The 281704-nt window shown below is 45.1% G+C and overlaps 3 protein-coding genes, 1 non-coding gene and 2 pseudogenes across 7 annotated transcripts; 5 read left to right on the forward strand and 1 right to left on the reverse strand.

The window, feature by feature from the left end:
- The first annotated feature begins 33194 nt into the window (after nucleotides 1-33194).
- On the forward strand, nucleotides 33195-33359 carry LOC130040544 (U1 spliceosomal RNA). The gene has a single exon (XR_008795021.1). It is a non-coding gene; the product is annotated as a U1 spliceosomal RNA (small nuclear RNA).
- A 7774-nt stretch (nucleotides 33360-41133) lies between these two features.
- On the reverse strand, nucleotides 41134-117512 carry SLC26A8 (solute carrier family 26 member 8). Its single transcript, XM_056132124.1, has 19 exons — nucleotides 117331-117512; nucleotides 112923-113062; nucleotides 99056-99172; nucleotides 96225-96406; nucleotides 91821-91985; nucleotides 89980-90129; nucleotides 84607-84689; nucleotides 74228-74375; nucleotides 73019-73132; nucleotides 69407-69484; nucleotides 63411-63506; nucleotides 61452-61558; nucleotides 61303-61372; nucleotides 60016-60108; nucleotides 59763-59900; nucleotides 57768-58115; nucleotides 53326-53380; nucleotides 53040-53224; nucleotides 41134-41556 (listed from the first exon to the last, which is right to left on the reverse strand). The coding sequence occupies exons 1-19, from the start codon at nucleotides 117510-117512 to the stop codon at nucleotides 41134-41136; spliced, it is 2874 nt and encodes a 957-aa protein (XP_055988099.1).
- Nucleotides 99562-99635, forward strand: LOC130040526 (uncharacterized; annotated as a pseudogene).
- Nucleotides 117513-133095: 15583 nt separating the features above from the next.
- MAPK14 (mitogen-activated protein kinase 14) lies at nucleotides 133096-214131 on the forward strand. 3 transcript variants are annotated; one of them, XM_056132373.1, is made up of 13 exons: nucleotides 133096-133336; nucleotides 156948-157077; nucleotides 166828-166886; nucleotides 180251-180362; nucleotides 181195-181224; nucleotides 181575-181622; nucleotides 183629-183743; nucleotides 184582-184653; nucleotides 199988-200067; nucleotides 201393-201416; nucleotides 206704-206782; nucleotides 210624-210797; nucleotides 211789-214131. In XM_056132373.1, exons 1-13 carry the CDS (start codon nucleotides 133221-133223, stop codon nucleotides 211854-211856), a joined length of 1107 nt encoding a protein of 368 aa, XP_055988348.1. In that variant the 5' UTR covers nucleotides 133096-133220; the 3' UTR covers nucleotides 211857-214131. The 3 variants fall into 3 exon arrangements, with proteins under 3 accessions (XP_055988348.1, XP_055988351.1, XP_055988349.1); XM_056132376.1 differs by lacking the exon at nucleotides 201393-201416; XM_056132374.1 differs by lacking the exons at nucleotides 199988-200067; nucleotides 201393-201416 and adding an exon at nucleotides 204167-204246.
- An 18951-nt stretch (nucleotides 214132-233082) lies between these two features.
- MAPK13 (mitogen-activated protein kinase 13) lies at nucleotides 233083-242590 on the forward strand. 2 transcript variants are annotated; one of them, XM_056132377.1, is made up of 12 exons: nucleotides 233083-233246; nucleotides 233885-234014; nucleotides 235011-235069; nucleotides 239349-239457; nucleotides 239608-239637; nucleotides 239756-239803; nucleotides 239953-240067; nucleotides 240156-240227; nucleotides 241524-241603; nucleotides 241972-242050; nucleotides 242167-242343; nucleotides 242485-242590. In XM_056132377.1, the coding sequence occupies exons 1-12, from the start codon at nucleotides 233128-233130 to the stop codon at nucleotides 242562-242564; spliced, it is 1098 nt and encodes a 365-aa protein (XP_055988352.1). In that variant the 5' UTR covers nucleotides 233083-233127; the 3' UTR covers nucleotides 242565-242590. The 2 variants fall into 2 exon arrangements, with proteins under 2 accessions (XP_055988352.1, XP_055988353.1); XM_056132378.1 differs by lacking the exon at nucleotides 239608-239637.
- Nucleotides 242591-251582: 8992 nt separating this feature from the next.
- Nucleotides 251583-252530, forward strand: LOC130040104 (E3 ubiquitin-protein ligase RNF138-like; annotated as a pseudogene).
- Nucleotides 252531-281704: the final 29174 nt, after the last annotated feature.

The following is a 281704-nucleotide window of genomic DNA, read 5'->3' on the forward strand; positions in this document are numbered from 1 at the left end:
AACCATGGTATATTTTGCTGTTCATGGGGAGTATCAAATTTTCAGTTTCTGAAAAGACCCCATTCCTCTGCGTTGAACTTACTGTTTAAGACTGCTGAGATCGGGCTGGAGTGATATCACAACGCATAGGGCGTTTGCTGAGTGTGGCCAACCCGGGTTCAATTCCCAGCATCCCATATGGTCCCCCAAGCATGTCCAGGAGTAATTCCTGAGTGTATGAACCAGGAATAACCCCTGTGCATCACTGGGTGTGACCCAAAAAACAAACCAAAAAAACCGGACTGCTGGGATTTTCCCTTGACACTTCCTTGGAAGTCTGAGTTCCTAAAGTTTAGGACGTAGCTCTCATCATGATCATTTTATGCAGTTTTGTTTGTGTTGTTTGGGGGCTGCATGGGGTTGTATCAGGGCTTACTCCTGGTTCCTTGCTCAGGGATCACTCCATACCTAGCTTCAGGGACATGATGGGGTGATAAGATCAAACCCAGGTGGGCTGCATGAAAGGCAAGTGCCCTGCCCACTCTACTCTCTCTCTGACCCCATTTTTATCCAGTTATGATCTGAATCAAGTATACTCTCTTGTTTCTGAGGGATGAATGTGATCAACAGAAGTGCAAATATATTCGCACTTTTTTGTATGATATAAAATGTTCCTTTTTTGTATGATATAAAATTCCCTACACATGTCTGCATAATCGGAGAATTCCAACAAGCCTTGGTTTTGCGTTTGTAACAGCTTTGTGATGTTTATTGGGAAACTATATGTTGAGGTTTGAACTTACAGAAAACACGGGGCATGTTCAGGACAATAACGGAAGAGCATTGGATGATGGGGATGAAGTGTGCAGAGGGTAAAGGAAATCATCCAGGGCTGGGCAGCCACCAGGGGTTAGCATCAGGAACACTTTACCTGCCCTGGACCAAGGGACAAAGAGCAAAAGGCGTTTCTGCACCCAAGAGAACTTGCATTAGTCAGCTTGAGTCACCATAAACAAATTGATGTCGGTGGACCCCACGGGTGTCTTAGGTGAAGCGGGGAGGAGACAGATAGTCACTTTCTCCCCGACTACCTCTGCCACCTGGGATCCAGGGTTATTGGGTTCTTGTCTGGCCTCGCAGAAAGGAATTTCAGGAGTAGACAAGCAGTGAAATAAATAGATTTTATTTGGAGGGTTTTTAAGGTGTGGGGGGGAAAGAGAGAGAGAGAGAGAGAGAGAGAGAGATGCACTCAAGAGAGAACACGGGCTTCTCCAAGGGCGGAGAGAGCCCCTACCACAGAGACTGGCTCACATCCAAAAGAACAAAAGCAACTAGTGTTGGTGTGGATGTGGCGAAAAAGGGACCCTCCTTCACTGCTGGTAGGAATGCTGACTGGTTCAGCCCTTTTGGAAAACAGTATGGACAATTCTCAAAATATTAGAAATTGAGCTCTCGTTTGACCCAGCAATTCCACTCCTAGGAATATATCCTGGAGAGGCAAAAAAAGTACAGTCGAAATGACATCTGCACTTCTATGTTCATTGCTGCGCTGTTCACAATAGCCAAAATTTGGAAAAAAAAAACAAGTTCCCGAGAACAGATGACTGGTTAAAGAAACTTTGGTACATCTACACGATGGAATACTATGCAGCTGTTAGAAAAAATGAAGTCACGAGATTTACATACAAGTGGTTCTACATGGAAAGTATCATGCTCAGCGAAATGAGCCAGAAAGAGAGGGACAGACATAGAAAGACTGCACTCATCTGGGGAATATAAAGTAACAGAATGAGAGTGAAACACCCAAGAATATTTGAGATAAGTACCAGGAGGTCTGTTCCACGGCTTGGAAGCCGACAGCACATGCTGGGGGGAAAGGCAGCTCAGATAGAGAAGGGAACACCAAGTAAAGGATGTCTGGAGAACTCGCTAGGGATGGGAGATGCGTGCTGAAAGTAGACTATAGACCGAACATTATGGCCACTCAATACCTCTATTGCAAACTACAACACCCTAAAGGGAAGAGAGAGCAAAAGGGAATGCCCTGCCACAGAGGCAGGGTGGGGTGGGGGGATGGAGTGGGTGGGTGGGATCAGTGGTGGTGGAGAATGGGCACTGGTGGAGGGATGGGTACTCTATCATTGTATAACTGAAACCCAAGCATGAAAGTTTGTTAGTGTACAACTGTACCTCATGGTGTTTCACTAATTAACAAACACTGTCCTGCCATTGTTCATCAGTTTGCTCGAGCTGGGCCAGTAATGTCTTCATTTTTATTTTTGAGACTTGTTGTTACTGTGTTTGGCATATTGAATACGTCACAGGTAGCTTGCCAGGCTTTGCCATGTGGGCGAGATACTCTCAGTAGCTTGCCAGGCTCTCTGAGAGGGGTGGAGGAATCGAACCCGGCCCAGCTGGGCTGGCTGCTCGCAAGGCAAATGCCCTACCGCTGTGCTATCGCACTAATTTAAAAAAAAGTGGGGGAGGGAGATGCGGGCAACACATGTGCTCTGGCACCACATGTGCTTGGCCACATGGGCGCAAGTAGCACATGGGCTCAGGCAGCATATGTGTACCCTTCCTTTGTTCAAGGTGGCCTTTTTATAGGGTTTCTCCAACCTGCCCCCACGTGGGGCTTCTACCTAGGTCAAAGCCCGTTGCTAAGGTTACCAGGGGGATTGGAATGGTGATGGTTTTCTTTGAAATTCCTTTTCTGGCCTTTTGTTCCAGCAGGAACTTCTTTGGGTCTGTTGCTGGAGCGAGGTGAGGGTTTTATCAGGCCTTAGTTCCTGTTTTCTGCATTTGCCATTGCCTTGGGAAGGGCCTTCCCTGTCTACTTGCCTACATCAAAATAACCACACACTGGCTGTCTTAAACAGCAGGAATTAATTGTCTCACAGTTCTGAAGGCCAAACATCTGAGTTAAAGTATCCACAGCTCTGTTTCTTCTGAGGACGAAGAGGGAAGGATTTGTTCTTTTTCTGGGCTTGTAGCTAAACATCACTCTCGGACTTTTCACTCTTTCTTCACTCTGTGTGTGATTCTCTGTCCACGTTTCCCCCTCGAGTTTGATGACCAGTTATGCTGGGTTAGGACTCAACCTAATGACCTTTTTTTCTTATTTTGATTATCTCTGGTTTTTTTTTTTTTTTTTTTTTGCTGTTTGGATCACACCTGTCCATGCACAGGGGTTACTTATGGCTCTGCACTCAGAAATTACTCCTGGCAGTGCTCAGGGGACCATATGGGATGCTGGGAATCGAACCCAGGTTGACTGCGTGCAAGGCAAATGCCCTATCCACTGTGCTATCCCTCCAGCCCCTATTTTTTCCTTTTTATCTCCTCAGATTGCGTGGCCGCCCACATATGAGATGGTCAGACTTCTTCGTCAGACCCTGAATGATTGGTTTGAGGCTGTTCGTATTCCTAGAACGAGCAGATGCCATTGGGCCACACTGGCATGAATGGAGACCTTACTGGCGCCCGCTCGAGCAAATCGATGAGTAAAGAGATGTCAAGTGTCAAGTGATCAAGTGATCTCCTTAGTTTAGTGCAATTCCATTTGATAAAGATCCCACGTGGAGATTAGAAGACAAAGATGCCAGGGTGCTGCAGTCTTTGCCTGCCAGCCTTCCCCTGGTATAAAGCAGGGTGGGGAGAGTGAACTAGAGGGACAGTCACACAATAGCCTGCACAGCCTGCCTGGTTAGTCTCTAGGATACACCCAAGGCAGCCAGCATTTCCCAGGCGAGTCCAGCAGCGTTTCGGCACCTTGGATCCCCAGAGAGGCTTGACTGAGAACAGAAAGTGCTGGATACCACCCTCAGGTCTGCCTTGGTTTGATAAATTGAACTTTGAGAGGGAGCCAGGGCTAGAATGCGGGTTGGGGGGGAAGAGGCACTGTAACAGTGTAGCACTGTCCTCCCGTTATTCATAGATTTGCTTGAGCGGGAACCAGTAACGTCTCTATTGTGAGACTTGTTACTGTTTTGGGCATATCAAATACGCCACGGGGAGCTCGCCAGGCTCTGCCTTTCGGGCAGGATACTCTCAGTATCTTGCCGGGCTCTCTGAGAGGGACAGAGGAATCGAACCCAGGTCAGCCGGTGTGCAAGGCAAATTCCCTACCCGCTGTGCTATTGCTGCAGCCCAGGGGAAAGAGGCAAGAGTGAATAAAAGCGGGAAGGTCTGGAGGAGTTGGATGGAGAATCTAAGGAAGTTTTTCTTCGAGGTCTCGCTCTCGTTTTGGGTGCTCCGGCCACAGGGTGAAGTTTGCAGAAGGGGCTCGCATCACTAGCAATGAGGAGGTAGGGCCTTTGCTGCTGCCTCGGAGCCCCTGGGAAGACAGCAAGGAGCTGCAGCCGACTTCAGCTGGTCGCGGCCAGCTCTTAGGCTTTCTTTGAGTGGGGTGGGGAAGACCACACCTGCGAGTGTTTGGGGCCACTGCTGGGGTGGTGACTAGGGACCACGCAGAGTGGACCCCAGTCTCCTGCATGCAAAGAGCACTTTAGCTCTTTGAGCTTTCTCCTCGGCCCATGTTGGTGATAGTTCCTCTGTAGCACTGTCCTCCCGTTGTTCATCGATTTGCTCGAGCAGGCACCAGTAACGTCTCACAACAAATTGTGAAACCTGTTACTGTGTTTGGCATATTGAATACGTCACCAGTAGCTTGCCAGGCTTTGCTGGGCGGGCTAGATACTCTTGGTAGCTTGCCGGGCTCTCCGAGAGGGGTGGAAGAATCGAACTCGGATCAGCTGCATGCAAGACAAACGCCCTACTCACTGTGCTATCACTTCAGCCCATGTTGGTGATAGTTGACTTATTTCTTTTCTGGTGCTGAGAATTGAAGCCAGTTTCTTTACATGCAAGGCACGCACTCGGCTTTTTTTTTTTTAAACTTCTTAAAATTTGAATTCCTCAACCTACAAATTTACAAAGACATTTATGATGGAGCGATAGCACAGCGGGTAGGGCGTCTGCCTTGCACGCAGCCAACATGGCCGACCCAAGTTCGATTCCTCCGCCCCTCTCGGAGAGCCTGGCAAGCTACCGAGAGTATTCGATATGCCAGACACAGTAACAACAAAGTCTCCAATGGAGACGTTACTGGGCCCGCTCGAGCAAATCGATGATCAACGGGAGGGCCTTTACTTTTGGGCTGGAGCGATAGCACAGCAGTAGGGCGTTCGCCTTACACGCGGCCAACATGGCCGACCCGAATTCGATTCCTCCGCTCCTCTCGGAGAGCCCGGCAAGCTACCTAGAGTATTCGATATGCCAAACACAGTAACAACAAAGTCTCCAATGGAGACGTTACTGGGCCCGCTCGAGCAAATCGAGCAAGATTTTGGGCTGGAGCGATAGCACAGCGGGTAGGGCGTTCGCCTTACACGCGGCCAACATGGCCGACCCGAGTTCGATTCCTCCGCCCCTCTCGGAGAGCCCGGCAAGCTACCGAGAGTATTCGATATGCCAGACACAGTAACGACAAAGTCTCCAATGGAGACGTTACTGGGCCCGCTCGAGCAAATCGACGATCAACGGGAGGGCCTTTACCTTTACCTATTTATGATGGAGTTGCAGGCATTCAATGTACCAACACCAATCCCTTCACAATGTTCACTTCCCTTACCAGGTTTCCCCAGGTGCCCCAGCCTATCACTGTGGCAGGCACTTACCCCTCCACCATTGTCTTTTTGTTCCCTTCCCTAACTTATTTCCCCCACTCTTGCCCCAGTGGCAAACTTCCTACTGAAGACTGGCTCTGCGCTTCATTTCTATTGCCTTTGAGTATTTGGTATTCCCCTAGGAAGTTTCTTATAGCCCACCTGTGAGAGAGATCATTCTGAGCCTGTTCCTCTCCATCTGACCAAATTCTCTGAACACAGCACTCTCGAGATCCCTTCACATAACCCCAAATTGCACGACTTTCTCTTTTATCATGGCCGAGTAGTATCTCATTGTGTCTGTGTACCATGGTGTCTTTATCCAGTCATCTGTTCTTGGAAATTTGGTTTGTTTCCATATTTTGGCTTATTATGCACAGTGCTGCAATGAACATAAGTGCTCTGTAACTGAGCCACATTCCTGGCCTTCAACGCTTAGTCTTTTTTAAATTTTTTTTGTTTTGCTTTTTGGGTCACACCTGGTGATGCTCAGAGGTTACTCCTGGCGTTGCACTCAGGAATCACTCCTGGCGGTGCTCAGGGGACCATCTGGGATGCTGGGAATTGAACCAGGTCAGCCATGTGAAAGGCAAATGCTTCAGCCCAACTCTTAAGTCTATTGAATTGGTAATGATACCTGCCAGAGAAGTCTGAAATGATTAAGATTTGCCTCCTCCCAGAATCCTGCCTGTGATCAAAAGAAAACGGTTTCAAGTGAAATCTGTCACATTTGTGGTTTGTTAAAGGGTCATTGGAAAACAAGCAGAAGCAATTGCTGTGAGTTTGGTTAAGTGCATTGAGGTATCTGTCCTTTTGGATACTCTGGTCACCACTGGAATGAAAGTTTACAAGAGAGGGGCCACCCTATCCAAGAGCAGATGTTCTGCTGCCTCTGAGCCTCAGGCAAGTACAGATGTAATTTTCCTTGTTTTGTTATGCTGATTCAACCCTGATCAATGTCAGAAGGGCTCTCAAAAAATAGCTTTTCAGTGATAAACAAGTTGCTTGTTAATCTGTGTAATGGATGTTACAAAAGGTCTGCCAACAAGATGGTGAGCTCTGGATCACCTCTGCAACGTTGAGAACTCAAATAGAGGAAGTTTTCTGCTGATTAAAATGTTCACTAATTACTCCTGGCCCGAGGCTCGCTGAATAGAGCACAAGTTGCACCTGAATGTACCTTCAAGTAGGTTGCACCTCCAAATGTCATCTTCCTTTTGCCAACTGTTTTAACAGATGCAAGTGCTTTATTTTATGTCTTGAAAATGCCAAGAAATAGAAGAGGAAGAAGGAGACAAAGACCATGATGATCATACAACAGAAGAGGAAGAGAAATAATTGAGGGACCTCATATTGGGAGAGGGGTTTAGTGAGCTCTGTTCTCTGTCTCTATTTGGGTCTCCCAAAGAGGAATTGAAAGAGCTATGCTTGGAGTATCACGTTTCACTCAAATGAGAGTAAGAATTCGGAGTTCTGACCTCCATCCACAGTCAAGAATCAGGGATTCTTGGTCAAGAATCTGTCACGTTTGCAAGAATCTGTCTCGTTTGCCAAGGCATCGAAAATCAGATGGGCTGGACACGTAATGAGATTTGGAGACAACCGCTGGACTAGAGCCGTTACTGACTGGATTTCACGGGATGTCAAAAGACCGTGTGGCCGCACACCTACAAAATGGTCAGACCTCTTCATCAAGACCCTGAACGATCGGTTTGAGGCTCTTCGTGTTCCTAGAATGAACAGATGCCATTTTGGGCTACACTAGCATGCGACAAGGATGAATGGAGACATTACTGGTGCCTACTCGAGCAAATCGATGATTAACGAGAAGTGATCAAGTACTGTATCTCTTTTAGGTGAATTACCAAAACAAGAGATGTTGGATCCTGCCTAAGATTATGGAAGTTCCTGAAAAACTTCTTTAAACACCCTCACCTCAAATTTAATTCCTTTGCTTTGATCCAAAGATGAATTCCAAAGCATGTCTGATGTTGGTGAGCCCCACGGGTGACTTATGTGAAGCGGGAAAGAGAAAGACAGTCACTTCTCCCCAACCGCCTCTGCCACCCAGGACCCAGGGTTACTGGGTTCTTGTTTCACCTCGCAAAAAGGAATTTCAGGAGTAGACAAGTAGTGAAATAGATAGATTTTATTTGGAGAGTTTTTGAGAGAGAAAGAGTGAGAGTAACGCGTTCAAGAGAGAACGCGGGCTTCTCCAAGGGTGGAGAGAGGTATTGAGTGGCCATCATGTTCGGTTTATAGTCTACTTTCAGCACACATCTCTCATCCCAAGTGTATCCTCCAAACACCCTTTACTTGGTGTTCCTGTCTCTATCTGAACTGCTTTTTCCCCCAGTGTGTGCTGCTGGCTTCCAAGCCATGGAGCAAACCTCCTGGTACTTATCTCAACTATTCTTGGGTGTTAGTCTCCTATTCTGTTACTTTATATTCCACAGATGAGTGCAATCTCTCTATGTCTGTCCCTCTCTTTCTGACTTATTTTACTTAGCCTGATACTTTCCATGTAGATCCACTTGTATGCAAATTTCATGACCTCATCTTTTCTAACAGCTGCATTATATTCCACTGTATAGATGTACCAAAGTTTCTTTAACCAGTCATCGGGCACTCGGGTTTTTTCCAAATTTTGGCTATTGTAAACAGTGCAGCAATGAACATACAAGTGCAGATGTCATTTCTACTATAATTTTTTGCCTCGTTTGGATATATTCCCGGGAGTGGTATTGCTGGGTCAAACCCTCATTGGGATATATTCCCAGGAGTGATATTGCTGGGTCAAACGGGAGCTCAATTTCTAATTTTTTGAGAATCATCCATACTGTTTTCCAAAAGGGCTGAACTAGTCGGCATTCCCACCAGCAGTGAAGGAGAGTCCCTTTCTCGCCACACCCGCGCCAACACCGGTTGCTTTTGTTCTTTTGGATGTAAGAGAAATGGTCTTTATGCTACTTTGGAGTTCTGATTTCTAGTTGCTGTGCAAGACCGAATTCATTTTTCTTTCTCTTCTCTCCAATCCTTAACCAAATGTATGTTGAGAACCCACTGCCACCTGGGTTTTGGACCAGACTTTGGAGAAGCTGAGAAATGGCCTGACTGTAACCATAACCATAACCATAACCATAACCACAACCACAACCATAACCGTAAACCTAACCCTAACACTTACCATGTGGGATATAATAGCTAATGCTGATAGAATCATTGTTATTCCTCGATTGACTCTTGTTCCTGCAAAGCTGGAACTCACTGTCCCCTCTGTGTGACAGAGAAGGAAACTGAAGGTACAACCAAGCTCACATAAACTAGGGAGGGAGGCTCTCAAATTCAGTCTTATCTATACCCCACCCTCTTCCTGGACTAAAGTACTTCCCCCACTATCCCAAATTCTGCAGTGGAGTTTCACACATTTAGGGAAATTGCAGGGGTCAGCACATCTGAAGTGTCATAACTGAATCTCAAGCTGGGAAAATCCTCCTCCTGATCATGGAGCTATCTTTGCCCATTGAGGGTCAAGTTTATTCTCTTTATCAATACCATGTCACCTATTATCGAAAGGGTTGGCTCTATAAATAAATAAACAGTGCAAAGTGGCAGGTGTACACAGTATTACAGAGTGGGGGGAAAAATGAGGCTCTAAGAGCCTGGAATTTAAAAAGGCTTGGAGGAAAAAGATATTTCCCCAGGGAGACAACACCTGGCTAGCGTGGGAAGGCTTGGATAGGTATCAGCTGAGGGACAGGAAAGCCCCAGGCTGAGAAGACAGTTTAGGGTGCAGGGGAAAACAGTGATCAGGGTGCTCTAGCTGAAGTTAAAAATGCAAGATGGGGGCAGGGTGGGCAGTGGGAGATAATTTGTGCCACAACTTTTTATGGAATTTCTTCTGTAGGCAGGTTCTATGCTTGACTCTGAGGGTTTAGGATGGGTAGAGCATCCCAGGATCTGGAACTTGAACATTCAGAGGAGCTGCTTCTCTCTCTCTCTCTCTCTCTCTCTCTCTCTCTCTCTCTCTCTCTCTCTCTCTCTCTCCAAACCTGCTTGTGTTCAGGGCTTAATCCTGGCTGCACCTGGGGAATCATGAGGGCTGAAACCTGGGCTGGTTATATGCAAGGCAAACCCCCTACCTGCTGTACTATTGCTCTGACCAGTAAAATATCTCTTTTAAAACTACAGAAAAACTTGCACAAGAAATAGAAAAGAACTACCTCAACTTGATAAAGGGCATCTATGTGCAAAACCACAGCTAACGGATTTCGTGTCTAAAGATGGAATGTCTTGCCCCTGAGACCAGGAACCTCTGACTGCTTCTTTTTAGTATTAGACAGAGGGTATAGTCAGGACCCGTGGGCAGGCAACTGGAATAAAATGGCATGCAGATGGAAAAGAAGGGCTATGTTTGAAAAATCAAAGTGTTGCCTGGCAGTTTTTGAATGCCAGTGGAATTTAAGTGCGATAGCAACTTGAGACCCACTGCCATTTATTTGTGTAAACAAAGGCAAAGTTATTTTGTTAACTATAACATTTACAAACTTTACGAATTTTATAAACAACAATTTACAATTTTTTTTAAATTACAAACTTCTCTTCTTCAATTTGTATTTTTTTCTATTTTATTTCCCAGAAGTATATTCTCTGGTAATATAATTTTATGCTTGAGAAGTCTCTTATTGGTGCCAGGAGATAATTCCTGTGCTTGGCATGTACAGGGCCCCAAGTTTACTTTTTTTTTTTCTTTTTGGGTCACACCCAGCTATGCTCAGGGGTTACTCCTGGCTCTGCACTCAGGAATTACTCCTGGCGGTACTTGGGGGACCATATGGGGTGCTGGGGATTGAACCCGTGTCACCGCCTGCAAGGTAAACACCCTACCCACTGTACTATCACTCTGGCCCTCCCAAGTTTACTTTTTTTTTTTTGCAAAAAAAAAAAAGGGGGTTGCTCCTGGCTCTGCACTCAGGAGTTACTCCTGGCGGTGCTCAGGGGACCATATGGGATGCTGGTAATCGAACCCGGGTCGGCCCATGCAAGGCAAGCACCCTACCCGCTGTGCTATCTCTCCAGCCCCCCAAGTTTACTTTTAAGCACCATATATTACCTTTGTTGTCCCAACCAATCTGGGTGCAGCCCTGGCCACCCCATACACCCAAGGAATGAGCTCAAGTACCCTTCCTCTTGGACTATTGTCTTAAATGGCTTTATTATTATTATTATTATTATTATTATTATTATTATTATTATTTTGGAGCGATAGCACAGTGGGTATGGCGTTTGCCTTGCACGCAGCCAACATGGCCCACCCGGGTTCGATTCCTCCGCCCGTCTCGGAGAGCCCAGCAAGCTACCGAGAGTATCTTGCCTGCACAGCAAAGCCTGGCAAGCTACCCGTGATGAATTCGATAGGCCAAACACAATAACAAGTCTCACAATGTTACTGGGCCCGCTCAAGCAAATCGATGAAGAACCGGAGGATGGTGATATTATTATTATTATTTTAAAAAGACTATTGGGCTGGAGAGATAGTGTAGCAAGTAGGGCATTTGCCTTGCACATAGCAAATCTGAGCTGGATTCCTGGTACCCCATATGATTCCCAAGAACTCCCCTGAATAATCCCTGAGTGAGCCTTTAATATCAGTGGGTATGACCCAAAAACCAAAACCAAAAAAAAAGAAAAGAAGAAAAGAAGTCTATTTACATACACAGAGAATTCCAGGCTACTCGCATAGTGTGGAAAACAAATGTGAGTCCATAGACCACGGTGGGTACACTAATGGGCTGTTCACCTTTTAAACTACGCAAAGAGGGCTGGAGTGATAGCACAGCAGGTAGAGTGTTTGCCTTGCACGCAGCGGACTCGGGTTCGATTCCCAGCATCCCATATGGTCCCCTGAGCACCGCCAGGAATAAGAATAACTCCTGAGTGCAGAGCCAGGAGGAACCCCTCCCTGTGCATCACCAGGTGTGACCAAAAAGCAAACAAAAGAAAACAAACTACACAAACAACAGTATTATAAAAGGTAAAGGCCCTCCCGTTGATCGTCGATTTGCTCGAGCGGGCCCAGTAACGTCTCCATTGGAGACTTTGTTGTTACTGTGTCTGGCATATCGAATACTCTCGGTAGCTGTGTGAAGATTATACAAGAAACAGATTGTAAACCAAGTTTTGGACTGGAAAAAGCAGGATGGGATGATTATGTTGTTAAGCATGATAAGAACTTATCGAAGTTAGCACCTTAATATGCACAGTCACCCGATGAGAGAGGGCTGAAATTTCCCTCTTTGGGAGGTTGTGGGATAAAGAAATGAAGGTATAGGAAGGTCCCACTGCCCTGGATTCCACTGAAAGTCTCCAACTTTACCTTTTGTTCTACTATTTAGAATCAATGAGGGCAGAAGCTCAGAATAAGTCTAATAGTGCACACTTCTGGCCTATTGAGATAGGAGGTTAAAGCTACCCCGTGAAAAGGAAGTAGGGTTCCAATGAAGGTAAACTCCTTAGACTGAGTGCATGGGATGGGACGGTCACTTCAGGGGCATGAGCATAATTAATTAACCTTAATTCACTTTATTGCTTCTGAATCTTTTTATCCAGGGTTGGAATTTAAGAGCAAGAGTTTGCCTGAAGTCATCACTATTCTGGGTTGGAGCGATAGCACAGTGAGTAGGGCGTTTGCCTTGCACGTGGCCGACGCGGGTTCAAGTCTCAGCATCCCATATGGTCCCCTGAGCACCACCAGGAATGATTTGTGAGTGCAGAACCAGGAGTAACCCCTGAGCATCGCTGGGTGTGACCCAAATAGCAAATAAATAAATAAATAAAGTCATCGCTACTCAGTGGCAGTATCAGAAATGATCCCTAGGTTGGATGGCAGTCTACTTGGTGTTGCTTCAATTTGGGGAAAGTGGACTCACGGTGCCTTTTTTTTTCTTTTTGGATCACACCCGGCGATGTTCAGGGGTTACTCCTGGCTTTGCACTCAGGAATCACTCCTGGTGGTGCTCCAGGGACCATGTGGGATGCTGGGAATTGAACCTGGGTCGGCCACGTGCAAGGCAAACGCTCTACCCGCTGTGCTATTGCTCCAGCCCCACAGTGCCTTTGAAAAGAATCAGTGCACTGAGTAGCACTGTTTCTACCTCCTTTTCCCCCTCTTTTTGCCCCCCTATGTATACACCCAAATACTCATAGGGTTTTGTTTTTTGTTGTTTTTTTTTTTTTTTTGCTTTGCTTTTTGGGTCACACCCGGCAATGCACAGGGGTTACTCCTGGCTCATGCACTCAGGAGTTACCCCTGGCGGTGCTCAGGGGACATATGGGATGCTGGGAATCGAACCCGGGTTGGCCGCGTGCAAGGCAAACACCCTACCCTCTGTGCTATTGCTCCAGCCCCCATAGGGTTTTTTTCGTTTGTTTGTTTTTGTTTCAAATTGAATCACAGTGAGATACACAGTTACAAAGTTGCTCATGATTGGGTTTCAGTCATAGAAAGTTCCAACACGTGTTTTTTCACTGCTGTATGTTTCCCACCAGCAGTGTTCCCAGTTTTTCCCATGCTCTCTCCCACAGCCTCTATGGCAGACTCTTTCCTTCTTTTTCTCCCTCTCTCCCCCACCCCTGCTCTGTCTCCTTCCTTTTGGGCAGTATGGTTTGTAATAACAGATAATAAAGGTTATCATCCTTGATCGATGATGATGATAACCTTGATGATAATCAAGGAAGACCTCAAAGAGAGAAGAGCAGAAGTACTGGTAGATGCGGCAGAAACCGGGAAAAGTATTCGTAACGCCCGCCTGTCCTTCGCCAACTACAAGACCAAGATGACTGCCCTCCGACGTCCTGATGGATCCATCACATCCTCCAGAACGGCAATGGAGAATATTATCCATGACTTCTACTCAAATCTCTTCGATAGCCATGTCCACTTGCCGACATACCAAATTCCACAGGATGGATATGTCGTTCCCAACGTTCTCCCTTCCGAAATCCGACACGCCATTTCGTCGTAAAGAAACAAACAGCACCCGGCCCAGACAAGGTCAGACCTGAACACCTGAAGAACCTGCCGTCAGTACTCATCAATACACTGGCTCGGCTCTTCACATGCTACCTGTCTGAATGCAAGGTTCTGTCCCAGTGGAAAACCAGCAGGACCGTACTACTGTTCAAGAAGGGAGACATCCATGACATTGGCAACTATCGCCCAATCTGCCTATTGTCTGTCATCTACAAGTTGTTCACTCGAGTCTTCCTAAATAGGATTGGCAGAACACTAGATGAAGGACAGCCATGCGAGCAAGCAGGGTTCCGCAAAGGATTCAGCACCGTCGACCATATCCACACGATAACCAAGCTCATTGAGGTTTCTCGGGAGTTCAAGATGCCGCTCTGTTTAACGTTCATTGATTTAAAGAAGGCCTTTGATTCTGTTGAGACGGAAGCGGTCATGGAAGCCCTAGCCAATCAGGGCATTCAAGCCCAATACATCAGGATCCTCCGTGAGCTGTATTGCGGATTCACTACCAGGACCTCACCATTCTACAAAGAAGTGATCGTTGATGTCAAGAGAGGGGTTTGGCAGGGTGATACCATTTCACCGAAACTCTTCAGTGCCACCCTCGAGAACATCATGCGACGACTGGAATGGGAAGGAATGGGAGTGAAGATAGATGGTCGGCAACTACACCACCTCCGCTTTGCTGATGACATTGTTTTAATAACACCAAACATCAGCCAAGCGGCACAAATGCTGGCCGACTTTGACCGTGAGTGTGGAAAGGTAGGACTACAGCTGAATCTTACGAAGACAATGTTTATGAGAAACAGCCTTGTTCCTGACGCCCCATTCGCTCTCAATGGAACGACCATCTCTGAATGCAACAGCTATGTGTACCTAGGTCGAGAAGTCAACATGACAAATGACCTGGCACCCGAGCTGCGCAGGAGGAAGAGAGCGGCTTGAAACGCCTTCAAGAACGTCGAAGAAATAGCTAAGAGGACGAAGAACCTCCGGCTCCGGGCACATCTCTTTGATTCCACTGTTCTTCCTGCATTAACATATGCCTCAGAGACCTGGGCCCTACGCAAACAAGATGAGAACGCCATTCAGGTCTCCCAAAGAAGAATAGAAAGAGCTATGCTTGGAATATCACGTTTCGCTCAAATGAGAGAAAGAATCCGGAGTTCTGACATCCGTCGACGATCAAGAATTAGGGACGCTGTCTCATATGCCAAGGTGTCGAAAATCAGATGGGCTGGTCACGTAATGAGATTTAAAGACGACCGCTGGACTAGAGCTGTTACCGACTGGATTCCACGGGATGTCAAAAGACTGAGTGGCCGCCCACCTACCAGATGGTCAGACTTCTTCGTCAAGATCATGAATAATCGGTTTGAGGCCCTTCATGTTCCCGGAGTGAACAGATGCCATTGGGCTACACTAGCACGCGACAGGGACAAATGGAGACGTTACTGGTGCTCGCTCGAGCAAATCGACGATTAACGGGAAGTTAAGTGATTAAGTGAAAGGTTATCATGTGTGTTCCTTTTACCGACTTTCAACACTCGATTCTTGTCCAGAGTGATCTTAACCAATATGACAATAATAGTTGGAAAAGAAATAAACACCCATAGTTTTATGTCTTACTAACATCCCAGAAATATATCACTCAGTACCTTTCAGGTAGTGGACACAGGCCCTGCAGATACAGCAGTATTCAAAAGTTAAACATCCTTGGGGCTGGAACAATAGCACAGCAGGTAGGGTGTTTGCCTTGCATGCTTAAGGGTTACTCTTGGTGGGGCTGGAGTGATAGCACAGTGGGTAGGGCATTTACCTTGCACGCGGCCCCACTGGGGTTCGATTCCCAGCATCCCATATGGTCCCTGAGCACCGCCAGAGGTAATTCCTGAGTGCTTGAGCCAGGAGTAACCCCTGTGCATTGCTGGGTGTGACCCACGCAGGGGATGGGGGAAATAGTTAGACATCCTTGTCTTTATGGAGCCTGCATTCCAGGGAGTGGCTGGGTAGACATACACATGCAAAACAAACTAAAGGAATCCCTATTCCAAAGAACCATTGTCAGGTATACTGTCTGCCAAGGCGTGGAAACCTTTCAGGAGTCTAAACAAAAGAACTTATTAAAATACCTGTGTCTGAATTGAAAAAGTGAATCATTTTCATGATCGGGTAGCATAATTTTTTCCAAATATTGCCAGTAATGTCATTTTTGACAAAATTGAGTAAGGATTTCCTGAAATTGTCAGCTGATGGGTCAATAAAATAACTTGTGGGGTCCATACACCCAGCATCCCTGGTGGGCCCAGGAGATCAAATACATTGTTTGGGATGAATCAGGGAATCTGATTGGGGATCAGCTTCATGTAAAGCCAGTCTTACCACCTGTACTATCTCTCTGGCCCAATAAAATAACTATTTAATCTTAATTTTTATTAAGACACCATAATTTACAAAGTTGTTCATAATAGAGTTGTTTTAGGCATACAATGTTATAACACCAATCCCACCACCAGTGTCCCCTTCCCTACACCAATGTCCCCAGATTCCATCCCAGCTCCCGGCATTCCCCATTGGCAGGCATGTAATAATTTATTCCTAGTACTTCCTCTCACAAAACTTAAAGAAATGGCAAATGGAATTTTCATAAAATAAGTTAATAAAAGTCAATTTGGGATGATTGACTGTTATGTTTTTAGCCTGTCTTAATCTAGAAGAGGACAGCGATATGCACTGTTAGTGAGTGCCGTACTCAATGTCACTTGACAGAAAGTTTCTCCTGTCCTTTAAAGGAGTTCTTTTAAAATTTGTATAAATATTTAATGGCATGGGGAAATTCTCTCTCTTTTTTTCTTTCTGGGCCACACCCAGTGATGCACAGGGCTTACTCCTGGCTTTGCACTCAGGAATTACTCCTGGCAGTGCTCGGGGAACCATATGGGATTGTGGGAATTAAACCTGGGCCGGCCGCGTGCAAGGTAAATGCCCTACCCACTGTGCTATCGCTCCAGCCCCGGAAATTCTTTTAATATAATATTGAAAGAAAAAGTGTGTACAGTGAAAGCCCAATTTTGTACTTAAAAATAAAAGGTGAGAGGCCAGAGCGATAGAATAACTGCTGGGTTGCACTCAGCCAACTGGGGTTCGATCCCCAGCATCCCATATAGTCCCCCAAGCACTACCAGAAGTAATTCCTGAGTGCAGAGCCAGGAGTAACCCCTGAGTATTGTTGGGTGTGACCCTAACAGTAAAAAAAAAAAAAAAAGGAAAAAAGCTGATTCTCTAGTGATGGGATTAAAGTGGGAAAGAAGCTCTTCCAATGCTTTTCGCAAAACTGGTTGGAGGCTACCATAGATGAGTGAGACTGTTGCATATTTGTCCCGGTCCCTCTCTCTCTGGCTTATTTCACTTAACATTTTTCTCTTCACTCCCATCCTAGTTGAAGCAAGTTATATGATGTCATACTTTCTTACTGCTGCATAGTATTTTATTGTGTGTGATGCTGTGAAGGTGTAGTAAATTTGCCCATCAGAACTGTTAAAGTTAACACTATTATAATCATATTACCTAATTCACAACAAAAGCAATAAGATAAAAATAAAGACCATTTGGAGCCAGAATTACAGTACAGTGGGTAGGGAACTTGCCTTGTACATGGACCACTTGGGCTGGATCCCTGGCATTCCTTGAGTGCCACAAGGAATGATCCCTGAGCACAGAGCCAGGAGTAAGCCCTGAGCACAGCCAGATGTGGCCTTCCAAAACCAAAAATAAGTAAATAAAGGCTGTTTGCATTATTTTTCCAATGATTAGGTGCTAAACAGTGATCACCAATGGACCCTCACAGGATCTATTAGGCACCTATTTTTAGAACTGTATGAGTGAGGGGAAAAAAAAGAGTTGGGATCTTGTCATTCAGTCACGGTCACGGTCCTCCCATTGTTCATCGATTTGCTCGAGCAGGCCCAGTAACGTCTCCTTCATGAGACTTGTTGTTACTGTGTTTGGCATATTGAATACGTCACGGGTAGCTTGCCAGGCTCTGCCGTGCGGACGAGATACTCTCGGTAGCTTGCTGGGCTCTCCGAGAGGGGCGGAGGAATCGAACTTGGGTCGGCCATGTTGGCTGCGTGCAAGGCAAACGCCCTACCGCTGTGCTATCGCTCCATCCATATATATATATATAATATATATATGATCTTGTCATTAAAAGCATTAAGGTAAAAGGTAAAGGTAAAGGCCCTCCCATTGATCGTCGATTTGCTCGAGCGGGCCCAGTAACGTCTCCATTGGAGACTTTGTTGTTACTGTGTCTGGCATATCGAATACTCTCGGTAGCTTGCCGGGCTCTCCGAGAGGGGCGGAGGAATCGAACTCGGGTCGGCCATGTTGGCCGCTTGTAAGGCGAACGCCCTACCCGCTGTGCTATGTACTAGATGTGTCTGAAGATGACAGATGCATCTTAATTCTTTTTTGGGGTGTGTGTGTCTACACCTGGTGATGCTCAAGGGTTACTCCTGGTTCTGTAGTCAGGAATTACTCTAGGCAGTGCTTGGGGGACCATATGGGTGCCAGGAATAGAACACAGGTCGGCCACATGCAAGGCAAACGCCCTACCCTCTAGACTATTGCCCTGGCCTCTCATCTGAGTTTTGATGATGACAGATACACTGTGGCAGAATGAGAAGAAGCACATCTTAGAGGGACTGAGAGGCACATTAGGAAATTAACCCAGGAGAAAGGTGCAAAATTTCCAGACACAGAAAATACCAGCAGAGCCATTTATTTCCTTGAAGGCGCCCAACTCTCCGAAATCATCCTGCCTTACCAGTGCCCCGCCTGCAGTCACCAACTTAAAGTCAACAAGCGAAGTTGTGAAATTGTGGGATCACTTCAAATATGGGCATGGAGAATCTCTTCCTTTATGTGGGAGGAAGTGGTGATGGAAACAAGAGCATGAGCCCCCATGTCTGTTTGACAAAGAGAAGGAGAAAGTGAAGGAGACTCAGCCCCTCAGCAATCCAGCAGGTGCTTGAGAGAAGAGCTTACAACTGGGATGGAGCCATCGAGAGAATTCCAGGAGAAACCCAAACTGGGCCACTAGGATTCCTTAGATAGTTGAACTGAGCCTTGAAAAGGATCATGATTCATGTGACACCCTAGAAACCAGACTTGCGAGCTGAGATTCCTAATCTTGACATGCCCCATGGGGTGGGAAGGAAAAGCATTCCTGTTCTACAAAAACACCAAGTTCATCGGTGACTCAGAAAAAAAAAAAGTTTGTAGAACTTAATGTGGATTTATGGAAGAGCGTGGCCAAGATGGGATCCGCTCTGTATATGCCATGGATAGTTTCTAGAAACATGAGAAATGGCTCTCCGAGGCAGAGGTTACAGGGCTGGTGTTTTCCTCATGAGAACTTACTCAAGCAACCAAAGTCCCTCTTTTCTGATCAAAAGAAAATGCACCTTGCTGAATGAATGCTTTAGAAACACCTTTTTTTCTGCTGATTCAGGTGTAGTGCCAACACCCCCCCCACCCTCACCCCAACAGGTATTTGATTAAACAGCTTACAGTCCCTGGGAGCCCTTGTTTAATTGTTTTTTTTTTTCTTTTTTGGGTCACACCTGGCGATGAACAGGGGTTACTCCTGGCTCATGCACTTAGGAATTACTCCTGGCGGTGCTGGGGGGAGCATTTGGGATGCTGGGAATTGAACCCGGATCCGCAGCGTGCAAGGCAAACACCCTACCCGCTGTGCTATTGCTCCTGCCCCCCATCTTAAACATTTTTGAAATACACATCTGATTTATCCTGGGCTTCTTACAGAAGAAGATAAAGACAGGCCAAGAGAGAGAGAAAGCAGTTTAATAAGGAAATGGGTTTAACCCCCACCCCTCAAACCTGAGCCCCCTTCCCCCATCTTCGGCATACAGGCAAACATTTGAAGCCACTCACTGTACAGGTTCATCTGGAATCAATGTTCGCTCCCTCAAGTGACTGAAAGAAGTGGGGATGGTGCTGCAATCGCATGAGCTAAGCTTGACTCAGAAGTAAACAGAGCCATCCTGTCTGTGTAGGCAGCCTGCAGGCAGGCACGCCACCTGTATGGGGACAGCCATGCCCCAGAGCAGACAGGGAGCCTGGGAAGTTCATGCAGGGGTTGTTTACTCTCGCTGCCGTGTGCTTCACGGGCCTCAGGTGACAGGTAATTTCTGTGACTGGACAGTGATGGACCTTGAAGAAGCGTAAAGCGTTCTTGAAAGGAAGCTGGGAGGCACACATTGTTGTTCAGGCACTCTGATTCCATGGCCCATCTCTTCTCTGCGAGCTGCTGTCACTACTACAGTCGCCCACATGCCAGACATCAGCGAAGCCACAACTTGAGTTTTACTGCCCATTTCACTCCTTCAATGTACCAGGACTTTGTAACGTTATAAAGATCTCGGTCCTTGCAGGACTTTTGTTTGTTTATTCTTGGGCCACACCTGGTAATGCCCAGGAGTTACTCCTGGCCCTGTGCTCAGGAATTACTCCCAGGAGTGCTCGGATGCCATGGACCAAACCCAGTTGGCTGCGTGCACGGCAAATACCCTATCCCTTGTATGACTTTTGAACGACCACTTACTCTATTACCAAAGAGAATTTCCCTCTTTATCCTGCGATCTCTCTGTCAACCCTGCAAGTTGTAAGCATCAATATCACAGGGATTTTTCTAAGGGTATAGTAGACAGGGGTGAAGGGATTGGTGTTGGAATACTGTGTACCTGACACTCCATCATGAATAACTTTGTAATTCATGATTATTCAATCAAAAAAATTTTTTTAAAAGAGTGTCATTACAGTGCCAGGAAGATAGCTCAAAAGGGCCTGGAATACATGCTGTGCATACAAGAAGTCGCAGGTTTAATTACTAGCACTGCATGGTCCCCTGTTCCTCAAAAAGAGAGCATGGTTATAAATAAAAACTTGATATTTTTTTTGTTCATTATAGAAGGAAAACCTGTCAAGGCAAAATAAACTCTCCAAAGGGCGTTAAGTAAATCCGCTTGTACAGTATGCCCAGAGCAAGCACAGATATCAGTATTAGGGTTTTTTTTTTTCAGTATAATATGTAAGCTTGGTGTTATCTGCCAAATACTACCCACAGTTACATGGCAAGTACTGTTACTCACGTGGTGGGCACTGTTACTCATAGTAACCATTGGAATGACAGAGCTACAGGTATCATTTAGTCTATAAAAACCCCAGCTAATTTAGCTCAAATCTTGGTTTTCATATAAAAAATTTTGAGTGTGACTTTTAATTTCTTTATTGAGGTCACATGATTTACAATAGTGTTGGTGTTTATGCTTTTGGTCTACAAAGTTACTGTGCCATCAGGAGGGCCCCAAGCTCTCTACCTCTGTCCCTAGGTCCTTTCTGGTCCACTGCACCCCTGCCTCCCTTCCCCCAACCCTGTAGCCCTCTTGTTACCTCAGTTCTGTTGTCAGAGTCCAAGGGTTTGTTTTCACTGGACCTTGTCCAGTGCCTTGCTTTGCTTCTTTAGATATCACTTATGAGTGAGATCATGCAGAATCTGTCCTTTTCCCTCTGACTTTTTTCACTTCACGTGGCACCTTTTAATTCTGAGAGGTAGCATCTTTTCTTATAGCGAGTGATGTTTCATTGTGTGTCTATACTACATTTCTTTATCTGTTCATACCTCCGTGGGCACTGGGTCTTGGTGATTGCGAACAGTGCTCCAATGATGATAACTGTCACTAAAATATTTTTCACTTGATATTTTTGTGTTCTTGGGGTAGGTGCCCAGGATTGGAATCACTGGATTAGACAGTACTATTTTTAATTAGTTAGTTAGTTCATTAATTAATTAATTAACTGGTTTTTGGGTCACATCTACTGATGCTTAAGGGTTACTCTTGGTGGGGCTGGAGTGATAGCACAGTGGGTAGGGTGTTTTCCTTGCATGCGGCCCCACTGGGGTTCAATTCCCAGCATTCCGTGTGGTCCTCCGAGCACGGCCAGGAGTAATTCCTGAGTGCATGAACCAGGAGAAACCCCTGTTCATTGCTGGGTGTGACCCACAAAGGAAAAAAAAAGGGTTACTCCTGGCTCTATACTCAGAAAATATTCCTGACAGTACACGGGGACCATATGGGATTCTGGGATTGAACTTGAGTCAGCGGTGTGCCAGGCAAATTCCCTACCAACTCTGCTATTGCCCCAACCCTGCATTTATTATATTTTAAATTTTGGGATGCAGGAGAGTTGGGGTGACACCCAGGGGTATTAGGTCTTACTTCTAGTTTTGTACTCCTGATGGTGCTTGGGGGACCATGTATGATGGGGAATCGAATCAGGGTTAGTCACATGCAAGGAAAATACTATCTTAATCCCTGTACTGTTTCTCTGACCCCTCTATTAAATTTTTTTTTTTGAAAAGCTCTCACATCAATATTTTCTTCCAGACCCTCTGCTACCCCAGTGATTCTTATATTGTTCTTCTTAAATTCATCCAAATGTTCTCTTGTCATCTATTGATTTATTTTGAGGCTCTTTCCCATCTTCTGCTGTGGTCTGGAGATTCTCTGCACCCCATCTTGGAGCTCACTGATTCTATCCTCAGCAGCTATTACTCTGCTGCTGAGACCTTTCAGTGAGGTTTTCATTTCACCTTCTAGGCTTTCTCAAATCAGTCATTTCTGTTTGTATTTTCCTCATTTCTGCTCTCATATCCTCTTGTAATTTATTGTGTTCCATTGTTTCTTTGAGCTCCTTATGCATTCTTAACAGCTCCCTTCTAAGTTCCTTGTCCAAGTTTATATAGCCCATTATTACTGGCTGGATCATCTGAGCTAGCATTCTCGCTCACTAAGCCTGGTAGGTTTGTGCGTTGCTTTACCATTGTGACTTTTGCAGTTTAAATTCTTGCACTCCTGTTTGCTTTTGTGTATGGGGGGGTGTTGATTGGAATGTGATATGAACTATTGGTATAATATGGTTGGGGTGATCAGGCTGCCCTAGTGAGTTCCAAATAAGAGGCTAAGTTGTGGTTCTAATTTGTGGTTCTTATGGGATATAATGGGGGTGATAAACTGGTGGCTGTTCAGGAAGCCAAGCCCCATGAACTTCTACCCTAAAATACCTGAATTTTAGAGTCTTGTAGTAGTTTGGGGCCACTGCTAGCTTGGGGCCACACCACTTTGGAAAGCTCCCAGCTCTTGCCCTGAAAGTTTCCACACAGCTATCCAGAGCGGCTAAAGCACACCCCTGTTGGAATTGGTTGTTTCTAGACTTTTTGTTATAGGCCATTCTCACCATTTTGAGGTGAGATATCATTGTCATTTTGATTTTTATTTTCCTGACGTGATGAGGAACACTTTTCATGTACCTTCTGGGACACTTGGATATCTTTGAGGCAGAGTCTGTTTAATCCTTTTCTGCATTTGTGTCTAGGGAGTGTGTGGATGTGTGCCCACACTGGTTTTCTCCACAATTGAGATAAAAATATTTCTGTAATATGATTCTAATCAATGCTCTGAGTATTGAACCTCACACAGTCAAGGAAATCTCACACTTTAATTAATTGTATTGTTATTCCTGACTCTGTGCTCAAGAGTGATCCCTGGCAGTAGTTAGGAAACCATATGGTTTGCCTGGGATTGAACCAAGGTCATGGTCAAAGCTGATGCATGCTAGAGGCTTGGGCCTTAACTCACGTGCTATGCCTCTGGTCCTTCCCCAGTTTTTGATTTGTTTTTATATGTATCTCCAAGATGTATTGTTTTGGGTGCTGGAGCAATAGCACAGTGGGCGGGTAGGGTGTTTGCCTTGCATGCAGCCGACCCGGATTTGATTCCCAGCATCCTATATGGTCCCCTGAGCACCGCCAGGGTTAATTCCTGAGTGTAGAGCTAGGAGTAACCTCTGTGCATTGCCGGGTGTGACCCCCCCAAAAAAAAGGCAGGATGTATTGTTTTCTAGGTCTTGGATGTTAGCTTTCTGTCAAATGTATGATATGTGGGTATTTCCCTTCCACTCACTAGAGTGTCCTCTCTGGTTTTTGGCTGTGCTAAGGATTGAATTGAGGTATCATATATGCATGCAAGACCTGTGCTTTCCTATTGAGCCATATCCCTGGACAAGTAGGAGAAGCATGTTAGTTTATTTTTACATTTAGTTTATATTTTAGTTTATTTTTTCTTTGCCAGTGAATTGAATCATTGAAGACCCCTCTGAAGTTAATATCATAGAGAGTTCTGTCTATGTTTTCCTTGAGGTATTTTATGGATTTGGGCCTAATATTGAGGTCTTTAATCTATTTTGAATTACCTTTTGCAAAAGATGTGAGATAAGAGTCCAATTTCACCTTGTTTTAGCACAAGGCTGACCAGTTTTCCCAAAACTGTACGTTCAAGAGCTTTTCCTTCCTTTACCACATACTTAGAAACTTTATTGTAAATCTGAGGGTTTACTTCTCAATTCTATTCCATTGGCTTGAGAATGTTTTCATTTCAGTACAACGCTCCTGGCTTGATACCCTGGATCCCTACTGGCAGTATTCAGGGGACCATATGCAGTGCCTAGAATTGAATTCAGGCTTCTTGCATGCAAAGCATGTGCTCCAGCAGGTTGAGCTGTCTCTCTGGTAACAATACAATTAATTAAAGTGTGAGATTTCCTTGACTGTGTTAGGTTCAATACTCAGAGCATTGATTAGAATAATATTACAGAAAGATTTTATCTCAATTGTGGGGAAAATTATCTCTAGATTAAATGCTGCTCCCATCTCATATGTCAAAATGTGAAAGGAATATGTGAAATGATGAAACTGTTTCTGAGTAATTTAACCATGTCTCACAATATTTATAGGACTATAAATATGCCAAAACACCAACAACATAGAATTTGTACTATCTGGAGGGATTAGTCAACTGTCCAATAAGTTTAAAAAATTTTTGGGGGGGACCACACCCGGTGGTGCTCAGGACTTACTCCTGGCTCAGTGCTCAGGGATCACTACTGGAGAAGTTCAGAGAATTATATGTGGTGTTGGGGATCAAACCCTCATTGGTCGCATGCAAGGCATGTGTCTTGCCCATTGTGCTATTTCTCTGGCCCCATAATTGTCCAATAAAAGTTAACGAGATGGCAAGAAAATCAAATAAACAAACAACAGAAACTGACTCAGAAACTGCAACGATGAGGGCCAGAGAGATAGTACAGGGGTTAAAGAACTTGCTTTGAGCATGGCCCATCTTGGATTGATTGATCCCTGGCATTGCATAAGATTCTCCTAAGCATTGCCAGGAGTGATCCTGAGCCAGAGCCAGGAATAAGCTCTGAATACCACCAGGAATAGCCTCCAATGCAAAAGTAAACTAAAAATACATGACGATTGAATTAATAGAAAAGAACATCCAAAACAACTGTACTGCATTCCATAAGTGTAGGAAATGAGAAGAACTATTAAACATGCTAGGTAGAGACATAAGACATTTTAAAAAGATAAAAATTAAACTTCTAGGGAAAATGACAGTGAAAAAAATGGGAGAATAACTAGTTAGAAATTATAGAAGAAAAAGTACAGTTAAGCTAAAGAGATAGATATAGAGCATGTAAAATGAAGCACAAAAGGAATGACTAAATTTTAAAAAAGAAAAAAAGACCCAGTATCAATTTGCTATGGAACAACTCAAGCAGAGTTCTCGGAGAAGGAAGAGTGATGGAATAAATATTTGAGAAATAATGGCCAAAGATTTTACAAATTTGATGAAAACTAGAAATCCAAAAGCTTAATGACTTCAAAGCAGAAGAAATAAGAAGAACTTGGCACCAAACCATAGGTAACTACATTGCTTATAGCCAATGATAATGAGCAAATTAAAACACACACACACACACACACACACACACAAAACAAAGATCACAAATAGAGTAATGAGAAGTAATGACAGCAGATTTCTCTTTTGAAATGATGCTAGCTGGGAAAAAAGTGAAGCATCCTCTTACACAGTCAATGTAGAGTTGACTTAGCAAAATATCTTTCAAAAACAAAGAAGAAATGAAGACACCTTTTAAACATAAAATATATGCCTAAGTGGAAGAGTTTTGTTTTGTTTTTCAGTACCAGGATTGAAGTTCAAAGCCTCACAGATGCAAAGCTCTAACTTGGAGCTATGTCCCCGGTGCCTAGACATAAAAATATTTGAAATAAATAATCTGAAAGAGTAATACTTTAGGGCTGGAGCAATAGCACAGCGGGTAGGGCGTTTGCCTTGCACGTGGCCAACCCGGGTTCGATTCCCAGCATCCCATGTGGTCCTCTGAGCACCGCCAGGGGTAATTCCTGAGCGCAGAGCCAGGAGTAACCCCTGTGCATTGCCAGGTGTGACCCAAAAAGCAAAAAAAAAAAAAAGAGTAATACTTTAAAAAATGTCCTAGATTTTCTTTAAACACAAGGAAGGAGATACTAATGGAAATGTGGATCTATAGAGAGGATTGAAGAACATCAGAAAAGTTAAATGGGTAAATATTTAAAAATGCTTCCTTCTTATTTAAATCTATATCAAAGATATTAAAGTGAAAAATAGCAATGTATTTAAGACTTCTAACAAGCAGAAATGAAATGTGTGAGAGCAACATTGTGAAGGCTGGCAGGAAATACATGGAAGTTTTCAATGGGAAGATTCTTTAAATTTTGGTTTTGGGGCCACACCCAGCACTGTTCAGGCAGGCTTTGGGGTTATGAAGAGTGCCAGGAATTGAACTCTGGTCAGCCACATGCAAGGCAAGCACCTTCCCCACACCTTCAGCCTTTTAATGGTAACATTTTTGGGGTGTGGGGAGGCATACCCTGCTGTGCTCAGTGCTTACTTCTGGCTCTGTGCTCAGGGATGGCTCCTGCTGGGCTTTGGGAACAATATGTGGTACAGTAGATCAAACCTTGGTCTGCCATATGTAAGCCAAGTGCCCTGCCCACTGGACCATCTTTCTGACCCCTTAATGGTAAGATTCTTAAACTAAAGTCAGATAGTAATAATTGGAGGTAGATTATAGATAGTTAAATATGAGTATTACAAATCTCGAGAAGTCACTTATGCAGTCTACCAAAGAGTTATTGTTAATAAAAAATATAAAGCAGAATGACTAAAATTTTTCTCTTAATCCATAAGAAAGCAAGGAGTAATGGAATTAAAAAAAGATGATACAACTAAAAAATATAAATAGCCAGGTGATAGATTCTAACCTAACCATATCAATAATTACATTAATACAAATGGTATAGATATTACAGTTAAAAGTGAGAGATTTGAAGGTAGAAAAAAACAGAACTCAATTATACATCATCTACAAGATACCCACTTTAAATATAGAGACACAAATACGTTAAAATATAGAAAAGTTTCCATAGTAACTCGATTCAAAGGAAAATCATTATATTAATAATAGAAAAAGTAAATCTTAGAGCAAAAATATTACCAGGCACAGGAATGTCATTTCATAAGGAATAAATGGCTTCATTCATTGAGAAAGAAAAGTATTAAGCACCCAAAAACAGAGCAGTACTAAGCATATGCAAAGAAAAATCAATAAATCTGTGCTTGGGTGGAATTTTTACTATCCCATGCTCAATAACTGATAGAATAGTGGAAAATAAATTAAAATGATCTAAGATTTGAACACCATCATCCACCAGGACCTTATTGACATTTATGAAGCAATCTTCTCAACAATAACAAAGCTTTCATTTCAATAACACATTCATTTCAAGTGCATGAGTCATTTGCCAAGTCAAACCTTGGACGATAAAACTCATCAAAACATTTCGAAGGAATCACATGCAACATATATTGTCTCACCATAATGGAATTAAGTCTAATAAAGAAAAGAGATATCTAGGGGTTGGAGCAATAGTACAATGGGTGGGGCACTTGCCTTGCATGTGGCCAACCTAGGTTTGATCCTGATAGGAACCTCATCTGATTCCTGGAGCCTGCCAGGTGAGCTCCCTGAGCTCAGAGCCAGCAGTAAGTACAAAGCATGTTGAAAAGGATAAAAACACAACACAACAAAATTTGTGCAATGTTGCTAAAGCAATCTGTAGATGGGAACGTATAGTATGACATACTATTATTAGGAAAGAAAGTCTTCAGTCAATGATCTCACCTGACTTTCAGAAACTAATCAGCGGCTGGAGAGATAGTACATCAGGCAAAGCACTTGCCTTGTGTGTCCCTGACCCGGGTGTGCTGCCTTGCATATGGTTCTGACATAGTCCCCAAGGCCATCAGGAGTGATCCCTGACCACAGAGCCAGGACTAAGCCCTAAGCACTCCTGAGTATGACTCCTCCACCCTCCCCTAAAAGAGTGTAATCAAAGATGAGCATGCAAAGAAAAGAAATAAAGACCAGAATGGTAATCAGTAACATGTCCAGAGTGATAATACAGGTGCTTGGCTTGCACAAGGCCGATTCGAGTTCAATCCTGGGCATCCCATATGGACCTCCGAGCCTGCCAGCAGTAATCCCTGGGGTACAGAGCCAGGAGTAAGCCCTGAGTATTGGTCCTGGGTGTGATTCAAAACCAAATAAAATAAACAGACTGAACTTAAGGGTGGATAAAGATATGAAGCCACCAAAATCTAGTGCACTTCTGGTAGCACTAGCACTGTCCTCCCATTGTTCATCTATTTGCTTAAGAGGGCACCAGTAACATCTCCATTGTGAGACTTGTTACTGTTTTTGGCATATCAAACATGCCACAGGGAGCTTGTCAGGCTCTTCTGTGCTCTGGAGCACTTCTGGTAGATATGTAAATGTAAATGTAAAATAGTACAAATATTTTGGAAAGTTCTGAAATTGTCAATCAGACACTCATACAAGCCAGCACACCAAAAGCTTGCATTCAGCAGACTGGGAACACCTGTAAAAGTGATTAGAGGTCACCCCAAAAGCCTCCATCCCCCTCGGAGAGCCCAGCAAGCTACCGAGGGTATCCCACCTGCACAGCAGAGCCTGGCAAGCTACTCGTGGCATATTCGATATGCTAAAAACAGTAACAATAATGGGCAGTATTCCCCTCACCCTAAAAGAGCCTTCAATATGGGTGTTGGGAAGGATGAATAAGGAGAGGCTGCTAAAATCTCAGGGCTGGGACAAATGGAGATGTTACTGGTGCCCTCTCAAGCAAATCAATGAACAACGGGATGACAGTGACAGTGACCATATGACTTGCCATTCTATTCCTAAGAGAAATGAAAAGCATGTCTTTACAAAGACTTTTACATTATTGCTTAGAGCATTTTTATGTGGAATAGCCCCCAATAGAAACCATTAAACGGACTATAAGCAGAATGGATAAACTGAATGCAATCTAGCTATGCAATGGAAAATTGCCTAGCAGTAAAAGGGATTGAATTCCTGACACATGCAGCAAAATGCAATGAACCACCAAATAATTATGTTGCCAAGAAAGTCAGATCTAAAAATGGCGCATTCTGTACCATTGCATTTCTCTAAAACTCTAGAAAATGAGAACCCAGCTGTAATGACAGACAGAGCATCAGTGCTTGGGAGCAAAGACACGATCAGGGAGCAGGAGACTGGGGTTACAAATGGACACAAGGAAAGTTTTGAGAGTAATAGAGGTGTTTGATTCTGATGGAAGTTTCACAGGAATTCACAATGGGTTAATACACCATTGGGACACTTCAGAACTGTGTTATCTAATATAAGTCAGTTATGGCTCAATGATTTTTCTTTTTGTTTTATTTTTGGGCCACACCCAATGGTACTGAGGGATTGCTCCCATCTCTACACCTCAGGGATCACTCCCGGTGGCCTCAAGGGACCATATGTTGTGTTGGGAATTGAAGCCAGGTTGGCCTTGTGCGAGGGGCCCCTCTACCCGCTGTCCTTTGGCTCCAGCCCCTATGGCTCAATGATTTTTAAGAAAATCTGTTTGAAATGAAAATGAACCCAAAGTCCAGGACAAAAATATCAAACAAAACCCTTTTGACATCAATACTAGTATGAACAATTTCTTTAAAAAGAGAGTTGTCGGGGCTGGAGCAATAGCACAGCGAGTAGGGCATTTGCCTTGCACACGGCCGACCCGGGTTCAATTTCCAGCATCCCATATGGTCCCCTGAGAATCGCCAGGAATGATTCCTGAGTGCAGAGCCAGGAGTGACCACTGAGCATCGCCAGGTGTGACCCAAAAAGCAAAAAAAAAAAAAAAAAAAAAAAAAAAATCAAATCTAGAGCTCCCCCACTCCACCAAGATGTAATGTTCAATAAAAATTAAAAAAAAAAAGGGAGTTGTCTAGTATATCTGATTGCCATCTGGGCAGGAAAATGGTAATATGAGATTGACTATGTGTTTATGTAGTCATACATCAATTTGTATAAAAATGTATCTGGACTTATTTTTTTGTACAAAGACATAATGGAATGAGTGGAAGCTCAGGGAGGAAACGGGAAGCAGGTGTCTATAGAGATCATACTGTGGGTAAGGTGCTTGCCTTGCAAAGTCGACTAGGGTTCAATTCCCAGTATCATATATGGTCCCCCGAACCCTTCCAGTAGTGATCCCTGAGCACAGGACTAAGAGAAAGGCCTACGCACTGCGAAGTGTGGCCCCCAAACCAAACCAAACCAAAACCCAAACCTAAAAATAGTGGTTATAGTGGATACGCTGCTGGAGCCCATGTGCTGCTTGTGTCCGCGTGGCTGAGCACATGTGGTGCCTGAGCACATGTGTTGCCCGCATCTCTCCTCTTGATATGTATACTTTCATGCTTTCCTATCTAATGCTGGGATATGTCGAAGGGCCTTTCTCTTCTCTCTCTCCACCCCTCAAAAATCCTCCAAATCAAATCTATTTTCCTTCAAAAAAAAATAGAGGTTATTTGTGTGGGCTAGGGGAAACAGTTTTTTGAATTTTGAATCTTCATCAACCTAGGAAATCATGAAATAAATATAAGGTGATTAGGGACCTTAAAAGAGAAGTTGAAATATTAGGATTATGGATATTTAAAGAGAGGAAGGGACCGAAAGAGATGAGAAAAAAAAAGAATGTATTATTTATTTCTCTCCAGTTACGTGTTTACAAGTACTGCATTGTGATATAAAATATGGATTATAGACAAAAAAAAGAATGAAAGAGGGGCTGGGGAGATAGTGGGGTGGGTAAGGTGCTTGCCTTGCACATGGCAGACCTGGGTTGAATCCTGGGCAAACAGTCCCCTGAGCCATGCCAGGAGTGATTTTTTGAGTGCAGAGCCAAGAATGACTCCTTAGCATTGCCGGATATGACCAAAAAAATAATAATAATAATAAAAAGTTTTTTGGGGTGTGTTTGAAGTTACATCCAACAGTGCTCAAGGGTTACTCGTAAGTTTGTGCTCAGAGGCTATTTCCAGAAGTACTTGTTAGACCATTTGGTGCTGGGGATCTAGCCAACATCAGCAGCATGCAAGAAAAACAGCTTAACCTTTGTACAAACTCTCTGACCCATTTTGTGTACTTATTAAAATTCTTTTCCTCTAATGCGACTTGTCTCTTAGGTACTTTGACATCATTTTCAATATTTTTTGGTTCTAAAGATCAAATACAGGGCCTCACATAAGCAAGGCAAAGCTCTTCCACTGAATTGCTCTTCCTCAGGACCTCGAGGCTGGTGTAGATTTCCTTTTGTCTTTGCAGGTCAATCCCTAAGCCTCTGGTACTCAACAAACCTCTCCAAGAGGAAACCAACACACCTGTCATGATAATCCAAGTGGCCATCAGAAATTTCATTGGTTTTGTCTTATCCTAATAAAGTCCCTTTACTTAAGGAGAACACTGTGAAACTTGTTGTTACTGTGTTTGGCATATCGAATACATCACAGGGAGCTTGCCAGGCTTTGCCGTGTGGGCGAGATACTCTGGGTAGCTTGCCGGGCTCTCCAAGAGGGGCAAAGGAATCGAACATGGGTCGGCCCGGTTGGCTGCGTGCGTACAAGGCAAACATCCTACCTGCTCAAGCAAAATCGGTGAACAACCGGAGGACAGTGCTACTTAAGGAGAACACCTGCATTGAGTGAGATTCAGGGTGGGAAGGGAAATATATATATATATATATATATATATATATATATGTATATATGTGTGTGTGTGTGTGTGTGTGTAGGATATATTTAACCTACACATGAAAACACTCTACCACTGAGCTTCATCCCCAGCCCCAGAAATCTTTTTTTAAAAAATCCTTTAAAAAAGAAAACAGTCAATAATCTCAACTCTCAACTTGCTTCCTCTCAAGGTCTAAGTCCAAAGTCTTTTCTAAATACAATCTAAATCAGATAAAGGTGAAACTCTAGATCTGTCTGATTCACTGAGCTTTACTCATTCATTTAGACTTCTCTGGTAGCTTTATAAATATTACTTTCTGGTAGCTTTATATATATTAATTCAGTGATCCTTGTTTTGACATAGAGGGAGTGATAATCTCTCACTTCCAATTATAATTTAATCAGGAGTAGAAGGTTTTTCAGGTTCTTTTCCAGTTTGTTGAAATCGGGATTCAAACAAAGTCCGCACCCTTTCTATTTAGTTGGCCACATGTAAGGCAAACATCCTATTCAGCTTACAGTTAGCTTGGTCCTTGATATGATTCTTCAGTCTCTTAATTTATATAATGCTTCTCTCTCATTCTTTTGTTATTGAACTGGTTTTTCAGCTTGTTTTTGAGAAACTGGCCCATTGGTACCATTGTGTTTTTCTGGATTCTGATGGTTGCCTCTGTTTAGTATCAATTAACATGTTCTTCTGGCCTCTGTATTTCCTAGCACATTGAAGATGGATCTAGAGGATTTATAATATTCAGGTTTATTATTTTGGCAAGATTATTTCATAGATGGTACTCTGATCAGATGTGATAATTCCAACTCATTCTTAATGCTTGGTTCAACTCTTAGTTCTTGGTAGTTTCTCTGATCCACATTCTTCTCATCCTTCCCAGCCTTAATATTTTTCTAGCATTTTACCCTCTGTCACCTTTTCCTTTATGACTCAGTGGAATGCCCTTTCCATAGTGTCTGCAGTTCTGGGAGATCTCTGAGGGCAGAAATCATATTTGACTCATCCCTTTATACTTGTGCTTTATACTTGTGAGATGGATTGGAAATGGCTACATATTCTTTTCCTTCATGGAGAAAGGAAAAGAATTCCTTCCTCCACTGAGCCATTGGAGAGGTGGTAAAGGGGGAAGGCATTTGCCTTGCACACAACTGACTCTGGTTCAAATTCTGGCACCACCATTGAACTAGAGATTGAATCTCTGGCACCAGGGATTGAACTAGAGGGTATTGTGTGGAATGAAGTCAGTCAGTAGGAAAGGGTCACATACAGAATGATCTCTCTCATGTATGGGACTTAAAGCAAGGTAGCAACAAAGGAACACGTTGACACCATGAGAGAATCAATCCACATAACTGAGTTTAGGGGTGGGGTTTGAAAGAGAGGGGAGCATACTTAACCTGACAGGGGAGATGCCATAATCATGAAGGTGGTTTTCCAAGGGTGAGGCTTATCCATTGCACTCCAGATGTACTGACCCCTGCAATTTCCCCAAATGTGGGAAACTTGACTGCAAAATTTGTGGTAGTGGGGGACAATATTCATGCTCTCCCCTGAAAAACAAAAAGGAAAGAAAGCCTTAGTAACCTTGGGAGAGGGAGGTGGATATCCTGGTGATGGGTGAAATGTGGGAATTATCTACACATGAAACTATCATTAACAATATTGTAAATCATAGTACCTCAGTCAATAAAATAAAGTAAATATCCTGGCATCACATATGGTCCCCCCAAGCACCTCCAGGAGTAATTTCTGAGTACAGAACCAGGAGTAAGCTCTGAGCACAAATGGAAAAATCAAAAAGGAAGTGCAGTGAACTTTCCCTTCAGAAAGTGGAATGATTCTCATTAACCCCCCTCCAGAACACACACACACCGAATCAACATTTAACTAGCTTATTTGCTTGGATGAGCAGTATGTGGTTGGTGAAACTGTCTTGAGTCTCATTATCATATAAGACCTGGAGAAACTGCGTGAGAGAGAAAGAGAGCTGCCTGGCCAACCCCCAGCAATCCCAGTCACTCCAGTGGAGGGACCAGACATTAGTAAAGCCAATCTTTGATATGAAGCTCCCACCGAGTCTCTAAGTGACTAGAATCTCATGAGTAGGCCTAGCTAAGCAACAGCCCAGATTTCAGAATCAAATGTGATTGCATGACTGGTTTTAAGGTTTTGCACAACATATTTGAAATGATGATTATACAGCTAAGGCTTAAAAACAGATTGTATGGAAGATGACTGGGTGTTTTTTTTTTTCCAATTTTTTTTAATCACCATGAGATACAGTTATAAAGCTTTCCTTCAGTCATACAATGATTGATGCCCAACCGTCCACCAGTGAACATCTTCTACCACCAAAGTCCTTAGCATCCCCCCCATCCTACCCCTCCCTCTGCCTCTATGGCAGACAATCTCCCTCGTGCTCTCTCTCTTTTTTTGGGGGGGTCACACTTCGCAATGCACAGGGGTCACTTCTGGCTCTGCGCTCAGGAATTACCCCTGGCGGTGCTCAGGGGACCATATGGGATGCTGGGAATCGAACCCGGGTCGGCCACGTGCAAGGCAAACGCCCTACCCGCTGTGCTATCGCTCCAGCCCCCCTCATACTCTCTTTTGTATTGCTTGTTATGAATAGCATAAGATGTCGCGTGTCATGACCACGTGCTCCTGGAATTCTAAAATTTTAGATAATTATGTTCTGGAGAAATCTCTGCAGTGAGTTGCTCAGTTCAGAGCTTCTTTTGTGGTCTCTGGATCATGGCCATTAAGGAGCTTAAATAGCAGCTGGGGGACAGTTTGTGGGCGTGACCTCAAGGGTCCCATGGGGACAGGGGGATGAAAGGGACCAGCCCATCCCCTATCCCTTGAGGCCTAGAGTTTGTGTCTCTGAACATGTGTGCCAGCCCTTCTCATTGGGTTCTGGAAGTTGGTGGCTGCCGGGGTTTTTAGGGGACAGGTGGAGGGACAATGCCTGCCCCCATCTAAGACAACCTGGTGAGGTCGGTTTGGCTTAAAGTTTGGAGGCATCGTACAGCGAGCTGTTCGGTTTAGAGATTCTTTTGTGTGTCTCTGGATCATGGCCCTTATATCCATCTTTTCCAGGGAAATTAACTATCGACATATGCCCTATAGGGTGTGCCCGCTCGCCTGCAGCACACTGCACTGCTGGCCCTAATTGTGGCTTTTGATTTCTTTCGAGATTTATGGGTCTCTAAAATAAGGTCAATAAATGGCTTGTATATCTGAGCCGGAGGTGGTTTGTGGGTGTGACGCCCACACACCTAACTTTTGCCGTTTAATTTCTTGGTAAACTTGGTCCCAAGTTGTTGGGGTCCAGCCAAAGGCACAGTGGCAATTTTGGGGTATCAGATGACTCGATGTTTTAATAAGCATTTGTGGAATTAAGTATGATTGTGAAAAACTGGGTTTTCATGGTCCTTCCTCTGCTATAAGGTCAAGAGCATGAATGAATTGGGATTTCTACTATTACATCTATATCTACTAATAAAAGTGACTGAGTATAGATGTGAAACATTTCTGTTTCTACTTATCTCCATTCATTTGGCTGCTATAAGAAAATGCTAGATGTTGGTGTCTTATACACAGCAGACATCGACTTCTCACGTTTCTGTATGAAGGAAAATCAGAGATTAAGTGGATTAAGTGCTGGCAGGTTTGGTGTCTGCCAGGGGCGTCGAGGGCTACCTTCTTGCTGTGTCCTCACAGGGTGGAAGAGAAGAGGAAGCTCTTCAAGGTCTCTTTTATATGGTATGAATCCAGTGTATTACAAGAGTGACTTGAACACCTCCCAAAGTCTTCCACTTAATACCTCGGGGTTTAAGATTTTTTAAAAAATTTTTATTAGTAAAACGCCATGAGGTACAGTTGTAGACTTACAAATTTTTGGCTTGGGGTTCGATTATACAATGATCAAACACTCACCCCTCCATCAGTGCCCATTTTCCATCACCATGGATCCCAGTATCCCTCCCCCCCATCTCCCCCCCATCCCACCCTGCCTCTGCGGCAGGGCATTCCCAACGAGAGAAAAAAAAGGGAGTTAAGATTTTAACAGATGAATTTTTGAGGGCACAGATATTTAGGTCATAGCCTAAGGCCCCTGGCCTCCCAAAATTTACGTTCTTCCCACATCTCAACAAGTGTTGTCTCAATATCCTCTAAGTCATGAACTGGAGAGATAGTACCATGGGTAGGGTGTTTACCTTGCATATGGCTAACCCAGTTCAACTCCCCACATCCCATTTTGTCCCTGAGTAACACCAGGAGTGATTTCTGAGCGTAGAGATGCGAGTTAACCCTGAGCATTTCTAGTGTGGTGTCAAAATGAAACAAACAAAATCCTCTAAATTAGGCAAGTGTGAGTCTCAAGGTGTGAGCCATTGGTCTTGTGATGCCTCACAGATTTTCAGCAGTTTATTTTCCAAACCTATTTTTTCCACAGTTTTATTGACTCCACTTTATTTTCCACCTCCAAAAATCATACCCCCAGTCTTATTTATTTAATGTAGATAATAGCTGCTCTGAAATTTTTTTTTCCCATGAAGAAGAAAAATTTGTGTTAAGACACTTCCAGATCAAATATATACTGTTTTTTTAAATCTTTGGAATTTTGCTCTAATTTCTCATCAAACTATAATAACTTGAAGGATAACCCTTCTCTAAAGTGAGATAATTAACCTAAGTCATATTTTGTAAAATTGAAATACCTTAGAATTACAGGTGATCTGTGTTTTGGAAGAAAACTTAGCCTTGAAGTGTCAACTCACTTTATTTATTTATTTTTCTTTTTGTGTCACTCAGAGGTTACTTTGCACTCAGTAATTACTCCTGGTGGTGCTCAGGGGACCATATGGGATGCTGGGTATTAAATCTGGGTTGACTGGTTGCAAGGCAAACAACCTACTATTGCTCCAGCCCCTGTTAACTCACTTTAACTCTTCTTAAGTGCTGAACTAGTTACAATCAATGAGCATTTTTCTTATTTGTTGTTGTTGAGGAAAAGGATGCTACGGGTTTGTAGCAGAATTTTACTAATTTACTTATTTGAATCCAAGCATTTTGTTGGTATCTTCAAAGTCATGCATCAAAAACCAAGATTTTACTGTATGCAGTTGTAGCAGTAACAACCAAAATCTAATCCTTACCTCTTGCTGCTCAATTGCCAAATTGAATTGGTGTTAAAGTCCCTCCCCTGATAGTAGGAGATGGAGTTGGAGTGACAGGTAGCAGTCCACAGAAATTGGATTCTTATTTTTGATATATTTTTTTTTGTTTTCAGGTCATGAATGGCTGATCACTCCCGGAGGTAATTGAGGGGCTGTTTGGTGTCTGGGATTAGACCTAGGACTCCTGAGTGCAAAGCATGTACTCCAGCTTTTTCAGCCACGTATCCAGTGAAATTAGATTCTCCAAGCACTTCCCAATCTCATGTTTAATCTATTGTGTGTGGGAGGAGTGGGGGATTCACAAACAATGCTCATGGAACCCAAGTAGCACTCTAGGTGATACTTGGCCAAACCAGCTGTTGGTTCAGTGCTAAAGTCTGAAGTTTTGGTGACAGTCAAAGCTATGATGCTGGGGACCACCAGGGCTACCCCAGTAGTGCTTGGGCACCTCCATGGATGTACCTATAATGTTCAGGAGGCCATGTGATGCTTGAGCTCAAGCCCCTAATCACTGTACTGTTTCTCAGTCCCCAGTTTTAAATGTGAAATGTTGTTGATCGTTTGACACATCTTTATCTTTCTCTATCACCAGAATAAATTTTCAGGTGATGTATTCCTGGGTTCTGTTGCTTTTTGGTTCAGCTCTCGTTCCCATTGTAATTGCCCTGAGGTTCTATCTTGCTGTGTCCCTGGATGACCCGCTTCTGTTCCCACTTGTAAACACTACTCCTGGCCTCCTTCTTGGCTCTACTCTGGTCATCACTGGATCTTCTGGATATTTTTATTGTATGTTTTCAGGCCACACCTGGCAATACTCAATGGTTATTCCTGGCTCTATGCTCAGGTGTGCTTAGGGCATCATATGCACAGCTAGGGATTAAACCAGGTTTAGTAGGATGCAAGGAAAGTACCTAAATCCTTGTACTATTTCAAGTCCAGGTATTTGCTCTCAGGGTAATTCCTACACATCTTTCGAATGCCATATCATTTGCTATTGCCATAGGAAGAACTTTTCTTGGCAACTGAGATAGGTTGAGTATCAGCCAAGGTTTTTTTTGTCATCTGTTCTGTGCTTCTTATAGCTTTAGCAGCTGGGACAGAGCCTGGCACATGACTGGAGATCAATAAATGTGCTGAGTAAATGAATGCAGCCGTAACTTGGGCACTTACCTCTTTAGGGTAAAATTGTACCCAATAATTTTGGGTTTTTGTTTGTTTTTTATTTTTTTAATGTAGGAGTACAGCTATTTATTCAGTCATTGATTAAGCTGATTGAATTGGGCATGAAATCCATCCGACATTTTTTTATTCAGAATGTTAATTTATTGGGGCTGGCGCGATGGCTCAGTGGTAGGGCGTTTGCCTTGCACGCAGCCAGTCCAGCGGAGCTGGGTTCGATTCCTCCGCCCCTCTCAGAGTGCCCGGCAAGCTACCGAGAGAATCTCAACCGCACGGCAAAGCCTGGCAAGCTACCCATGATGTATTTGATATGCCAAACACAGTAACAATGTCTCAAAATTGAGATGTTACTGGGCCCGCTCGAGCAAATCGACGAACAACGGGAGGACAGTGTTTGTTTTGTTAATTTATTATTTTATTATTATTTTTTAGTTACTGTGAGATACAGTTGTAAAGCTTTCCTGTTTAAGTTTCAGTCATGCAGTGATAGAACACCCAACCCTTCACCACTGCACATCTTCCCCCACCAAGGTCCCTAGTATCTCCCCCCATCACACCCCTCTCCCTGTCTCTATGGCAGACAATCTCCTCTATACTCTCTTTTGTATTGCTTATTAAGAATAGCATAAGATTTTGCAGCCGTGCACTCCTGGAATTCTGAAATTTTAGATAATTAGGGTCTGGAGAAATCTCTGCAGTGAGCTGCTCAGTTCGGGGATTCTTTTGTATATTTCTGGATCATGGCCATTAAGGAGCTTAAATAGCAGCCAGAGGTAGTTTGTGGGCGACCTCCAGGGTCCCATGGGAATGGGGGATGAGAAGGGTCAGCCCATCTCCTATCCCTTGAGGCCTGGAGTTTGCTGTCACTGAACCCACGTACCTGCACTTATCACTGGGTTCTGGAACTTGGCGGGGGCTGGGGCTTTTAGGGGAGAGGTGGAGGGACAATACCTACACCTGTCTGAGGCATCCCAGTAAGTCGGCCTGGCTTAAAGTCTGGAGGCATCTCTGTAGCAAGCTGCTTGGTTTGGAGATTCTTTTATGTGTCTCTGGATCATGGCCCTTTTTTCCCCCATCTTTTCCAGAGAAATAAACTACTGGCATATGCCCTGCAGGGCTTGTCACTCTCCCAGAATATGCCACCAGCCCTAACTGTGGCTTTTGATCTCTTTCGGCTTTTATCTCTTTCAAGATTTATGGGTCTTTAAAATAAGGCCAATAAATGAGATTGTATAACTGAGCCGGAGGTGGTTTGTGGGTGTGGCTCCCACATACCTAACTTTTGGCCATTTAATTTCTTGGTAAACTTGGTCCCAAGTTGTTGGGGTCCAGCCAAAGGCACGGTGGCAATTTTGGGGTGTCAGGAACTCTGAAGCAACATTAGGCTGCTGATGCACTTGCCCCACAAGGTACAGGTTGACCTGTTGGTGGCATCATATCCCTTGACTTTGTTTTTTTGTTTTGTTTTGTTTTGGCTTTTGGGGTCACATCTGGTGATGCTCAGGTCTTATCCCTGGCTCTGCACTCAGGAATTCCTTCTGGTGGAATTCCGGGAATCAAACCCAGATCAACTGCATACAAGGCAAATGAACTACCCACTGTACCATCACTCCAGCCCCTAAGTACCCAATGACTTTAAGCTGGATACAAAACCTGAGTTTTCTTAGGCATGTGTAAAGTAGGGATCTACCCTAGTTTCTGGTGCTGTGTATGTGGTACTTAGTAAATGTTTGTAGAATGAGCTAGCTGTGTTAAAAGACACCTAGATGCTAACAAAAATTTCTTTAATAGACAAAGGAGATTAAGTACCCAAGCCAGAAGAATCTTGTTTATTGAATGGCAAATGAGATTTAGGATTTCATGTACCTTAGCCCAGAGGTCTTTACTTCTCTTTTGGTTGTAGCTTAATAATAGATTTTTTTCCAATGCTGGAGGGTAATTTTTGAAAACTGGATTTGAACCAAGCTAGTTATGATTGACATTTATTTATTTAGTCTTATACCATAACCCTCAAGTGGGCCCAGTAACGTCTCCATTGTGAGACTTGTTGTTACTGTTACTGGGCCAACTCGAGCAAATCGATGAACAATGGGAGAACAGTGACAGTGACCATAACCCTAGGATATTGCTTGGGGGCTCATTTGATCCTGGTCATCAAATTTAGGGCCTTGCACTTACTGGCTATGTGCATTACCATCGGAAGGATCTCCCTGTTCCAATTATGATAAGCTTTTCCAACTTGTAAGAGATTTATGTCTGTCGCAGATTGCAACAAATTTGATCCAACAAAAATACAGATTTGTGATTTGTTATAGCTTAGAAACTATCAGAAAGAAGGTATGGTGGTTGAGAATTTGAAAACTAGGAAGAGATCCTGACCTTGGAGTGTTGGTCAAGGTGCTTTCATTGTAACAATTCATTCTCAAAGGCTCTTGATTGGCCCCTCTCCACTATCTGTGAGTGAGAGACCTGACCTATAAAATACAAATGCTCCCCAGTCTCTTTTTCTTCTTGCATATCTCTTTCTCCACCATTTCCAACAACTTTTGGAATTTCTTCCACCCCACGTTCCCTTGCAGAACACAGAGAAAGGAAAGGGTGCAGGAAAGATCCAAATAGAGCTAGTTTTATATTTTATTTGAGCGTCCCCTCTCTGGAGCAAGGGGAACAGAGATGAGAGGAGTAAACGAGAGATGGCCTGGCCAAAACAACCCCAGAGGTGTATGGTGTTTGAGGAAAGAAATCCTTCACTAAAATATGTGTGGGAGGTGGAATGAGGCGAGTCTGGATAGGGGATCCAGAGATCTTTCCTTTGGTGTTGAGTATTATGATGTGAGAGGGAGACCTCAGGGATGAGTGAGGAAGAAGACCAGAGTAAGGACCTCTGTCTGGTAACTTATGTCGTTACCAAATGACCAAATGACCCCACTGGGCGAGGGAGCAACCACCAAGGGAATATCACCCTCTATTTATAGCTCTTTTTGAAGGGATATTTAATATTCGTAGACTCGGGTGATTGTGAAGACGCTAATCTGTTCCTTGGGTATGCCGTCCATGTCGAAGGATAAGTCTGAGTTGGGGGGCTGGGATAGGAGGATGGGCGTGGAGGCCAGACATCCACCACGGGGTAAGTGTAAATCCTTGACCTACGTCTGGGTTCAGGCTGTGATGTGGGCACAGACTCGGTTTCCAGCTCGGACTCAGGCTCCAACTCGGACTCAGGCACTCTCTCGAGCTCATTGTCATGTTCTGAATCCATTAAGTGCTTCAGGGCCGCATCAAGCTCTGAATCTTCCTCTCCGACAGACCCCAGGCCCATGGAGTCAGACCGTCTACTACGTGGGTTAGGGGGATTGTCTTCGTCCCCTATGTATCTTGAGTCGTCCATCTGAAATAGATACAATGGGTTCATAATTCCAATTAAAGCTTATCGGTTAACACAAAAGAATCTCTGAACCGAGCAGCTCGCTTCAGAGATGCCTTGAGATTTTAAGCCAGGCCAACTTCACCAGTGCAGCTCAGATGGGGGCAGGCGTCCCTTCTCCGCCTGCCCCCTAAGAACCCTGGCAGCTGCCAACCTCCAGAACCCAATGAGAAGTACAGGGATGCGGGTTTAGTGATGACAAACTCTAGACCACAAGGGATAGGGATGAGAAGCTGGTCCTTCTCATCCCCCCTGCACCCCATGGGACCTTGGAGGTCATGCCCACAAACTGCCTCCAGTTGCTAATTAAGCTCCTTAATGGCAATGATCCAGAGACTCACAAAAGAATCTCTGAACTGAGCAGCTTGCTGCAGAGATTTCTCCAGGCCCTAATTATCTAAAATTTTAGAATACCAGGAGCACATGACTGCGCTTGCGGCCACGTGACATCTTAAGCTATTTGTAACAAGTAATACAAAAAGAGTATGGGGGAGATTGTCTGCCATAGAGGCAAGGGGAGGGGTGGGATGGGGGATATTGGAGACCTTGGGGGTGGAAGATGTGCACTGGTAGAGGGGTGCGTGATCGATCATTGTATGAAACTTAAGCAGGAAAGCTTTGTAACTGTATCTCACAGTGATTAAAAAAATAGAATTAAAAAAAAGCTTATCGTCTTGCTGAAAGTAGACTATAGACCAAACATGATTGTTACCCATTGCCTCTTTTGCAAACCACAACACCCAATAAGAGAGAGAACAAAAGGGAATGCCCTGCCACAGAGGCAGGGTGGGATGGGGGGGATGGGGGGTGGGAGGCATACTGGGACCCAGGGTGGTGGAAAATGGGCACCGGTGGAGGGATGGGTACTCGATCATTGTATAATTGAAACCCAAGCACAAAAATTTGTAAATCTACAACTGTACCTCATGATGTCTCACTAATAAAAATAAAAAATAAATAAATAAAAAATAAAAATTAAAAAATTTTTTAAAAAGCTTATTGTTTAAGAAATTGAATAACTTCAGAATATACAAGGCCTTAAAGGCACCAGAAATCATGGGTTTTTGCAAAGCTCTTGCAAATCATGGGTTCTGTTTTATCTTTGCATCCTCAGTTACATCCTCATTATTCTTCAACCTCCTGACTTCCACTTTCTCTGGCTTTGTTAGCTAACCTGTGTTTCACAGTCTGCCACTTAAAGACCTTGACAGTCTCTCAAAACAACTTGTCTTTTTGACCTGTCTTCCAACCCACCATGGAATCCTTGCCAGGGAACTTAGGGACTTTCATGACCTGATTTCTTGTTGCCTTCCTTATATCTGTTGTTCCCACCTCTTTCTCTGCCCATAAAATTAACCAAAGATGCCCAACTATTATGTACCTTTGCTCTGCTTGCCTTGCCCATCTTTGTCTCTTTCACAGATTCATTATTCTAGACCCAGATCAAAGATAAACAGCCAGAATCATAACTTTGTGTTCCAACTGTACCCACTTCACACCTTTATTATAATGCCACTAATGAATTATTGGGACTGGAGTGATAGCACAGCAAGGAGGGCATTTGCCTTGCATGAATTCCTCCGTCCCTCTCGAAGAGCCCGGCAAGCTACCGAGAGTATCCTGCCCGCATGGCAAAGCCTGGCAAGCTCCCCGTGACATATTCGATATGCCAAACACAGTAACAACAAGTCTCAAAATGGAGACGTTACTGGGGCTGCTCGAGCAAAATCGATGAACAATGGGAGAACAGTGTTTCAGTGTTTTGTTTTTTGTTTTACTTGCAGTTAAAGTTGAGTCTTTGAATACATTTCTAATGTTGAGGTTTACGGAATGCACACTCTGTGGTGTTCAGAGGTCATTCCTGGCAACCGTGCTAGTACCTCTGGGTCACTCCTGGCACAATATCAATTCTTAATCTATGTTCTGATAATAAGAGTGGTAAACCAGAAAAATGCACTGGGGTCAGAGAGAGAGTACTGGGGTACTGATTATATTTTCTAAATGGCAAATGCATTTGCCATTTAGAAAATATAATCAATATAATCAATTACATTCCATCTGAAGAAAATTATAAATGTGTTACTCTGAATTCAACATCTAACAAGACAGTAAATGTAGACATATTTCATGTTCCTTGTCTTGCACAGCTGACCTGGATTTGATACCCAACATCACATATGGTCCCCTAAACACCACCAGGAGTGATTCCTGAGCACAGAATTCCTGAGCAAGCAAAAAAGTTCAGAAGCAAGACAAGATTCACCACGATTAAATTGTTTGGGAGGTCTAGCTAATGCAATAAAATACAGAAATAAGAATTCTAACAGTTGAGGGGGCTGGAGTGACAGTACAGTGGGTAGGGCATTTGCCTTGCATACGGAAGACGAGGTTCAATCTCTGGTTTCCCTTATGGTCCCCCAAGCATCACCAGGAGTAATTCCTGAGTGCAGAGAAAATAATAATTCCTGAGCATTGCTGGGTGTAATCCCTTCCCCTGCAAAAAAAAAATTTTAAAAATAATTCTAACAGTTGAGAAATGGATTGATATAATTTGCAGAAAACTATTCCTATAAATTAAATTTAAGAGGAGTAACAACTAAACCTCTCAGAATGAATTAACAAATTTCACAAAGGGGTACAAACAATTTTATAAAAACCAACAAACTTTTTTTTTTTTTGCTTTTTGGGTCAAACCCGGTGTTGCACAGGGGTTACTACTGGCTCATGCACTCAGGAATTACTTCTGGTGATGCTCAGGAGACCACCATATGGGATGCTGGGAATCGAACCTGGGTCGGCTGTGTGCAAGGAAAACACCCTACACGCTGTGCTATTGCTTCAGCCCCATAAAACCAATAAACTTTTATAATGCTGACAAATGCATTTAAAAAACATAATCAATATAATAAACTATACTTCATCTGGAGAAAATTATAAATGTGTTACTAGAAATACAACATTTAACAAGACAGTAAAATATTGACATAGTCCATTTTCCTGGGTAGAAAAACAGTCCTTAGATCAATTGTCAAATTATTTTTCATGCAATTCTAATGAGAACTCCAGTGGTTACCCATCCCACTGGGGAACCTCACAAAGGATTTAGAAGTTTGTTTAGAAGAATAAGTTGGTGAACCCGATGACACAGGAACTCTTTACCAAATCAAATATATTATCAAAAAGAATACAGACCTTAAGGCACTTGCCTATTACATGGCTGACTCAGGTGGTCTGATATCCAGCACCACCTTGGGTCCCCTGAGCACCAACAGGAGTGATCCCTGAGTCAGGAGTAAGTCCTGGTTTTTGTTGTTGTTGTTGTTGTTGTTGTTTGTTTGCTTGTTTTGAGGACCCTGAGTTCATTCTCTGGCACCAGACTGTGTCAAATGAATGTGATCTTAGCAAGACAAGTAAAACCACTGTACACAACAACTGTACCGAGTATGTGATTTCAGGACACAAAAACAATCAGTTTTTTAAAACATGAAATAAAAAATACAGTAGAGGGGTTTAACACTAAACAAGAAGTCAGTGATATAATTGGTGAGTTGAAACACATGAGGAATTGAAAGAGCTATGCTTGGAGTATCACGTTTCACTCAAATGAGAGAAAGAATCTGGAGTTCAGACCTCCATCGATGATCAAGAATCAGGGACACTGTCTCGTTTGCCAAGGCGTCAAAAATCAGATGGGCTGGACACGTAATGAGATTTAGAGACGACCGCTGGACTAGAGCCATTACCGACTGGATTCCACGGGACGTCAAAAGACCACGTGGCTGCCCACCTACCAGATGGTCAGACTTCTTCATCAAGATCCTGAGCGATCGGTTTGAGGCTCTTCGTGTTCCTAGAACGAACAGACGCCATTGGGCTACACTAGCACGCGACAGGGACAAATGGAGACATTACTGGTGCCCGCTCGAGCAAATCGACGATTAACGGGAAGTCAAGTGATCAAGTGATCAAGTGAAACACATGGAAGTGGAAAATGGCTGTTCAGAGCAGCAAATATTAAAATAGTGTAAGATATCTATGGGACAACACCAAGAGTAGCACTATCCTAATTATAGGAATCCCAGAAAGAGAATAGAGAGACATATAATCTCTACTTGAAGAAATGATAGCCAAGAACTTCACTGGTTGGAGGAAGGAATAAAAATTCAAACGCAAGGGATTCAAATAGTTTTGAAGAAAATAAACTCACGCAGACTTCACCCCAAGACATAGTATAATTGAAGTGTTAAAAACTAAAGATAAGAACAGACTGTTATAGGCATAAAGGGGGAAACTCACACAAAAGAGAACTCCTATAATGTTATATACACACTTGAAATCTTGCAGGACAATGAAGAATAGCATGATAGAGCACTTCAGCTAAAGTGCTAATAGAACATTTCAGCACTTGATTTTGAAAATATTGAGATAATTTTCAGCTGACAATATGCAACCCTGCCGGACTATCCTCTAAAATTAAAGCAATTCTTTTACAAATAAACACAGATTAAACTAGTTCATTACCACCAAACTGACTTTGCAATAACTATTAAAGGGACTCTAAAAATGAAATGCAATCCCACCTATAAATTGTAAGACACCAAAATTAAAGAAAGGAGAAGGGTGGAAGAGTAAAATGTGTCCCACTAAAATGAGTGTGAGGTTAATTGGCCCGGTAGACCACAAATATGGAATGTTAGTTAATAATCTCAGGGCAACCTTAAAACAAAATTCATAGAAGAAAACAGACAAACAAGAAACAAAGATCATGACAGGTCCTTTCAGAGAAATGGCAGAATAAACATTAGCAAGTAATGCTCCCCACTAAAGTACAATAGGAAATTGGCTATAAATTACAATAAAAATCTCATCAGTTTGTAGTCATGTTCATCTGAGAGACACATGCGTCAATATATCTGAAGGTTGGTGATTGTAAAGCGTGAAATTAGCAGACTGGAGTTTGGGCAAGTGTCCACAGGTGAGCTACCACTTGTGATTAGCAGACATGAGCCAGCTGGGGGTGAGGGTGGAGGGCATAATATGGAGATGTTTAATACACACCGGTGAACTCTCCTATGAGGGAGAGAGATTGTACTGAGAGAAACTGAGTTCTGGGCTAGAAATGGACGCCTGGTATTTTAGGCTAGTGGCATTTCTCATTCTCCTCCCTTCCCCTTCACGACAACTTCTTTTAGGGAACAGAATTGGTGGGAGATTTAGTTACAGTTCAGAGGCAAAGAACTCTAACACAGACTTTCAGCATGGATAGAGGTCAGACCTTGGATGTGCAGGGGCGGTGAAGCCTTCCTCTGGGCTCTCCCCTGTCCTCATCACTAGCTAGTCTGTAATTAATTTCCGGTTTCAATTTCATTGCCCTTCCCACCACAGTCACATAGACAAAAGAGAATTCCAACACTGAAGCCACTGCACCATCTTCAGAAAAATAAAACCCAAACCAAGTCAATCCAGATGTGTAAGCAGAAAAATTCTGCAGGAAAAAATTATAAGAAGCAAGCTAGCTGAGTGGCTTGAAAGATAGTAATGCATGTGCTTTGTACGTGGCTGACTGGGGTTTGATACCTGACACTCCATATGGTTCTGTGAGCAACATCAGGTGTGATCCCTGAGCATAGAGCTAGGAGTAAGTCCTGAGCACTGCCAGGTGTGGCCCCCAAACAAACAAACAAACAAACATAGATAAAATTTCTTAAAGAAAATCACAAGTATCCACAGAGAAAGTATAATGAGAGACTTGGAGAGAGTAACAAAAAATTGAAGAACCATCATATTGATGTAGGCAGGTAGAAAGGGAAAGGCCCTCTGCAACCAAAGAGACTGAAGATATTAAAAAGTTTCAGTGGTTATGCTAGTCATAACGAGCACTTAGAATAAAAGCCAATTTCCTCTAGAGAGCATAACAAGTGTACTCAATCTCTCAGAAGGAAGAACATCCAAATTTAAAGATAAAGATGTCAATATGAGTCCCAAGCGATAGTACAGCAGGTAGGGTATTTGCCTTGCACATGACCAGTCCAGGTTTGATCCCCAGCATCCCTGTGCATGGTTCCTGAGTGTAAAGGCAGGAGTAACCCCTGTGTATCACCAGGTGTGACCCTCCCCTCTTCAATTCCCCCCAAAAAGTTAATACTGATTTAAGTGGAAGATGAGAGAGGAAAACTATTTAGGGAAAATGAATAAATTTTGTGAGAAATATCAGATTCCAGAGAAGAGTCAGTATCGAGATGATGGGCACTCCATAAGGTAGAGAGAAGGGCACAGAGACTATATTCAAAGAAATAATGGCTGAGAACTTCCGTAACTCAAGAAAAGAACTAATCATAGAAGTCCATAAATCTGGGAGAACACCCAAATTTCTGAATCTGAAATGACCTCCAACAAAGACACATCATTGTTAAATGAGGAAAATACAACCATAAGGAAAAGCAGTGGTGCTTGCCAGGTATCTTGTGGCACACAAAGGCACCTCTGTCAAGCTCTCAGCCTCAGCAGAAACCCTCCAGGCAAGGGAGAGGGTGGCATGATATAGTCACGTTTTTCTTTTTTTGAAAGATAAAAAAATTGATCCACCTATACTTTATCCTGCAAAATTTGAATTCAAGTGTGATGGAGAAACAAAACTTTCAAACAAATGCTAACAGAATTTCACCTGCCCTGTCCTCTATGTTGAAAGGATTTCTACATAAAACACCCACATGGAAAGAGACACCCACAGAGCAATGATTCTTCCTTTCTTTTTTAGGTTCTTTTGGCCATACCTGGAGCAAATAAAAAACAAAACAAAACAAAACAAAGCAAAAAAAAACAGCATATAGATGTCTTTATTTATGACTCATTTATAACATAGGTATATAGAAATAACTGCCTATATAGAGACATATAAATGTCTTTGTTTATAACACACCCTGGGCAAAAATAAATAAATAAATAAATAAATAAATAAATAAGGCATATAGAAAAAGAACAGGGAGGAGTTCAGAATTCCTGTCGCCTAGATAAAGGTTGGAGCTAGAATTAGCAATAAGTAGGGGAAAGTGGCATGACTGTGGGGTCACCCAGTGACCGGAGAGCCCGGCAAGCTACTGAGAGTATCTCACCCGCACAGCAGAGCCTGGCAAGGTCCCTGTGGTGTAATTGATATGCCAAGAGCAGTAACAACAAGTCTCACAATTTGTTGTGAGACGTTACTGGTGTCCGCTTGAGCAAATCGATGAACAACAGGAGGACAGTGCTAGGACAGTGCTAGGATAATGTTCCAATACCACATCCTCCCCCAGCGTATCCACTTCAATCCACTAGTCTCAGAGATCCCCTCCCATGTCCCACCTCCCAGAGTACATTTTTTTTCTTTTTGGGTCACACCCGTGGTTTATTCCTGGCTCTGCACTCAGGAATTACTCCTGGCCCCAAACCCAGAGTAAACTACTAAACAAAGGCAATAACAATTATGAGAAGATATTTGCACATCCTATGTGTGATAAGAGATTAGTACCCAGAATATATATATATATATATATATATATATATATATATATATATAAACTCACACAACTCCACAACAGAAAAGCAAGCAACTTAATTAAAAAATGGGCAGGAACTGGGATATGACTCAGCAGTAGAGCACAAGCCTCACAACTGTGAGGTCCTTGGTTTGATTTCTGGGACTCCAAAAAAATAGGTTAAAAAAAATGGGCTGGACCAATAGCACAGTGGGTAGGGCATTTGCCTTGCACGCGGCCGACCTGAGTTCAATTCCCAGCATCCCATATGGACCCCTGAGCACCACCAGGAGTAATTCCTGAGTAAAGAGCTAGAAGTAACTCCTGAGCATCGCCACGTGTGACCCAAAAAGCAAAAAAAAAAAAAAAAAAACTAGACAGGCACCTCTCTGAAAAAGACATATAGAAGGGTCACTTACGCAGGAAAAGGTGAAAATCAGAATCACAGTGAGGCATCAGGTATGTCCACAATACTGGCCTCCAGCGAAGGAATGGAAATGGTGTCAGGGAGGAGTGGAGATAAAAGAACTTTGGAACACTACTAGTATTTTAAGGACTAGGGTCTAGGATCCAAGTCCTTACTTAGTTCATTTTGAGTTAACTTTTGGGTGTTGTGTGAACCTAGTGTTTGCACATGAATTAGAATTTTCATTCTTTTTCATATAGCTATTCAATTTTTTCCAGCACTGTTTCTTGAAGAGACATTTTAATCTCCATTTTGTGCTCTTGGTTCCTTTATTGTAAATTAACTTTACATAATTTTGAGGATAGTTCTGGACTCTCAATTCTATTTTGTTGACCTGTGTGCCAATTTTGATTATAATACCATACAATTTTGATTTGCTCAAGCGGGCCCAGTAACGTCTCCATTGGAGACTTTGTTGTTACTGTGTCTGGCATATCGAATACTCTCGGTAGCTTGCCGGGCTCTCCGAGAGGGGCGGAGGAATCGAACTCGGGTCGGCCATGTTGGCCGCTTGTAAGGTGAATGCCCTACCGCTGTGCTATCGCTCCAGGGCTGGTATTCGATATGCCAGACACAGTAACAACAAAGTCTCCAATGGAGACGTTACTGGGCCCGCTCGAGCAAATCGACGATCAACGGGAGGGCCTTTACCTTACCTTTACCTTACAATTTTGATTAATATACCTTCCGTAGTTTGAAGTTGGGACACATGATACCTTTGATCCTCTTTCACACTGCTTTAGATATTCAAGTTTTTGTTTTATTTGTGGATCCATATGAATTTTAGGAACACTTTTTTCTATTTCCTTGAAGAATATTATTAGAATTTTGATAGAGATTGCATTGACTCTGTAGATTGCTATAGGTAAAATAGCCATTTTGATGTTTATTCTTACATGAACAGGAACTATCTTTTTATCTCCTTGTGTTTTCTTCTCTATTTTTAATGAATGAATCTTGTACCTCTTTTGTTACATTTATTTCTTGTTACTTAATTTTTTCTGATGCAGTTTTAATGGGTCTTTGTCTAATGCCAATAAGATTGGCACCTTTGAGGCAGAGAATGACCCATGGACTGTTCAAGCTTTCAGTCACCAGGGCAGCCATCAGTGGTCACACAGGTTGGGGGCCATTTATTCAATACAATATGGCTCCTCCATCCTCCAGCAGACTGCTTAAGTTGACAGAGAGACATTAGCATACAACAGGTACATGAAGATCAGAGCTAACATATTTCACATAGCTTGTCAGTAGGCACCCTTAAAAGTATAAACGAGGGGGCTGGAGCAATAGCACAGCAGGTAGGGCGTTTGCCTTGCACACGGCCGACCCGGCTTCAATTTCCAGCATCCCATATGGTCCCCCGTGCACCACCAGGAGTGATTCCTGAGTGTATGAACCAGGAGTAACTCCTGTGCATTGCTGGGTGTGACCTAAAAAAGCAAAAAAAAAAAAAAAAAAAAAAAAAAAAAGTAAAATGACCCCAAACAGTTTATTCTATGCTTTCTGTGGGGGGGACCACACCCAGTGCTGATGAGTGGCTCTGAAATCAGAAATTACTCCTGGAGGAACTCCAATAACCATATGAGATGCTGGGAAGGGAACCCGGGTGGTCTGCATGCCAGGCAAATGTCCTACCCGCTGTACTATCACTCAGGCCCCTCTTACTCTATGCTTGCCCAGTGCACGTTTGCAGCCAGCAGATAATCTGTTATCTATTCTCTTCCTTCTGCTGTTCTACTCTTTCCTGGATGCACATTTGCAAACCCTTTGCATTCTAAGCCTTGCAATGCTCAGGGCTTACTGCTGGCTCTGTGCTCAGAGCTCACCCCTGGTGGGTTCAGGGGAGCATAGTGGTTGAACCCAGGTTGATCACATGCAAGGCAAATGCCTTACCTGCTGTACTGTCTCTCCAGCCCTATTATGGTCTTTAGTATGTTGAGGCACATTCCCTTGATTCTCATTTTGTTGAATGTCATACTGGAAGTTTTCTTTATATCCACTGATATGATCATGTGATTTTAACTTCTCCCATAGTTGCTTTTCCCTCCTTTTCTAAATGATGTAGCTATATGTATTTATTATCAGGATAATGTTAATATTGACCTTGTAAAAAGTGTTCAGGAGAATTTTCTTTTCTTCATTTTTTGGGAATGCTTGAAGAAGGATTGGTAAAAGTTCATCTTTGAAAGGTTTAGTAGAACTCATTCATACAACCATCTGGTCTTGGGTGTGTGTTTTAGGAAGATTTTCTCTATTATTGCTTTTTTGGGGGAGGCCACACCCAGCGATGCTCAGGAGTACCTCCTGGCTCTGCACTCAGGAATTACTCCTGGCGGTGCTCGGGGGACTATATGGGATGCTGGGGATCAAACTCAGGTCGGCCACATGCAAGGCAAACGCCCTACCCGCTGTGCTATCACTCCGGCCCCTATCATTGCTTTTTAATTTCTTTCCTTGTAATCTATTGCTTCCTGATTTGGTTTGTGGAGGTTTTAAGAGTCTATGAGTGTGTACAATTCTTCTTTGTTCTCCAATTTAATGCCATAAAGTTGTTATTAGTAGTCACTTATGATCCTTATTATTTCTGAGCTATCTGTTGTAATTTCTAATCTTGGATATCTTTTACTTCTTAATTTTAATAAACTTATTGTTAACATATTTCTGTGTTAACACTTTCCTTATGACAAAAAGCCAAACATTATAAAGCATATTAAATTCAAGAAGCAGGGGCTTCAATGAAAATAATATTCTAACCATTAGATCATATTTTGGTGTCTAGGTATATTTTCATTTTTCTATTAAAAGGAAACCTTTAGGGGCTTGAGAGATAGCATAGCGGGTAGGGCGTTTGCCTTGCACGTGGCTAACCAGGGTTAGATTCCCAGCATCCCATATGGTCCCCTGAGCACCGCCAGGAGTAAGTCCTGTGTGCAGAACCAGGAGCAACTCCTGTGCATTGCCGGGTGTGACCCAAAAAGCAAAACAAATAAATAACTGTTGCAAATACTGATCTGAAAACACTAATGTATGCCAAGGCCTTTTTTTTTTGGTATTAATGAATGGCAAAAAGGGGTGGGGGCTTATCATTACATTTTGCACTTAGTTAAGTTGAAGAACTATCCTAACACTCATAATGTAATAATGCAACTAAGAGCTAGGGGAGATATTTTAAATATTTGGCCATTGCCCTGGCAACACTGGCACCAGCCAAGCTTGCTGTGCCAAGAGGTCTCTGCTCCATGGGCTCAGCTGGAAAAGGACACCAAGATGTCATGGCAGTGAGGGTTGGGAGTCAAGCTCACTGCTCTTAATCAAGGGGCCAAGGGGCATTTCAACCTTTCCAAGTCTGGCAGAATCCGACTCAAAAACCTTCACAGGATAGCACCGATCTCTCTAGCCAACCAGTGGTCTTCCTCTAAACTGCCCACCTCACTGCCCACCCTGATAATGCTACATCGTCCAACCTTATCTGTTTCTGAGAAGGTTTCCTGTATCACTGTCTCGTTTTCATCCACGCTTAACTCGGAGGAGTCTGGCGGCTTCCTGGACAAGGCGTACAGCACAGCATCGTGGACAGTGAGGAACAGCTGGGTCTTGGTGATACCCTCATCAAAGAAATCGTTGCTCTCAAATTTCCTGACCACAGAAGCTACAAAGTAAACCAGAACACACGCAGGGTCAGATAACTGGGGAGGAGCGTGGGGGAGGGGGGGCAAAACACAGCCTTCTTTCGGGGGAAGGAATACTCACAGTGGCACCCTGCAATGAGCACCAAGACATTGGCATTTCGGAAAGCATTGCACATCTGTGGGGAGAAAGTAAAGCAGTATGAAAGACCTTCACGTTCACTGAGGAGGAGTCTTCTGATGAGCCAAGTTTTCAGTTTTCCTTCATCGTCCCCCCCTCCCCCTCCCCCTCCCCTCCCCCTCCCCCTCCCCCTCCCCTCCCCCTCCCCCTTCTTCTTCTTCTTCTTCTTCTTCTTCTTCTTCTTCTTCTTATTATTATTATTATTGTTGTTGTTGTTGTTGTTGTTGTTGTTGTTGTTATTATTATAAATCGCCCTGAGGTACAGTTACAGAGTTACAAACTTCCGTGCTTATGCTTCAGTCATACAATGATTGAGTACCCATCCCTCCACCAGTACCCATTCTCCACCACCAATGTTCCCAGTATCCCTCCCCCGCCACCCCTGGCTCTGTGGCAGACACATTCCCTTTTACTCTCTCTCCCTTAGGGCTTGGAAGCCGGTCTCACATGCTGCTGGGGAGAAGGCAGCTCAGATAGAGAAGGGACCACCAAGTAAAGTGTGCTTGGAGGGCCTGCTCAGGATGGAAGATGCATACTGAAAGTAGACTATAGACCGAACATGATGGCCACTTAATACCTGCATTGCAAACTCTTTGTCATTTTCTTCGCCTTGTATATGTATCTTAGCATTTTAGCTCAACTGTATAAACACCAGAGGAGTGAACCAGGCCAGGAAACTGAGAGAGTACTGGTTACGCAAAAGAGAATCAGATGGTCTCATGGTTTGGGGGGCAGGACTGAGAGGGGAGATTGATCTCCCAAGTTCACCTCCAGAGGTGAGGTTCAAGTGCAGATCATACTAGGAGAGCCACGGGTGCTGGTGTGGAGTGAGAGTTTACTGCAAAGTCCTCAGGCCTCATCTGCATTATTGCTTTGTGTTTGCCTGTGACTTCTTAATTCTGGAGTTCAATGAACAAAGGAAGCAAACTGTGGTCCGGAGGTAATCAAATGAGAGGCCAGAGAGACAGTACAGTGTATAGGACACTTGCCTTGTACACGGCTGACTGGGATTTGATCTCTGGCACCCTAGATTGTCCCCCGAGTCTCAGCAGGAGTGATTTCCGCTCTCAGAGCCAGGAGTAAGCCTAGAGGACCTCTGGGTGAGGCCCAAAACAAAACCAAAACCAAACAAACCCTAGAAAACCAACCAAACAAAAATGGATAATCAAATGCCATAGTAGGGGCAGAGTTCAGGAACCCTAAGGGTCAAATCCAAATATCCTTCAAGGTTGTATTGGACTCTGGCAAATCAACTGATTTTTAGTATTTTGGTTAGTAAATATCAAAGACTGACCTCCAGTTTACTTTAGTCGATATATCTATTTTAAGACTATAATCCTTAAAGTTCAGTTTTAAGCAATTAAATATTGATCTTAATATCATTAAGATTAAAGTGACTCCTAGCTTAAGCTATTCTTCTGCGTCCTCATATAGCTCATGAGCTAATGCTTATGAATGTATTAAACAATCCAAAGAGAAAATAAGACAGATACTACTTCTCTCATTACCCATAGGAAACCAGAAAACGATTCCTTTATTTTTTTTTAAGTGCTAAAGATCAAATTCAGAGCCTCACACATGGGCATGGGTTCTACCACTAAAACTGTAGTCCTCCTTGGTTCTCTGGGAAATCATAAAATCTTTGAGAACAACAAACAATGGCAGACTGAAGGTCCATAAAAGAAGAAGATACTGCCTTATAACAAGAACAACTGCTGGGGCTTTTCTTAGTAGGGTTTAAGTTTTAAACAGAAACAAAACACATCAAGTTTTCCTCCTAGAAGGCCATCTAGGATACGTCCAAATGGAGTGAAGAAGCAAGCTTGCACCCTTGAAGTATAAGATCATACCAAGAAACTTCCAAAGCTGTGAAGTACAAGTGTCTGACAGGGCCGGAGTGAGGCTATTCACGTAAGGCTGGAGCAGAAGCCATCAACATTGGCCAGATGTGCATAGTTCATGCCAAGCAGCCACTCACCAGGTGTCACTGCCATAAAAAGAAGGCAAGAGAGGAGGAGGGCGGGACGGGGAGAGAGAGAACAGGCAAGAGAGTGAGATAAAGGCAGGTGCTGTTAGTTTCAGTGCCGGACAGGCTACTCCCCAGCTGTGAGACGTGTGCCTCAGGGCTGTTGTGAGAAGTGAATGAGACAGTGAAAGGAAGTGTGCCCATCTCAGTCAGTCCGACCTATAATGTGCATTCGAGAATGGAAACCGAATGAGATCTAAAGTAACATGGACAGTGCAAGACTGGGAGAATGCGAGGTGACCCAACGACTGGGAGATTGGGAGACCCAAGACTGGGAGAAGGCGAGGCGACGCAACTTCAGATGGAAAAAAACGCCAAAGTGAAGGCACTGATTGTTATATATTTGAGTCTGAATGTAGGGTTGGGGGATGAGGGTATTTCATGTATAGGAAAATCCTTGACATTAATCTCTTCCAATCCTTTCATTTTAGAGGCGCGGAAACCAAAACTTGACACAGTTTTATTTTATTTTTTTGAATTTTGAGTTACACCCAGCAATGCACAGGGGTTACTTACTCCTGGCTCTGTGCTCAGGAATCACACCTGGTGGTGCTTGGGGGAACATATGGGATGCTGGGGATCAAACCCAGGCCAGCTGCATGCAAGGCAAATGCACTACCCACTGTACTATTGTTTCAGCCCCCTGACATGACGCAGTTTAGAGAACTGTCTTGTATCCTATGAACCCTGGGATACAGGACCAAACCCAAGACCCAGACCACCAACCTTGATTCCTTCTTTCCATTGCCTTTGACACAAGAGGAACTGAATTCCCTTAAGGAAGAAACTTATTCCTTGAGGGTCCAAGAATAGAAGAAGGAAAGATCAGCCAAAGTTACATCTTTCCAAATACTGGCAGGACCAGTGGAAGTGGAGAGAACCCGGAAGACAGTATTTGGGACATTTAAACTAGCGTTGTCCCTTACAGGATAAAGAGTAAGGACTGGAAACTGAGATAAGATGATTGCACTAGCAGGACATTAAACAATGAAATCAATATGGTTAATTGGGCCTCTAAACTGTCTCTATTGTATGAGAAGAGAATGGAAACCAAAAGCACATAGCTTTTCAAGGAAAAAAATCATTCCTATCTTTTTTTTTTTTTGGTCTGTTTTGTTGTTGTTTATTTTGGCCATATGCAGCAGTGCTTGGGGTTTATTTCTGGTTTTGTGCTCAGGGATCACTCCTGACAGTACTCAGGGAATCACAGAGTGTCATAGATCAAACCTGGTTTGATCACATGAAAAGCAAGTGCCTTACCTGTTGTACTATCCCTCCAGCACTGTTATCTGTCCTTTTTTTATTGAATCACTGTGAGATACAATTACAATGCTTTCCTGTTTGAGTTTCAGTCATACAATGATTGAACACCCATCCCTCTACCAATGCACATTTTCCACCACCAATGTTCCCAGTATCCCTTCCTCCTCATCCTACCCCTCCCTCTGCCTCTATGGCAGACAATTTCGCCCATACTCTCTCTCTACTTTTGGACATTATGGTTTGCAATACAGATACTGAGAGGCTATCACATTGGTCTTTTATCTACTTTCAGCACACATCTCCCATCCCGAACTATCCCTCCAATCATCATTGACTTAGTGATCCCTTCTCTATCCCAGCTGCCTTCTCCCCCAGCTCATGAGGCAGGCTACCAACCATGGAGCAATATTCCTGGCTCTGTCTCCACTGTTCTTAGGTGTCAGTCTCATATTATGTTATTTTATATTCTACAAACGAGTGCAGTCATTCTATGTCTGTCCCTCTCCTTCTGACTCACTTCACTTAGCATGATACTCTCCAGGATCATCCACTTATAAGCAAATTTCATGACTTCATCTTTCCTAACAGCTGCATTCCAATATGTAGATGTACCCAAGTTTCTTTAACAAGTCATCTGTTCTCCGGCACTCGGGTTGTTTCCCTACCCTTTTCACCCAAAGATTGGATCTCAGTTCACCACAACTTCATCAAACCTGAGAGCCTTTTACAATGACTAGCTCAGAATAACAATAAATTCTTGGTGTTTTGTCTTTTTCTTTCTGTAGCATTCAAACCAGTATCTCGTCAAGATCTGAAGCAAACTCCCAGGTTATTTTGGGAGCTGCTGACTGAGTCACAAACTATTGTTTCAATGATGTTGAAAGTCCCTGTTTTTTATTCTTTGAGCGATAAGCTGCGGGAGTGGATTCACTCTCCTTCAATTCTGGCTGGCCTAAAACTATATCCTGTGTCCAGATCCTTAGTGGCCTGAGAGTCCCCTAGCAGTGGACCCATAAGTAAGAGGAATCCATCCACCTCTTGGATGGGGGATAGGGAGTGCGAAGGCTGAGCTCTCGTTTGAACTCCCCATCCTCACCTGTCTTAATATGACTAAAGCCTGTGCGTCCACAAAATGTACCATGGTGAAGTCCAGGATGATGGTGTGGATGCTGGGCTGAACTGACATTTCTGAATGGAGGAGGAAGGATCTGCTCCGGGACTGGCTCTCTGTCAACTCAGGGATGGTTAAGCTTGCAGCCTGATTAGAAGCCCAGCTTTTACTCGACTCCTCGAGTCGGTGGCTTGAGTTAGACAGCGTGCACTGTATCTGCTGGTCGGAGTACTGGGGGATGACTTCTGAACTGTCTAAATGTGAGCAGTGGACCAGGTTGAGGGCGGACGTGTCGTGATCCAGTCTGTTCATATAGACCTCCGTGTAAAGAACCTGTGAGAGAGTGAGAAGACGTGTTTGCTACTCTGCCACTCCTACCTACTCACTGACCTTTGCTCTCCTTGTTTTGGGGAATGTCCCAGAGTAGGGACTGGGCACTTTATATGGGGTGGAGGATGTTGGGCCTCAGCGAGTTGGTGCTCAGGGGTTATTCCTGGCTCTGCATTTAGGTATCACTCCTGGTGGGGGTGGCGCTCAGGGGATCATGGACAGTGCCAGGGATGGAACCTAGGTTAGTTGCGTGCAAGGAAAACACTGTCACCCCATGCCAACGCTGACCGTGGATCTGGACACTTTCTTTTCTTTTCTTTCTTTCTTTCTTTTTTTTTTTTTTTGCTTTTTGGGTCACACCTGGAGATGCACAGGGGTTACTCCTGGCTCTGCACTCAGGAATTACTCCTGGTGATGCTCGGGGACCATATGGGATGCTGAGAATCGTACCCAGGTCGGCCACGTGCAAGGCAAATAAATGCCCTGCTTGCTGTGCTATTGCTCCAGCCCTGGACACTTTCTAGGTGGATAATTCAGTCATTTGAAGTTCATGACTAATATCCCACTTACCTGTCCTTCCCTACCTCTCCCAGTGCCCCTCCCCATTTCCCTCTGTGTATCAAGAACATTCTCATCTGGACTGGAGTGATAGTACAGCGGGTAGGGCATTTGCCTTGCACGTAGCCAACCCGGGTTTGATTTCCAGCATCCCATATGGTCCCCTGAGCACCTCCAAGAGTAATTCCTGAGTGCAGAATCAGGAGTAACCCCTGTGCATCGCTGGGTGTGACCCAAAAAAGCAAAAAAAGCAAAATAAATAAATAAATAAAAGAACATTCTCATCCTACTAAGCCAGGATGAAGCTTGAAAACCAGTTTGAATCTATTCCTTTCCTTTGTGCCCAGATTCTACTTAGTCTTCACCACCTAGTAATACTTTCCTTGAAGTATTTCCTCCACCAATTTTTCAGCTAAAAAGTTTCCATGTATTAGTGCCACCATCTTTAGCCAGCCATTCTTAAAATTGAGGACCAAAAATATCAGATATTTTTGCTTTCCAATGGTTCATCTCAAAGGGAGCAATTCTGAGGGTTTTACTTTGTTTGTTTATTTTCTTTCTCTAAAAAATAGTTCTTGAGGGTGCCAGAGTGAGAGTACAGTGGGTGAAGGTGTTTGTCTTGTATGTGGCAGATCACATTTGATTCTCGGCATCCCATATGGTCCTCCAAGCACTGCAAGAGTAATTCCTGGATGCAGAGCTAGGAGTAACTCCTGAGCATGACTGTTTCCCCCCCCAAACAAACAAACCCTAAATAAATAGATAAATAAATAAATAAAATATAAAAGACACTTCTTTAAGGGCTAGAGGGTGGGGAGCGGTGATGGGGGAGGTGTGGGATAAGGCATTTGCTTATCGGATCATTCCAGATTCCATACCCCATACTCCATATGGGGTGCCCCTCTCCACCCCCAAGCACCATCATCAGTGATATGAGCACGGAGTCAGGAGTAAACCCTCCTGAGCTCAGCCTGTTTGGTGAGCAGGTGGTTCCCAAACACACACCAAACAGAACACATCTGTAGAAAGAGGAGCGCGTTGTTGGCGTGTGGAGGGGCGTGGGAGGGTCGGTGTAGGAAAGGTGTCTCTAACCCTGGGGGGCGGCTCTTGGTCATCGCAGACACAGGCACACCGACAAGGCTTCTCATTCTGGGAGATGGCAGAGCTTCCTCCTTCCTTGAACAGCCGGTAGATTTCTTCTTCTTTGAGAGGGATGCTTACCAAATCAGTCTGAGAGACAGAGTGGGGAGGGGGGAGGGACGAGGTTTCAGCCAGGTGCCATGGGGGAGGAGAGGAGCCCCCCGGGGGGAGAGAAGGGGGTGCAGGCCACGAGGACAGCTTTCACCTCCTGTAGGAGCAAGCCCTTCAGGTAGTAGATGTTCCGGAAGGTGATGGAGCTGCAGCACTGGATGATTTCAACCCCGGGAAGGCTCACAATCTGCAGAAGAAACGTCAGGTCAAAGACCAGCTCCTGTGCTCTTTCCCGGGGTCAAGAAAACTTTTAGAACCTCTCAGAGAAGGTGCAAGTTTATACACTTTTTAAAAAATTATTATTATTATTTTTCTATACCTGGAGGTGTTCAGGGCCTGCTCCTGGTTCTGTGCTCAGGAATCACTCCTAGTGGGTTCAGGGGACCACGTGGGGTGCCAGGGATTGAACCCAGGTGGGCCGCTTGCAAGGCAAACCCCCTACCCACTGTATTATCATTCCAGTCCCTATTTTTTTTTTCTTTTTGGATGACACCTAGCAGTGCTCAGGGGTTACTCCTGGCTCTGCACTCAGGAATTACTCCTGGCGGTGCTGTGGGGACTATATGGGATGCCAGGGATCGAACCCAGGTCGGCCGCATGCAAGGCAAATGCCCTACCCGCTGTACTATCGCTCTGGCCCCCTCCAGTCCCTATTTCAATTTTTTTTTTAAACAAGAGGCTGGAACTAGCAGATTTCTTCATCCCTTTCTTACCAACCAGTCTGTTCCTGGCATTTCCTGCCATCTTCTTTGTCTATCTCTGTTCTCACTCTCATTTTTGGATGCTTTCCTCCCCACCACATACAGTTTTTTATTTCCTTTATTATATTTTTGTTTATTTGATGGGGAGAGGGAGAGTGAGCCACACCTGGCCAGGTTCAGGGTTACTCCTGGTTCTGAGCTCAAAGATCACTCCTGTAGGGCTCAGGGGAGCATATGTGGTGCTAGGGATTGAACCTAGGTCTACAGCATGCAAGGCAAGTGCCCTACCTGCTATAATATCTCTATGGCCACTCATTCTCTTTATACAAACAGGCCACAATACCAGGAGCATCTATAGATATCACTTTGACCACCCTCCATTGTGCTCTCCCCCTTGTAAATTGGCAGCTTGTTTCCAGCTGCAAGAGGTCGTTTTTGGAGAAAAACTAGACAAAGGAGTGGGGTTGATTGGGGTTCCTTTATAAAAAAATTATTTTGCTTTTTGGGTCACACTTGGTGGTGCTCAGGGGCTCCTCTAGCTTTGCACTCAGGAATTGCTCCTGGCGGTGCTCAGGGGACCATATGGGATGCCGAGGATTGAACCTGGGTCGGCTGCATGCAAGGCAAATTGCCCTACCCACTGTGCTATCACTCAGGTCTCTGATTTGGGTTGTTCTTACCTCCCCATAGTCATTGAGGCTTCTGTAAATGTTGGTGTTAGGGATCTGACCTAGGATGAAAATCTTAGATCTGAAAGGAAACACAATTATCTTTAGCTTGTCGCTGTCTTACCTTGTGGTGCTGGGCTCACCTCCGATGACCCAGGTACCTGTGTGACCGAACGGTAATGATGAAGAAGGCAAAAAAGGTGGACACAAGCAGACCCAGGTCCAATCCCAGGATAAGTGCGGTTAAGAATGTCACTATCCAAATAACCTAGGGGTATGGGTAGAAGGGAGAAAGAAAGGCCATGAAAAGCAGCAGCTGGAGAAACCCACCAGTTCCTCCTCTCAACCTTACTTTTTTACCCCCTCCAGAACCCTGGTATGTAGAAAGCCAATTTCTCAATCAAATCGATAGAATGGACAATGAACTCTGTCACGCCAGTCTTTAATGCATCACCTCTCTTTCCAGTTCTCTCTTGAAACCTTGGTTCTTTGTGTGCAAACTAGAGGTAAGCCTAGGTACGCTCTAGGCTTGGTGGAGACCAGAAATACTGTTTGCAAAGCAAGCCAGAGCACTGACCAAACGGCAGGTGCTGTGTGAATACCTGCAATTGTGACTGAGATCTGTAACATCTTTGGTCCCACCATCTGTCCCCAAACACTCAGCAGGTGACAACTTGCAACTCTCCAAAGAAGAGAGACTGAAACTCTCAGAAAAACACACTCTGCTCTCCAGCTGCCCCCGCTGAGCGTCTGCCTGCATCCTCCTTCATTCTCTGGGGACCTCTTAGAAGTGCTCAGTTTCCCTTTGCCAGGTGCTATAAGCAACTGCATTTTAGCTACGTCCTTTCAACATTTTAAAACAGTCTCGAGACCCCTGGGCACTGAGAATGGGGAAGTTTACATTTGCCCAAAATTGCAAATTCCGTCCCAGTCCTCATAGGAGACAAAGAGATCAGGGGCCTCTATCTGTCCTATGTTGAAACATAGACCCCAAGACTCTCATTAAACAGACTGTCCCCAACAGTCTACGTGGGGATGGAAGAAATTCTTCTTATCTGAGTTACACACACAAAGGACCTCAATTAACGAACCATCTCTGGGAAACAAATAGGAATTCTCTGCTACTTTGACAAGAACACAAAGACCCAGTTTTTCTAGATAATTTCGACAAAATGAACCATACTAGTCCTATGTTGTTTCGCCCCAGCTGGGAAATTCCTTTCTCTTCTACTTTTCAATGAACTTTTCTCTTTCCAAGGACTTTGAGCCCGAGCATCTATATTAGTCAATATTATTTTGTTTTGTTTTTTGTTTTTTTATTTTTTGCTTTTGGATCACACCCAGCGATGCACAGGGGTTACTCTTGGCTCTGCACTCAGGAATGACTCGTGGCAGTGCTCGGGGGACCATATGGGATGCTGGGAATCGAACCCAGGTCGGCCGCGTGCAAGGCAAATGCCCTGCCCGCTGTGCTATCACTCCAGCCCCTTACAGTCAATATTTTCAAAAACAAAAATATTGACAAACCTGGGAACAGTGGATGAGCACAGAGACCCGCCATCTCCATCACAGACCCTACTCCACCCCTCCAAATCTCGTTCCCTCTCTAGATCCTGGCTCTGCAATTGATTGCCTTTCATATTTTCCTGCCACCACTGAGACATTCTCCTAACACCCTACAGCCACTCCCCCGCGTATTTTATTGCCTGACATTTCCTATTTCTCTTCTTGAGTTTTGTGTCCAGGGGAAAGGCGGGGGTGGTGTCGGGAAGCGGTGGTGATGGGGAATAAGTATGTATCTGATCCTATGAAGTATTTCCCCACACAGGATTGAAAGTCATTCAAATAGGCAGTGCAAGTCAAGCCCCTTTAGATCAGATGTGCTTCTAACTGTGACCCTTTAATTCCTTGAATTTGCTTTTTGCATCTTCGAGACTGAAATTTTGGTATTTCTATACAGCGACACAGTTGGCTCCCTTGTATGAAGCAAAATAGGAATACCAGGCATCAAAGAGTTGCTAGTGTCCTTCAGGTCTCTGGCTGATGTTTTGTTTGTCCTCTCTCTCTCTTTCCAACCTTCCACTGTCCCTCACCTGCTCAGGCGGTTCTTACGTACTTACAAATTCATGTGGGCTCTGCCTCCACAGAGTGGGTAGATTAACAAAGGTTTGGAAGTAGGAGACAAGGTTGCTCAGAAAAATTCCAGCCAGTACAGCCTGTGGGGGGAAAAAAGATAAACCCAGCTGCATTCTCCCTTTGGACATTTATAAAACAAAACAAGTGTCAACAAGGATACTATGAAAATTTATCAGCCGTACCACATGGATATTTTGCATTGCTATTTTTATTTTTTAAGAAATGTCAGGCTTGTTTTTCTCATTAAATTTCCCATTTCTCTCTGCGCTTCTTCAGAATATGCCAAGCACTAACGGTTAAGGCAAAAAAATTATGTGAGGGGTTGGAGTGGTAGTACAGCGGGCAGGGTGTTTGCCTTGCATGCGGCCAACCTGGGTTCGATTCTCAGCATCTCATATGGTCCCCGAGCACTACCAGGAGCACTGAGTGCAGAGCCAGGAATAAGCCCTGAGCATCACCGGTGTGATCCAAAAAGAAAAAAAAAGTGATTTGGCCAATTATGCTACCAGGAGTTCCTTTTAGAATTAGTTCATTGATTACCTATGGATGGTGAAAAGAAGAATATGCAAAGGAGTGGGGCTGGATAGATAGTAAGTTCAGCGGGTGGGACACTTTGCCTTACATGCTTCCTGCCTTGGGCTTGATCCCCGAAACCATATATGGTTCCCTGAATCCCACCAGGAGTGATCTCTGAGTGCAGAGCCAGGAGTAAGTCCTGAGCCAGGTGTGGCCAAAAAAATAAACAAAGAATAGCCAAAGGTGACAATTATCTAGACTCTTCTGTTTCCAGATTGTCACATTTGGTGTCTTTGAACAAGATACACCAGGAGCTGGTTCCACTGACCACTGGTCTGGTGTTGGCTATGTGGCCAGACTTTGTCTAGTTTGTTGGGTTTGTGTTACTAATATTGCCTAGACACAGTTTTAAATAAGCTGAAAAGATAATGAAACTTCAACTCATAGAAACCCTAATATTTAGGCTTTTGTTCAAGTCTAATCACAATCAAATCATTTTAATTTGAGGTATCATATTTTTGCCCATCAAATTAAATTAACAAATTGAAAACACAGTTGTTGAGTATAAAAGGAGACTACTCTTTTGGAAAACAGTTTGGTTCAAGAAACACTGATATGGGGTTGGAGAGATAGCACAGCGGGTATGGCGTTTGCCTTGCACGCGGCCGACTTGAGTTCTATTCCCAGCATCCCATATGGTCCCCTGAGCACCGCCAGGAGTAACTCCTGAGTGCAGAGCCAGGAATAACTCCTGTATATCGCTGGGTGTGACCCCCCCAAAAAAAAAAAACCGCTGATATGCTTTCACACAGGAAATCTGATTTACTTTTAGAAGAGGGCATATAGAAAAAATTACTCATTGTATTATTTAAGATAATGAAAATTTAGATTTTCAAGTTATACCAAATACCAATCATATTTATAGTTGGGTTACAACTATACAAAGTAATAGATATTCATAGAAAATAATATTGGTTTAGGGGCAGGAGAGATAGTATAGAGGATACCTATGTTCTATCCCTAGCACCTATGGCCAGCTGAACCCCACCAAGAGTGATCCCTGTGGGAGAGAGTGAGGGGGCAATGGGGAGGGGAATACAAGAACTTGCAGAACTTGCAGACAGAATAAAAGGACTTGAGAGATAGTACATGGGTAAAAGTGCTTGCCTTGCATGTGACTGTCCCCCCATGGTGCTTAGAATTATTCTAAAATATTAATAGTGTTTTCTTTGTGATTGCAAATGAATAATTTTCCAAAGTTTTAAACGTTAGCAAGTCCACCACCCTCATGGAAAGCAATTTTCTTAAATATGTAAAAATGAAGATCCGTACTCATAATGGGTTATAAAAATCATCAGGTCCTCCAGGTGGAATTAACCTACTTAAGAAATATTTTCTTATGGTTCACAAAGTCCCTGCAGGTTCACTAAATGCCTGTTAAGCATTTCATAGCCTTTTCCTGGCCTTCCTCTCCTCTCTATATCCTACCTGGGAATTTGAACTGATCCTGAACCAGAAATGATTGGGTTGATACTGATGACAGTTTTCTGAGGTTACCCAGGGACTAGCTGTACTCATCAGGTCAGAAGAGCAAGGAGCAAAGTCAGAATCAGCAGAGATTACATCATGTCAGAGGCCAGAGAGATAGAACAGTGGGTAGGTGCTTGTCTTACACACAGCTGACCCGGGTTTGATCTCAGGTGTCCCATTAGGTCCCCAAGTCTGCCATGATTTTGGCTGCAGAGCCAGGAGTAACCCCGGAGCTTTGCTGGGTGTCCCCCCACCACCAAAAAAACAACTTCATTTCAAAATAATCCTTCCCCTAACATTTATTTTCCCACATATTAAGGAAAAAACATGCTAATCGTGTAAAGAATAATCAAGCTTATACACAAGTTTCCATTATCCCAGAGCTAATAATTGTTAACATTTGGTATAGTCTCTATTTTTTTTTGCACAAAATTGGAACAATATTAAAGATATTAATTTACATCGTTTTCCTCTTTCTCTCTTTCTCCCCCCCCTTTCTTTTTTGCAGTGATGGGGATCAAATTCAGAGTCTCATACATGCAAGGCAAGTGGCCTGCCACTGAGCTACCTCCTGGACCCTGTATTGTGTTTTACAAGATTGCGTAGCTCCGTTTACTAAGTAATTGAATCCTAGCTAGAATGTTCCACCAGTTGCTCCAATAAGGATTTTGCTGTCCACGGTCTTCTTTAAAAATTGACTTATTTTTTTAGAATTGGGCAAAGAGGCTGGTTTTTATTTTACTTTAAAAACTAAACAGGGGCTGGAGCAATAGCACAGCGGGTAGGGTGTTTGCTTTGCACATGGCCAACCCGGGTTTGATTCCCAGCCCCCATATTTATTTATTCCCTGAGCACTGCCAGGAGTAATTCCTGAGTGCATGCGCCAGGAGTAACCCCTGTGCTATGCCGGGTGAGACCCAAAAAGCAGGAAAAAAAATTATATATTTTTTAAAAAAGTAAACAAAAAAATTTTTGTTTTGTAGGTCATACCCAACAGTGCTCAGAGATTACCTCTGGGCTCAATGCTCTGGGGAACCATGTGGTGTTGGATATGTGGCCCAGGTCACCTGTATGTCAAAAGCATGTGCTCAGCTCATCAAGCTCTTCTCCAATCCTAATTCTCTCCCCACTTCTTTTGCCTCCCCTTTGTTGGTGCTTTGTGATGACCAGAGGGTTCAGCCAAGTGTGGTTTTAAGGCTCTGTACCATGAGGGTTGTGCTCTCGGGACTCTGCACTCACTCTTTTGTTATGGTGCTCATGCAAATTCTGGTCACCAAGGCCACTGTGGTTCTGCTTGCTGGGAGGTTCCCACTCACTCCTAGCCATGATGCTCACACACTTTTTTAGTGGTCCCCAGGAGTCACGCCATTTTTTAGTTGTGATGCAGCTGGAAATGGCTTATGGTAGAGAGGGAATCTATGCAGAGATGCCACCATGGGGCTCTGTGTATACAACTGGCAGCCAGCCCTGGGATCAAATTCACTGCCTCATGCTTACAGGACCAACCTATTAGTCACTGAGCCATTCCGTGGCCCTCGGGTTTCAAGGAAGGAAGAAATCACTCATAATTTAAGACTCAGAGCACCCATAATTGTAATGATTTAGATATTCCACAAACCAGATCATGTTCATATGCTGATATGACCAAAGAGATGAGGGATGCTTGGTCCCTAGCATATTTATAGTGAGGATAAATATGCTGTATGAAAATCATAAGATAAAACTGTTAGCATAACCTCCTAGTGATTTCTGACGCATACTCCTTTGTTGGGTATTAAGAAAAATTCCAACTCCTCTAGTTAAAAAGGAAATAGGGAAATCACTGTTCAGGGCCCCAAAGATAGTACAGCATGTAGGACACTTGCCTTGCACATGGCAGATCCTGGTTGCACCCCCAGCATTGTACTACCTGAGCATGGCCAGAAGTGATCCCTGAGTGCAGAGCCAAAAGTGATCCCTGAGTGCAGAGCCAGAAATAAGCCCTGAGCACAACCAGCCCTGACCCCAGCCTCTCCTCTCCCCCCAAAAAAATCACTGTTGAAAGGAAATTTGTGAGTGGCCCTCCAAAAACAGATGATATGCATGATTGCACTGAAGGTGCAGAAGACACTGAATTCTGGAGATGACTTTTGCTGGAACCCGAGGATGGCTCGTGTGATAAAACCAAGAACCTCGATACCCCCGACCAGCAGGCAGCATGAGCCTTGGGGCTTCCTGCTTCCCTACAACCTGAAGCCACCTCATGGGAGAGGTTTGGATGTGGTGGGAGGGTCCACCAGCATCTCAGTGTAGAAGCAGGAGCCTCCATCAGCCACTGAGCACCAGGGGAACAGAAAGGAAACTGAAGAAGAACTGGAGTCCACAAAGATGAGAGGGAGACAAATCAATGTGTGTAGCAAGAAGAGGCAGAGAGGAAGAAACTGAGAGGGAGGAGGGAAGGGGTCAAGGGCCTCAGGTACATCAGGGGTGCAGAGGAGTGGCATATATCCAGACCACAGAGTCAATGACACTGAAAACATGAGCTCCAAACCTCAATAAACCAAAACTGTGCATGTCGAGGGATGTAAGGGGGTGGAGTGGGAGGGAACCTGGGGACACTGGTGGAAGTTGCCACTGGTGGGGGTCCTGATGCTGGAACATAGTTTGCCTAAAACTCATAACTTTGTAAAACATACTATTTAATTTTTTAAAAAATTTAATTTAAAAAGAAAGAAATTATAGTCACTTATCATCTGATCATTGATCTGCAGGGTAACTTGGGACAACTGGTACTAGTCAGTGATGCACACACCCGATCTCTCTACATGGGGAAGGGCGGCTGTCTCCCATCAAGGAAGTGGCAGGTAAAGAAAGATGCAGAGTTTCCCTTTTTTCCAGAAAAAAAAAATCACACAGTCACCACCCCTCAAATTTGGGGGGGGTGCTTTTTGGGTCACACCTGGTGAGGTACAGGGGTTAGTTCTGGCTCAAGCATTCAGGAATTACTCCTGGCGGTGCTCGAGGAATCATATGGGATGCTGGGAATCAAACCCAGGTCGGCCGCATGCAAGGCAAATGCCTTACCCGCTGTGCTATACCTCCAGCCCTGCCCCAAATTTACTTTTGATCAAACAGAAAGTGCTTCTCCCATCAATTTCATCCACTACATAACCCCTTCAACCTATACTTTTCCAGCATCTCCAGGACAGTATTATCTTTAGGAAATGCTGGAGTCATCCTAGCTGAACAGTTAAAACCCAGCTTTCGGACTGTCCTCCCAGTGCTGGGAACTATTCCTGAGAGAGTGGCAGCAGTCATTCAATGGATCTCACATGGATGCAGACCGAGGCTTTCTGGAGCCAGTTCAGGAAAGCAGATGGTATGACGGCACAGCGAGTTTCTAAGCCTGTTTTGCTGGTGGCTGTTCTGGCATCGGAAGTCTATTTTGGTCATTTGTTACTGAATTCACACTTATAAGTCTTACGTTTGAGTTTAAGCAATAAAAAGATTGGTTAGGATGAAAGCAGTTGCAGTCATAGCAAGTCCTGTTCCTAGAGCACTAGGAGTATTCAGTCGACAGTAGGTGTATTATTATATTGATTTCCCAAGCCCTGAGATGTAGATGTTATTATTATTCTTGTTGTTGTTGTTTTGGGGTAACACCCACACATTGCTCCGGGGGATCATTCCTGGCGGTGCTCAGGGAATCATTAGCACTATCAGGGATGGAACCGGTGGGGGTGGGGGGTCAGCTGCACGTGAGGCAAGTGCTTTACCCACTACACTAACTCTTCAACCCAAGGTGGTGTTATTTGAAGGTAAAGGTACTGGAAATTGGTTTGGCAACAACCACCGGGTATCAACAGCTGAGTGGAGTTCTCTGTTGAGATGCTCCATCCAGGGTGATGCGAGGCTGAGTTTTCCTTGACTCAGTTATTGACCCAGTTCTACTTACATTTGGCAGGCCATAGAAGAAGGTTCCCAACTTCACCATCAGCAGCAGCATCACACATGCACCAACCAGAGATGCAAACTGAGGAGACACAGGCAGTTAGAGAGAGACCCTCAGGAAGGTATTGGTACCCTGTCTACAACTGAGGCCTTTTTCTTGGGGAGAAGCATACCGCTTCTTAGTCCGTTTGTATATATAAATGATTTTTTTAATAGAGGAAGATTTTATTTATTTGTTTGGCTTTTTTGGATCACACCTGGCGGTGCTCAGGGGATACTTCAGGCTCTGCACTCAGGAATTACTGGCAGTGCTCAGGGGACCACAGGGGATGCTGGAGATCAAATTCAGGATGGCAACATGGAAGGCAAATGCCCTACCTGCTGGACTCTTGCTGCAGCACCCTAAGTTAATTTTTGTGCAATTGTCAATGTTGAGATCTTGTTCAATGTGCTGACAACATACTGAGTTGTGTTCACTTGACAGTAGGTATATTCACTACTTTCTTGCTGGATTCTTGCTGGTGGATTGCTTGCATATTTTCTGCCACTTCCCACTGTGTCTTGGATACTGGGCTATCTACTGGCATGGCATTATACTACACTCCTGAACTTTTCTGGCCTTCCCTTCCTCCATCCCTCCTGGAATGGTTTAAAAGGGCCTGATCTGCTTCCTTGCTGTCAGCCCAGAGGGTCCCACCATTCCACCTCTTGTGTCAGCATCTAGCCCCCTCTTCAATTCCCTCTTAGGAACTTGGATGGCTTCCCATAGAATGTTTTCCTTGGGGCTTCATCGGGAAAATGCAACAACAATCAATTTTTTAAAATTCCCTACTTCTGGGGCTGGATCGACAGCACAGCGGGTAGGGCGTTTACCTTGCACGCGGCCGACCTGGGTTCGATTCCCAGCATCCTATAGAGTCCCCTGAGCACTGCCAGGAGTAATTCTGAGTGCAGAGCCAAGAGTAATCCCTGTGCATTGCCGGGTGTGACACAAAAAGAAAAAAAAAATTCCTACTTCTGTTCCTCTCTGATTTTTTTTTTTTTTTGCCATCAGAAAATGTTACACCCATGGGGCCTAGAGGTATATCATAGTTCTGCCTCACATTCCAGCTGTGTTCACTCTCTGGGTTCAGTGGCCCTTGGTAAGAAATAATCCTGCTATGGCAAATAAGAAGCCTAGTTCCCTCACAATCTCTAGGCTTTTAAGGAAATTGAAGTTAAAAACTCGAAGACTTAAACTGGCTTCAATAGATCCAATAATTTAACCTACCAGTTGGTTGGGATTTTTTGTTTGTTTGTTTGTCTTGGCTTTTGGGGTAACACCCATCAATGCTCAGGGTTATTCCTGGCTCTGCAATCAGGAATTACTCCTGGCATTGCTTGGGGAACCATATGGGATACCAGGGATTGAACCCTGGTCAGCCGCATGCAAGGCAAGCGTCCTCCCTGCTGGACTATGGCTCCAAACCCAGTTTATTGGGATTTTATAGCTAAATTAATTAGTGTATATATAACTATATATTTATAATTACCAAGTGCTAAGAAAAACCCAACCAATGTCTAGGCTTTGGGGATGTAGTCCTTAACTCATTCTAGCCTTTCTTGGTAAATTTCTATTGTTTAAGCCCCTGATTTAAAAAAGAAAATAGAGCAAGAGAATTTTCCACTGTGTTTGGGGCTGGGGAGAGGAATGAAGCTGTAACCACAAATCAAAACAATGGCATATACAAACAAGAACTGAGGGAGTTCCTTAAATCTAAACCATGAAGAAAATCACTTAACAAGAATTCTCTCGTTTCCCCCTTTATTTCATATATGGGGAGAAAAAAAGAACTTTTTTTTTTCTTTTTGGGTCACACCCAGCGATGCTCAGGGGTTACTCCTGGCTCTACACTCAGGAATTACTCCTGGTGGTGCTCAGGAGACCATATGGAGTGCTGCTGTGAATCGAACCCGAGTCGGTCGTGTGCAAGGCAAACACCCTAACCACTGTGCTATCACTCTAGCCTGAAAAAAAACTTTTTGCTGGATTGTCTCTCATCACTCACTCCTGTTTTCCCAATAAGGCTTCACGGAAAAGAACAGCAATAAAATCAATGCCTACTCCTAAACCCTGGACTCACTCCAGCTTTTTAAAATTTTTTTTAAATTAAAATGCCATGATTTACAAAGTTAGTAATAATTAAACATACTGTGTTCCAGCATCAGTCTCACCACCAGTGCCTCGTACCTCCATCAGGGTTCCTTGTTCCCTCTCACCCAACCCCCACAGTGTGCAATTACTTTTTTAAAACAATGCCAAAATACTCTCCAAATTGCTGTGCCATGCTTTTTGTTGTTCTTGTTTGATTTTGGTTTGGTTTGGGCTTCACCCTCCTTCGTGCTCAATTGAGGCTTACTCCTGGGTCTGTGCTTAGGGACAATCCTGGTGTTGCCCAGGGAACGCTGTGTGATACCAGGGATCAAACCTGAGTTGACCATCAGCAAGGCAAGTACTGTAACCCCTGGACTATCTCTACAGTATGTTCGCTGTTTTGTATGTTACATTTGAAAATTTCCATTGTGATCACTCCAACTTTATCTCTGATCATTCTCTGACCTAGCATTACCTTCTACCACCAAGATGGGACACTTCCTGTTGTAAAATTTTAGCTACTCAGCTTAAAACTTAGGCCCACTGTCAAACTCAGCATAGTGTTCCGTGGTAAAGGATTTGCCTTTAAGGTGGGAGGTTTTGGGTTTGATCCTCCTGCACCACAAAAACAAACTCGTGGACACTGAATTTACAAAATTTCAGGCTTGCAACTGAACCAAGAGTTTGCTTTCAGAGTCATCCCTACCATGATTCTCCCTTTTCTACCCACTCATGTATTTCCTTTATGAACCCAGAATACCTAAGAGAAACTGACTTCGTTATTTTTCCTATTATACAAATGCAGAATGGTGTCAAATTCCCTAGGCTACCTTGATACAGACTTTATTGAAAGCTTCTTTCTGTAACATCGAAGTTTCTAGTTTGAGGATTAAACGTGTAATAGTATCACTTTCCGGGTCTAGGAAAAGATACTGTATCTCCCCTGAGGAAAATATTGTTAATAGGTGATAAACTAATAGCATAAGTTTGCCTGAAATATTATTGTTACATGGGGAAAAGGGCTACTAAATGTAGGATGATACATTGAGAACATCTCATGTAAAATATTTCTGTAGAAAACAACTTTCAAGTTCCACACTGACAAATAGGTTTTAAGAAAAAAATCCAAGCAAGGGATTGGATTGGATTGGATTGAGGCAAGGGGCTGGAGAGGTAGCATAATGGGTAGGGCATTCCATAAAGTCCCCTGAACACCGCCAGGAGAGACTCCTGAGCACAGAGCCAGGAGAAAGTCCTGGCACAGCCAGTGTAGCCCAAAAATCAAAACCAAACAAAAAACAAAAACAAAAAACTTGAGGCAAGCATGAAATCTAAATTCTTTCAAGAGACATTCCCCAACAAGCATTACTTTAAAATAGCAACATGGTAAATACAATCCCCTTCTATGAATAATACATGAACAATGCATATGACTAGACAAATTTCTTTTTATATTTGAGATTAAATTTTATTTCAGCATACCTGCTGTCTTCCTCCAGTTTTGTCCTGAATAACAGTCCCAATAATGGCACCCGTACATACCCAAGATCTGAAAAATGAACTGACGACATTGCAAAGCCCAATGGCTACTAAATCCTATAAACAACAACAACAACAAACAAGTTAGACTCACTATTTGTAGAACAAATGCTTATTTGATTCAAAGGAAAGGCTTAAAATAAAAACAACAACAACAACAAAAAAAAACACTGCTGGCTACCTCTTGAATATGAAGATGGGGTTATTTATATCACTTAAAATAATACTGAGGGACTTGAGCAATAGCACAGAGGGTAGGGCGTTTGCCTTGCGCGCAGCCGACCCGGGTTCGATTCCCAGCATCCCATATAGTCCCCTGAGCACCACCAGGGGTAATTCCTGAGTGCAGTAACCCCTGAGCATCACTGGGTGTGACCCAAAAATTTAAAAAAATAATAATAATACTGAGATGTGTGGGTTTCTTTGTTTGTTTGTGGGACACACCTGGTAATGCTCAGGGGTTTCCTCTGGCTCTGCATTCAGGAGTCACTCCTGGTGGTGCTGGGGGACCCGATAGGATGCTGGGCATCAAATCTGGGTGGACCTCATGAAAGGCAAGTATCTTACCCATTGTACTATCTTTGTGGCCTCTGAAATGTGTTTTTTATATTTTTTAGAACAAAGGAATGACAAATCTGATTTAAATTTTTATTTTAGCTAGTGAGCATAAGAAAAGAGGTGTTTTGGGGCTGAGATGATAGCATGATGGGTAGGGCATTCGCCTTGCACGTGACCGACCTCGGTTTGATTCCCAGCATCCCATATGGTCTCCTAAGCATCGCTAGAAGTAATTCCTGAGTGCATGAGCCAGGAGTAACCCCTGTGCATTGCTGGGTGTGACCCCCCCCAAAAAAGAGTTTTTTTTTTAAGTGAGAAAATGAGATTTTTGCCCTATTCTTCTCTCTTCTACGATTTTGAATGGCAGTTCTAATTAATAACTTCCTAACAGTCCAAGTAGTTTTTCTTCTGAGTTCCAGGTTAAAGACCAACCTAAGAGATAGATATTTGGGGCAGACCAGGTTCAGTGGTCTGACATCAATACTCCATACTATCTAATTATATCAGTATGTGACTTAGTTCTAGGGATTTGATGAAAAGACTGGAGAAGGAAGATTGAGACATCAGAGGAAACAGAGAAAGGTGTCTTCTCACCTGGTTGGAATTGACTTCATAGCCATGAAAACTGGCAAACTTCTTGCCCATAAATATGAGCAGAGCAGAGCTCACTAAAGCTAAGGAGAAGGCTTCTATAACAATTTCAGAAAAAAATTTCGTCTCTGGTGTTATAGGAAACAGGAAGCTGGAATGAAATGGTACAATTATTCCCGGAGGGCAGAACCATTCCTGGGCACTTCCCCCCAACATTCCAACTTTGTCCTAGTGGGTAGACCTGAGCCTTAAGAAAACAGCAGTAAGTACAGCAATTGTGGTAGTGGACTGCCCAAATTACAGGCACACAAAACCAAATTAAGGGGTCCTGAGTGGGGCCTTCCTTTCATGCGACAGACCCGGGTTCGATCCCCAGCATCCCATATAGTACTTTGAGAACCACCAGGACTGATTTCTTAGAGCAGAGCCAGGAGTAAGCCCTGAGCATCACGGGGTGTGGCCCGAAACCCAAAATATAAATGAAATAAAATAAAAAAATTGGAAAAGATGTAAAGAAATGAGAATTCTTATGCACTGTTGGTGGGATGGAAGTAGGGGCAAAAACTAGCAGGGGGCGGTTGGAGGGGGAATGTGTGGAGATTGATGTATGATATGCAAATATTTTCTCCATTCAATAGAAGTGCATTTTTAAGCAAGTGAAAATTGAATTTAAAAAATAAAAAGGATGCTGAGGAAAAGCTTGGTGATGGAGCCTTTTCTTTATGTGTGTGAGACCCTGATTTCAATTTCTAGCACTACACCAACCCCTGAAAAACAAAAAGTTAAAAAAAAAACTGGTCATTTGAATTTTTAAAACTGTAGTTGTAGTGCAAATGTTTAATTTAATGATATACTTTTTTAAAGTTTCTTTTTACACGGTGGTTTGAATTAATGTCGCTTATATTATTTTGTAATAAAACAACTTAGATTTCTACAGGCCTTAAAACCACAGATAGTGGTTCCTATTTGAATTGTATCTTCTGTAATAGATTTCAATAAAGTTGGACCAACTTATTGTCAAAAAAAAAAATCCGTAAAAAAAAAAATAAAATAAAGGGAAAAAAAAACAACAACAAAAAAAATCCAACATTGCCCAGGAAGATAGTTCAAAGGGCTGGAGCATGTACTATACAAGCAGGGTCCCTAGTTTAATCCCCAGCACCATATAATCCCTCAAGAACCTGGGAGTAACTTCTTTTTAAAATTTTTTTATTAGTGAATAGGGGCTGGAGTGATAGCACAGAGGTAGGGTGTTTGCCTTGCACACGGCCGGCCAGCCGAGCTGGGTTCAATTCCTCCTCCCCTCTCAAAGAGACCAGCAAACTACCGAGAGTATCGCGCCCGCATGGCAAAGCCTGGCAAGCTACCCATGACGTATTCAATATGCCAAAAACACAGTAACAAGTTTCACAATGGAGACGTTACTGGGTCTGCTTCAAGCAAATCGATGAACAACGGGAGACAGTGACAGTGATTAGTGAATCACCATGAGGTACAATTACAGAGTTATAAACTTTCGTGCTTGGGTTCCAGTCACACAATGATTGAGTACCCATCCCTCCACCAGTGCCCATTCTCCACCACCAACGATCCCAGTATCCCTCCCAGTACCTGGGAGTAACTCTTAAGCACTGAACTAGGACCATTAACTGTGCACCTTCCCCAATTTTTAAAAACCACTGGAGAGCGTTCTCGAAAGTAATATGTATAAAGTACAATGATGGAGATTATACTTTGAAAGATTTGAGTATGAATACAAGAAAATTTCTTGAGCTTCTTGGCACTTGAATGTTTGCCCACTGGTTGGTATACACAGTCTCAGAGGATGTGAATAAACCATTTTTCCATCTATCTTTGTCATTTTCCCTGTCTAATTTGTTTTCACTGCTATGTGGCAGACATGTTGATCAGAAGTTAGCGGAGCAGATTCATTTCATGGCCTTTGTAACTTGTATTTAGCACTGCAGCACTGTCCTCCCATTGTTCACCGATATGCTCGAGCGGGCACCAGTAACGTCTCCATTGTGAGACTTGTTGTTACTGTTCCTGGCATATCAAATACGCCACGGGGAGCTTGCCAGGCTCTGCTGTGCAGGTGGGATACTCTTGGTAGCTTGCCAGGCTCTCCGAGAGGGACAGAGGAATCAACCAGGTCGGCTGCATGCAAGGCAAACACCGTACCTGCTGTGCTATCGCTCCAGCCCTACTTGTTTTATTTATTAATTTTTTAAATATTTTTATTAGTGAAACACCATGAGGTACAGTTGTAGACTTACAAATTTTTGTGCTTGGGTTTCGATTATACAATGATCAGATACCTATCCCTCCACCAGTGCCCATTTTCCACCACCATGGATCCCAGTATCCCTCCCACCCCCATCTGCCCCATCCCACCCTGCCTCTGTGGCAGGGCATTCCCTTGTGTTCTCTCTCTCCTTTTGGGTGTTGTGGTCTGCAAAAGAGGCACTGAGTAGCAATCATGTTCAGTCCATAGTCTACTTTCAACATGCATCTCCCATCCTGGGAGGATCCTCCCCAAACCCTTTATTTGGTGCTCCCTTCTCTATCTGAGCTGCCCTTTCCCCTAGAATGCCCGGCTGACCTCTAAGCCATGGAGTAATCCTCCTGGTACTGACCTCGGCTATTCCCTACTTGTAAAAAAAAGAAACAAACACCAAAGCAGATGTCAAAAAAACTTTCCCTCTGTTTTTTTTTCTAGGATTTTTGTGGATTACATCTAAATATTTATTTCATTCTTAGTTGATCTTTGTGTATGAATTAAGATAGTAGGTTTAGTATCATTTGTTTTATGTGGCTGTCCCTTCTTCACACCATTTACTGAGGAGACTGTCCTTGCTCCATTGTATATTATTGTATATTATTATCGAACCTTTTGTTATAAGTTAATTGATCATATATACATTTCTCCTGGCGGTGATCAGGGGACCATATGGGTCGTTGGGAATCGAACCTGGGTCAGCAAGGCAAAGACCCGACCTGCTGTACTCTCGCTCCAACCCTCTTTGTTTCTTTATAACCCCACGTATTCATCTTTTCCATTCTGAATAATTTGACTCAGCAAAATACCCTCTATTTCCTTCCAGGCTACAACAACCGCATGATTTCATTTTTCTCACATCTTGAGTGTATGTATGATGTGTATATCCAACAATTTCTTTACTCATTCATCTGTTTGTGGGCACTTGGGTTGTTTCCAGGTATTGGCCATTGTAAACAATAAAACAATGGACATAGATGTGCATATGTCCTTGCAGATAAATATTTGGTTGTTCTTGAAGGGTTGTCCAGGAGGGTCACATGGCAATCCTATTCTGAATTTTCTGAGGAATCTTCATACTGTTTTCCACAAAGGCTGAATCAGACAACAGCTCTAATGATGGTGAATAAGGTCTTTTTTTCACCACATCTTCACCAACACTGAATGTTTCCATTCTTTTGAATGTAGCTCATTCTCACTGGTACAAGATAATGTTTCATTGTCATTTTCATTTTTGTTTCCCTGGTAACAGTAATGATGAACACTTTTCATATGCCTATTGGCCATCTTTACGTCTTCTTTGAGGAACAGTCTGTTCACCTCCTCTCTTCATTTTTGCTAGGATACACTTATCTATCTTTTTGTATTATTGTATCTTTTTGCTAGAGGGCTATATAATAATTTTATGTATTTTGGACATTGACTTCTTATCTGATGTATAATATGCAAAAATAAATTATATTTTTATTTTATTGGTTGCTACATAAAAGCTTTCTGGTTTGATATAGCCCCACTTGTTTATTGCTTTTGTTGTTTTTTTCTTTTGGTGTTAAAAAAGAAAACAAGCAAAATCACCAAAATTTGGTTTGTTAAAAAAAACAAAACAGGGGCTGGAGCAATAGCACAGCAGGTAGGGCATTTGCCTTGCTTGCAGCCGACCCGGGTTCGATTCCCAGGATCCCATATGGTCCCCCAAGCATCGCCAGGAGTTATTCCTGAGTGCATGAGCTAGGAGTAACCCCTGTGCATAGCCGGGTGTGAACCAAAAAGCAAAAAAATCCAAAAAACAAAAAAACAGAAAAAACATACAACACCAAAGCAGATGTCAAAAAAAACCTTTCCCTCTGTTTTTTTTTCCTCAGAGTTTTGTTCAGTATCATTTGTTTTATGTGGCTGTCCCTTCTTAACACTATTTACACAGGAGACTGTCCTTCCTCCATAGTATATTATTGAACTCTTTGTTATAAGTTAATTGATCATATATGCATTTTTGCCTTTGGCTTTGGCTTCTTTTTCTTCTCAATTATGACTTTGACTCTAAGAGGATTTTGAAACTTCTTACAAATTTTAGGATTGTTTGTTCTATTTATCTGAAAAAAAGTTATTGAAATTTGTATAGGGCTTGTTCCGCAGATGGTCAGTTGAATTCCACTGGCCCTTTTAGCAGAAATGGTAAAGAAGATTCTGTGAGATCTCTACTATTTTATTTTGTTTTCCAGCCATACTAGTGTTGCTCAGGGCTGACTCTTGGCTCTACAATCAGGGATTACTCCTGGCAGGCCTTGGGGGATCATAGAGATGCTGGGAATTGAACCCTGGTCTCCCACATGCAAAGCAAAGTGCCTTGCCCACTGTATCTCTTCAGCTTTCTGAAAAGGAGATTCTAAAATCCATATGCAATTACAAAACCAAAACAATCTTGGAAAACAAGAACAAAGCTGTATAAGTTACATTTCTCCATTTCAAAATTTACTACAAAGTTATAATAATCAGGACTGGACAAGGATATAGACGAATGGAAAAGATTTTTGAATTCAGAAATAAGCCCCAAACATTTATGGACAATAGATGTCCTACATGGGTGCTAAGATCATTCCATCTGAAAGGAAAAGTCTCTTTAGTTAATGTGCTGAAACTATTGGATATTCGCACACAAAGCAATGAATTTGAAGGTCTTCCTTACAACACATTTAATAATAAACTCCAAGTGGATTGAAGATCTAACAGTGGGGCCTAAAACTATAAAACCCTTGGAAGAAAATCTGGGAATAAATTTTCATGATCTTGGTTTAGGTTATAGTGTTTTAGATAAACCCTCCAAAATACAAATGTTAAAAGAAAAAAATTAACTGGACTTTCTCTAAATTGAAAACATTTGTGTGTCACATGATCTAACAGAAAAGTGAAAGACAGCCCACAGAGAAAATACTTGGATGTATATGTCTACGAAGGAAGGATTGGTGTCAAGAATATATAAAGAACCACCACAAAGAAACAAATAACTGGGGCCTGGTGGTAGTTTCGAGATATCACAACTAAGTATGCAGTCTCCTGTATACCACAGCAACATGTGTACAGGCACTGCAACTAAAGTGTGTTAGCACCCCACATCTAAGTGTGTGTGGCCCCCTTGTCAACACAACAGATGAAGGGAAAATTGAAGAAAATTTTAAAAACAAACAAGGGCCACAGAGATAGTACCAGGGCTAAGGTGCTTGACTTGCACAGGGAATACTGGGATTCCAAATCTGGCATTGCCAGGAGTGATCCCTGAGCACAGAACTAGGAGTAATCCCTGAGCACTGTTGAGTGTGCCCCACCATCACCCCTACGAAAAATAGGCAAAGTGGGCCAGAGAGATGGAACAAGGGTTAAGCCACTTGCTTTGTATGCAACAGACTCAAATTCAAGCCCCGAACCCCAAGCAGTAGCAAGCACAGAACCAGGAATGGCCCAAAGCATGCTGGATATGGCCCAACTTCACACACCCAAATAGGCAAATTACTTGAATAGGCATTTCCCAAAACAGAAAGATATAAAATTTCATGAAAAATAGCTCTCCAGCATCAGTAGGGATCAGAAACATGCAAATAAAAATCAGAATAATAGGCATAGTTGCTAGGAGGGTTATCATCATATTATTTAATAAAATTATATAAGATAATTATATAATATTACATTTCATATTATAAAAAAACAACATAATAAAACCAAAATTAACACATTTTGTGGGAAATTGGGGGGGCCTTGTATACTGCTGGTAAGAATAAAATAAAATGCAATAAAATAAAATGATGCTGCTACTGTGAAAAATCGTTTGGCATTCTTCAACAAGTTCAACAGAATTACCTGAAAATATGACCCAGAAAATCAGAATAAATTTCTTGGGTCACATTTATATATGTATAAACGTACCGTTCTTTTTTTTAAAAAAAAAAAGTATATATATATATTCAAAAGAAATAAAAAGTCCTTGAACAAAAACTTACACATGAATATTCGTAGTAGCACTATTTATGGTGGATATAAACTAAAATGTCCACCAACTGATTAATAGATTAACAAAATTTGATGGATATGATGAAATATTATTGACTCTAGATAAGAACAATTTACAGTACGACATGGATGAATCTTGAAATAACATTTATTATGTTATAACATTCTTTTATTGTGCTATAAAATAACGTAATGAAAGCATTTTTGTTAAATGAATGAAGTCAGAGGCAAAAACTTCCTACACTTACCATAAGATTCCATTTATATAACATCTGCTGAATAGGCCTTACCAACAGAGAGGAAACCAGGGGCAGTGAAGAGCAATCAATGGGGAGGAGAACTGAATGGACATGGGTTTTTTGTTTTCTGGGTTTTTTTTGGTGGTGTGTGTGTGATAAAGTGCTTTAAAATTAGGTGATGATGATGATTGTATGATTTTAAGAATATATTAAAACCCTCTGAACTGTGTACTTTGAAATGGTGATTTAGAGAGAAGAGGCGTCTCTCCCTGACTGATCTCTGGGCAATTCCCAGCAGTGCTCGGGGGCTACTTGAGAGATGAAAGAGAGACTTCAAGTACTGGAAGGTCAAACCCCGATCCTGCCTGTGGCAGTGTGTGCCCTCCAGCCCTCTGGGCTGTCTCCCCAAGCCTAAAATGATGAAGTTTATGGCCTGAGAATAAGAGACCAACAGTCATTATAATAAAACTGAAAGAAGATGAAAATATTAGAAATAACTTTATGCCAATATATTTCAAAACAGGCTAAGGTAAGGTAAGGTAAAGGCCCTCCCGTTGATCGTCGATTTGCTCGAGCGGGCCCAGTAACATCTCCATTGGAGACTTTGTTGTTACTGTGTCTGGCATATCGAATACTCTCAGTAGCTTGCCAGGCTCTCCGAGAGGGGCGGAGGAATCGAACTCGGGTCGGCCGCGTGTAAGGCGAACGCCCTACCCGCTGTGCTATCGCTCCAGCGATTGTTGTTTTGGGCCACACTGGTGGTACTCCGGACTTCCTCCTGGTTCTGTGTCCAGGGATCCCTCCCAACAGCGCTTGGGGGTGATAAGGATCATACAGGTTGGCCATGTGCAAGGCAAGGCTCTTACTACCCTTACCTACCCACTGTACTATTTCTTTCACCCCGAAACATACATTCTTTAAAACTAAAGCTAAAAAAAAAATACAAAACCTAAATTATAGATGATGATCAGATCATTTAATAGCAGTTTTATTTAATAAACAGCCTATTAAAGTTTTTAGAGCAGTTTAGAAGCTTTCCGGGCTGGAGCAATAGCACAGTGGGTAGGGTGCTTGCCTTGCACACTGCCGACCTGGGTTTGATTCCTCCGCCCCTCTCGGAGAGTCCAGCAAGCTACCGAGAGTATCTCGCCCGCACGGCAGAGCCTGGCAAGCTACCTGTGACGTAATCGATATGCCAAAAACAGTAACAACAAGTCTCACCATGGAGACGTTACTGGTGCCTGCTCGAGCAAATCGATGAACAACAGGACAATGGTGCTACGGTAGAAGCTTTCCACAGAGAAAACTATGTAGGTCTTAATTATCTTTGCTGGTATACCCTACCAAATATTTAAGAAATAAATAATGCCAAGGCAATAGAAACAATTGTAGAAATTAAAGACAGGAAACCACATCCCAAATATTTTTATAAGGTCAATATTACTCTACTACCAAGAGTGGACATGTGTATTATGAGATAAAAAATGATACATTTCATAAAGACAAATGAAAACATTCTTAACATCAGGGACAGGGAGTTGGCTCAAAGGACTGGAGTCCTTATCTTGCTTATGTAAGGCTCCAAATTCAATCCCCTCCACCAGGTGCTGTCCCAACCCCAGCATGACAGGATGTAGCCCTGGTGGCCCCTGGCACTGCTGGGCCTGAGTAGCATTGCATCACCTGCCAGAGCAGTGTACTTTGAGGGAGGAAGGGAGGGTTCCCAAGCAGTGATTGGGGGCCACTCCTTCCAATACTTTGACAATCAATCTGGAAGACTCTGCGCTAGGTCTAGAGAATGGGATGCTGCTCTGGCCCTAGAGTTCCAGGGACCACCAGGCCACCCCTGTCAGTGCTGGGGGCCATGTAGCATCCTGGATTTAACCTCTGAGCTATCTCTGAAGCTCTGGGACCCAAGATTTACTATCCGGCCTGGTTGACAGGTATCACCAAGAATTACCCTGGGTTTCCCTGAGCATGGTTTGGGAGTCACCCCCCTAAATTGTTAACAGCAAAGCAATTTAGAGAGCATTCATTTCATTTTTTTTCATTTCATCATCCTGTTAATCGTCGATTGCCTCGAGCAGGCCCCAGTAACGTCTCTTTCATCCTAGCCCTGAGATTATATTCAAGGCTCTTTAGGAGAATGAGACCCATCATTGTTACTGGTATTTGGCATATTTGGTAGGCCACAGGGAGTTTGCCAGACTCTGCCCTGTGGGCAGGCTACATTCGACAGCCTGCAAGTTTGTCCAAAGTAGGAATGAGATAATAAGATGTCGCGCGGCCGCGAATTTTTAGAGAGCATTAATACATAAATATTATGAACAAGTGAAACTTATACCAGGATGCAATGTTGGTTTAACATTCGCAATTCAACTGAGAGATCAATAGATAAAGGGAAAACAAATTTTAAAAAATTTAAATTAATTTTGTTTGGAGGACATACTTGGTCATGCTCAGGACTTACTTCTGGCTCTGCACTCAGAGGACCATATCGGATACAGGGAATCAAAGTTAGATCGTGTATTTAAGGTCGACCTAGGTCAACCTGCTATACTATTACTGTGGTCCCCAGGAAAACAAATCGTAGTAAATCTGAGCGAGTGTTATTTTTCAAAGAACATGCTAAAATAATCCTTGAAATAGAATTTGAGGGTATATATATGCTTCTGTTTTCATCTCTCTAGATTACTTTCTAAATTTTAGATATCTTCTAAATTTTTGTAGGGAAGATTTGCTATTTGAAATGGTAATTCTTTTATTTTTGTTATTTAACCAAGATACTGATAAATATGACTCCCATGACAAAATTACACTTGAAATTTCGTGTAAAATATAAATGCAGGAAAATAAAAAATGTACTCAATATACTTGGAATAGTAATACTTAAGAAGTTGTTTCTAAATTAATTTTTTGATATATTTAAACCCCTTATCTAATTAAATTTTGTTCATTGTGGATTATATTTCTGTTAAGGTAGGAAGCATTTCTCTTAGCAACTCAAAGTACCATTTCTTCCTCTATTTCCATTTTTCACCATTATTATGTGCTTGAACATAAATCCCAACTTAAAAATATTTTTACTTCACCATCTAACTATGCCTGTCTTATTCAATGTATTTAGTTTTGTAGGGCTACACCCAGAAGTACTCAAAGAACTATATATGGTGCCTAATACTGAATGTGTACTGGCCACATACAAAGCAGGTACTATATCTTTGCCCCAACTATATATCTATTTTGATTCCTTATTAATAATATAAACCATGAGACTGGAGCAATAGCACAGCAGGTAGGGTGTTTGCCTTGCATGTGGCGGACCCGGGTTCGATTCCCAGCATCCCATATGGTCCTCTGAGCACTGCCAGGAGTGATTCCTGAGTGCAAAGCCAGGAGTAAGCCCTGAGCATCCCTGCGTGTGACCCAAAAAGAAAAAAAAAACATAAGTACGTTGATGCTTTCCAAGTAATTAATAAGCTAGGAGTATGACTAGGGGCTCCAAATGAGGTATTCAAATTTTCATCAAATTTCCCTTTGTTTTTTTTTAAAAATTAGGTGGAAAATATGACTATCTTAAAGAGGTGAGTGGGATTTATTACCCCAATCAGTGAAGGCGACAGTGCAGGCTTTACTTGGATAAAGGGGAGCCACTCACCTGGGTAGAGAGGGGCTGACCAGAGAGGAAACGAGGGGTCCTAGTCCTTCTCCTTTCATAAACCTCTAGGTTCTAAAATGAACGTGAGCCCAAGCCCTGAATCTGGCTGTGGCCAGAGACTGCTAGTAGAGAATATCAATCAGATTGTGCGGTCAGAGGCCAAGTCACAGAATGAGAAAATGCAATTTAGAAGAACGTAATTACCGACCTATAAGGAATCATTTCAACGAATGGTGTGCTGGATTCTGTGGTCACGTTTATCTTGTTTGAAATTGCAGCAAAGAAAATAATCTGTAGGGGGTTAAAACAAATGATGTATGAGCACCTAAATATTATCTATGGCTCCCAGGATCAGAGGTACCCAAACCCCGTCACAGGACAGGACAGGAAATAAAACCTGTGGTGGTCTCTAGGCATGGAGGCTGGCAAAAGGTAGGACCAGTTCTGTGAAACATAGGCGGAAGTTTTCTCCAACTTTAGGGGTGCCCCGAGATCTCTTTAGTATTGTAGGCAGAATAAAATACAACGTCAGCCTTGATCTCTGCCATAATAAAGGAATGACTAAATGTCTCTTTCTTTACCAACCTTTTCAAACAAAATTATTTAAGTTTTTGGGTCACACCTGGAAATACTCAGGGATTACTCCTGGCTCTGTGCTCAGGAATTATTCCTGGCAAAACGTGGGGGACCATTTGGGATGCTGGGGATTGAGCTTGGGTCAGCTGTGCTCAAGGCAATACCCGCTGTATTATTGCTGCAGCTGCACCAAGGCTTACGCCTAGCTCTGTGCTCAGGGGTCACTCCTTCACTGATCTGAAGTGGGCTGTGAGCAGGGAAAACACCCTGACCCCTAGTACTGTCTGGCCTTTGATCACCAAATTTCAACATCTAGGCCAAATATTAATGTTTTCAAGGAACTGGGAATGTACTTACTGATGCTTTGCTAGGGCTTTAGTCTTCAGCAAAAATACTTCATTTTCAAGTAATGACAGGATCAAGGCCTCAGTTTTAAAAGGTTTTAGTTCTAGGCATATTATATCAAATAAAACTTTGAGTGGGGTTGTTAAGGTATATTAAGGTAATAATCATCCGTATTTCATATCACAGAGAAAGGGTCTTTAATAAAGTAATTACTTGCTTTACCCCCTTTCATTTATTTCTTTATCTTCTTTTTGGCGGGGGGCACCAACACCCAACAATGCTCAGGGGTAACTCTTGGTTCTGCACTCAGGAATCACTCCTGACGGATTCAGGGGGCCATATGGGATGCCAGGGATCAAGCACTAGTCGGCTGCATGCAAGGAAAGTATTCTACCCACTGTACTATCTCTCTGGCCCCCCTTCATTTCTGAAATGGTAAGTCTTCCTTATATTCTACCGAAGGGAAAAAAACATACAAAAAAGAAAAAAGAGAAAAATGCAGAATTGAAAAATATAAATAAATTGCTTGAAGACAAATACTGTAGATACTTTTTGGTGTTTGTCATGCAGCTTAAATACAAACATATAAATTGTAAACATAGAGCAATGTATAATTTCTCACCATTATGGGACTTTTGAATTACTGGTTAGGATATTCTAATGGAACCCCCGGTAAGGTCTTCAAGATTTTCCATAAGGGCTGGAAACAAGATTTCTGCCTTGAACGTGGTCAACTCTGGTTCTGTCTCCAGCACTACACATGGTCTCCTAAGCACGGTGGTCAGGGATCACTCTTGAGCGAAGAGCCAGGAATAGCTCCTGAGCACTATTGCGTGTGTCCAGAAAACCCAACCTCCTCAATTTTTTCTCTTAATGCTTTGGGCTGGTGTCGGGTAGGGCGTTTGCCTTGCACACAGCCGACCTGAGTTCAATTCCTTCACCCCTCTTGGAGAGCCCGGCAAGCTGACAAGCTACCCATGACATATTCGATATGCCAAACACAGTAACAAGTCTCACAATGGAGATGTTACTGGAGCCGCTCTAGCAAATCGATGAACAAGGGGAGGACAGTGCTACAGTGCTACAGTGCTAATGCTTTGGGCAGCTATCTTAAGAACAGATTATCAGGGGAAGACATGGAGCTCTTTTTAATGTCGTGTTTTGCCATACCTGGCAGTGCTCAGGGCTTATTCCTGGCATGCACTCAGGGACCAGTCCTGTCTGGCTCTGGTGACCATACAGGATGCTGGGGATCGAACCAGAGTTGGCCTCATGCAAGGCAAGGGCCTTCCTCAAGACTGCTGCGCTGGCCCGTGGGGGTTTCTTTTTAAAATCAACCCCCTGCTGGATGACAGAAAGTGCCCCCAGTCTCTTGATGCGCATAAAATCATATGAGGTGTTTTAATTGTGACAATAATTGTGGCAGTGTCTTCAAGAATGTTGGGCTGACTCAGGACTAGTTTGACTGTTTTCAGAAGGAAGAATGTAAGAAGGAACAAATTCAGGAAATAGAGTGTAGTGTGAAATGGAAAATATCACAATAATAAATAAAACCTCATAAAAAGAAAATGCAAGCATTATTTCAAGCTTCAATGATTTCTGAGGATAAATGAGGTGACACGAAAAGTTTAATGCCTACATTACAATCTTCCTAAAAGTCCCCACTAGCTTTCATAGCTGGACTATAGATTTCTTCTTCAATTATGCTCAGGGTGCGTTTTAATCATTTCTAGCATTCTCCAGGGAAATGTCTTCATTGTTGCTCATCGACACCGATGTCAGTCACAGTCTATCCATAGCATCTGCTACACCAACACCATTTTTGTTATTTTTTTTTTGGTGGTGGTGGGAATGGTCACTAGGACCACCCGTGGCAGTGCTTTTGGTGGGGGAGGGTGTTACTCCTGTGGTTCTCACTCAGGAATCATCCCTGACAGACTCAGGGGACCATAAGAGACGTCAGGGGTTGGTGGTATACCTACACTCTTACCACTCATTTTTTTCTAACAATATAAATAGTTAAGATACTGCTTGAAGGGGCTGGACTATAATTCCTCATGCTGATTTCTCTCAAAATAGGGTTGATTTTTTTTTTCCTTTTTGGGTCACACCCAGCGATTATCAGGGGTTACTCCTGGCTCTGCACTCAAGAATTACTTCTGGCGGTACTTGGGGGACCATACAGGATGCCAGGGATTAGACCCAGGTCTGCCATGTGCAAGGCAAATGCCCTATCCACTGTATTATTGCTCTGGCTCCAACAGGGTTGATTTTTGACAGTGAAGATGGACCTTATGTTAAATGAAATACGCAGCCAAAGAAAGACAAATGCTACATGGTATCACTAACATGTGGAATCTAAAAAGTAAAACAAAAACAAACAAACACAGCCACACTCATAGGAACAAAGACTAGAAAAATGGTTGCCAAGGTCTGTGGGGCTGGACTTATGGGGGTGAAGGGAAGGAAAAGTTGGTAAACTTTCAGCTGCAAGATGAATAAGGCCCAAGGATTTCCTGTAAATGACGTTGACATGGCTGTAGTGCCTGATTGAAATTTGTTGAGAAAGAGGGACGTTAAATATTCTTATAAGGAGGGGCTGGAGAGACAGTACAGCAGGTAGGGCATTTGCTTTGTATGTGACCAACTCAGGTTCAATCCCTGTCAACCCATTTGGTCCCCTGAGCCCTCCAGGAGTGATCTCTGAGCACGGCCGGGTGTGCTTATGTCTGAGTCACAGATGCCATCTGCTGGTGACTCCAAAGCCTCAGCTTTCTCGGATGCCACAGCCACACTGGAAGAGAAATTGTCCCCAATCCCACTCTCCAAACGATGTGTTCCCATTGGAACGTCTAGAAGTTTCCTCTGTGTCTATGGTTTTGGAAAGTCTTATAAAAGCCCCTGGCTTATATGAATAAACAGTTTTTTTAGCTGCTCCAAGGAACCTATGCATCTCCATGAGTAGACAACAGAGACAGATGGGTCTCACTTCCCAAAGCAATTCCCATGGTCTTTCCATCATAAGGAGTGTAGACATCAGCCCAAGGATGTGATGACACCTTGTGCAGTACCCAGGGTTCCCTGAGCCACCTCAATGATGCAAGAGAACCTCCAGAAATTCACCCAAGATGCTCAGGGGATCACTTTATGCTGGGGATTGAAGTGGGGCTGGCTCTCTGCAAGGGGTGCTCCTCAATCCCTGTGCCATCTCTCTGGACTCTCCCTCCGATTCTTTACATAGCACAGCACAAAACAGATGAATCATAAATAAAATGGAACCAAACCTCGACAGAGAAGATGGAGATTCTCTGAGACTGAATAGAAGCCACTATGCATTATGTTGAAATGAATTTTCAGTGAATAAATGAAAATTCAAATATATCCGTTGTGGTTGCATTTGAGTGGTGCAGCTCTAGGAATTTCTTTCCCACCCTTTATTCCCCTTCTTTGTTTTTTTCAAAATAGCTGGAGGGGGCTGGAGAGATAGCACAGCGGGCAGGGCGTTTGCCTTGCACGCAGCAGACCCGGGTTCGATTCCCAGCATCCCATATGGTACCCTGAGCACCGCCAGGAGTAACTCCTTAGTGCAGAGCCAGGAGTAACCCCTGTGCATCGCCAGGTGTGACCCAAAAAGCAAAAAAATATATATATATAGCTAGAATGAGTCTATTATTTTCATAAAGGGGAGAGAAAAGTTCTGTTTCTGGGCCCCAGGAGGTAACGCAAAGAACCACTGTACACTCTTAGCATGCTGGAGGCCTGAATTCAATGTCCAGCATGGCATGACCTTTGGAGCATGGCCAGGAATGATCCCCAAGCACTGAGATCCCAGAGTAGACCCTCAGAACCACCGGGTGTGACTAAAAACTAAAACCAAAAATTTTACTCCTGAAATACTATGAAAAAGAGGCAATAGATAAAAATACTTTGAAAATAAGCATATTTTGCAAATATAAAGCCAGCATTTAAACTAAATGTATTCAGGGACCTGAGAGTACAGTGGGTACTGTGATCCCTGAGCACAAGGTAAAAAAGGTAAAGGTAAAGGCCCTCCCGTTGATCGTCGATTTGCTCGAGTGGGCCCAGTAACGTCTCCATTGGAGACTTTGTTGTTACTGTGTCTGGCATATCGAATACTCTCGGTAGCTTGCCGGGCTCTCCGAGAGGGGCGGAGAAATCGAACTCGGGTCGGCCATCTTGGCCGCTTGTAAGGCGAATGCCCTACCGCTGTGCTGAGCACAAAGCCAGCAGTAACACCTGATACCAGCTGGGTGTGACCCCCAACAAAATCGAACTAAAAACAAAAATCTAAATGTATTCATCTTTGTCAGAGTTCAATATATATGTATTTAAATAGTAAGTAAAGTAAAGTAAAGGCCCTCCCGTTGATCATCGATTTGCTCGAGCGGGCCCAGTAATGTCTCCATTGGAGACTTTGTTGTTACTGTGTCTGGCATATCGAATACATCACGGGGAGCTTGCCAGGCTCTGCCATGCGGGCGAGATACTCTCGGTAGCTTGCCGGGCTCATTAAAATTATTTTTATAGTCCTCCTGGAGCCTTTTCCTTCCTGGATTATTTCACCTATTTACTTTTTTAAGGTAGGTATTTTAAATGATTTGGAAAATGAATCTAGTGGGGGGAGCATCAAAATACCTACCAGGAAAATTTCCATGGGAAATTCCATGGGGTAATGATTGAAGGAAATCCGGACACACTTGTTCACTCTCAGAATGACCACAGTAGTTAGAAAGAGCAGAATGCTGGTAGAATTAGCTCTGGGGAGAGCTATGCAGTAGTTAATTGTGTTCTGAAAAACAAAATTACAGATGCTTAGGAAAGGATCGAATAACAGCATACGTCTAGGAAATGATACTCTTTTAGATGAGTTAAAAAAAATCCCTGTGGTCAGGGAGATAATACAGAAGGTCAGCCACTTGCTTTGCAGATACGCTGGTCAAGAGCCTGGGTTCAAATCCTTGGCACCACATATGGTCGCCTGAGCACTGCTACGGGTCATGCTTGAGCACAGAGCCAGGAATAATCCCTGAGCATTTCCAGGTATGGCCCAACTTCCTCACCTCACCCCACTCCCATCCCATCCATCCCACCCCACACATACACCAAAGAAGTCTCGGAAGTTTTGCTGGGCAGAAAGGGCTTTGTGAGCACCATTACAACGCAGCAAATTGTTTGCTTAAGTTGAAAAGATAAGTTTTAAAGTCTGCCATGGGGCTGGAGCGATTGTACAGTGGGTAGGGCATTTGCCTTGTATGTGGCCGACCTGGGTTCAATCCCTGGCATTCCATATGGTCCCCCATGCACTGCCAGGAGTAATTCCTGAGCACAGAGCCAGGAGTAACCCCTGAGCATTGCTGGGTGTGAACCAAAAAGAAAAAAAAAAGTTTGCCATGCCCATTTAGGAGAGAATACACTCTGTACGGTTAAGTGTAATAAAATGGCCCCAGGAGTTCTTTTATTAGTTCATTCCTAATTATGTCCTGGACCTTATATGTTCTTTAGGGTCAGAGATATAGGGTAATGAATAAGGCTGCCTTACAAGCAGCTGACCCAGCTTCAATCCCCCAACAACACGTATGGTCCCCTGAATATCACTAGGACTTGATTCTTGAGCTCAGGGCCAGAAGTCACTGTCACTGTCCTCCCATTGTTCATCGATTTGCTCAAGCGGGTCCAGTAACATGTGAGACTAGTTACTCTGTTTGGCATATCGAATAGAATACGTCACGGGGAGCTTGCCAGGCTTTGCCGTGCGGGCGAGATACTCTCGGTAGCTTGCCAGGCTCTCCGAGAGGGGCGGAGCAATCAAACTCAGCCGTGTCAGCCGCGTGCAAGGCAAACGCCCTACCCGCTGTGCTATTGCTCCAGCCAGGGCCAGAAGAAGTCCTAAAAACAACTGGGTGTGACCCCCAAAGCCAAACAAAGATGTATATTCTTTACCTTGGTTCCTACAACCATTCTTGCATTCAGGAACCACTAAGCAATATCTGCAGATGTCTTGGATATGTTGTGAGGCATATAATGCAGAGTAATGCTAGATACAGCATTTTACAGGCCAGATTTTAATGTCAATGATGTTTGTTTAAAAGTCTGGGCAAAAAATGGTTGGTGAGGGACTGGAGCAACAGTACAGCGGGTGGGGCGTTTGCCCACGCACAAAGCTGACCCGGGTTTGATCCCTAGCATCCAATATGGTCCCGAGTACCAAAAGGTGTGATTCCTAAGTGTAGAGCCAGGAGTAACCCTTGAGCATTACCGAATGTGACCCAAAAAGTCAGAAAAAAAAAAAGGATGGTGAAACTGAGAACAGAGCCCAACTGGTGTCAGTAACCACTCAAGATGGTAAATCTATAAACAATTATTTCCAGGACCCTGTTCGCTCACTTGCCTGTGCCGGAGATTCTCCACTCAGGTCTTCTTTGAGGAGGCAAGAGGAGAGAGAAGCATTTGTAACTCTGGGTGAGGGCAGAAACTACTCACATAGAAGAAGGCGATGGGACCAGCGTGGAAACTAATCATCACTCCCAATACGCAAGTTAGTTGACTCAGGATAACGTGCAGTGCCGCGGCAGCCAGGTATGCACTGATGACTGCCTCCGGAAGGTAGGTCGCGATGAAGCCAAAGCCTAACATGGCCATTGCTAGCTAGAAGCAATTCAGATGGAAAAGGAAACCAGAGTGAGGCAGACAGGTATGTGCCCAGCGGGAGCACCCATCACACTCTCCAGATGGTACCCAATGACAGGATGATGTTTGGTGAGACCCCTTCCATAACTTCTTTTCCTAACCAGTTCTGATCCGATTAGAACTGGGCTGGCTTCTTGGGCTGATCTGGACTCCTTAAGGGCACTGGACCACACTTCTTTCTTTGAGCACTCAGGCTACATTTCTCACCCTAAGCTCTACTGACTTTGTAAACCGTGGGCTTAACAGAGACAAAGAAGTGGAACTTTGTAAAGGGCCCTTTCATGACCAGCTTTGATAATCCTTTTCAAGCAGATATTAACTCCCCAAGTAAAGGACACAGCTTTTCATAAAGGAGAAGATAACTCCAAAGGCTGAACGTAGCTCAAATTTCTTCTTCTTCTTCTTTAAAAAAATTTTTTTTGGAGGAGGGGAGTTTGAGCCACACCTGGCGGTGCTCAGGGCTTACTCCTGGCTCTGTGCTTAGGGATCACTCCTAGTGGTGCTCAGAGGACTGTATGGGGGGCCAGGGATTGAACCAGAAATGGTTGCCTGCAAGTCAAGAGCCTTTACTCACTATACTCTCTCTCAGGCTCTAAACTTCTTGCACTTTGTCTTTTATTTTTATAAGCGTGATTAAACTGAATTTATTTTTAAAAGATGGCAATATGGTATTTACATGCACATATTCATCTACAACATAGAAATACACATTTAACTGTTATTAGTAATACAGTTGCTAATGCTATTGTAACTATGCTACCTAAGCTAAATTTTTTTTTAAACTGCTGAGGTAGCGAGACATTTTGACAAAATGCTGGTGGCATAAGAGAAGGGTGCCACTTGTTAGTGGCTGAGGATCAGGTCCTCCTCTCGGTCTCCATAGAAACCCTCATCTTTGGAATGTTTCGTTAATGCTGGGCAGGGGTGGGAATTCTGATTCCCTGTGAAGCCTCCACTGATATTATTCTGGGGGCAGAGAAACGAATTACTTTACCTCTTTCCAAATAACCTCCACTGACACCAAAGCAGAGGAAGGTTATCCTTGTCACTGCAGATGGTGACAAAATTATGTGGCTCTTTTCTAAGTCTTCTCTGCTCCTCAAGTCCAGCAAGAACTAGGGAGAGTAGCTCATCACCATCGAGTGGTGTTGGTGGAGGTTATAAGGGGAGAGGTAAAGGAATTCATCAGAAAGTACAATATTTCAGCCGGAGGAGGTGGTATCTCGTTACAAGCCGGGTGAGGGTGGATCTTGAGTTTTCTCATTTGGCCTTTGCTGATATGACGGGATGACCTCACAACTCTTGTCTAATGTCTTCTGGACTAGAACAGCCTTGCTATTCTTTCCTGCTCTTGGGGACATAAAAAGAACTCCTAGTGTTTTGCTTGTTGGGTGGTTTGGTTGATTGCAATCTGTTGGCATCTGTACTTCTGGCTTCTTTAGCATCAAGTCTGAGGGAGAAAGAGAAAACTCAGGGGACTCACCACTGTGCTGTTCCTAATCAGTGTGCTTCTTCTCTCCACCTCTCGGAGTCTTCCTGTGAAAATCTTCATGTATTTGTTTTATATAGAATATCCCAAGGTTTTTAGTTGTTCTTAGTAGGAGGAATAGTAAAAGGACATATATTCCATCTTCCTGGAAATAATGGATATCTCTTCCATTATTATATATTTTTAAAGGCTCAGAAGAGGTCCAGAGAGATAGTAAAGGGCACAAGGTGCCTTAATTGCACATGGTCAACCCTGATTTGATCCCTGGCACCACAGATGGTCCCCTGAGAACCCCCCAGGAGTGATCCCGGAGTACAGAGCCAGGTGGGCATAACGCAACACCCTGAGAGCATGCTTAAAGCTACTTAGATTACTGATATGTTGATTAATTACTGTCTCTTCTTTTATCTTCAACAAGATGAACATTTTAAGCACTGTAATTTTCTTTTTTATAATTTTTTGTTTCTTTTAAGTTCCAAATTCAGAGTTAGAGAATGAGTACAAAAGTTAAGGTGCTTGCCTTGCATGTGACTAACCCTGGTCTGATCCCCAATACCACCAGGAATGACCCCGAAGTACAGAATCAAGAATAAACCCTAAGTACCAAATGTGTACACCTCCAAACAAAAATAAAGTAACAAATCAATTTTCCTGTGTCCAATAATAACATTTTTATGCTTACTATTCGACAAGCTCTGGGCTGAGTCTTTGTCCTACACTTTCTAACTTAATCCTCATAAGAATCTTGAAAACTAGGTAATATTATTTCCATTTTGTACATGTGAAAATGGAGATCCAGAAACGTAAAATAATTTAAGTAATTTCATACAGTTGCCGGGGCTGGAGCTATAGCACAGCGGTAGGGCGTTTGCCTTGCATGCAGCCAACATGGCCGACCCGAGTTCGATTCCTCCGCCCCTCTCGGAGAGCCCGGCAAGCTACCGAGAGTATCTTGCCCGCACGGCAGAGCCTGGCAAGCTCTGTATTCGTATGCCAAACACAGTAACAACAAAGTCTCCAATGGAGACCTTACTGGACCCGCTCGAGCAAATCGATGAACAACGGGAGGGCCGTGACCATGATACAGTTGCCAATTGTCAAGTTTGGGGCAACCCAACATGACAGTGCTATTTTGGGGGGTGAGGGGGTAATACCTGATGATTCACAGGGGTTAGTCCTGGCTCTGCACTCAGGAATTACTCCTGGCGGTGCTCTGGGGACCATGTGGGATGCTGGGAATCGAACCCGGGTCGGCTGTGTGCAAAGCAAACACCCTACCCGCTGTGCCATTGCTCCAGCCCTGACAGAATGCTTCTGTAGGGTCCAAATGACCTTGTGACTTCTAGATAGTTCTGGGGGGAATTAGAAGAAACTCAAAGTTTTAGGATAGCACTGTCACTGTCCTCCTGTTATTCATCGATTTGCTCGAGATTGCCCAGTAACTTCTCCATTGTGACACTTGTTACTGTGTTTGGCATATCGAATATGTCACGGGGAGCTTGCCAGGCTTTGCCGTGTGGGCGAGATACTCTTGGTAGCTTGCAGGGCTCTCCGAGAGGGGTGGAGGAATCGAACTCACATTGGCCAAGTTGACCGTGAGCAAGGCAAACGCCCTACTGCTGTGCTATCGCTCCAGCCCAAAGTTTTAGGAAGAAAGAAAAATAAAGCTGGAATATAATTGTGTGATTTTAGTCAGCGGGGAAAACTTTAACTCTCAGAGGAATAAAAGACATGGAGAAATAAAAATAGATATTTTTCTAAGTCACTAATATTATTGACCTTCAGATGTGGCTAGTCACTGCAGAAAAGTGATAGTATGAAACTGACTTTAACATTTACTAACTCAGAAGAGCTAAGCTTATAAATGCTACTCGTGTTTAAAGACTGGAAAGAACTAAAAGATGAGAACTAGAGATATGATTTAGGACTTATGTATGTATTTCTGAGGCAGAGGAACCCAGGTGTGAGGGACTGGGGCTGAGATCTCCAAGCCTGCTCAGATCAGGACTGAGCCTTCTTCACCCAGATCCCCCATTTTCCAGTAGCTAGGCAGTCACGCCCACAAACAAAGTCACGCCCTGGCGCCATGTAATTCCATCAATGGCCAACATCCAGAGACTGTAAAACAAAGCTCTCAGAACCGCAAGGCCACATTTGTGGCCGCACGACCTCTTATAGTCTAGTTCTTCCTCTCGGAGAACCCAGCAAGCTACCAAGAGTATCCTGCCCACACAGCAGAACCTGGCAAGCTCCCCTGGGTGTATTCGATATGCCAAAAACAGTAACAATGATGGCTCTCATTTCTCTGACTCTGAAAGAGCTTCCAATGCGGCACCATTGTGAAGGACAAGTAAGAAGAGGCTGCTAAAATCTCAGGGTTAGGACAAATGGAGACATTACTGGCATGCTTGAGCAAATCAATGAATAACGAGGTGACAGTGATACAGTGATACATGTATTTTTAGGTTCAGTATCCTATGTAGCTTAGGTTCAGTATCCTAAATCAATGGATGCTGATTTCTGGGGGGGGGAGGGGAGGCGGGAATTTTATCACTGAGGAGGCAAGCTATCCCAAAAAATTTTCCAAAAATAAGTTTACATAATTCTAAATATATTGTAATACACACACACCATGAACAGTTAAAGGAAGAGATTCACTTGTATTCTATTTATTAATTACTTCAGAAATTCAGAGACCTAGATCCTACCTGAATAACTCCAGTCAGAAGAGTTCGAGAGGCCACTGCACTCAAGGACCTGTTATAGGCTACTAAAGTGTGGGGCCTAGAGAAGTCCTCACCAAGGAAAGTCCCCAATAGGAGGTGGCCGTTGTTGAAAGGGTACATCTTCAGGACATTGACCATGAGAGCACTTACAAGGAAGAAGTAACCTATGGAAGAAAATATTGAGGCAGAAGGTAAGGTTTCAAGTCCATGTAAATGCATAGATGTTGACAAAACAAGGAATGAAGAGGGTATTGTCCTTCATCTGAAGAAATTATTTTTTGGGGGGACGACCACACCAGGCTGTGCTCAGGGCTTACTCCTGAATCTGCATTCAGGGACCACTCTTGGTGGGGTGCGGGGTTGGAGGGCTGCATATGGGATGCAGTGGATCAAATTCTGGCCAGCCGCGTGCAAGGTAAGCACCCTATCTGCTGTACGATCACTCTGACCCCTGAAGAACTTCTTTTATTTTAAAGTGGCCACTGGAAAGTAAGAAGAAAAAAAAAGAACAAAGGATTCTGGCTCCACAGAGTAGGATCAATTTGCAAAATGTAGGTCTTGGCTGTCCAGGTAGGTATATAGTGAAGAATTGAGAAACGTACTAAAAGTGTATATTAGGTTCAATTACAGTGCCTGCTCTCAGACATGGTAAAATGTGAGACCACGGGGCCAGAGTGATAGTACAGTGGGGAGGGCATTTGCCTTGTATGCAGCCAATCAGGGTTCAATCCCCAGAATCCAATATGGTCCCCCGAGCACTGCCAGGAGTAACCCCTGAGCATCGCTGGATGTTATTCAAAAAATGAACAAAGAAACCAAAAAGAAATGTAAGACCCTGGTGGAAAAATCAGAAAAAAAGCCAATCAACAATAAGGCACAAGAGAGATAGTGCAGGGAGTAAGGCATTTGCCTCGCATGAAGCTATGGCAACCAAGAACCTGATTTGAACCCCTGACACCATATATGGTCTCCTGAGTACTTTTAGGGGCCACTCCTGAGCATAGAGACAGGAATAGGCCCTGAGCACTGTAGACACAAGCCTCCTCTCCCCCAGGCCCTCTCCTTGGTCAATGCAAATATAAAAATAAAGGAGCCAGAGCGATAATAAGGGAGTAAGTTTCTTGCCTTGCAACACACTGACCCCAGTTTAATCCTTAGCACTGCAAAGGGTCTCCCGAGAACTGCCAGGGGTGACTCCTGAGCAGAGAGCCAGGAATAGCCCCAGTGCTGCCTGTGATCCAATGTTTCCAAATTTAAAAATACATTAAATAAATAAAAAGCACGAAGCAAAGACAAAATAAACTCTTTTACAGAAGTCTTACTCTGATGCAGAATGACACTGAGCAAAATCTGTTTCAAACGTCATGTCATTTATTTCCCATTCTGCCATGTTTACATATGGGAGCAAAGGTAAATCTTACTATCAGAGTACCTAACAGAAACAAAACCCTAAAGGTACTTGTGACCAGTATTTGGAAATGACTGCAATGTGCTCAAAGAACTTGGTTAAAATGTAGAACAAGGGGCTGGAGAGATAGCACAGCGGGTAGGGCATTTGCCTTGCACGCAGCCAACATGGCCAACACAGGTTCGATTCCCAGCATCCCATATGGTCCCCCGAGCACCGCACCACCAGGAGCAATTCCTGAGTGCATGAGCCAGGAGTAACCCCTGAGCATCGCCGGGTGTGACCCAAAAAGAAAAAAAGCAAAAACAAAAATGTAGAACAAGGGGCCAGGTATGTAGCTCAGCAGTAGAGCACTTGCCTTATAAATGCAAGACCCTGGGTTCATTTCCAGCACCACGTACACACGCATGCACATGCACTCACACAATATACACAGAAATAGAATTAACACAAAATAGACTTTAATAAAGGTAAAGAATACTGTCTTTTAGAAGGGCAGAGGGTGCTGGGAGTGAGCTCAGAGTGCTGAACACAAGCTTTGCATGCAGGAGGTTCAGGTTCAATGCTTAGCTCCACATGACCCCATGAGCACTGCCAAGCGACCCTTGAGCCCCAGTGGGTATGCCTCCCCTCAAAAAAAAAGACAAAATCAAAGTGTAAAAAGTTAAAAAAAAAAAAAAAGGCAGAGAGTTCTCTCTATCTAGAACATGCTGGCTAAAAGAATATCCATATAGCTCTGGAATGAGAGTGTATCAGTTAGGATGGTCAATGTCGGTTGTTTGGTCAGTTTGTTCTGTGAAAGGCCAAGCCAACTTCCTTCACAGAGAAATGCTGGCATGTCCTTCCAAAACTGTTGGGGAAAATTTTGGGATTTGATTAATAGGCATGCCCACTAGGAGAGAAAAATGTGAAAAATTATTTCTAGATCTTTCAGACTGAGGGCAGTCAGCTTCTAGTGTGTGCTAATTTCACCAAGGAAAGTAACTGAGCATAGAGTAACTTTTTTTTTTTTCGCTTTTTGGGTCACACCAGCGATGCACAAGGGTTACTCTCCTGGCTCATGCACTCAGGAATTACTCCTGGCAGTGTTCGGGTGACCATATAGGATGCTGGGAATCGAACCCGGGCCGGCACAGGCAAGGCAAACACCCTACCTGCTGTGCTATCGCTCCAGCCCAGTAACTGTCCTTTTCATCCCTGTGTCAAACAGCTTCCAAGCCTAGTCGTCTGACTGTGACATTAACAGTGACACACTCAAAGTATCTGATTTCTGAAGTCTGAACATTAAGCCCACGAATGTCTCTCCTTTGCCCCCTTTCTATCTTAACCTTGAATTTCATTGCAATAAATAACTCTCTGAAATGGAGACTTCCTTCACTTTCTGTGGCTCCAGTACCGAACTCACCAATGGACATATGATGACAAGACCCAAAGATCACATAAATCACCGAAGAGCAGAAAGTTGCGTACGAGACATTGAGAGGAGGAATCAGTTGCCTTGTCAGTAAACAGAGTGTCAGGCCTGAAAAACAAGACAATTTAAGTAAAAAAGGTAGACTGGCATCACAAAAACACCTTTAAATAAAACCTTTAAGGTATTTAAAATAGGGGCCAATGCTCGCTTCGGCAGCACATTTACTAAAATTGGAACGATACAGGGAAGATTGGGCTGGAGCGATAGCACAGCAGTAGGGCATTTGCCTTACAAGCGGCCAACATGGCTGACCCGAGTTCGATTCCTCTGCCCCTCCTGGAGAGCCCGGCAATTTACCAAGAGTATCTCGTCTGCACGGCAGAGCCTGGCAAGCTCCCTGTGACATATTCGATATGCTAAACACAGTAACAACAAGTCTCATGATAGAGACATTACTGGGCCTGCTCGAGCAAATCGATTAACAACGGGAGGACCGTGACCGTGACAGAGAAGATTAGCATGGCCCCTGCGCAAGGATGACACACAAATTCATGAAACATTCCATATTTTTACCTCATGGTCTCTCACTAATAAAAATAAAATAAAATAAAATAAAACAGGGGCCAGAGCCGTAGTACAGCGGGTAGAGAGTTGCTTTGCATGTGGCTGACTTGGGTTTGATCTTCGGCATCCCATATGGTCCCCCTAGCCCTCCAGGAGTGATTCCTTAGTGTAGAGCTAAGACTAAGCCCTGAGCACCACTGGGTGTACCCCTCCCTGCAAAAAGAATATACATATATTCTTTTTATATATAAATATATATATTCTTTTTATATATATTACATATAAATAAATAAATAAATATATATATAAAGATTCATGGAGCAACCAACTGTGGTAATGGAATCCCTTGTCAGACAGCTCTTAATTAGGACCTTTTTATTATCTTCTTTGATTCTTAGCCTCTCTTTTTTTTTTTAAACCATGTGCTATTACACCTCAATTTTAAATCATAGGTTTAAACACCTTATACTGCAAGACCTTCGTGCTAATCATGGAAAGCAAACATCACAGCAATAAAACGTCTAATTTCAACATCTCAGAAGCAACCCCATTCTCACTCCCAGTCTAGCACAAGAAAGTTCTGGAAATCCTCCAGGGTTCTAGATAAAAGCTGGAGAGCGAAGCAAGAATCACACTATACTAATGACTCGAAGTTAATATATTGTTTTACATCTTGCATAAACCCACTGCTCCAGTCTTTCCTTTCAGCTCCTTCTTCCATTCTTACTTTCTTTTCTAAGAAGCAACACAAGACTCTAGAAATTTTGAAGCAAATGGATTAACGGGTATGGTGTTATCCTTTGATGTCATAAGCCCACACCTCTTGCCCTGAGGGAGTCTTTTCAACTTACATCATAAGAGTGAACGAATTCAGTGATGGGTCCAGAGAACTGATTTATTGTCTCAGACAAGCAAAGATGTTTTCTTAATGGAAAAGTTCAAACAGATACAATTACAATAACAGAATATAATGAGCTGGCACTTTCCCACGAATCATTTCAACAATGGTCAACTCATGGCCAATCTTCTTTCACCAGTGCCTCAGGTCTCTCTTACTCTGTATTGTTTTGAGGCAAATCCAAGATATTAAGTCAGTTCACCTGTACATATTTTAGTATATGTCTTTGAAAGAAGATCTTCCTGGGATGGCAGGAGTTGCTCAGTGGTGGAGTACATGCCTTGCTTGTATGTAGCCCTGAGGTCAGTTCACAGCACCACATTAATTAATTTAAATTAAAGGCCCTCCCGTTGATCGTCGATTTGCTCGAGCGGGCCCAGTAACGTCTCCGTTGGAGACTTTGTTGTTACTGTGTCTGGCATATCGAATACTCTCGGTAGCTTGCAATAAATAAAATGAAAGAAAAGGAAGACATTCTTTTTGCTTTAGCTACAATACAATCATTATTCCTAAGAAACGAATAATGGGGCTGGAGATATGGCTCAGAGGCAGAGCAGTTGCCTTGTGTATTGTGAGGCCCTGAGTTTGATCCTCGGTTTTATCAATGCAAGTATAAAAATAAAGCAGGAAGAGAGATAGTACAGGGATAAGGTTCTTGCCTTGCAATACAGCTGACCCCAGTTTAATTCTTAGCACTGCAAAGGGTGCCCTGAGCACTGCCAGGGGTGAATCCTGAGCACATAGCCAGGAATTGCCCCAAGTAGTGCTGTCTGTGACCCAATGTCTCCAAATTTAAAAATTAATGAAATAAAAATTAAAAAGAACTTAGTAATGCTTAATTAATATTATCAAATATCCACCCCATGTTCCAATTTTCTTGTTTATCTCAAAATGGTTGTGTGGAAGAGGGTCTCTAAAATGATTTGCCATGGATGAATGATATCTATGTTCCTGTATGAACTTCATCTCTTACGTATGGAATACATTTTATAAGTCACTTCTAATGGATTTCTTTATCTTTGGTGGTGGGGGGTTGTGACCACACCTGGTGAATCTCAGGGCTCACTCCTGGATCTGCACTCAGGAATCACTGGTGGTGCTCAGGGGACCAAATGGGATGCTGGAGATTGAACCCAGGTCACCTATAAGCAAGGAAAACACTCCCTGCTGTACTATCTCTCAGGCTCCAGCCTCTAATAGATTTCAATTAAAAAATTAAGATGCCATTTCGGAGATTAGTTTGCAAGAAGACTGGTGTATTCTCTGGTTCTTTAGCTCTTTTTTAAATAATTTTTCATTATTTATATATTTTTTATTTATATATTTTGGTTTGGGGCACACCAAACAGTGCTCAGAGCTTACTCCTGGTTATACTCTAAGGGCTCACCCCTGACAGGACTTAGTGGATGATATGGGTGCTGGACAATAAACCAGACTGGGCATGTGCAAGGCAAGTACCTTCACTGCGATACCATTTCTCCATTTTCTATCTCTTTCATTTTTTAAAAATAGGGACCAGAGCCATAGCACAGGGGGTAGTGTGAGTTTCCAAAGGAATAGCTAATGCATGCATGGGAATTGAGCTTTCGGTGGCAAAGAGCCGCCTCCCCAGGTTGGACAACAGCAACAAAGGACCATCGGAAGCGAGAAACGGGAACTAGGCCCCAGGGTGGTTGGTAGACCGTTTATTTCTTTCTCCTTCCCCTGGTAGTCTGATCTCTCCCTTACAGCACAGTCGTGGTTGTAGTTTTGGTTGTAGTTCCAGTCACCTTAGTTCCATCATCTTGGTGTTCTCTTATACCTCAAAATCCTCTACCTTCTTTATGTTTTCTAGTCCTTCTCTTTCTAGTTTAGTCTAGTCTTTCAAACTTTTCTAGTCTTCCTCGTAGTCCTAGTCTAGTCTCATCCTTATCGTCTCATCTCCTAATCCCTTCTCCCCCCTTACAGTATAGTTATATAGAAATCACAACGGGTGGGGGTACACATAAGCGGGGATGAACATTGTCATAACAACAAACAGGTGTAAAGTCACTCCTTCAGGGAAAGTTCTAGGAGATTGACTAAAGGACAAAGTCTCATTTGAAGGTTCAGCACTCCAGATTACTAGATTACTAGGAGATCCGGTTAAGGGTGGAATTCCATCTAGGGTGTATTGCTTTCTCCTTTCCTCACCTAGTAATCCATTTAAACAATCATAGTAAATTTACTTCCTATAATATTTCTAGTCATTTTGTATGAACACAGTAAGAGATATATTAACCTTAAAGGTTGACTCTTCCTGGGGACATCTCACTATATACCCCAGACTACAGTCCTCAGGCCAGGTTAGTCTTTCTAACCCCAGCAGAGTCCTTTTTCACTTACTTCTTTTTAGGTCATGACAGAGTTTGTCCCACGACCATATTCTTAACTTATTATACTTATGGTGATTAGCTTGTCTCCTTTCTATGCCAGGGTAGCTTACAGCTTGCCCTAGGTCCATCCAGTCCCTTCATCGGGACCCTACTTATGGAATGCTAGGAACAACAGGCAACTGAGGCTTGAGTCAAGTAAATATTGATGCTCAGGAGCAAATATTATCTGGGGTCAATTAACTCCCATATTAAAAGCATAGTGTGAACTATCTTCCTGTGTCTATTTGAAAAGGACATTGCTAAACCATGCAAATGACAAAAAAGGAAAGAGAAAAGCAATATAGGATTATTAGTGCTTGATGGAATTGGGTGTACTTCAGGGGCACTGTCCTGGGAGTACCTCAATAAACCTAAGCTCCCTGCAGGAGGAGCAAGGACAACCCAATGTTATCCAACAGGGTAGGGCATTTGCCTTGCATGCAGTTGACTTACGGCTGCACAGGGAAGCTCAGGAGATCATGTTCTACCAGAAATTAAACCATGCAAAGAATGCACTCAGCTCATTATCATCTATTTTTATTGAGATTTCATGGCTTATAATCCTATCATATTATTGTTTTCTCTCTGCAATGCTACTACACCAGCACAGTGTTCAGATTTTCCCCCCTCCATCATCCCGAAGTCTCTTCTTCCCCCACCCCCACCCTCTCCCTTCCTTCAATCACAGTTCTCCTGGGTTTGTGTCTGTTGGGTCCTGTTTCCGCTGGGGATTTTCTCTAATCCCATGTTCTATTTATTTCTTTATACTCTACATATGAGCGAGATCATCCAATATGCTTCCTTTTGACAGTTCATGACTTGCTTCAATTCCATCCATGTTGCATCAGTCTGTTCACCACTTCCCTGAAAGCGCTTCCTGTTTCCAAGCTTTCTGATTGGAAACAATCTGAATGGTATGAGATAGTAGTTTATTATTGTTTTGATTTGCATTTCCACAATAACCAGTGATGATGAACAATTTTTCACGTGCCTGTTTGACATCTTTTTGCTTGTTATTTGGGGGGGGGTGTCATACCTAGTAATGATCAGGGGTTACTCCTGGCTCTCCATTCAGGAATTACTCCTGGCGGTATTGAGGGACCATAAGGGATGCTGGAGATTGAACCTGAGTCTGCCATGTGCAAGGTAAACACCCTACCCATTGTACTACCTGTAGGCCATCTTCATGTCATTTTTTAAAAAGTTGTTGTTTCTTCTTTTAAAATGGGCTGGACTGATGAGCACAGATGAAAAGATTCTCAACAAAATACTGGCAAATAGAATTCAATGACTCATCAAAAAGATCATACACCATGACCAAGTGGGATTCATCCTGGGGATGCAAGGATGATGTAACATTCGGAAATCAATCAACATAATCCATCATATCAACAAAAGAAAAGATAAAAACCATATGATCATATCAATAGATGCAGAGAAAGCATTTGACAAGATCCAACACCAGTTTATGATGAAAATCCTCGCCAAAATGGGTATAGAGGGGCCTTTCCTTAATATAGCTAAAGCCATCTACCACAATCCTACAGCAAGCATCATCCTCAATGGGTAAAACTGAGAGCCTTCCCCCTAAGATCAGGGACGAGACAAGGATGCCCACTCTCTCCACTGATGTTCAATATAGTACTGGAAGTACTTGCAATAGCGATTAGGCAAGAAAAAGAATGTTAAGGGCATCCAGGTAGGGAAGGAAGAAATCAAGCTCTCACTATTCACAGATGATACAATACTATACTTAGAGAACCCTAAAACCTCTACCAAGAAACTCAAAGAAACAATAGACTTGTATAGTAGAGTTGCAGGCTATAAAATCAATATCCAAAAGTCCATGGCTTTCCTATACGCAAATAGTGAGAGAGAAGAAAGTGACATGCAAAACAAAAAATCCCGTTCACAATTGTGCCCCAGAAAATAAACTACCTAGGAATTAGCTTAACTAAGGAAGTAAAGGACCTGTACAAAGAAAACTAAAAAACTCTACTTCAAGAAATAAAAGAGGACACGAGAAAATGGAAAGATAACCCCTGCTCATGGATCCAGAGAATTAACATTGTCAAAATGGCAATACTTCCCAAAGCACTGTACAAATTCAATGTGATCCCTGTAACAATACCCATGACATTCTTCAAAAAATGGAGCAAACACTCCTGAAATTGATATGGAAAAATAAGCCTCCGTGAATAGCTAAAGCAATTCTTGGGAAAAAGAAAGTGGGAGGAATCAACCTCCCTAACTTCAAACTCTACTGCAAAGCAGTAATAATTAAAAAAGCATGGTACTAGAACAAAGGCAGAGCTTCAGACCAATAGAACAGGGTTGAATATACTGACATCTCCTCCCAAACATATGATTATCTAATCTTTGATAAGGGAGCAAGAAATGTGAAGTGGAGCAAGGAAAGCCTCTTTAATAAATTGTGCTCACAAAACTGGATGGCTACATGCAAAAAAATGGGCTCATATCTCTGCCTAACACCACATACAAAAGTAAGATCAAAATGAATTAAAGACCTCAACATCACACCAGAATCCATAAGGCACACTGAAGACAAAGTTGGCAAAACCCTCCATAACATTGAAGCTAATGGTATCTTCAAAGATGTCATGCCACTGGCCACGCAAGTAAAGACAGAGATAGACAAATGGGACTATCTTAAACTAAGAAGCTTCTCTACCTCCAAACAAACAGTGACAAAAATCAAAGACAGTCTACAGAATGGGAAAGGCTATTCAGCCAATGCACATTCGACAAGGGTTTGATATCAAAGATATACAAAGTACTGGTTGAACTCTACAGGAAGAAAACATCCAACTCCATCAAAAAATGGGGTGACGAAACAGAAATTTTCTCAAAGAAGAAATCCGAATGGCTAAAAGGCACATGAGAAAATGCTCTACATCATTAATCATCAGGGAGATGCAGATCAAAACAACAATGAGATATCATTTCACACCACAGAGACTGGCCCACATCCAAAAGAACAAAAGCAACCAGTGTTGGCGCGGATGTGGCGAGAAATTGCTGATGGGAATGCCGAATGGTTCTGCCCTTTTGGAAAACAGTATGGACGATTCTCAAAAACAAAAAAAAAAAAGGCAGCTCAGATAGAGAAGGGAGCACCAAATAAAGGGTGTTGGGAGGATCCTCCCAGGATGGGAGAAGCATGCTGAAAGTAGACTATAGACCAAACATGATTGCCACTCAATGCCTCTTTTGCAAACCACAACACCCAAAAAGAAAGAGAGAACAAAAGGGAATGCCCTGCCACAGAGGCAGGGTGGGAAGGGGGGAGGGGGGATGGAGGGGATGGGGAGTGGGAGGGATACTGGGATCCGTGGTGGTGGAAAATGGGCACTGGTGGAGGGATGGGTACTTGATCATTGTATAATTGAAACACAAGCACAAAAATTTTAAGTCTACAACTGTACCTCTTGGTGTCTCACTAATAAAAATTTTTAAAAAAATTAGAAATTGAGCTCCCATTTAACCCAGCAAAACCACTCGTGGGAATATGTCCCAGAGAGGCAAAAAAGTATAGTCGAAGTGACATCTACACTTGTTTGTTCATTGCAGCACTGTTTACAATTGCCAGAATCTGGAAAAAACCTGAGTGCCCGAGAACAGATGACTGGTTAAAGAAACTTTGGTACATCTACACAATGGAGTACTATGTAGCTGTTAGAAAAGATGAAGTCATGAAATTTTACATACAAGTGGTACTACATGGCAAGTATCATGCTAAGCAAAATGAGTCAGAAAGAAAGGGTCAGACATAGAAATATTGCATTCATCTGGGGAACATAATGTAACAAAATAGGAGACTAACACCCAAGAATAGCTGAGATAAGTACCAGGAGGTTTTTTCCATGGCCAGCCACACATGCTAGGAGAAAAGGCAGCTCAGATAGAGAAGAGAGCACCAAATAAAGGGTGTTGGGAGGATCCTCCCAGGATGGGAGATGCATGCTGAAGGTAGACTATAGACCAAACATGATTGCCACTCAATGCCTTTTTTGCTAACCACCGCACCCAAAAGGAGAGAGAGAACAAAAGGAAATGCCCTGCCACAGAGGCAGGGTGGGATGAGGAGATGGGGGGGTGGGAGGGATACTGGGATCAGTGGTGGTGGAAAATGGCACTGGTGGAGGGATGGGTACTCGATCATTGTAAGTCAACAACTGTACCTCATGGTATTTCACTAATAAAAATTAAAAATAGAATAAAATAAAATGGGCTGGAACGATAGCACAGTGGGTAGGGGTTTGCTTGCACATGGCCAACCCTGGTTTGATTCTTCCGCCCCTCTTGGAGAGCCCGGCAAGCTACGGAGAGTATCTTGACCATACGGCAGAGCCTGACAAGCTACCCGTGGCGTATTCGATATGCCAAAAACAGTAACAAGTCTCACAATTTGTTGTGAGATGTTACTGTTGCCCTCTCAAGCAAATCGATGAACAACAGGAGGACAGTACTACAGTGCAATTAAAGAGCCATGATTTAAAACCACAATGAGATATCATTTCACACCTCAGAGACTGGCCCATATCCACAAGAACAAAAGCAACCGGTGCTGGCGCGAATGTGGCGAGAAAGGGACCCTCCTTCACTGCTGGTGGGAATGCTGGCTGGTCCAACCCTTTTGGAAAACAGTATGGACGATTCTCAAAAAACTAGAAATTGAGCTCCCATTTGATACAGCAATACCACTCCTGGGAATATATCCCAAAAAGGCACAAAAGTATAGTCTAAGTGACATCTGCAATTGTTTGTTCATTGCAGCACTCTTTACAATAGCCAGAATCTGGAAAAAACCTGAGTGCTCGAGAACAGATGACTGGTTAAAGAAACTTTGGTACATTTACACAATGGAGTACTATGTAGCTGTTAGAAAAGATGAAGTCATGAAATTTACATGCAAGTGGTACTACATGGAAAGTATCTTGTTAAACAAAATGACTCAGAAAGAAAGGGATAGACATAGAAAGATTGCATTCATCTGGGGAACATAAAGTAACAAAATAGGAGACTAACACCCAAGAATGGCCGAGATTAGTACCAGGAATTTTACTCCATGGCTTGGAGGCCAACCACACATGCTAGGGGGAAAGGGAGCTCAGAGAAGGGAACACCAAATAAAGGTGCTGGGAGGATCCTCCCAGGATGGGAGAAGCATGCTGAAAGTAGACTATAGACCAAACATGATTGTCACCCATTGCCTCTTTTGCAAACCACAACACCCAATAAGAGAGAGAGAACAAAAGGGAATGCCCTGCCACAGAGGCAGGGTGGGATGGGGGGGATGGAGGGTGGGAGGGATACTGGGATCCATGGTGGTGGGAAATGGGCACTGGTGGAGGGATGGGTATTTGATCATTGTGTAATTGAAACCCAAGCACAAAAATTTATAAGACTGCAACTGTACCTCATGATGTCTCACTAATAAAAAAAAATAAATAAATTTAAAAAAGAGCCACGATTTACAAAGTTACTGATGATTTCACTTTAGCTATTCCATAATTCAACCAATCTCTCCACCAGTGTCAACTTCCTTCCACTAGTGTTCCCAGATTTCCTCCCCATCCAACCCTTACTCCACCCCAATCCGTGAATTTTACAGGCACATTACGAAGTTTCAGTGGTTGTCACTTAGGTCTAACGTTTTCAGTTCTGTTCAATCGGTGTTTTGGATATAAGGCTATATCCCTCACTCATATCAATGGTATAACTGAAGCCCTGATGCCTACTAATCCATATCTTGTTATTTTCTTCCCCACTTTGATTTTCTTTTCTTCTCTGTCTATGTCCTCTCTAAACTGGGGTCAAGGATGATCTAAACAAAAAAAAAAAGGATAGTCTAAGCATCCCCCTTTACTACAAGATATTTCATCATCCACTCATCCACTTTTCTATATTCCACAATAAGTGAGATCATCCTGTTGTCTTTCTTCTTCTAGCTTACTGCATTCAACGTTATATCTTCCAGTTCCATCCAAGTTGCAGCAAATTACATGATTTTTATAATTTCTTGCAGCTGCATAGTATTCTGCTGTGCATAAATACTACATCTTCATAATCCATTCATCTGTCATTGGATCTTCATGCCATCTTTAAGAGAAGTGTCTTTAAGCTTATATCCTGACTTTTCCATTTTTGTTTTGTTTGTTAAGCTTTGTAAACAAGTGCTCTTTGTTTCTTGGATATGAGCCCTTTGCCCTGTGTATCATGGGAAAATGTTTTCTCCCTAATCAGTAAGGTGTTATTTTATTTAGACCTCATTTATTTTGTAGTACTGAAGTTTTTTGTAGTCCCAGGTGTGGGGGACCCGGGACTGAGATCTCCAAGCCTGCACGGTTTGGGACTGGACCTGCCATTAACTAGACAGTTACACCACCAACTGCCGTGTAACTCCAACAACGACCAGGATCCAGAGATTATCACACTCAGCTCCCGGGAGAGAACAAGGCAGAGTCTCCTACCCTGTGCCTGACTGTCTCCACCAGGGCCCAACAGCTGAAGACCTCCGAGCCCCAGCCAAGGCCATGCTGGGACCACTCTCCACACACTTGGATGAGCCTCACGCATAAAAGAACTGGCAGAGGAACCCAGGTGTGTGGGACCCGGGGCTGAGATCTCCAAGCCTGCATGGTTTGGGACTGGACCTGCCAGTAACTAGACAGTTACACCCACCAACTGCCATGTAACTCCAACAACGGCCAGGATCCAGAGATTATCACACTCAGCTCCCGGAAGCTTATCATCTTATCATCTCATTCCTACTTTGGACAAACTGGCAGGCTACCAAATGTAACCTACCCACACGGCAGAGTTTGGCAAACTCCCCGTGGTATACCCAATATGCCAAATACCAGTAACAATGATGGGTCTCATTCTCCTAACCCTGAAAAAGCCTTGAATATGGCACTTTAAAAAAAAAAATCTCAGGGCTAGGACGAAGAAGACGTTACTGGCACCTACTCGAGGCAATCGACGAACAACAGGGTGGTCGTGGTGGAAGTTTTTTAGTAATTGATGTAGTTCCATCTGCTTATTTCTGCTTTTATTTTCTCAAATCTCATTGAAAACTCCTCCAAAGTCAATATTGTAGAGAGTTCTGCTATGTTTTCCTCAATATCTTTTAGCTATGGTTTATTTTGAATTAACTTTTAGGTACAGCGTGAGATAGGGATTTAGTTTCTTTTCTTTTTTTGCATGAGGCTAACCAGTTTTTCCAGCACCACTGATTAAAGAGATTTTCCTTGCTCTGCTTTATGAACCTAGTGCCTTTTCCATAAACTAAATGTCCAGACATCTGAAGGTTTACTTCTAGACTCTCAGTTCTAGTTCATTAATCTATCTTCATTCCAGTACTATGCTATTTTTTATTAGTATAGCTTTCTAGTATAGTTCAAAGTTTGGGAAGGTAATGCCTTTCATCTTTTCCCTCAGAATTGCTTCGACTCTTCTGGGAGTTTTATTGTTCCATATGAATTTTACGTCTATCTGTTCTATGTTCTTGAAGACTGCTATGAAAATTTGATGGAGATTGCTTTGAATTCTTTAAATTTCTGAGTAAGACAGTCATTAATGATTTTATTAATGACAAACATCATTACGACAAATTAATGATGTCGATCCTTGCAATCCATGAATAAGGGATATGTTTCCACTCTTGTTTTTTTTTAACTTCTTTCCATAGTAATTTATAGTTCTCACTAAAAAAAAAAAAATCTTTCACCTCTTTGTTAAGTTGATCCACAGATACCTGAGTTGTCATTTTTTTACATGATGGTAACTAGGATAATTAAAAAAAATTCTTTCTCTTGGGGCTGGAGAGATAGTACAGCAGCTCCGGTACTGGCACACAGTTGACCCAGATTTGATCCCTGGCATCCCATAGTCCCCCCAGCACCTCAGGAGAGTGCAGAGCCAGAAGTAACCCCTGAGCATGGTAGGGTGTGACTCCAAAACAAAACAAAGCAAATTTACTCTTTTGCTCCCTTAACATAAATAAATGCAGCAGATTTCTGTGTATTGATTTTGTAACCTGTTACATTACTATAACTGTTTATTGTTTATAGGAGTTTTTGCTGGACTCTTATTTATGTCGCCAACTGCTAGAATTAACACTAAGAAAACAAGAGCAATGCAGTCACATAGAGCTCTGGACACATTTGTCCTTTTTCCTTGGAGCTGAGAGACTCTCCTTTACACAGTGGGAAGATACCCCCATCTGGACCCACTGGATCTCCCCCTCCCTGCTGTGCTATCGCTCCTGCCCCTGTCACTGTCATTGTCCTCCCGTTGTTCATTGATTTGCTCGAGCAGGCCCAGTAACGTCTCCATTTTGAGACTTGTAACTGTGTTTGGCATATAGAATACGCCACGGGTAGCTTGCCAGGCTTTGCACAGGCTTTGCCGTGTGGGCTGGATACTCTTGGTAGCTTGCCAGGCTCTCTGAGAGGGGCGGAGGAATTGAACCTAGCTCGGCTGGCCAGGCCAGCTGCATGCAAAGCAAACCACCTACCGCTGTGCTATCGTTCCCAAGCTCAGAGGTCGGGTGGTGCCCCGACTGAGAGGGACTAATGCTCTTGGTGGAGCAGTTTGGGGGAGCCCACGGGGGTGGGGGTAGAGCCCCGGCTGCCCCACTCCAGGCTCCAGCCCCTGAATGAATTTTAAAGAGCCACTCTTTTTCTCTGACTCACACACAGCCTTGAGCCAGAGTCGGGTTTCAGATACCACAAGTCCTTTTGCCTTTTCTCAGCTTTGTCTACGCGTACAATCACAAACTTCAACCTTGCCTGCTAGGGTGCAGAAAAGTAGGGAAATGTAGGTGTTCAAAGACTCTAAAGGGACTTTGTGAACTCCTCTGAGGAAAGAGTTGATAAAACTTCTTTTTTTCTGTGGAGAAAAATCAGGTCTTGAGGTAATTTTCTAGCTGTTTCTCTGGAAGCCTGGTAACTGCACTGCCACCTGTTTTGCCAACATTGGTCAAATACGAGCCTGACTGGGGCCAGAGTAATTAAGGTGTTTGCTTTCCATGCAGCTGACCCTGATTTCATCCCTGGCCCCACAAAGTCCCCCCCACCCCACCCCCCAGCACAGTAAGGAGTGATCTTTGGTCACAGAGCCAGGAGGAGCTCATGGGTACTGCCGGGTGTGCGCCCCCTCTCCCCTGCAACAAAAAAAAAAAAGTTCCCAAGTCTGATTAGTGTCCTCTGTCTGGGTTGGGAATATGATAATACCCAAGTGGGAAGTTCTAGCTTTGGTCTTATCTGATTTCAGTGACTCTTGAAACTCTGCCTTATAGGACTCTGGAAATAGCACTGTAGCACTCATTGTTCGATTTGCTCACGTGGGCACCAGTAACATCTCCATTGTGACACTTGTTACTGTTTTTGGCATATCGAATATGTCACAGGGAGCTTGCCAGGCTTTGCTGTACAGTAGAGATACTCTCAGTAGCTTGCCTGGCTCTCCGAGAGGGGTGGAGGAATCGAACCCAGCTTGGCCACATGCAAGGCAACTGGAAACAGCAATTTAGGAAATTATAAGAGATGCTGGCTCCTATCTGGAAAATGAGACTTCTAACACTCACAATAGCTCCCACACTCAGAAGATGTGGGAGCTGTCACTTCAGTGTGACCTGTGACTTGGAAAACCAATGAGTAGCCCCTGAAGAGTTAGTTGTGCCTAACTGACTGGAGAGACCAGATGCTGAGTTTTTCATCCATCACATATATATATATAAACTATAAGCAGTGTACATAACTAATTCACTTGTCTATAACTATCACTGAGTCATTTGGATCCACCCCGGATGAGTTAGATGTCTGGCAGGCAATAAAATAAATAGTCACAACATGAATGGAATTCACTTTTTCCCCCTAGTCATTTAACACAAGAAACCATTTCCTCATATCCAGTGAGTGGACAAGGTCTAAAATATTGTTTGTGGGCAAAAAGGCTTTATATCTAGCTTCCTTACCTTGGGGAATTTGCACAATGCCAACATTTATGCCAGCAATTATGTCTCCAAGAAACCACTCCTTGAATTGGTAAAAACACACCCACTCTAGGCTGGGAAAGAACGTAAGTATGCATTTTTGGAATCTGTGCCACGAGCAACTGTGAGAAAGAAGAACAGAGAATTGATTAGTTTCGCCCAGGTAAAAGCCCACATAGCCAAGTAAAAGTGCAGCTCACCATAGAGCAATTTGTTATCTGTAATTTGTTGTGGCCATTTCAACTCGAAAATTCTTTGCCATAGTGTTGTCTTGTGCACCTGGTCTTTATTTTTTAATTTTAATTAAAAAAAATTTTTTTTTGTTTTTTTTGGTCACACCCGGCTATGCACAGGGGTTACTCCTGGCTTTGCACTTAGGAATTACTCCTGCCAGTGCTCGGGGGACTATATGGGATGCTGGGAATCGAACACGGGGCAAATGCCCTACCCGCTGTACTATTGCTCCAGTCCCACACTTGGTCTTTATTCATAAGTTGCCAACAGCATCATTCCATCAGTTGTGAGAACCAAAGTTTTCTCCAGGCATTGCCCATGTCCCCTACCTCCTGCTGGGAACACAGCACCACAGATAGATAAGAACTAACCCTTTAAGTCCAGTAGACAAATTAGGCTTGTATATACAGCATGTTTGGAAAGAATGAACCCTTCCAATGTCTCAGGTGGGAAAAATAAGCAAGCATTGCTTTCTCTTGCTGAGATATGATCTTGGCAGATACAGGAGCCGGGGACACATTCATATGATCCCATATGCTAAAATTTTTTCCCAACTATTACTTGTATGTGGCTTTAACCTGTATTACTGTCACTGTCCTCCCGTTGTTCACTGACTTGCTCCAGCGGGCCCAGTAACATTGTGAGACTTGTTCCTGTGTTTGGCATATCGAATACGTCACGGGTAGCTTGCCAGGCTTTGCCGTGCAGGCGAGATACTTTCGGTAGCTTGCTGGGCTCTCTGAGAGGAACCTGTAATATGTAAGATTTAGTCTAACACAAATACTGTGGAGTCATGGTGCTGAGGAGTAAACTGTGTATAGAAAAAGCAGTATGACAAGGCTTTGTTTGTTATCTGAAAACGGTTATCTGAAACCACCAGAAAGCATTTTGACTTCCCAGGGGACACTTGTTAAGCCTGGAGATATTTAAGATCATCACAACAGACACCTGGTGGAGAAAGGCCAGAAATGTCACTAACCATCTTATAATCCACAGAACAGCTTTATGAGCAATAATCTCTGGTTCCAGGTGGTGATGTTTCTGAGCTTGAGAATTGCTCTAAGCTCTCTATCAAATGAGCAGACTCACCATCCATCCACTGGGAAGATGAATTTTGGTTTTAAATCACCTTTTGCTTGCTATATTTTAGTACAGGTTGAAAGCCAATAGTGCAAGGATCTTTCACATGTATGCTGGGGCTGGTAAACTGGGCTTGGGCCAGAACAAGGAGAGAACTTAAGCATCTGGGGGCAGGAGGCCGGGGTGGGGGGATGGGAAATGTACTCTTAGAAAAGAGGTTTTTGTTTCTCTCTCTTCTGCTAGATTTTCACAGTCTGGCTGTCCTCAAGGTAACACCAGGACCCAAACAAGCTTAAGTCACAGGAGCACTGTGGATAGAACTGGAACAAGGAACCAAGACTTCCGCATCCGTGTTTAGGATTCTGTGGCATTCCACTGCTGCCACAGTTCCTGTAGACTGCTCTGTTCTCTCCAGGCTGGAGTGAGAACAAAGCCCCAATTTGGAAGGAGCATGGCATTGCTCTTTGCAGAAGAGTTTGAGAGATTAGGCAGTGCACCAAGTGTGCTCTCTCCAACTGTGGCCCTGAACAGGGAGAGTAGAGCCTATTCCTGTTCCTTCACTGGGTCCTGTTCACTCTCCCCTCTGTGGCAGAGTCACCCAAGCTCTTTTGCAGCAACCCCCCTCCCCCCCAAAAAAGGAGCATGAAATGCTGGTGGTCCAAGATTGAAAAGCTTCAAGGAGGAAGTGCGAGGAACAGAAATCAAAACTGATAGGGAGATGTTTTAAGCATTTGATTATGAATCCTGATTGCAGTTAAGGCATCTGCATAAGAGGAAAGTACCAGGCTGGACAAAGGCACGACAAGATTTTGGAAAGAAAAGTGTTGGCGTTGCTGCCTAACAGGGAGAGAATGGTCAAAGAGGCGAGGTCTTATGTGGAAAGGAAAGAGATGGATTTCAAAGTTGGTTTCTTTTTTCCTTTCTCCTCCCTGCCCCTGCCCCCCAAGGCTCACTAGTATGTAGTGTTTGCTATTTGCTAGTGATCTACAACTTCTCTTCAAATCCTCAACGTGGCCTTATGAGGCAATGGTGTTATTTTCCCCTCTCACAGGCATAATAAGGCCCCACCTGACTGAGCTCAGTTCCTTCTCCTGACTGTGTGCTCAGTGACACTCCTGGCAGGACTCAGGGGACCAAACGTGGTGCCTGGGACTGAATGTAGAATGGCAGCATGCAAGGCATGTATTCTACCCGCTGTACTATCACCCTGACCCCCAAAGGTTTTTGATTTTAAAAAATAAAATGTTCTGAGGTGTTCGGCAGGTACTATCCATATGTTTTGCACGTGGCTGACCTGGATATAATCCCCGGCACTATATATGGTCCCCCTAGCTCTGCCAAGAATGATTCTTGAGCACAGGAGTAAGTCCTATGCATTACCAGGTGTGGTTTCTAAAAACAGAAAACAACAAAATGTTCTAAACATAAATTCCTCCAATTTACCAGATGGCTAAGAGATAGGCTAACCACAGGCAGATTAAGGGGTTTGGAGCTACAGGACCTGCACGGGAAGAGTGAGTATCAGAAGGGAAGGTGCATGTTGGAGACACTGAATATAGCACCAGAGAATAGCTGTGAGGCCCTCCTGCAGCCTTTTACTTGTCCACAAAGTTTGCTGTTTTATTTTTGTTGTTGTTGTTGTTGTTGTTGGGAGACCAGTTAGGGTGATGAATCAAATACTGTCTTCATTCAAGATTATTCCTAGATGTTACGTTGGCTGCATGGAAGGTCTTCATGCACAGAAAGTTCACAATCAGAAAGGTACCATGACTTACTCTAGATTTTAGAAATAAAAATGCCAAGGAAGGACAGAAATAGAGGAGGTGAAGCAAGAAGAGGCATAACATAGGGTCGAGAGTCAGGGGCCATGGACTCCTCTAAGGTGTAGAGACAAACTATCTGGATAGATATAAATCACTAGATCCAACAGTGCTGGGACCATGGAGCCTAAAGTACAATGGTTAAACTTAAAAATTCAGCAGCCAATGAGTCAGATTGAGGGAGGGGAGGGAATCTGGGGTCAGAGGTAGAGGTTGAGGATGCAGAGTGGTGGGAACAGAGGTGGGACCATAATATGTTTGAAAATCTATTGCAAGTCACGATGCATATGATGGTGTCTAAATAAAATAAAGAAGTGAATAAGAGTGCCTGAGAACAGATGGCTAAAGAAACTACGGTACATCTACACAATGAAATACTATGCAGCCACAGGAAAAATGAAGTCATGAAATTCACTTCTAAATGGATGGACATGAAGAATATGATGCTGAGTGAAATGAGTCAGAAGAGAGGGACAGGCAAAGAATGGTTGCACTCATTTGTGGGACATAGGGGAAAAAAACCCCATAGTATGAGACCAATACCCAAAGACAGTAGAAACACGGGGCAGGAGAGCTGGTCTATGGTTGGAAGCCTGCCTCAGGTGCTGGGGGAGAAGGAAGTTGGGACAGAGAAGGAACCACTATGAAAATGAGAGTTGGAAATGATCACTGTGGATAAGAACTGCATGCTGAAAGTAGGTGAAAACAACAAACATGATAACCTCTCAGTATCTGTACTGCAAACCATAATGCCCGAAGCGGGGGGTGGAGGGAGGGAGAGAGAGAGAGAGAGAGAGAGAGAGAGAGAGAGAGAGAGAGAGAGAGAGAAGAAAAGTGCCTGTCATAGAGGCAGGATGGGGGGATGGGATAGCGGGAGGAAGACATTGGTGGTGGAAAACATACACTGCTGGAGTAATGAGTGTTGGAACACTGTAGAACTGAAACCCAACCAGAGAGAGAGAGAGAGAGAGAGAGAGAGAGAGAGAGAGAGAGAGAAGATGAAGAGCAAGGACATGGGATGTGGTTCAGTAGTAGAGCACAAACCTTGGTTACACAATACTCCAGACCCCTTCACAAGTGCCTGATCCCTGACACCCCACCCAGGGTAACCCTCACCCCCTCCAAATCAAATAAAAGGTAATTACAGCTATTACCTCTCCAGTAATCTACAGAATCTGATGACAGGAATTCAGAGGACTGAGGTGGGTTTGGGCATGGCTGAGCTACACAGCAGCAGAAGGGCCGCACACATGTACCTGCACTGGACGTGGTGTCTGACAGTAGTGATGTCAATGTCCACATTCCCAGTGGAACTGAGCCTCCCTCTGTGTTCCTGCTGGAACTTTTCCTCATTGTATACAGCTCGCTTAACATCATATGAGTATGGATTTAGCCCGTATTTAGAGCTGTAACGCGAGGTACTTCTCTCTTGCATCATTTCTGAAGGAAGAAAAAGAGATGAAAAACACTTAGATCCTTAAAAGAGTGTTTTTGTTGTTGTTATTGCTGTTGGGTTTTGTTGTTGTTGTTGTTGTTGTTGTTGTTGTTTTTGTAAAACTCAAATTTTCTGGGGGTATGGTGCCGCCAGCAGGTCTATCTGTACCTGTGAGGCGAGTACATCAGCAGCCTGATGGTGCCTTCAGACTTCCAGATACCCCAAAATTGCTGCTGTGCCTTTGGCAAGACCCCAAAAACTTGGGGCAAAGTTTACCAAGAAAGTAAACGGCCAAAAGTTAGGTATATGGGAAACACACCCACAAACCACCTCCGGCTCAGCTATATAACTGGAGGCATGTCCTCTCTGGTTCCTGATTGAACTGCTTAAAGGCCATGATCCCAGAGACTCAGAAATAAATCTTGAAAGCCAACGGCTTTTGGCAGAAATGCGTCTGGTCCCTGCAGTAGGTCACCGGTGCTGGACAAACCCAGGTGGGAATAGGTTTCGTGCTTTGGCCTGTTCCTCCTGGCAGCTCAGTGGCCGCCATCCTTCAGAGGCCACTGGACAGTCAGGTTTTGGCCCCCAGTGATGAGACACGCAGGGCCTCACGGAATGGGGGTGGAGCCGGTCCTGTCCTCCCCACCCCAACGAGACCCCAAGTCATTGCCCACGAACAGCCTCTCTGGCTCCTGATCAAGCTGTTTAACGGCCATGATCCCAGAGACTCAGAAACAAATCTCGAAACCCAGTGGCTTTTGGTAGAAATGCGTCCGAACCCCACAGTATGTTACTGTCGCCAGGCCACCCCAGGGGGAAAGGGTGTTGTCCCTCTGCCTGCTCCCCCTTGGCGGCTCGGTGGCCATCATCCTCCAGAGGCCATTGGACAGTCAGGTTTGGGCCCGCAGTGACGAGACATTTTGGGCCTCACGGGATGGGGGGGGGGGGGGGAGCCGGGCCTGTCCTCCCCATCCCTCTGAGATCCCAAGTCATAGCCCACAAACGGCCTCTCTGGCCCCTGATCAAGCTGCTTAACGGCCATGATCCCAGAGACTCAGAAACAAATCTCAAAACCCAGCAGTTTTTCGTAGAAATGCGTCCGGACCACATACTGGGTTACTGTCGCCAGGCCACCCCAGGGGGGAAAGGGTGCTGTCCCTCCACCTGCTTCCCTCTGGTGGCTCGGTGGCCGTCATCCTCCAGAGGCCATTGGACAGTCAGGCTTGGGCCCGCAGTGATGAAACTTGTTGGGCCTCACGGGATGGGGGTGGAGCCGGGCCTCTCCTCCCCACCCCAACGAAACCCCAAGTCATCACCCACGAATGGCCTCTCTGGCTCCTGATCAAGCAGCTCAATGGCCATGATCACAGAGAATCAGGAGCAAATCTCGAAACCCAGTGGCTTTTGGCAGAAACCCCTCCAGATTTAAGTGTTAAAATTTCGGAATTTCAAAATCACATGGCCCTACTGCAGCCACGCAACATCATATGTTATTCATAACCAGCAATAGAACACAAATTGTCTACTGTTGCCTTTTCAGCAGATCTGAGTGTTGGGGTAAAATCTTAAATAATAATGGTGGGTCTGGTGTCAAAATATTGAATGTGCTCAAAGTAGAGAGAGAGTAATGTGGAAATCATCTGCCCCACTGGTAGGGGGAGGGTGTGGGATGGAGGTATACTGGGGTTTTTGGTGGTGGAGAATGGGCACTGGTGAAGATACGGGTGTTTCATTGTATGACCGAGACTTAGACCCGAAAGCTTTGTAACTGCTCTCATGGTGATTCAATAAATAAAATTATAAAAAATGAAAAAAAAGTAAGGTGGAGTTCATGCACAATTCAATCAGCTAATCAGTGGCTGAATAAATAGCAGTACTCCTACATTAAAAAAAAAACCTCAAATTTTCAGATGCCTAAGACATTGTAGTTTTATTACACGTTCTCATGTTTGGGACAACTGTATCCTTAACACCATCCTACAAAGAATGCAAGGTGATAATAAATACTATTCTAAATAAAGGTGAAAGAATGACACGATTCTCATTTTCCAAAGAGAGAAATGAATTGTCAGAACTTTTAAAGTCTTAACTCTTCATAAGAGTTGGAATCAGGACTGGAATCCAGAAGTTCAACGAGGCTGACTAGTTCCCTAAATCAGTGTTTCTCAATCATGGATGCCTTCTGACCTTCCTGTGGTCCCCAACCCTACAGGCTGGCCCCCTAAGTCTTATGCCATGATCTCCCATTTATGTGATTTCCACCTGTAACCCCCCTTCAAATATCTTGGGGCCCTGGGGCTATATGGATTGTGGTCTCAACTGCTTATGTTTCTTCTTCCAGTTCTATAAATGGAATTTATAGGGGCTGAAGAGATAGGATAGAGGATAAGGAGTTTGATCCCTGGCAACCAACACATATGGTCTCCCAGACACCATAAGGAATAGTCCCTGAGTGCAGAGTTTAGAGTAAGCTCTGAGCATGGTTGGGTGTGGTCAAAACCCAAAACAAACCAATTTAAAAAACAAACAGTAAAACCCTAGGACTGCTTAAAAAAATTGCCAGCCCATCTTAGAGCTGTTGGTTAATCAGGCCCCTTCCCAGATGGGACTTGGGAATGCGCATTTCTAGCAAGTCCCAGATGATGCTGACCCCAAGTGTGGAAGAACCAAGTATGGGCTACAGAGAACAAATGAACTATTAGAAGCGAATCCAGGCACCCCCAAAGAATTCACATTTATAGAACTGGAAGTGAAACCATGGTATACAGCAAAGCAGGCCGCCTCAATCAGTGAATCCAGGTGCTCCAGCATGGACTCTTTCCGGAGAGCTATTTTGAAGATAGCCTCTCCACTTACTACAAATTATAATTTACCCCCTTGCCCCCCAAATTTCACGTGAAGTGGAAATTTTGTGCATTCTGCTATTGCACCCCTTGGTGATATTTATTATGTCCCATGAGTTCATTCAGGGAAAGTATATATTTCTTTTTTGTCTTCATTCAACATCCTTAATATTTCAAGAGTGAGGCCCTGAGACTAGAGTTTGGCAAGTTCATCTGCTTTTATTTTCACAATTTTACAAATGTCCACTATAGACACTCAACCTTTCTGTGTTTTCAACTTGGAGGGTGGGGGGCGGTGTGCTGTGATGTTATTTTACCTGTGATTCAAATAGTGATCCACAAATATTTTCATAATACTAGGTGGTCTGGGGAAACAAAAACACAAACACTTCACAATTTAGAAAAATAACTACACTGACACAGAAGAGAAAATGAAGCATTTCAAGAAGAGAAAAGGAGCAATTACAGAGCTTGTAAAAAAGGTTCAAGTAATTCAACAGGTCTGAGGAAAGTCAACATTAAGTTTAAAAAAAGTAGGGTGAGACTTATACCTAGAGAGGGCTTTCACGTTGGATTTGAATGTGAATATTTAGATATTTAGTGTCTGTCCATTAGTGATTACCAAAAGGGAAGAGAGAAGGAGAGAGAACAAATGGGTGAAGGAAGAATAATTGTATGGTGAAGAAGAGGACTGGACTTTTAGTGGTTGATTTGATGCAACAGATCTCATGTTGCTTTTCAACCACACACATCTGACACTTTTATAATGCAATGTTACTTCAATGCAAATAAGTCAGAGTGCATTTCCAAAAGTGTTCAGTATGTCTGGTCAGCAGAGAAATGCATATAAAAATCAAAATGAGTTATCTCTGCACCTAGAAGAAGGGCGTAAAATCGAAAAGGTTAAAAACAAGAGATATAGGGAGAATGTGGAGATATGGTACACTGAGAGTCAGGAAAGCAAATTGGTTCAGCCTCTCTGGAAAACAGAACGAAGTTTCCATGAAAAAAAGAAAACTCCAAATGCTTTAGCAATACCACTCATAGGCATTTATCTGAAAGATGCCACAACACTAATTCAGAAGTATATCTGTACCCAACATCATAATAGACAAAACTTGGGATCAACCTAAATCAACAAAATAATGGATCAAAGAAACTGTGGTTATACATACCCAATAGGTGAGTATGGTTGCTACCTTTTAAAAAAGAGTACCTATTTGAACTTTCAAATACATTAATTTACTTTGTACGTGAAAAAGGTATACGGTAAATGAGTATTTACCTCACTATTTTTTTTTCTTTTTGGGTCACACCAGGTGATGCACAGAGGTTATTCCTGGCTCTGCACTAAGGAATTACTACTGGCAGTGCTCGGGGGACCATATGGGATGCTGGGAATCGAACCCGAGTTGGCTGCTTGCAAGGCAAATGCCTTACCTGCTGTACTATTGCTCCAGCCCCACCTCACTATTTTTTTTAATGAGAAAAAGGGAGAAAAGTACCTATTGGAACAAAATGGGTATAATTAGAAGTGATGGTGCCACGTGAAGGAAAGTGTTGATGTGAATGACAGGAACAGAATGGTTTTACTCACATGTGAAGTGTGAATAACAAAAGTGAACAAAATGGTGAAACAATAGCAACAAAATTAGTAGACTCAGTGAAACCATGGGCTGGAGCGATAGCACAGTGGGTAGGGCGTTTGCCTTGCACGCGGCCAACATGGCTGACCCGAGTTCAATTCCTCTGCCCCTCTCGGAGAGTCCAGCAAGCTACCGAGAGTATCTCACCCACATGGCAAAGCCTGGCAAGCTACCGGTGATGTATTCTATATGCCAAACATAGTAACAAATCTCACAATGTTACTGGACCCTCTTGCAAATCAATGGGAGGACAGTGATACAGTGATACAGTGACAGTGAAACCATGGTAGCAACAAGAAATGGGGTGGGAGGAAGGAGGAGAGGCATCTTTTGGTGGCGATCATGCACAGATATTAGCGGGGAGAGGCGTGAAGTAAAATGCTTGAAATTCCATATTTTTGTAATCTAATCATGTCATTAGATCTTTAAAAATAGGCATTTGGAGAAACATCAATAAAGTCAGTCCTACTATTTGAAATAAACAAAATCTTTATTCTGGGGGGTGTCATACCCATGATGCTCAGGGGTTACTCTTGATGCTGTACTCAGAAATCACTCCTGGCAGTGCTTGGGGGATTGTATGGGATGCTGGGGGTTGAACCTGGGTTGGCAGTATGCAAGGCAAGTGCCTTCCCTGCAGTACTACTGCTCTGGCACCCAAATAAAACCTTTTTTTTTTTTGGAGCAGAGGAAATGATATTCACTCGTGCACCTAGGAAGATGAGTGGTGCCAGTGGAATAGACTAGAGATGTGTGGTCACTGGCCATTCCTGGCTATCTAAACTGAACTGAATTAAAATAAAGTAGCGAGGCTGGAGAGATAGTCCAGGGGTAAGGTGTCTGCACTCCATGTGGCTGACCTAGTTCAATTCTCAATGCTGCATATGGCCTCCTGAGCATCCCAGGAGTGATTCCTGAGTACAGAGGAAGCCCTGAGCACTGTGGGAGTGGTTCCCATACCAAATAAATAGAAAAATAAACAAGGGGCTGAGGAAGTAGTGCAAAGGAGTGGAGCACAAAGTTTGATCCCCAGCACTGTATGCCCCCCGACCCCTGTACTCCCAGCTGGGCAGCACTGCCCTATGAGGTCCTGCCCAATCAGAAACTGGTCCCTTGGGGCACTTGAGGGTGAGCCTCACTCCCACACCCACCAAAGGGGAAGAAAATACAAGGAACAGTCCAGTTCCTACATCTAATTTCAAGTAGATGTTTCTATGTTTACGCTATATAACAGTTAAGTTTTTTTTTTTTTTTTTTTTTTTTTTGCTTTTTGGGTCACACCCGGCAATGCACAGGGGTTACTCCTGGCTCTGAGCTCAGGAATTACCCCTGGCTGTTGCTCAGGGAACCATATGGGATGCTGGGAATCGAACCCGGGTCGGCCGGCCGAGTGCAAGGCAAACGCCCTACCTGCTGTGCTATTGCTCCAGCCCCAACAGTTAAGGTTTTAATGTTAAGTATGTTTCTTTTTTCTTTTTTTGGGGGGGGGGGGCAGGCCTTCTAGGTCATAATCAGTGATGCTCAGGGGTTACTCCTGGTTCTGCAACTCAGGAATTACTCCTGGCAGTGCTTGGGTACAGGGGATGGAATATGGGTCCGTCACATGCCAGGAAAATGCCCTATCTGCTGTATTGTCGCTCTGGCCCCTTAAGTACCTTTCAAGAGGTTAACAAGCACATGCGGTGTGTGGGTTGAGGGGTGGGGGGAGTACCACAAATAGTTCTGAGGCTAGAGAGAGTGAAGGGGATTAAGGCACTCGCCTTGAGCTGACATGGATTTTATCCGAGGACCCTATGCATCTCAAGCATGCCTGAGTACTGCTTGGTAAACCACACACATAAGAAAAACAAACACAAATAAACAGTTCTGAGATAGGAGAGATAGAAGAGAAAGATCAACTGTTTACCTACCGAGTGCTCTTCCGAGGGGGGTATGGCCTAGCTCATAGTGAAGGCAGCTGGGGGATGAGACAGGCAGAAACCCTTTATTTTATTTGTTTGTTTTGGGGACATGCTTGGCTGTGCTGAGGGCTACTCCTGGCCCTGTGTTCAGGGATGACTGCTGGAGGGTTTGGCAGACCATAGAGGATGCTGGGGTAAAGGTAGGTAAAGGCCCTCCTGTTGATCGTCGATTTGCTCGAGCGGGCCCAGTAACGTCTCCATTGGAGACCTTGTTGTTACTGTGTCTGGCATATCAAATACTCTCGGTAGCTTGCCGGGCTCTCCGAGAGGGGTGGAGGAATCGAACTCGGGTCGGCCATGTTGGCTGCGTGCAAGGCAACCGCCCTACCGCTGTGCTATCACTCCAGCCGGGGATCCAACACAAATCAACCTTGTTCAAGGCAAGCACTTTTCCTTTTGTACTATTAATACAGCAGAAGCTGAGGTGTGGAGCACCACATCACTTTAAATATCCGCCCATGGAACAGGTTGCCAATCAGAATAGATAATGGTATGACTAGGGTAGGATATGGCAGATGAAAGGAAGTCCTCAGCCCCATCTCTATCCCTCCTTCCCTCCTTCCCTCCTTCCCTCCTTCCCTCCTTCCCTCCTTCCCTCCCTCCCTCCCTCCCTCCCTCTCTCTCCCCCTCCTCCCTCCCTTCCTCCCTCTCCCTCCTTCCCTTCCTCTTTCCCTCTCTCTCCCTCTTTCCTTTCCTCCTCTCTCTTCTCTTCCCTCCCTCCTTCCCTCCCCCCCCACCTCTCTCTCTCTCTCTGTCCTGAGCAGCACTCTCTGGACTCTCTCTTCTCTCAGGTAGGGCTGGTGCCCCTGAAATATGGCCCAGGAAAGGCAGGTCTCATAGGCCCAGCCAGGCAGAATCCAGGCAGGGCTCAGATGCCCAGGAAAGCTCAGATTCCGTCCCAGGTACTGACAAGTTACTGAGCACAGGTGTCTTACTCATTTCATGTGATCATGGCTGGAGACTAGGAAAAGTGGCACAGGATGACAAGAACTGCTGGTGTAGAGTTGGGAGGCCCAGCAATGGGTACAGAGCACAGGGGTCTTACCCACATGCATGGGGCTGTGGCCAGAGGTTGAGGAAAGTGTATAGAGAGAACGGTGCAGGGGCAGGACCAGGCCATTTTCCACGGGAGGTGAGTAGACTGCGAGGGACAAGACAGGGAAGCGAAGTCATTCACAGGACAGGACAGTATCAGGGACAGGACCAGTGAGGTCATTCAGGTAAAGGAGAGGCCTGGACATCTGTGGAGGGACCTGAATCCTCTACTTTATCTGTACAATAAAGTCTAACCTTAATTAATTTATGTTTTGCTTTTTGGGTCACACCTGGCAATGCACAGGAATACTCCTGGCTCTGCACTCAGGAATTACTCCTGGTGGTGTTCAGGGGATCATATGGGATGCTGGGAATTGAACCCGGGTTGGCTGTATGCAAGGCAAACACCCTATCCACTGTACAATCTTTCCAGAAACTCTAACCTTTAGTCTGCCGAATTTTGTATGCAAATCATTCATTTAATTCTCAAGTACCTACCAGCACAGGAAAACCCACTTTCATATTAACATCTCCAGGTGAAACACTCTACAGTGCTCATCGAATGACTGGCTAAAGAAGCAAGGAAGAACACATGATTTCCTTAATATTTTTTTGTTGGTTTGGGGGCCATATCTAGCAATGTTCAGGACTTACTTCCGGTGAGCTTGGGGGGACCATGCCAAGGTGCCGGGGATCAGACCTCGGTCAGCCATGTGCAAAACACTCTACCCATTGTACTATTGCTCCAGCCCCATTTTTAATGCCTTTTTTCATAGTCCTCAGCTTTATTATATCTTTCTTAATGTCACAGAAGCCCTAGTGGTTTGTCTTCATGTATTTAATAGGACCCTTCACAACAAGGTACAATAAACAGAAATTCCTGCTGCCAAATGCTAGGTGCACTTTGGGGTGAATAAGAAGATGCATTTCAGAAGAGAAAGGTGGGGGGATCCTAGCTGCATTGATGGGATAGTGACTGTCCCCTCAGATATAAACACAAGACAGAATCTCTGATACTGATTTAGAAGGTGTGTGGGTGATGGGACCTGGGCACTTAATGTGATCAGCAGCATGCTATGATCTATCCTTTTCTTTTTTTCTTTTTGCTCACAGTTGGAGATACACAGGGGTTACTCCTGGCTCTGCACTCAGGAATTACTCCTGGCAGTGCCCAGGAGACCATATGGGATGTTGGGAATTGAACCCCGGCTGACTTTGTACAATGCCCTACCCGCTGTGCTATCGCTCCAACCCCACTATGATCTATCCTTAATCTTGACATATATGTCTACTTAGAAAACAATTCTCTGCGGGGGAGGGGGGCGATTATACAGAGGTTAAGCCACTTGCCTACCATGTGGCTGCAGCCACAACTATGGCTCCTGAGCATTGCCAGATGTGGCCCAAAATCAGAAGCAGAAGGAGGGGGAGGAGGAGGAAGAAAAGGGGGAGAGGCTTCCTGAGAAGCATGGTCTCAACTACTTAAGGTTTCTTCTTCTAGTTCTATAAATGTGACTCCATTTGGGGGCGTCTGGATTCACTTCCAATAGTTCATTTATTCTCTGTAGCCCACACTCGGTCCCCCCCACACTTAGTGACAGTATCGTGTGGGGCTTGTTAGAATTGCACATTGTCAAACCCCATTTAGGAAAGAATCTGATTAACTCTTAGAGGGGCCCCAAATCTCTTTTAAGTAGCCCACAGGTGATCCAACAGATACACAATGAAGTAGAAGGCCCACTGTACATGTAGCTAATGAGATTTACGTTATCCTGCTAAATAGGAACACAGAAAGAAAACTTTTCAGGCGGGAGGCCTGGTTAGAGTCCCTGTACCACTTGGTTCCCTTAAACTGCTGGGAAGAGAATCCCCCCCAAAGATTGGGGATGTGACCCCAAAGAAAAGAAAGAAGTTTTGCCTGGCTTCTGCATCTGGCAGACTACTCCTAGCTCTCCAGATATCCATTTTATACAATGTATAAAAATATCATCTTCAAAATCAAGAACAAGCGATTGAAAGGTTCCCTGTTTTTCTGAGTATTGATCCTTGTGAAATCCCAAACCTTTCTTTTGTTGCAGGAATATCTGGCGCAGGTCCCCTGTGTGTTCTCCTTTCATCTGTTCTCTAAAATCCCGGAAAGGTGAAATTCGCTTGCCAGGCTTCAGAATAAACATTTATAATTCCATCAGAAGAATGCACCCTTTACCCATGACGATTCTATATCGTGTTTACTGTGATGGAGATAGAAAATCGTGTTTATCCTATTTATGGGTGATGACAAGCTACTCGTGATGTATTCCATATGCCAAACGCAGTAACAAGTTTCACAATGGAGACGTTACTGGGTCAGTTCGAACAAATAGATGAACAACGGAGGACAGTGCTACCGTGCTACAGTGGAACTGGAAAACAGAAAAGGCACAAGCAAAGAGAAATCTTGCTCCAGGTTTCTCTTGCTCATGACGATATTCCGTTTACATTCAGGGCCTGACAATCAGTTGACATCTTCCTTTGTGTAAATTACCTCATCCTCTAAGGGAGTTTTAAAATTTTAAGTTTCATTACTCCATAGCTTAGAGGTCAGCCGGGCATTCTAGGGGAAAGGGCAGCTCAGATAGAGAAGGGAGCACCAAATAAAGGGTGTTTGGAGGATCCTCCCAGGAGGGGAGATGCATGTTGAAAGTAGACTATGGACTGAACATGTTTGCCACTCAAAGCCTCTTTTGCAGACCACAACACCCAAAAGGAGAGAGAGAACACAGGGGATTGCCCTGCCACAGAGGCAGGGTGAGATGGGAGGGATGGGGGTGGGAGGGATATTATCCATGGTGGTGGAAAATGGGCACTGGTGGAGGGATGGGTATTTGATCATTGTATAATCGAAAGACCCAAGCACAAAAAATTGTAAATCTACAACTGTATCTCATGGTGTTTCACTAAAAATAATAATAATAAGAAAAAATCAACAGCAAAAAAAATTTAAGTTTCTTGCGTGCATTACTGGCATCCTCAGTGCCTAAAACAATGAGTTGGATGGATAGGGTATGAACTCATCCAATCCGTTACTGAGAGAACGATGAGCATCCTTCAGTCCCTCACCCTAAAAGACTGGGCATGAGTAACCCGAGGACAGCGCTCCAGCCCGAGCCGCGGGTGCGCGGTGAGAAACTCCTTCGTGGAGACCGTGGAGGAGGTTTCACAGGGTGTCGGGATGGGGGAGCTCTGATGCCGCGGAGCAAGGGATCCAGGGGGTGGGAGTGGGTGCGGGAGCTCTGTGGGAAGACACAGAAGCAGAGGAGCGTGAAGGGACCGGCGCGTTGGAGCAGCCAGGGCTCCCCAGCTGAGCTCCGCGGGCGAGGCGGGCGCTGCCGCCCAGCTCTGCAGCTTCTGACCCCGCAAGACGTGCGCTCGGCTTGCAAAGGGAGGCGGGCACACGCCGCCCTCGCGTCCTGGCCAGTCCTTTCTAAAGTGGAGACAATAGCTGCGAGAGAGCCGCTCCCAGGCACGGCTGTCATTCATTGCACAAACCCTGCGACGTGCCCGGCCCAGCCGGTTCCCCGGCAGCCCCCGTCCCGGGCCTTGCAACCTTCTCGCAGCGTGACATCCGAGGCCCGGCGGCCCCACAACAGCCCCCAGCGGCTCACCTGGTTCCCCGGCTGGACGCGGGTGCGGCTCCGGTTCCGGCCGCCCGGCTGCAGGGGCCGACGCCGCCGGCGGTTCCCGAACCGTTGCGGCCGAACCCGCGGGCGTTCGGGCGGGTGGGAGATAAGGGTGGGTGCGAGCAAGGGGAGCATGGACAGCGAGGGATGGGAAGCGGGGCGTGGGGTCTACAGGCAATTACTCCTGCCTGTCCCCGGTTCCCGGAACCTAGGGCCCCTGCACCCCTACCTGGGCCATCTGGACCTCTTGGTTCGATGGCTCTTGATGCGGGACCTTCTGAGTGGCCTCGCGCCGTGTACCTCTCGGCGCGTGCACTCTCCACCTCGCGTCACTGAAGTTTCCTGAATTACGTTCTGTGAGGACAGACTATGCACCAGGAGACCTGAGATTTTTTTTCCCCCTCGAACCCTCTTCTCTGCATCTTGGATCCGGGTCATCCTTGAGGTGCAAGTAACTCTTGCTCATGACCATATTTGTACCCGAGAGTCCGTTTACATATTACGGTTTTTTTTTTTTTTGGTCACACCCAGAGATGCTCAGGGGTTACTCCTGGCTCTGCACTCAGGAATTACTCCTGGCGGTGCTCAGGGGACCATATGAGATGCTGGGAATCGAACCCGGCTCGGCTGCGGGCAAGGCAAAAGCCCTACCTGCTGTTCTATCGCTCCGGCCCCATGTGTTCCTTCTTGTAAACTGCCTCATCCCCATAAAGGCAAGGGTATTTTAAAAAAGAGTTTAAGTGTCTTGCATTGATTGCTGGTATCCTCAGTGTCTAAGCAATGTGGTAGATACAGTATGAACTCAGTAAATTTGTTTCTGAATGATTATAGAATGAAGTCAGTAAATTTGTTACTGATTGAATGATTACCTTCCAGTGTTTTTTTGGGGGTGGGGGTGGGGGTGGGGGGAGAGTTGGCACACCAGGGGATGCTCAGGGGTTACTCCTGACTCTGCACTCAGAAATTACCCCTGACGGTGCTTAGGGGACCATATGGGATGCTGGAGATTGAACCCTGGTGCACCATGTGCAAGGCAAACGCCCTACCCGCTGTTCTATCGCTCTGGCCCCACGGGTTCCTTCTTGTAAACTGCCTCGTCCCCATAAAGGCAAGGATGTTTTAAAAAAGATTTTAAGTGTCTTGCATTGATTGCTGGTATCCTCAGCTGACCAGATAGAACCCTGGTCAGCTAAGTGCAAGGCAAGTGCCCTCTATCTTTCCAGCACCCTACTATGTAGTTCTTCAATCACTTTTCTATCTGAAGTACCTCCTGGATATTAGACTAGCCTTCTAACTGGATATGTGCTCATCTTTACACTTCTGGTCACATCTCATGAACTCTTTGTAGAATAAACTAGGATTCTTCCAAGTTTCTCCCCTTGTTCTCATATGCTCAGTCCCCTGATCCTCTATTCCTACCCTCATTTCCTCAGTCTTTAGTTTCACCTTCTCTAACTAAACCTACTCTGGATAGTCTGTGAGGAGCACTTTCAAACAGCATGTCCTCCTGGGCAAGAGAACCAGGCTAGACTACACTGAATCAAAACAAGACAAAACAGCTTTGCACAAATCACTCAGAACCTTCACTTTGACTTTCCCACCATCCCCCTTTTGAGCAAGCACTGTACTGCACTGTCCTCCTGTTCATCGCTCGAGTGGGCCCAAGTCTCCATTGTGAGACTTGTTACTGTGTATTTTTTTGGCATATGAATATGTCATGGGGAGCTTGCCAGGCTTTGCAGTGTGGGCGAGATACTCTCTGTAGCTTGCCGGGCTCTCCAAGAGGCACGGAGGAAACCAAGTGAAAAAAAAAAAACGAGAAAATCCTGCAGAATCCTCTTAAACTGAGGTATAATCTTAATCACTTAATCACTTAATCCCCGTTATTCATCGATTTATTCGAGTGGGTGCCAGTAACGTCTCCATTCATCCCGGTTGCGTGCTAGCGTAGCCCAATGGTATCTGTTCGTTCTAGGAACGTGCAGAGCCTCAAACCGATCATTTAGGGTCTTGACGAAGAAGTCTGACCATCTTATAGGTGGGCGTCCACGTGATCTTTTGATGTCCCGTGGAATCCAATCAGTAATGGCTCTAGTCCAGTGGTTGTCTGTAAACCTCATTACGTGTCCAGCCCATCTGATTTTTGATGTCTTGGCAAATGAGACAGCGTCCCTGATTCTTGAGCGTTGACGATGATCAGAACTCCGGATTCTATCCCTCATTTGAGTGAATCGTGATATTCCAAGCATAGCTCTTTCGATTCCTCTTTGAGAGACCCGAATAGCGTTCTCATCCTGTTTTCGTAGGGTCCAGGTCTCTGAGGCATATGTTAATGCAGGAAGAATAGTGGAATCAAAGAGATGTGCTCGTAGCTGGAGGTTCTTTGTCCTTTTAGTTATTTCTTCAATGCTCTTGAAGGCATTCCAAGCCGCTCTCTTCCTCCTGCGCAACTCAGGTGCCAGGTCATTCATCATGTTGATTTCTCGACCTAGGTATATATAACTGTTGCATTCGGAGATGGTGGTTCCGTTGAGAGCGAATGGAGTGTCAGGAACAAGGCTGTTTCTCATAAACATTGTCTTCGTAAGATTCAGCTGTAGTCCGACCTTTCCACATTCACGGTCAAAGTCGTTCAGCATTTGTGCTGCTTGGTTGATATTTGGTGTTATTAGAACGATGTCATCAGCAAAGCGGAGGTGGTGTAGTTGCCGACCATCTATCTTCACTCCCATGCTTTCCCATTCCAGTCATCGCATGATGTTCTCGAGGGTGGCACTGAAGAGTTTTGGTGAAATGGTATCACCCTGCCGAACCCCTCTAAGAGGTATAATCTTAGAATCTTAAAATTTTAAAAAACTGGTTTAGGTAGCATGGTAACAATAGCTAACATTTATGGTTTCACAGCACCAAGTTATGCACAGACATTACACTTATGTGCCCAAGACTGTTCATAACATTTCAAACAAAATTTTATAGGGTGCGTTTTATGTTCTAGGCACTGTACTGTAAACTGCTGGCTAAAAACAAGCTAAGTCTGAAGATTTTAAGGAGTGATTAACACTAAAGAAAATAATCAGGGATGAGAATAAAATTGGGATCAACTTTGTGCTTATTGTAATAAGTTTTAGCCTAAGAATAGGTTGGTAATAGTATGGATAGGGCTGGTGTTACAATATCTTGCCTGGTCACATTATTTTCAGTTCTAACATGGCTTTATTAGAAGGAAGTAGTGTCAGGAATTCTCTTTTGCATAAACGGCATACACTGGAACTTGTCTAAGCACATTCTTGGAGCCCATCACAGACCTATCTAATTAGATCCCACTCTCAGTGCAATTATTCTGCACTTAAGCACCCCTTGGAGAGGCTGGAGCGATAGCACAGCCGGTAGGGCGTTTGCTTTGCACGCGGCCTACCCGGGTTCAATTCCCAGCATCCCATATGCTCCTCTGAGTACTGCCAGGGGTAATTCCTGAGTGCAGAGCCAGGAGTAACCCCTGAGTATCGCCGGGTGTGACCCCCCCCCAAAAAAAAGGGAAAAAAAAAAGAACCCCTTGGGGAGTTTGGATGGGGAACCTCAGCCTTATTGCATGCAGAGCGGGTATTTATCTGCTCATGAGACGAATTTGGACAGAACTTCAAATTAAGTAAAGCCCTATATTCCTAAACAAACGAAAGCCCAACAGCTTTCTTACCGGAATCTCTCCTTTTCCTTTTTAAAAAAAAATTTTTTTTTTGCAAACATTTCTTGGAAATGGGGGGGGTGGGGTTCCTCGGAGCAGGTGTTCAGTTGCAGCTGACTACCCTCCGCCCAAAGACCCTTTGGCTCTTTGCCTGGACACCCTATTTGTCATTGTCGCTTTCGACGACCGAGCCAGCTACTCCTCCCGCCGACCACTGCGAGGCGCACGCGGCCTGTGCGGCACGACTCGGCTCTCGAGCCCCACCTGCCTTCGCGCCCTTTAAAAAAAAAAAAAAAAAAAAAAAAAAACAACTGTCCCTGGGAGTTTCAGGCTCGGGGCACCAGCTGTTGTTCTCTTCTCGCGAGATCTGCTCATCCCCCGAGCGCTCCCCTCGCAACCCCCCCTCCCGCGGCCAGGTTCCATATTGGGTAAAATCTCGACTCGCGGCGAGACCCGGCGGCTGTTCTCGCGAGAGCGCGGCGGGAGGCTCCTGTTCGCTGGCGCCGGGACCGCGACCACTGGAGCCTGCGGGCGCTGCAGCTGGAGCCGCGCAACTACGGCGCAGCCCCGGGTCGGCCCGGGCGTGGAAGCGGGTGCAGGGAGGAGCGCGGCCGGCGCCGCCCGAGGCTCCCGAGCGTGCGCTCGCCCTTCGCCGGGCTCGTCCCGAGGCTCCGAGGCGCATCCAGGGGCTGCAGCTGACCGGGGGCCGCTCGCCCGCGCGCGCGAGTCGGCGGGGTTTCGCCGCAGCCGCCCCGGAGCCGACGGGCAGCGCGGCGGGGGGGCCCCCGCCCGACTGGGCGGGCGCGGAGGACCCGGGCGCGGGTGCGGGTGCAGGCGGGGCGGCCCTGCAGGGCCACCTCCTCAGCCCGCGGCCGCCGCTGGAAGATGTCTCAGGAGAGGCCCACGTTCTACCGGCAAGAGCTGAACAAGACCATCTGGGAGGTGCCCGAGCGCTACCAGAACCTGTCCCCGGTGGGCTCCGGCGCCTATGGCTCGGTGTGGTGAGTGTCACCCAGCCCGGCGCCGCGGGGGGTCCAGGTTTGGGTGGGGGGCGCTCCTCGTGCCCGAGAACCGGGCCTGGCCCCCCACAGCTCAGCGATGCACCCAGCGGCAGGAATTTTCCGCGGGGCCGGTATTGCTACCCACCCCCCTACCCCCCTCGACCCCTCTCTTGCATCCTTCTTCCCCCCTCCTCTTGGCACCGCTCCCCTTCTGCATGCCCAGGTAGGCCACCCGCTGGGTGCAGACGATGGTTGGTGCTGGAGCTCGGGGCTGGCTCGCACCCCACGCATTCCCTGCTGCTGGAGGGGTGGTTGCTCGGGGGCCAGGCACGAGGTGGCGGGGGGGGGGGTTGCTCTCTGGGGAGGTCTCTGCTGGCGTGCAGCAGCTGGACTTTAGGGCCCCGGAATTGCACCCATTGTGGGCGCGGGAGCAGACCCTCCTGGGGAGCTGCCGAGAAGCCAAACCCGATCGAGAAGACGGAGCGTAGCCCGCTCTGCCCGGGCTTTGCTTGCTTGCTTGCTTGCTTGCTTGCTTGCTTGCTTTCTGCAAGCCTCTGTTTGCAAAATCCCATTTTGAGAAGCGAACTTTTGGAATTTGCCCATGAGTTAGCAGCGACCCAGGGGAAAAAAAAAAGGCTTAAAATATCGACTTTATCTGGGAGAGCCGCGCGCCCGCTGGAGTGCCGTTTCCGACGGGGTTGAAAGCGTATTTCCTTTTCGCGGAGTTGGGAGGGGGGATGCAAGAACATTGCAGCTCGAGAAACTGGCGGCCTCGCAGATTAGTCACATACCACTGCTCATTTAAGTATTGTTGCGCCAAACAATTTTCTCTTTGGGAGCAAGTGAGATTCGGATCCGTTGGACGCCTTCAAGATTTAAAAAAAAAAAATTAACAATGCTACAAGGTATTGTAAATGTTTTTCAGTTGGGCTAATTTTTGTGAATGCCGTATTTTTCAAGCCCCTTAGAGACAGGCTTTGCAGGAAACTTATCTGCATTTACAGGGAGAGGCATGCATCTTTGAGAAGGCTATGGATGGACTCTATAGGAAGGAAGCGACTCGTTTTCAGGTGTAATTCACCCCTTGCGTGTCTTTTTAAATCGCTGGCGATCCCGAGATAATGCAGGTTTTGTGCACGCACAGTATAAGATTTGCTGTAATTTGAGAGCTACTGGGGTCTGGAATGGATATTGTGGATGGATGTAAATGGATTGCTGAATTGCATCGTTTAGTTTGCACGGGGTGATTTGAAAGGGGTCAGCCTGGTGGGGGGATAGATTCTAGTCTTGGATGTGTTAATCTTGAAATAATAATTCCTGTGTTTCTTAAAGTCACATCATGAATTTCCTGTTTGGTACAATCTTCAGGGTAATTGAGGTTGTGCAATTGTATCCAGTCACAGATCATATTGCATTCTCCAGCTCAAACCTCGTGATTTATGTTGCTGATGGTACCAATCTTGACATCTTTTTCCTTTTTTTCCCCCTGGTATGGTTGTTTACATTTTAAGAGAATTTGTAGCTATTTTCTATCTATAACACAGCCTATTGCTTTGCTAATTTACAGAGCTCTCTATATTTAGTTTTCCTATTTGTCTTTTAAAAAATTTTTCTAGAGTATTTGTTTCTAATGATGTTTAAGCTTGAGTGACGTTTATGCCCAGAATCTCAACTGTGGAGAGTTGAGTGAACTTGAAGAGAACTGCCTGCAAGATCCTCGGTTCGTGTCAATAGCTCTGCACTGGCCCAGGAAGTCCAGACGCACAATGAAGTGCCATTGAAGGGGCCTTTGCGGTTCTTTAGCACTGTGCTCAATAGTCAGCAGTCTCTGGCAGTTGGAAGCAATTTTATAAACAGACTTGAAAAATATGTAGTGTGGGGTTGCAAGGCTAGTACAGTGGTAGGGTGCTTGTCTTGCACACAGGCCACCTGGACTCCATCCCTGCACCCCATACAGTCAGTTCCCCAAAGCACTGCCAGGAGTAACCCCTGAGCATTGCCCGTTGTGACCCCAAAACCAAGAAAAGAAATCATACCCACATTTTCAAAGGCATAAGGGGATATTCAGTGAAAACTCTCTCTTCCGTTCTTGCTCTCCAGCCGTCTTCCTTTTCTCCAAGGCAAGAAGAAACCACTGGCAAGTTCCTTTTGTGTCTTTCGAAGGAGCCAGAGTTTAGTTTGGTTTTTAGTAGTAGTTCTGCTAAAAGGAATTAAAATGGTGACCTTTATTTTGTTGGAGGAACTGAAATTATATGACCTTACATGGAATTACAAAATTATATGACAATTGACTGGAAACAGTTGTTGCCAGTTTTGGATAGAAAATTTCCAAAATTAAGTGTCTTACAAGTTATCTCAATCAGCTTAGTTATTTGAAGTTCTTTCTGTTAACTTTTCAGGCCCCTCAAGAACATCTTGAGGTGTCTTAGAAGATTCTGAGAGAATTGTTGGAGTATCCACTATTTTTCACCATCTTTAATCCTTTGAGAGCAGATTTGATTTTAGGGAATAGCAAAATCAAATGGAGTTAACTAATTTAGGGGACTTGGGCTCAAGTCTGCTGAGAAAGATTAGGCAATCAGGTTGTGGTACTGTTCTAGGTGAAATAGGAGTTGTAACTATAGAGTAATGACAGACTTTCTTGTACAACTTGTAGAACTGGATCTGAAAAAAAAAATTGTCTGAAAGTGTTTCAAGGAATGCAGCATCACTGAAGTACTAGTCAGTTTGTTTTGAAATGTGATATAATTCGGTGTGTAACTTTTAGCAATTTATTATAAGCCCATTTTCATTAAATACTGCTAAGTATATAGTAAAAAAAAAAAAAGCAAAAACCCAAGGAGTTTGGGCCAGGGAGCAGTGCATGTGTTGCATCTGGGAGCCCCAGGTTCTAGCCCTGACATTGCATGGTTCCCCAGCTCTGCAGGGATTGCCCCCCCTTCTAGTCCCCCCCCCCCCATTGCTGCGTGTGGTCAAAAAATCAAAGTATTTGGCTCAAAATTTGAGAATATTTCAGGTTTTACAAATGTGCCATTCAGAGGGTTAAAGGGAACTACACCAAGTTTCCGTTTTCAGGAACTTGGCGCATTGTATGTGAAGGGAAATGAAGCAAAATTGTTCAAGAATACATTGTTGCAAACCATTTTGATTTTGTGGTTTTAGGACCATGAGGCGGGGGATTCTTTGTGGTAAGTTTAAGGAAATGTAAACAGGAACTTCTGTGCCTTTCCTCTGGGTATGGTTCTTAGAGACCCTTGCACTTGAAAAGGTGTTGCAATTGAAAAGAGGGGTGTGGGCACTGGTAGTATTGTAACAGAAGGTGATAGGTGAGAATGATACTTAGTCCTTAGCAATATTGCTGTGGAACTTGACTCCAAAAGATTAGACTTCTGAGGTAAAGAGGCCTGAACAAAACAGCAAGATAGTACCTCAGAGAGCTTATAACCTATTGCAAATAATATATTTATTCGCTTATAATGTCTCAGACATCGTGCTATGCAGTTTATAGGCATCATCAGTATACCACATATCTCAAGACTCAAAGCCAGTGGCAAATTTTACTAAGAAATAAAATGTGGTTTCCCAAATAATTCGTGGAATGAGATTACATATAAAAATATAGTGCAAGTCGATGAAGCTAATTTTTCTTTTTTACTTTGAATGACCAGTCACCATTTTAAAACATTTTGAGGATGAACCAAGACACAAAAATGAAAATGTCATTTTGAGTATGCAAAGATGACTTCTTGGCTTCTAATTCACGAGTGGCATGGATTTACTTCTCTAATGGTGATAATCAGTTCAAGCTGATCTTCCTTCTCCCCCTTTGCCCTTCCACCTCCCTCCGTCCCTCCCTCCTTTCCTTCCTTCTTTCATTATCACACATGCAAGACTAGTGTTATACTACTGAGCCCCTACACATCCCCTATCTTCATTTGTTTTTCTTTATTTAAAAAAAGAAAAGGCATTATACTTACTTAACTACTTGTTACCAAGTAAGTGCCAACCAATACGAAATCTTTAAACAAGGGTATATATGTATTATTAATATATAGAGTGTTTTAAGAAAGAACTTAGTCAGGGGCCAGAAAAACAGTATAGCAGGTAGGGCTCTTGCCTTGCATGCAGCTGAACTGGGTTTGATCTCTGGCATCCCATATGGTCTCTGGAACCTACCAGGAGTGATCCCTGAGCGCAGAGCCTGGAGTAAGACCTGAGCACTGCCAGGTGTCTCCTGCCCCGAGAAAAGAAAGGAAGAAAGAACACTTGGTCACATTGACTATAAAGTCATATTCTATTTATTGAATGCCGTTTTCCTTGGTTTTTATTTAGAATAAGCCAGACTTCTGACTTTCCAATTCTGCCAGTTGAGTTTATCGGTACTGAGAAGTCCTCTGCTTTGATTTCTGTCCAGCTCGGCTTCAGAGATGACCCGTGTTTACTTAGTTTTTTACAGGCAACAGTGCAGGTAGGGCTGAGCCCTTGGGGCCCAGGTTTCAGAGGTGGGAGAATTCACTGGCCACATCACTCTCACTGTCGCAGCCACTGACTTTTTTATGGGATGTTTCAGTTTATAAAGTCTTTTCACACAAAGCATTATCGTCCAGTCCTTATTCTCTGTGAAGGTGGAATTAATAATCTCATTATATCGATGAGGAACTGGGTCTAGTCATTCATTAAAGAAATGGAATGGGACTGAAGAGAGAGTCCGGGGCGAAGGTGGTGCTCGCCTTGCATGCTGCCATCCCTGGTTTGGGGTTCCCCCCCCCCCATTCCTCCAAGCACTGGGAGTCGTCCCTGAGATCTCATCTCCAGTGTGGCCCAATCCCCTTCTCCCCCTCCCCCTCCTGGGGATGGGTAGGTAGGGACAGAAATGATAGATTTGTCAGTGTTACTTTGGTTTGGGTTCTGTGATATCAGCACTGGAGAGATCTCCTTTTCTGTTTATATAAGGTCTGAGCTTGTGTGATGAAAAAAGGTGTTGGCTGAAGTTACTTGGCAGAAGAGCTGTGATTGTAGGAATCCAATCCCGTCAGTGTCATTGTCTCGCTGATCTTACTACCTTACTTACTGCCTCACAGAAGCAGAGGTCAGAATCTTCGTAGAATTCATAAAACAAAGATGCTCTTTGCCCATACTGTTTTTTTTTTCCCTAAAGAAGAATTAAGCTTTATAAATAATTCCTGAATGTGTAGGTCTTATTATAGGGGAGAAGCAGAAACGACACCCCTTCTAAGCTTTTGGAAAGAAAGAGGTTTTTCTTTCCCTCTTTTCTGTAAAATTTGGTAGTGATCCAAGACGTGTTATTATTATAGTACTCAGAATAAACAAGTGAAACATTCCCCAAAACTATGTAAAGTGGCTTCCCCTGACTTGAAATTTTGTAATTACAACCTTATGTATCTGTATACTTGGAAATATTGCACATGTTTCTTTGGGACAAAACCGTCAAAACTGAACTTTGTTCGTGATTAGATTTCAGTCAGACAATTTTCCGGCGCCCATCCCTCCACCAGTGTACATTTCCCAGCACCAGTGTCCCCAAGTTCCTTTCCGTGTCCCTCCACACTCCCCCACCCCTCAGCCTGTCTCTGTTGCAGGGACTCTTCTCTCTCTGTCTCTCTCTCTCTGTCTCTGTCTCTCTCTCTCTCTCTCTCCTTTTGGGTGATGTGGTTTGCAATATTGACATTGAAAGGTTATCAAGAATATCCCTTTACCTACTTTTAACACTCAGATCTTGGCCAGTGTGATCATAAAACTAAACTCTTTAAACATTTATTTTCTTGTAAATTAAGCTTTCACGATTAGAAGTAGTTTGTCTTTGAACAGTGCTTTCATAACTTACTTGAGTTGAGGACATGAAATTAACTAGTTTTACAGTATTTCAGTCTTTTAATGATTGTGCTAGGGAGGAAGAAGATGGTGGTCCGTAAGTTCTGCTCTTGACACGTCGGTCATGGGTTCTGCTTTGCTTGACTCCCAGACTCAGTGTGGGGAGGAAAAAAAGTATAGAAGATGACTGCCAAAGGGTTTGCCTTAAGCAAATTGAGAGTTTTAGTGTCATTAAAAACAAACAGACAAACAAAAAACCCGAAACACCAAAACCACCAGATCCTGTAGTCTAGGATACAGGATTGTGATATCAGAGTGGGAGGAGTAGGAGGTCACGTGGGTCCTGAGGACGGGGCTCTATGTTACTGCATAACTGCTACGTCTGGTCTTCCTGTAGGAGTATAAATAAAATAGACCCCAAAATTTGGCCGTCAAACTGTATTCTAAGGAGGATGGAAGTAGATGATAATGACAACTTGCAATATGTCCGATGGCCCGTGCATGCGGAGAATGAGGCCAGGAAGAGGGAGGCCTGGTACGTGTCCTGTTCAGCAGGGCAGACTGGGTAGGTCGCTGTGACCGTGGCAATTTAGTGTTCAGCGATTTATTTATTTTTGTTTTGGGGGCCTATCCAACTGTGCCCAGGGCTTACTCCTGGCTCTGTAGTCAAAAATCACTCCTGGTGAGACCTGCAGGGTCCGTCTGGGGTGCCTGGGAATGACCCTGGGTTGGCCACATGCAAGGCCAGCGTCCTACCTGGCGTACTGTCATGCCAGCCCTCACTTCAGTTCTTGAAATAACTTGTGCTTACTTCCATTTTTTTCAGGTTTCTGTTGCCAAAAGGAAAGGAATAAAGAGATTAGTTTTTAGACTTCTGTTGACAAAAGGAGATTAGCTTGTTCGAAGGTTGAATGTCTTTTAACTTCTTTGGGCTTCTAAGGTTTTTCTTTTCATTGGCTCAAATTTTAAGTCATTTTTACCTTCCTTTATGATTTCTTTTATTTGGCCCTGTGTCTACTTTATGTTCCTTCACTCCCCCCCCATTCCAATAATTTTAGTAATAGATGGATATCATTCTTTTCTACATCTGAGGCTCTATGAACTTCTCCATTAACTTGGACAAGTCTTAAAGATTGAGAGATTCCATACATAGAAGACCTCTGAGGATACTGCCTTCCCTCCCTTCACAGATAAAAGCCTTTCTTGTTTTTTTTTTCCTTTTTGGGTCATACCTGGCAATGCACAGGTTGCTCCTGGCCCTGCACTCAGGAATTACTCCTGGTGGTGCTCCGGGGACCATATGGGATGCTGGGAATCGAACCCGGGTTGGCCGGCCAAGTGCAAGGCAAACGCCCTACCTGCTGTGCTATTGCTTCAGCCCCGCCTTCCTTGTTTTTCATGCAGACTATTCCCCTTTCACTGCCCCACTGGTTGCTGAAAATTAGTGTCCGCAACGCAGATTCCCATGGCAACAGAGCAAAAAGGTAATAGAACAAATGTTTGTTTTGTCTAGGACCTGCAGACTGGAACAACTTGGGACCCTGAACATGTTGGTTCCTGTCGCTTTGAACGATTGTTGTTGCAGAACGCTTGTTTGTCTCGGAACTTTCTCCCCTTAGCTCTTGTGCTTCACGTGAAGCCCATGGGGCCTTGACTTGAGGGAGGGGTGTGGTTTGCCTTCCCACCCTGTCATCTGCTCACAGATAGGCTCTGGTGGGTTTTCCCAGCTCATGTTCCTGAGTGCCCGTGTCACACGGCCACAGTACGTGGCCAAGGACTGGGCTGAGGGAGCACCGCAATTGTGTTTTTGTTTCCTTGAATTCAGTGTTACCAGCGCGAGGCACTGCATTTGGTATTTATAAAGATGGGGGGTGGCGGAAGAGGGCTGGAGTAATAGTATGGTGGTTGGGGCATTTGCCTTGTATGCAGCTGACTCGGGTTCTATGCCCTGGCATCTCATATAGTCTTCTGAGCACTGCCAGGAGTAATTCCTGAGCGCAGAGCCAGGAGTAACCCCTGAGCTAATTATAGGGTTTGGCCCAGAAGCCAAAACAAACAAAAAATAAAATTGGAAAAAGAATGAGTCCCTACCTTTGAAAAAAATGCTAATCTAGAAGGGAGGTTTTTCTGCTTCTTTGAGATTGCTTTGGAAGACTGTAGCTTTCCTGTTAGTTGCCATTCGGAATCTGCCATTATAATTCGGGAGCTTCCTTTAATGAAATGAGTTTGTTTTGAGGGGCAACACCTAGTGTTTTTTAGGGAGCCATGTGGTGCTGGGGATTGAACCTCAAGCTCCTTCCTGATTGTGTGCTCCAGCCCTTTATTCCATCTCCCTGACCCTTAGTTGTTATTATTATTATTATTATTATTACTTTTTTTAATAGAGGCTGCACCTGGCAGTGCTTGGGGTCTTGGAATCCTCCTGGCAGAGGGGTTCCAGGGCTACATGCTTTGGGGTGGAGGTGGGGCGTATGGCACTGGGGATCAAACTCAGGCCATTGCGCATCCTAGGCTCATCTTCTCTCGCCAGAGCTGTCTGCCCAGTCCCTGACGTCATCATTCAGATTCTCTTGAGTCTAGTGGCACACGAATCACTTTTTATATCTAGGGCAACACTCTGCAAGGCTGTGTGTTAGAAATCAGTGTCGGAAAATATGTGATGATTCAGATCTAGAAAGTGGTGACATCAATGTGCCCACAAACGTTCAGAACTTCTTTTGATCTGCTGCAGGCTTGAGAAGGCCCAGGGAGGCTCCTTTAGGGGAAGGAAGGTCCCCTAGACCTTTGTCCCATTCCTCTACGTCCTCTTGGGGTTGTGTCTCTGCCAAGACAGTTTTTCCACCTACAAACGAAATGCCTCCAGCTCTGCCTAGTCTGCCTGGTGACTACTTGCCGGCTGGCTTGGGAGGGTATATTGAACTTGGCTTTATTGTATTGCCTTATTCCTATAATAGACATGTAAGTTCTCTGAAAATAATTGCCTTATTTATTTATTTATTTTTTTTTGCCACACCAGGCAATGCTCAAGAGTTACTCCTGGCTCTGAACTCAGGGATCCCTCTGTCAGGGGCTAAGGGGATCCTGTGGGATGCTGGAGGGTCAAACCTGGGTTGGCTGCATGCAAGGCAAGTGCCCTCCCTGTTCTATTATAGCTCCAATCCCAGTTGCCTTTTTCTTTCTATTCTCTGTAGCTCCCTCTTCTGTAAAGTTCTTTATCTAGGGCAGTAGAGAGCATGAACCTTTTCGAATATAGATTTTCAAATTGCGTGTTTTTTCCTTCAGTCCCTTATGTGCTGGTGAAAACCTTATCTTTCTCATTTGGCATAATAAAACAGGGGGCCTAGCAGACAGCGCAAAGGACTGGAGCATGTGTGATGTTTAGAATTGGATCCCAGGCAGTTTTATCCTCTGAGCACCAGGTGTAGCCGTGAAGGCCCCTGAGTACCACTGAGTGTGCCCTGGTGACTCTGAGCACCTCTGGGTCTGGATAGTATCACCCGACCATTGAATTGGGTAGGCCAAGTGATGTCTGGGCTCTCTGAGCACTGTGTAGGAGCCCCACCCCCTGAGACTTAGGAAACATCTCTGTCTAATGATTAAATTGGAGTGTGATATTAGTGTTAGTACCTACTGTGATATACTTCCACTAACTTTCCTCTTTGATAGTATGTCTGCCTTGTATAACTTTCTGATTTCTAGTTTACTGTCCTGTGTCCTATGTCTTGAACAATCTGCTTTGAAATGAGCAGTCTGAACAAATGAACTAATCTTGAGGAGAAAGTGAGCAAACGCCCAATAAATTCGGAGAGCAGTTTGAGCATCTGCTGAACTATTTACATCCCAAATACAGCATCAGCAAGGGTAACGTGACTTATAGACGTGTTGGGTGGGAGAAATTTTTGTTACGGCGCTATCCTTGTGTAAGGATGTTGAGCAGAACTCCTGTGCCCTCTCAGCAGCAGCCCCTGGTGTGACAACAAAAAAATGCCTCTGGATGTTTGCTTCACATCCCCTGGGTGCAAAATTACCCTTGGCTGAGAACTCTTTATGGGACTGTGTGTTTAGATTGATTGGCCCTTAGTTAAAAAAGAAAGAAGAAGAAAACTAGAGAGAACAACTTTAATCTTTCATCTGCAGAACCTTAAAGTCCCATGTCTCTCTGTGCATTTATGTTCTTTTTGAATTTGTTGTCGAGACGCTCCTAATAGTGGCCTTGTTCCTAGATTGTATATTCAGTTTCTCATTTCTAAACTTAAGCTTAATAACGTTTAATCCTTTGAGTTCCAGGTATATTGAAATGTAATGTTTTTTGCTTTTTTTTGCTTCCCCTTGATTATTTTTCTACAAACTTGAGAATGATTTCAAATATGGAATTCCCACCTAGAAATGAATTCAATTTACATGCCTAAATAGTTCTGTGTGGGTGATACTGCCCAGACCCAGAGGTGAGCCGTATCATATGTAAAGATGCCACATCTTTACAAATTTTTTTTCTGGAGCTGGAACGATATAGCACAGCGGGTCAGGCCTTGTACGTGGCCGACCCGCGTTCGATTCCTCCGTCCCTCGGAGAGCCCGGCAAGCTACCCAGAGTATCCCACCCGCACAGCAAAGCCTGGCAAGCTCCCTGTGGCGTATTTGATATGCCAGAAACAGTAACAAGTCTCCCAATGAAGACATTACTGGTGCCCGTTCGAGCAAATTGATGAACAATGGGAGGACAGTGCTATAGTGCTTTATACATTTTAATGAATTCACTGTATTAGAATTCGTTAGTGTAACAGATTTCAATATAAATTTCCATTTTTTTCTTTCACTTTTTGGGTCACACCCAGCATTGCATAGGGGTTACTCCTGGCTCATGCACTCAGGAATTACTCCTGGTGGTGCTTGGGGGACCGTGTCGGATGCTGGGAATCGAACCCAGGTCGGTCGTGTACAAGGCAAATGCCCTACTCATTGTGCTGTCACTCCAGCCCCCCATTTTACTTTTAAAGATAAGTGAGATTGTGTTTCCCTTTTGAATCATTTTTTTTATTAGCTTTATAGGGGGATTAAAAAAATTGTCTGTTCTATTTCATTACCATTGAAAGAATGGTAAAAATCACTTCAAAGTACTCAGAGACTTGCCAGGTGATTTCTTATCTGGGAAATCCCAGATATCTTTTGAAGAAAATCTCATGCCTTCCTCTGTACTCTCCTGCTCTCTGGATGTTGTCATTACTCCTGTTTACACAGCACTCCACCTTTCTTGAGAAGTTCCCTCTCTCTCTGCCACTGGCTGTTCAATGCTTACTGCGCCTCCTTTTTGTGGCACAGAAAGTCAGCTAGCCAGTGCCAGTCCCGTAGCGTAAACTCCGAGAGCCTGAGTCTCAGCTTCTGCCAGTAACTTGGTTAATGTCAGCATCCATGAGGATTGTCTGAGGAATGAATGTAGCTTTTTATTTATTACTCTCAGCACTTAAGATTTCCTCTTAGATTAAGACATGTTGTGGTATTTTCCCCCTGTGTCTGGCCGTATATGATTAGTTGTGTGTGTGTGTGTGTGTGTGTGTGTGTGTGTGTGTGTGGTGTGTGTGTTGCAGGGGGTTGAGGGAGAGGGTGAACTGATCCCTGGGCCTCACACATACATGCAAGGTGCTTTATCACTGAGCTGTACCCCTAGGCCTGTTTTGGCTTTATGGCAGCATTCCTCCATGATAGATGCTATAGGGAAAGACCCATCTGAAACCCACTATTATATTTGTGTAAGGATGTTGATTAGGGCATTTAAACCACATTATACAGTGTCTCCTTGGTAAACATACAGGAGGAACTTTTCTCTGGTTTTATTGAGGGATTAATTATGCCTTCTTTAGTTCTCGGGTACCTGGTTGGTTTTTATAATATGGCCCCTGTGACTTCTAACTGGTTGTGTTCTTTTTTTTTTCTCCCCCCACCCTCCTTTACTGGTATTTAGAAAACACCTCATAATACCATCTGTATGCTTTGCCCACAAAATGTCTAATTCACTTATTTTCCATTTGCTCACTTGCTTTTTTATCAATTTGTTTATATATAGTTTCAGGCTGCTTTAAATTATTGTGGAATAAAGGAGAGCATATATCCATAAGTTTAGAAACTTAAATTATATATTCGGAAATGGGGGAATGTAGTAAGCTAGTTTTTTTTAACCAGTGGGAGGAGACCAGTGTGACTATATAACAAAGCATTCAGCTTTAAATGAATATTATTGTATGTTAGGCTCTGGATTGACCCAGGTAGATGAGTAACAGTGTCGTTATACTTGCCTTTACTTAATTTTATTTCTTCCTGTATTTTTAAACCATATTTAATTATTTTATCTGATTTTTGTCATGATTTATGATTTTGTAGAATGTGCGTTAATATTGTAATTTTGGAAGTATGCATATGAATTTGCAGTCAGGAGGCAGAAACTTTATGAAGCAATGTATCCTGGATTTTAGTTTAGAGAACTTGATCATTGTAAAGATAATTCCACTTTACGATGATGTTCACAAAAACAAGATTTGATTTGTAGCTATAATTTAAAAATACATAATTAAGAGGAATCTCCCCAACTGGCAGTAGTAGGAAGTGAATCAGTACAATAGAGGCAAAGCCAGTGATGAGTCCTGTTGTTGTCCGTATCCCTAGCAGTATGGCATGCCGGAATAAGAAGGATGGATTGAAACTACACAGACCTGGGTTTGAATCCCAGGTTATCTACTAGTTATCTGCTAGTCATATGACACTGGGCAAGGTGTCAGTGTTTCTGGTCATTTATTAGTTGGTTTGTTTGAAAGTCAGTATATCTCACAAAGTTAACGTAAGAATTTAAATCAAAGGCTGGAGCAATGGCACAGCGGGTAGGGCGCCTTGCACACGGCCGACGTGGACTCGATTCCCAGCATCCCCTATGGTTCCCTGAGCACAGCCAGGGGTAATTCCCGAGTGCAGAGCCAGGAATTGCATCTGATGCACACCTGTGCATCACCGGGTGGGACCCAAAAAGCAAAAAAAAGAATTTAAATCAAACAGTTCACAAACTGTATACCTAGCGCTGTCCCTCCGTTGTTCACTGATTTGCTTGAGCGGGCACCAATAACGTCTCCATTGTGAGACTTGTTACAGTTTTTGGCATATCGAATACGTTATCGGGAGCTTGCCAGGCTCTCCCAAGAGGAGCAGAGAAACTCTGAAAAAATAATTTTTTTTTCAGCACTCAGGTACTCATTGAATTTAAATTTTTATCCTTTTGAGTCTTTGATTGGTTTTTATGACATATTAGGTTGTCTTAATTTTTTTTAGGGTTTTCTGCTTTTGGAAATCAAAATACTCATTGTAGGTTGAAATATTTTCATTTTCTCCAGATACTGCTTTGGTAAGTTGTAGAAACAGCAGTTATATGCTTACAGAGCTAGGGGAGGGCATGGAGCTATATTACTCGCTTCAGCAGTTTCTGCTGTAGGGACTCACTTCCTAGATAAAGTAGAGAGCCGTGTTTTTGAATAATTCCTGTTTCTTTTTCTTCTTTTCATTTTGGTTTTTGGACCACACCTGGCCCAAGGCTTACTCCTGTCTGCACTCAGGGATCACTTCCGGTAGGCTTGGAAGACCTTATGGGGTGCTGGGAATTGAATCTGGGTCTGCCATGCCCAAGGCATGCACTCTACCCACTGTTTTTTTTTTTGGGGGGGGGGTCACACCTGGCGATGCTCAGGGATTACTCCTGGCTCTGCATTCAGGAATTACTCCTGGCGGTGCTCGGGGGACCATATGGGATGCTGGGAATTGAACCCGGGTCAGCTGCGTACAAGGCAAATGCCCTACTGGTTGTGCTATCGCTCCAGCGCCGCCCCCCCCCCCCCCCCCGTATTATTGATCCAATCTTTGTTTCTCTTTTTAAAGTAAACTGTGTTTTTAAAAGTGGGAGTGGATGTCTTCTGAAGTAAAAATTATTAATCTGTTCTAAGGAGGTCACACAGCTATGGGAAAAGCAACACAAATTAAGATGTTAATTATTACAGGCATATCATTTGAATGTGTGATTGAGTGAAATGGCCCTTCAGTAAAAGAACGATTTGAGTAGATTGTGGGAGAGCCTGGCAAGCTATGGAGAGTATCTCGCCTGCATGGAAAAGCCTGGCAAGCTACCTGTAACGTATTCAGTATGCCAAACGCAGTAACAAGTCTCATGATGGAGATGTTACTGGGCCTGCTTGAGCTAATCGATGAACAATGGAGGATAGTGCTACAGTGCTACAGATTGTTTAGCAAATTGAAAATGCTTACTGCTTAGAGGGATGGAGGATACAAATTTATATACTGTGGGTATAGTCATGTAAACATAATTTTAAAAGATGTAGAAGTATTATACTTGTATTAAAGTAAGAAAGAATATCTCTTTTTTAAGGTACTTCTTGTGCTTTAAATTTTACAAATGATCACTTGATCACTTGATAACCCGTTATTCATCAATTTGCTCGAGCGGGCGCCAGTAACGTCTCAATTCATCCCTGTTGGTTGCTAGCATAGCCCAGTGACATCTGCTCATTTTAGGAACATGAAGAGCCTGAAACCGATCGTTCAGGGTCTTGACGAAGAAGTCTGACCATCTCGTAGGTGGGCGTCCACGTGATCTTTTGACGTCCCGTGGAATCCAGTCGGTAATGGCTCTAGTCCAGCGGTTGTCTCTAAATCTCATTACGTGTCCAGCCCATCTGATTTTCGATGCCTTGGCAAACAAGACAGCGTCCCTGATTCTTGAGCGTTTTTTCTCTCATTTGAGTGAAGCTTGATACTCCAAGCATAGCTCTTTCTATTCCTCTTTGGGAGACCCGAATAGCATTCTCATCCTATTTTCGTAGGGCCCAGGTGTCTGAGGCCTATATTAATGCAGGAAGAACAGTGGAATCGAAGAGATGTGCTCGGAGCTGGAGGTTCTTCGTCCTCTTAGCTATTTCTTCAATGCTCTTGAAGGTGTTCCAAGCCACTCTCTTCTTCCTGCGCAACTCAGGTGTCAGGTCATTCGTCATGTTGACTTCTCGACCTAGGTACACATAACTGTTGCATTTGGAGATGGTCATTCCGTTGAGAGTGAATGGAACGTCAGGAACAAGACTGTTTCTCATGAACATTGTCTTTGTGAGATTCAGCTGTAATCCGACCTTTCCACACTTGCGGTCAGCATTTGTGCCACTTGGCTGATGTTTGGTGTTATTAGAACGATGCCATCAGCAAAGCGGAGGTGGTGTAGTTGCCGACCATTTACAAATTTACAAATGACCTTATTAAAAATATTAACTGAAAAATTAGAGGATAGAGAGAAATACAAAAAGCAAACATGTTAAAAGAATAGTTTTGCTGTTTCTTCTGTATATGTGTGTACAGACATACGTATGAGCCTTCATGTTCCACCCCTTACCCTTATAGTATCATTTATTACAGAAACTTGTTCTTTTTCTCATCAGTAATGTAACACGTGCCTGTTAGCAGGCAAAAATACTGACAGCTAGAAATATTATTTTGGTATTTGAGAATGCACTATTACTCAAAACTCTCCCCTTTTATAGGACATTAAGGTGGTAGTTTTGGGTTAAAAATATGCTGCAATGAAATCTTTGTTCTGAACCCCGTTTCCTCCCCCGCACCTACCCACTTCCTGTGCCCGGAACCCAGTTTTAAAATATTCAATTAATGATAATTTGGGGGAGTAGGTTTTTGTTCTTGTTGTTTTGTTTTGGGGTCACACCTGGCAATGGTCATGGACTTCTCCACACTTGGTTCCTGGGGGGTCAGCCCTGGTGGTACTCTGGGTACCATGTGGTACCGGGGGCTCCCGTGTGCGAAGGATGCATCACCCCACCCTCGCAATTTCAGTTAATGTTTATGTGAGTTAAAAAAACCACAATTATATATTTTTTAAACATAACTTTCAAAAAATTGCTTTTGAGTTGCACCCAACTGTGCTCTCAGGGATCAGTTGTGGCTGTATCGGGAACTGAACCCAGATTGTGTGCGAGGAAGTACTTAACCTCCTCTCCTCTCCTATCTTTCCGGCCCCTAACCTGACATTTTGGTGAGTAGTCAGCTGTCCATTCTGATTGAACACGCGTTGTTCTCGTGGTTCATCATCCCAGGGGAATGGTGAGTTCTCGGGTATCAGTACTGTGTTCGCAAAGAGGAACCCGTGAAGAAGATATTCTTGTAATATTGAGGAACTGATTTCTTTGTTTTGTATTTATGAGATGGGACATTGACTCTTACATTTTAGATTTCAGAGTCATGAGTGGTAGAATTTTAGGAAATAAGAATTCTCCTTAATAATGTGTTATATAGAGTGAAAGTTCTTTCGATTTTGTTTTTGGTTTTGGAGGGCTGTATCTGGTGATACTCAAGAGTCGTTCCTAATTTGTAGTGCTCTGGTGTTGAGGACCAAAGTCGGATGTCCTGCATGCAGAGCTTATGCTCCACTTCGTTGAGCTTTCTCTCTGTCTGGCCCAGACAGTGCTGTGCTATGAAAAACTTCTTGTCCTCTCTCGCGTGCGTAAGCTCTCGCTCTTACTCTCTTGCTTTCTCTCTTTTTTTAACTGCTGGTGGTGCTCAAGAGACCGAGCCCACGTTGGCTGCATTCCGGGCAAGCCCCCTTGCTGCCCTATCCCTCTGGCCCCTTGAATTACTTTTCGTTAATAGTATTCGAGTTTAAGACTTCAGGAAAAAATTTTCCTTAGGAAATGTTTTTCATAGGAAACATTTTTAGAAAAGAAACAAATTGTCCAATTAAAATATATCTTAAAAGTACTAAACAGCCAAACTGAGCTTGTTTTTTCATTATGATATGGTGATTAATAGTATATTAATGCTTGAAACACGGTACGTTTGATTTGAATCCTGTCTCTGCTCTTTTCTCCCTGTAGTGTAGGCACATCACTTAACTTCTTTGTGCCTCAGTTCTCTCGTCTGTAAAACGAGAAGAATAATTGGAATATCTTGTCATGATACTGGTCATTGAAGATGTTCATGCATGTGAAGATCATAAAGCAGTACCTCACAGCAAGCACTTAATAAATATGCTTTTTAGCATTAATACTGATTTCTTGCTAGGCATCGATTTGCTCAAGCGGGCCCAGTAACGTCTCCATCGGAGACTTTGTTATTACTGTGGCTGGAGCGATAGCACAGCAGGTAGGGCGTTCGCCTTACAAGCAGCCAACATGGCCGACCCGAGTTCGATTCCTCCGCCCTTCTCGGAGAGCCCGGCAAGCTACCGAGAGTATTCGATATGCCAGACACAGTAACAACAAAGTCTCCAATGGAGACGTTACTGGGCCCGCTCGAGCAAATCGACGATCAACGGGAGGGCCTTGCTAGGCATATTAAATTGATCAAAAGTGAGAGCGAGGCTTTTTCTTTCATATTCAAGGTAACATTATAAAATACATTTCTATACTTTTTGTTAAAGGCTGTAGCAGTGCACCATACATTATTGCCACGTACTCTGTAATCCAACAATGAATTACATGGAAATTACTTTCTGCCCTCAAGATGCTTGCAATGATTTGAAATCCAGACATTACTGTTTCTGAGATTTGAGCTGTGTCATGGGTCAGGCCTTTGCTAAACCCAGGACAAAAATTACATTTGTTGTTAACAAACAACATGCAGGTGAGATGATAAACAATACCTTGGTTTTATAGATGGGGCTAAGAGAGTTTAATTAACTTCCTCAAGGTTATATTGCTATTACGTGGCAGAACTGGAACTAAAACCCAGAGACAGATAACCAGATGGCAAAGCCTCAGCCCGTGCTATTTACTGCTCTGCTGGATGGTAAATAAACCTTACAATAAATGGTGATTATTGGGGTCTGTCGGGCACTCATTAATCCACGCCTGCTTTTCATCAAATAGACACAGGGGCAATAGAATCCAGTCAAATATAGATAAACATGTGTGCTTTACTAATGGAGAATGGGGCAAAGGGACACTCTGAGTGGGCTTCTCCACCCTCCCCCCGCAGTCCCTCAGCCACTGTTGGGTCCCCATAGGTGTGCTGGGAGGAGTAGAGAGAGAGGGCTGAGACTGGCAGAGGAGAGGAGAGGAAGGGGATGCTTCGTGGTTCCCCAGTGAGGGCTATCCATTTACCTCAAGTCAGGCAGTTACACCCCACCCCCCCTTCTGTCACTCTTGATGCCATGACTGGGGACCACAGCACTCAGGGCGTGGGGGAGTGGGAGGTGGTTCAAAGGTTTGTTGTAGTGCTTGTGAAAGTGCTTCCGGGTTGGGGGGGTCACACTCATTATTTCAGTGTGGACTCAAGCATGTTCTGGCTCTCTGGCTCACTAGGGTCACTGCAGGGCTCGCCATGTGCTTGCCGGAGGTTGGTGCCTCCGTGTAGTGCTCGCACATCTGTGGCCATCGTGTTTGCTGTGGGTCGCACACTTTCAGGTGTGCCACTCACCTACATCTCATTGCGTGCCAGAGATCTGGGAGTTCCCAGGTATCAGACTCGTCAGGGCTGTGCTTGGCACGTGGGGCCAGCGCCGGGCATCTGACACATGCTCTTCCCCGCTGGGCATTCGGAAGTCATCATTTGATGGAATCATAGTGGTGGCTTCCAAACTTACTGACTGCCAATTTCTTTTCAGAAAAAAGAAAAAGCCACTCAGCCTGCCGCTCCCCTCCCCCAAGTCTACCTTCTTTAAATGAAAATAACAGGCACTCCCCGTTGTACCTATCCCCCTGTTTTCCAGCACCCCTGTGGGGGGGGGGGTGCAGTATCCCCACCTTGGGAAAGAATGGTTTGTAGAAACAAGGCGAGTGGAAGAGAGACAATCCCCCAGTTCCCTACTTGGGATTAGCAGCAGGGAAATGAGAGTGTGACTGAGACTAACTTCTTGAGACCTTCCAGACACACAGAGATGTGTCCTTAAGCCAGTGCTTTAAGGATAAGCCGTGGGATGGAATGGAGGCGCAGTGCTGTGGGTGTGCATTTGTGTGCATGCTTGCGTGTGCACACGAGAAAGGGAACATGGGGGATGGAACGAATTGCATTTCAGAAACCAGGAACAGCCTGTTTGAAGAGTTGAAGGAACTGAAAGGATCAGCAGCGTTTGCGACGTGCCTGCCTGAAGGGAAGGAAGGAGTATCACAGGGACAGGAGACGGTAGCCGTTGCTCATTAGGTCCCTTGAGTCTTGTTGGCTGTGATAAGAAATTTGCTTTTTATCTTGTTTGGTCAAGGAAATTGAAATAGGGGTAGTGTGCTCCAATATATCTTGAAGAGATTGTATTGGATGTTTGTGACGAGCATATTAATACAGTTAAGACTGGAAGAGGAATACTAGAGTACTAGAGTTCTTGGTGCTTGGAACCTCCTAAGCTTCAGAGGCTTAAGTGTTTTTCACATGGTGTTGTCAGGTGAGCATTTAGACTTAGAGAAGCTATTTCAACGAGGAACCTAGTTTTGATTTATAGGTGGCATCTAATTTACAGTTGTAGCCCGGCAAACTACTGAGAGTATCTCGCCCGCACGGCAAAGCCAGGCAAGCTCCTCGTGACGTATTCAGTGTGCCAAAAACAGTAACAACAAGTCTCACAATTTGTTGTGAGATGTTACTGGTGCCCGCTCAAGCAAATTGATGAACAACGGGAGGACAGTGCTACAGTGCTACAGGTATACATCAGGTCAAGTAGAAGTAGTTCCTGTGCTGTCCCATAAGAGCTCCATCACGGATTTTCATTAGAGAAAACGTAGGAAATGCAGACAAAAAGCACCATTGTAGAGGTCAAGGAAAACCAGTAGAATGTGCTGAGGTGAACTCCACGAGGAAGAGTGTTTAGAGAAAGGGGAAGTGGTTAATCATGCCATTTGCTGCTTCAGAAAAAGCGGCCACTAGATTTAGCAACACAAGTCTTTGGGTGTGTGTGTGGTATTGGTGAGGGCCAGACCCAGGGTCTCACATGTGTGAGGCTTTGCTCTCTTGCTGGACTACATCCCAGCCTTAGCACAAACCGTCAGTGACCACAAGAACAGCAGGGCACTGGTGCTGTAGAGAATGAGAGTCATGGCAGCAAGCCAGTGGCGCAGATCTGTGCCTGCCTTTCTTTCTTTCTTTCTTTCTTTCTTTCTTTCTTTCTTTCTTTCTTTTTGGGTCACAACTGGTGATACACGGGTTATTCCTGGCTCTGCAGTCAGGAATTACTCCTGGCAGTGCTCGGGGGACCATATGGGATGCTGGGAATCGAAACCAGGTCGGCTGTGTGCAAGGCAAACGCCCTATCCTCTGTGCTATCACCCCAGCCCCCGATCTGTGCTTTTCAAGCATGAAGATGTACATGAATTACCTACATAACTCATGTAATCAGGGCTCAGTATGTGTTAGAATTAGGCGGTGGACTTGATACAAGGTTATTAGACCCACTTCATGGTTTCTGATTTAGAATGTGCCGGGTGTTCCCTGAGAATTTGCTTTTCTTATAAGTTCCCAGGTGATAAATAAGTAATCTAGGAGGTACTCTGAGTACTAGTAGGAAATTTTCCTTGTGATGGAGAGGTGTCGTGGGAAATTTTGCTGGTTGAAGTGGGAAATAACTGGAGCATAATTACGCTTACAAGAACGATCTAGTTGATGGGGGAGAAACCAGAAGAGGGAGGGATAAAGGAACGAGTCCTTGAAAAGATGAGGGAGGTGCTCTGAAGTTTTCATTGAAATTTTACATTTGGGGCGGGGGGGGGGGGGCGGAGGGGATATCATTTGGCCAAATCTGGCTGTGCTCAGGGATCGCTTACTGTTGGGGCATGGGAACCATATGTTGTCTTGGGGATTGAGCCCAGGTTGACCATGTGCAAGGAAAGCACCTTTTAAATTTTTTTTTTTTTTAATTTGTAAGAAAGCATATGCCCTTGGTTATAGCAAGAGATGACGTAAAGAAGATGGGTTTGCAAGTTCACTCTTTGTTTTTAGGAGGATGCCCAGCAGTGCTTTGGGACTTCTGCTGCAGTGCTTGGTGTTCACTCCTAGTGTCATTTCTAGTGGGGACTCTGTAAGGTGTCTCATGTACAGAGCACATGTTCCACCCCGTTGAGTTGTTGCATCTATCTCTGGAGTTCCCTTTGGGTAGTTTCAATTTTCTCAATAAAGGCAAGAGCACTTAGGGCAAACCAGAGGCTTGAGGAAAGACATGGCGTCAAATGACGAGTTTGGGTAGGAAAGTGAACTTAATAGGAAAAAAGTGACAGCACTGAAAGTCTCATTTGAGGTTAAGGTTAGAAATTGAGATGAAAACCAGTCTCTCTGAGGGTGCATTCTTTTTCCTTGAACCAAAGTTTGTTCTGCGATGCATGTATACGGGGAGCATCAAATAGTTGGGATTCCCCAAAGCTAGACTTAACTCAGGTGAGAGAGAGTTAAGTCTAGAGAGAGGGAGATGCAGGGAATGGTGTGTCCGTTGGCTGTGAAGGGCAGTGAAGTCAGGACAGGGTGAAGCCAGGAACAAGGACGATGAGCTCAACAGTAACTGTTGTCAGGGTATAAGTCAGCGCAAAGTAAACTCACAGGGGCAGGAGGTTTTTGATGGAGAAACCAAGAGCTGGTATTCAGATTTCTGTAGGCAGAGCAGTTTTGGGGTGATGATAGAGACCCTGGGTGTGACCATGAAGATGACTGGATGGGGTGGGACTTCCTGGAGAGGTCAGGAAACTCAGAGACCAGGAGTTGCCTGTGCCCTCCACCTGGATGTTGGATTTGCCAAGAATGATGACAAGTTGGAACTGGAGAGAGACTTGGAGTTGGGAGCGGACTTTTCAGTGAGTGATGGAAAATTCCAGTGCATCACTGCAGCCAAGAAGTAGAAATGGGCATGAGCAGGGGAGGTTGTCGAACAGGAAAGTTACAGTCTGGAAGCGGTAATATTTGAGTGCGGGTACACCAGAAGCGGGAGACTTCCCTCAAAGGCAGGGGAAATACGAGTAGTGTTTGAAGGTAATAGTGATAGCAGTGGAAGAGGTGACTGATTTCCAGGCTCTTATCACGACGGGGAGTTGAGCGGGGACGTAATATAAATGTTTGAGAGAAGCGAGGGGGAGTGGCATAAGTACAGTCCCAGGAGAAAGAGTTTGGTGGCAATCGATCTGAAAGTCCGGGCTCCCCATTAGATACTGAGATAAATGGGAAGATGAGGCACAATAGCATTAGTCCAGTCTCTAAAAATAAAAAAAAAATGCACATCGAGTGTCTTGCTGCAGGTGTCTTACATGATCTAGACACTGCCTTACCTCATTCTTTTCTTCTCTTCCCTTGCTCTGTGCTCCAACATACCGTCTTTCTCCCGCTTCCTCTCCTTTTCTCTTGTTGGCATGCACTCTCCTGATGGCAGCTAGTCAAATAGCTGCTAGCATGAGCTTTGGGTCCAGACCCCCTTCTCCCCCCCATTTCTGCCATCTCTAGCTTTGTAACTGTAGGTTATTTAATCCCTGGTTTTGGTGTCTTTATGTAAATAGGGGGATGGAAACAGTAATTCACTTCATGTGTGAGTTGGGATTAAAAAATTTACTATTATGTTTTGGTTTTGGTTTTGTTATGGATTTTTGGACCACATGTGGCAGTGCTCAACTTACCCCTGGCTCTGTGTCCATGCTTGGGGATCACTCCTGGTGCGGCTCCTCAGACGTTATGGGTTGCTGGGGGTCAAACCTAGGCTGATTGCATGCAAAGCACATGCCTTACCTGTTGTACTACCTCTCTGGCCCAAAGCATTTTTAAAAATTACTGTATGATAGGGCAGTTGTTCGTGTGCAGCAAAGACTCTTACAGTAAGAGTCAATAATAGTTTTTTTCCTCTGCTTGAAGTTCTCTTCCCTGTTTCTTGATTGGTTACTGTTTTCTCCTCATTCCATTGTCTCAGCTTAAAAGTCTGTGCTCTGTGCACTGGTGGAGGGATGGGTGTTTGATCATTGTGTGATTGTAACCGAAATATGAAAGCTTGTAACTATCTCACAGTGATTCAGTAAAATTTAAAAAAAAAGTTATGTCATTGAAAATATTCTTATTGATAAAGAACAGTATTGAATCTTAAAAAAAAAAAAGTCTGTGCTCAGGTAATCTAGGTAAAATCTACTTTACCAAATAAAATAGTGTAATGGGATACAGTGACACAGAGCCACTGGTAAATTTACTTTACCTAACCAGTCACTGTGTGTCATTCTTTATCTTATTACACTATTTTGTTTGGTTATTGCATCATCACTGTTTGATATTATTTTACTAGCCTGTTCTTCCCATTCCTGTAAACAATGTATTGACTTGCTCCCTACTATAACTCAGCTTCTCAAAAATACCAAAAACCGGGGCTGGAGCAATAGCACAGCAGGTAGGGCATTTTCCTTGCACTGAGCTGACCTGGGTTTGATTCCCAACATCCCACATGGTCCCCTGAGCACCACCAGGAGCAATTCCTGAGTGCAGAGCCCAGGAGTAACCCCAGTGCATCGCTGGGTGTGATCCAAAAAGCAAAAAAAAAAAAAAAAGGTACCAAAACCTTTGTGGGTACTTGGATTTTTATGTCAATGTCTTGAAAATAGGGTTGTAAAGAAGACAAAATCAGACATGGGGGATGGATCAAACAAATTAGAACTTGAAACTTTAAAAAATTTTCTAATAATAAAGTAGCCTTAATTTAAATATTTCAAAATGAGTAAATCACTACAGTTAGTAACTTACTAATTTTGAAAGAGTGCTTTTAGTAATGGCTATTTTTCTTTTTTTCTGTTTTTCTTAGTGCTGCATTTGACACCAAAACTGGGTTGCGTGTGGCAGTGAAGAAGCTCTCCAGACCGTTTCAGTCTATTATTCATGCCAAGAGGACCTACAGAGAACTGCGGTTACTTAAACATATGAAACATGAAAATGTAAGTTGTCTTTCAAGGAAGATCAGATTCTTCTCTTTTATAGACTGAAAAAAAAAATGCTCTCACTACTACAAATACACATTAGCATGCATCAGGCTTGGGACCCTGCCTCTGTCAGTCACTGAAGAAAGCCCTGAAATGTAATTGGTACATCTTCCTGGAATTCTCCTTGTACTTGTACTCTAAGATTTTAGTTTAGTTTTATGTAAAAAGCAGTTTCATCTCAGGCACTGTGATTGGTGGTACTGTTATAGGTAGGTCGAGTTTCTTGAAAACAGCATCCCATCACTATATATAGCAGAGTCTGCTTTCCTCCACCTTTGTCTTGGTATCAACCCCCCCCTTCCCTCCTGCCTTCAGAGGCTTTTAGAGGGGTAGCATCTATTGTTGTTTTTTTCCTTTTTGGGTAACACCCAGCGATGCCCAGGGGTTACTCCTGGCTCTGCACTCTGGAATTACTCCTGGGGGTGCTTGGGGGACCATATGGAATTCTGGGGATTGAACTCGGGTAGGCCGAGTGCAAGGCAAATGTCATTCCCACTGTACTGCCCCTAGAGGGGTAGCATTGAGAAGACTTTAAATGAAAAAAGATGTTCCGAAGTATAGTACAAAATTCACCCGAATCTTTAGGTTAGTTTTATCGTAGTGCGGATTGGCCATGCTAGGCAAATGCTCTGTTGCTGAACTACAACCCTTGGCCTAAGACATTTTAATAAAGAGAAATTGTTAGAAAGGAATTTTGTTTTATTAGCCTGGCTTCCTTAAGCCTATATTATCAGAGTTTGGAGACTATTTTTGTTGTCAAGGGTTATTTCAGTGCAAAAAATTTGAGGGAGTGATAGCACAGCGGGTAGAGCGTTTGCCTTGCACGCGGCTGACCCGGGTTTGATTCCCAGCATCCCATATGGTCCCCCAAGGACTGCTAGGCGTAGTTCCTGAGTGCATGAGCCAGGAGTAAACCCTGTGCATCACCGGGTGTGACCCAAAAAGCAAAAAAAAAAAAAAAAATCTGAGGGAGAGTGGCTTACTCTCTAAAAGTCCTATCAAGGATGGATATTATTTTATGTATAATTTCATGCTGTAGTTTTTTTTAACCTTCAAATGCAGATTTTCCAGATTCAAATATTCCTATAAATAAGACAAAAAATATTATTAGATATAGGTTAGGTAGCACTGTAGCACTGTCCTCGCATTGTTCATCGATTTGCTCTAGAGCGCCCAGTAATGTCTCCATTGTGAGACTACTGGTTTTGTTTTTTTGGGGGGCATATTAAGTATGTCACGGGTAGCTTGGCAGGCTATACCGTGAGGGCGGGATACTCTTGGTAGCTTGCCGGGCTCTCCGAAAGGGGTGGAGGAATCGAACCCGGGTTGGCTGTGTGCAAAGCAAAAACGCCCTACCCACTGTGCTATGTCCAGCCCATAAGTTAGGTATAATTTATTATATTTAGGAAACTTATTAAACTTTCCGTGATTAATAAGATAAAAAATGTTTTCTATCAGTTTGAGAATTGAGAACTCTGTCATTCTACAAAGAAAGCATCTTACTTGCTTTATCATCTTTCCAGCTTCAAGAATTTATATATATATATATATTTTTTTTCTTTTTAGGTCACACTCAGTGATGCTCAGGCGTTACTCCTGGCTCTGCATTCAGGAGTTACTCCTGGCAGTGCTTGGGGGACCATATGTGATGCCAGGGTTTGTATCCAGGTCAGCCGTGTGCAAGGCACATGCTCTGCCTGCTGTACTATCATTCCGGCCCCGAGAATTCATATAATTTCTGTACAAAAAGAACTATTCCTAGCAATGGCCGTGGAAATATTTAAAGTCATTTTACCTTGTTGATACTGTGAAGGAAAAAAAATTCAAAATCTATGAATCTATCACTTGGCTCTTCAGACTTTTTTTCTGTTTGAAAACTGAAGCTTTTCAGAGCAGAGGCATTACACAGGCTTAAGGTGCTTGCCTTGCGTGTGGCTGACCCACTTTGATCCCTGGCATTGCTTGTGGATCTCTGAGCTTCACCAGGAGGGATGCTGAGTACAGAGCCAGGAGCAAACCCTGAGCGTAGCTGGGTGTGACCCCAAAATCAAGAAAATTGAAGCTTTTCCCTATAGTAAAAAAAAAAAAACAAACCTACAGTAAATGACACTTTACTTAATATACTTTTGTATCACTAAGTAGAGCTTTATTCTAAATAGTAAACAGAATGTTGGGGCCGGGAGATAGCTCAGAGGCCCTGGAGCAGATGCTGTGCAGCCTGGAGTCCCAGGTTCAGACTTTAACACCTACAGGCCCCTGAGCATGGCAGGAGTGACCGCTGAGCAGTGCTAAAGAATGCTAAGACTTCATTTTGGAGTTGGATTATGGATGCTGTTGTAATCATTTGGCAGTTTTCTTATTCTCCTGTTTCATTTTTATTTGTACCATTGAGAAAACCACTTTTTTCACAGGTTTCTGTTTCTGGGTATAATTTTCCATGACTATCCGTATGATTTCCCCCCAGTGACAGCATATTTATTTGGGAATAATAGTTACAAAATTACTCCTGTGAACCTGACGGGTTTGTTTGTTTGTTTGGTACACGCAGCAGTATTTAGGGTTAACTGCTGGCTTTGTGCTCAGGGATCAGCCTGGAAGGTCTTAGGGGATGAGATGGGGAGTCAGGGGTTGAACCTGGGTCAGCCACTGGCAAGGCAAGTGTCCTACCTCTTATGTATCACTCCAACCCTAGTCCTGAGTTTTTAAAAAGTTTAATACAGAGCAGCATGTTTCCTAACCATTGATGTGTTTATGAGAAGTTGAGATAATATGGAATAGCTGACAGGAAGAACTTGATTCTACGGTTTGTATAAACCGTATAAGATTGACCTGACAGCTTAACTGCTGCATATACACTCACACACACACACACACACACACACACACACACACACACACGTGTACATATTTTAATATGTAATATATATTTTAATACAGTATATGTACTGTTCTTAAATGTCATACAGTATGTACACTGTTATTTATGAATATCATTAATAAACATTAATAAATGTGACAGAGACTGATCGCTCTATAATATTAAAAATACTTTGATATAAAATGCAAGCCAAACGTTTATGGAACCCTGAAACACCTCCATGAGACTTGGGATCCATTGATGTTGCCTCTGCTTATTTAAGAACATGTGGGTTTAGGGCTAGAGCAGTAAGTAGGGTGGATAGGGCGCTTGCCTTGCACGCAGCCGATCTCCATCTCCGTTTGATCTCTGGCACCACCTGATTCTCCAGCCCCACTCGGAGGGATCCCTGAGTGCAGGGCCGGGAGTACGCGTTGAGCACTGCTGCTGTGGCCCAGAAAAACAAAACCAAAAGCAAAGAATAGATGGGTTTTGAAGATGTCATTGTCCTATTTTGTTTTGCTTTTCTTCATTTAAGCCATTGTTTAGGGCAAAAATTATTTGTGTTATCTGAATTTGGCATTGGCTTTTCTAGCACTCGTAAGAAACACCCTTATTTATTTTTTATGCTTTAATTTTCTGTACTGAGATACCTTAAGATGTGTCTTACCTTGAGTTGGGGTTGGTTATTTTTGGTTTGGGGCCATTCTGTATTTATAGAAAGGTGGCCAGTAATGAGACACAATTTAGTTTCGAAAGAGTATAAGACTTCAAAAGGGAAAAGAGGACTCTGGTGCCTTCCAACTAAGTTTTGTTACCATTTAAAAACTTTTTTTCATTTTGATTGTTTTGCGACCTCATTCAGTGGTGCTCTGGAGCTGTTCCTGGCGTTGTGATCAGGAGTAGCCCCTAGTGATCCAAGTTCAAGGGACCATTTATTGGTGCCAGGAATTTGAACCAGGGTACCCTGGCCATGGCAGCCTCATGCAAGACAAGAGTTTGATCTCCCATACTATCTCTCGGCCCCCAACTAAGTGTAATTGAAAAGTTTAAGAGGAATCCCTGTCTTTCAGCCGCTTTTTAATCACAGCTTTTAGGCCACCGTCCAACTTTTAACCAGCCCCCCAGGGTCTTCAAAGACAGCAACTGCAGTATCTTGAAACTCTTAAACATTTCTAAAAAGCATTAATGATACCCAACTCCACAAATAACGATTAAAAATTTAAGTGTTGGTAACAAATTGAATTTCCAAGTGCCAGAATGTGTGATCTTTCACATACACCATGATCGTGCTCAGTTTTTTTTTTTTCTATGAGTGATAAAGGCTGTCATATTTACATTTATCAGATGGTTCTAGGAGCCGGGGGTACCCTCTGTGACTGTGAGAGTTACTCTCTGAACAGAGTTAGCCAGCCTGTACCAGATGAAACTTTTCACTGATCAAAGGTTAACAAGCTTTTGCAGTGAAGAAAGATGAAAGAGTGTACACCCTGGTATGGCAGCAGTATGGTGAGTAAAGCCTTGCGTGTGGCTGACCTGGTTTTATCCCCTGCATTATATCCACAGGAGTAAGCCTGAGCACCGTCGGTTATGGCCCAAAACAAAACAAAAGAAAAAAAGAAAAGAAAAGCAGCCTGCTAGCTTCATCCTTTTGCTGTTTGAACCGATAATACAGATCACACAATAAAGGGTCTGAAGATTTTTAAGTGGTTAAAGGAATCTTTTTGTAAATGTGTTTAGTAGACTAAGTGATCATTTGGGGGGGTTGTATGAAATATATTAAATATTGTTATTTGATTACTGAGATAACGTGTTTTAAGTATGCACGAACTTAATGAAAATGTTATTTCTGTGAGTTTTTGCACCATTGTATGGTAATCACCAGAGATGTTTGCTGATTTTTTTGGTATTATAAACAAGTTCTGTCCCAGAAAACTGATTCCTAAGTTACTTTTAGGTAAGAGTATGTAAAAGTAAAGGAAAAGAAAGGAGAAAGGCTAAAGCATGATTTGAATTAAAAAGAAGTTTTCCTCTAAGAAATGAGAAATGAATGGATTATGGAATATTTCTAAAATGTATTCCAGATCCATTTTAATATTGGGAAACATTTTACAGTGTTTTCCTTACTCTGTAAATACAATTAACAGAGAAGGGCTATTTGTAAAAATTCACATACACAAAATAAAAACATTGTCATGTAATGTGAAGAGTTTTAATCTCATAAAATGTGTTTCTTTAAGGAAATTAATATTTGATAGAGTATTTATGTGATTTTCTCTATTATTTTTTCCAAATTAGTTCATTGTACTTCTTGCAGCTGGGCTTTTTGATTATATGAATAATTTATTTTAGCTTTAGAGCTTATGTTTTGTTACTGGTGGTAGCAATTTTGAATGGTTTGTTTCTCTAATTTGTATTTTGTAATTATTTTCTTTAAGAGTTGTGAGTTTTTTCTAGTGAGCAGCAGTAGGAGCCTGAGCACTGAGCTGGTAGGAGACCCCAAACACCTCTGGGTGTGACCCAAAATCAAAACGCAAAATAAAAAAAGAGTAGAGGTCCTAAGTGAGGAATAAGTCAAACTCAAGGAAGGGTTAGGGGGCTGGAGCCATAGTTCAGCAGGTAGGGCGTTTGTCTTGCACATGGCTGACTCAGGTTGGATCCCTGAGCACCCAGAAGTGATTCCTGAGTGCAGAGCCAGGAGCAAACTTTAGCATTGTCAGATGTGACCTCCAAACCAAAAATAAATAAATCAATAAACAAATAGGAAAATAAAATAATGCCAGTTACTGGTGCCCACTCGAGCAAATCGATGAACAATGGGAGGACAGTGCTACAGTACTACTATTAGACTGTTACTGCTGTTCCTCTATATGTAAGATAAGAATCTTAAATCTTCTGCCTCTTGATGAGTTAATGAATGTATTGGAGTCAAAATTAAAGAGGCTAACATTTATTATTGTTCTTGTTACTATTATTGAGGTAATGGTACACAACCCATGTTTTAGGGACATATTTCACCCATTTTCAAAGTGTGTGTTACCACACCACAACCTCCACCATAGTTGCAACACCTGAGTTGCAAGGACCTCCCCTTCAGCCCTACCTCTCCTCCACACTGCGGTCTGTCAAGCCCTCCCCTTCAGCCCTGCCTCCCCTCCCCTGCTCTGGTAACCACAGACAGCTCCACAGTCAGGGTCCATGGGTTTGTTCTGAAGGGTTTGTTCTTCGATTCACTACTTTGAATTGAACTTTTGGTAAACTTCGGTTTTCCCATTGGTTATCCAGTTTTCCCTATGCCATTTCTTCAAAAGGTGATCTTTACTCCAACTCATCTGTTAAGGTTTTTTTTTTTTTGTTTTTTTTTTTTGGTAAGAAAATAGATTACCATAGATTTGGTGACACCACAGTTTCTTTATCCATCATCTGTTGTTGAGTACTTAGGTTATTTCTGAATTATATGGTTGGTTCCCCTCTCCCCCCATGGGTAGGTGAGAATTTATTTCCTAGTCTTCCAAATATGTGTTGGTGTTAACAGTTTTTACAGTTACAATTTAAAAGATAGATATTAGGGTTTTAAGGATTGTGCAGTCTAAGAAGGATATGAAATTATAACTAATGATAAGAAAAAAGGGAATAGACATGTTTTAAGTAAGTTTTAAGGATGGAAAACTTTCCTGTTGAAGGAAAAAGAATTCTGTCTTTGGGCCCGTGAAATAGTAAGGATACTACAGCACTTTTCCTTGGTTCAATCCCAGGCACCTCACGTGGGCCTCTGAGCACTGCTAGGCAAGGCCCAAAACCAAAGGAAACAGCAATGACAACAAAAAGCCATCTTAAAGACTGATTATTTATAGACGGTCATAAAAGTATAGAAAAAAAGGTAAAAGAAACATGGAAGGGTTTTAAGAAAAGGTTCTTTGGGACTGGAGTGATAGTACGGCGGGTAGAACTCTTGCCTTGCCATATGGCCAGTCTGGGTTCAATCCCTGGCATTTCATATGACCCCCAAGCACTGCCAGGAGTAATTCCTGAGCACAGAACCAGGAGTGACCCTGAGTATTGCTGGGTATGGCCCCCAAACAAAACAAAACAGACAGAATCTCAGGGGTTTCTTTTTTTTTCCTGACATCTGAAAATTGTTTTCAGCACCATCGTTGACGGTAGTGTTAACATCAGTGTTTCAGGCGGTGTTGCCGCACCCCACATGCCACCAGAGTGCCCACATCCTCCCCTCGCTGACTCCTCTGTTAGCGAACTCCCTTCCCTGGGCAGATTCTCGGCGGTCTGTTACCATTGGCCATTGTTGATTCCCTTATGTGTATTTTTATACTCCATATATGGATGAGATCATCTAGTGTTTTTCCCTTTCCCTTTCACTAGCATGATACCCTCTAGTTCCATTTCATCTGGGGTTTCATCTTTTCTCTTAGCTGTGTAGTAGTCCATTGTGTGTATGTATGTTTCACAGTTTCTTCATCTGTTGTTGGGCACTTGGGTTGTTAATAGGTCTTGGCCCTGGTGAATAGTGCTGCAGTGAATACAGGCCTGTCAGTGCCTTTTCAAATTAATGTCTTTGTATTCTTGAGGCAGTTGCCAAGAGGTGGAATCTTTGGGTCAGATGAAAGCACTATTTTTAATTTTTTGAGAAGTCTCCTACTTTTTCCATGGAGACCGAACCAGACCACATTCCTACCAACAGGGGCTGCGGCTTCTTTTTTCACCACTTCCCTCCCAGTGCTGGTGGGTTCCAACTTTTTTTTTTTTTAAACACATGGCCATTCTTACTGGTGTGAGATGGTATCTCAGTGGCTTTTTTTTTCTTTTTGGGTCACACCCAGTGATGCTCAGGGTTTACCTCCAGACTCTGCACTCAGGAATTAACTCCTGGCAATGCTGAGGGGACCATATGGGATGCCGGAGATCGAACTTGGGTCAGCTGCGGGCAGGGCAAATGCACTACCCGCTGTACTATCGCTCTGGCCCCTCTCTTGTTTTGATTTTCATTTCCTGATAATAAGCGATGATCAGCACTACAGATACCAATTGGACATGTTTTCTTTGAGAAGTGTCAGCTCAGCTTCTCTTTCCTTTTTTTTTTTTTGTTTTGGGGCCACACCCAGCAGTGCTCAAGAGTTACTCCTCGATTTGTTTAGGAGTTACTCCTGGCTATGTACTCAGAAATTACTTCTGCAGGCTCAGGGACAATATGTGATGCTGGGAATTGAACCTGGTTTGGCCGTATGCATTTGTGCTTTCTTTCCACTCTCTGTTCCCGTTTTTTGAAGGGGTTGTTTGGTTTTCTGTTATTAAGGTTTATGAATTCTTTATCATTCTTGGATACTAGCCCTTTGTCAGATATTTTCTCCCATTAAGTGTGGTGTCTTTATTCTAGCGACCATTTCTTTTGCAGTACAGAAAGATAGCCCAATTGCTTAATGTTCCTTCTGTTTTCTTAGCCAGTAGCATTGTTATTGAAGATGCCTCTGAAAACAGTGAGAGTTCTGTTGGAGGGGGTGGGTATATTCGGGCCACATCCAGTGGTGCTCAGGGATTGCTCTTGACTCTGTTCTTAGGAGTTACTCCCTGAGGTGCTTAAGGGACCATATTTGGTGCCAGGGATAGAATTGGGGTCAGCTCCACGCAAGGCAAGGGTTAACCCTTGTGTGATGTTTCCAGCCTTAAATGCTTTTTGGAGGGTGAGTCAGAGTTAACTACTACTCTCTCTCTGCACAGGGAGCCTTGTGGTGCTGGGGATTGAACAGGGTCAACTGCATGCAGGACATGCAGGACAAGTGCCTTAACCCCTCAACCACTCTCCAGCCTAGAATGGAGAGTTTGCCTGTCTTTTCCTTGATACATTTTATGGAATATGGTATAATATTGAAGTATTTAATCATTTTGCATTAACTTTTATGTATATTATGAGACAGGGGGCTAGATTTATTTATTTTTATTTATTTTTTTTACATTGTGACTAACCAGTTTTCCTATGAACATTTGTTGAAGTGGCTTTTCTTGTTCTATGTCATGCATCTAGTTCCTCTGTCAAAGATTAATTGTCAGTCTGCTTAAGAGGATCTCTCTGGACTCTCAATTCTATTGTATTGGTGAAAGTTGGCTTTGATGCCAGCGCTATTGTTTTGATTACTGTATCTTTGTAATATAATTTAAATCAGGGAAAGAAAAGTCTCCCATACTCTTTTTTTCTCAGGATTGCTTTGGCTATTGGGGGAAGCTTTTATTCATATGCATTATAGAAGTGGTTGTTCCACGCATGTCGCTAGAGAATGTCGTGGGAATTTTGGTGAGGAATGGTTTGGATTTCTACAAGGACTGTGTTTCCACTTCTGTGTGTGTGTGTGTGTGTGTGTGTGTGTGGGTGTGGGTGTGTGTGGGTGTGTGTGTGGGTGTGTGATAAATCTACCTGTGGATTTGTGATTTCTTATTATACTGAGGAAAGTTTCTTCTGTCCTCGTTCTGATGGGAGTCTTTCTCAGAAATAGATGTTGGAGCTTGTTGAATTTTTTCATCTGTTGGTTTTTGGGCCACATTAGCTGTGCTCCGGGCCTTCTCCTGGCTCTGTGCTTGGGGATTGAACCTGGGTCAGCTTGTGTTCAGGGCAAGTTCTGTACCCGCTATACTTTCTGGCTCTGATCCTAAGATTTTTAATAGTGAAATAGAATATCATGAACAGTGATGTGAACAAGTTATAGAAAGAAAACCAAAGGATGTTGTAGTATCCCTGAATTGACCTGATTCGATTTGGAATTAGTTCCTGTGATTAAGATGTGACAGGTACTATAGTAAGTCCAGCACATGCTCAGTTTGATTTTTATGTTTTCTTGTAGGTAATTGGTCTGTTGGATGTTTTTACACCTGCAAGGTCTCTGGAGGAGTTCAATGATGTGTGAGTATATCTTTTGTATTTGCCTTTCTTAATTAGAGGATGGCACTTAGTAGTCCATTTCTGTTCTGGAACTATTTGGAAAGATGCTTTATTTCTATCTTCCACCTCTCCATGGGATGGGAATAGACTCAAGTATATGGTTGGTATATAGATGCGTATTTTCACCCTTTCTCTTGCGTATTTTTCTCTTGCGTATTTTTCACTCTTGCGTATTTTTCACTCTTGCTCTCCACTTGGAGAGTTTTATAAGAGGTCCATGGACAGAGCACGGGGAGTTCAGAGTATGATCTTTGTTCTCAGATTGTCTGTTCCACATATTCAAGGAGCACTTTAGCATCATTACATTAATCTCCAGAAATGTAACAAGTGGATTCTGGTCCTGTGTAGAATTTCTCTCTCTCCCTTACTTTCCTCCCTTGTGTTTGGGGAAGCTACCAGAACTGCATGTTAATCCTTGAAAAATTGAATTGCTGTACTACAGGTGATGAGCATCCCATGTTGAGAAGGCTGATAAACTGTTACTAATCGTCCTGATGTTGTAACCGTCTCTACTCTCGAGTCCAGGATCCCCTGGAAATCAGAGCCTGAGATTATCAGGAGTCAGAACCTGAGATGCTCAGGAATCCTAAGTGGAGGGCTGGAGAAAATGATGAGAGAAAGTTACTACAAGAGTTTGGCAAAATGGAAATCACTGTAGGCATCTGGGCTGAAAACAGCCAGGATATATTATACAAAGCTATGCAAGATATATCTCTGATGGGTAGAGCATTTGCTTATTGCCGCCGAGCCTTTTTGATATGGGTTGCACCATGGGCCATTAATACCCTTGCATGCCCAGGTTGTATGCAAGGCAGAGTGCTTGCTCATACTTTCTTGTCTTTGTATGAGCTCACTATTGTAGTTTTTCTAGTATCAGTATTATGATTCATCCCTCCCACCCCTAACTTACAGAAAGTAGGAACACCTTCAGTCGTTTATGCATTTTTAACCTGCTGACATTCTGGCTTTTCTAACTGGAAAAGGTGACTGTTGAAAAAGTTTAATAATAATAATAATAACTGCAGGGTTTGGGGAGGTAGCCCAAAGGGGTGAAGCAGAGAACCGCAAATAACTCCACCGCCGTCTTCCCCTAGCCCCTGCCACCCAGTAGCACCTGGTTGTAAGCACTACTGGGGTTAACTCTGGTGGTCTCCAGCCCATCCACATTGTAGGGCCAAGCACTGAGCTGTCAGGCCTGTGCCAGTGGGACAAGTATTACCAGGAGTGGTCCTGTAGCATCCCCGGGGAGGCCCCCCTCCCGTTCCCCACCACCCTCAATAAAAGAATCGGAGATTATTGCTGCCTTCTCTGAAACTCTCCCCCTGGTTGTCCCCAGTGCTCAATTTAGTCGGTTTCTTCCTCCTTCCCCTTGCCCTGAGGTCGACTTCTCCCACATTTTCCAAGCTAAATCTGAATACCTTTTGCTCCTTTCCCAAAGAAAGAGCAGGGGGGTTGTGTTTGAGCTTGCATGTTCTCTCTCAGAAAGAAAAGGAAGTTTGGGGGGTGAAAAATCAGTGCAGTCTGGTAAATGGAACAAAGGAGGCAGAAGGGGAGCAGCACTTCTTTGCCGCTGTTTGCGCATGGTTGGATCATCAATTCTGAAGATGAAAGAGGAGAATCTGGTCCAAGTGCAAGAATCCTGCTCAGATTAACCTTGATCCTGCTAATGAAAGTTTAAGAAACAAGCAAAGGCTAAAATAGACAATAGCTAAGAACAGCTGTGCTTTCTTTAGCCCCGCTTGGCACGAGAACTCGAAGCTTCCAGAAATGCCCTCAGCCGACTCGGGCAGGGACACACGTGTTATAAATGGTGAGCCCTGCTGTAGAGTCTACTTGGAAAAGTGAATATTTTGAATGATTTTTCCCCCCAGGCTGTTTTTACGAACATTTTCAGGTTTACAACAAATTGAGAGGAGATGCAGAAATTTTCCATCTATTGCCCCCCCCCCCCCCAAACACACACACACACACACACACACACACACATAGTTTTCTTCACTGTCAGTATTACTCACCGGAGTAGCACATTTTTACCAGGGATCAAATTATATGGACACATAATCACCCAAAATCCATAGTTAACCTCAGGGTGTACTCTTGTTATTGTATCTTCTGTGGGTCTGGACAAAATGTGTAATTAGATTTCATCATTTAAATATGTTGCAGTGTATTTTTATTGCCCAAGAATGCCCAGAATTTTATTCTGCTTAAATGTGGAAGAAATGGTGAAAGTGTGTTTGTTAACTACCTTGAAAACATCTGTTGAATCAAGATTTTAGGTACAATGAGAGTGGGGTCTAACACATTTAACAACGTGTTGATTTGCTAGCCTGGACAAATGATCTGGTGTTTGTTCTGTTTTTGAGCCATACCCAGGGATGCTCAGGAGTTAATCTTTTTATCTCTGTACTCAGGAATCTCTCCTGACAATGCTTGAGGAACCATATGGGATGCCAGGGATTGAACCCGCGTCGGCCATGTGCAAGGCCAATGCTGTACCCACTGTACTAATGCTCTGGCCCCAGATGACGGTTTTGACTTAATTGGTCTTGATGAGAAAAGACCTAATTTAAAGACAGTGCTTATGTAAAAGGATTGTAAATTTATTCCTTCCGTATGTATTTGAAGGCCCACTGACCACAAGTATACCCACTGAACCGAAATTGCAAATATTAATTTATTTCACAAATACTATTATTGCTAGCAGTAATCTGCTCTTTTTTTTTTTTTTGATGAGGGGAAAGAACATTTTAGTTACCAAAGTACCAGTTGTCTGTATGTTCTTAGATTAAGTCAGATAGAGTCCCTGAAAAGTGGTGACATTGAGGTATTTGATTTCTAAAGTGATTTCAATCCCAGAGAATCTCTGAAAATAGAGGGATGAACCCGGATGTCCCTTTAGGGAACTGCTCTGTTTACTTTCCCTATTATTTTGTATGACTGAAAAAGAAACTAGTGTGTCTTCAGAACTATGGTTATTTCAGTCATCCAGTCATTATACAAGTATAGTGATTTCAGATTTGCATGAGACTAAAAACAGTTTATAATTCGAGGTTTATAATATTTAATACCTGCAGGGTCAGGCAAATAACATAAATAAAACTTAGTATTAGCAACTGAGAGTGGTCGGTTCTGTGATAAAGTATCTGTACTTCCCAAAAGCATTCAGATTCACAATTAAATAAGACAATTTAATTGTCTGCTAAATAAGACAATTTAGCAGAACCCCAGTCTTGCAGCCATATCAAAATCCCAGAAGACTAGAGAGCTTCCAGGTTGAGAGCAGGCTATAGCTTCGAACGTGAATTATATGTGATAATGAACAAAATATTTTCATTTCTGTTCGTGCTTCCAGTTAACTTTTAATTATGTGTGGTGTCAGATGTATTTGTGCATTTACATTTCCGTTAGCACTTTTAGAGGGGAGGGAACCACACCTGGCGGTGCTCAGGACTTGCTCCTGGCTCTGTGCTCAGAGATCACTCCTGGTGGGGCTCGGGGGACCATGTACGGTCTCAAGAATCCAACTCGGATGGGCTGCATTCAAAGCAGGCACCTTAACCCCTCTACGGTCTCTCCGGCCCCCTGATCAGCACTTTTTGCTTGTCACATATTTACATTTTTACTGGATTTTAGATACCACTCAGTAGGCATCCTGCATACAGTGGAGAAAGGGACAACAGGGAGTGAGTTTTGACCGTTAGAAACAACGTAAGGGGTGAGGTTGGAAAATGTAGAGGTACAGGATGAGGATACTAAGCTGGTTTTGGCTGCCGTGGGATATGGTTGTACAGATGGCAGAATTTTACAAAGATGTGTTTGGCATATTGAATACATCACAGGTAGCTTGCCAGATAGATCTAGAAAATAAATTTAGGTGAAATCATTAAATCTACTTTCATGCTTGGTAAAAAAAAAAAATTACAAAGATGTACCTAGATGATTGGAAATCACTTGAATGTTTACAGTGGCTGCTTGTGTGTGTGTGTGTGTGTGGGGGGGGGTCACACCTAGCAGTGCTGCTCCTGACTTGTTGCTCCAAGTTTGCCTGTGGTAGCGCCCAGTGGTGTTCAGGGGCCCGTGTGATGCCTGCAACACGTGAGCTCCAGCCCTTTGCATTCTCTCTGTGGCCCTCCGTTGGCTTCCTGTTAGGGTGCTGTCTCAGGCTGGCACAAATGTGTGGAAGCGTACTAGAGATAATGCTGTAAATACTGAGCATTAGACATCCAAACCGCCTAAAGAGCCAGTTGTCTAGCTCACTGCTAGAGTCAGTAAATTTTGTGCTGTTACAATATTGTCTTCTAAGGTGGTGGTGGTGTGAGGGTGTCTCCCAAGGACTGCTCTGAGCAGTCTGGTGGTCTCTGAGCTCTGGTGGTCCTTGGCCAACCTGGCTGGTGGTTCAAAGCCAGGCCCGAAGATGTGGCAGAGCTAGGGCCCTGCAGTGCTAGGGATTACCTGGACTATTCAGGCAGTGGTCTTCAGGGGCCTCTGGGCTGCCCATGGTAGTGCTTGGCGCTGGGGATCAATCCACAGTTGCCTGGCATTTATTTATGTCCTCAGTCTCAGTGTTGCCTTTTTGTAACTGGGTCCTCTGACAAAACTTCGTAAGCAAGAAAGAGTTTCTTTTCTCAGTGAGAACCATTTCCTCAAATTTAAGAAGAACTGAATTGTCACTGGTCTTGCTTTACTTTTCCCCTTTCTTCCTGGTCCCAGTTTCTTTGTATCTGAGTTCCTTTTTTCTGCTTAGTCCTTGAAGAAGGAAGTAAGTGCAAGCGATTTTTCAATTCTTCTGTCATCTAGCAGATTTCTTTTATTCTTTGAAAACAGGGTTAAGAACATCAGTAATACAGAAAAAGAAGTAGCGGGTAGGGGAGGGGGTCTGGGGCAGTAGTACAGCAGGTAGGGCATTTGCCTTGCACCAACCCAGGTTCGATCCCCGGCATCCCGTATAGGTCCCCCAGGTCAGCCAGGAGTGATCCCTGAGTGCCGAGCCAGGAGTAAGCCCTGATCACCGCTGGCGTGGTCACAAAACAAAACTCAAAGAAGTATTCTGGGAGAAAGAGAATGAGTAGATTAGCTATTATGTTTGCAGTTTATCCCCTTATTTGTTGAAGATAATGGTAAGATAGTTAAGAAACTGCTTACAGATGTCCTTATTGGTTCACAGAATTATGTTAAACAAAGTATGCATCCTCTAAGAAAATACTGTTCAGTTTTGTCTGCCACGAACAATAAAATTCCCCCTTTGCCTCCCATTAGCTGATTAAAAGATGTAAAGTACTTTCAAAGTCTCCCGTAATGCTAGAATCCTTCTAAAAGCCAAATCCACTGCTTTCTCTCTGCATCAGACCTCTCTTGTGTGTTCTCCAGCCCCCGGGTTCCCCTCTACAGTGCTCATTATCCTGTATTATTTTGTGTTAATGCTTTCCTCTCAGTTGTCTCTTCCAGTTACATTGCCAGCGCTCAACAGTAAATATTGATTGCATAAATAAATAACCTTGTGCTATCTTGTATGTAATTGGGAAATGATCTAGTGTCGACCCACTGCATTTTCCTCATATTTGTTATTGTGTAGGTCATATGTTTACAATAACGTTACTGTTTATAGATGCATTTTTAAAAAATTGGGAGGGGTGTTGGAACTTGAACCAGGGCCTCACACGTGTCAGGCTGCAGGGCAAGTGCTCTGCATCTTCTCTAGTCCGGTGCTTATGGTCAGGGAGCACACAGTTCCCACACCTCACGCCAGCACAGCGCCCAAGGTTCTCCACAGTTGTCCTTATGTTACTTCCAGTCCACTCATCACTCCCGCCAGGGCCAAAGGTTTATTGTTGTTTGATACTATCTATTTCCTTGTTTTGTTTCTCTGTATACCACAGATGAGTGAGATCATCTAGTATTTATCCTTCTCCCTCTATCTTATTTTGCTTAACATGATACTCTCCAGTTCAGTTTAAGTTGCAGGGAACTGCATGATTTCATCTTGGCTTATGGCTGTGTGTTGTGTGTGTGTGAAACAACTTCTTTATCCATTTGTTGTTGCTTCAGTGAATATATGTGTGCAAATATCTTTAGGATTTGGTTTTTTTTTAATTTGTTTTGTTTGGGGGCCATACCTTATATAGTGCTTCTGGTTAACTCCTGGCTCTATGCTCAGGGATCACTCCTGGTGGCCTTAGGGAACCATATAGCATGCCAGGGATGGAACCTGGGTTGGCCACATGCAGGGCGAGTGCTTTACCCACTGTACTATCTCTCTGGCTGTGCATATATTTTTTCAAATTAATCTTTTTTTGTGTGGTTAGGGGTTGATGCTAAGAAGTTTAATCGCTGAGTCATATGGAAGCTCCCTTTTTAGTTTTTGGATATATCTCCATTCTGTTTTCCATAGAGGCTGAACCAGATATTTCCACCAAAAGTGAATCAGGGTCTGTTATTTACCAGATTCCTGTAAGCACTGGTTGTTTGCAGTCTTTCAGTGAGATAGAGGCTGTTCTCGCTGTTGTAAAGTGTTATCTCGTTGTTTTGGTTTCTGTTTCCCTGATCACAAGAAGAAAGAGTTACGATGAACACTTTTTTCAGACATCTTTATGTCTTCTATGAGTGTTCAATTCCTCTCCTCATTTTTTGGACTGGATTTTAAGGGGTTATTTTTGTTTTGTTTTTGCTGAGCTTTATGAATTTTATCTTGGATATTATATGATATATATAAATATTTTCTTTCTAAATTCAAAATTCAGTGGTGTCTCTTTTTTTACTTTAGCCCAAGTTCCTTTTGTCAATGTAATAATGTTTTAAACTTGATAGAGTTTTATTTGTTTAATTTCAGTTATGTTATCTTTGATAATAGTCAGATCATTGAAAGTACCTCAGAGGGACTGGAGCGATAGTACAGTGGGTAGGGCACTTGGCTTTCACGAGGCCGAGCCGGGTTCAATTTCCAGCATCCCATAGCACTGCCAGGAGTAATTCCTGAGTGCAAAGCCAGGAGTAACCCCTGTACAGCATTGCCGGGTATGACACCCCCCCCCCCCAAAAAAAAAAAGAAGAAAATACCTCTGAGGTTCATGTCCTGAAAAGTTCCAATGACATTTTTCAAGGACTTACAATACGCTAAGATAGGTGTGGAATAATAAAACTTCACTAGTAGCCAAAGAGGATGGGGTGTTCCCATTTCCTGACTGTAAATTGCACTATAAATCGATAGCTATCAAAATTATGTGGTCCTGGAATAAAGAGACTCTCAGAGCAGTGGAATGGAATTGAGAGGCCAGGGGTAATTTTATCCCTCAGCCATATGGACAGTTACTGTGTAATAGAGGGGTGGAGTGATGAAGTAGAGCGAGGCAAACTCTTCAGCACATGGGCTGGGAAGACTTGGGGACCGCATGTGAAAAGCTGAGCTGGCTCCGTATCTCACAGCATACACACAAGGTAATTCCAAGTGGCTTAAAGACCTTGAGATAGACCAGATCCCCTAAGAGAACTGAGGCAACATGGCCAGCGCTTTCTTTTGACCAGCTTTTTAGCTTTTCTCCTGCAGAGTAGATCATGTCGGATTTGGTTGGTACCAGTGATGTCCTTCCCACTATGCTGTACTTCAAGTGCGAATAGTTTGTGGGGCAAGCTGGCCAAGCTGCCCGTCCTAACCTTAGAGTAAGCTGGTCTGCTTGCCCAGGTAAGGTCCGATTTTAGTGAGATGTGTCCTTGCCTGGTCCTACTAGATGACGAAAGCAGGGGGAAAGATACAATGGGAAATGGAGTGATGGAGATAGACCACGTTGAGAAGGTCCATGTTGAGCGAGAGTTTGAAGAAGTAGAGGAGTTAGACCCATGCATATCTAGGGGATGAGCATTCCAGGCAGAAGGAATCACTGTCACTGTCCTCCCATTGTTCATCAATTTGCTCGAGCGGGCCCAGTAATGTCTCCATTGTGACAATTGTTACTGTGTTTGGCATATTGAATACATCACGGGAGGTAGCCCAGGTGTCGAGCACACCCCCCGGTACCTCATGCCCCCACCTCTCTAGCACTGGATTGCTGGGCCCAGAATCGAGAGCAGTGCCCTCCGGGTTCCCTCCCTGGCACTGTTAGGGGTGAGCCTTATTTTTATTTATTTATTTACTTATTTTTGCTTTTTTTGGGTCATACCTGGCAATGCACAGGGATTACTCCTGACTCATATACTCAGGAATTACTCCTGGCGGTGCTTGGAGAATCATATGGGATGCTGGGAATTGAACCTGGGTTGGCCATGTGCAAGGCAAACGCCCTGCCCACTGTGCTATCGCTCCAGCCCCGTGGGCTTTATTTTTAAAATGGAATAAATGCAGCAGAACAGGGGCTGTGAGCTTTGGGGTCACTCCAGGCGTGCTTACTAAATAAAGCTGTCTACGTGCTAAAAAACACTTATTAAAGTTTTTTGTTTACCTGGGCTGGAGCGATAGCACAGTGGTAGGGCGTTTGCCTTGCACGCAGCCAACATGGCCGACCCGAGTTCGATTCCTCCGCCCCTCTCAGAGAGCCCGGCAAGCTACCGAGAGTATTCGATATGCCAGACACAGTAACAACAAAGTCTCCAATGGAGACGTTACTGGGCCTGCTCGAGCAAATCGATGAACAACGGGAGGACAGTGATTCAGTGATTTATTTACCTGCTGCCAGGGTTCAGACCCAGGGCTTCACGCATGCAAAGCAAGTGCTCTTCCACCTAACTGCATTCCCATCTGCGGAGTCTAGTATATTGTATTTTAAGAGTCATTTTGAGAATTGGGACTTCCCTTCATTATGGTTTGGTTAACTATGAGGGAGATCGTCTTCACAAATAAATGTAAAAAACAAGATAGATTCGTAACGGGCCATAAATTCAGCTTTTTGGCCTTTGCCTTATAGACCCCTACTGAATTCCTAATTATTTTGTGGGAGAGGTAGTTAGGTTTAGTTTTGGCCCTCCCCCCCCCCCGCCCTCGCCCCCAACACACGCACACACCAGAGGTGCTTGAGATTCACTCCTGGTGATGCCTGGGCACCATGTAGCACTAGGAGTTGAAACCAGGGCTTCACAGTACGTAAAATAGGTTCTTTGAGAGGCTCGAGTTGCTCTTCTCAGCCTCTGCAATTCCTTTTTGGTCTTTGACACTTTGGTGGTGGTTGGGTGCAGTGACTTTGCACATCAGTGCCATAAGCTTCAATACTCTTGTAACCATGTTACCTAGCCTATTAAAAACAAATAAATGTGAATAAACAAATGTGAGAACTAGAGTTTTGTTCTTTTCCTTTCTCTGTTTTCCTCTCTTCTTTCCTTTCCTTCTTACTGAATCACAGTGAGATAACACAGTTACAAAGCTGATCATGGTCAGGTTTCAGTCATAGAATGTTCCAACACCCATCCCTTCACCAGTGTACATTTCTATCACCAATGTCCCCAATTTCCCTCCTGCCCCCCCGCAACCCCACCCCAGCACGACTATGGCAGGCACTTTTCCTTTTTTCCTCTCTCAGTTCCTCGGCCCCCTCCCCCCCCCCCCCGCCCCAACTAGGTTGTTATCTAGAAGTTTTCAACTCTTTATTAATTTGCAGTGTTATAAACATTGACACTATTAGGTGTGACTTGTCTAGTATGTAGTTATATTTGCTTTCTAGAGACCCATGCTTTAAAAAGTATGGAATTAAAAAAAAATAAATAAAAAGTATGGAATGTTCCACTGATGCCCCTTTGGAAATTGATTTACTTTAAATGTGCTCATCTTCATTTCCCTAAAAGATGATATCACTTCCATAAGCATCCAGTAACATTGCATGATGTAAACTTTCTGTGAAAACTTTTCTGTAAATGAGAAGTAGGGATTTGACAATTGAACCTTGTGGATTGTTACTGAGAACTCCTGGAAGCAATGTATGATAATTAGTTTTTTTCCTGGAAGACACTTTTATGAATTCTTTTCATTTGATTTAATTGTAGCCGATCAGCGATGCTTGGTTGTTATTACTGTGGAGACCAGTTAGTCTCAGATACTTATATAGTGTGTTCACAGTCTCACCCCCTGCCAGGGAATTTAGTGATAAAATGGATGGGGCGCAATATTCTAACTAAAAGCATGATCTTAGAGTATGGTGTATGGTGTTCTGAATGCATAGGATTTCTTTAGTCACGAATCACCATTTAATCACAGAAGTTATCCTTGAAATCACCCTGATTGTATTGATAATACTGCTTAGTGCCTTTGTGAACTGCCACAGACATATCGAGAGTGAGGATTGTTAGAGATTATTTCCAGCCAGACAAATCAAGACACTAGGCAGAATAATTTTGAAAAATGTTTTCTTTGTTTACCTTTGCAAATCCTTACAACTTCAGGTAAAGTAAAAAAAGTAAAGTAAAGGCCCTCCCGTTGATCATCGATTTGCTCGAGCGGGCCCAGTAACGTCTCCATTGGAGACTTTGTTGCTACTGTGTCTGGCATATCGAATACGTCACGGGGAGCTTGCCAGGCTCTGCCGTGTGGGCGAGATACTCTTGGTAGCTTGCCGGGCTCTCCGAGAGGGGCGGAGGAATTGAACTCGGGTCGGCCATGTTGGCTGCGTGCAAGGCAAACGCCCTACCACTGTGCTATCACTCCAGCCCACAACTTCAGGTATAATTTGAAATTGTGGTTTCAACTATAATTATTTTTTAAGTTGAGAGAAAAATCTTTTTACTTGCAGTGTCATTGTTTGCAAAGCAATCATTTATAAGACAAATTGAATTCTCCTCAGCTTTATTGATCCTTGCAGTTTTTAACTATAGCTATTATGGATATAATAACCATTATCCCAAATTTTCTGTGGTGTCCTGATTTCAAAATATCAGATACAGCATTCTGACTTGTTAGCTTATGTGTCAGTCTAGGATTAAAAAAATGAAAAACCTGATAAGGGTGGAATATTCTGTTTTTGCCAGCTTTTTATGCTAATGCTAATTTATTTATTTTTTTTTAAATTTTTTTTGCTTTTTGGGTCACACCTGGCGATGCAGAGGGGTTACTCCTGGCTCTGCATTCAGGAATCACCCCTGGCGGTGCTCAGGGGACCATATGGGATGCTGGGAATCGAACCGAACCCAGGTTGGCCACATGCAAGGCAAACGCCCTATCTGCTGTGCTATTGCTCCAGCCCATGCTAATGCTAATTTAAAGATTAGCATTAGTGATAAATATTGAGAACAGTTAAGGAGATTATTTATACATATTATGACAGTTTTGAACCTTAAATATCTTTAAAGATAGGTTTTAGGATTTTATATTTTGTTTAAATTAGTTTTGTGTTTTTAATTAATAATTCTAAAATGTGATGTTTTATTAACAGATATTTCTTGTTAACTGAAAGAATTTGGGGAGTGGTATTTACTGTGATAAAGATTAATGGTTCCTTTTTTATTACTGTTATCTTTGACTTTTTGTGATATTCAGAATGTCCGAGGCCCCCTGCCGGTAATTCCACCAACCCGAGTGGGCAGTTCAATGTAAGGGCCCTAGTATGAGGTGCTGTGATGCTGGGGATTACTTGGGACATCCTGGCAGTTCTGGGGGCCTCAGAGCCAAACCTGATGATGTTGGGCAACCGTATGGTGCTGGGAATCAAATCCAGATCAGTACTGCATTATTTCCGGACCCCAAACATTACGGGGTCTAAGATCAAATAGTTAAATGTGTGTGTGTGTGTGTGTATATTTAACTAATATATATGTATTTTTTTGTTAAGGCATCATGATTCATAGAATTATCAGTAATTGAACTTATCAGTGTTTTAACCTTGGAAGTACTTTGTTCTACCTTTTGTTTCCTCATCAATGAAATGAGTTTCCAGGAAGAGTTTCTGGGCCCTGGGCATGATGAGTAAGACCTTGTGGAAAGTATGTTGGTTGAGCAGGGTACAATCCATCTCTTAAGTCAGATCTGTCTTTATGAGAATGTTTTCAGTAGATCCCAAAACAAGTCCAATTTGCTCTTTAAATTACAGTTGGAGTTTGTCCTTTCCTCAACAATACAAATACGAAATGTTTTAAGAAAAGCATCTAGCATCTACCTTAATCTTACATTTAGACTAAGTCCTATTGATCTTCATGAAATTGGGAACTGACTATGACAGTCCAACAGAAAGGTTGTAACACCCACAGAAATTCAAGGCCACGGGGATGTTCAAAGGACTAGTGCCCGTGCTTTGCATGCCAGAGGCCCGGGCACAATCACTGGCATTACATTGTCTGCTGAGCACCAGCTGGTGTGGCCCCCAAAACCAGAACAAACAATTCGATTACTGCCTGGGGAAAGAAAGTAACACATAGATATTGTGTAGTACACAGGTATATGTATATGTTAGTGTGCACATATATGTATGTACGTGCATCAGATACATGTCATATACCTACCAGTGTGTGCATCATATACACAACACATTAGTAGATTGCAATTTACTGATAGAAGAGATAGAAAGTCAGCATACGTTATGTCTCTGATACATATCATTATTTGGTCTCAGGAATGGGTAGTGATTCTAATACAGTAGATAAAACCTAATTTCGTGTTTAAAATTTCAGCCTTATTAGCACTGATCTGGTTCTTAGGTGCCCGTAGCTGTGTGGTACAGTAATGTGATTGGGTAAGATATTACGTCAGCAGTATCTGTGGTGAACCTGTTGGACTTGAATATAATCTTCCCTAATCTTACCACATAAAGACAGGATTAATAAGCAGCACCACACCTATGAGAGGTTCTGGAATGCCTCGTCTTGGTTACAGATTAGATGTTTTACTTTATTTTTTCCCCAGTGAATGAGATCCTACTCCTAAAGAAGAAAGATGTTTGTAGTTTGAAAATTTAAAAAATTCCTATTTTAGACCCACGATTTGGGGGTTTTACAGTGAGATGATATGAAATGGTGATGATAAATTTAAAACCACAGATTCTTTTTATTTTTTGCAATGCATTTATTTATTTTTTGTGCAATATTAACATTAAAAAAACTTGTATTAAAGCATTTAATTTTATTTAAATTAAGTTGATTTAAATTTTGTCTCTGTTGTTTTCTATCTGTTCCCTTATTTTCTCAAACCTAGGAAAAGACTATGTTAAGGAACAAGTGTGTGTGTGTGTGTGTGTGTGTGTGTGTGTGTGTTTTAGAAAAAATTGCAGATGGTTAAATTAGAATAGTGATATTACAAGGCTTCTGCTTCCCATAAAGTTACTAGACTTTTTGCTGTCCTTGTTTTACTTCTGGGCAGTGTTTTGAAAACTATGAAGATAATAATTTTCTGGATTATTGTGTAACTCTTTATTAATTTCTAGGTATCTGGTGACCCATCTCATGGGGGCAGATCTGAACAACATTGTGAAATGTCAGAAGCTCACAGATGACCATGTTCAGTTCCTTATCTACCAAATTCTCCGAGGTCTCAAGGTACAGACAGTATAAGTAACAATTTTGTGTGTGTGTGTGGTTTTTAGGCCACACCCAGTGGTGCTCCAAGTGGACTTGCTTTAGAAAAAAAATGCTCAGGATCATTCCAGGAGGGATCAGGGGACCATATGAGGTGCCAGGGATCAAATGTAGGTCAGCTGCATGCCAGGCAGTTGCCCTACCCACTGTACTATCACTCCAACCCCATAGTAGTCACAATTTGAGAGTTGAATTCTCCCTTTCTCCCTTCCACTTACGGTTTGAGAGGGGCAAGCTTTTCTTATGGGAAATTTCAAACATTTCGTGACCATAATTATCAGCATATGGACAGTCTTGTCTCTTGTTTCCCCAAACTCCGGGATTACGAGTCTAGACATTATATCATTTCACCCGACATGTATGTCTGGGAGTTAAGGATGCTTCATTATTGCATTTTAACAGTGTGATTTCTTCTTATAATCTAATATCTGAATACGGTCATGAGGCTCATTTGTAGGAGGAGCAGATAAAGTGTTTTAAAATTAAATCACTTTTGATAGTGGCTTCGAGTCTTGATGGGGTTCAGAGCGTCTACCAGAAAGCAGGCTGAAAGCTCTAGTGCTTTCTTTCTGTGACTAGAGTTGATAGTATGAAGGAAGGCATTGTCATGATAAATATACAGACTAACTTGTATTTCCTCGCTCAGATTTTTATCCAAATGTCAATATAAGCAATTCTTAATGTACTTATGAAAATACACTTCAAAAATGTTGGATGATATCAGGTGGGGTGTGGGGTGGGGGCTGGGTGTTAGATATAACTTTCTTAACTCCTTTTTTTCCCTTTTTGACAGTATATACATTCAGCTGACATAATTCACAGGGTATGTATTGTAATTTTGACTAAACTATTTGGGCGCCTGGTTTGGTGGGGTGGTGGTGACTGAGGGGTGGCGTGGGTGTTGGGATTGGTCATTTAGTCAAGCTTTTAATCTAGACTTGCTTTAGAAATGAAAAAATGATTGGAACTTCGTTGAAGTTTAAACTGATTAAAGAAAGAGGTTGTGTGGTTTTTCACTTACTTTAGGCTTATCAAGACTAGAGACTTTCATTAGGGTAGAGATTGTTTAGAGCTAGGTGAAGTCTTGGATTTCTGGATCCTTATTACTGTTGATGGGAAGAGAATTTTCTCTGGATCGTGAATTTGTTCCTCCACTCTGTGCTTGCTTCTTAGGATCTAAAGCCTAGTAATCTAGCTGTGAATGAGGACTGTGAGCTGAAGGTAAGATGAAGAGACCGTGAACGTTGATTGCTTTACCTTGTGATTATGTCTCTGACTAACTAGTCAAAATTAGAGGTAGGGGCTAATTTATAAGCTGTGACTTTTTAATCTGCAAATGTTATCTTTAGGAATATCAGACTTTCAGATCAGTTGATTTATTTATTTTAGGATATTTCCCTCCTTCCCTTTCCTTTCATTGTTGCAAATGATCGGAGGTCATTTGTGTTTGTCTGAGGTGTTCACACATTTGGTTGTGGTTCTTAGCAAGATTTCTGGTGATGGTGCTCACATACATTCTGGTTGCGATTCTCACCAGAGGTTTCCTTGGTGCTCACATACGTGTCTGTGGCTGCGGTACTTCTGTATTTTCAGTTGCAGTGCTCTGGAAATCACTCGCTGTTGTGGCACTGAGGATCCCAGGAAATAGAGTCTCCTAGACCATGCATGACACGTGTGACTGTCACGGGACTCAAACTTACAGTCTTAGACTTCCAAGGCAGGTCCCCTGACTTTAAATCTTCAGTGTTAAGAAGTGACATTGAAGGTGGCATCAGGTGCCTTTTTCATTCTAAAATAAAGTTCATTAGGGCTGGAGAGATAGCACAGCGGGTAGGGCCTTTGCCTTGCACATGGCCGACCCAGGTTTGAGTCCCAGGATCCGATATGGTCCTCTGAGCACCGCCAGGAGTAACTCCTGAGTGCAGAGCCAGGAGTGACCCCTGTGCATCGCCGGGTATGACCCAAAAAGCAAAAATAATAATAATAATAAAAATTAAAGTTTGTTTATCTCCCCCATCCCTGGATACAATCCCAGTACATCACATAATGGTACCCCAGTGTACCATGAGGGGTCAGTCATATCTACTTAGAGAGCCAGGAATTGCCCCTGAGCACCACCCAGAGTGGCCCAAGCCCCTCTATCCCAAAATAATAAAGATCATTTAGAATTTTAGTATGTTAGTTAAAATATGTGCACGCGCACACACACACACGGAGCTGAAAATGAAGTAAGCAGTCCTGGACAGGTAATTATTAAATTTGTATTTTACTTTTCACTCGTTTTTCAGGAAATAGTTCACATATAATAAAATGCATTCTTTAAAGTGTACATTTAACAAATTTATATACCCTGCTAACTACTAATACAGGTATAAATAAGTTTTCCAATCCTTGGAAAGGTTCCTTTGTGTCTCCTTTTAGCCATTTCCCATGTCACTGCCCTAATCTTGGTTCACCCAAACATCCATGTGCTTTTTGCTGAGTAGATTTATGTTTCCTGCAGTTTCCAAAAAAAAAAAAAAAAAAGAAAGAAAGCAAAAGAAAGAAACAAAGACTTATACAATATTTTTTTATTTTGTGTCCTTCCACCTCAGTTACTTAACATAGTAGTTTGAGGTTCATTTGTGTTGCCTGTATATCAGTAGTTGGTTCTTTTTCACTGCTGTCTAGTATTTGATCTTGTAAATATATGACTATTCATTTCTTTGTCAACTTGTTGAGGAACTGTCCTTCACTTCCAGCTGGGGCTGTGGAAAGCTACTCTGAGTTTCCACATGCAAGGCTTTTTTGTAGACGTTGTGTTTTCATTGCTTTGGGAAAATACCTGGGAGTGGCATTTTTGTTTTGTTTCTTATAATACCTTTTTTCTTTTTTAAAGCTCTTGCCGTATTTAACACGCTTTTTTTGGGGGGGGGGGGGCGGGAGAGGTCATACCCAGCAATGCTTAAGGATTACTCCTGGCTTTGCACTTAGGAGTTGCTCCTGGCGGTGCTTGGGGGACCATATGGGATGCCAGGGATCAAACCCGGGTCAGCCGAGTGCAAGTATGCGATACCCGCTGTAATGTTGCTCCAGCCCCATTACCGCGCATTTTAAAGCAAAGATCAGCAAGTATATTTATGAGAATGCTGCATTATTTTCTCTTTTTATTAGGCACTAGAACTTTTTTGCTTCTGCTTTGAGGAGTGTGACTTTTCCAGTGGCTGATTTCTCTTTCTCCCTCTTAGATCTTAGATTTTGGACTGGCTCGACATACCGATGATGAGATGACAGGCTATGTGGCCACTCGGTGGTACCGGGCTCCTGAGATCATGCTGAACTGGATGCATTACAACCAGACAGGTATTGTTTGCCTTGGTTATTTGGGGTCTTACTGTTGGTTATCTGAGGATTCTCAGAAATGCAGATGGTAAGAGTGGGAAGAAACATCTTTTCCCCCAATCATCTTTTTAACGTCCACAGATAGAAAATAGAAAATACTCAGTTCCTCAGAGAGAGGTTTTTATACATGACTTTCAAACTTTCTGATTTGCGGTTGGGTTTCTTTTTGTTTGTTTGTTTTGAGATTTTTTTTTAAAATTAAGTCACTGAGATATACAGTTACAAAGCTGTTCCTGATCATGTTTCAGTCATCCAGTGTTCCAGTACCCATCCCTCCACAAGTGTACATTTCCCACTAATACCCAAGGACAATAGAGACAAGGGCCAGGAGGATTGGTCGGATTGGCCCATGGTTAGAAGCCTTTTTCGAGTGCTGGAGGAAAAGGCAGTTGAGATAGAGAAAGGACCACTATGACAAAGATAGCTAAAAATGATCACTCTGGCAGTTGAGTTTTTATATTTAGATATTTTTCCCCAGCTGATGTATCTGAGTATTTCTACCTGAAGACAATGGGTTTACAATCTTCTCCATATTTATTGGGATAATAATTTCTATCAATGTGAAACATTTACCATTTTATGAACTGCTTGTTTTTCTGAATATGATTTGACTTATGAAATCCTTTAATGGGATCAAGGTCTTAATAAGTTGATTTATATTAAAATGAGTATGAGTGTTGAATTTCTGATGTCTTAAATATGAATTTTGAGTATTTCATTCCTAGTTATAATTCCCTTTGTGACCAACTATGATAATGGTGACATTGTATGCACTTATATTTCTCTTTAATTTTGCCAGTTGATATTTGGTCAGTGGGATGCATAATGGCCGAGCTGTTGACTGGAAGAACATTGTTTCCTGGTACAGACCGTATCCTTTAAAAAGTTTGGAATTCTTGTTTCTTATCTGTATCCTAGGCTCCATGGAAGTGTATTATTTTTTCTTTTCTCTAGGGAAAACTCTTGGCTACTTCTTTTAGAATCCTAGGTTTGAATCATGAGATCTGCCCTCTTGCTGAACTAGCTCAAGAAAAAAAGCCTTCAGTTTACTTTTACAAGTTGAGAAAATTTCTCAGAAGCTGGAAAACTTGAAAAATCCTTCATATGTCATCTGTTTGCAGCAAGCTCCTTATTATAGCCAACTTCCCACAGCAGTTCTGCAACGTGGGGTGTCCTTGGGAAGCTGCGGGTCTCAGAGACTGGCTTAGTTTGCCTGCACTTACGCTAAATGAGCAGGACACCCATTTATAAATCTGAGAGGTATCTTGCTTATATGTTTGATTTACATGTTTAAAAGGTTCTGTTTGGTTTTGGTAGTTATATGTCTTATGACTCCTGTTAAGTTTGTTGAACTACAAATAGTAAAAGCAAGAAGTGATAAGGTTCCCTTGTGTGACCATCACCCCCCATTTTTATTTCCAGAACAACTAAATTTTTATCCCGATTGTTGCCAAATATGGTTCAGTTTGCTCCTAAACTTGGCTAATCTATAATGTATTATTGTCCTTTTATTTTAGCTCCTGTCATATTGCTGCATGCTCGTTTCATGGTTTAGTAATATCAAATTGTGGCTTGTTTAGTAATATCAAAATGCAGTCTTTCATTGAGGAAGATGTTTAGGTGAGAAAAATGTTCAAATGTATGACTGAAATTCTGTTTCCGGATTTATTTGTAACTGTATTTGACTAGTTGTCTATAGTTTATGTTGATCTTTTAGAGATACTACTCTTATAGTTGTTCTAAAATGCTAAGAGGTCTAAAAGCTGTCTTAGCCCCTTACCTAGGCAGACTCCTGCATCTGTAAATCCTGCTGTCTGTCTGGTTGGTTAGAGGCTGGGATTACTTCTTTGGTGACTGTGATACTCGTGTTGTCTATCTGCATATTCTAACTATCTTCTGCCCGAGAAAATGTATTTTCTTCATGAACCTCTGTCCTTCTGGCAGAGAGAGCAATTTCTATTACTTTTCTTGCCAGAAATGTACGATCTCATATTTTAGCATAATGGTTTAGCCTTTATTGTGCATCAGAATATGTAGGGCTGGGGAGAGAGCGCAGAGGTCTGGAGTGCATACCTTACATGGAGGAGTCCTGGGTTCGATCTTTACCACAGCTTAGTCCCCCAACTTCTGCTGGTATGACCCACGAAAGCTTTCAATGATGCCAGAAACCTGGACACCGTGCAGAGAGACTCAATATTAGTTGTTAGTTGGTGTGAGCCAGAAAAAGACTTTGGTATATTTATTAAAACTCTGGTGTGCAGCTGGTGTAAGTAGATTTGACTAAGTAGAATTTTAGTTTTAACCTTGGCTGATGCATAAAAATTTCTTAGCACTCTTTCATAATTTAAAAGGGGGGGGTGGAGCAAGAGCACAGCAGGTAGGGTGTTTGCCTTGCACGTGGCAGACCCAGGTTCAATTCCCAGCATCCCATATGGTCCGCTGTGCATCGCTGGGTATGACCCCCAAAATGCAAAAAACAAAACAAAGTTTGTTTATTTCCTTCCCTTGTTCTTAGGTTCTGCTGCGTTTGTAATGATTGGGAGTAACTGATTGTGGAACCCACCAGTAATCACACGCTTGTTCGCAGTGCTAGAAGTTTTAGTTAAAGTGCTTGCTGGGAGTGACACATTTTAGCTAGGTGACTTGCACACATTTTGGCTATGCTACTCACTGGACTCTCTGTATTTCATTTGCTTGCACACTGAGTTGTGCTTCCCAGGGCTCGCACACTTCAGTTGCAGTGTTCACACACATACACTTGGTTGCAGCCCACTGTCATCACACGTGGGGATTTGGAGCAGGTTTGGGGTCTCCCTTGTGGCCTCATTGCTTGTAAGGTAGGCGCGTGTTCCACTGAGCTACTCTGGTCACCTTTCCTTGTCTTTCTTTTTTCTTTTTCTCTGCAGTACCAAGGATCGAACCCAGGTCCCTGGATCAAAACCAGGGAGCTAAGCTTGTTCTTTTAAAGATTCCAGTAATATCAGATAATTAAGAATCTAGACTCCAGAGCCTCGGGAAAAAAAAACATTTGAAACATATCTAGTTGGACCCCTGTTTGTATATCTAAACCAAGACCGAAGGAAAATAGATGGAAAAACTGCATCCACCAGTAGAACACTTGCATTGCGTGTATGAAGTTTCATCCGCAGCCCTGCAAAATGAAACTATGACTCTGCTCATTGTCACTCCAAAATTCAATTTGTTGTCCCATTCCCTGGTTCCTCGATCTTGTCTTTTTAAAACCTTTGGAGAATGTACTGGCCTCACACTGGTTCTCCCTTTGCTCGCAAGGGCCTGCAGTGACTATTTATTTGGGACTTTTTTAGTGCAGCCAGGTGCCAAGGCAGCCTTTTGATTGTGTTCCTATTTATCAGTCATCTTGTATTTTGAATTGGTGGTTTTTGTTTTCAGATAAAATCTAGGGGCTAGAGCAATAGTACAGTGGGTCGGGCACTTGCCTTGCACAGGGCCTGACCCAGGTTTGATCTCTGGCGTCCCATAGGGTCCCCTGAGCACTGCTGGGTGTGACCCCCAAACAAACAACAGCAACAACCACAAAAAAACTACCTAATAAAGGTTTCTGTGGTGAACCCGGATGATAGCTCTAGGGTAGGTCCCATGCAGATCTGGCATGTGGAAGGGCCCAAAGTATGATCCCAGCACCCATGTGAGCACTGCTGGGTCCAGCCCTTAGTGGCAGGCTGAGCACCCCAGAATTCTGCTGGATGTGACCCGTTTTTTAAAGAAAAACATGTTTCTGTGTTGCTGGGAATGTTTTCTAGCTGCTATCCAATGTAGTTGAAGGTCATCAACCACATGTGGCCACTGAGTTACATAAAGCGTGGCTTAGTGAAACTTAGTCACTGAATTAAACATAATTTTTTGTGGTATCTGTCATAAAATTCATCCTGAACTATTTTATTGTAGTTAAATGTACATAATGTAAAATTTATTATTTTAATCTTTTTTTTTTAGACCATATTTTTAAGTATACTGTGGCACTCGTTACATGCATGATGTTCAGTTTTTTACCACTGCCTATTTCCAAGACATTTTCATTGTCCCAAACAGAAACTCGGTACTCACTGAACACCGACTCCCGTATTCTTTCCACCCACAGCTTCCGGTTACTTCTCTTCTTTGTTCTGTTGCCATGAATATGCTTAATCTAAATATTCATATAAGTAGAATCAGCAGTATTTGTTTGGATAGTTTCATTTAGCGTAATGTTTTCTAAATTTGTCTATGTTGAAATGTGTATCAGAGGTTTTTTTTAATTTTTTTTAATTTATTTTTATTAGTGAAACACCATGAGGTACAGTTGTAGACTTACAAATTTTTGTGCTTGGGTTTCGATTATACAATGATCAAATACCCATCCCTCCACCAGTGCCCATTCTCCACTGCCATGTATATCAGAATTTTATTCCTTGTTGTCACTCTTCCATTGTATGTGTATGCCACATTTGCATACCTGTCATCTATTCAGGGACCATAGGGTTGTTTTCACTTTTTGCTTACTGTGAACAGTGCTGCAGTGAAACTTGTAAGTGCAGGGAAACAGTCAGTTTCTGTTTGAATCCCTGTTTTTAGTACTTTCAGTCAATATCTAGGAGTGGAATTGTTGAATGATGTAGTAATTCTTCATTCAGCTTTTTAAGGATCTGCCTCAAACTTCCACGCTTGCTGCACTATTTTACATGCCTATAGTGTTCTGTGAGCAATTTCATTAGTAACACCTGTTCTCTGTGTGTGTGTGTGTGTGTGTGTGTGTGTGTGTGTGTGTGTGAGAAAAGTCATTTCACTCATAAAAAGTATTAATCTCTTTTGTTTTTCCTTTCTCTAATGATTAACCATGTTAAGCATGTATCTTTACCTAAATTTACTTACCGTTTGTGTGTCTTCTTTAAAGAAATAGCCATTCAAGTTCTTTTATCTGCCTACTTTCCTAATGATGTCCTTTGATGCACAAAGATTTTTTTTTTTCTTTTTGGGTCACACCCAGCGATGCTCAGGGGTTACTCCTGGTTCATGTACTCAGGAATTACTCCTGGCGGTGTGTGTAGGGGACCATATGGGATGCTGGGAATCGAACCTGGGTTGGCCGTGTGCAAGGCAAACATCCTACCCATTGTGCTATCACTCCAGCCCCCTGATGCACAAAGATTTTATTGTAATGAATGCTTCATTTTGGTTACTAAAAGAGTTACTGTTTTGTAACTAAGAGTTTTTAGGTACTTACTATATTTTTACTCCATTTTGAGTTAGCTTTTACTTTTTTTTTTAAGTTTTATTACATCTTTATTTTATCAGCCACCCTTCAGTTGGTTGTTGTGATGACCAGGGAGTTTCACGCATGACCGGCTGTGGTGCTCCCATTCAGTTTAGTTGTGGTGCTCGTGTGCATCTTGGTTGTCGTGCGGGATCCTGTGCTTGGTAAAGGTGCTCATTTTGGCCGTGGTCCTCATGGCCATGAGGCTCTCCTGTTTATCAGTTGCAGGACAGTTGCAGGATCTGAGACTGCAGAGCTGCCAGGGTCCTGTTCCATCACGTCGCAGCACCAGGAATTGAATTCACTATCTCAGGCTCACAAGGCAGGTGTTCTAAGCCAGAGCCTTGAGTTAAATTTTTTTTTAAATTTTTATTAATTTTTAAAATTGAATCACAGTGAGATATACACAGTTGCAGGTTTATTCATGATTGAGTTTCAGTGATACAATGTTTCAACACCTGTCTCTTCACCAGTGCACATTTCCCATCACCAGTATCCCCAGTTTCCCTCCTTCCACTCCCAACCTGCCTCTATGCCCCCCCTCCCCCCTTCACTTCCTCTCTCACTCCCTTCCCCCCATCTTTCTCTTTCTCTGTCTCTCCCTCTTTCCGTGCATTATGGTTTGCAGTAAAGATACCGCAAGGTTATCATGTATATCCCTTTACCTACTTACAACACTCAGTTTTTGTCCAGAGTGATTGATTCCAACTATTGTCATACTGGTCCCTTCTCTATCCTAACTGCCCTTCACCCCACACACTCTTGTGGCAAGCTTCCAACCATGGGCCCGTTCTCCTGGCCCTGTTTTCCCTTGCCTTGAATTGAATTCTTTTTTTTTTTAAACAACAACTATTTCTTTATTTTTTGGCTTTTGGGGGTCACACTCATCAATACTCAGAAGTGACGCGTGGCTCTGCACTCAAGAATCATTCCTGGCGGTGCTTGGGGACCATATGGGATGCTGGGGATCGAACCCGGGTCAGCCACATGCAAGGCAAGTGCCCTACCCTCTGTACTATCGCTCCATCCCCGAATTGAATTCATTTTTAAATGTGCTATGAGGTTACAAGTTTTCATTCAGGGGTTCTCCAACTCTGTCCTCACTTTCCAGGTGGGCTAGAGAGGGCAAAGGTGTGAAATTACGCAACCCAGGGCCTGTGACTGCCTGTAAGCCACATGCCTGACCCATATTGTTCTTATTCTTTGGACTCTCTGTAATTCCATATGGATGTGAGGATGGGCTTTTCCATTTGTGTGGGGGTGGGGAGGACTTGTTTTAGAATTACGATAGAGGCTGCATTGAATTCTAGACTGCTTTCAGTAATATTCAGTAATATCAGCATTTTAACAGTATAAGTCTCTGTCTCGTGAACATGAGGTAGCTTTCCATTTATTTAGGTCTTTTGTTTCTTTGCTTCTTTTCTCTTCTTTTCTTTCTTTCCTTTTTGGGTCACACCCAGTGATGCTCAGGGGTTACTCCTGGCTGTGCACTCAGGAATTACTCCTGGTGATGATAAGGGGACGATATGGGATGCCAGGGATCAAACCTGGGTCAGCCTCGTGCAAGACAAACACCCTACGCACTGTACTATGGCTCCATCCCCTTTTTAGTTTCTTTTGACAATGGTTTATAATTTTATTTTTGATTTTGGGTGACACCCCGAGTTGGTCAGTGCTTACTCTTGGCTCTGTACTCAGGACTCACTTCTGGTGCGTCCCGGGTCCATATGGGATGCTGGGGGTCAAGCCCAAGTTTGCTTAGTACAAGCAAGCATCCTACATGGTGTACCATTTCTCAAACCCCAAACCAGATGACTTACATAGTTTTCAATGGCCAGATCTTTTACCTCCTGTTTTAAATTTATTCTTAGGTGTTTTATTCTAAAGATGCTATTGTCAATGAAATTGCTTTCTTGATGTCCTTGTCAGTTTGTTGTTGGTGTGTAGAAACACAACTGATTTTTGCTTGTTGGTCTTTGCATCCTGCAACTTTATTCAATTGATCATGATAGGCTTCTGCTGGATTCTTTGGTAACTTGTATACATGGGATCATGTTGTCTGTGAATACAGAGTCTTAGTATCTGTAAAACTCTTTACAGTACCTCTTTCCAATTAGGTTTTTGTGTTAGACTGGCACTTTCAGTACAGCGGTGAGAAGCAGGGGGAAAAACGGACATCCAGGACTTAGTTGTAGATAGAGTTTTTCAGTCTGTTACCAATGAGTGTGATTTTAGCCATTGACTTAAAAAAGATAATTGTTCTTTATTATATCAAGGAAGTCTCCATCTATTACCAGATTGATGAGCATTTTATCTGTTCTTTTAAACTTTATTAGATTTTGTTTAAATCGCACTTAAATTTAATCCCCTGATTCCTGGTATTGTTTTGGACTATGCAGTTTTAGGCCTCTGCAAGTCTTCTACCGTCTTCTCATTTCTGTTTTGTAATTAGTCTTGGAAAAATCCTTTTGGCAGTGGTTGCTAATCCCTGGACTCTCCTAAAGTTATAAGAAGTACTTTTTGTTTTTGTTTGTGATTTTGTGGAAGAAAATAGTGCTTAACTATGACTTAGCTCAAAAATAGTGTGGCTCTGTTGTAAAGGATGGAAGCTCTTCCTTCTTAGTCTAGTTGACTAGGTATGTCAACTGGACACAGGTGACACATCTTTCTGTTAGGGGAGAGTAAAGATACGGAACACCTCTTCAGAGGTAATGCTTCTTTCAGATAATGTTGGTTTTGAAAAGAGTTAGCCAATTACAATATGTTGTTACTATAGCAGTAATACCATGCCCAAGGCAAAAAGAAAATGAGTTGAGTAGCTCTGGTACACATGTCAAATACCATTTTCTTCTCTGAAAATTACAGCATTCCTAGTTGTTTTCCTTTCCTGGGAGCTGGAGTGATAGCACAGCGGTAGGGCGTTTGCCTTGCGTGCAACCAGCCTGGCTGAGCCGGGTTCGATTCCTCCGCCCCTCTCGGAGAGCCTGGCAAGCTACTGAGAGTATTCAGTATGCCAAACACAGTAACGAGAAGTCTCACAATGGAGACGTTACTGGGCCCACTCGAGCAAATCGATGAACAATGGGAGGACAGCGTTTGTTTGTAAATTTCTCATACTTTTTCATAGAAATGGTATTAGTAAGTTATTTACTAAGGGAGAAAAGACCGTGGGATCATAGTGGTGGGATCTTGAAACATTGGTGGAGGGATTGGTGTAAATTAACAACATCAAATTAACCTGTAAATTAACAACATCAATACTATTGAAATCGATGTTTTTGAACAATTGCATATGTATCCATAATCAGGGAATGATCACCTTTACACTCTGCCAGCTTTTTTTTTTTGTCTTTGTTCCCATGATTTATAACTTCACATTGTTCTAACTGTATACTTAATTTACATAAGTAGGTAGGATAATTCTATTAGAAAAATTCGCGCTAGAGCAATAGTATAGCAGATAGGCTCCTGCCTCACTCACAGTCAAAGCTTGGTTTGATCCTCAGCACCACATATGATCTCCTGAACCCCTTCAGGAGTAAGCCCTGAGCACCACTGGGTATGGCCCCAAAACAAAAAAAGTAAATGTTAGCCTTTTCTTAAGAGAGTTTTTCAATATCATTATATATGCCTTAAAACATGATTCATAGTAAAATATTCTTATACAGCATTGAACTGGGGGTGTAGTTTAGCAGTGGAGAGCTTGCCTTGCATGTGTGAGGCCCTGGATTTCATCCCCATCACCGTACACACACACACACACAAAATAAAGTATATAATACAAAGTTTTGTCAAAGCTATTTGCTAGCAGGTAACGGGGCTGCTGATTGGCAGTTCATGTGCTGCATATGGATTTTTTTGTTCTGTTTTGATTGGCGGGGGGCACACCCTGCAGTGCTGGTTGACTCCTGGCTCTAGTCTCAGAGATCACTCTCAGAGGGACTCAGGGGACCATTTGTGGTGCCTTGTGCAAGACCAACACTCTACTTGCTGTACTATCTTCTCCCAAAAAAAAAAAAACACACATTTGTAGCAGTGAAACAGTCTTCCTTTCTAAGGGAAAGAATGTTAAAACCTATTATGAAAGTTTGCTATTGATATAACTAATGGTCACAGTGTGCTAAGTTTGACTTTGCTCTACTTCTTTGTAGCTACTCGGAAGCCCTCAGGCCTGAGCAGCCAGCCGGAATCCCTTCCAGTGGCCTTCCCGTAGTCTGTACTATTGAAGCCCAACCTCTATCCTTGTGGGTTCTCGCCAGCTCTTGCAGAACCCAGCGCACTTTCTTCTGAGGTTTGCAGGCGCTGACACCCTTCTCACAGGGGCTCTTAGCCGCTGGCTTGTTTTGTTCTGCCTTGTGTGTGTTCTGAATCCCCTCAGGATTGGCTGTCCTGGCCGTGCCGCCACTCTGTGTGGGCCAACTGTGTTAGTCCTGATACTTAAGGAAGCAGCTTCTCCTTTTCAAACGACTTTTCTCTGTTGAGTACGTTGGTTCTAGGTGTTGAGAGGTAAGCAGAGAGGTGGGACTGAGTTGAAACGCACAGTATAGCAAGTTTTTCAGGTCAGCCAGTAGGTACTGAGCTGCTCTGGTAGATGCTGGCCATACCTGTCCACAGACTATGGCTCAGACTCAGTGGAAAGTGAAGTTTCTACTCTGACTATTTATAAAATAAGGTGGAACATAAGAGTTTTCTTGTGCGATACCCTCTATCTCGTGGCTTAGCTATATAGATATAGATAAAGAGAAGCCCAAAGAGCTTGTATTTGGGCTTATATTTGATCACTTTATCACTTGACTTCCCATTAATCGTCAGTTAGCTCGAGCGGGCGCCAGTACCATCTCCATTTGTCCCTGTCACGTGCTAGTGTAGCCCAGTGGCGTCTGTTCTAGGAACACCCTCCCGTTGATCGATTTGCTCGAGCGGGCCCAGTAACGTCTCCATTGGAGACTTTGTTGTTACTGTGTCTGGCATATCGAATACTCTCGGTAGCTTGCCGGGCTCTCCGAGAGGGGCAGAGGAATCGAATTCGGGTCGGCCATGTTGGCCGCATATAAGACGAACGCCCTACCCACTGTGCTATCGCTCCAGCCCCTAGGAACACCAAGAGCCTCAAACCGATCGTTCAGGATCTTGATGAAGAAGTCTGACCATCTGGTAGGTGGGCGGCCATGCGGTCTTTTGAAGTCCCGTGGAATCTAGTCGGTAACGGCACTAGTCCAGCGGTCGTCTCCAAATCTCATTACGTGTCCAGCCCATCTGATTTTTGACACCTTGGCAAACGAGACAGCATCCCTGATTCTTGACTGCCAATAAAGGTCAGAAATTTGGATTCTTTCTCTCATTTGAGTGAAAAGTGATACTCCAAGTATAGCTCTTTCAATTCCTTTTTGGGAGATCCAAATAGCATTCTCATCCCGTTTGCGTAGGGCCCAGGTCTCTGAGGCGTATGTTAATGCAGGAAGAACAGTGGAATCAAAGAGATGTGCCTGGAGCTGGAGGTTCTTCATTCTCTTAGCTATTTCTTCGACACTCTTGAAGGCGTTCCAAGCCGCTCTCTTCCTCCTGTGCAGCTCGGGTGCCAGGTCATTTGTCATGTTGACTTCTCGACCTAGGTGCACATAACTGTTGCATTCGGAGATGGTCGTTCCTTTGAGAGCGAATGGAGCATCAGGAATGAGATCGTTTCTCATAAACATTGTCTCCGTGAGATTCAGCTGTGGTCTGACTTTTCAACACTCATGGTAGAAGTCGGCTAGCATTTGTGCCGCTTGGCTAATGTTTGGTGTTATTAGAACGATGTCACCAGCAAAGCAGAGGTGGTGTAGTGGCCGACCATCTATCTTCACTCCCATTCATTCCCATTTCAGTTGTCGCATGATGTACTTGAGGGTGGCACTGAAGAGTTTTGGTGAAATGGTATCACCCTGCCGAACCCCTCTAGAGAGTTTTTCAATATCATTATATTGATACTGAACTCTAGAGGGGTTCGACAGGGCTTATATTTATACAATATAAATATATTTATAATAATAATATAAGCCCAAAGAGTGTAAGAGTGCTGTGTGTGTGTATATATATATATATATACATACATATATATATCGGAATTTATTCTCAGTGTTCATTCAGTCCCACGTAGAAAATCTTGGTGTTCTATAATTTTTTTTTAAGTGTTCAGTTTTTCCATGAGCTCTCTGATTTTTATCTTCAGTTCCATGACAAATCTGTACCCTGGAGCATTTCCCCAAGATTGTTTTTCATACAGACTTTTCTAAACAAGGCATTAAAACAATTCTACAAATGACAGAAAGGCTTCAGAATCCTTACAAAAAATCTCACCGCACAATTAATTGACAAGGAAGTTTGCTCAATTTTGTAATTCCTAAAGTATCCAGAAATAACCAGTAGTATTAGTATCTTCAGGATTTCCAAATAATTATAGAATACTTAGTCACATTATCTGTTAAAAGGTTAAACTTTGCTTATGTGGCAAAGCATCCCCTGAAGCCTTTATGTAGCAAATAGGCCCGAATCGTAGCTATTTCTCTTTCCATAGGGAGAAAGTGATTATTATGGGATGTTTTGGCTCTTCTGAGATGTTCCACATTTACTTTCCCTCTAACCAACCAAGAATTTTTTTCCTTAGAATTTTGATTTCTCAGAAGTTTTGTCTCATGGGTATTATAAACTTTAAAACACAGCGACGAAACAATACTCATTTAAACATGGAAGCAAAAATTTTTTAATTTTCCTAAAACCAAGACCAGTAATAAAACTGACATGAAATATTTCTAATAACAAATATTTTCATTTTCTATGCACGAAAACAACTTACAGTCTGAAGGAGCTCACTGGTCTTTTATGACACTTTTTTTTTCCTGTTAGCAAAGGAAGTTTAAATCTGAATTCACTCAGACTTGCTATTATATAAATAAACTTAATTTAAGTTCCTCTTAATAATTTACCTCGACCATACAAAGTTTATTTCCCTAAAACACAATCATCAAACCTTTTACACATTCTTTGAATTCATTCTGTCCTGTAACTGCTTCATTCCATTTTACTTTAAAACAGCATTCCTTTCTTCTACCCAACAGAGAAATTTCCATCCATTATTGTTTTCACTTGAAACAGGTCTTTACACTCTTTATAGATCTACACCCCTACTTTTAAAAGTACTCATTGAAATCCCAGGGCTTAGTACAACTTGATTTTCCCAGGAGAATTGGAAAACAATTTAAGACACACCTTCAGACTAGTCACTAAGGCTCCGTGTTTTGTATGACTTCAGCTTCATTAGGGTGGAGTCTAATTTAGTAAATCTTGAACCATTATCTTGCCTGAAATAATCTCAGTAGCTCTAAAATGTTAAGTTACCAAAGACCTCAGACATCAAGTATTCCTAGAGAGCTCATTTGCTTTAATCTTTTACTTATCAAGATTATCTGACTTAAAAAAAATTTTTTTTTTAATTGAGGTACTGTGTGACTTACAATACAATTATTAGTGATGGTCTCAGGTATACAGAATTCCAACACCACACCCTTCACCGGTGTACCCACCTCCCTCCCCCGAGGTCCTACCCTTCAAACCTTCCCCCTCCTCACAAAACTCAGTTTTGTGACTAGTTCTCCCATGTCTTGCCATTGGCCCTCTGTTGTTATTCCCACACATGAGAGAGATCACTCTGTATCTGTCCGTTTCCTTCTGACTGACATCACTCAGCATGACATCCACTTGTTCTGTCCATATCCTGGCAAGTAGCGTGATTCTTTTCTTCCTTAGAGCTGTGTAGTATTCTGTTGAGTCTCACATGTTTTCCATCCATTCATCCATAATTGGGTTGTTTCCCGATCTTGGCTGTTGTGCTAAGCAGTACGATGTACATAGGTGTGTGTATGTATCCTTTCAACTTAATGTTTGTCTTGGGAGCAGATGCCAAAAAGTGGTTACCACTGGGTCATGTGGGAGTTCCCTTTTTGTTGAGTGGGAAGAAAGTGCGCACCTGACAGTGCTCAAGGTCTGACTCCTGGCTTTGTGTTCAGAGATCACTCCTGGTGGGCTCGGGGGCCATACGGGGTGCCTTAGATTGAACCCAGGTCAGTACTGTATTTGGCAAGCATATTACTTACTATCTCTTCGGCCCCTTGTTTTTTTTTTTTTTTTCTTTTTTCTCAGCCCCTTATTTTTTTTGGCGAGATCCCTATATGGCGGTTTGTAGAGGCCCAATGAGAAAGATATCCCCAAGAGCTGTAAATGAGGGCTCCTTTCTGACCACAGCCCTGCCAGCACTGTTTCCAGTTTGGGGTGATTTGTCATTCTCACTGGCATTAGGTGATGTTTCAGTGTTGTTTTGATTTGCATTTCCCTGATCATGAGTGACAATGACACTGTCTTCTGAGAACTAATTTTTTATAAGCGGAGTTATTTTGCATGTTATGCTAAGTTGTTTTATCATACGGTTTATTTGATCATATAAGGTAGTTTGTCCACCCTCCCTTCTCACTCTCCCTATTATTATTTGCTCTGATTTTTTTCTTGTCCATGCCTTCAACTAAGAAGTCACTATTGAATGTTAACCTCCAGTACACGTTGTTTTTTGCTGTTTGCTAATGATGAAATTCTCTACTATTCTGAAAGAAAGAAGTGTCCGTGGGCTATTTTTAATTTGTTCTTGTTTTCTATACAACACGCATTGTTGGGGCCATATGGTTTCTGTTGTAACTACTTGATACTGCTGTGTAGCGTGAAATCAGACAACATGTAAAAAAGTGAGCAAGACTGTTTCCACAAAACTTTATTATTCTGAGCACACAGCACAACAGGGTTTGCTAATGCTTTTTCTTCTCATTTAATCAATTTCATACGGGGTTGGGGGGGTAGCGGGCAGAAGAAGACAGCATGCCAGTAATGTTATTGCATGAGTAATTCCTGTACTTAGGTAACCCTGGCATGCAGAAGCTGTTGTTTGTAGGGTATGTAGCATTGTCTTTGTATGTCTGATCACAGGCAGAGCACTTTTCTTCCATCCTCCTCTTCATCCTGTTTTTCTCTCCTCAAATACTTTGAGTGCCCAGCATGTCCTGGCTTTTAGGTAAGCGGTGAACAGGTTGAATGCCCTCCCCCTCCCCCACCCCCACAGCCCCCTCATAATGCTACAGATCACTAGCGCTCACAAAAAGTGAAAACACCAAGTGACTGTGAGTTTAGATGAGCACAGTGCTACTTCTAAGCATTGCACAGACAGGAAGCGTAGCAGGTGGAGGTGGGCAGGCTTCTTTAGGGAGCATGAGGGGAGGTCTCAGAGGGGCTGAAGGTGAGACTGAGAACTGAAGTCAGAAGGATCCAAGCCTGTGGGAAACCTAACAGGACTAAGTGGCCAAGTGGCCAAGGATCCAGAGGGAACCTTCTCCTCTCGAATGTGGAGTTAAATGTGGACAATTGATTTTGTTTGGGCGGGCCACATCCAGCCATGCTCAGCAGTTACTCCTGGCTCTGCGCTCAGGAATTATTCCTGGTCGGGGGACCACATGGGGTCCTTGGAATCGAACCTGGACTGGCCACTTGCAAGGCAAATAAATGCCCTACACCCCCCCCCCCCCGTACCGTGTCTCCAGCCCCATCAAAATTTTAATATATGGAAAGCTGTAAGATGTCTTGCGCACACACACACACACGCGCGCGCGCACACTTTTTTCTTTGAACTTAGCTCTTTTCAGGGAAGGCTGAAAGCTGTAAGAACAGATGTTTTTGCCTCCTAGTTAATAAGAGCACATCATTCTGAGTATAGGTGGGAGGTTGGCGACCAGAGTCCAGACTTGGGAACGTGGCCAGACAGCTATGTTTCCTGAAGTTTGGACTGCTATCCTCTGGGAAGTGCTGAAATCACGTGTGTGTGTGGGGGGGGGGGGGGGGGGGGTAGAAGGGGCAGTACAATCCCTGTGCACAATTGGGGGGCACTTTGATCACTTAAGGAAGGTAGGTATGGAGCGATTTGCTCCCCCCCACCTGATTTGGTGGTGGGCCAAATCAGAGCGGTCTGATTGGGAGCTTCGATTTAAAGCCTTCAGGGTGTATTATTAGGTTTTGTTAATTCATTCATCGGCTTAAAACTTCACCTGGGGTCTGGAGAGATCACACAGTGGGTAACGTACTTGCCCTGTACACGGTTGACCTGGGTTGATTCCTGACACCTTACCCGGCCCTCCAGGAGTGATTCCTGAGTGCAGATCCAGGAGTAAGCCTGAGCCCGAGAACCCCTCTGGATATGTCCTCATAGCAAAACCCAGACCGTTACAGTGAGTGAAGCCCTTTGCCCGCTGTTAGGGAGCTGCAGTGGAGGCGTGGGGCCCTCTGCTGGCCGACTGGGCCCCCACAGTTCCCTCCCGGGTGCTGCAGGTCGGCGGGAGGAGCTTTCCTAGAGGCATCCTCACCTCGGGGTCTTGCCCAGGCTCTCCGCCTCCCCAGGCCTGCGCTTCGCTGCTTTTTTCTTACCTCTCTCCCGGTTTCCGGATGTTCTTGACCTCTCTGACTCCTGATGCCTCCTGGGCAGGTAAGGAGGTAGGTGCTGACTTGACTCTCTGCACCGAGTGAAGCTTCGTTGTTTTCGCTGGCTGCCCCCTTTGGCCGCTGGTCCCCCACAAAAGGTGCTGCTCTTTTCTCATAGCTGGGATGGACAGATGCGCACAGGACTGTGAGTTAGCTGCATGTCGGGGGGAGGGGAGGGTGTTGAATCTCTGTACGCAGTTCTACTCAGAGGCACCATCCCGCAGGTGCCAGGGCCTAGGCAAAGTCACCGTTTGGGCTTGATTTGGGATTTTAATTTTCATTTTTTTTCCTTCTGGATTATGTTGTTCGTTTTGTTCCGTTTGTTTTGTTCGTTTTTTTCCATCTTTATTTTGTCCCAACATTTTCCTTTATAGTCCACCATTAGATATTGATCAGTTGAAGCTCATTTTAAGACTCGTTGGAACCCCAGGGGCTGAGCTTTTGAAGAAAATCTCCTCAGAGTCTGTGAGTTGACGCTTTGATTGTCGTTTTCTGCCCGTCGGCAGCCTCTGTGTGCCACTCCCTCTCCTTCCTTCCGTCTGTCCTCAGTTGGGCTGAGTCGGTTGGTACGCGCACGGGTGCCCTTGGTCGTGCTCCAAGCATGCGGGCGTGCATGTGTACGTGTGCGCCTGCCCACTCACATGCATGGCTGTGTTTCGTTCTCTACCTGGGTGTGTGCTTCGGTCATGGGAGTTTGTGCTGGGGAGTCCTCGGTCCACGCGAATTAAGATTCCACTTCCTTCCACGAGACTAATGGGGAATGTGCGTCTCTGACTGCATCTCTCTCAGAAGCTTCACAGGCACCCAAGGGCTCTTTCCACTCTGTGCTGGTGACTGTTCTCACGGCATGAGCTTCACCCTGTATTAATCTGGCTTTAGCACTAAGAGGGAGGATCGTGTCTTTTATCTCTGCACACTGTTGCTCGTTTCCGGAAGTCACTGTCGTGCTCTGTCAGGTGTCCGTGCCCAGCGGAGCTATGTCCTTGCCCAGCCGGCCTATCATCAGAGGAGACAGTCCAACTCCTGTTTCCTTAGCCTCACTGAGGAGACTTAGAAACGCCCCCTCCCACATCCTGCCTCTGTAACTACGCCGTGGCTTACCCGAGTAAGAGATTTGGGCTGCAGCTTCCCTGCCTCGGAGCAGGGGCTAAGAAGCAGCAGGTGCTTCAGCGCCTCCTGGGCTGCGGTTTCCTGCTCTTGGTCACTTTTTGGACCAAAGATGTGGCCAAAGCCATGAGAGCCCAACCTTTGCCCCATTTCCCCTTCTGCCTGGTGCCAGGCAGTTGGATAAAAGAGAAAAATAGTCTTGGACCCAGCTCCGTTGGTGCCCTTCTGGATTCTCCTCCAGCCTTTCTGGCTGAACAGGTTCCTTTTGTCCAATTGGGAAAACCACTGGGTGGCGTCAGGCAGACAGGAGCAGGTGAGTTTTAACTGTTTATCATCTCGCTGACAACATGAAGCCGACAATCATCTGTTACGTTTCTTAAAATGACCACGAAGTCCAGTGTGTTTATTAATTTACACGGAGGGGTTTCAGAGTGCACTGGCCCTACTTGATTTTGTTCCATTTACTTACAATGAGGAAGCAGAAGACTAGAAAGGCCGCAGCTTGGCTGAATCATGCACTGAGTCACTTGGCAGAGCTGAGCCTTGCTCCCAGATGTCCTGATGACACGGCCTAAGCCTTCATCTCGGGCCGTTTGCACACTGTATTTGGAAGTTCATTGTCAGAGTTCTTGACTGCAATGTCAACCTGAAAGAGGTGTTTTCTTTTGCTTTATGAAATGCAGAAGCTGGATTGGAATGAATCAAAGGTATGAGAAAACGCTTTTAGGGGGATAGTGCTATTCGGCTGTAAACGCATTTGCTTATTAGAAAGATCAGCGGCTAGGATGGAGGGGCCAGAGGACGGGAATGAGAAGGAGTTCTGTGTATTGGTTCATAACGAGTTGGAGAGGACAAATGTCTTCCCTGTCAGCCCTTTCTCCGTTCCCTCTCCCACCTCCAGCCATCTGCCTTAAAGAGATGTGCTCAGTCACAGGCATTCCTAAAAGGAAAGGTATTGGCAAAATAGTGTCTATCTACCATCAGTCATTTAATTTTAATAAACAACACCAAGATCCCTGCCTGATAATAAGGTGTCTCCATCTTAAGTGAAATAAGATAATAAGACGGTGCCTACCTTTCATGGTTTATACACAGCATAGTAAAATTGAGCACCAGAATGCAGAACTTATGTAATGCTGCATTGAATAAAAGAATAAGTGCGCCTTCCCAGGGTCCTGTCTATATAGATAAATGATGGATGGCTTAAGGCGTAACGTAAATTAAACTTTTCAAAGGGGAGATGAAATCAATTTGGTGTTAGTGTCACTGCCCAGGTACATGTTTATGTAAAAAGCACATGATATGTGGAACACACCAAAATGGGTGAATCGCAAAATCATGGGGGCAAATTAACGATTTTTTTTTCAACTAAAAAAAATCCTTGTAAAGGACTCTAGTAAACAGAGAGGCAACAGCTATTTTTATGGTTTCTGGAAAGTACTGAGGAAGTGGCGATGCCTTCGTTTCTGCAACAGTTCAGTCCGTAAATAGGTCTTTCTGAGTAAGAGGGCACGGTGAGGGGTGCTGACTGAGGAGACATTGGCATGTGCCACGTGGGAGGGGACAGTGGCTGATGAGGGATGGCTAAGGGAGAGGATTTTGGGTTGGTGACCTACAGTAAAAGAGTTCCCCCAAATCATAGGAGGCTAAGTAAGCCCTTCTAGCGACTCACGGTCACATGTTTCTGTAGAAATGTTTTCTTCCCAGTCTTCTGACAAGAAGGGGAGAGGACAACCATTTTTAAGGAGACAAAATAATGTGTAAAACATACAGCCCCAGTATCATTCAGAGAAAAGAAGAGAAATGGCAGAATTTTGAAATTGTGGACCCCAGTTTGCAGTCTGCTCTTGCCGCTTTGCTTAGCGACCATTTTTTTTGCTTTTTCTTTTGGCATGTAGAATACTATTTGTTCTGTAATTTGTTGTACAAGACTTTTAAAATGAAAATTATTTGGAGTATTCAAATATTTAAAGTGTATTTAAATATTGAAATTTTCCATCTCAACGTCATTGTGAGGCCGTTAAAAAGAATCCCATGCTCTCTTTTGAGTTTGGGCTTAGGGAGGAGCCTGAAGGGCAGGTGAGGGCGTCTGACCCCCTAATCCACCCCCTCCCCCGGCATCACTCCCACACTCATTACTCATGGCCAGCCTGAGATATTTGTAATCTGACCACTACTGGATTTTAGTTTAGGGGAGAAGCTTAAAAGGGGAAATTATTAAGGCATCCGCAATGAAGTGAAATTACTTTACCAAGGCATTCATAGACAATGATGCTACAACTGGAAGAGAGAATTAACATAAAAAGGTTTTCATTGATTTTCTTGGGGGATTTGTCACTTCTACACTAATAGGAACATACGATAAACTAACAGCCCTTACCGTATTTTTGGACAGAGAATCATGTTCAAAATCTAGGCAGTGGGCTGGAGGCTAGCATGCAGGAGGCTAGATTCAGTCCCCACAGCACGTGGTCCCCTGGGTATTGAGCTGGGAGTAGCCCCTGAGTGACACTCTGTTTGGCCCCCAAACAAAAAAATAATAAAATCATGCAGCAACTAAGAGAAGTTTGGAATAAAACTTATATATGGAGAACCTCACAGTTCTGCCCTTGTCAGGTAGTTGCTGAGCTTGGGGGCAGACTTACTTCCTCCCAGCTGTTGTGTTAAGTGAGGTTCATCTCTTTGCCCGTTAGGGGGGTGGTGAGAGAAATCACTGTGGCATGCTGCAATATCTGTGGCAACTTTTGTGCTGTCGGCAGCCCAAGACTTGGCTTTGTCTATGCCATTGGTTTCTAATGTTCCCCCCATTTCTCCTCCCTTCAGTTTACGTGTGTGTGTGTGTGTGTGTGTGTGTTAAATGTTCCACTACTAACATCTGTGGCACTTGACATTGTTTATCATAACCACACACCCACTTACATCGCACATTTGGACAGATGGTGCCTCGGAGAATCACCAGAACCTATGGCACAGAAATTCAGCCTCTTCTTGGAATGGAATAAAACGTGTTGAATATTTCGTCCAAAGTTGGATACAGATGTTCTAAATCATCTCCCTTTAGCCCACAAGCAAGAGGGTTCTGGCCGTCAGTCCTGCAGCATAGTTCTCAGGCTGGCATCCTGGCATGAGGGGCAGTCTCTCTCCTGGGAGCCTCAAATTCTTGTCAGTAAAGATGTTGCGAAGACCAAAGAGCATAAATTTTTCTTATCTGTTTAGCCAGTTGCCGGCTACAAGCCCAGTAACTCTCCCGCCATTCAGAGACGCACGCATGCTTTGCCAAGCAGCCTTGGGCTCTGGCCTGGTGTGGGTGGAATGGGTGGGGATTAGGCTTTTTGTTTGGGGGTGACTTTTGAGTTTTTTTTAAACTTGAGTTGCAAGTTATTATTATCATTATTATTACTATTATTATTATTTTTTGCAATGTATGTTTAACAATGCCCTTGACTAGGCATCTAAGATATTAACCAGCTTCAGCAGATTATGCGCCTGACGGGGACACCCCCTGCTTATCTCATTAACAGGATGCCAAGCCACGAGGTGAGAATGAGTGGGCTGTGCAGGGCTCTCAGGCAGAAGGCTACTTTCTCGTTCTGTCTCTACCGCATAACCAACACGGTTTCTCTGGGCACTGAACACTTGCAAGGTGCCTGTAGGGCTGAGGCAGCGGCTGCTGGGTGCCGTTGCAAGAGGGTGACCCCTGGGAGGAAATGTCGTCCACTCCTGTGGACTTGGAATATAAAGTCACAGCCTTGTGCATGGAATACAAGGCGCCCTCCACGTGGGGCTTTTATGAATTCAGTGTTCAAGCGGCTCTGTGTGTTTTCCTAGTTTCTATGCCTGTAATTATACAGCTACTGTCTAATGACTTTTGGCTGGAGGTGTATACTTTCCCATTCATTCATTTTTATTTTAATGACCCAGAGAGGACTCTCTCTGTTTAAAAATAAAAAAGAAAGGAAGAAAAGAAAGCTATATGCTGACATTAATAATGAAAAATTATTAATGTAATGAGCTGTAATGGTGGCATGTAAAAGAAAAGAGACAAGTAATGTGGAATAAATACGAACACTGAAGAGTTAGGTTCCTTCTTAGTCCCTTCTCTACTGATTCTAACTGTTGAGCCTAACACTGGTTTTGTCATCAGAGATGATTAGGGCACTTCTTTCTCAGATGCCCGTAATTGTCCAGGGGAATTAGGATAGAGGCCACCCCAGCTTTGCTTCTGTCTCAGCTCTAGTTATGCAGGCCGCCTTGTTACTTATCTCTGTATATTATTACAGGGATGACTGTTCTCTGCCTGAGACCGGTCTTTCTTGCCTCTGTTTCCCTTCATCTCTTTATCTCCATGCTCACATAGGAAGAGGGTACAGCCATGCGTGTCTTCAATACCTGGAACTTTATTTTCAAATCGTAATTGTCAGCTGCTTTTCAAAGTGCACCTCTCCTGTTTGCTGCACGCGTGGAAGCCCAAGAAGGCGAAGCTGCTCTAGCAACCAAAACTTTCTAACCTTTTATGTGTGTTTGAGTGTATATGTGTGTGTCATACACACACACACACACACACACACACGCACGCACACACGCACGCACACAACTATTAAGCTGAATTATAACAGGAATCTTGAGGCAGTTCAGGTAGGTTAAAAGATGTTTGATCTTGGATGGACTGATAGTGGAATTTTTTCTTTGAAATATCACTTAATAGCTGAAGCGCACATTTATGAGCTCTGTGTTACATGATTATTCTCAAGACCAGGTTTTTGTTTTGCCTTAATCAGAGCTATCAGTCCTTGGCACCCTAAATTCTTTAGAATGAGGTTTAGAAACAGTTATGTTTCTGAGACAAGGAAACAAGCAGATGTTACTTCATAAATGCAGCTGTAATGGTGGCTGATGTGTGTTGAACTCACACTAAACCAAATAAATACACTATCGGAGTGCTGGCGTGTTACTGCTCATCCTCACCCCCGATCTTAAGAGGAAGCTCTGTCATTAAACTTTTTTACAATTGAGGATTTAAGACTTTAAAAAAAAAAAAGTAACGTGCCCAATGTGATGAAAATAACAGCTCAGACAAGTCCCACCTTAGGGACTGAAGGTACTACAACTCTGTTAGTAATAGAAATATTGTTTCTGTTGGAATTTTTGTCTGAAGTGCTTTCGTGAGTTTTCTGTCCCTTGAATATCACACTAACGCTGTGAAGAAGGCAAACCAAATACTAATACCTAGCCCTGGTATTTCCAGGTCAGATCATTGATTCGTTAGTTGATAGTTGCTCATAAAGATGTGACTTACAAGTGACAGATTTCTACACATCATTTGTCATCCACTATTATATGCTTAAAAAAGTAACATGCCCAGTGTGATGAGAATGACAGCTCAGACAAGCTTGTCCCACCCTAGGGACTGAAGGTATCATAACTCTATTTGTAATAGATTGTTTTTCTTTTAAATGTGCTCAAGCCTCTTGGAATAATATTCTGAGCTTATATTTACTTTCTTAGCAAGATTTACTATCGATGTATGTTTACTGTACCCACGGAAGCCCTTAATATCAAAAGGGTGCTGGTCAGAGATGCATGATCTTTGGTATATGATTTTTGACCTGCGTCGTCTTGATGACACGGACCTCAATAGGTACTTTGGAATGTGGTACCCATGGCAATTCTAGCTTTTTCAGAAGATTGTCTCCAATAGGCAACTTCTTAGATACCTTGACCTCATTTTTCAGATTTCTGACCCTCTGACCAGAAAGTTAATGGCAGGAAAGTTAACTTCATGCTCACTCACTTGAAATAAAACTTCAAGATAGAAGAAGTAAAGGGCTTGTAGGGAGGGTAGGCTGGCAGTAGTAAGACGGGTGTTTAATGAATGTCAGTCACAGTCTGACATTGGAGCCAGGAGACTTGCTCACTTACCAGCCATTCCTTGATGGGACTCAAGACCTGTCAAATGTTTGAATAAAATCATTTTGAATACCCTTGTTCTTACAGGCAAGAAACTACATTCAATCTTTGACCCAGATGCCGAAGATGAACTTTGCAAATGTATTTATTGGTGCCAATCCCTTGGGTGAGTTGACTGTAGCCTCCTCATCTTGTAGGTACTTAATTGGTTGAGTTGTTTCATTTGACTAAAAGGTTGCCAGTAATGAAATCTTGGAAGGTGGTAAATAATGCCTCTGTTGTGTTTTGTGTTGTCAGATTGGTGGTCAAGGGTGTTTTTAAATCACGTAACATGCTTATATTTTATAATCACATAATTTTGTGGGAGAAATGGGCTGATAAAGCAAAGAAAGCAGAGAAAGAATTAGGAGAGTTGGTAGGAAAGATTGAATAGCCCAGGAAAAAAGGCACAGTGGAAAGCCTGTTTCTCATTCATGCTGGTACCATTTTTCTGGTGTCTTCAACCTGAGGGTTGTAAACACCTAAAGCCCTGCTAGGCCAAGAGGCCCCACCCAGGGGCTCCTCACACTGTGCCCTGCTCTGCCTGGAGCTTCCTGATGCTATGGCTCCTGTCATCCCCATAGATTTTTCTTCCTTCCTGTCTTTTCCTCTGCCCCTCAGAGACTAACCGTTCTCTCTTTGTGGCGATAACTTACCACCTCACATTTCCAGGAATGGCTCCATGTTCCTTCCTGCCGCCTTGGCCAGGGGGAATGACGTGGGCAGTGATGGAATCAGTACTGTCTCGGCTGAAATAACTTTTGTTCCTTAAATCTGTGCGCTCACGTGTGCTTTATTTGGCCCTGAAAGAGGCACTGGCTGACGCTGTAATGCTCCAGTTAGGAGCAAGCAGTGCAGTGGGCAGTGCCATCTAAAGGTGGACACGGAGAAATCAGGCCAGGACTTTTCCTAGGAGGACAGCTGATGATAACATAGCCAGCCTCCGGTTTCTCTGTGCTGTATTAGACGGGTATGTCTTTACATCTTTTTTTGTATCTCTTCAAGTGTGTGTGGCTCAGCCCTTCACTTCAGGACCCCACCCACTGGCTGTGTCTCACGTTCAGGTTTATGGTTAAGGCTGAGTGGCCTCCCTATTTTTAATCCCTTCATCCAGAGGGAGTGTGGATGTTCTTGGGATAATTCATACGATAGCACAGACGCTCCTGTTCTCTCAAGTGTCTGGCAGTTGTCAGTGAGCCCACATTGGCCTGTAAGACCGGGAGGGAGCCTGGCAGCTCTTAGCCGAGTGACTGTCATGGGAAAGACTCCCTGTGGTGGGGACACCTGGAGCTCAGCTAGGATGGGTGGAGGTCGTGTCTGCCCTGGTGTGCTCTCTCCCTGGTTTTGTATGACTTGCGTCAGCCATTATCTTCTAGTTGAAAGATCTGTGAGTCGCTCTCTTTAAGTAGTAGGTACACTGGGGTGTCGAGCAGTGATGTTTTTTGTAAATAGTAGGAAACTTTGTTTTCTGTCATCCTGTTCTGAATTATTTTCCCGCAGTTCAAGTTGTGGACTTGATAATAACCGTCACTGTTGGACTTCCTGGTAGCCGTCTCAAAGAGACGTGGCTGTTCATTTTCCAAGGGGGTGGAAGGATGTATGCAGCTTTTTATAGGTCACGTACATCTGCTGCTGTGTCATTTTCCCAGCATTATCGCACTTAAATATTGTACAGAACTGGATGTCACTTAGAAATATGGATGGTGAACGAGTTGAATGGAGGCTTTGGACCACCTGATGTTCGGCACAGCAGTTCTGAGAATTAAAACGTGACCATCAGCTCACTGACAAACAGTGACATCACAGAGTCTCTTCTTGTAGGCAGAGCATAATACTATCACAAGCTTATGTCCAGGCCATTAACAGAACAGAAATACATCTGCATCGTGACCATTCACAGCCATGTATTTTTCAGTCACCGACTTCATTTTTCATCATTACTCCCAGAACGTGGGTTGAATGTTCCGTTGCCCTTTGATACCCTGTGTTTGCATCTGTCCGGGGCTTAGCGGTGCCCAGCAAGGCAGCAGCAGGACGAAGGACAGAAGTTTCGGACCCACACAGCCAGGCGAATCATAGAGGAAAGTTTGTCCTTTTCTTGTGTGTGTCCCAACCCCACCCCGGTTCCCCCCTCCCCAGCCCCTTTCCTTAGTTGCTGCTGTTGCAATCACAAGGGCCCACACACACTTGATGGGGCTGCTTCCGTATTTGTCCCCAGTCCTTGCCGGGGTCTCTCATTTCAGTTGTGGTCCTTGAGCACGTTCTGGTTTTTCAGTGGCAGGCTTGCAATTACTGTCCTATGTAAAAGCTGTGCGCTGGGGACCGCATTTTGTCGGGAGCTGCTGGTACTGCACTCGGCCCCCGTGGGCAGACCCCAGGTGCAGACTCCTAGCCTCACCCTTGTGAGCACCACTGGCCGCTAAGCCAGTTCCATCCCAGAGAAATCTTATTCTCACCCTTGACTTGATTGCTTTCATCAAGCTGTTGATTTTTTTAAGAACATGGTTCTTTTTCTGCTAGGGACGGCAAAGATTCCTTGTGACCCAAACAATAGCTAGTCTGGTTTGTTTGTTTATTTATTTATTTATTTTTCCTGAGAATCCAGTTAATCCTCCTAAAGCTTTCAAATACAAACTTAAGGGGCTAGAGAGCTGGCTCAACTGACCGAGCCGGGCTTTGCATGCAGGAGGCTAAATTTGATCCCGGGCACCATCTGGTTTCCAGAGCGCTCCCAGATAGGACCCAAAACCGCATGCATGCACAAATGAAATACAAAGTTATGAGTTTCTTATGTGCATGTTTCACTGCATACCTCTGAAATTCAGACTGCACGGGAGGGTCTCGGCTGCCCCCCGTGTTCAGAGCAGTAGACGTCCCCCAGGAGACTGCCCTCCGCCCTGTGTCCACTCCTGCCCCCTTCACACTGAAGTACGTTGCAGTCTCAGAACCGAGCATGCCACGAGGGCTGGGGAGGGGGCCTGGGGCTGGGGCCTCCAGGGCTACCCTGTGTTGTGCCCTGGATGGAGTTGGGGTCAGCCGCATGTAAGGACACTTAATCCCCGACCTGTCTCTTTGATCCCTTAAACAATTTTTCTTTTTTTAATGGCTTTTGGGTCACACCCAGCCATGCTTAGGATTTACTCCTGGCTCTATGCTCAGGGGTCACTCCTGGTGGGACTTGGGAGACCATCTGGGGTACCGAGTATCAAACCTGTGTCAACTATGTCCGCCACATGCAAGCCAGGTGTCTTAGCTGTTATACTGTCCTGGGAGTCCCTAGAGTGAACAATTTTTAAGGAAAATTCTGTTTTGGGAGAGCCTCACCCAGCTGTCCTCAGGGGTTACTCCTGGCTCTGAGCTCAGGTATCACTCGTGAAGGAGCTCAGGGACCCCATGGGCTGCCAGGGACCTACGGCAAGCGCTCTCTACCTGCTGTACTACTGCCCTGGCCCGGGAAAATTCTCTTTGTCTCTTTCTTTTGCATTCCCATGTAAAATACTCAGCTTGTTCGTGTTGAAGATCTGCTTAGCAAATTTTGAAGACTACTAAGCAAGTTTATTTCTGATATTAATAGTGAAAGGAGACAAAAATTATATAAAACTAAACCTTCCTACATCTTAATTATTTTAGTTGTAGACTTTCATGTCTCACAATTCTACTACAGTGCTAGCAGTTTCATGCTGACATCCCACAGAGCTTGTTCAAACAGAATCTGTTCTTAAACCTTTTTATTTTTTAGAAGTAATAGATTCACCCTAAACCAATAAATACACACACACACACACACACACACACACACACACACGAGAAAATAAGGAATACTGCCTCTAGGCCAGAAACTTGGAGAGTTCTTTGCTTAGGTGTAAAAGGTCAGAACGGTGTGTTTACTTAAACAGGCATGCTCTTTGGGTGACACATTAAATTTTGTTCTGTTTTTTCCTCCCCTTCCAATCTGCGCTTCCTGACAGCTGTCGACTTGCTGGAGAAGATGCTCGTACTGGACTCAGATAAGAGGATCACAGCAGCCCAAGCCCTTGCTCACGCCTACTTTGCCCAGTACCATGATCCTGATGACGAACCCGTGGCTGACCCTTACGATCAGTCCTTTGAAAGCAGGGACCTCCTTATTGATGAATGGAAAAGTAAGTCCTGCGGGCAGGATTCCATCAGGCTCCCAGGCTTAGCACTTTTACCTAGGTGAGCCTGAGCAGGGAAAAGAAAATTTCCGAGTGGTTATCATTAACTCACTAAAGCTTATAACTAGCGTCTCTGATACACAGTGGACATACAGAAGTGATCTGTTGTGGCTGGTGAGCATCTTGGGGTCTCTGAAGTGGGTTTCTGCTCTGATTGCTCTTAGTCCCTCACATCCTTTTTTTTTTTTTACCATTGAGTCTCTCACTCTTTCAAGCTCTCTGTCGAAGCTGCTTAGGAATATAGAACGTCGCCAATGGCGATAGCAACAGGCAGCGCTGGTAGCTTTGGTGTTCCGACTCTTTCCATTTACAGTATTTCTCTGAGATAAGCAGAGAATAGGGTATTTTCATGCTCTCAGAATTGTGGCGACCAGGCCAGAGCAACAAGACAGCGGGCAGGGTGCTTGCCTTGCATGCGGCAGACCCAGGATCGATCTTAGGAATCTCATATGGTCCCCAGAGAACCGTCAGGAGTAATTCCTGAGTGCAAAGCCAGGAGTAGCCCCGAAGCATCGCTGGGGGGGGGGGGGGGGGGGGGGAGAATGAAAGAAAAGGGATACATTTAGAAATGGAAGCCATTTCTCCTCTGTCTGATCTCATATTCTTCTTAATAAAATACTATTACAGAACTTCAGTTAAACCTCAAAAGCCAGGGCTTCCTTTTGCTGTGCTTGTGAGGACACACTCTTATTCTTGAGCAGCTTCTGCAAGAGCTTGAAAGAAGACTCGATGATAACGGAGGAATGAGAGAGAGAGAGAGAGAGAGTGTACTTCTGTGCATATATGAACCTTCTCTCGGGATATCACACATTAGCACCCAAGCAGGTCCTTGCAGTAGCCCGTGAGGCCATTTGCCCAGCAAGGAGAAGAAGAGGGTCGGAGATCTCCCCCGTCGAGACAGCAGTCTCACCTCCTACTTCCCTCCCCGTGTCCATAGGCCTGACCTACGATGAAGTTATCAGCTTCGTGCCGCCTCCCCTTGACCAAGAAGAGATGGAGTCCTGAGCGCCGATCCGTCCGTCGCACCTCACTGTGAGGGGAAGGCCTTTCCACGGGAACTCTCCAAATATCATTCAAGTGCCTCTTGTTGCAAAGATTTCCTCTGTGGTGGAAAGGGTGTGCGCGTGCGTGTATGTGTGCGTGCATGTGTATATCTGTGTTTGTGCGTGCGTGTGTGCATGTGTGTTGTGTGTCTGAGTGCGGGAGAGTCAGTGAGCAATTCGGAGCAAACTCTGGTCCCAGTGACTCTGCGTGGATTTGCCGATCCTCCACCACCCACCGTCTCTTCTTGCGAGTCAGCATCTCAGTAGGGGTCTGTGAAAAGCGAAGCGAAAATCAGTGACTCTCCCACACCCCAGCCGTGCTGTTGCCATTTGGACCTGTGGCTGCCCCGCCGCCCCTCCTCCCCCCGCCCGCCCGCCCGTCTGCCTCAGCCCCCGCCCTTGATCAGGGGGAGTCCCCGGCTACAGCCCACAGTGGCCGGGAGGGAAGGCTCCCCTCCTGACTGCTTCCCACCTGAAGGCGGAAAAGGACCACCTGGCTCACGTGCGCTTGTCCAGGGCTCGGAACCAAGCAGGCGTATCTGGAACTGTGGGTGCCTGCCAGAGCAGGAAGAGGGTCTAGGTAGCGCCGAGAGCCCCGCAGATGGAGTTCTGAACCAGGCAGGGAGTCACGCATGAACCCGGAGTGACCCCGGGCGGGGGCGGTCTTCAGCGGCACCGTGTGTGCATGTGTGAGCATGCGGATATGTGCTTCGCTCTATCCCCACCCCCACCCCCAGGTGTTGTTGCCATTTCTGCGCTTCCTCCTCTCCTGCAGTGCAGAGGTTCCGTGGGGACTGGCCCCCGCGGTCAGGAGCTGGCCCTGGCCCGCGGTGTCCCCCCCCTTCTCCCCCCGTGTGCTCTCTTCCCCCAGCAGAGTGACAGTGTGTTTCTGCACGTCTTGCTATTTGAGCATGCACAGCTGCTTGTCCTGTTCTCCGCGGGAGGCCCCAGTGCCAGGCCAGTTTGCCAGTGACGACTTCTTCTTGGGTAATTCAGAAACCCGTGTCACCTCGGCTGACGCTCCCGGCTGGTGACATCATCCTCTCTCCAGCCCCCCCCGATGCTATTTTGTGTTGATCACAATCGATCCTCCAGGTGCTTTTGATGTGAAAACTATGAAGATAGGGAACGGAGAGCCGCGGAGTATTTTCATTCTTGCCATCTGGTTTTGCGCGAACTGTATTCGGGGAGTTGTCAGCAGGAAAGATCAGGGCTTTTTCCGGGACTCTGTCAGACTTTGGAAAACAAGCTGTTCTCTTCACTCCCAGTAACCGACGCTAAGACATGCCGAAAATCCAAGTGAAAACTAAAAACCCACGAGGCCAGAAATCCCTTCACTATCTTTGTTTAAACGTGGTCATTGAAAAACAAAAGCAAAAGTCCTGTGTCTTTTCTACCCCTCTGTGGAAAGGGTCTTCTTGGCAGCTTACCATTGACTTCTCGGTCTTGGTTTGGGAAGAAATCAATTTTATTTCAGAATTTTATATTTTGCAGGAATCTTTTGAGAAAGTGATTCTTTTTGATGGGGAGAAAGGGCAAATTATTTTAATACTTTGTACTTTCAACTTTATAAAGAAGAAAATATCCTCAGGGGTGGAGAAGAGTTGTTTTCATAATTTTCTGATTATCAGGCACCTTATTCCACAGAAGGCCGGTAGAGTTGAACCTTTTGTGAAATAAGGAAGTGGAATGCCTCCTCCATTGTTGGCTGTGTGGCAGTCTCGTATTTGAGCCCAGGGGTTTTTATTTCCCGGCGCACTCCGGGGGCAGCTGGCAGGACCCCTGAGTCACCTGGAGTTAAAAGGACCGAGGCAGGCTGCGGGGACCCCCTGGGGACCTCCCCCTCATCAAAGAGAATGAGCACAAAGGCCTCCTCTCCTTTCCATCCCGCCGAAACCCTCCGTCCACAGCAAGATGAACCTTATCAGCTGTGTTTGGTGGCGGACGCTAGTGTGATTTCCTCCAGAAACACTGCTCTGTACCTTTCTGAAACAAAAGTCTTTGCACATTCGACCCATCCGTGTCAGGAGGCTCCAGGGGCCGGGACTCGGCGGGCGCCCACAGAGCAGCCCCTGGGCACCGTCCTCTCCTCCCGACTTCTCTGAAGAGGGAACTAAAGCCAGAAGGAGGGAAACTGCTATTTTATTTGTATCCATGAACTTGGCTATAATCAGTTGTGCTGTCTAGGGTGTCCTACAATACCACTGGTCAAAATAAAGCCTATTTTTCAAAATGGAGCGAGTGGCTCAGATTTATTGCATGTTTCTCTTGTTTGTCATTACATCTTGAGCTTCTCCACCATGGCCTGGTTCACATTTCCTAGACGTCGACCCCGTGGTGATGCAGCTGCGAGGATGGGGAGAGCAGGCCACGCGTGTGAGATCCGTCCAGCATCGGCAGCTGAGGTCCCAAGGCCAAATAACTCCGTTGTTAGACCACTCAAGATTTTTACATTTTTGGGGCTGGAGCAGTAGCACAGTGGGTAGGGCGTTTGCCTTGTGTGTGTCCGACCTGGGTTTGATTCCCAGCGTCCCATATGGTCCCCCGAGCACGGCCAGGAGGAATTCCTGAGTGCATGAGCCAGGAGTAACCTCTGTGCATCCCTGGGTGTGACCCAGAAAGCAAAAAAAAAAAAAAATTTTTTTTTTTACATGTTCAAAAATGATATTTTTGTGAAAACTAATGTACACTGGCCATTTCGGGGTCCATAAAGAAAGCCTCACCAGCGCACAGCTGCATGTGTACATGTTTCTTTTAAGCCATGAAACAGAGACGGAGCCGACTAGTGACTCAGACAGAACTGAGTAGTGACCTGCGTAGCCTGAGCTGTTTATCTGACGCTTCACAGCACAAGTTTCACCGAGCCTTGGCCCCATAGTTCCGTTTTTCCACCCGTAAAATGCAGTTTATTTGAATAGGCCTTTGTGCTTTTCGGCATTAACATTCTAAGACTACCTGCAGGAAGTGGATCTTTGATTTTAAAATGGTCAGAAGGTGGAATGTATATGTGGTTTCTCGTCAGTTAAGCAAATGTATCCTATGACCTTTTGGTCTCACGCCCTGGACATACTCTTCAAACGACTGAATTGCATCACAGGACTAAAGCGCCACAAGGTCTCACAGCTGAGTCTTTAGGGCCTCTGGGGGAGCATTTCCTTTCCTGGCGTCGGAATGCTGACAGGTGCCCTGGTGGGTTGCGAGTCCTGGCCAGTGAGGGTATCTCGAGCGTCAGCTGCGCTCTTGTCCTGCGCTGTTTGGGCCCTGGCTGGCAGCTGGGAATGACCGCAGCCATGGGGCAGCCAAGCACCCCAGGTTCTGCATTCTGTCCTTGGTGACTTGCAGGTTAAAGAAAAAGGACCCGTTATCACATTGGCTATATCAGCAGCTCCCGTAAGGATCAGACAGTTGTAGGACAATGTCGCTTTTACGTGCCAGGCACGAGTGCCCAGACAGGCAGGTAACTGAACGACAAATCAGACTTCGGAGAGTGAAGCTATCTACTCAGCTGGAGGAACCGCTCGACACCAGAATCAGGAAAGTGAATTCATTGCAAGTGGGAACCAAAATGTTTTGTTTTCTTTTGGAGCGAGCGATTGTTTTGTTTTGGGGGCCACACCTAATGATGCTCAAGACTTATTCCTGGCTCTGTTCTAAGGGATCACTCCTGGTGGGGCTTGGGGGACGATATGGGATACTGGGGATTAAATCAAGCCAAACTTGCATGAGTCAGCCACATGCAGGATAAGCACCTTACCTTATCGCTCCAGACCCTGGAACCAAAGGTTCATAGTGGTAGGATTGAGGTTGAGGGAGTGTCTTAACAGCTCTTTTTCTTCTTCTTTTTTTTCTTTTTGGGTCACACCCAGCGATGCACAGGGGTTACCCCTGGCTCTACACTCAGGAATTACTCCTGACGGTGCTCAGGGGACCATATGGGATGCTGGGAATCGAACCTGGGTCGGCTGCGTGCAAGGCAGACACCCTACCCACTGTGCTATCGCTCCAGCCCTGTCATAACAGCTTTCATCATAAACTAAAATTATAGAAACATGCCGTGATTTCAAATATAATGAACAGAATGAATCAAGAATTTGCTTCTCAAGCAAAACCATGATGGAAAGAGCCTACAGTGTCATTCCACTTGGATATTTGCAATGATCAGGATTTCCCCCCAGATGTGAGGACCACATCTGGCAGAGTTGGAAACCCAGAGCCATTCCCTGGACCACCAGTCTATGTGGTGCCGGGGATTGAGCCCAAGGTCTTGTACTCGCAAGGCAAGTGCTCTGCCTGTCTCTTGAACCCCAACCCCAGCCCTGTAATCAAAGGATGTTTTGCTGGAATATTTGGGTTCTTCCACAGTTTTCCTGATGGCCTCACTGTTTGAATATTCACTTTGTCCTTTTTTTTTTTTTAAGTCAGTATCTGTTGGCAGTAACCTTATCGCTGTTTCCCTTACTGTTTCTCTTCTGAGTCTGTCAGATCACATTTTTGTGTGTGATTTTGCTTGAGATAACAGTTGTTTTGCAAATTTTTTGTTGTTGTTGGATGCTTGGAGTATCATCAGAGATAAGCAGCAGAGACGGGACCAGGGTGGAAAGAGGAATACTCTAGGCATAGAGTAGAGAGCACTGCTAGAAACACTACTGAGTGTTTCTCCATTGGGATGGCTTTCATTTCATATAAGATCACACAGTTTGCAAGGACTTGGCCGATGAGGCCCTTTAAATTTAGAGTACAGATCTCTGGTAACATATATACCACAGCCCAGGAGCTGCAGCCTCTGCTCCCTACAGGAAAAAAAGAAGGGGGAGAGTGTGATCTCAAACCAAATTTTGTCAAGTGTTTATGTTTGTTTGGGGGCCACCCCCAGTGGTGCTCAGGGATCACTCCTGGCAGTGTTCCGTGGACATGTGGAGTAGCGGGATAGGAATCCATGTTGGCCACGGGCAAGGCGCCTTACCTGCTGTACTCTGGCCAAGTTTGGATGTCCATACCTGCTGGTGCTCAGGAGTAACCCCTGACATTGCTTAGGGGACTTTATTGGTTCTGGAGTGGAATCTCTCTCCAGTCCTTTTTTTGTTTGGCGACCACACCTCGCAGTGCTCAGGACTTACTTTTGGCTCTTTGCTCAGGAATCACTCCTAGTGGTACCCCAGGGACCATATGTAGTGCTGGGAATTGAGCCGGATTAGCCAAGTGCAAGCTCTTGACCTGCTGTACTATCTCTCACACACATATTAAAGTGAGAAAAGCTTTGCCAAAAAAAAAAAATGTTCTAAGTCAGGGTATGTAGCTTGGTGGTGGAGCACCTGCTTTGCCATGCTTGAGACCCTGGGTTCTATCCGTGGCACCACTCAACACACACACACAGGCATGCACACGTGGTCCCAGATATCTCTGTCAACCCCGGACACTGAGGCTGTCATCTTTGAGGAATAAACCCTGAGCACTGCTGGTGTGACCCCAAAACAGATGTCATTGCATTGGGCCCATTCATTACACCACTGACGTCCCTCCTTGGACATTCTATACCCATGACAACTGAGGCTGGGTTGAATAGACCGTCCGCATACCAGTATTGAAGGATGAATCTCTGTGCCAGAGATTTTTGTTTGTTTTGGGGTCACACCCAACGATGCTCAGGGGTTCCTCCTGGCTCTGCACTCAGGAATTATTCCTGGTGGTGCTCAGGGGACTATATGGGCTGCCTGGGATCGAACCTGGGTCGGCTACGTGCAAGACAGATGCCCTACCTGCTGCCTGCTGTACTATCGCTCTGGCCCCTGTTTCAGAGGATTTTGGTCCTGACATCAGATCTGCCTCAGTTGTTGGAAATCTCTCTCTCTCTCTCTCTCTCTCTCTCTCTCTCTCTCTCTCTCTCTCTCTCTCTCTCTCTCTCACACACACACACACACACACACACACAAAGAAAGGGAGAGGGAGAGAGCTATTCAGCATGATTTCCCTACAGACCTGCTGGCAGCTCCTTGCTAAAAAGAATCAAAAGGGCCCCCAAAGCCTAGGGCGGCTGTAGGTGGGCACTGCTGCCTTATCTCACTCAGCACAGCTGCCCTCTCTCCCCTGGCCTCTCTCCCCGTCGCAGCCCTGCACCCTCCCCTCCCCAGCTCCCTGGCTCATCTGAAAGAGAAATGTCCACGTCTTTTGGAGGGAGGTGAGTAATGAGTTCGACTTTTCTCTGTGGCACCCAGGGAGTCTCTCTCTGACTTCCCTTCTGCCCTGAAGCCTTGGTGTTCCCCTTCTCCACTTCTCCCAGCTAATTTTCTACTTCTGAATCTCCCCGTCCCTCCCCCCCACTCGGGTCGGTGGTTGCTTCTGTGCACCCCGGATATTCATCGGCATGGCTTGGTGGTGCTGATCACTCAGCTTTAGCACCAAGGTTAAGGACACGGGCTGGACCAGCCTGCCCGAATTTCACCCCGGGCTCTCAGGCTCTCAGCCTCCAGGGTCAGGCAGATTGTTTATTTCTGTAAACCTACCTGCTCGGGATTCAATGAGTCAAGCTCTCAGCGTACTCCGAATGCGTGATGAATGTTACCTCCAGGCTGTATGTCTTCGGTGGCATGGACTGGCTTACAGCCATGTCCCCATCACCTGGCATCCAGGAGGCATCTGTCCTTCACAACGAGGAGTCAGTCACCCTGCAAATCATCCATCCTGTCCTCTGCTTCCTGTTTGCACAATCCTCAGAAGCAAAGCTGATCTAAAGAAACCAAATACTGAACCATTATCTGCCTTAAGAAAAGCGGTTTGGGTGTAAATTCCCAATTTGAGAAGAGATCAGTGATAGGAGAATTGGGTTCTCATCCTTGGATCCATCTTACTCAAGTTTCCTCAATGCACCAAAATTTACTGAATAGGAAACAAGGATCAAAGGGTTACTGAAGGTGGGGGCTGGAGTGATAGTACAGTGGGTAGGGTGTTTTGCCTTGCCCCTGGGCAACCCAGGTTCAGTTCCCCCATCCCGTATTGTTCCCCAAGCACTACCAGGAATAATTCCTGAGTGCAAAGCCAGGAGTAACCCCTGTGCATTGCCGGGTGTGGCCCAGAAAACAAAAAAAAAATAAAGATTACTGAAGGTAATAGAAGCTCTGATGCAGAGAATTCAAAGAAGTTCCTGTTTCTCCATCTTTTTATTTTGGTGGGGTGGGAGTAAGGTGGGCCACATCTAACAGTGCTTATAGTTTACTCCTGGCCCTGTGCTCGGGGATCAGTCCTGGCAGGGTGAGGGAACCCTATGTGGTGCCTTATCCGCTCTGCTGTCTCTCTGGCCCCTTCTGCCATTTTTAGAGGGATGTACTGTGAAGGGGGGATTGGAAAGTCATTCTGTTTTTTTGTTGTTGTTTTGTTTTGTTTTGCTTTTTGGGTCACATCTGGAGATGCTCAAGGGTTCCTCCTGGCTTTGCACTCAGGAATTACTCCTGGCGGTGCTCGGGGGACCATATGGGATGCTGGGAATCGAATCCGGGTCAGCCACGTGCAAGGAAAATGCCCCACTCGCTGTGCTATCGCTCCAATCCCCTCATTCTGGTATCTTGTGCGGTTGTCACAGAATAGCATCTCTCAGACCCTGGGAACGCGGGAAAAATAAAAATCAGGCTCCTGTGCTCTCAGACTTGACATGTTGACAGGAAGAGACTATTGTGAACAATCCCTGGCACCCCTGGGATTAAACCTGAGCCCCCGGTGCCCGTGGCCATTTGTGGGCCAGGTATACCTTGGGTCCTGCTGGCACCCTGCGGACAATGAGATTGTTTTCGTGGGAGTCCTGGGCCTGAGTCCCCTCCTCTGCGCTCCTTTGACCTGATCAGCTGGCTCCACTTGCAGGGCCACCAACGTCACCATCTGTTTCCGGTTGTGAGGTTGTCATTGGTCATCTTCACCCAAGGGCCTGGGTCTACTGGCCACTTGGGTGATGGCAGATGGCAGAGCTGATGGGAGGGACTTGAGCAGACCCACACCCACAGCTCTGCCCGGGATCAAGCCATGACATCTCAGAATGGCAGCTGACAGGGGTGCTGGAGGGGTGTGGCCTCTCTCAAAGCACCCCTGCCCCACCCCACCCCCCACCCCCCATTCCTCTCCTCAGCCTTCCTGGTCCAGGCCCTGCTCCTGGCAGCTCTGTCATTTGCATGAACTTTCGGGTGTCAAGGAATTTGCCACATGATTTTTCCAGGTAGCATTGCTTCATGTTGCAAGTAGAACTTGTTTCTTGTTAGACCAGATAGTACAGAAGATAGGGCACTTGCTTTACATGCGAATGACCCAGGTTCAATTCCCCAGCATCATGTTTGGTCACCTGAACTCTACCAGGGGTCACTCCTAATCACCATCTGATGTGGCCCGAACTCCCCCCCCCCCCACACACACACACACAAATCATAAAAGATTATTATTATTTTGCTTTTTGTGTCATACCCAGTGATGCACAGGGGTTACTCCTGGCTCATGCATCACTCCTGGTGGTGCTCAGGGGAACCCTGTGGGATGCTTGGAATCGAGCGGCTCAGCCGCTTGCAAGGAAAACAACCTCCCTGCTGTGCTATCGCTCCTGCCCCACAAAAGATTATTTTTGAAAGAAACTGTTAAGGTAATTAGGTGACATTCATTAGCCCACTACCTAGAAATAACAACCATTGACATATTAGAGTAACTGCTCGAAAATTTCCTGAATCTATACATAGAAAAATAAGTGCGGGCTAGAGAGATAGTACAGTGGGTAGGGCGTTTGCCTGGCTGGCGGCAGACCAAGGGTTGATCCCCTGAAGGCAGCCCATTTGGTCTCCCAAGCCCACCAGGAATGATCCCTGAGTGTAGAGCCAAGAGTAAGCCCTGAGCACCATCGGGTGTGCTTCCCCCAAAACCAAAATAAATAAAAATCTTAAAATGCTTATTATTCAGTCACCTATATCAGTAAGTAGTCTGGAAGCCACTGGACAGCTCCCTTTTTTTTCTTTAGTTTCAATCCCAGATAAAGTAAAAATTGAAATGGAGAAAAAATTGAAATGGAGAAAGGGTTTTTGATACATGTCGAAAAGAAAAATGCAGAACGAGGGCCAGAGCGATAACAGCAGGTAGGGTGTCTGCCGTGCATGTCGCCGACCTGGGTTTAGTCTCTGGCTCCCGGTACTGTGCCCCAGCACCACCTGAGCACTGTTGGGGGTGGCCCCAAACCAGAACCTAGATGGGCTCAAAGACATGAGTATTGGAACTTTTCATCTCACATGATCAGCAGTAGCAAAAATATATATATATAAAAATCTCAAAGCCCATCAATGAGAAATGGAAAATCAGTTGCAGTCGGTTCAAGCACGAAGTTACAAAGCAGCGAGAGCCAGTGAACTAGAATAACTTGGCCTCCACCTCCCGCCCACATGAGTTTGACTGTGTCCCAAGAACAAATGGCACCATCTGGAGACATTTGTGGTTGTCACAAATTAGGGAGGGACTAAGTTATGGCATCTAGTGAGTAAAGCCAAGGCCCTTACAATGTCCACCAGAACCCTCCACCCAACAAGACCTCTGGGCCCGACGGGCACTGGGGCCCAGGCTGGGAACACAGAGCTGGAGTTTCCCCATGGGGGCCATATCATCTGTGGGGTCCACCTCACTCATGGGGGCCGTGTCACCCGTGGGGTCCACCTCACTCATGGGGGCTGTGTCACCGTGGGGTCTACCTCACCCATGGGGGCTGTGTTACCCGTGGGGTCATCTCACCCATGGGGCGCATGTCACCCATGGGAACACCTCACCCATGGGGGCTATGTTACCCGTGGGGTCATCTCACCCATGGGGGCCATGTCACCCATGGGATCATCTCACCCATGGGAGCCATATCACCCATGGGGTTAGTGTCACCCATGCAGCCAGTGTCAGCAATGAGATCTGCCTCACCTATGAGGCCATGACACCTATGGGGTCCATGTCACCAGTGGAGTCCATGTCACCAGAGAGGCCTGTGTCACCAGTGGGTTCTGAGTCACTAGTGGAATCTGCTGTCACCAGTGGGGTCTGTCTCACCAGGAGTCTCAACCAATAGGGGTTCATGTCACCAATGGGGTCTGTGTCACCCAGGGGCCCATGTTATCAGTCAGATCTGTCTCACCACTGAGGTCTGTCTCAGCAGTGGGGTTTGTGTCACGAGTGGGGTCTGTGTCACCAACATTCACGGGTGGGAAGGGAAGTTCCCGCTGGCGTGGACCCACGCAGCACAGGCCACGGCAGCCATGATGGGAACACCTCCATCTACTGGGGGGGGCAGTGCTCAAGAAGGTGGGCTAGGGCTCGGAGCCAGGTGGGGCCTGGGTGGGGGCTTCGGGCGGGAGCTCAGTGCTGAACACGAGCCTGTACTGTGTCCCCAGGAGCCACAGATGAGTAGGCACAGCAGCTTGGCTGCTCCTGCCAGCTCCACTCTCTCCTGCTGTGTGGCCTTGGCAAGTCAGTCCTTCAGGGCCTCAGTTATCACATGCGTAAAATGGGATGTGGGACCTACTGAGTAGGGTGGTGGGGAACACGAAGAGAGCAAATGAAAAACTCCGAACAGTGTGTAGCTCTGTACATTTTACCAATATCAGAATTAGGAGTTCTGGGGCCGGAGTGATAGCACAGCAGGTAGGGCGTTTGCCTTGCATGCAGCAGACCCGGGTTCAATCCCCGGCATTCCATGTGGTCCCCCAGACATGGCCAGGAGTAATTCCTGAGTGCAGAGCCAGGAGGAACCCATGAGTATTGCTGGGTATGACCCAAAAAGCAAAAATAATAATAATAAAATTTTTAAAAAAGGAATCATGAGTATGAGTCCCTAGAACTGTTTTTAGGGGGCTATACCTGGCAGCGCTTCGGGGGCCATAAAAGGCACTGGGGGATCAGACCAGGTCAGCTCTAGTTAAGAGCCTTAACCCCTGCGCTAACTCCCCAGCCCTAATATTTCATGAGGTTTTGAACTGAATCTGTTAACTGGTGTGGAAATAACTCAGTGGCCAATTTTCAAATGCCTGCCTCAGGGGGTACCTGCCCCCTGTTCCACCACCTCCGCCTGCTGAATTAAGATCATCACTCACACTTACTGTAGGATATTTTCTCTTTTTTCAAACTTTTTTATTGAATCACTGTGAGTTAGACTCTTACAAAGCTGTTCATGATTGGATTTCAGTCATACAGTGTTCCAGCACCCATCCCTCCACCAGGGTACATTTCCCAGGACCAGTGTCCCCAGGTTCCCTCTCATCACCCCCATCCCCCACTCCCTCCTATGACAGGCGCTTTTCTTCTCTCTCTCTCTCTCTCTCTCTCTCTCTCTCTCTCTCTCTCTCTGTGTCTCCCCCCCCTTTGGGCATTGTGGTTCGCAATATCGATACGGAAAGATTATCATTAACAAGAAAATCCCATTACCTACATTTCATCCTCAGATCTTGTCCAGCGTAATCATTCCCACCTATTTTTGTCATGCTGTTCTCTTTTCTGTCTTACCTACCCTCGGCCTGTGGGATGTTTTCTTTGGATGGGAATGTCTCTCGGGTGATGTTCAGGAAGCCCAGTAGCCCCTCCTGGCAATTCTTAGCCAACTGGGCTGGCGGCTCAATGCAAGAGGCTGGGGATGTGCTACTCAGGCCCAGCAGTAGGGGGGATCATCGAGGCTACCCTGGCAGTGCTCCCAGAGGCACTCGGGGGACCACGTGAGGGCCAATATAGAACCTCAGTCGGCCACATGCCTGTCATGAGCCTCAACCCCTTTATTCTCTTTATAGTTTCTCCACTCCCCAATTCTCATTCTTTTTTCTGCTTGTTTATTTTTTTGGTTTTTGGTTTCTCTCGGGGACCCCTCGGCGATGCTCAGGGATTCCTCCTGGCTCTGCACTCAGGAATTACTCCTGGCAGTGCTTGGGGGACCATAAGGGATGCCGGGGATCAAACCCAGGTCGGCCGCATGCAAGGCAAGCACCCACTGTACTATCACTGGGGCCCCCTTCTGTCTCTTTAAAGCTAAACCTGCCCCCACCTACTCTCTGGAACAATCCATCCACGCTTCCTTTATTTCTGAGTTTTCTGAGATGCTGGAATGAAGATAAATCTCAATGAAGATAAAATGGTAAGAGGCAGCCGCCTTCTTATCTGCTTCTGGACAGGCCTGTGCTGATCAACATGAATGAGATGCGCATTTTCCAGCGAATGGTTCCCCACAAAAGGTACCCCAGTGCAGACTCCTCCCTGCAGGAGACTGTGTGACTCTCATCTCTGCCTCCCTCACCCGAGGACCCAGGCCCAGGCAATTGTCCATGGATCTGCCGTCCTTCTCGCTGCACTGCAGAATTAAGTCAAATGACAGTTGTCACCCTTGCCGAGTAGCTGCAGGGGACAGAGGAAAGGCAGCCCTGATTGGAGGGAGGGGACAATGAGCAGCCCTTGGCCTTGCAGAGGGATGGACCGGGGCGAGGTGGTCAGGGCACACAGGTGCCCTTGGAGAGCAGGAAAGGCCGGTAGGGGGAAGCCCTGGCCAGTAGATGATTTAAACGTTACCCAGGGGGACAGCCGGCAGTGATCCGGGTGGGGAAGACTGCTGTGACCCCTGAGATTTGTCCCCCTCATTTTCAGCCTCGCCGAGCCCTGCGCCTCTGAGCTGGTCATCTGTCGCCTGCTGTCGCCAGGTCAGCTCTGCGGGCTTCAGGACCTAACTGCTCTGTTCATGGCTGAACCCCAGACTCTTGTGCCCACTACACCGGGCCCTGGGCTTGGTCTGCGCTAGAAGCTGGACACGTGGGATCAGGTCCAGTTTCTCAGTTACCACCCATAGGTTGGCAGTTCCCAACTTGGCGCCCGGGGCAGACCCCACTTGATTGGCCTGCCGGCCTGCGGAAGCCCAGGCAGCCCTGCCCCGGGTGGAGTGTGGAGCCCCGGGGATGAAAGGGGGACGCTGCTGCGTGCTGAGTCCCTCTTTGCACGGCGGACCCTACCGCGGCCGTCCGCCAGGGGGCGCCAAAGCGGAGGGCGGGGAGCGCAGAGACGGTCCGCGCCAGGGATGGGTGGCAGAGCCCAGGGCCCCCGGAGGGGTGGGGTGAGGGGGGGGAGAGGGGAAGACGCGGGGGTCTGAGATGGCAGTTTTGGGGGCATGCTTCTGCTAACCAGCACCAACCTCGAGAAGGGAAGATGCGACTGGAAGAGATGGGGAGGGGTGCGGCTGCCCAAGAAGGGCTGGATACCCACCCTGGAGTTTTCCGATGGGGCAGGTAGGTGCCCCAGAAATTCGGAGCTGGGTCCCCCTGAGAAACTTACCAGATATGGCTACAGTGGCAGAAAAAGGACGTGGCAAGAAGGCAGGAAAGAGGGGGCCGCCTCACCACTCAGCGTGGAGAGAGGGGTCGCAGCTGGCCTCACATACAGCCAACCTGCATTCAATCCCCCTCACCTCATGTGGTCCCCCAAGCCCCTCCAGGAGTGATCCCTGCGCACGAAGCCAGGAGAAAGCTCTGAGCACCTCCAGAGGTGGCCCCAAAACAAAAACAAAATACCTCCTCACCCCCCCCCCCCCAAAAAAAAAATAAAACTAGCGTTTGGAAGAAAATTGCCTGGCCCCTGCTCACACACACACACACACACACACACACACACACACACACACACACAGCCTTGCCCAGTCCCTGATGCTCAAATGTCCCCTCCTCAGGCCTTCTCTCCTCGTCTTGCATCTAAAAGAGCCAAGTCCTTCTGTCCTTTCTCAGCCATTGGTTATAGCTTCTTCCTGGCACCTGACGGTACCTGGCCCTCATCTGGCTGAGCCGGATGACATGGCGAATATTAGACATTAGATATGGTCTGAGCTAATACTACTGATTTGTCCATCCGTTTCTCGTTGGCCTCCACCCCTCGAAGCTTTACTCCACGTGGCAGGGACAAGCGCCTGTTCTCTCTGTGCTGTCCCCAGAACCTCACGGCCACTGGGATGGGGTCGATTCACTGATTGTGGGGAGGAGAGCCGAGAGGGAAGGACAGGGCTGGCACAGGAGGCAAAGCCAGCACACACCGGGGAAGAAGCACCCCGTGAAGGCCCCTGCATGGCAGGGCCAGTGCAAACTTCCAGAATCTTCTCTTCCCAGCTTCATGATGGTCCCATGAGGTGGGTATTGTTATCCACTTTCCTTGGTAGATGAGGAAACGGAGTCTCAGAAACACCTGTCTGGGCTCACACAGCTAGAGCAGAGAGTGGCCCCACATGCAGGGGCTTCCCCACTACATCCTGGTGAGTCTGGGAGCTGAGGGCCTCAGGCACATCTGCAGGAGTGTCGTGATTTGCCGATCGCTCGAGGGCTCAGGGCTAACCCAGCTGAGAGTTAGAGATGCAACTTGCACTCATGGTACAGAGACGGCTCTAAGGTTTGGGGAGAAGCCTGTGCCTGAGTGTGACCGAGCATGGAGAAGGGTCCCGAGAGACCCCAAGTAACGGAAGTCCAGCACTAACCCCAGCAACCCTATCCTAAACCTATGCTTTATAGTAACTAAACCCAACCCTAACCCTAAGTGCCCAAACCCTGACCCTAACCTTTATACTAACATACTTAACACTAACACTAACTACCCGAACCTTAGTTCTAATCCTGACCCTACATGAGCTCTATCTCAAACCTACCCCTTGATCCTACCATAACTCTAATTCCAATCTCAACTTAAACAAAACTCTAACCCTAGGTGCCCTAATATTGGCCCGAACCCTGACCCTAACCTTTATACCAACATACTCAACACTAATACTAACAACCCGAACCTTAGTTCTAATCCTGACCCTACATGAGCGCTATCTCAAACCTACCTCTCGAATCTACCATAACTCGAACTCCAATCTCACCTTAAACAAAACTCTGACCCTAACCCTAACACCTAAATCCTAACCTTTAAACCTAAACCAAGAGGGAGTTGGAGCAGCAGGATTAATTTAGCAGTAACCCTACCTGGACCCTAACCTTACCCAAGACTACCCTAACTCTAACAATAACCTGATTCTTCCATAACTCTAACCCTAACCCTAACCCTTTCACAAACCTAATCCTAACTTTTTAAAAAGTTTAGTTTACTTTTAAATTTTTACTTAAAAATTAATTTTTGCTTTCCTAATCCCAACCTTAACCTAAACTCAAAACCCCAATTTAATGCTACCCTAACCAGAGTCACAACCAAGCTCTAATGTTATCCCTGACACAAGAGAGGAAAACAGAGAATCTACCTAAACTAATACTAACCTATCTGAACAATACCTAACACAAATCTGGACCTACTCTAACATTAGCCTTAGCCCTTTGACCCTAACCCTAATACCATACAATTAACACCATTCCTCACACCTATTTGCACTTTAACCTGGTCTCTATACTACCCAAACCCTTACCCTTAGCCCAACCCTAACCCTACATAAACCTTAACTCCAATGCTAGCCCTCACACTAATTCTTTTTTATAATTTATTTATTTGGTTTTTTACTGTGAATTCACAAGATTGCGGTTTTGTTTGTTTGTTTGTTTTTGGGTTACACCCAGCGATGCACAGGGGTTACTCCTGGCTCATGCACTCAGGAATTACTCCTGGCCATGCTCAGGGGACCATGTGGGATGCTGGGAATCGAACCCGGGTCGACCGCGCAAGGCAAATGCCCTATCCACTGTGCTATTGCTCCAGCCCCACTAACTCTAATTCTTAATCCTAAATCTTAATCCTAAACCAAACCCTTATCCCTAATCCTAACCTAGCCCTTGCTAATGGTTCAACCCTAACCGTAATGTTGAACTCTAACCTCTCTAACCCTAACACCTAACCTTTGTCTTGATTCGTGAAGCCACTTGTCAATCCCCCCAATCCCACCCCCGTCCCCAGGCACACCCTCAGCTAGGAGGCCAGTGTGACATTGCTCAGACACTTGTCCCTGGGGCAGACTCTGGAGCAGACAGCAGATTGGAAGAGCACTTTCCCCACGGGGGCCAGTCTCTCCGCATCGGGGCCTTGATTTCTGCCTCTCTGCTGGGGACCGGGAGAACAGACACCGCCAGGCTGCCGTGACATGCGGAGTTGCCGGGGCCTGTCTGCCGATCCTTGAGATCCTTGACTACCTCATGTAACCTGAGTCTCGGTAGGATCCTCTCAAACAGGACAAGGTCATCTGTGACCAGGATGGAGGAGCCAAGAAATCCACCACTCTGTAATCACGTCCGAATATAAAACACGGTATGGCTGGAACTGCAAAAGGACCAAGCCCGGCCCACCAGGCGCGCGGAGGCTGCTGTCTTACACCGACCACACTCCTGCCTCCTTCTAGGGGAGGCGAAAAGCCAGCCGAAGAATCCTCTCCCTTTCCTGCTTTGCCTCCGATCTCATCCGGGCCAGAGTCCTGCTTCCTGAAACCATCCACGAGTCACCCACCACGAGCCCAGCCTGCTCAGCCTCCCTCACACCCTCTTCCTGAGGCAAATCACGGGGCGCAAGCTGCGCATTCTTCCTCCCCTGCCCCGTAATCACCCCACGGGCTGTCCCTGGGAGGCACTTAGAGGCCAGCTCATGGGCTGCTGTCACCCGCACCGCAGTGATGCATTCCCAAAGCTTTTTAAATACATGCCATGCTCCGGGAGTTTCCCTTTACAAGCAGGACAGCAGAACTCCAGGGAGTAAGAGCTCGGCCACGGTGGGGGGGGGGGGGGGGGGGGGGGGGGGGGGGGGGGGGAGGGGGGGGGGACCCAGCAGGGAGCGTGAAGCGAGGTGGAAATTCGCATTTGATTCTAAAGTGGGGTTTATGTGGGGCTGGAGTGATAGCACAGCGGGTAGAGCGTTTGCCTTGCACGAGACCAACCTGAGTTCGATTCCCCGCATCCCATATGGTCCCCCGAGCACTGCCAGGAGTAATTCCTGAGTGCATGAGCCAGGAGTAACCCCTGTGCATTGCCGGGTGTGACCCAAAAAGCAAAATAAATAAATAAAAAATAATGTGGGTTTATGTGTACACACACACAAACTATACCTATGCACATACACTATACATACACTATACACACATGTGCACACATGCTACACACACTAAGCATACTACATGTACACCACACCCATGTGTGCATATACTACACACATGCACACATGTATACACAAATGCATACACATGTGCACACACATGCACATGTATATCCACACATCCATGAAATAAGCACACATAAGCACACATGAGTACATAAGCACATACACACACATACACCTGCCTCGTCAGTGTTAACAGGCTAACTGACCCTGTGTCTGGGGAGGAGTGACAGCAGGAGGGAGCACCGGGGGCCTCAATGCCACCCTCCTCCCATTGGTGGCTCCCCTGCCGGCACCCCACGTACACGACGCATCTTTCTAAGGCCGCCAGAGGCTGAGCACGCCAGGCCCAGCTGAGGTCCGAAGTGTCCGGTGAGCAGCGCCTGAGGCCTGAGTCACTTCCTGATCATTGCCTAAGAGGTGCCCAGAGTCACCGAATGAGTAGCCGGCTCGTGCCCTGGCAGGATTGCACCCGCTTGGGCAACGAGCACTTCCCTGTACCTGCATGCCCCACCCCCCCCTCATCCTGGGCTCACCCCTGAGCTTTGGTGGGCTCAGACGGGAGCCAGACCCCTCTCTGAAGAGCAGGTCCTCACCCCAGCCTGAAGCCCACATCTCGAGGTTTCTCTTTCTGCCCTGAGCACCTCTGGTAACTCTGGCCTCGGGGTTCCCAACTTTAGAGTCAGGGTCCCTTGCACTGTCGCCCGAAGTTGCAGGGTGTCACTTCCTTCTTCCCCCGCCAGTGGCAGGGGCAGGAGCGGGGGTGGGGTGGAGGCGATGTCAGACACCGCAGGGCTGAGTGTGGGGAAGAAGAAATGACTTTTTGTTTTGTTTTGTTTGGGGGCCACACTTGGTGGTGCTCAAGGCTTACTCCTGGCTCTGTGCTCAGGCATCAGCTCTGGCAGACTCAGGGAACCATATGCAGTGCCAGGGATCAAACCACCCGAGTCCACCATGTGGAAGGCAAGTGCCCTAGCCACTGAGCTATCTCTCTGGCCCCAGGAGAAATGATTTGAGCAGAAGTTCTATCCGCAGGACATGGGCAAGGCAGGTCATTAGAAACACCAGCCGGAGACAGAGGAGGGGAGAGAGAGAGAGAGAGAGAGAGAGAGAGAGAGAGAGAGAGAGAGAGAGAGAGAGAGAAGAGAGACAGACAGACAGACAGACAGAGAAAGAGAAAGAAAGAGAAGAAAAGTGCCTGTTTTACAAATTATTTCACAATGCCTTTTCAGCAGGTCTGATTTGGGGTTGTAAACTCTAAATAATAATGGTGAATCTTTTGTCGAAACAATGATCTAAGCAAAGTAGATAGAGTGTTAACTAGAATTCATCTGCCTCACAGGCATTGGAAGGGTTGGGGGGTGTTTATTGGGGTTCTTGGTGGTGAAAAATAAGTACTGGTGAAGGGAAATGTGTTTGATAATTGCATGACCGAGACTTAAACCTGAAAGCTTTGTAACTTTTCCCACAGTGATTAAATAAAAAAAAAAGTGCCTGTTTTAGAGTCAGGCTGTGTGTGTGGGGGGGGTGGAGATTTGGGGGGGTGAGGAACGTGGGGACACTGGTGTTGGGAAATGTGCACTGGTGGAGGGATGGCTGTTGGAACACTGTATAACTGAAATCCAGTTATACACAGTTTTGGAATGGTCTATTTCATGGTGATTCAATTAAAAAAATTTTAAAATAAAAAAATTACATCATGATGAAAAAAAAGAAAACAGAAACACCAGCCATACCCTTTTAAAGGACAATTCCTCTTGGACCTGGCTAGAGACTCCAGAACGAGGCCGTGTTAGAGACCGCAGCCCCGCTCGGTGCCTCCCCAGCTGTGCAACCCTCTGACAAGTTACCTAACCTCTCTGTTCTAGCCTCCTCTCCAAAAATGAGGCTAATGACAACACTGACTCACAGGCCTCTAAGCAGGATGAAGGGAGTTGTCCGTGTCAAGCATTTGGCAGGATGATTGGCCTGTGACAAAACTAAGTGTTTGGTAAATATTGTTTCACTTCCAATGGGCAACTCCTCCATTGATTCTCCACACAGTTTTTGATAACTTGTTGTGTGCCAGGGAGAAATCAGACTCCCGGCATGAAATCGTACCGATGCCCCTGGAGGCTGGAGCATCGCCGCTGGTGCAGCCCCCAACAAGACACAAACTCCTTGTACCCCATGCTACAGCACAGAGGATACAAATGAATTCTTTCCTTATCAAGGCGTCCTCTTCCTATGATGTGGTGAAGCATGAGTCTGTGCCCCCCGCCCCTCCCCAGACCAGGGAAGGGTTGCACCGGCCAGGCCAAGCATCCTACCTCTTGCGACCCTTCTCTGCACTCTCCAGGAAGTGCCCTGGAATGCTCTGGATTCCTTTGAGCACAGAATTCCCTTCAGGCTGCCCAACCACCAGCCCAGGTGGCCCAGGGACCTGGCTTGTGATTGCCCCCAGGGAGTTTTCAGAAGCAGCCAAACGCTGTGTTCAAACCAGAACATCTGAACTTGGACCGGAGTGCTGATTTTATAGAGGTCACGTTATTCCCCCGAGGCATAGAAATACTATTGTGATTGTGATTTTTAAAATTATTCTTATCTTCTAGAGATTCAAAAGCTCTTTAAAAAAACTTGTTTTTATTGACTCATCATGAGAAACACAGTTGCAAGGTTGTTCATAATTCTATTCCAGCCATACAATGTTCCAACACCCGTCCCTGAAACTGTTCAAGGTCCCCAGTTTCCCCCTCCCCCACCCGCCAGCCTACCTCTATGGCAGAATATTTTCTTCACAAAAGCTCTTTTTGGTTTAGAAAAAATTTTTTTTTTTTTTAATTTTGGGGACATACCCAGAGGTGCTCAGGGCTCACTCCTGGCTCTGTGATCAGGGATCACTCCTGCTTGCAGGACCATATGGGGTGCTGCGGATGGGACCAGGGTTGGTTGAGTGCCTTATCCCCTGTACTATCTCTCTGACCCTGGGAAAAGATATATTTGTGTGAAATGAAGCATACTTGGTTTTACCCCCAAATTAATGGGAAAAGTGCTGAGAGAGAGCTCAGAGGTCAGGAGGGAGTTCCTTGCATCCACAAGAACTCAAGTTCCAACCTGAAGCTACATCCTCTCTCCCAAGCACCCAACGGGTCGGGTCGTGGTTCTGGTGGCCAGAGCAGAATCCCACATGAAAGGGAGCAAACACTGATTGGCTTTGTATCACAGTGAGTGTGACCCCTGAACCTCCGGAGTCCCCCAAGCAACAATAATTAAAAAAAAAAAGGACCAAGGCCCTGGCCCAGGGGAACAGGCTTGCCTTGCCGCATGAGACCTGGGTTCAATCTCTGCAGAAGCAAACAAGTCAATGATGGGAGAATTGACCAAGAATTGGGGGGCGCGGGCGGGTGGGGGGTGGGCTTGGGGTCATGCAGGCTCCCTAGACTCCGTATCAAAGCGTGGTACAGCCAAGCGCCTACGGGGGCAGCCGGTTTGCAAGGGGAGTCTGGGAGTAGGGGGTGTGAGTCTCGGAGCACGTGTCTGGCCTGTGTGGAGCCCTGGGTTTGAGTGTCACTGCAAAAACAAACAAAAAGTGCTGGCTCCCTCCCAGACCTAGTGAATCAGAATTGCATCTTAATCAAAATAAAACCCCCACGGGGCTGGCGTACGTGCCTGAACCTGAGACATCCTGGGTCTATGTTTGCAGCTTTCCAGAACAACAAAGCCAATGGGTTAGGGTTGGGGTTTTTTTTTTCCCCTTCCCTAAATTGTCTTAAAACAAACAAACAAAAAAGCCCCAGAGAGACGAATCTCCCGACAGAGTTCCCCGCCGAGGACCCCGGCTTCCCAGCCCTCGGGGGGGGGGGGGGGAAGAGCTCCCCGCGCCCCAGGGATGCCCCCTGCCCGGCTCTCGTGACTCGGGGCACCGTCCAGGGGGCGTCACCCCCCGCCTCCCCGCGCGGGGCGGGGAGGGGCGGGGCGGGGCGGGGCGGCGCTCGGCGCACCTGGGCGCGGCGGCAGGTGCGGCGCGTCGGGGCTCCCCGAGCCCCCGCCCCCGCGGGGAGGAGCGGCGGGCGCGGGGCGGGCCCGGCGGGGCGGCGGCGGCGGTGGCGGCGGCCGGGCCGGGGCGCCGGGAGCCCGCGGGCCGCGAACCGCACCGCCGCGCTGGGGACCGCCGCGACGACGGAGCGCCCGGGATGAGCCTCTCCCGGAAAAAGGGTTTTTACAAGCAGGACGTGCACAAGACGGCCTGGGAGCTGCCCAAGACCTACGCGTCCCCGACGCACGTCGGCAGCGGGGCCTATGGCGCGGTTTGGTGAGACCCCCGACGGGGCGGGCGCGCGCGCCCTGCACCCCATCCCCTTCTCCAAGCCCGCGGGCGCTGGCTGGGGGGCCGCGCGCCCCCCGGCGATCGCGGACCCTCAGGCCCCGTGCAAGGTGTCCCCGGGGCGGGGGGGGGGGGCGCGCCGGGGACACGGAGTCAGGGCAAGGGCCAGCGCGGGCGCCCTCCTTCCCTTTCTTCCTCCCGGCTTTGGGGGGGTGGGGTGGTGGGTGCCTCGATTGGGCTGCGTGGAGGTCGCTTCTGATTGCCCGGGACTGGGGGCATCACCGGGGACCCGGTTGGGCCCAGCGATCACCTAGGAGCAGTGATCTGTGAGCGGCGCGAGTGCGGTGCTCGGTGCTTAGTGCCCGGTGCGGGGTGCCTCTAGCTCATGACTGTGCCCAATCCTCCCTGCCCCATCCGACCTCCGGGCTGCTACCCCCGGTGTTGGAGGGCGAGGGGAGTTGCGGGGGGGGGGGAGGGAGGGGCGGGAAATGCATCTTCCCTCCCCAGCCGAGCCTGGAGGGGCTGCGAGGCCCCTGGCCCAGGCAGGCCGGCCGCTGGGCCTGGGCAGTGCTGACTCAGCCCGTCGTGCTGACCCGTCCGTGCCCCCCCCCCCCCCCCCCCCGCAGCTCGGCCATCGACAAGCGGTCAGGGGAGAAGGTGGCCATCAAGAAGCTGAGCCGGCCCTTCCAGTGCGAGATCTTCGCCAAACGGGCCTACCGCGAGCTGCTTCTGCTCAAACACATGCAGCATGAGAATGTAGGCAGCCGCGGTGGTGTGTGTGTGTGCGCGCGTTGGGGGGTGTGCCCCGGCCTGGTGGGTAGGGGGGGAAACCCGCTGAGAGTCCTGATTTCCTTCCTGCCCCCTCCCACCTTTGTTTCATGCTTTATTATTAGATTGAGGTGCTGGGGGGGTGGGGGTGGGGGGCGCAGGGGGCCTGTGGCTCAGTGCTCTGTGTGGTGCGTGAGATCTTGGGGTTCCATCCTGGGCCCTTGGATCCCTCCCAGAACCAGGGGCGAATCTGGGCCCCCTTGTAAAGCCGGGGCTGACTTTTCCGGGGGCTTGGGCATTCTGCATCACTCCTCCAGAGGGTTTTCTGGGCATCCCCGGCAGGGGGGCAAAATAATCTGTGACAGGTGCAAACTGACTGTTAGAAGGAACTGGGCCCAGAGGCAAGTTGCCAGTAGTTCTAGAAGTAGGAGCCGGGCCCAGGATCCTGGGTAAAGTCCTTTCCACGTGTGACCCTGATAATTCCATTGAGGATAAGGCACTTGCATGTGGCCAACTCCGGCTTAATACCCAGCCACCGCATATGGTCCCCGAGGGATCTGCCAGGAGTGATCCCTGAGTGCAGAGCCAGGAGTAAGCCCTGAGCACCACTGAGCAGGACCCCAGATCCAGCCCCCCCCCAAAAAAAAAAGAAAAAGATTTTTTAAAGTGTGTCGGTTTTAATCCTCGGCAGACCCCTCCACCAGGCCTCTGAAGGCAAGGCAGCCAGCAGTGTGAAAGAGGACAGCCTGCTGGCTGGTCAGCGGGTTCCTGCTGGTGCCCTGAATACCAGACTAGGGGATGGGCACAGAGCTTGGGGGTGTACCCCACACCCGGCTCTATTCCTGGGCACTGGAAAGCTCCCTCTGGATCAGGGAAGTCCTCACGACTTCCTAAAAGACCGGAATCCGGCTGCCTGCTGGGGTTGGCATGTGGGGAAGGTGCGTGGCCCCCACGCTGAGACCCCTCATGCCGGATCTTCCCCAGGTCATCGGGCTCCTGGATGTCTTCACGCCGGCCTCCTCCCTGCGCAACTTTCAAGACTTGTGAGTGGAGCTGCACTGGGTCCCTGTGTCTTGGCAACCTTTGGCGTTGGGGAACGCACCGGTTCTCTCTTCTCAGGGGCTGGGAGGAGGCTTGGCCTCCCTGTGAGCTCTGGGTTCGAGTCCCAGCATAGGATCAGGTTCTGTCCTTGGGTAGAGGCTCTCCCTGCTTCTTGGAGGCCCTGTTCTTTTGGGTGTTGGGGTTAGGATTTGCCCTGGAAAGATTCTTTCAACCAAGTGTGGAGGGAAAAGCCAGCAGGAAGAAGTGGGCGGGGCTTTGTGGGATCCCACATTGCTTTGCATGTTCCGCAGTTGTGGCCCTGACTTAGTGGCCGCCACTCAGAGGGCTGGAAACAGCTCATTGTCCCACCACTGCCCCCCCCAATTAACCCCCACCCCCAGGTGCAGGACTGAATATTGGGGGCTCTTCCTACCATGAGAGGGGTCAGAGAGTCTGAGCTGTTTCCAACTGATGGGGCGTTTGACAGTCACCAAGACAAAACTTGAAGTTGCCAAAGGCCTGGTTGTGCTGGGTAGTGTGTGGTCTAACATTTGGAAAGTTCTGGGGCTGGAGTGATAGCACAGTGGGTAGGGCATTTGCCTTGCACGCGGCCAACCCGGGTTCGATTCCCAGCTCTCATATGGTCCCCTGAGCACCGCCAGGACTAACTCCTGAGTGCAGAGCCAGGAGTAACCCCTGTGCATCACCAGGTGTGACCCAAAAAGCAAAAAAGAAAAAAAATGGGAAAGTTCTGGGTTTCCCCCATAACCTATTTCAAATGCAACCAAAGGCCTCTTTACTCCCCAGCCTTTGTTTTCCCTTGAAGGTGATCGTTTTGAATGGACCTCTGCTTGCAAAGAACTGCTGGCCCTAGCCTGGGAATTTAAAGCGGGCAGTAAGGGGACTGCGGGTTTCGGTTCGAATATTCATGGAAGAGGGACCCATGTGCTGGGACTGCATGCCACCTTGGGGGGCTTCATAGAGGAGGCAACATTTGACCCCCATCCTGAGAGATGAGAGCACACTTGCCTGGAATAGAAAGATTTTGAGGGCATCCCAGAAGAAACGGCCTGGGCTGAGGTCTGGTGCCTCCATGTGTGAGATCAGACTGTTGGGGTGACTTGAGACGGTTAATGAGGCAGGGGGAGGCCAGCGGTTGGTACGGTTAAGCTGAGTGCCCAGACCTCATCCATAGCCTGCCTCATGGCCACAGAGGTGATAAGGGGTCAGATCAGTTTTAGGGAGTCCCCAGGGGACAGGAGAGAGGAGAAGAGAAGGAGGGGCCAGAAGGGGAGGGTCTGTGGGGTGATGGCAGAGATCCATGTTAGCACCCACGTAAAGTAGGGGGTGTTGATGGGGGTGTTTGGACTGCAACTGGCAGTACTCGGAGACTGCTTTTTTTTTTTTTTTTTTGCTTTTGCTTTTTGGGTCATACCCAGCATTGCTCAGGGGTTACTCCTGGCTCATGCACTCAGGAATTACTCCTGGCGGTGCTCCGGGGGTCATGTGGGATGCTGGGAATCGAACCTGGGTCGACCGCGTGCAAGGCAAATGCCCTACCTGCTGTGCTATCGCTCCAGCAGCTCAGGGACTGCTTTTGGCTCTCTGCTTAGGGATTACTCCTGGCAGTGCTCAGGGAACCATAGGTGGGGCCAGGGATTGGGCAAGCGGCTTAATGGCCCATGAGGCTGTAGAGCCGTGGGGATGCAGAGACAGGGGGAGGTGGGGAGGGACATCCGGGAGGCCAGTGCTCTAGTTGGAAGCAAGGTGGAAGAAGATGTATCTCGGGAGAAAGAGCAGGGACCACATTTGGGACACTTGAATTTTTTATTTTTTTATTATTATTATTATTTTTTTGCTTTTTGGGTCACACCTGGCGATGCACAGGGGTTACTCCTGGCTCTGCACTCAGGAATTACCTCTGGCAGTGCTCGGGGAACCATGTGGAATGCTGGGAATCAAACCCGGGTCGGCCGCATGCAAGGCAAACGCCCTACCCGCTATGCTATCGCTCCAGCCTCAGGACACTTGAATGTTTGAAGAGCTTAGGTGTATTCAGATCTTTTGGTTGTTAGTGTTTTCGTTTGCTTGCTTTGGGGTCACACCTGTCTGTGTTCAGGGTTCTGCACTCAGGGATCACACCTGGTGGGCTCAGGGGATGATATGGGCTGTCAGGGGATCGAACCCGAGTCAACCACGTGTAAGGCAAGTGCCGATGTGCTAAACCATCTCTCGTGCCCCATGAATATTTTCTTTCTTGGGGAAGGGGGTGTGAGGGCACACCTGGCTCTGCACTAAAGAATCATTCTTGGTGGTGCTTCGGGGACTATATGGGATGCCGGGGATCAAACCCGGGTCAGTCACATGCGAGGCAATGACTCCAGCCCAGAACGTTCAGTTCTTTAATCAGCGGTTGCTAGTCAATCCAGACCTCAGCCAGGCAAGATCAGGGGGTTCAGGCTCAGGGAGAACATGGTCCAGACCCTGGACTGAGATATTAAGGTTGGAGAGGAAATCCGTGGAAGGAACCAAAGAAAAAGAAACCCAGGGAGACTGATCAGAAGTGAACGAGGCGAAGACGCTTGAGCGAGGGTCAGACTTGCAGAAAGGCCAACATAAAGGGGGTGCGGGGGGGTTGTCAGCTCTTCACTGGTGAGACCAAACCGCCCAGTTTCAGTGATGCAGTGAGAACAGACGCCGCACTGCCCGTCACGGTTGCTGTAGGGACACAAGAGCCAGCAAAGGCCTGGAAGAAGGAAGATCAGAGGAGGGTGGATCTTGGGCAGAGGCTCACGTGCTTCCACTGAGAACAAAGCACCAGCAGGCTGAATGGAGGAAGAATGAAGGTGGGCGGGGACAGGGTGGGAAGAAGTGGTCGGGCGAAGGAGGCGGCCCCATCACAGGTCACAGCTTGGTCCCCTCCCCTGCATCCTCCTATTTCTTAGCTCTCCTTTTTATTTTTCTTTTATATTATATATTTATATATTTTTATATATTTTTTCTTTTACAATTGTGTATATATATATTTTTTCTTTTTTCCTTTTTGGGTTACACCTGGGCTGAAGCCATAGCACAGCGGGTAGGGCATTTGCCTTGCAAGCGGCCAACATGGCCGACCTGAGTTCGATTCCTCCGCCCCTCTCGGAGAGCCCGGCAAGCTACCGAGATTATCTCGCCCGCACAGCAAAGCCTGGCAAGCTCCCCGTGATGTATTCGATATGCCAGACACAGTAACAAGTGTCACTATGGAGACATTACTGGGCCCGCTCGAGCAAATCGATGAACAATGGGAGGACAGTGATACAGTGATACTTGGGTTACACCTGGCTCTGCACTCAGGAATCACTCCTGGTGGTGCTTGGGGGACCATATGGGATGCTGGGAATCGAACCCTGGTCGACCGCATGCAAGGCAAACGCCCTACCCGCTGTGCTGTCGCTCCAGCCCCATATATATATTTTTTTAGTTTGGAGAATCACACCAAAAGCAACAACCACAAAGTGGTGATTTTGAGTAAGGAATGCTCAGTGGTGTCACTTCCAGTGGTGCTGGGGTACCATGCCGAGTGCTAGGGGTTGAGCTGGGGTTGGCTGTGGGTGAGACAAGTGTCATCCCCACTGCAGTATCTCTCTGTGCCTTAACGTTCCTCCCAGACTGGGCTGCTCCCCCCTGGCCTGTGCTCCGTGGCTGGTCTCCGCTGGTTATGCAGGCCCCTAAGAGGGGGCAGCCCCTGCTCTGCCCCTCCCTTCCCCTTCCCTCTCGCCTCCCTCCACCCTCTTTCCACCCTGACTGGAAGTGGTTTCATTGTTTCCTTCTTGGAAGATCAGAAGTTTGGGGTTCACCCAAGTCATCTCAGCCAGGCATGACCTCTGGGAGCAAATATTTGAAGAGGCAGAAGGAAGTGTTGGCAGTGCTTCTTACCACCTCCGAGCCTCTTGGTGGGGCATGCAAAAGGGTGGTGAGCGGGCACCTTTGCAGAGTGGGACCCTGGCTCTGGACACGCTCCAAGGGAAACACTTACCCTGGACTCGGGCAGCCGGGTGGTGGTCACTGCCAGGCTGGGAGCCAGGAGGCCTATTGCCGGTGCTGGCCAGCTGTGTGGGGTGGGTGGGTCTTCACAGGCTGTCATTCATCTCAATGGCCCCTGCTATGTCACACCCCTTGCTCACCCCCCACCACACACACACACACACACACACACACACACACACACACACACACTGACTCAGACCTGGCGCGGGTGGGACCAGGGACATTTCTAGAAGTCCATGTGCCTTGCAGCTACCTGGTGATGCCCTTCATGCAAACGGACCTGCAGAAGCTCATGGGCATGGAGTTCAGTGAGGACAAAGTCCAGTACCTGGTGTATCAGATGTTTAAGGGTCTCAAGGTGGGTCTGGGCACCTGCAGGATGGCAGAGGGGCCGCTTTGGTGCTGAAGCCTGATATAGGGGGGTGGGGGTAGGGGAGGCCAGGAGAGAGGAGTTGGGAGTGGGGGGACAGGGGCTTGATTCTCACATTTCTCTGTCTCCCCCATGCAGTATATCCACTCGGCGGGGGTCGTCCATAGGGTGAGTGGCCGCTGCTGGGGGTGATCAGCTGGGCTGGGGGAGAGCTGGCTGGGGGGAGGGTGTGCTGCTGGGCTAGGGGACAGCCTATCAGGCCAGGGCCCGCTTCCCCCTCCCACAGGACCTGAAGCCGGGCAACCTGGCTGTGAATGAGGACTGTGAACTGAAGGTGAGTGGACTGCAGGCAGGGCTGGTTCCAGGTGCATTGGGGGTGGCTGGGGCAGGGACAGGGCTCTCCCATAGGATCCCCACCCCAAGCAGCTCCCGGAGTCTCCCCTCCTCAGCGGGCTCTTTCTCCCAATGTCCCCTGAGTCATAGATCTTGGATTTTGGGCTGGCACGGCACGCGGATGCGGAAATGACAGGCTACGTGGTGACACGCTGGTACCGTGCCCCGGAGGTGATCCTCAGCTGGATGCACTACAACCAGACGGGTCAGTATCCAGGCTGGTGGGGCCCGGGCTCCCTGTCATCTCTGGCACCGTTCTGGCCAGCTGACACATCCTTCCCCTCCCTCTGCAGTGGACATCTGGTCTGTGGGCTGTATCATGGCGGAGATGCTGACGGGCAAGACTTTGTTCAAAGGGAAAGATTGTATCCTTCACCCGTGCTTGAGTGGGATAAAGTCCTTCTGAGATACTTTTTACTTCTGTCAGTCTCCCTGCCTCTGTCTCTGTCTCTTTCTCTGTCTCTTTCTCTCTCTTTTTTTGCTTTTTGGGTCACACCCAGCAATGCACAGGGGTTATTCCTGGCTTTGCACTCAGGTATTATTCCTGGCGGTGCCCGGGGGACCCTTACGTGATGCTGGGAATCAAACCCGGGTCAGCTGCATGCAAGGCAAACGCCCTACCCGCTCTGCTGTCATTCCAGCCCGTCTTTGTCTCTTTATCCGTCTCTCTCTTTGTTTTTCTCTTTCTCTCTCCTCTCTTTTCCCTCTCTCTCTCTCTCTGTCTGTCTGTCTGTCTGTCTGTCTCTCCCCTTCTGCCCCTCTCCTCCCCACACCAACTCCTTTGTTTAGTTTTGGGCCCACTCAGTGCAGTGCTCAGGTCTCTCTGTATACCAGGCATCAAACTCAGGGTCCACTTGAATCACATCCACCATCCCCTGTCCTTTTCATTTGTTTGGGAGGAGTATTTGGGGGTATACCCAGTGTTCCTCGGGGGTTACTCCTAGCTGTATGCTTAGGGATCACTCCTGGTGGGATGCAGGGATCACATGTGGGGCCGGGACTCGAACCCGAGCTGGCTGTGTAGTGTCACTGCGGCCTCATTATTCTCTCATTAGACTGTGACCCGTGTTCCTGTAGTAGCCATCATGTGCAGAGAGAGGCGCCACACAAGCTGGGGCCCATCTGTGGTTTGGGGAATACCTGGTGTGTGTGTGTGTGTGTGTGTGTGTGTGTGTGTGTGTGTGTGTGTGTGTTTGTGGTGGCATCAGAGGAAGGTGGGGTTGGCGAGTGCTCGGTGGACTGAAGCACATGCTGTGCATGCGGGACCCCAGGTACCATCCCCGTTACCTCATGTACCCCAAGCACAGCTGGGAGCTCAGGGCTGAGGCTGACAGGTGTGACCCCAAAAGGACTGGGGTATGTGGTGTCTCTGTCACTGTGCATCATGGGAAAGAGGACAAACAGAGTCCCTGTCACATGAAAGTGACGGAATGAGGGTCTGGGAGCGTTTGTGGGGACCCCAACCCCAGCCATGCAGGTGGAGAAGCCTTCCAGAGACCCGGGTTCTAAGGGGGGACCCTTGTCTGGAAAGAGGGGACAGTTAGGCGCAGTTAGCTCCCGGGACACGGGAATCCACGGCCGGGCTGCCAGGACAGAGGGGTGACAGGAAGGGCAGCCTGGGACCCCAAGCAAGACGGTGTCCAGCCTTAGCTCAAGGCCAGACCTGGACCAGCTGTCGCAGATCCTGAAGGTGACAGGGGTGCCGGGCGCAGAGTTTGTCCAGAAGTTGAACGACAAGGCGGTGAGTGGCCGGGGGCTACGGGGGGCCTCAGCCATGCACCCCGCTCACCAGGGCTCTGACTGGCAGAGGAGGGTTCACCTCTCCTTCCTTTCGTCCCCTCTTTGAACTCTGACCTGGGCCTTTTGCCATGTATCCCCAGGGAGGGGAAAGGGTGGGGATGTAGGGGTGCAGTGGGGGGGGGAGCTCTGTTGAAAGCCAGATTTCCAAAAGGGTGCTGAGTCTTTTGTTTTTCTACAAGGGGATTTAGGGGTGCAGGGTACTGGGCTTTTTCTGGAATCTGGGACCATCCCAGGCCTGTGCCGGATGGAGGTGCGGGGCTCGGGGGCTGGGGTGGCCAGGACACTCACTCATACCCATCTCTCTGCCAGGCCAAATCCTACATCCAGTCCCTGCCTCAGAGCCCCAAGAAGGACTTTTCTCAGCTCTTCCCACGTGCCAGCCCCCAGGGTGAGTCTCCGACTGGGCATGGGGAGAAGGGGGTGCCCTCCTGGGCCTTGGGAAGAAGGGGGGTGCCCTCCTGGGACTGGGGGTGGCTGGGGGTGACTCACATGCTCTTGCTGCAGCCACTGACCTTCTGGAGAAGATCCTGGAGCTGGACGTGGACAAGCGTCTGACGGCCACGCAGGCCCTCGCCCATCCGTTCTTTGAACCCTTCCGGGACCCTGAGGAGGAGACGGTGGCCCTGCAGCCCTTCGACGATGCCTTGGAGCATGAGAAACTCACGGTGGATGAGTGGAAGCGTAAGCCCGCCCTACCCCTTCAGTTCCCCTCCCTCTCCCTCCGGGGTTCCCTCCGCCTCCCCGCCCGCTGTCTCACTGGGGAGCTCTCTGAGCCCTCCAGCCCCCTCCCCCGGAGCCCCCCTGAACCCCTACCTCCCGCAGAGCACATCTATAAGGAGATCGTGAACTTCAGCCCCATTGCCCGGAAGGACTCAAGGCGCCGCAGTGGCATGAAGCTGTAGTGACGCTGCCAGCCAGAGCCCAGGGATGTCGGCCACAGGCTCCCCTGCACTGCCTCAGTGTTCACTGGTCCCCACCAAAGTCAGCCCTTCTGGGGCGAAAACCTTCCCAGCCGAGGCGTCAGCGGGCCCTGGTTCCCTGTGACAGGACTCCCCCAGGCTCGGCTGGAGGGAAGAGTGGGGACCGCGGCAGCCCCATTAAAGCTGCCGCCTGAGCATCACTGCTGTGTGGGGTCTGTTCTTTCACCACGGTGGGGATGCAGAGAGCCGGTGGACAGATGCACCTGTGGTCCTGCAGGGTCCCACAGCCGGGTGACCTGCACCAGCAGGAGTGCGTTCTCTCATGGTTCTAGAATATACTCAGGGCGGGCTGGCGAGATAGTACAGTGGGGACGGCACTTGCCTAGCTCGTGGCTGGTCTAGGTTCAATCCCCAGCACCCCACCCGGTCCCCCAGCACTGTCAGGCATTATCCCTGAGCACAGAGGCAGGAGTCAGCCCTGAGCACCAACAGGTGGCCCCCACACTCCTCCCCCCCCCAAACAACAAAAATAGGATGTACTCTGGAATGGGGCTTATCAGCTGCAGGGCTCACAGTAGACATGGGAGACTGAGTCCTAGGCTGGGCCGTGCACCTCTGTCAGGCCTCAGTGCCACATCTTTGTGGCTGTGGGTGGGTTTTCTGGCCTTCCCTGGATTCTCTGGGCATGATGCCGCCTCCTTCAGCCTATCTTCACAGCCAGCTCCCATGGCCGTCTGACCTCACCCTGTTTTACGAGACCAGGGTCATTAACTTCCGGGTCCACCTGACTCCCATGTGATCGCATCTCTGTCTCAAAGCATCCGAGTTACAGAGGCTCCGTTTGTGGGCCGGGTCAGACTGGGAGGTGTGGCCATCATTGCCCGAATCTGTTCTTTGTTTGGGGGCCACACCCAGCGGTGCTCAGGGCTCAGGTGCCTCTGACAGGAGTGACCCGTGAGTGCAGAGCCAGGAGTGAGCCCTGAGCACCACTGGGTGTGCCCTTCCCCTCCCCCAAAACGCCAGTGTCAAACTGTCACCATAGGTGATACCGAGGCTCAAACCTCTCTCCCTCACAGGCAAGGCAAGCACCTCACCGGCTCTGCTATCTCTCCTCCATGCCCTGGTGCTCTTTAGTTGTTGTTATTTGTTTGGGGGCTACACCCAGAGAGGCGTAGGGCTTATTCCTGGCCCTGGGAGGGCTCGGGGAACCATAGGTGATGCTGGGTTGAACCTGGCGTGGCTGCATTCAAGGCGAGGACTTCGCCTGCTGTCCTGTCTCTCCACATTCAATTCACTATGGAGGGCCCCGGGGAAGGGCTCCTTCCTGGCACCCGCCTGCTCCTGTGCCGAACGTGTTTGGCTTTTAAATGAAAGCTGCGGCTGAGAATTGCAGCTGGTGAGACAGACATTGTCGTTGTGTTCGGGTTATTTTGGGTGAGTGATAAGCAATCAAGCTCGGAACCAAGAGCAGGCCATTGACGGGGGTCTGACGGGAAGCGGCAGGAGGAAACGGGCTCCTTCCAGGTCAAGCAGTCAACAGCTCTGTTCCTCCACCTCTGGGGGATGTGACCCCACAGAGCTGTAGCCCGAAGAGGGCCAGCAGGTCTCCAAATGGAGGTTTGAGAAATATGGGTTAGAATAAGCTTCTCTCCCAGGGAGAGGGGCGTCAGGCCCTCCATTCTGTTCTGCGTCACCAGCGAGCCTGCATCCTGGGAGCCTGGCTCCCATGCAGATCCCGGATGCAGGTGGATGGGGTCTCTGGAGGAGCATGAGGACTCCCTTACTTTGATTCATGCTCAGCGAATCTCACGGGTGTCAGTTCCTGTTCAGAGAAAGACGTCATCGACGTGAGCGCCAGGCCCTGACTCTGTTCAGTGGCATCACAGGTGCCTTACCGAAGCCCTGTCATAGCACTTGCTCCCATCAGGCAGAGGCACAGACAGGCTCTAGGGTGATGAGACTGTTCCCCAGCCCTGGGTGCTGGTGGATCCACGACGTTATGCCTGAACAGAGGTAAAGCAACCAGGACTTGCCTCTGTGACACCTCACTGCCAAGTGTCGTGTCCGAGTTTCAGATCCCCAATTACAGAGAGACCAAGTCCACACACGATAATGCAAAAGCAAAGGGACTTTTTATTAGTAGCCCGAGCCAGCACTAGCCCAAGCTAGGGTCCAAGTCTCATCCAACACAGTGAAATCTTGAAAGGATCCCAACTCCAAATCATAACCGGTTTATATAGGGTTCAGAATTAAGAAGCAATTTATATACTGGTCTATTTTTAGCATTGGCCCTATTACAACAGTGGTCAACAATTAGACAATGGTTAGTAACAGTTTCTTTTTTTTTTTTTCCTTTTTGGGTCACGCCCAGTGATGTACAGGGGTTACCCCTGGCTCTGCACTCAGGAATCACCTCTGGCGGTGCTCAGGGAACCATATGGGATGTTGGGAGTCGAACCCGGGTTGGCCGTGTGCAAGGCAAATGCCCTACCCTCTGAAGTAACAGTTTCTAAGGAGGGTACAGTGACCCCTCATGACTGGCCAGACCCAACTGCCCAATTTCTTATCTCGGCAAATTACTCAACCGAGAGTTTACCAGAAACTGCAAATCGTGCTTTGGGAAAACAGAAATTGAAGCCTAACTGAGACTTAATGTTAGTTGCAGTTTGTCACAGCATCAGTTTCACCCTCACACAAGGAAAAGCCCCACCTTGAGGCCTGGCCTTTGGGACTCTGAGCCTGAGTCTGTCAACCGCACGTCTTCTACTTTCCTTAGGTCGGCCTGGTCTGCCAGGATCCAGTCCAGGGCTGGACTTGGAATCCCTTCCTCTGCCTTGGAAAGAATTAAAAACTCTGACAAAGGAGCTGGAGCAATAGCACAGCGGGTAGGGGGTTTGCCTTGCACACGGCTGACCCGGGTTCAATTCCCAGCATCCCATATGGTCCCCCATATGGGTGTAACCCAAAAACCAAAAAAAAAAAAAGTCTGACAAGTGTTGTAAAAGTTCTGTTCAATGCTATCAGATCCAGGGACTGGAGAGATAATATATACAGGTAAGGCACACACCTTACACGTGACTGACCCCCGTTCAGTCACCAGCATTGCCTATGGTGCCCTGTGCACTGCCAGGCATGAGCCCTAAGTGCAGAGCCAAGAGTAAGCTCTGAGCACCACTGGGTAGACCCTTCTCTTCAAAAAAAAAAAAAAGTGAAATCCAGAACTTTCCAAATGTTCTGAACCACAGCCCTAGTGCTCCTGGGAGCCGGCACTCATGGGACTCTCTCTGCCCAGGAGTCCAGTCGGATCCTCATGCAGGAGTCCCCATGGCTCCTCACTGGGTGACCCCTCCTCATCCTTCAAGCCTCACGGGGGCCTCCCTCTCAGAAGTCCTTCTCTACTATCCTCCTGGAGGACCTACGGGTTTCCAGGCCTGCCCTGCTCCATGAACAGTGCCCGGTTCGTCTCCTCTAACCCCCTTGCCCACTTTGAACCCTTTCTTGGGACAGAGATCTGTGAGTGAGTGAGATGAGCGAATGACAGCCAGGTGCCGTGGGCCATGCACTGTCCTGACCAGCCCAGATGGAATCGTCTGGGAGGGCATGGCAGCCAGCAGCCTGGCCTTTGGACTTGCTTTCCAGAAAAAGCTCGAGGCTCTTGTCTCCCTCCAAGACCTCTCCCCACCCTCCCTCCTACTTCTCAGCCCCTTTCCTTCCCTGTCGATAAAACCCTCCACCCAGGTTCAGCCTGGTGACCTCAGCCCGGGAAGTTCCTCTGGAGGAAGGTGTTGACGGGGCCAGGGGGTCACGTGACTCTGAGCCTCACCCTACAGGCACCCGCCAGAAGGAGACAAGTGTGGGTTTGGGCTGGTGGGCGCAGAAGGGCTATGCTTGGGGGCTGTGAGCTCAGCTTCCCTCATCATTGATTTGCAGAATCCCTGACAGCTCATATGCCCCCAGCTTTGGGGGGAGGGGGGGAAGGGCTAGGATTCTGGGATTTCCTCTGGAGACAGTGGAGGGTGCTTGAGGAGCTGACCCCTCAGCACCAGCCTGCCGGGATGGCTGAAAGACCGCAGAACCCTGCGCGCAGAGATGTGGGGTTGCCAATGCCTGTCTCAGCTCAGCACCCGCGCCATTACCAGGCTGCATGGGTCAGTGCATACAGCAGGGGGCGCTCTGGGGTGACCCGAGCTATACCCGCTGGTGCTCACCTGCAGTGCGCAAGGAGCCAGTGATTTGGGGGATCCAGCTCAGGGCCTTGCTCAGGTGTGGCACGTGCTCTGTCCCTTGAGCCCTCTCCCCCACCCCGTGTGACAGTGGTCCCTCCTCCAACCCCAAGGGGTCTTGGTGATTGTTCTCAACCACGGGGGCCAATTCTGCCTTGGCCCTGCCCACTGTACTAGCTCTCTAGCCCTTGCATTCTTTCAGGTGTTGCACTCAGGGTGCGGACACCCCATCCCTCTGCCTAACGCCCTCTGGGTGGCAAGAGCAGGCTCCAGAGTCTATCTGCCTGTGTTCATTTCCTCACGAGGACCCTGTCTTGGCCCAAGAATCTCTTGGCTTCCGGGAGGGCTCTGAGACCTGCAGCCTTTTCTGCAGAGTCAAGTGGGGTTGAAAGCAGAAGCTCTCACCTAAGAACTGGTACAGAACTGAGCTCTGTGAGTGGGGGGTGGGGTGGGGGTGGGGGTGGATTCAGATAGTGAGATGGAAACACTCTGGTGTGTTGGTGGGACGTTGTGTGCAGTATTGTGTATCTTGACACCCCAAATAAAAAAAATGAAGGAAGTGAAAATACAAGCGTGGGCTTTGCATCCAACAAGACCCGAGGTTGAGCCAAGAGAGGGTTTTGTGTGACTCTGTGTGACTCTGTGTGACCCTGTGTGACTCTGGTTGAGGCAAGAGAAGGCTTTGTGTGACTCTGTATGACTTTGTGTGACCCTGTATGCCTCTGGGGGGTCAAGTGACAGGTAGGGCCTGACATGACGTGTAGGCTTGACATGTGATGCGTGTAGCCCTGAGTTGTGACATGGTAGGGCAGGCTAGAGATCAGGATGGATTTCTCTGTTATAGTCTTGAGGAGGAGAACTTGGGGGGCTCCGGGACGCTGCTCAGAGGGGGCCCTACTCAGCCAGCCGGGACAGCAATCCAGTGCAAGGCCCGAGGATGTGGTTTCGCTCAGGCCCTGTGATTCCCGGAAGGTCCAGGGCCACACCCAGCCATGCTGCAGGTGCTGTGGAGTGAAACCCGGTCATGCACTCTAACCCCTGCACTAGCTCCCCGACACCTCCCAGTCTTGCTGACAGGCCACGGTCCGCATGGGCGTCTTGAGCACCTCCTGGTACACGGGGCAGTAGAAATCATCCTCGGTGATCATCCTTGGCTTCCTCTGCCCCTGAGAGGGACTTGAGCCTTTTTTGGTTTCCGGGCAAGGCTGACTGGCCGAGGTACACCCCCGTGACTCTGGCGGCTCTGCTACCCTTCGTGTCCACTGACTGTAAAGGTTAATCATCTACAGGATTCCCTCACAGCCCCACGTGGACTCGTGCCGAGCCACACAGCCTCGCCGAGGTGACACACAGAACCATCCTCAGATCGTCTGCTCGGGGCCAGGGCATGTGGCCTCCGAGTCTTGTTTTCTTTTTCAAAAAAATGTTTATTTATTTATTTATTTATTGCTTTTTTTTTGTGGGGGGGGGTTTCACACCCAGCGATTCTCAAGGGGTTACTCCTGGCTCTACACTCAAGAATTACTCCAGGTGGGCTGGAGCGATAGCACAATGGGTTGGGCATTTGCCTTGCAAGTGGCCAATCCGGGTTCGATTCCCAGTATCCCACATGGTCCCCCGAGCACAGCGAGGAGTCATTCCTGAGTGTAGAGCCAGGAGTAACCCCTGTGCATCGCCGGGTGTGACCCAAAAAGCAAATAAATAAATAAACGAATAAATAAATAAAAAGGAACTACTCCTGGAGGGGCTTTGGGGACCATATGGGATGCCAGGGATCGAACCTGGGTCAGCCACATGCAAGGCAGACACCCTCCCCACTGTACTATCGCTCTGGCCCCCAAGTCTTGTTTTCTTTCTTACCCTAGGAGTTCCTGCCTCATCAGTGAGGTGACGGGGAGGTGCCTGCAGGGGCCACAGTGTGTGCTGGCTGTGCAGAGCTGATGGGGTGCCCAGGGGGTGCTCACAAGCACCTTGTAGAGCCTGGAGCCCCATCAGACAGCAGTTGGCTTGTGTGAGTGAGGCCCTGGTCTCCACCCCCACACTACAAGCAAACACAGGACACTTGACAGTGCTCCTGGGAAGACCCAGGAATACAAACCTCTCTTCCCTTGGTGATCTGCACAGGCATCAAAGGAAACCCTAAAGCCGCTTTGTGCTTGCCCAACACAACTGAGACAAACCCCTTCAGTTCATGTGAAAATACCTCGAGAAATCTTCACTCTTCTTTTTATGGGGTTTGGCAGAAAATCTCCACACGCCCCCTCCATTTTTATTTTAAATTTAAGGGTGGGTTGCCCACATAGGGCAATACTCAGGGGCTATTCCTGACTGTGCTCAGGAGTAACCCCTGGTCGTACTTTGGGGGTCAATATGTGTGTGTTGGGTGGGGGGGGTGTTAAACAGGGGTCAGCTTCAGCAAGGCAAGTGCCTAACCCTGTACTGTCTCTCGGACCCTCTCCGCTGGTTTGGATCTTTGAGAGAGTGGTGGCTTGGAGCCCCGCTACAGGAAGGATGTTTTCGCTTTGAGAGCTGCATATTCCTATGGGCAAACAGCCAAGAAGGAACCAGATGACAGCTCGGGTTTTCCTGGAAATCAGGAAATCAATCAGGCTGCCAAGTTAAGCTGTCTGCATTGGAAAATGCAGCCAACATTCCAGAAAGTGGTGTGAAGTACGAGTAATTTCAAAATGTGGAGATTCTCCCTCTACCTCTTTCCGCCCACATCTTCCCTCCCTCCTTTTCTTTTTGGAAACCAGTGTGGTCTAATGTTCCGTGGCTTTTTAGAAGGCAGGGCAGGGTTTAGCTCAGGGGAGAGCTCCTGTCTTGCAAGTGTGGGACCCTTTTTGGGTCACACCCAGTTATGCTCAGGGTTTACTCCTGGCTCTGTGCTAGGGGTCACTCCTGGTGGGACCCAGCAGACCATCTTGGGTGCTAGGGATTGATGGAGGGTTGGCCGCATCAAAGGCAAGTATCTTAACTCCCGTGCTCTCTCTCTCTCTCCAGTCTCTAGCAACTTCTGGTGTCTGCATCTAGGCATGAGAGTTTCACAAGAGTGGGATAAGATGTGTGTCTCTGCTTCTCTCTGAGACCTTGCTTTTGTTTCTATCTTCATTGTGTGTGTGTGTGTGTGTGTGTGTGTGTGTGTGTGTGTGTGTGTGTGGCGCGCACAGTGAAACCATGACTTCAGCCTCTTTCTTCAGAACCAGGAATAAAACAATTCAGAATACCTTGTACAATATTAGTTATATCTTTAACACACATCTAATAAAGAGACATACTTTAAGTGAGTTACTCATTTTATTTTATTATTATTTTGCACAGGGGTTACTCCTGGCTCATGCACTTAGGAATTACTCCTGGCAGTGCTCAGGGGACCATAAGGGATGCTGGGAATTGAACTCTGGTTCTGCCGCTTGCAAGGCTAATGCCCTACCCGCTGTGCTATCACTCCAGCCCCCGAGTTACTCATTTTAGTATGTTTTGCCCCTTTTCCTCATGGTTGTTGAGATGACCAGGGTTCACCGCTAATCTGATCTTGCTCCCCAGAGGTTGTGGTCCTGGCCATAATACCTGCACAGCTTTGGAATTGCACGCTCGCTGTGGGTCACCTGCTCTAAAGGGTGATGCTGCCACTCGTGGTGGGCCAGAGCCTGACACGGCAGCGGCACCTGGGGGTCCCAGACAGCAGAGCTGGGCAGGGCTTAGCTCAGGGGAGAGCTCTTGCCTGCAAGTGTGGGACCTCTGTTCCATGCTGAGCACTGCAAACACACACACACACACACACACACACACACACACACACACACACATACACACACCACTAACCCAAGCAGAAAGCTGTTGAGACAATGTTGGGCAGATGCTGGCACTGTGGAGACTGACTCTGGGCCACACACTCGCCAGGCAGGCACTATTGCACACCAAGCCATTCCCAGCCCTGGGAACAGTTTGAAATTTACCAAACAGCTGGAAGAGTGCCAAGAATTCCTGAATGCCTCTTGCCCAGTTTCCCTGTCAATATCTGACATCCTCATGCTACATTTGTCACCGCTAACAAACCGAACATTGTTTTTAATGACACTCTAGACTTGATTCAGAATACCTTACTTTTCTTCACCTGATGTTGGAAATAGTGAGAAGGAAGCTTCTGATCCAGAAGAAGCATTCAGTGCCCCGTGATAGAGCCGGGTCCTCACATCCCAATGGTGGTGGTGGTGGCCGGGTCTGGAGTGGGGTGAGAGGAGGGATGGTGGTGGGGATGACAACTTCTTCAAATACCCCAAATTCATGGTGGTTTTTTTTTTTTTTTTTTTTTGCGTTTTGGGTCACACCTGGCAATGCACAGGCATTACTCCTGACTCATGCACGACTTACTACTGGCGGTATTTGGGGGACCATATGGGATGCTGGGAATCGAACCCGGGTTGGCCACGTGCAAGGCAAATGCCCTATCCACTGTGCTATCGCTCCAGCCCCAAATCCATGGTTTTATTAAATCCTAAGAACTCATTGCTGGAGGAGGGGTGGGGGCAGGAAACACAGAATGGGCAGGCCAGCCAGGAGGCTGAAAGTCACTGGTTTCCCACCCCACCACATTATTTCCTGCCTGCCTTGACAATGGCTTCCAGCTAGGGCACAAACACTGCAATGTGGAGGGGTTTGCAAAGGAACGAGCTTAAAATATGCCCGTTTTGGGGGAGGGGCCAAAATGCTCAGGGCTTACTCCTGGCTCTGTGCTCAGGAATCACTCCTGGAAGCCCCCCGGGGATCATATGGGATGCCAGGACCGAACCTGGGCAAACACACTACCTGCTGTACTCTGGTTCCGGCCCCAAATCTGCACACTTTTAAAATCTTATTACTATTAAATATAAAAAATACTGTTCACCCCCCATACACCGAGGATGATTTCTACTGCCCCGTGTACCAGGAGGTGCTCAAGACGCCCATGCGGACCATGGCCTGTCAGCACGTTTTTTGTAGAAAATGTTTCCTGACTGCAATGAGAGAGAGCGGAACACATTGTCCCTTCTGTCGTGGAAATGTGACTAGAAGAGAGAGAGCATGTCCTGAACGGGCCTTAGACCTTGAAAATATCATGAGGAAGTTTTCTGGTAGCTGCAAAAACATTAAATTCAATCGCATGAGCCATCATTACAAATCTTGTAAGAAGTATCAAGATGAATATGGTGTTTCTTCTATTATTCCAAACTTTAAGATCTCTCAAGATTTAGTAGGGAACAGGAGTGAAACATCCACATCTGATAACAGAAACTTATCAAGAGAATACAAGTTCTGGACATCCAACCTTTAAGTGTCCCTTATGTCAAGAATCAGATTTTACCAGAGAGTGTTTATTGGATCTTTGCAACAGTAATCACCTATTTCAGATAGTTCCTGTGACCTGTCCTATTTATGTGTCTCTTCCTTGGGGAGATCCTAGCCAGTATACTAGAAATTTCGTTAGTCATCTAAATCAAAGACATCGATTTGATTATGGAGAATTTGTGAATCTTCAGCTAGATGAGGAAACCCAATATCAAACTGCTGTTGAAGAATCATTTCAAGAAAACATCTGAAAATTGTAGACATCTCTCCATTTTTGTTCCTGCAAGTGCCATCTTTAAGGGGAAGACTACACGAAGTCGTCTTTTGATAACTTGATTTGTATATTAGTAAAAGTAATTCACTCTACTGTTTTAGTTTAATTGAAAATTAAGGTGGATGCTCTAAAAACGTTCTCTTGAGAGTTAAAAACAAAATTAAGATGTTATCTTGAAAAGCATTAAAGGATTGTATTTTATTAATGTAATGATGAAAAGGGAGTTCTTGTATTTTGTCTTGCTAACAGTACACATTGAATTTTTCCTTATTTGCCGTTAAAATTTGGTGCAATTTCTTCCATTGAGATAATTCACAATAGCCAGTTCTGAAAGATATAATTGATATAAACCTGACATCTGAGCCAGTTAATTAGAATGACAGAATGGGGTCTTGAATGCTAAAGTAAAAGAATCCAAAGGAAACTTTTAAAATATAGGTAATTGTTTGTAAGCTGGAGGCAGCTAGATTTTTTTGTCATCAGGATTCTCAATTGCCAGAATTTCTGATCCGCTAGGAAAAAACTTTAATTAGAGAGTTTTAGTTGGTAAAATTGCATTCTATATATATTTAAATGAGAGATTTTGGCTTCATCTCATTTTAGAAATTCATTGAATTCAAAGATGTTTTTAATAGGTTTGTTTGTGTATATACACACTCTGTATGCATGGAGTTTGTCAGGTCATGACAATTTCTACTAAGATTTTTTTAATGGATAAGCAAATGGGATTCAATGTTTATTTGATCTGATTAAAGTTTATATGTCCCTATGTTTTTAAAGTAATATGTAAGTGCTAAGTGGTCTACTTGGCTGATCTTATCCTTAAAAATTTAGTTTCAAAAATTTGTAAGTCTACAATTGTACCTCATGGTGTCTCACTAATAAAAATTTAAAAAAAAATTTAGTTTCACACAGACCTGTTTGCATGGTGTTTATTTGTTATTCTCAAAGATAGTGTGACTGTGAAGTAGTAGTAGCAAGACATTCTAACAGCCACTTTGTTTCTCTACTTTCAGACAAAACTGGTTCTTAGTATTCATTAGTGAGAATCATACTGGAAGGCCCAAATCACAGAATTAAAGAGTGGATTAGCTGACATTCCATATTAATACACATTGTTTTTGCTTTCTTTAATGTAAGTAAAAGAACATAAAGATTAATCTCAGAAGTAATTTGCTGCTAATATATTACATATATTGTATAAAAAGATATATTTTGCTTTTGTTAAAACCCTTGTTGACTTTTCTACAGTGAACATTTTTAAACTTGCTTTAATAAAAAAAAGTTAATTTTGAAAAAAAAAATACTGTTCACAGTCATTAGAGCTACCATTTTTATTGGGGGCGAGGGGAGGCACACCCAGCCATGATCAGGCTTCCTCTTGGCTCTGTGCTCAGGGATCACTCTGGGTTGGGCATAGACACCATATGGGGTGCCAGGATTAAACCCCATCAGCTGCATGCAAAGCAAGTGCTTTTTCTGTTGTACCATCTCTCTGGCCCTTTGGGTTGCCTATTTTCTTTTCTTTTTGGGTCACACCCAGCGATGCTCAGGGTTCCTCCTGGCTCTGCACTCAGGAATTACTCCTGGCAGTGCTTGAGGGACCATATGGGATGTTGGGGATCAAATTCAGGTCAGTCGTGTGCAAGGCAAACACCCTACCTGCTGTATTATCGCTCTGGCCCTCCCTATTTTATTCTTACCATGCAATTTGGGGTCCCTTACATATATTCCTTGAAATCTCCACTACTAATTGCAATTATGATTATAGTTCTTATTTTACAGATTTGGACATCAAGTCTCTGAGAACTGAAATATTTCCCTGGTTTCCCTCCTCTATCAGCTCCTTCCTGACGTTCCTCATTAACTCTCCTGCTCCTCCAATTTCCTCTTGTGGGATGCCCCTCTGCTCACCTCTCAGAGCTTTAAATACCATCTGCATGTCTGCAAACACCAAGTGTCTGTCTTTACCTTAGACCTTTCCTCTACGTTTCAAACAAGTCAGCATTTCTTTCTTTCTTTTTTTTCTCCCCCGTTTTGTTTGCTTTGGGTTTTTTATTTTGTTTGAGTATTTTGGTTTTATTTGTTTTGAGTGGTTTTGTTGGTTTGGGCTTCAGATCTGGGCAACTTCCAAAGGAGTTTTTGGGGCTACTCTGGCTCAGGAGACCAAGGGGTGCCAGGGATGGAACTGGGGCCCCTGAATGAAAAGCAGGTGCTATCGCCCTTTGAACCATCTCCCTGACCCCTCACTTGAGTTTTTGGCTACGGGGGTTTTTTGTTTGTTTGTTTTGTTTTACAGGTTTTGCTCCTAGTAAAGGTGGAGGGTATAATTTTATTGTGATAGTTAAGGAGACAAAAGAATTTAAACCCGCAATTTCTTGTTAGGTACAAGAGATTAAAAGCAGGCAGGGACAGAAAGGAAGAGGAAAGGGCATATCCATGATTGTTGGGTTTTTGCTTGAAGTCACCACCCAGTAGCCTGGAATGTTCAGGATGCAAGTTTAAAGTTCTTGTCTTACTGGTTTAGCAAGGCAGAGAGCAGGGTGGGTTTAGAAAGAAAACCCAAGGGGAAAAGGCCACAGAGGCATCTCAAAAGTGCATATGAAATATGGCCAAGGGCGGGGGAGATAGCACAAAGGGCTGGCCACAAGGTTCGAGTGTAGGAGGCCCAGGTTCAATCTCCAGCATTACATGGTTGACCGAGAACCACCAGGAATGATTCCTGAGCATCAAGTCAGGAGTAGCCCCTAAACAGTGACAGATGTTGCTCCCAAGAAAATAATAAATAAAGCTTATGTACTGATTTATTTTTTGTTTGGGGGACCACTCCCAGCTGTGATCAGGAACCACTCCTTGTGGGGTTCAAGGACCTTATGGGATGTTGGGGATCGAATCTGAATTGGCCGAATGGAAGGCAAGTGCCCTACCCACTGTGCTATCACTCTGGCCCCATATGTGTAACTTCTTTATGGAGGTCATTGGCCCATTTGAAAAATTAGGTTGTTTGTTTTTACACTATAGTTTGTGTTTTTGGGGCCACACCGGGGATGCTCAGGGCTTTCTCCTGGCTCTGCACTCAGGAATTACTTCTGGCAGTGCTCAGGAGACCATATGGAATGCCACAGATCGAACTCAGTTCAGCCATGTGCAAGGCAATTTCCCTACCCACTGTACTATCTCTCCGGCCTTGACCTCTATTTTTTTTTTTCAAGAGCTGTGCTTTTGGGATTGAAGTGAAAAATTCATTCCCAAAATTTATCTGGACTTCCTCCTGTATTTTATACTTACACACTCAAACTGTTTAGCAGGGGCTGGAGCAATGGCACAGCCGGTAGGGCGTTTGCCTTGCACACGGCTGACTCGGGTTCGATTCCCAGCATCCCATATGGTCCCCTGAGCACCGCCGGGGTAATTCCTGAGTGCAGAGCCAGGAGTAACCCCTGTGCATTGCCGGGTGTGACCCTCCAAAAAAAAGTTTAGCAGTTTTCTTTTTCATTACAGTGTAACCCTCCTCTGTCTTTTTTCCTATTTTTCTTTTTAATTCTTTTCTTTTTAAACTGAATCACTGTGAGACACAGTTACAAAACTTTCCTGTTTGAGTTTCAGTCGTACAATGATCATGAACACCCATCCTTCCACCAGTGCACATTTTCCACCACCAATGTCCCCAGTATCTCTCCCCCACACTCACTGCCTCTATGGCAGAATTTGCCTCTTACTCACTCTACTTTGGGGCATTATGGTTTGCAATACAGACACTGAGAAGCCATCATGTTTAGACAAAGGACCTCTTTGGTCTTTATGTCAGAGACATTCATTCAGTCTAGTTTTCTCTGCGTGACCACGTCCATTGGGTCAGTGAAGGCCCATTACTTTTTCGGTTTAAGTATGTCTGGTCTCAGGGCTGCATTATCTAACTCTCAGATAAGTCATCACCCACCATTTACCGCCTCCCCAACATCCCTACTTCCTAGCAAAACATTGCCTAGGCAATCTAAAAGGAAACAACGCAAATGACATGCAAGTAGCTAGAGGTTGCTAGATTCCGGCACCAACCTCACTTCCCGATCTTTGTCATTCTAGATTGGCTTAGACATATTAGCTGTGCTTCTATACTTATTAATAGTGTGATTTACTGATTTTTTGGGGTAGCCTTAGCAAGAACACCTTTTTTTTTCTTTTTGGGTCACACCTGGCGATGCACAGGGACTACTCCTGGCTCTGCACTCAGGAATTACTCCTGGCGGTGCTCAGGGTACCCTATGGGATTCTGGGAATCGAACCCGGGTCAGCCACATGCAAGGCAAACACCCTACCCGCTGTGCTACCGCTCTAGCCCCAGAACACTTTTTTTCTATAAGGAAAAGTTGCTCAGGGCTAGAGAGAATGTACAGCAAGTAGCGTGCTTGCCTTACAAGCGGCCAACCCGGGTTCAATCCCCAGTAACATATATGGTCACCTGAGCAACACCAGGAGTAATTCCTGAGTGCAGAGCCAGGAGTAGTCCCTGAGCACCCATGGAGCCAGTATTCCCAAAACAAAAAGAGTTTTGGGACTAAGCGGTAGAGAATTTAATAACTTATTCATTACTTTTTGGGCTTTCCAAGTGGCACTCAGGAAGCCTGGGGGATGCACTGGGAATTCTCAGCCATCCAGCCAGTGGTTCCTGAGCTACTTGGGCCCAGCAGTGGGGGTGTGTGGGGGATGACCCAGGTCACTCTGGTGGTGCATGGGTGCGTCCAAGGCTGCATTTAGTGGAGCTCAAGGGACCATGTGGTGCTAAAAATCAAACATGGGTCAGTCTCATGCCTATCATGCACCCAAATGGCTGTACTATCTCACATCTGAATTTAAGAACTTAAGTGGGCAATATCTTGCATCAGAGAGAAAAGAAAACCAATTCATTCTTTTCCTTTTCCTTTTTGTAATAGGTGATCTAAGTTCCTCAGGGTTACAACAATCACATTTTAACTTATTCAAAAACAATATCAATCAGCAGAATTAAAGGGACAGGTTCAGAATAATCACTCTCAAATATAGCGAAGTCAGGCTGAAGTGATAGTACAGAAGGGAGGGCATTTGCCTTGAATGCAACCAACCTAGGTTGGATTCCTAGCATCCTGTATAATCCCCTGAGCGCTGCCAAGAGTACTTAAGTATAAAGCCATAAGTAACTGCTGAGCACTGCTGGGTGTGGCCCAAAAGCCAAACTAAAAGATGATACCAATAAAGATTCAAAGGCAAAATAACAACGGAACTGACCCACACAGTTGAGGTGCAGAGGGTGAGAGAGAAGGGATGAGGGGGAGCTGGAATCCTTAGGGAAGGGGTAGGGGTACCCTGGTAATGGATATAGTATCGGAATTATGCCCACAAAAAACCATTATTAAAGTATTGTAGGGGCCAGAGTAGGGCATTTGCCTTGCACGCGGCCGACCCGGGTTTGATCCCTGGCATCCCATATGGTCCCCCAAGCACCGCCAGGAGCAATTTCTGAGTGCAAAGCCAGGAATAACCCCTGAGTATTGCTGGGTGTAACCCAAAAAGCGAAAAAAAAATATTGTAAACCAAAAAATAAAACAATAATTAAAAAATTTAAAAAAAGAAAAAAGTAGAAAAAAACAATATCAAGAAAAGTATCTGATGCACTTACTGGGTAATTGATTTTGCAAATAACTACTAATTCCCATTAGGTTAATTCTTCCTTTGGTGGGGGTGGGTCCTCCCCAGCACTGCTGGGGGCCACCTGGGTTACACCAGGTGGTACTTGGGAGAACTCTGAAGTGTGGGGGATCAAACCTGGGGCCCAGTGCCTGCCAGGCACGGTCCATGCCCCTGAGGCCCTGCCTCTTACAAAGAGAACTCACAAAATCACTCATCTCATTTCTGTCTGACATGTTTAATTTTAGCAAGCTGCTGCAAAGACTCTGTTCATTTCCTAGGGCTGCTGCAACAAATCACCACCTGCCAGACAGCTTTAAGCAACGCAAGGCTGTTCTCCGGCAATTCTGGAGGCCACGAATCTGAAATCAGGCTCTGGGTAGGAAGGACCCTTCGTTGGCTCTTGTCTAGTTTCTAGGGAGTGCTGGCACTCCTCAGGGAACTACCAGATCACTCCGTGGTGCTCTATTTCCACGTGGCATCTTCCTCCTGAGTCTGAGTCCACAAGAGTTTGTGTCTCTCCCAATCTCTCCCGTCTTGATACCCTGGAATTGGAACAAGGGCCTCCCTCCCCCTTATTCCTACACATCCTTTCTTTGCTTATGCCTGCAAAGACCTTCAAAAAAAAAAGGGGGGGGGTCAGAGAGATAGTCCAGCAGGTAGGGTCCTTGCATGGACGGGCATACTTGGGTTTGATTCCTGGCACCACAGAGGGTTCTCTGAGCTCTGCCCCAGGGTTTCTGTGAGTCATAGGTGCTTGTTACTCCTCTTGACTGGATGGGACCCACACAGGGCTGCCAGGGGCCTACCCATGCTTCCAGGTAGCATGGGAAATTGCAACTCTGTGCAGGGTATGGGTGTGTCACTTCCAGCCAGTCAGCTTGGGCCTGTGAGTTAGGCAGGGCCTTCCTGGGGTTCAGCAAGCTGCTGTGGGGGTTCCTTTTGTTTTGAAGGTCCTCAGCAGTGTCCCTCTTGACTGTGGGTGACTTTAAATGCTGTATGTCAGATTTTAAATGCTATGTGTCAATTACATGACATGCCGTCAAATGGAATTGATGGCGATTGATTTGTACATGTGTTATTTGGCTTGTTTTTGGACAACACCCAAAAGTGCTCAGGGCTTGCTCCTGGCACCTGGTTCTGAACTCAGGGATCACTGCTGACCACAGGAGGTGCTGAGCATCAAGCCAGGGTCAGCCAGGTAGATTAATTATTGCCTTATCCGCCGTACTATCTCTCTGCCCCAAGTTTCTTTTGTTTATTTATTTTGGTCCATTGCTTTTATTTTATTGTGAAGATTTCCCAAGTTGCCTACTAAAAAGAAGTTCTCCTCTTAGTTATATGAAATACGCAATTGCTTTCATAGGTACATGCTGCTAATCCCATTTTAAGAAAATCAGGCTGGAATGATAGTACAGGGGAAAGGGCACATACTTCGCAGGTGGCAAACTTGGGTTTGATCCCTGGCACCCCATATGGTCTCTTGAGGTCTGCTGGGAGTAATTCCTGAGCACTGTCGGGTGTGGCCCAGCACCATGCCTAAAAAGAAAATAAATCCAAACACCTTTTTTTAAAAAATCAAACGGGTGCTAGAGCTATAGTACAGTGGGTACGGCATTTGCCATGCACGCGGCCGACCCAGGTTCAATTCCCAGCATCCCATATGGTCTCCAGAGCACCGCCAGGAGTGATTCCTGAGTGCAGAGCCAGGAGTAACCCCTGTGCATTGCTGGGTGTGACCCAAAAAGAAAAAAAAAAAAGAAAAAAATCAAACCTAGAAGGCTTACTAAGTCTGCCTCTCCCTTTATTCAAGTCAGCTGAATTAACTGCATCTTGTTCAGCATAGTCCAAGATATTCCTTTTTGGCTAATATTATAAATAAAACTCTTTCTCTGTGAATCCACTGATTCTGAAAATAAATTCTGTATCAAGTCATCTCACTAAAGTCTTTCTTTCTTTTTTTTTCACTAAAGTCTTAATTACAGTAGTTTTACTATTGGTTTCCCTAGGTTTTCCAGGTGAATGGTCTATCATTTACCAATAAAGATATTTTCTCTCTTCCTTCCCAACTAGCCATACCCCATAAGATCTCTCTCATTATTTGTTATTTTACAAGTGCATGGAAGAATCACTCAACATGTGGTTCATATTCTACAGAGGGTTTGTTAATTCAACAAAGCATCAAAAACCTTTCAGGTTTTGGGGGCTGGAGCGATAGCAAAGTGGGTAGGTCATTTGCCTTGCACACAGCCGACCTGGGTTCGATTCCCAGCATCCCATGTGGTCCCCTGAGCACCGCCAGGGGTCATTCCTGAGTGCAGAGCCAAGAGTGACCCCTGTGCATCGCCAGGTGTGACCCAAAAAGAAAAAAACAAAAACAAAACAAAACAAAAAACCTGAAAGTTTTTTTTTTCTTTTTGGGTCACACCCGGCGATGCACAGGGGTTACTCCTGGCTCTGCACTCAGGAGTTACTCCTGGCGGTGCTCAGGGGACCATATGGGGTACTGGGAATTCAAACCGGGTCGGCCGCGTGCAAAGCAAATGCCCTACCCGCTTTGCTAACTCCCCAGCCCAATTTTTTGTTTGTTTTGAGGGAACTGGCTCCCAGAGCTTGGGGCTCTGGGATCACTCCAGGTGATACTCAGTCTGGTTGGAGCGCCAGCAGTAAAAACCCTTTTTACTTTACACCTTTCTCATAATTAACGCAAAAGAAAATGTCTCTTTGACACAGGTAAGCTCTGCAGACAGGTTTTTTTCCCCTTTTTAGAAGGTAGAATTGAACCATCATAAATATTCAGGGACAGGAAGATTGCTCCAAGGCCTAATAAAGGATCATACCACTGTATGGTCCTTTGAGCATTACCAGGAGCAAACCCCATGTACAGTGCTGGGTGTGATCCAAACCAACGAACCAATCCCACACAAAATAAATAAAGGGTCTGATCCTGTGAATTCAGTAGATTTACTTGGAGTGCAACCAGGTTCCATCCCCGGCATCCCTTATGGTCCCCCGAGTCAGGAGTGATCCCTGGGCACAGAGCCAGGGGTAAGCCCTGAATACAACCAGGTGTGGCTCCAACACCCCCACTTCAGTGCAATGTGAATTATTGCTCAGGACTAGAAAAAACTCTGAACAGAAGGGAGCATCATCCTATTTGGCAGATTTAAAATTCACAGTTGAATTTTGGACTAGCTTCGTGCCAACACGAAACCACAAAAAAAAAAAAAAAGATTTTTATTCTTTTAAGTAAGGTCAACTTCACTGAGGATCAACGTTTCTCTCCCCAGGAACAACAAATACAAAGCATTGGTAAATAAATATGATAATATTGGTCTGGATTGCAAACAAGGGTCTCCAGTTTCCCCAGAGTCTTTTCCGTGTGTCTTGTGGAGGCATTTCTCCTGGGAATAACCGTGGACAGTGGAATTACAGCTCAAGCAGCTAGTCCAGACCCAGGTGATTGCGAATGTCAGCTTCCAGCTCCTGTTTTCAAAAGGGCACATGACAAAGACTTCCAGATGAAAGGTTATGAGACATGAGAATCTTTGGGTCTTTTTAAATAGGGACCGCCACCAGCTAACAGGGAGGGGGGTAAAGTCACTATCTTGCCTTCACCTGGCCAGCCTTTATAAATGTCAGAGGGCAGAGGCCCAACACCGAGAGAGGAGGCTTTTGATGAAACATCAATGGGAAGGATTTTAAAAATATGCCTTCTTTTGGTTTATGAATATGTTTGCTTTCACTACCATTGAGATGACCATATTTGTATTCCAGTTTTGTCTCTTCAAGACTTATTTTTTGAGATAAAGTGTTGCTATAGCGTTATTCTTTTCTAGATTACAACAAAAAATGGTAATGGTAGAATTTCAGCAGTCCTGGAAATACGATAGGATGATGCTATCCTCTGTATATCTGAGAATTAGCAAACAAAAGAGTTGGGCTATTTTGTTTTAGGGGGAGGCAGGGTGTACTCCCAGCATTGCTCAGGGAGCCAAGTGGCCATTCAGGTTGATGTTTTGCCAACAGGACTGGACAGTTGAATGCTAGGGACCACCAGGACCATGTACAGCAGTGCTCAGGGGTCCATGTAATGCCAAGGCTCAACCATGACTTTTGCAAAAGTAAAGCGTGGGCCCCTGACTCCTCAACTAACTCCCTGACTGAAGTTATTTTGTTTCTCTTAGCAACTGACACAAAAATTAATCTCTTTTGTCCATTTTTTTTTTTTTGCTTTTTGGGTCACACCCTGCGATGCACAAGGGTTATTTATGGCTCTTCACTCAGGAATCACTCCTGGCGGTGCTCAGGGGACCGTATGGGATGCTGGGAATTGAACCCGGGTCGGCCGTGTGCAAGGCAAACACCCTACCCGCTGTGCTATCGCTCCAGCCCCTCTTTTGTCCATTTAACAGAGTTGTCAACTCTATTTTTATTTATTTACTTTTGTCTTTGGGGTTACATCTGGCAATGCTCAGGCATTACTCCTGACTCTGCACTCAGGAATCACTCTTGGTGGTGTTCAGAGGACCATACGGGATGCTGGGAATTGAACCCAGGTTGGCCGTGTGCAAGGTAAAAGCTCTACCTATGGTACTATCGCTCCGCCAAGAGTTGTCAACTCTAGTGTCAGAAACAGTCTAAAGCAAAAATGACACGTTCATGTCCCAGAACACCTATAATCAAGAGGTAAGAAATGGATATAGTGAATAAGCATATGAAGGAGATATAGTTTTGTTTTTTAAAATATGACAGGCAGGACCCAGGGCCATATTAAAGCAGAGAGGACACTTGCCTTGCACGCAGCCTACGTGGATTTGATTCCAGGAATCCCATATGGTCCCCCGAGTACCACCAGGAGTAATTCTTGAGTGCAGAGCCAGGAGTAACCCCTGAACATAACTGGGTGTGACTCAAAAAAGGGAAAAAAAAAGAAAAGAAAAAGAAAGAAAAAAATAAAATAAAAACAGACTCAGACAGATAGTACAGGGTGTAAGGAGCTTGCCGTGCATGTTCCCTACCCCGGCTTGATCTCTTCCACCACATATAGTCTCCCGAGCACTGTGTGGAGTGACCCCTGAGCTGAGAGCCAAGAGTAAGCCCTGAGCACCCATTGGTGTGGGCCGCCCAAGCAAACAAACAAAAAGAGTGAAAGTTCAGAGAAATTTTGTAACGTCAAAAACAAAAACAAGATTTGATCCCTGGTGTTGCCAAGAACAAAAGCAAGGGGCCGGAGGGGTGGTAGTCCAGTGGGTAAGGCACTTGCCTTGCATATAGATGACACCCATATGGTCCCCTGAGCCCTGCCAGGTGTGATCCCTGTCACAGAGATAGGAGTCAGCCCTGAGCACTGCCCGATGTTGCCCAGCTCCCAAGCCAAAAAACAAAAGATCTAAATGTCTATTCATGGATACATGGATTAATTTTGGTATGACCAAACAATGGAATGGAACCAAGTAACCAAAATAAACTTGTTTTGTTTGCGGGCCACAACTGACAGTAGACAGTTTGTCATAGCTCCTGGCTCTGTATTCAGGGGTCACTCCTGGTGGAGCTCAGGGGACTATATGCTATGCTGGGGATTGAACCGAGGTGAGTTGCACGAAAGTCAAGTGACTTATTTTATTTTTTTATTTTTTATTAGTGACAAACCAAGAGGTACAGTTGTAAACCCAACCAAAAATTTTTTGCTTGGGTTTCAATTACAACGATCAAGTACCCATCCCTCCACCAGTGCCCGTTTTCCACCACCATGGATCCCAGTATCCCTCCCACCCCCAATCCCCCCCCATCCCACCCTACCTCTGTGGCAGGGCATTCCCTTTTGTTCTCTCTCTCCTTTTGGGTGCTGTGGTTTGCAAAAGGCTCACGGATCCCGGGGCTGAGATCTCCAAGCCTACTCGGATCGGGGCTGAGCATCTTCCACCCAGATCCTCCAAATTCCAGTAGGCGGGGGTCACACCCACCAACTGGCCCCCTGGCGCTGTGTAATCCCATCAACGGCCAAGACTCAGAGACTATAAAACCCAGCTCCTGGAAGAGAACAGCGCAGTCTCCTGACCCCACGCCTGGCTGTCCTCACCGGGACCCCTTGGAGGGGAGCGGGTTGAGTTTTCCTCCCCGCCCTGACCAGGCCTCCAGCAGCCGAAGACCTCCAGAACCAGCCACCACCATGCTGAGACCACTCTCCGCACACATGAAGGTACCGGCAGAGGAACAAAGGCACGCGGATCCTGGGGCTGAGATCTCCAAGCCTACTCGGATCGGGGCTGAGCATCCTCAACCCAGATCCTCCAAATTCCTGTAGGCAGGGGTCACACCCACCAACTGGCCCCCTGGCACCGTGTGTGTAATCCCATCAACGGCCAAGATTCAGAGACTATAAAACCCAGCTCCCGGAAGCACACGGCCGCATTTATCTTATCATCTCATTCCTGCTTTGGACAAACTGGCAAGCTACCGAATGTAACCTGTCCACACGGCAGAGTCTGGCAAACTCCCTGTGGCGTACCCAATATGCCAAATACCAGTAACAATGAAGGGTCTCATTCTCCTAACTCTGAAAGAGCCTTGAATATGGCACTTTTTAAAAAAAATCTCAGGGCTAGGACGAAGGAGACGTTACTGGGGCCTGCTCGAGGCAATCGATGAATAGCAGGATGGTTGTGATTGTGACTGATTGTGGTTTGCAACAGAGGCATTGAGTGGCAATCATGTTCGGTCTATAGTCTACTATCAGCATGCATCTCCCATCCTGGGAGGATCCTCCCAACACCCTTTATTTGGTGTTCCCTTCTCCTATCTGAGCTGCCTTTTCCCCTAGCATGTGCGGCTGGCCTCCAAACCATGGAGTAAACCTCCTGGTACTTATCTCGGCTATTCTTGGGTATTAGTCTCCTATTTTGTTACTTTATATTCCCCAGATGAATGCAATCTTTCTATATCTATCCCTCTCTTTCTGACTCATTTCGCTTAGCATGATGCTTTCCATGTAGTACCACTTGTATTAAACTTCATGACTTCATCTTTTCTAACAGCTACATAGTACTCCATTGTGTAGATGTACCAAAGTTTCTTTAGTCATCTGTTCTCGGGCACTCAGGTTTTTTCCAGATTCTGGCTATTGTAAAGAGTGTTGCAATGAACAAACAAATGCAGATGGAGTGACTTAATTTTTTTGACCTCTCTGACCCCCAAATGAACTATTGATAAACTGCATGCCATATAGATAAATCTTAAAATAATTGTGCTAAGCAGGCAATAAAAAAAGTGTAGGAGCCAGACGATGGGATTATAAGCTTTGCATGCAGGAGCCTTGACCTTAACTCCTGACATGTCATGGTCCTCGGGCACTGCTGGGTTTACGTCAAAGCAGCAACAAAAAAGCATAAATGACATTCATTTACTTGCATGCCATTGATAGCCTGGGAGGAGAGGCAGGGAAGTTATGGAGGCCTGAAATGGACTCTTGGAGGTTTGCTGGAAATATTTATTATCTTGATTACTCATTTTATGGGCATATGGACATGGACATGTGAAACATCTAAAATATATACTTTACACATGTGCTATTAATTTTATACCAACTCTACTCTAAAAAGAACTTAAGAAATGGCCATAATCCATTTTTTTCTAAAATTTCCTAAAATCCACAATTAGATGTATTTTTGCATACATATTATTTTCAGTTTGTGGAGTCTCACCTGGAGGTGTGTGGGGAACTACTCCTTGTGGTGCTTGGGGGACCATGAAATGCCAACGATTAACCTGGGACTCCTGCATGCAAAGCATGGATTCAGCCTGTTTGAACTATCTCTCCCCACAACCCCCATCTGAATGTTAGCCGATATTTTTGTCTTTTACAGAATATCATGTATTTGGATGTATACACTATGTTTGTGTTTGGCACCTTTTACTTGGCATAGAATTACAGAATGTTTTATGAACTGAAAATGCAATCACACTGTGACAACAAGAGGCGCACAACAGAGCACAGAGACACAGAAACTGCTAAACTCGGAAAGTCAGTTTAAGGGAGATGGTGGATATTTTCTGAAAGTCTAACCTTGATCTCACCAGTCACAGAAAAAGAGAATCAAAAGACTAGAGAGAAGCAATATTTAGAAAAATCATTACTGAGAAATTTCCATCACTCGATCACTTGACATCCCGTTATTCATCGATTCACTTGAACGGGCTCCAGTAACGTCTCCATTCATCTGTTGCGTGCTAATGTAGCCCAATGGCATCTGCTCATTCTAGGAATACGAAGAGCCTCAAATCGATCGTTCAGGGTCTTGACGAAGAAGTCTGACCATCTCATAGGTGGGCGACCACGTGATCCTTTGACGTCCTGTGGAATCCAGTCAGTAATGGCTCTAGTCCAGTGGTCTTCTCCAAATTTCATTACATCTCTAGCCCATCTGATTTTCGATGTCTTGGCAAATGAGACAGCGTCCCTGACTCTTGACCGTTGACGAAGGTCAGAACTTCGGATTCTTTCTCTCATTTGAGTGAAACGTGATACTCCAAGCATAGTTCTTTCCTCCTCTTTGGGAGACCCGAATAGTGTTCTCATCATGTTTGCATAGAGCCCAGGTCTCTGAGGCCTATGTTAATGCAGGAAGAACAGCGCAATCGAGAGATGTTCCTGGAGCCGGAGGTTCTTTGTCCTCTTATTTATTTATTTATTCGATGTTCTTGAAGGCGTTCCAAGCCGCTCTCTTTCTCCTGTGCAACTCAGGTGCCAGGTCATTCGTCATGTTGACTTCTCAACCTAGGTACACATATTTAGAAATTTTTTTTTTCATGATCTTTTTTTTTTAAATTTTTTTTTATTAGTGAAACACCATGAGGTACAGTTGTAGATTTACAATTTTTTGTGCTTGGGTTTGATTATACAATGATCAGATACCCATCCCTCCACCAGTGCCCATTTTCCACCACCATGGATAATATCCCCCCCCACCCCCATCCCCCCATCCCCCCCTGCCTCTGTGGCAGGACAATCCCCTGTGTTCTCTCTCTCCTTTTGGGTGTTGTGGTCTGCAAAAGAGGCATTGAGTGGCAAACATGTTCAGTCCATAGTCCACTTTTGACATGCATCTCCCCTCCTGGGAGGGTCCTCCAAACACCCTTTATTTGGTGTTCCCTTCTCTGTCTGAGCTGCCCTTTCCTCTAGAATGCCTGACTGGCCACTAAGCTATGGAGTAATCCTCCTGGTGCTGATCTCAGCTATTCTTGGGTATTAATCTAGAAATTTTCATAGTAGACCAAAGTCAAGAATCCTCAAGATCCAGGATGTGGATTATGTATGAAGCAAGATGAAATGAAACAAGTGCACGCAGGACAGGGAGCACTGTGATTAGCACTGTCCTCCTGTTGTTCACCGATTTGCTCTAGTGGGCCCAGTAATGTCTCCATTGTGAGACTTGTTGTTACTGTGTTTGGCATATTGAATACGTTACGGGTAGCTTGCCAGGTCACGGGTAGCTTGCCAGGCTTTGCCGTGCAGGCGAGATACTCTGGGTAGCTTGCCGGGCTCTCCGAGAGGGGCGGAGGAACCGAACCTGGCTTGGCCAGGCCAGGCTGTGCGCAAGGCAAACGCCCTACCGCTGTGCTATCGCTCCAGCCCAGGGCAGGGAGATAGCTCGGAAATCTGAGTTCCTGCTTCACACACATGAGGCCTGAGATGGATCCCTGGAGTCTCATTGGTCCTACAAGCAACCCTTGAAGTGACCCCTGAGGCGGGAGAAGCTCCTGAGCACTGCTGACTGTGGCCCAAACCAGTGTCCCCAAATTCCCCCCAATTAAGAAAGAGAGAAAAGAGTCCCACACTTCCACTCTATATAAAAACTCAGAACACCAAAGATAACGAGAAAACTTTTAAAGCAGCTGGAGAGAAAAATTGAGCGGGACCTGCCAAGGAACAACAAAGCAATTAATGGATTTCTCAATAGCAACAGTCAATTTAGACTATTGGAATAGTGTCAAAAGTGGGGAGGAGAAAGGGCAGATTTGGTTTTGTTTTATAATTAAATTTAATTTTTATAGGGTTGTTCATAATAATTTATTACATTCAATATTCCAACACCAATCCCACCACAATTATACCTTCCCACCCCCGTATTGCAAATTTTCCCAACACCACCCAAACCTGCCCCAATAGCTCGCCTTAAATAATTTATTTTGTATTGCTTGTTATGAATAATTCACTAAAAATGATCAAAAAAGTTTTCTTAGAAGTGTGTGGAAATTGTTGTATCTCACCATGGAGCCATTGATTCCTTGTATAAGAGATTACTGACATGTTACAGGTTGAACCTGTGTGCTAATATTTTGTTAATTGAGATTGGGTGCCTTGTAGTTTTTTTTTTTTAATGTGGACCTATAGGTAAATCTGAACGAAGATATTTGTGTGGGTGGGGTGGGATGGGGGTTGGACCACATCTGGCAATGTTCAGTGTACTCCTGTCTCTGCACTCAGGAATCATTCTTTTTTTTTTTTTTTGCTTTTTAGGTTACACCTGGCGATGCACAGGGGTTACTCCTGGCTTTTGCACTCAAGAATTACTCCTAGTGGTGCTGGGGGAAACATATGGGTTGCTAGGAATTGAACCCGGGTCCACCGCGTGCAAGGCAAACGCCCTACCCACTGTACTATCGCTCCAGCCCCTCAGGAATCACTCCTTGCCATCCTGAGGGGACCATAAGTGATGCAGGAGTCGAATCCAGGTGAGCCCCGTGCAAGGCAAACGCCTACCAGCTGTATTAATCACTCCGGCCTTGAATGAATATTTTTATCACATGACCATGAAAATGTACAAGTGTTGTCTGAGAAAAAAAAAATGAGGCATGTGCCAAAAAAAAAAATCATGACAATTTCTCTCTTTTCACAGAGGCCTTACAAAAACAATATAGATGTGGGTTAAAAGCCAGGAAACTCAATTTTCAGCTAAAACGGTGACAGATATAATCTTTAGACTTATAAAGAAGAAAACCCCACAATGTAAGAGCTGCTGAAAGCATCAGCGGAGCTACCAGGAGATGAAGAGCATCCAACAGCGCAGGGCAGTACTAAGTGAGCAGGCAGAAGCCAGAGGTGGCACAGCTCAGGGAAGATTAGCAAAGCTGCATTTCCTGTGGGTGAAGCTAGCCCGGAACTAAGCAACAACTTACATCCTTTTCACACCGCAAGAGCAGAGAGAGCTGAAAATTACAAAGCAAAGCCCAGCTGGTCAGAAGCTGTGGGGGTAGAAAAACAATAAAGATAAAGGGAGAAGAGAGAAATGACCAAGAGAAGCAGATGGCAGAAAAGGTCCCTCAAGGCCTTCCTCCAAGGACGTCCAGTACATGTTTGGTCAGAAGAATCCAGCTCCTTGCATTTAGAGTAACAACAACAACACCCCGAAAAATGGAACTGGAAAACGTGGTTACAAAATAGTGTATAAAAGAAAGATGGGATAGTATTGCCTTTTCTTCAGCAGGTATGAGTGGTGGTGGGTCTGGTCTTGAAATACCGAAGGTAACTAAAGTAGAGAAAGAGAGAATTGTGCAAATTGTCTGCCACATAGGCAGGGGGAGGTGTGGAATGGGGGGTGGGGGGCAGGGATGCTGGGGATTTTGGTGGTGGAAAACGTGCACTAATGAAGGGATTGGTGTTTTATGACTGTATGTCCAAAGCTCAAACATGAAAACTTTGTTACTGTACTTCACGGTGAATCAATAAAAAAAAAAATCAAACAAACAAACAAAAAACCAAAATGGGAACCCAGTAGCAAGAGCTAAAAGAGGAAAAACCAGAAAAGGAACAGATGAAAATTCTTACCAAACTACCAACAAAACAAGCAGCTCCATCATTTTATGAAGTAAGATTTTTGTGGCAGAAAATTCAAGTTGACAAAAAAACAAAAACAAAAACAAAACCCAAAAGAGGAAATGGAGCTGTTGGGGGTCTGGGGGTGTTTGAATAGCTCAAAGGACAGGGGCAAGCAGGGTGCCTGGGTTACATCCCTGAGCGCTGCTCAGAGTAAAACCCAAAACTTAAAGAGGGAAGTAGCCCCCCCAGCACCACTAGATAGAAAACTCTGGAAAAAGAAAGAAAAGAAAACAGCAGATGAACAATGAGACAGCCCAGATTATGAAAGTAGTAAAATATTAATCATCTTTGAATTGAGAACTTGGGGGGGGGGTACCAGGAGACTAGCACTGAAGTATAAAACATTGGGTTTTGAGAACAGAAGTGAGAACAGCGAAGAAAATGAAATGGAAACCATTAAAAAGTGTGGCTCTGCCCAGTAGAATTCTCTGTGGGTATGGAAATGATCTAGAAATATTCTTTCCAGTTGTAGCAACTGGTAACCATGTGTGACTATTAAGCATGTTAAAAATCTGATTAGTGCAACTCAGGAACTGGTTTCTTAATTAAATTCAGTTTTAACTAATGGAATGGTCACATTAGGTGGGGACCAAATAAAAAAGACATGATTTTTCTTTTCTTTCTTTCTTTCTTTCTTTCTTTCTTTCTTTCTATTTTTTTTTGTTTTAAATTAAATCACTGTGAGATACAGAGTTACAAGGCTGATCTTAGTCGGGCTTCAGTCATACAGTGTTCCAGCACCCATCCCTCCACCAGTGTACATTTCCCATCACCAATGTCCTCAGTTTCCCTCCTGCACCCTCCCCCCAAGCCTGTCTCTATGGCAGGCATTTTCCTTCTCTGCCTCTCCCTCTCTCCCTCCCTCCCTTCCTTCTCTTCCTCCTTCTCCTTCTCCTTCTCCTTCTCCCTCTCTCCCTCCCTCCCTTCCCACTCCCTACCCCAAACATGAATTTTCTTTTCAGGTTAAAGGACATACCATATGCCAAGAAAAATGGATTCTAATATAAGTTAAAGGGGCCAGAGAGATAGTACATGAAGGGACTTTCCTGCCATGCACAGCCCGGCTCAATCTTCCCTCCTCCCCCTGCGCCGCATATGGTCCCCAGAGCATCACTAGGAGTTAGTTTTGAGCTTAAAGCTAGGAATAGCCCCTAAGTATTTTGAGTGTGGTGTAATGGCCCTCTCCAAACAAAACAAAGTGGAAGTGAAATAGATGACTTATAAAGGTGAAAAATTGCTTGAGTAGTCATATACCTCTCCTCCACAAAATCAGCGCTGTCTTCCCGTTGTTCATCAATTTTCTCAAGCAGGCACCAGTAACATCTCTATTGTGAGACTTGTTGTTACTGTTTTTGGCATACTGAATATGGCACGGGGAGCTTGCCAGGCTCTGCCATGTGGGCAGGATACTCTCGGTAGCTTGCCGGGCTCTCCAAGAGGTTCAGAGGAATCGAACCAGGGTTGGCTGCGTGCAAGGCAAACGCGCTACCCGCTGTGCTATCACTCCAGCCCATGTCTTATATTAGTTAGTTTTTTTTTTTTTTGCTTTTTTGGTCACACCTGGCAATGCACAGGGGTTATTCCTGGCTCTGCACTCAGGAATTACTCCTGGCGGTGCTCAGGGGACCATATGGGATACTGGGAATCGAACTCAGGTCAGCCATGTGCAAGGCAAACGCCCTACCTGCTGTGCTATTGCACCAGCCCCTATATTAGTTTCTTTATATGAATTTCAGAAACAGGTAAAATCATCTACAGTGATAGAAATCACAAATATAGTAGCTATTAAGTGATTACATGAGGTGATAGAAGGAAACTTTCTGGATGATTAGAAAGGTTTTATATCCTGACTGAAGTTCTGGCTATCCAGATCTATAATCATCAAACACAAATTAGTCAACATAGTTTGTGGTTACATTAACCATAAATTTTACTCAAACTTTTAAAAAGGAAAATTTCTGACAGGCATACCATTCACAACTGTATCTCATTTACTTCCATGGAAGAGCAGAACAGGGTCCACAGGGTTTAAATTTAGCACATCCATTAAACATGGGTCCTCACCTGGCAAATCCTTGTGGCAGTTCTCCAAGGCCATAGAGTGGATAAAGACACAGGCCTTTGCCATATCTTGCCAAGGACTCACTGTAAAATTTAATCCGATTAGTGGTTTCACAACATGGCAGATCTAAATAGTCATCAGTTCAAAATCATGACCCCCATAAAAAATAGCCTGATTTCTTCACATACAATACTCATTGCCAAGAGACAGTGGGGACAATCTCCGAAGGGTAGCATAGAAAAGCAAGTGAGAGACAAGGAATTACTGTTCAACCAGGGCGGATTTTGGCTATAAAGACAGACACAAACTCAGGCAAGGTTCCCATGAGCTCTCAAGAAAGTGCCAAATTGGGCTGTAGCTGGGGCTGGACCATCCCTGGTATCTGGGAGGCCCTGAGTTGGTTCCCTGGTTCACCACCACCCAGCAGCAGCAACAAAGAAGATAGCTGAAGAATGAACTATTGGGGACTGAAGAGATGGTACAGTGGGTAGGGCCTTGCATGTAGCCTACTGGTGTTGATCCCAGACACCACATATGGTCCCCCAAGCCTCTCTGGAAATGATCCCTGAACACAGAGCCAGAGTTAACTCTGAGCACCATCAGGTTTGGCAAAAAAAAAAAAATCCCCAAAAGAAGAAAAAACTTTTGGTATTTCAAAAATGATTGCAAACATAATTAAAGGATGGTTATGAGCGATTACTAGAATGTACAATTACCAGGGAAAAAATAAAAGCAAATGTGGGGACCAGGGCACAAATCAGCATTTAACAGCAATATTGTTCACAAATATGGGAGAGGAAGGAAAAGAAAAGATGGAAAACAGATGAAACTGGAGAACTGCCGGTCTGCGACAGCTGGGGTGAATAACACCCGCAGAGTGGACAAGCCGGCCAGCTGGACGTAAATCTTCAAAATTAAACATGAAGAAAGATAACTCTATTGGTTGATATCATATGGAAGAAAAAGAGAGCAATCAGAAGGAAGACGAACACGTTGATTTTGTTTATTTTTAATTAATCAATTAATTATTTCAATTGCTCCCTTACACTTTATATCAACACTGTAGCTGATAGAGTTGTTCATGATGATGTATTACAGACATTCAGTATTCCAATACCAATCCCACCTTCCCTCCATCATTGGCACCAATTTTCCCAACCACCCCTTAAGTGTGCCCTGCAGCAGGCCCTCAACAATTTATTTAATATCGCTTGTTGTCACTAAGTTGCTAAGAGAATGGTCAAAAAAGGTTTCCATAGAAGAAAGCTAATGAAGATGTGTTGCATCTCAACTTGAAACCATTAAAATCATAGTAGATTTATTTTCATTTATTTATTTTGGCTTTTTTGGTCACACACAGCAATGCTCAGGGGTTACTCCTGGGTCTACTACTCAGGAATTACTACTGGCGGAGCTCAGGGAACCATATGGGATGTTGGGGATCAAACCCTGGTCGGCCGCATGCAAGGCAAACGCCCTACCCGCTGTACTATTTCTCTGGCTCCCAACACATTGATTATACCACTGAGAGTTATTTCACTTTAGTTCCAACTTCCTAGGGTTATGATTTTTATCTGCTATTCCAGGAGGCTGGAACTAAAATAAAATATTAGAACTAAAATGAAAGTTTTCTAAGCAAAGTCACACAGCAGCCAAGTAAAGCACACTAAATACACTGAAAGACCAAGACAGGAAGATAATAGAAAACAAACAAATGTGCAAACCAAATATGGGTAGCCTATCAGGAAGGAAATGAGTGTCAGTCATCTAAGAAATATTTACCCAAACAATTCAGGAAATTAAAACAAGAAAGAATATACAAAACACAGATTCAAAAAAATATAATTGTGGAAGGTTGGAGCAACAGTACAGCGGGTAGGGTGTACTAGTACAGCAGGTAGCCTTGCACATGGGCAACTCAGCCTCAATCCCTGGCACCCCAAAGGACCCCCAAAGCCTGCCAGAAGTGATGCTTGTGTGTAGAGACAGGAGTAAACCTGAGCACTATAGAGTGTAGCCCAAAGACGTGTGTGTGTGTGTGTGTGTGTGTGTGTGTGTGTGTGTGTTTATAATTTCACTGAAACTCTTCAGTGGCACACTCGAGAACGTCATGTGACTACTGGAATGGGAAGGAATGGGAGTGAAGATAGACGGTTGGCAACTACACTACCTCCGCTTCGCTGAGGACATCGTTCTAAGAACACCAAACATTAGCCAAGCAGCACAAATGCTGGCCGACTTTGACTGTGAGTGTGGAAAGGTCGGACTACAGCTGAATCTTACGAAGACAATGTTTATGAGAAATGGACTCATTCCTGAAATTCCATTCCCTCTCAACGGAATGAACATCTTCAAATGCAACAGTTATGTGTACCTAGGTCGAGAAGTCAACATGATGAATGACCTGGCACCTGAGTTGCGCAGGAGGAAGAGAGCGGCTTGGAACGCCTTCAAGAGCGTCGAAGAAATAGCTAAGGGGACGAAGAACCTCCGGCTCTGGGCATATCTCTTCAATTCCACCATTCTTCCTGCATTAACATATGCCTGAGAGACCTGGGCCCTAGAAAAACAGTATGAGAACGCTATTCGGGTCTCCCAAAGAGTAATTGAAAGGGCTATGCTTGGAGTTTCACTTTCACTCAAGTGAGAGAAAGAATCCAGAGATCTGACCTCCATGGAAGATTAAGAATTAGGAACACTTTCCATGTAGTACCACTTGTACATGAATTTCATGACTTCATCTTTTCTAACAGCTGCATAGTACTCCATTGTGTAGATGTATCAAAGTTTCTTTAGCCAGTCATTTCTTCTCGGGCACTCAGGTTTTTTCCAGATTCTAGCTATCGTAAAGAGTACTGCAATAAACAAACAAGTGCAGATGTCACTTCGACTATACTTTTTTTCCTCTCTGGGGTATATTCCCAGGAGTGGTATTGCTGGGTCAAATGGGAGCTCAATTTCTAATTTTTTGAGGATTGTCCATACTGTTTTCCAGAAGGGCTGAACCAGTCAGCATTCCCACCAGCAGTGAAGGAGGGTCCCTTTCTTGCCACATCCGCGCCAACACCAGTTGCTTTTGTTCTTTTGGATGTGTGCCAGTCTCTGTGGTGTGAGATGATATCTCATTGTGGTTTTGATAGACATAGAAAGATTGCATTTATCTGGGGAACATAAAGTAACAAAATAGGAGACTAACTCCCAAGAATAGCTGAGGTTAGTACCAGGAGGTTTACTCCATGGCTTGGAGGCCAGCCACACATACTAGGGGAAAAGGGAGCTCAGATAGAGAAGGGAGCACCAAATAAAGGGTGCTGGAAGGATCCTCCCAGGATGGGAGAAGCATACTGAAAGTAGACTATAGACCAAACATGATTGCCACTCAATGCCTCTTTTACAAACCACAACACCCAAAAGGAGAGAGAGAACAAAAGGGAATGCCCTGCACAGAGGCAGAGTGGGATGGGGGGAATGGGAGGTGGGAGGAATACTGGAATCCGTGGTGGTGGAAAATGGGCACTGGTGGAGGGATGGGTATTTGATTATTGTATAATTGAAACCCAAGCACAAAAATTTGTAAGTCTACAACTGTACCTCATGGTGTTTCACTAATAAAAAAAAAAAAGACACAGATTAAAAAAAAAAAGAATCAGGGACACTATCTCGTTGGCCAAGGTGTCAAAAATCAGATGGGCCTGATGCGTAATGCGATTTAGAGACAACTGCTGGATTAGAGCTGTTACTGACTGGATTCCACAGGACGTCAAAAGGATGCATGGCCACCCACCTACAAGATGGTCAGACTTCTTCGTCAAAACCCTGAACAAACGGTTTGAGGCTCTTCATGTTCCTGGAGAGAGCAGATGCCATTGGGCTACACTAGCACGCGACAGGAATGAATGGAGATGTTACTGGTGCCCACTCAAGCAAATTGAAGATCAAGGGGATGACAAGTGATACAAGTGATGCATATATGTGTGTGTATTTATATATACCTGTATTATTTACATGTATCTATATGTGCATTTACATATATATGGATTCATATACACATATATGATATTATAGACATTTTGAAGAGTAGGGTCCTTGCTCTTTTTTTTTTTTTGCTTTTTGGGTCACATCTGGTGGTGCACTGGGGTTACTCCTGGCTTTTGCACTCAGGAATTACTCCTGGAAGTGCTCAGGGGACCATATGGAATGCTGGGAATCGAACCTAGGTCGACCACGCGCAAGGCAAATGCCCTACCCGCTGTACTATCACTCCAGCCCCGGGTCCTTGCTCTCAATGCCAGAATATTAGAAGTCAGGTGCACACACCCACGAAAAGGAGATGAAGCAAAAGGCATCACTCCCCAATTCTTATTGCTTGCTTGCTTGATTTGGTTCCCCTCCTCTTCCCCTTCACTGTGACCGTTGATATGACCCAGGGGTTGCAAGCCTGCCTGCCGCAGTGTTCCACATTTTTAGCATAATTCCTGCTGGAGATGGGACATCAGGGTGTGGTGCTCGCGGAAGTTTACACTCCTGAAGTAGCAGGGCTTGCACACACTCTCACCAGGGCAGACATTTTGTAGTCAAGGAACACACGTTCTGGCTGCCCTACTTGCTTGGGGATGCCGTGGTGCTCACACAGGCGTGTGCCAGAGGTCCCACTTCCAGGCTGTGGTGCTCTCCACATCGCAAAGCTGGTTGGAGATCGCATTCCTTTCAATGGTGCTCACACATACCTGGGTACAATGTGGCCAGAGATTGCTTGTGGCAACAGGGATGGCAGATAGCAGAGCTGCCTGCCGTGTGCTCATGTGGGAAACCAGGGAGTTAGAATGTGTGACCAGCTGCTTGCAAGCATCCTCACGAAGTCCCAGCGCTGTTCCCTTAGTCCCTGCTCTGTAATTCCACAACTACAATAAAGGTACAGTTTTTTAAAAAAAAAATTATTAGTGGAACACCATGAGGTACAGTTGTAGACTTACAAATTTTTGTGCTTGGGTTTCAATTGTACAATGGTCAAGTACCCATCCCTCCACCATTTTCCACCACCACTGATCCCAGTATCCCTACCCCCCTTCCCTCCCATCCCACCCTGCCTCTGTGGCAGGGCATTCCTATTTGTTCTCTCTCTCCTTTTGGGTGCTGTGGTTTGCATTGAGGTCTATAGTCTACTTTCAGCATGCATCTTCCATCCTGGGAGGATCCTCCCAACAAAAGGTACAGTTTTGACCAGCTATACAACAACAACAACAAAATACACAGTAGTGAAATGTATAAGGAAGGTAAGCAGGATGTATAAATTATATAAGAAAGACACTTGCAGGATGATACTTGAATTCACTTTTCAGCTTTTGTTAGATCACATAGAGTGACCCAACACCAAATTAAAAGTGTGAACCAAAAACAAACAAAAAAAGAAAAATGACTTAAAAAATTGGAGGGGGATTTAAAAGAATTGGTGTGGGGGGGTGGGGGGAACAGTGTTTTGGACTACACCCAGCAATGCTCAGGGATTATTCCTGGCTCTACACTCATGAATTATTCATGGAAGTTCTCAAGGAACCAATAGGATGCCAAGGATTGGCCGTGTTCAAGGCAAATGTTCTACATGCTGTACTATTGCTCCAGACCCCAACTGACCTTTACTTTTAAATTTTGGTTTATACGCAGAGATGTTTAAGGCCTCTCAGGTCTCCTGAATACAAAGCATATACCCCCAGGGCTGGAGAGATAGTATGTATTTAAGACTCTTACCTGACATGGAGGGGCTGGAGCGATGGCACAGCCGTAGACGTTTGCCTTGCGCTCAGCTGGTCCGGCTGAACAGGGTTCGATTCCTCCGCCCCTCTCAGAGAGCCTGGCAAGCTACTGAGAGTATCTCGCCCTCACGGCAAAGCCTGGCAAGCTACCCATGACATATTCAATATGTCAAACAGTAACAAGTCTCACGATGGAGACGTTACTGGGCCCACTTGAGCAAATCGATGAACAACGGGAGGACAGTGACAGTGACAGTGACCTGGCATGGGACTGATACTACTTTGAATACGTGGCACTAATATAGTTCCCCCAAGAACCTCCACGAGTGATCCCTGAGCAGAGACAGTAGAAAACCCTGACCACAGCTGGGTGTGGTCGAATACCCTGCCCTCTTCCCAAGAAACTCGAAGCAAACTCTAGTGCAGTCCCCAGACCCCTCTAAATGTCTTTGTGGAAATAGAGCTCAACAGTATGGTGTATGTTTTGGGTACATGAGGTTCTGGGTTTGATCCCTGGCACCCCTCACAAAAATCAAATGACTTTTTAAAAATCTCTTTTCTTGGTTGGAAAAGTAGATTAAGGTCTTTGCCTAGCATGTGGCAGATGCTGTTTGATCCCTGCACTACTGGGAGCGACCCTTGAGCACAGACCTAGGAGTAACTCCTAATCACAGCTGGGTGAGCACAGAGCTAGGAGTAACTCCTAATCACCTGTTTTAAGCCAAACTACTTCATTTCAAAATAGGAATAATATTTTTTTGAAAAACACTCCCCTCATGTTATCTGTACGAGGGCCTGGAAGCTTAAGGTTTAGAGGTTTAAAGTACTTGCCTGGCAGGTACAAAGCTACAAGTCCAAAGCCCAGGGCTGCCTTCACTCACTCCAGGGGTGGAGGGGAGGGGCTTCTGGCAGTCTGGCTGTTTGGAATCTCCAGCCAGGAAAAATAATCATTCTAAAATTAGAAAGCAGTTTGGGGGTAATTTAATACAAATGTGCAAAACTTTTGTACTAAATTATGCATGAGTAAAATCAAAGACAGATGGAATGATATACTCTATGGAGTGGGAGAAAAAGCTCAAAAGGCAAGTGCTCAGGTCTCGGATGTGGCAACCCTGGGTTGGTCCCTAGTAGTGAGCAGCACCTGTGGTAATTCCTTGTCAATAGCTGGGAGTAGCCTCTGAGTATCACAGTTATGGACCCCAAACTATGTCTCCTCTCTCTCTCTCTCTCTCTCTCTCTCTCTCTCTCTCTCTCTCTCTTTCTCTTTCTCTCTCTCTCTTTGTTTTTGGTTTTGGAGCCATACTTAGTAGTGCTCAGGGGTTACTCCTGGTTCTGCATTCAGAGATAACTCCTAGCGGGGCTCAAGGGACCATAAGGGGTGCTGGGGATCAAACCTGGGTTGGCAGCCTGCAAGGCGAACATCCTATCAGCTGTACTATTGCTCGAACCCATATATAGATACGATCCTTCTTTTAAGGGATTGTAGGACACATTTGTTAAGCTATTCTCCTTGAATTGATATATAGACTCTGTACAATCCCAATCAAAATTGCAAGCAAGCCTTATTATGAAAATTATTAGCTGACTCTGAGAGCTCCAAGTCTGCTCGGATCGGGGCTGAGCATCCTCCACCCAGATTCTCCATCTTCCAGTAGGCAGGGGTCACACCCAACAACTGACCCCCCCTCCCCCCTGTCTCTCCCCCGCTCCCCCGGCGCCGTGTAATCCCATCAACGGCCAAGACCCAGAGACTATAAAACCCAGCTCCCGAAAGCATGTGGCTGCATTTGCAGCTGCGCGACATCTTATCTCATTCTTACTTTGGACAACCTGGCAGGCTACCGAATGTAACCTGTCCACAAGGCAGAGTCTGGCAAACTCCCCATGGCATGCCCGATATGCCAAATACCAGTAACAATGATGGGTCTCATTCTCCTAACCCTGAAAGGGCCTTGAATATGGCACTTTAAATTCTCAGAGCTAGGACGAAGGAGACGTTACTGCTGCCTGCTTGAGGCACTCGACGAACAACAGGATGATCGTGATTGTGATCGTGATTAGCTGACTCTAAACTTTATATAGAACTGCAAAGGACATAGAATACTCAAAATCACCTTGAAGGAAGGAAAATAAATTTGGAGGGATTAGTCAATCAACCTTCAAGGTTTACTATAAAGCTAAAATGTGTGTATGTGTGTGGGTGGGGAGGTTGGGAGGACCAGGGGGAGGGAGTGTGTGCAGCCGTAGTGAGAATACAAAGGTTAACACTAGTTTGGATCCTGGCACCACATATGCTCCCCTGCATCTCCAGGTATCACCCTTGGGCACTGCTGGGTGGTTCCCCCCTTCAAAAAATCCTTTAAAAAAACCCAACAAACAAAACGTGAAGAGAGGGGCTGGGTAGAAATCAGTAGGAGAATACTTGCCTTGCATATGTGAGGTTCTGGGTTTGATTCCCAGCGCCACAAAGAAGCAAACAAAACAAAGCTAAGAAAATCAAGATAGAGGCCTGAGCATTGTGGATAGTGCAGTGGGGACGGCGTTTGCCTTGCACTCAGCCAACCCGGGTTTAATTCTAGACATTTTTTGTCCATCCCATAAGGCCCCCAGAGCACTGCCAGGAGTAATTCCTGAATGCAGAGCCAGAGGAACTCTTGAGCATTGCCAGATGTGATCCAAAAAGCTGAGAGAGAGAGAGAGAGAAAGAGAGAGAGAGAGAGAGAGAAGAAAAGAGTCTGCTGGTGGTGTGAAATGTACACTGGATGGGTGTTGAAACATTCAGTCCAGTTCAATACTGGACTGAAACCCAACCATGGACAACTATGTAATTGTATATTTCATGGTAAGTAAAGTAAGTAAGTAAAGGCCCTCCCGTTGATCATCAATTTGCTCGAGCGGGCCCAGTAACGTCTCCATTGGAGACTTTGTTGTTACTGTGTTTGGCATATCAAATACGTCACGGGGAGCTTGCCAGGCTGTGCCGTGTGGGCGAGATACACTCGGTAGCTTGCCGGGCTCTCCGAGAGGGGCGGAGGAATCGAACTCGGGTCGGCCATTGTTGGCTGCGTGCAAGGCAAATGCCCTACCGCTTCATGGTAATTTAATAAAAATTTAAAAAATACATGAAGCATTCTTTAAAAAAAAAAGTCATGATATTAACGAAAGGACAAATAGAATATTACAAAAAAGCCAAACAGGGCTGGAACAATAGCACAGCGAGTAGGGCATTTGCCTTGCACTTGGCCGACCCAGGTTCGATTCCAAGCATCCCAGATGGTCCCCCGAGCACCGCCAGGAGTAATTCCCCGAGCAGAGCCAGGAGCGTCCCTTATGCATCACCAGGTATGACCCCCCCCCAAAAAAAAGCCAAACAATGGTCACACATATTTAGTCAAACCATTTTTTTTTCACAAAACCATTAAAAAGAGAAAGGATTTTTTTCAAGAAATAGTATTGGAAATTTAATTTATATGCATAGACTCAAGGCACATTTCTACCAGTTTTGACAAGTGTATAAACACAATGTATTCTTATGCTTGTCCGTTCCCAGGGAAAAGGCAACAGGAGTGGTTCTTAAACACTGGAATGCTCTGACTCCCTCAGAATGATAGAATTCTAGACATTTCTTGTCCATCAATCAGATTGGCAAAACTCCAAAAGGTTTGCAAACACGTTCTAGTGATAGAGCTGTGAAGTGACAGTGCTCTGACAGGCTGGCCGTCTATCAATGAACAGGTCAGCCCACACTGCCAAATGCACCCAGACTTTGACCCAGAAATTTCACTCCAACTCTTTATTTCTGAGATAGTCTTCCTTAGGTGATGCTCTATTAAGTTTTTTTTTTTTCTCTCTCTCTCTCTTTTTGGGTTACACCCAGAGATGCACAAGGGTTACTCCTGGCTCTGCACTCAGGAATTACTCCTGGCAGTGCACGGGAGGACCATAT

This window comes from Sorex fumeus, unplaced genomic scaffold, assembly GCF_029834395.1.
Source record: "Sorex fumeus unplaced genomic scaffold, SorFum_2.1 ptg000094l, whole genome shotgun sequence".
Taxonomy (NCBI): Eukaryota; Metazoa; Chordata; class Mammalia; order Eulipotyphla; family Soricidae; genus Sorex; species Sorex fumeus.

Coding starts and splice junctions, on each gene's coding strand:
- MAPK13 (XM_056132377.1), top strand. CDS start 233,128: ATGAGCCTCTCCCGGAAAAAGGGTTTTTACAAGCAGGACGTGCACAAG. Junction 234,015..235,010: donor AACACATGCAGCATGAGAAT/GTAGGCAGCCGC, acceptor GATCTTCCCCAG/GTCATCGGGCTCCTGGATGT. Junction 239,458..239,607: donor AGATGTTTAAGGGTCTCAAG/GTGGGTCTGGGC, acceptor TCCCCCATGCAG/TATATCCACTCGGCGGGGGT.
- MAPK14 (XM_056132373.1), top strand. CDS start 133,221: ATGTCTCAGGAGAGGCCCACGTTCTACCGGCAAGAGCTGAACAAGACC. Junction 183,744..184,581: donor GATGCATTACAACCAGACAG/GTATTGTTTGCC, acceptor TAATTTTGCCAG/TTGATATTTGGTCAGTGGGA. Junction 200,068..201,392: donor AGAAAATCTCCTCAGAGTCT/GTGAGTTGACGC, acceptor TATGAAATGCAG/AAGCTGGATTGGAATGAATC.
- SLC26A8 (XM_056132124.1), bottom strand. CDS start 117,512: ATGATGCAAGAGAGAAGTACCTCGCGTTACAGCTCTAAATACGGGCTA. Junction 91,986..96,224: donor TTCTGACTGGAGTTATTCAG/GTAGGATCTAGG, acceptor AATTGCTTCTAG/CTAGCAATGGCCATGTTAGG. Junction 63,507..69,406: donor TCTTCTATGGCCTGCCAAAT/GTAAGTAGAACT, acceptor TTCCCCCCACAG/GCTGTACTGGCTGGAATTTT.